Raw genomic sequence first — 274,254 nt, 5'->3', positions numbered from 1 at the left:
CAGGCACTTCACACGTCCATAACGGCAGTTTCCAGCAATGCTTAAATAATGGCATTGCAATAATAAGTGAGCAAAGTTGCTCCAACTTTCGACTAACTGCGGGATGATATCTAGAAGAAAAATGCATGAAAAATGCAAATACAAGATGGCACAAAATTAATCATCCCATTTTGTTGATTCTGAGTGATGGAAATATGGATTTTGACCTTTAAGCGTTCCACTGCCTGTTTATTTACTGCAGTTGTCTAGTTTACAAGTGCCAAATATGATTGACGAACAACGGCATTTGCAAAAACTTAGAAATCTTCCGATGGAGTGATTAATTTTGCGCCACCTTGTATTTTCACAATACAACTATTGATATTATTTAAATTTTCTTTATATTGATATTATTTATTCCTCCTGTCACTTGAAATATAAAAAGTTAGTATATTCAAATGCAGATCTAACTACTAATGATAACAAAAATTTGCAACCAAAAAAAATTTAGGGAGCTTTAACGCCCTCTATGGGTGCAATCTATCCACCACCATGCCCATTTTTCATGTTACCCTAAGCTCAAAATAAACCGTAAGTTCACTGAAGATAGATAATGTCACGAAATGCCTAAAATATTTTTTTCACGTAGGAATATTTTTATGGACTTTTGAGAAAGTAGCTTCGAGTTTTGCAAAGATTTTTTTGTTTTTGCTTAAAAGAACAAGTTTCCCATGTTGTGATGCCGCACGTGATAAGCTATGAGCCTGAGTGTGTCCCACACTGGATAACTGCAACAATCTAACCATGCCTACTTAGAAGATGCTCCAAATATGCTATACCAAATTCAAAGAATTAAGCTCAGGAAAATGTTTTAATATTTCCACTTTGAACTTTGGCGCAGCTCCTCTCAGTACGATGCTTATGGTACCAGAAGCCTTAAACGCATTTTTTGCTGCTAGATTTTTGAACAATTCTAGACCTATTGCCTGGATATTTTGAAGTTATAATTGTATTAAATTCAGCATCACACGAGAAAATGTATTCCCCATATTACATAGTTTCTTTGTGCAACATTTTCTAAACATTTTTTATTTGAAAATTTTGTACCTTTTCTTCAAAAATATAATACAAAGTTCACACTTCAGCGAAAATGTTAACTTGCAACTGTATTTGATCCCGCCGCGTACACTTCACAAGAAAAACAAAGACGAAGAAAAGTTGTCGTCGCATTTTTGTTTTATATTAGGTGCGCAACTAAGTCAATAGATGCCGCCAGCAGTATGGGCTAGTCGATTCTAACATAACTTAAACGTCATAAACCAAGCGTAGAGAAATGGTAAACAAACTGCTTCGAAACATTAGTGATTTTGTTTTGGTATCATATACTTTTGGTTTCGTGAAAATGTCTGATTTTGTGCCGAATAATCGTAATTTGCGGGAAGTGTTGATTTTCCTCTTTCATTCGAAAAAAAACGGCGGCTGAAGCGCATCGAGAGCTATAAGAAGTTTATGGAGATGCTGCTTTAAGTGAAACAACGTGCCGAGATTGGTTCCGTCGCTTCAAGGGCGGTGATTTTAATGTTGACGACCGTCCGCGTGAAGGAAGGTCAATAACCTTCGCAGACGCTAAATTGGAGGCATTGCTCAATGAGGATCCGTGTCAAATGCAAGAAGAGCTTGCTTCAGTATTAGGAGTTACCCGGCTATCCATTTTCAAGCGATTGCATGCTTTGGGAATGATTCAGAAACAGGGGACTTAGATTCCTTATGAGTTAAATCCAAGGGATGTTGAACGTCGTTTTTTCGCCTGTGACCAACTGATCCAGCGGTAAAATACGGAAGGGTTCTCCTCATCGAATCGTGATGGGTGATGAAAAATAGATTCATTACAGCAATTCAAGGAAAAGAAAGTCATGGGGACTGCCCGGTCACACTTCTACGTCGTCGCCTTGGCCGAATATTCACACTGCGAAGGTTATGCTATGTATTTGGTGGAACCAAGTTTGTGTTATTTACGTTGCCAAACCCGTTAGAACCCACCTGGAAACACTAAAACGGGAAATCCTACCCCACCCGCCATATTCTCCAGATATTGCGACGTCTGATTATCACCTGTTCCGATCGATAGCACATGGTCTAGCTGACCAGCAGTTCCATTCATATAAAGACATAAAAAATGGCTTGATCCGTGGAGAGCCTCAAAAGATGAACAGTTTTACCACGACGGTATCTACCAGAAAAATGGGGAAAAATAGTAGCCAGCGCCTTTCAATGATTCACTTGTAACCAGTTGTATTTTCATCAGAAACAGCGAGAACTTAGCTGCGCACCTAATATTAGTTTGAAAAAATTGTTTCTACAGCCTGAGAAATACACAATAAGGAGCCGTTTTAAAAATTTTCATTTATTTCATTCTCCCGACTCAGAAAATTGCTAAAATAGTCTTCCCTTTTCAGCCGCTCAGTGGCATCATATTTTTAGTCGACTTGGTACTTTCACGGGGCTATCAACCGGCAATAGCCAAACGGCTTTCAAATCTCTTGGTGGGGCTGCCACTAATTCCATCTCTTAAAGAGATGGCGGAATATGTACGCATCAATTTGATATGGGTGCCAGGACATACTGATCAAAGGCAGGAAAATTAGCAAGAGAGGGCACTAAAGCTTGCCTCCCTCTTAGTATGGAGTGCGCTACTCCCCAAATGCCACTTCTACCTACCCACCTACAGGTAGGTACCTTCAAATACAATAACTCATTGAAATTTCATTCCAGCCAGATGCATGGCATAGGACAACATTCTGCCCAGGGCACATAAGGTAAATGATTTTCACTGCCGGCTACTTGTCACCAAACTACTTGATATGATGAACATTAACACCTACAAATATAATAAGTACGCACACTATTACAAAGAAACCTTCATTGTATTTACACGATATTTTTTGGCGTCAAACAGAGCACTAATTAATATTTCACCCCTTATTTGACACACTTCCACTCGTTCACGTTTCATCAACCACATAACCATTCATTTGTGGTTTTTGGTCCTTAATTGGCCAGAAGGTACGCACAATTATTAAAGCTTAAGCTGACAGAAGAACATAAATTACAGCTATCTACAGAATATTTTATTTATCATTACACTCGGGTTAGTGCAAGAAGTCGACAATACACGGCACGTATGCGTAATTACCTCTCTTAATAATAAAATAAGCGAATGTATCCTCATGGGCGTCAGCAAAAAGTCAATTACGATGAATGAGTAGAATAATATTTACCCTTTAATTTATTTTTTGTGCATTATCGACCAAGTAAGTCGGAGTGAAGGAAGCCCTTTGGCCGTACAGTAAATTATTTTCTTGCACTTAACCTTAATACCAGCACCACATTAGGGGTGTAACTTCTATTAATACTAGCACTGAGTGAAATTTCCGAAACTTTCAAGGCCTTGTACTGTTAATACATAAATATAGACACATGACGAGGTAAACACTGCGCACATGACAACTATCAATCAAACTTGCTTGTCCTCTGTGTTGTGCTGTCAACGGGTACACGTTTCCAATTCCCATGCGCATTTCACTTATACTTATACAGTTAACAAAAGCCCTAGGTATGTTGCTTAACGTTGCTGTATTAGCATTTGATTTGTTAAAGAGCAGAAATACATTGTATCTAGTGTTGAAAGTGCCATGCACTTTTGCTGCTTCACTTTCAAACTATCTTTCCGTTGTCATTTGTGTTTAGTATAATCCCCACCTCATTTCACTACCTCTTTGCTAGCAATTTCAACTGTGTGCGAGCGCTTTAATATTTCCTGATTTATAACACTAATCAAAGCAACCCCAGAGCAATTCTCCATCGACCATTCCACTTGATTGATTTTATCTTCCATTCTTCTTATCTAGGTATATGCCTCCCCTATCGCTCTATCATCCTCGTAAGTATCACTTCATTCGCTTGTGGCAGTTAGTGATAAGTTTGAGGTTTTTTAAGCTCAATATGAGTGCATTGCTGTTTGTGAAAGGTTTTTATGGCCACAGCCAGTGTGACACAGAACAAAGGTGACTTTGAGAACGCATCAGAAGAAAAGCATTGCTTTGAAGATTTGAAAATTTAAAGGATATATTTAAATTCAAATAATCTAAGTTAACATGCACCAGTCGCACTTGCTGCGACACTCCCTCGATTGTCCGTCATATTCTAATTTCATCAGACAGTGCAATATGGGATACTACCAAGGTTGGACATAGTGCACTAAATAATTACACTTATTGCATTAGCGGATCGTTAAAGCGCTGAAAAACTGTGAATTTAATGATAATGAAACGCATGGCGCAGAACCTTGGACGACGACAATATCCGATGAGGTGTTACTTGGAGTGATCGAGCGAAAGATGCTGTGGAAGATTTTTGGACCTTTGCACATTGGTGATGGCGCATATCGCAGGTGATTGAATAATTGAGCTTTACGACGAATGGATACAAATGTTCCGGTTCTGCAAGTATTCAATGCGTTACCAGCTGGTGGTTTCAGGGGAAAAGAAGGCTTCATCTGCGTTCGAAAGGTCAGGTGGAAGAGGACTTGGCTTCACTTGATGTGTCCAACTGATGTCGGTTAGCATGAGAAATAAACGACTGGTGCGCTTTGAGAACAACATATCACAAAGTTTGTGGTTTTTTGGTGGAAAAAATAGTCCGAATGAGTAGACGATTCAAAAGTTGGTGAAAAAATTTTAAGAAATTGTTTCTGTGGAGGATAGAAAAAGGGCTGGCAGACCAAAAACTATAAAAACTGGACGTTCAGTGGGGAGTATTGCTGCTGTAGCGCAAAGTGTTGCTGAATAACCTTGAACATCGATATCTGGGCTCGACGTTTTCAACAATTTGACATTCATGAATCGACTATTTGGCGGATTTTACCTGTACACGTGTTCATGGTGCACATTTTTCACATATGGAGAAAATTGGTGGTGGTGGTGGTCGCCGTAGCCGAATGGATTAGTGCGAGACTACCATTCGGAATTCACAGTGAGAGCGTAGGTTCGAATCTCGTTGAAACACCAAAATTAAGAAAAACATTTTGCTAATAGCGGTCGCCCCTCGGCAGGCAATGGCAAACCTCCGAGTGTATTTCTGCCATAAAAAAGCTCCTCATAAAAATAACTGGCATTCGGAGTCGGCTTGAAACTGTAGGTCCCTCCATTTGTGGAACAACATCAAGACGCAGACCCTAAATGCGAGGAGGAGCTCGGCCAAATACCCAAAAAGGGCGTACGCACCTATTATATACTATATATATATATAAGTAATTGTTTAGAGTCGCATTTTAATAACAAATAGTGAAACCTGAAGGAATGTAAATTTTTACAACAACATTAGGGCACGTCTTTTGAAAGTTATACAAAAATATAATACGAAAACAGGCCTGTTACATTTGATTACTCTTTCCAACCAAAGTCTGGCTCTAGCGAGATTTTAATGTACTTTGACTATAACGTCGGCTGCTTAAATTAAAGGGTTTCATACCTTGGGAGCCCGAAAAAATGGACGATTGTCATAATTTTTTTAAAATATGTTTTAGAACTTTTAATCAAATGCGGCATATATCATACTGAAGGGTAACTCTCGAAGAATACATTTTGGTGTTCTTGTTTAAAAAAATGTTATTATTTATTGTTGATATCGCACCTCCCCCGAAACGCCGTTTTTTAGAGGAGGCTTGCGGTGATCATGGTAGCATGGTAGCGCATGAGCAGCTCAAACTGAAATCAAAAAAATTAAATGATTATTTTAGAAATTTTTTTTTAGTGAATCTGAACGGTTTATTTACCCAAAAAAAAATTTCTCGATATGAAAACCGCTTTGCACCACTTGCACACGATTATTGAGGAGTTGAAAATTAAAAAAAACATTTATTCCTGCGAACTATGCAAATATTTATAAAAAGTGTAAAAGTTGTAACCTCGAATAATTAAAAAAAAGTTTAGGCAAATCGGTCAAATAGTTTTTGATAAATAATGATCACCGCGGCGGTAATTTTCAAAAAACACGACTTCGAGATAATCGCGTCTAAAGTTTTGCGTGCACTTCATTTATGGATAAGGTCGCGCTTCCACGGTCTGTAACTTTCGTTCTAGTGCTCCGATCTTTATGATTTTTTGAATTTATGTTTTTAAGATGATGTACTTTTAGAATATGCCAAAAAAAAATTTTCGATTTTTTGGTCCAATACAAGGTATTATATATAACCCCTTAATAAATAACTAACCTGCCTACCAAAATCCGCATCAACGAGACACTTATTGTGTATGTATCGTCTACTTCAGGACAATTTTTTACTCCCCAAATGTTGAAATTCCAAATGTTAGTGGGCCACCTTGTATTAGATGGAAATCATTATTTTTGGCAAATCTTGTTTTTCGTCTTGCAAAATAAAATATTGTGCAAATATTATATTGGGTAGTCTTTCTAATCAAACTTCAACTTATTTTTTTTATATTTATAATGAACTTTATTAAACCAAATATGTACCATTTTAGTCGACCACCTTTTGCCATTTTTCTTCTAGAGACATTATTCCATCAGTGTAAAACTTTTGTGGTTTCTCGGCGAAAAACTGCGACAAGTAATTTTCACAGGCTTCTCTTGAAGCCAACTTTACTCCAATAAGGGAGTTCTGCATTGACCGAAACAAATGGTAGTCCGATGGTGCAACGTCAGGGCTATATGGTGGATGCATCAAAACTTCCCAGCCAAGCTCTCCCAGTTTTTGCCGAGTCATCAAAGATGTGTGTGGCCTAGCGTTGTACTGATGGAAGACGGCGCCCTTTCTGCTGATCAGTTCTGACCGTTTTTTTTTCGATTTCTTGCTTCAATCTCATCGGTTGTTGACAGTAAAGTGTAGAATCAATCGTTCGAGCAGGCTGGATCAGCTCATAGTAGATGATTCCTTTCCAATACCACCAAACACACAGCATAACCTTTCGAGGCGTCAATCCTGGCTTTGCGACCATTTGTTGAGCTTCACCACCCTTGCACCATGATCTTTTTCCCACATTATTGTCGTATTTGATCCGCTTTTCGTCTCCTGTTACCATTCGCTTCAGAAATGGTTCGATTTCATTTCGTTTCAGCAAAGAATCGCAGATGTTAATTCGGTCCATTAAATTTTTCACAGACAATTCATGTGGTACCCAAACATCGAGCTTCTTTTTGTAACCAGCCTTTTTTAAATGGTTCAAAACCGTTTAATGATGAATGTTTAGTGCCTTGGCGATGTCATGGCAGCTTATGGGTCGGTCCTGGTCAATCTTTTCCATAATTTCATCGACTTTTTCAACGATAGGTCGACCGGAGCGAGGTGCATCTTTCACATCGAAATTTCCAGAACGGAAGCGAGCGAACCATTGTTGTGCTACACGAACTGATACAGCATCGTCTTCGCAAACTTCACAAATTTCATTGCTGGCTTGCATGGCATTCTTCCATTTTCATACAAAAATTTCAAAATATAGCGAATTTCTTCATTATTTTCACTCATTTTTGAACAGCTATAACTTTTTTTCAACTTCTCCGAATTTAATTTTTTTTTGGTTAAATGAAGCTTAAAATGTCGCCTTTCTAACACCATATGATATGAACCAATGTGATTGGTAGCACTGGAGATAGATGACTTCAACGACATCTATTGACAAAATACGAAAAGACTTATTCGACTACCCAATATTTTGATTAGGCATTCGTCAATTAATAAATCTTTTTTTTTTAATTTTGTAGTCAAAAGGGTATTACTTTATTATTTTACTCTCTTATTCGAAGTAAATTTCTTCTACGATGTGGGCAGAAATAAGAAATCTAAAGGAAAAGAAAATTATGAAAGGTCACAAATAATACTTACCCGACACATTTTAAACGAAACCCTACCATATAATGTTACAATAAATAATTGAAAAAACAGCAACATGTAGCTCGTTGTGTGGTAGGCAAGAAAGCACTCAAAACGTTAAATAACCCATATAATATATAATAGAAACTCTAACAAAATAGATGGTTCACACAAACAACTATGCAAATGCAATAATAAGAAATTCCGTAGGAGAGAAATAAAAATGTGTGCCTCGTCTAGATGTAAATACATGAAACACATGAAATTTGCACACAAGATGGTGCTGCATAATTCACCAGCAAGAATATATAAGCGAAACACTGATGCAGTGACAAAAAACACTGTTGTGACATGCAAAATGTTGCAATTCAAACAAAAAATTCTAAATTTTATTTCCATACTAAACAAAGGAAATGTTGAATGTATGACAATAAAAATACCCTTTGTGAGTGCGCCCGAACACTCACACAAAAGAAGTGGAAACACAAAGTAACTGGGGAAATATAGAACGTAAAACCGATGCCTTTTACAAATGATAAGCATCTCGTGGCGGCATCAAGTGACAGAGAATTCCACACTTCAAGGTGTTGGTTGTGTGCAAATATTTGCCAAGGATGTGTATTGGAGAAGCAGACGTGTCAAATGCGCCAGAATACAAACATAAATAAATTGAGCCCTTGAAATTGCGTTCACAGTTCAGTGCTCCCACTCGAAATGATTGGAGAAGTGTGAATTTTGTGCGGCGCTGCGTTATGTCGCACTTTGTGTGCTCCATAATATTGAAAATATTAAAAAATTTAACATTCAAAATTTAGTGCCTACCGTTATGCATTGGAATGAAGCGCATAAAAATACGCAGTAAAAAGTATCTTATGCGGATATCTTGCTCATACGCTACGCAGATATTCTCCTTTTTTGAATGTGGGGGCGTATAAGCAACAAACTTCGCTTGGAAGTTAGCTCGAGATAATTGAATCACAAAGAATTCATTTCAAATATGAGCTCAATCATATTCGATGCTTATTTTATTATGAGATATCAAATGATGGAAATTTTTTTCAAACAAATATTATTTTATTTTTTATTTTTTATATTTCATAGCCATATTTCAATATTAAACATAAATTATTTGTGCTCAGCACCAGAGCATTGATCGCACTTGCATCGCGACAGAAATAGCAATATTTTGAACCAATCCTCATGTGAATTGGACAGAGTGAAGCCGGGGTGCTGGTCTCTGGGGTGCTCTTGCTGCCAAATGTATTGCCGCATCTAATGACGGAGCTCAAGTAATGCTTTGGGCAATACCCATGGCAGCATACCAGCAAAAGCTGCCTGTAGCGCCCAGTGTTATACTTTTTAACTTGTAGTGGGTCATCCGAAGGCATGCCGTGTGGTTCTAAGTACGGTACTCACACGCTACTGCATTGATTGTTTAAATTACCCTTGTTTTCTGACATCAACTAGGCCAAAATAAGCAACATATTCAGAAAGCAGTGCCTTCTCTTATCAGCATTTACGCTTTATTGTTCCATTAGTTTCATTTTGATTTTGCTTTATCCGATTTGTTTTCGTGTGTTTATGAGTAGCCATAAATCATATTCTACCCTTGAATATCATAGATGCCGGATGTTCAAAAGAGTTCAATGGCAGTTGCTTCACACACCCACACACTCACACACATGCATGTAATCATAATACAGACAAGTATTATTTATATTTTCACAACACAGCAAAAAACCCAATTGATTAAGGGCATAGTCGCATTCATAAACAAATGTACGAGTACGTAAGTGTGTATAGGACAAACTGAGAGTGAGTTTATTTATTACCTTCAATGTATTTGCACTTTTTGCTGCATGAGCATGCAATAAAAAAGCGTTATTGCTCCTTTGAAAATCGATTATGGCCGCGTGGTGAAGTGTATGATATTAAAAGCGTAAGTGTGAAACAGTAGGAAACCGTTATTGCATGCGGTTCATAATGATCGGACATAAAACCAAATGAAAAGTTCTTTGTGTAAAGTGGCCACTTGCGGGGCTTGCTGGTATGTGTGCGGGGCTCCACTCTGACTCAGAAGAGTAAGCCGCCAATAAAAGAACCACGGACCAACTTAATGATTAACACAAAGGAAAAATTTTGTAATAAATATGGAATGATATTGAAAATATTTTAGCAGCATCTGATTTTACTAACACTTGGACGGAATGGGCTTACACTTGAAAAGTGAGTTTTACCCCAGATTAAATTTTTTAAATAAGCGGTACATTTTCTATGCATATTTGGATCTGTGAATTGAAACTATGCCTTTGATATCAATCCCACGTCATAAGCAGAAACAAACAGTTGAGTTAGACAATTTTCAAACCTAAGTTTGTATTACATTTTCAAAATATTCTAAAAAAAATCAATAAAAATTAATATGTAAAACAAGCAAACATTTTTTTATGTAAACAAATACAATTCACACCACAATGGCACAAATAATGACATTTAGTGGCAGGAAAATAAGAAAAAAATATTTCTTTGATTTCGATTCGTCGCTTAGGTAGGTAGGTGAAATGGTTGAAGTACCACTCTGACACTCCTCCAGGTACTTTACCCCGAGGGTCGGGGAAAACAATACCTCCGCGGTAAGGCATGCCTGATGTAAGAGGCGACTGAACTCTGGCAGGTGAGGAAGAGGACCGGGCTCGAAAGGCCTCACATACCCCGAGGATCTCCAGCGGCATGGCTGTGAAGCTCCTCAGAATCGAAATCACGAAGATGCTGATTACGGCATGCTGAAAAATATTTCAGATTAGACAGTCTACGGGCTGGTGAAAGTAGTATTCTACCTCCTCAGTGCAGAAGGATGACTCCTCACCGAAATGGCTGATAGACTAATGCTGCAATCGCCTCTGTCCCGTTAAAACTCTGGCAAGCCTTCAAGTACGTTCCTCACACGTCATCATTAAGTTGGTGGTACCGGCTAAGTTGAGAAATCTTGACTAGTTCCAGTCCTGGCTCTGAACTCTATTGCCCATGGAATGTAGAGTCAATCCTCGCTTGTCCCCTCTGTTCATGGACACTCTTAGGGAAACTGCACTTTCGTCCGAGGAAAACGGCCTGAAATGGAGACTCTAAAGAATTGAATATGAAAAATGAAATTCGAAAACAAACATCTGAGAAAAAAATAGAAGAAGGAAGCAGAGAGGGTCAAAATGGCAAGGAGCCTACTCCTAGATTCCTTTCAAACCCACAGCCTTCTGAAATCAAATACTTTGACCAAAATATGCTTACACTGCCCATGAGATGATTAGGGCTTCTACTAAATCTCTTTGGTCACTCGATGATGTTCCAATACGATATCCTGTATTTTTTTCTACGATTTCTGGTGTTGTTGCCGGACTCTGTTTTTAGACGTCCTTGACGGGTATCGTCTTCAAGGCTCTTACGACCACGTTGAAACTCAGCAACCCATCTTTGTACAGTTAGATTAGGCGAGGTTAGATTTGTGGGGGTTGGACAAGTCCCAGCACTGAGTCGAAGACCATTGTACTAAACCCGGACAGATTTCAGTAGAAAGAATAGAGATGTGAAAGATAAAAAATGGGTAGTAAGGCTGAGAAATTAGTTTGAGGGCACTTTTCTACAAATCTCTTGGATTCATTGATGAATCTTAAGCAAGGAATGAATCTTAAGGAAAACATGAGACATCTTCTCGGGGTCCTAACAGGGCATTTTCTGATTGGCAGGCATGCCAGTCGACTGGGGGCGCCCTAAACGACTATTGCAGAAGCTGCAACGACATTGACGAAGAAGAGCCTATAGAACACATTCTATGCAGGTGCATGGCTCTGGATAGAAGAAGGTTCAATATTCTAGGAAAAAGCTCCCTGAATAACTTGGCAGAAGTAGCCAATATAATAATAACAAGTCTTGTTAGATATATCAAAGCCACCGGTTGGTTCAATGAGGACGATGTAGAGTGGGGAGAAGGAACAACCCCGGTGGTATCACAATGGGTCTACAGCAGGCCTAGGTGTGTCAAAGGACAACCACTATACCTACCTACCTAAGCAAGAGGAAGATTATGAACTTTATCCATACTCAGTACATCAGAACCCAATATTCTAAGTCTGATTCTAGAAAACACCTGACAGCTACCGAGAAAATGCTCTGCAGTGTCGTCATTCTTAAGACAGGATAGGCATATCGGGTTGTCGATGACCCACATGACAGCCATATGCTGACAACAGACGTTTTGCCTTGTGATTACACCCACCAGTACTCTTAGGTCCTTTCTGCTGAGTTTTAAGGGAAAGTTCGCTATTTTCGTGTTTGGTTCTTTCACAAAGCACTTGGCTACTCTGCACGAGTTCAACCCAGACCAACGACCTCTATGGGTAGACTTCATGAAGTCGTCAATCCATAGTTGAATCGATGCAGAGTTGACTCCTAGAAAGGATTCAGAGCCTAGTGGCATACTTGCAGAGCCTTCATTACCCTGTTTATCAGTTAACTCGTTCCCTGTAATACCAGAGCATCCAGACACCCAAATAAGACTAACTTTGTTGTGTTTTGCAACACTGTTCAGTTTTGTCTTACATTCACCGACTAATTTCGAGGAGCAGCGTAGGTTAGCAAGAGATTTCAGTGCAGCTTGACTGTCACTACAAATTCCAATACTGCTGCCACGCCACTTTTTCTCAATTAGCCATACATTCAAGATGACATAGACTTCCGTAAGAAATACCATGGTCATCTGTCCTGTGGCATTGTACTGTACTAAGTAAAGGCGAAAAGTTTTTATACACTTTCATCATTCGTTCATAAATTTCCGTTTTCGTTAATAGCCGAAGGCCATAGTAGCCAGTGCTTTAGCTCTTTAAGTGGAATAATTATTTATAATTGTTACTCTTTTAATAAATAAAATAAATAAAAATAAAATTTTCCGTTGCTTTAAACTCTTCTAGAAATAAAAATTCAATCACTGCACGATGCTTGATTTTTTCCATTGTAAAAAATACGTCGATACTTGTAAACAAAGAATGAGGAGTCAATCAATTGAAATCAATCTTCACATACGTTCGCATGAAGAGTGTACCAACATAACAAAAACAAAAAATATGTAGACTAGTAGCAACACTCTCCCTTATCAAACCGCAAAACTTATTGAACAACCTAGTACAGCATACAAATTTCATTCACGTATGTCATTTATAAGATTGTCGCATGATTTCCTTTTGGCCATCACTGCCAAAATTCGAAAAGGAAATGTGAGCGGAAATTTAAAACTATAAAACCAGTGAGGCAAAGACGTTAACTTTCAAAGATGGCCTGAGTACACATTCGTGTTTGAAATGAGAAAAAAAGTTTTAAGACTTTCGTGTGTGGCTGCTACGCACATCCATGCATACGCACCACATAAGCATTGCCGTAGTTGTAATGATTTAAAATATTATTGTCAGCATTGACGGCGTGCTAAAAGTTTTAGAAATTTGTATGACGTGAATTTGTGTCTTTGGAATAAGCAGCAAAGTTTGTGCAGGTGGATAAAAGTTTGTAATTGAGTTAACTCGTGAGAGTTTCAAAAGCAAGAGTTTTCAAGGAAGTGACTTAAAGCGGCATATTGCAGACTTACAAAATTTACAGAAAGAAGAGTTCTTATTTAAGTGCGCAAGCAGAAGTTTCGTTTAATTGATGTTTTCCTACACATACGAGTATATATAAGTTTCCTTGTTTGCGTTTGTAGTTTAACGGCTTTAGGCCATTCGCCCAATTGCGGTGAAATTTTGTGAGCAAGGCTGAAAAGACGTATTTATACATCTTTTATACTTTTTGCAGATGGCGTCATACGTCAATCATTTTTGACATTTGTGAACTGGACAGCTGCGCTACTCAGACAGGAAGGTAATGGAGTGCGTAAAGGCAAAACAAAGACTTTAAGACTTCACTCAAAATCATTTTTCTTATTTAGAGAAAAAGTGATGCACAAACGAAATTGGATGATTAATTTTGCACCAGCTTGTATAAGCGCTCTATTAACCACTTTTTCTGTTACCAATAATATGAAAATTTCCTAACTCATATTCACTTGCAACAGAGTTAAGGCAATAAATTCTATAAATAACAACAAATACATTTCATTACAAATCATTAAAAGTTCGTGTAAAAAAAGCAGCTAAAACTCTCGCATATTAAATTATAAAAGTTTCTTCATTAAACTACTAATACACACACACATATTTATATAGTATAATTTAGTTGCAACATTAAATTGGGAAACCTAATATGTAATCCGAACTGAGCATCAACGAAATTTGCATAAATTCTGCACTATTTTCGTGCAATAAAATTTAAAACTTTTTTCAGGCAGAAAAGCAAAAGTAAAAAAAAATCGCCTCCTGTTATAATTAAGCTGACGTACAGTCTCGAAATATTTCAATTTCACAACAACAAAAACACCAACAACATCATTGTTTGTTTACTCTACATATTTGGGTCTGTAATTTGCTGGTGAAATATTTCGCAAATTGTTGGTCTGCACAAAGTTTTCCACTTTTCATCGCTGGCGAATGGTAATTAAATGCGTAAAATGCTGCCATTTACACTTTCAGAAATTTATTTTGGCTTTTTGTTATTATGTGCTGCTATTTTTCTCTTTCGCTTTCATTCGTAGGTTTCGTTTTCAATGAAATTTGCTTAGAAATAAATATCACAGAGAGGAAGGAAAAAATTAAAATGAAAACAAAATTAAATTCAATGAAGTAAAAAGTAAAATAACCAATGTACATAAATACAAATTAAAAATTTTGTACACCAAAAAACGTGTAATATACACACACATATACATACATAATATTCATAGAGGTATGCACCCATTATTTTTACGAAATTAACGCAATTATTGATTTGATTGGTGATTTGTTGAAAGTATTGCAAAAAACGACAAACAAATCATGTCTCACTTTTCATCACTTTTTTATTTATTTACAATAACAACACTGTAATATTATGAGGCTGCAGAGGTCATCGACCCTCACACAATAAAGTCACATGAATATTCAATAAGCAAAAAAATTGTGTTTGCTTTTAATTATCATTAAACATCAAATACTTGTAGCTGAGTATATTTGCTCAACTAATTAGCCTGGACTGAAATTCGTAATTATCGTATAGTTCATATATTATATTTATACATTACCATTTTACTATAAAGAAAAAGGAAGAGCATTAGCACACCCACAAAATATATGAGAAATAAAAGCGTTCAAATTTTTTCATTAGTGGCGCCAATTTTTCCCGAAAAAAAATAAGATCTCCCAAAACAGGGCGGCATTCTGAGGTATAAAAATTAAAATCAACACCCGAAAACCGCGAAGTATTGTCACGAAAGTGGATAAGTGCAACCTCCAGCACATTGCATGAGTTCCCGTCTTGCAACCTATATATCTACAAATTCAAAAGGAAGCGATTAAGGCGGTGTACAGGCTCAAGTTAAACGGAGTCTGGGGAAATGAAGCAAGCACTTACTGCGCACTGTCAGATATACCACCAGTTGTCGGAGCGGTGCACACTGTTATAGACGCCAGTGGGCAATCGGGTGTCTTTCGTTAGCAGGAAGTATGATATTTTGATCCCAGATAGAGATCAATCGTTAAGTCCAAAGAACCAATTAACGGGATATCAGCACACTTTCTACACCGACGGATACAAAACCAGTGATGGTAGCGGATCTGGATGTTACTTAGAGGAAGTCACTAAGTACTCCTATGCCACAGGACTGATGGACACGGTATTCTTTACAGAAGTCTATGCCATCATGAACGTTGCATACTGGTTAATTGAGGAAAAGTGGCGGGGTAGCAGTACTGGAATTTGTAGTGACAGACAAGCGGTACTGAAAGCCCTTGCTAACCTACGCTAGTCTTCGAAATTACTCGGTGAATGTAAGACAAAACTGAACAGTGTTGCAAAACACAACAAAGTTAGTCTTATTTAGGTGCCTGGATGCTCTGGTATTGCAGGGAATGTATAACCTGACAAATTGGCTAATGAGGCTCTGTAAGTATACCACCAGGCCCTGAACCCTTTTTAGGTGTCAATTCCGCATCGATTCAACTATGGATTCACGACTTCATGAGGTCTACCTATTGAGGACGTTAGTCTGGGTTGAACTCGTGCAGAGTAGCCAAGTGATTTGTGAAAGAACCAAACACGAAAATAGCGAACTTTCCCTTAAAACTCAGCAGAAAGGACCTAAGAGTACTGGTGGGTGTAATCACAAGGCACAACGTCTGTGGTCAGCATATGGCTCCCGAAGGGATCATAGACAACCCGATATGTATATCCTGTCTTGAGGATGACGACACTGCAGAGTATTTTCTCTGTAGCTGTCAGGCGTTTTCCAGAATCAGACTTAGGATATTGGGTTGCGATAAACTGAGTATGGATAAAGTTCATACTCCTCCTCTTCCCAATCTCTTAAGATTCATCAATGAATCCAAGAGATTTGTGGAAGAGTGACCTGAAACTAATTTTCTGTCATACCATCCAAATTTTATCTTTCCAATATCTCCATTCTCTACTGAAATATATCCGGGGGCAGTACAATGGTCTCCTGACTGAGTGCTGGGACTTGTCCAACCACCCACAAATCTATTCTAATCTGATCTAATCTTATGAATGCCCATCAAGCTTCATTCAGATACTTCTCTTCAGGCAAGGTATTTTAGCAAACGTCGGACCTTTTATGATCAACACGTGACTTACAAGGTTTTTTCTAAATGCGAGAAACTATTGAAAATTTTAGACATTATCAGTAGGAGTTCAGTAGTATGCTATATACCCTATGATCAGAAAGTACCGGGAATGTTTAAATAAAACAAAACAGAGTTAAATTTCATGCAAATTTATTTGATCTCTTTCAAAATACGACCCGTCTGAAGCAACAGACGTGTGCCGTCGTTTAACTCATTCCTCGATGCACCTCTGATAGGCCTACGAAGGGATGGCTTTCAGCTCCTTCGTCGCATTCTCTTTGATCTTCACTGTCGACTGAAATCTCCTTCCACGAAGTGGTAACTTCAGCTTGGGAAACAAAAAGAAGTCGCACGGGGCCATATCAGGTGAATACGGTGCTTGCACGATGGTAATTACTTGGTGTTTGATCACATAATCCAGCACAATTTGGACTCAGTGCGATGGCGCGTTATCATCATGCAAAATCCAAGAATTGTTTGCGCCCATTTCCGGCCGTTTGCGACGTACAGCATCTCTCAAATGCTTCAAAACGGATACATAATATTCGATAAAAGCTACCCATGGTGCACTACGGCTTGGCAATCGAAGAAAACAGTCAACATCACCTTCCCGGTACTTTTTGATCATAGGGTATACTTATATGGTATTAGGTAGTCCACTATAAAGTGCAAATGGCCTGTCATAGAAAAAAATATCATAATGTCAGGTTATTTTTATATTGATTGGGAAATTTACTAATATTTTAAATATTTAATATTTTAAATACAATGGAAAATGTTTGAATTTTTTAAACAAATTAAATTTAAAATTTTTTTTAAATACTATAAGTTTCCATCTCACTCAAACTTATTTTCGTCTTCACAATTTTTATTCATTTCCATATTATATTTATTGCATCGCTGAGCCTTTTTATATCGATCACTAAAATAATCAGCTTTCTTACAGTCGAAGTTTTTCATTTGGCAAAAAAAATCCGGTTCCCCATTTCGACTCAATTTACAAAATGAAACTTTACACATTCCGACTCGTGTTCATGGTGATGTCTCAACACCTAGAGAAATCAAAATATTCTCAATCCTTTTCATTGCAGCCTCGGTAGTCTAGCGTAAGTTCACTAGCCTGCCTTCCCAGAGGTTGTGGGCTCGAATCCCACGTACAGCACGGTCCTCGCACTTTTCCAAATTTGTCTATTTTTCGTATTTCTAAAAAAAAAAAAAAACATCTCATTCCTCAAACACAAAAACTTTTCCCTTCCATCCTTACACCCTTACAAAGAAAAACATGCAGTTACACATTGCATTATTGGCACCCGCAAGAGAAACCGTGCAATCGCAGTAATAGCCCAGACATACCAAATTTAGCAAAGACCTAAACCATCTGTGCGATCCTTCTGGCCAGAAAAATTTGAAACACAGATGGGGCTCCAAGCAACAAGGCGTTGCTCCTAAACAACGGCAGGGCGGCGTTCCCACTATTTAGGACTGGTAGGGGCAGTCATCACCTACCCTGTCAGAAATCACATAGATTAACGAAAGCAACGCAATACAGGAGTCTTGTCGAGCCCCTATGCTCCCGAGAGGAGTGAATAAGGAGAAACAAAACAAAAAATCAGTAATAATCAGTTTCAGATAATCAGTTTCAGTAATGCTTTCGATAGGGTTTGGCTTTAGTCGCAGATTATTTATACAAATTCGAAAACAATGAAAATATTGTCACACCTCTCCATGAAAAATATAAGTCCCACAACACCAACGTAAAACATCAAAACAAAAATGTATGTCCGAATATTATTTGAGAGACATGGAATCATCCTATCACTCTTACTAGTTCGCCTACCCATAAATACTGGTATTGACAGAAAATTAAGAAATTAGATAGAGCAGCATACGGTTCTAACTTCCGACGACGTTATATTTAGCATCACCGCCGATGGATTATGAGTACGACGGCTCTGCACCTTGAACGCCAGTTTCTACTCAAACGTCAACTACGAGTACATCCATTGTACAAAAATACAAGTAAAAACCCTCGTCTTCTTTTTATTTTTTTGACAGGCAGCCTTGGGGTGAGTTTGACTGGCAGTAAAGTGTGTGGTGGTGTGAGTGATTGAACGTTTTGGCGGGGTTGCTATGTGAAATTAGAATTTTTATGGTAACTTTTAAAGGAATAGAATATCGACTGAAATAAAAAAACAATATCTCTGACTTGGAAAATTTGCAATAACAAATATTCTTAATAAATTTCTTAGCTATAATAATGCTTTTTTATTGAGAAATATTTGAATTTGTACGCCATTTTTTTAGACTTTTCGATACCATTTTCTATGAAATTTAATCATTTTGTATGCAACCATAATACATGAAAGAGCGTTTTGGATTCAAGTGGCCCCGAATTTTTACAAACGGAAACGACAAAAGGCACATCGAAGGGGAAAGCAGATATTGCCTCGAACAAAATGTCAACGAAAGAAATCGAGCTTCAAGTTTCAACAAGTTGAAACCTCTCTTCAGCCGCATAAAATTATTTGTGATATTGGGAAATATAATTTGGTCCCGTCAGTTCTCAATAGAGATGCTTTAAAAAAAGTTGCGGATATTTTAAGAGCCATGCCAGCTCAAGGCTGATATAATAACCGCAAAACCCAACTACTGCCATGCTTACTGATTCTGCGAATAGTCAACTTTATAAGCTGTTTACTGATTTAGAGCTGGGAAATAAAAATCGCTCTCAATTACTTCGAGAAGTGCTTCCGAAGACGATCTACGTATCAGGTGGTAGGCCCTACTACCTGCCAATACACAACGTTTTCTGAAAATATTCAAAGCTCCCACATTTGCTGCGCATGCGGTAGCTGCAGCTACAAACTTAAAATACAAATGTGCACTTAAAGGGTTACATGCGTCCAGAATTTTCAAAAAATTGATTTTTTTTAAGATTATTATTTTTTATAGTTTTAGGCGTATTTCTGTGCAAGCCGATTGTAAAAATTCCCCACAGATACAAAGTTATAGCAGAAAATGTAACTGCCCGACGACAGTTTGTGATACGCACAGCGAAATGCTCTTGAAAGTTTAAACTCGTTTTTCTCGAAACTACTTTTTTCGGCACGGTCTGCATGATAACTCATACAGTTTCTAATATTTTTGATGCGATTTTCTTTTTTGAATATTTGAAAGTGTTTTCCCTACATATAGTCTGTCTAGCCGGATTTTTGAATTCTTATTAAAAAATTTTACAAACATAATTAAAGTGTGACATTTATGACGTAAAACGCATACTTTTTTTAAAACGCCGTAAATTGCAAAATTTTTCGAAATTCAAAAATCCGGCTGGACTATAAGTACAACTTTATTTTACAAGATTTTTTTTTACTTTTTACAGATCCATCAACATTTCAAAGAGAAATGATGCAGATCGTGAAGCAATTTTTTTTTTATTGTAAAGGGTGGTTAAGTTTCAAGGGCCGGTGTTGATTTTGAATAAAAGAAATTTTTTTTAGGAAATTATTACCATTTCTTTTTATTATGATATTATTTGTATGGTTCAATTACGTATGTGCCTCGGCGGCACACCTCCATCCGATGGTCCAAATTTTCGATGACGCTGAGGCATAATTGAGGTTCTGTGCCGTTAATGTGCCGAATTATCTCATCCTTTAGCTCTTGAATTGTTGCCGGCTTATCGACGTACACTTTTTCTTTCAAATAACCCCAAAGAAAGAAGTCCAACGGTGTCGCTGACGTTTAGGTGTGGTCCACATTCAACATCGGCCCTTGAAATTTAACCATCCTTTACTTTGGGTCACGTGATTTGTATATACTAATTTTTGTAAAGAAAAACTAAAATAATTTTGTTTACAAAGTTTAAATACTAATAAACAATATGTAAATTTTATTATATTTATTTCTATTCTTATTCCTTTTAAAAACAGTTTTTCTTTTAGCGCATTTTTGGCGCTGCTGGACATATGTAACCCCTTAATATAATATTCTTTATGAAGAGCCGCTTATTTCTATCATTTAAATGATTGAACGAGAATGGTTTACTCACAAGGAACTTTCAGGCTTACATATTTATACACATACATAGCCGTTTTTTTTTCAAATCGAGCTGCGTAGCTAAATCGGATTTTAGTTTTGAACTTCTGACAACTGAAAAGTGGTCGTTTGTCGATAACCTAAACGGCAAGCCGTTCATAGTTGGCGTAGACCACTTTTGAATTTTGTTCGCCTTTATTTGCTTATATTTTTTGCCCATGAAAGGGTTACCTTTTTACGAGCCTTTTGGGACTTAAATTTTCCCGAAAGGGAAAGCTTATTTCATCAGATAGTGAATTTATAGAGCAATGAATTCGTGAAAGTGAATTACTCGCATTCCCAAAATTTAAATTGATTGCAAACATTGCAAACGACAAATAATTTAATTAGAGAGCAAATAAGTAAATGTTTAACCACAAGGCAACAAGTCAACTGTAAATCAAAAGCACGCGTATACAGTTACATTGTGTACATATCTACATATGTTTATGCCAAAAGCATTGCGTACTTGTTGGACGGGTTTATTAAATTGTATTGCATTGTTTAATTGCAAAAACAAATACAAAGCACTAAGGTAGTGCTAAATTCGATGCGGACTCAACATTTTAATAAAATTTAATTTACGGGCGAGTGTAATAAATATTAAATATGAAAATGCTTGGTTTGTCATTGCCTAGGATTTGTTTGATTTCAAAAGTTAAAAGACGGTCCAAATTACATTTTATAAAAAAAATGTGACTGGCATAAAAAATTCTGTTCTATTCCAAGATAGGTGATTTTGGCAGTTTCTTTCAAATATATTAATTTTAGTTCGAGCTATCGTGCATGCGGACGGACTGACATATCCAAATCGACTCCCATCATCATTCTGAGTATTCTGGCAGTGTTGGACAAAAAAATTGACTCTGCTTCATCATTTTAGTATTAAGTAGAAGTTTGAAGCGCAGGTGGATTATAAATTGAAGAAGGGTAGCGAAAAATAGAAACAAAATGAAAGGTTGGCGTTTGCGTTTTGAGTTTTGAAGTTAAAACTAAGTTTCGTAATTGCTTGTTTTTTGTTATTTTACTACATTACGATGTGCGCGTCAAACTTTTGCCAAAAAAATATCCATTTATGCCTGCCAAAGAAATTCAGAAGGAATTACAGCTCTCAATTTGCGGTAGGAGTATTCGCCGACGTTTAAGAGAACAAGACTTATGTGGACGGTCAACTCAAAAACTTCCGGTATCAACACAAAAATATAGTAGTGAGCGAATGAAGTGGCATTATAAACAGCAATAATAGGGGAAATGTGTTATGGTCTGACGAGTTGAAGGCAAATTTCGTTAAGAGTGTTGAAAAAAGTTGGGTACAGAGACAAAAGGAGGCAGAACTTATCCTCAAATACACTTTGAAAACGTTTAAGCATACCGTTGATGTGCAGTCCAATGGTATCGGGGTGTTCTTTGTAGTACGACATTGGATCGCTTGTAGCACATTGGTTGACAAACAATGGCATGAACATTATGATCTGACCATGGCAGTCGCCTAACTTAAGTCCAACTGAAGATCTTTGACGAATTGTTAAGGATCAAATTTAAAAAAGAACATAAATTGGCCTCAGAGATCTCCTACCCGTTCATCGGCGTCCCCTTCACAGTTGTTAAAGGGAAACTGCACAAATTATTTCTCAGGAAAGCGCAGAAAAGATGGAGCTCCATTTCTTCATGTGCTATTTCGAAATCGCAGTGCGCCAACCTAAATCCAATCAATCTCCTACATTATATCAACAGCTCTGCTTGGCTGTAGATATCTGTCTGTTAGAGGTCTCATAATGGTATCAAAACGGCGCTTTAGTGCTACCTCAGGAGTACCAGGTGCATTTCAACCATTTTACCTACCTACCTACCTAAGCAATATTCGAGCCTTGCGTTTTGTTATAGTAAAATTCAATGGATTATTAACAGGCTGCCGCCGTAGCCGAATGGGTTGGTGCGTGACTACCATTCGGAGTTCACAGAGAAAATGTTGGTTCGAGTCTCGGTGAAAACAAAACCAATAAAAACATTTTTCTAATAGCGGTCGCCCTTCGGCAGGCAATGGCAAACCTCCGAGTGTATTTCTGCCATAAAAAAGCTCCGGTAGGTCCCTCCATTTGTGGAACAACTTCAAGACGCAAGCCACAAATAAAAGGAGGAGCTCGGCCAAACACCCAAACAGGGTGTACGTGCCAATTATATATTAACTGCATACCTGCAAATTTTCCGAGAATTCTGATCAAAAGTCGGAAATTTTGATGAGAATTTGTAGTTTTTCTTTTTTTAATTTGCAAAAAGTTTAAAACATGGATGGTATGGTACGATATGGTGTTGTGGTGGCGATGATATGGTTTTCGTATGACAGTAAACCTCTCCGCTCTACTGACAAAAACAAATGCGCGTTATTTGTATTGTTGTAGTACCACATGCAGTGAGAGCGCAGTTTGCGATAAACCCGGTTGAGCTTTCAATGACTTAGTGCTTATTATCTTTGCACATTTTTCTCACCGTTGAAACAAAAGCTGTAACAAAGCTGCTGAAGTACTTTGCCATTTATGTGGATTGCAATCTGATCTGTCTCCCTTGCCTGAGTCGCTGCTGAGACGTGTTTGCGGTCAACTGTTATAAGGTCGAATTACATAGCTGAGTGTGCATGTTTGTACGCCAGTGCTTATTTAATTTTATTGGCCGTAAGTTTTTATTTATAATAAATGATGATTATTTTCATATTTTCTTTGCTGATTTATCTTCGCTGAGCAGCAGCAAATAAATAAGTACTTGAATGCACTATCAGAAAGCTTTAATGAAATGTGCGATTTTTGCTAATAAAGTAAGGTATTGCGCTTAAAGCGACCACTTCCCTGTCTCTTTAAGTATCCACGGTGTCCCATAACAAAGTTGGTTGACCCTTATTAGGAAGATTAATTAATTTCATTTTATATTCAGAAAAGCCGTTGCTTTGAATGTCACACAAATTAACCCTACAATTAATTAATAACTTTGATACGGTGCGTAAGGGTAATAAAAATTCCGATTAAGAGGATACGAAAAATATTCCCCTAGGGAGAATTTTAATTTTCCGATTCACTGCGCTGTTGCCCAGGCAGAGGTAGCCGCTAGCAAAGAAGCATTTGATTACCTGACGGCTATTGTGATATGGTTACAGTTATACTAGGTGGCTTATCTTCTTAAGGGGTTAGGGGTAGTCAGAGGCACGAAAAAACGATGATTTTTATTTGGGATAAGCTGACAATTCCTTTTCTAAACGAATTGATTGAATCCATTCTTTCCAGGCTGCAAGCAGGAATATTTATCAATGTTCTTACAAAATATTAATGTGAGTATAACATCTCGAAGAAGCATTTAATTTCACAAACAAATAACTTGTTAATGCTGCGCAAATACTTTTGACGACAGGAGGCATAAACTCAAGCGCTTGATTTGTTGTGAAATATACCTTTGGAACCTTTGATTTTGCACATTCTAAGAACAACAAACATGAAACATGAACAACTATAAAACAAATATATTTATATACATCAGGTCAGTCCATAAGTTCGTGCGTATTTTACCCATAATTTCACTTTTGTCCGATTTTTGCAGACAAAAAATTATTCGCGAAATATAACGGAACTATTTATATTTTCTTTGATATATTGTGCACTCAACAATTGATTTTAATCGCGGATAGAAGCACGTGTTGTTGAAAAATAAAATGGAATCTTCGAGCGGGTATAAGAGGCATATTTTGTATTTTTTTTATAAAAGTGGTAAAAATGCAACAACTGCTGCTGCAGAAGTAAACACTGGGATACCGTGAGTGTAAGGACTGCGCAAAAGTAGTTTTCAAAATTCCGAAGTGGTAACTGCGACGTGGAGGATGCCCCGAGCGCTGGTCGTCCAGTCGTCTTTAACTCTGACGCCTTGCTCGAACTCGTGGAAGCTAAGCCAAATTTGGCAATCGATATGATAGCTCAGAGGTTACATTCATCGCATGGAACAGTTCACAGGCACCTAGTTCAGTTGGGAAAGGTTTTAAGGCTGGGAAAACGGGTTCCGCATAGACTTTCCGTCGCCAACCTTCAGCAGAGAGTGAATTTGTGTTCTCAGCTGCTGCAACGGCTTGAAAATGAAAGTTTTTTGAACCGTATCGTTGCTGGTGATGAAAAATGGGTCCTTTACAATAACCCTGTTCGCAAACGCCAATGATTAGATAAAGATAAAACACCAGAACCGATCCCTAGAGATGGCCGTCACCCCAAGAAGATTCTCCTGTCTATTTGGTGGGATATGGCCGGTATTGTTTATCATGAACTTCTGGAACCAAGCCAAACGACAACTGCTGATTATTATTCCCATCAGCTATCAAACCTGAATGAGTCACTTAACAAAAATCGACCGTCTTTAGTGAATAGACGCAAAGTTTTGTTTCACCAGGACAACGCAAGACCTCATACCGCAAGGCAAGCGTTTGGCAAGCTCAACCAGCTCTGATGGGAGCTATTGCCGCATCCACCATACTCTCCGGATATTGCACCTTGTGATTATCACCTTTTCCGTGGACTTCAATCCCATATGAGTAACAAGAACTACTCCTCAAAAGAAGCTATAAAAAGGAATATCGAAGCGTATTTTGGCTCCAATGACAAACAATTTTTTGAGCAGCGAATTAAAAAGTTGCCTCAACGTTGAGAAGACGTTGTAAATAATGAAGGAAAATATATTATTGATTAATAAATACTTTAAACATCTTTTTTTAATTAATTTTAAAACCACCAATTTAGAAAACGCGCGAACTTATAGACTGACCTGATATATACCTATATATATGTATATAATTGGCGCTTACACCCTTTTTGAGTGTTTGGCCGAACTCCTTCTCTTATTTGTCTTGATGTTGTTCTAACACTGTTGGCAAAAAGTAAGGTGAATTTATTTGTCAAACTTCGCGGGATTAAAATTTCGCTCTAGTTATTTTTTTCAAGAGTTGGCAGCACTGTTAATAACATCTGGGCCAACTTTCATGTGAATGCCATTATCAGTAATATATTTACGCTTGTGTTTACCAAACGACCAAGAGTGCATTTTTCGATTTTTACAATGTCTGATTTGATTGAGCAGAGAAGTGCTATCAAATTTTGTTTGCGGAATGAAATTTCGGCTGCGGAAACGTTTAGCATGCAGAAGGCATTTGCTGATTCGACCATGTCGATAAATGTTTATAAGTGGTACAAAGACTTCAAAGAGGGTCGAGAACGTGTTGATGACTTGGAGCGCTCCGGACGACCATCGACGTCGACAGATGACCAACACGTCAATAAAGTGAAGGAGTTAGTGCTCAAAAATCGTCGGTTGACTGTTAAAGACCTTACTGATATGATCGGAATATCAGAAGGATCTGTGAAAACAATTTTGAAAGACCATTTGGACCTACGAAAAGTCAAATCTCGTTTGGTACCGAAAACTCTCAATTTCTTGGAAAAAAGTCGTCGCGTTGATGTGTGTGAAACAATGCTTTCAGACTATCAGGACAAGCTCAAATGCATCATTACGGGAGATGAGACTTGGATTTATGCTTACCACCCTGAAACAACCGACCAAACAAGCGAATATCGTGCTAAAGGCGAGGCCAGACCGAAAAGAGCACGTCAAAGTCGTTCAAAAAGAAAGGTCATGATGACAGTTTTTTTCGATTTTCGTGGTGTGGTGCACTACGAATTCCTTCCACCTGGCCAAACTGTTAATAAGGAATATTATTTGAGCGTTATGCTTCGTTTACGTAAAGCAATTCGTCTAAAAAGACCAGAATTATGGGCCAACAACTCTTCGTTTTTGCATCACGATAATGCACCGTCTCACACTGCACTCGTTCTTCGTGACCATTTCGCCAAAAATTCCACGCATATCGTTCCGCAACCACCGTAATCGCCTGATTTAGCTCCGTGTAACTTCTCGCTATTCCCAAAACTCAAGAGGCCTCTCCGGGGAACGCGTTTCGAGTCGATTGAGCAGATAAAAGCTGAATCGAAGAAGGTGCTGATGGCTATACTGGAAATGGACTATTTGGCATGTTTCGGGGATTGGAAAAATCGTTGGCATAAGTGTATTTCATCGAGAGGGGATTATTTTGAAGGGGATGAAATTGATTTACAAGAATAAATAAAGATTTTTCATTTTACAACCAAATTCACCTTACTTTTTGCCCACAGTAGTATGTACAAATGGAGCCGACTCCGAACATTTCTGAGTATGAGTGTAAATGTGAACGTACTACGTCTCTCAATTGATTACCCTGTCTCAAATCTACCTATAATCATAGTATGAACCTTCATTGAAGGGTCTTATTTTCGGCTTGTTGGTTGCCCTCTTTGGCCCTCTTTGACTCTACGTACAATGTATTCGACCTGGTATGTAGATGTTACAGACTTTGCTCTACTTAATGAACTCTTCAACACAATAAACAAGCTTGAGCTCGCCAATAGTTCGTCTACGTTATCAGTGACTCAACTCTCTGTGCTGACTAATTTTTTTTTTATTAAGCTTTATAGATTTCCACACGCACGAGTATGAGGCGGCCTGCTACTCGAACTACTTATGCAGCGCTATTACAATTTTCATTGAAAAATCTCTTTTATTGTAAAACTCGAACACTTAACTATGCAATTAAATTCAAAGATGGGTTATACGAACAAGAACTTTCTTATTAAATACAAAACTTTGATTTGCGCCGTCAAAATGTAGCTTCGAGCAAAGGCAGCCGGCCCCTCGGAAGCCTAAAAGGAATTGATGCAACAATCTTGGCAAAAGTTTTCCCATGCAAATTACAGTTTTTGCTTCGGTTTCTATATTTATCTACACACACATACACATATAATACAAGCATATTTAATAATGAACGCACACACAGGCGCTTATAAATGCATTGCTTTCCGCTGTGCGCAATCAATACGATTGATTTACTTTTTCTTCCTTTTCATAAAACGTTTCATCCATCGCTCGAATTGTTGTGGGCCAAAGCAATAACTACTCACGTATTTATGTATATATGTATGTATGTATATGTGTGTGCATATGTATTGGCTTGCGTTTATGTTCACTTATGCGTTTTATTTTATTGATACCACATTAAGTCGTGCAGTCATTGTGCAATAGCAGATTGCCGGCAGGCAGGCAAACAGCAACAACTACAACTTGCTACTACTTACGGCGTAACATTGACTTTATTATGTTTATTTATAAACAAGAACACGCATTAACCGCTAAGTCGGTTCAGAGTCATTCAATAATACCGGTTGGTTGGTTGGTTGGTTGGTCGCTCGGTCGGTCGGTTAGTTGGTTGACCGGCTGGTAGCCAGACCTGCCTAGTAGGCTGGTCAGTCGGCCAGCCAACTTGGCTCTTTGACGTCTGGCGGTACAACGCAGTTCTCATGTGATGGAGGCAACCACTTTGCAGGCATAAGAACATATTTACATGCATACATACATATGGGCTTGTGCTTGTATGTGTGTTCTTACACATCTTCTTACGCATGCGTGCTTGCTTTTGGACTTGGCCTAAAACCACATAACCTGTTGCAATGCCTCGCCTTTGCTTTGCTTTGCTTTGCATCTCTGTTGGGTTTGTTGTTTATTGTTTTTCCAGTTTTTTCTTATGTCATTATTTATTGTGCGTATGTTGCATGCAACCAGCTGATGTCTGTTGCACGAACATGGACTTTGATTAAAAACGATTAATATAACAGCCACACGTGGGGCAATTCCAGATGAGGGAGGCTAACAGGAACAACTTCTCAGCAACAGAAAACTTCTCAACAAAATCTGAAACTTTTAAAAATAATAGAGTTGGGGCGATATCACATTTTCTCTCATAAAACAAAGTGGATTTTTTACAAATCTTAAGCCTCTTCCTAAAAAAGAGTTAGGAAAGCGAACCTAGCTTTTTGTGCCTTTAAGAGAGCTTTAGGTAAGACCTGGGGAATTAAACCTAAGATTGCTCATTGGCTTTATACTGCTGTCGTCAGAGCCATTCTTCATTCTTCTATATGGAAATGTTGTCTGGTGGTGTGCTATGCACATCAAGCCTATTCCAATTTATTGAATAAGGTGCAGAGATCAGCGGAATTAGCAATATGGGCCGTCATGAAAAACACGCCATCCATGGCCTTGGATATCATATTACATTTGCTACCCCTAGAACTTTTCTGCAAATACTCAGCGGCCTGTTCCGCTTTAAGGCTCAGAGCGAGCTCAACCATCTTAGACTCCTATACGTATATTCCCAGTGATTTTGATTATCAGACTCCCATTCTCTGCTTCGAAAGGAATTTCTTAATGAAAATCCCTTCTAGTTTGGAATGGCTTGAAGAAGATCCATCACCCTACACACCCGTTAAGATCTGCACGAACGGATTTAAAATGGGCACCGGTGTAGGATCAGGGTTATATTGCGAAAAGCTTTCTATCAGTGAATACTTAAAATACCTGATCACTGTAGTGTTTTTCAAGCGGAAATAAACGATATTCATGAAGCCTTAAAATGGTTAGAGATAAACAGAATATCATCAACAGATACCTGCATTCTATCATACAGCCAATCTACCTTACGGGCCCTGGATGCATTCCAAATAACATCAAGGAGTGTCTTACACTGTCACCAATCTCTTAATGAGATGACCAAACAATATCGTATTATCTTATGCTGAGTTCTGAGCCACAGAGATAAACTGTAGGGCTGACCAACTTGTAAGAGAAGGTACCTGTATGCCAAACATAAGTAATTTTATGGGCGTACCTCTCGCAACTTGTAAGCTTCTCATTAAGGGCGCACTAATCAGTTCTGCAAATCAAAGATGGATTAGCGTTAATACCTGTGAAATTGCCAGGCAAACATGGCCAAGGCTAAACTTACGTCTCTCCAAGAGTATTATAAAACTGAGTAGACTTCAAATCAGGATCTTAGTAGGGGCCCTCACAGGACATAGTCTCATAGGAAATCATGCAAAGAGATTAGGCGTTTACATGCATGATTTCTGTCATAATAGGTTCAGGAATGAGGAGGAGTTGGAAACAATTCAACAACTTTTTTGCGCATGCACTTTCGGTATCAACAAACTTTTACACTTTGTCAAATGCTCCGGATGGTTCAATATGGAAGGGGAAATGTAGCCTAGCCCCCGCGACTCACAACGGACCCATTTCGTGGTCTAAGTGGCATCGCTGTCTCTATGTGCGATACGGCTGCGAAATCTAACCTAACCTAAGCCTACTTGAACAGCTGCATAAGTTGCACACATTTAATTTTTGCAGGCGAAATGAGCAAATAAATTATTTAACTTTAGCAGTTTTTATTTATAACCGAATGGGCTTGTAAGTGATCACTATTTGTTAAGGTCTGCACTCGAAATCCACTCTGTGCAAGAAATGTCAAATAATAGAAAAAGTTATTTCTAAAAGCGGTCGCCCCTCGACAGCCAATGGATAACCTGGAAGTGTGCCATGAAAACGCTCCCCCTCTTAGGAGGTGGATTAAAATTGTATTTCCCCCCATTGAAGAAACAACATCAAGACGCACACCACAAAGATGAGATGCAGCTTGGCCAAATATCCAAGAAATGATCTACGCGCCAATTATGTATATATCATATTATATAAAGCTTATTTCCAAAGAAGCGTCTAGAAGTTGCTTTAAAAAAAATTTAAATTTAGATTCTTTCAAATTCCTCTATTTTTATTTATTCAAAACACGGCTCGTAACAATTATTTAGTCTGGCCATAAATTCTGTGACAAACCTTCAACGCATACGGCGACGACAAATCCGCAGAAAAAAAGTTCCGTTATTTTTGTTTTTGGTCGTAGACATTAACTACTCATAAACTATACTCAGAACCTCCCCTTCAATCCCCTCTGCAGAAGCTGTCAAGCGGAAGGGGTGAAGGAAAGTCTTTTCCACTACTTATGTCAATGTCCAGGGCTAACTCCGCTCCTTTGGTAAGCCGTTCTTACAGCAAATTAAGGAAATCTCAGACATCAAGATAAAGGATTTGCTGTTATACGTGGACCTCACGAAATGAATCTGACTTGGAAACACAAAAAAAAAACAAACTAGACATCATCTCACGGGACAGTGGTAGTAAAACGGTGCTGGTCACTAATTAGGATTATTTGAGTGGAAATATTGAGCCACTCCAACAACAACAACAACATACTCAGTTTCGTAGCAAGTTTCTTCGTTTCTGAGAAAAGGGGTTAAGATCGGCAATAGCCATGGAAACCGTTAGTGCTGCTATAACTGAATGGTCTAATCCTTTGAAGGCCATTTCGAATAAACATTTTTTTTTTTTTTTTATTTACCTGAATAAATAAAGCTAATTTCATTAAAAAAGGTCTTATAATTTCATATCTGTAAAGTGCTTGACTTGTAACAGGACTTATGGCTGGACTAAGTACACATGAAAAAGAGCATTCCGTCTGTATCTGAAGATTGTTCAGCAACACTTTGCGCTACAACAGCAATAATCTCAACAGAATGTACAAGATTTACAGTTTTAGGTCCAACAGTCCGTTTTCTATCCACCGCAGAACCAGTTTCTGCAAATTTTTTCGCCAACCTTTGAATTCTCCACTCATTCGAACGATTATTTTCACCAAAAAAATCACAAATTTTGGGTTACGTTGATCTTAAAGATCCGCCATTCTCCCCCGACAGTCGGTTCGACGTTACCGGAAGGACCCGTATTTACTACATATCCATCCAAGGAGTGTCACTCCAGCAGCACTGCTCGTACATGTACGGGGAATGTTTTTGCTACTACAACAACAATCCAGACCTCCAACAAAATCAAATGAACTTAGTAAATGAGACCTTTTAATCATTTGAAGTGCCGCAGCTTCTTGGATTCCGATATGCAAAATTTGTTTACGCCCTGCTCAAAAGCTCTATTTATACTAGTACGCATGCATGTTATTCCTATACATACTAGTACGTATGTATATATAATACAGTGTGAAAAACTTTTCCTGCGTTAATTTATTTCCTTTTTGAATTGGAAATATCGTTCACCGAATCCTTCACAAAACTATTCACCGATTAATGGGAAAAAACATTTAAGTAGAAAATAAAAATAATTTATTCATATAAAGAATGCACAATGGCTGCACACAAATACCAACAAAGCAAAACATTGTTGCCGCTTCAATGAGCAATGACACTCCAGTCAGCAAACACTCGGAAGTCAGACCAAAAAGTAATTTGCGCATTGAAGGTTTCAACTGACTGACTGAGTACGTTAAATCTAAGATCAAAGTTAAACTAAGAAATCACAGAAAAGTTCGTTTTGTTGCCAATTGCATTCACCTCATCCACATCATTCGCTTTTGTCAAATGCATTCACATTTTCAATTTGCGCGCTGGAGTCGCAGCTATAAAGTACCACCACAGGCCACAGTAGTCGGTGCACACTGACAGCGCACGGTTATTGCAACGGCGGTGATGGGGGAACAGTTACTTTGGCTGCTGTTGTTGCGCCCACTTTATTGCTGCATCTCTACCCACTGCAGATGCCATCATTTATTTGCCGCTTGACTGCGCGTACGCCTGATTGAGCGATGAAGCGCAAATGTGTTAGCCCGAGGGTGGGCGGACGTTCGGTTGGGCTACGTATACGAGTATACATACGTTTCTATGTATGTGTGAGCACTTTAGTATGGAGATTACCTTCAGCCTGAAACGCCAACCGCCAAACGTCAACATCTAACTTCGCCGCGACAAAGCGATCGCTGTGCAAATACACAAACCTCGGTTTTTGCAATTTTCCTCATTCGTGTGCAATTTTCTTATTACACAAAAATTTACTACGAAAATCATAAAAATAGCTGGTAAGTGAAGTAAGACAAACCAGTTCAAAGTAACTGTGTATCGAGAAAAAATACGAAGAGTTGCTCGGCTTGCCGGGGCACTGGGTTATGTTTACCTCCGTGCGAACGTGAATAAATTACGGATGAAAATGCATTAGGGTGAGACAAATTGTTTAAGGGACATTAAGTTGATGACTTTAAAGAGTGCTGCAATTTGAAAATCTTGTTTTTTAAAACTGGACTTTATGATCTCATACTGTGAAAGTACTATTTTACATGGGATAAATTTGTATAATATATGGCTGTACATTCAGGTGCAAGACAAAATCCTGCTTTTCCAAATGAATCATAAAATTTGATATATTATCTTGTAGTATATTAATATTGCTAAATATTTGGAAATGATATTGAACACGAAGCTAAAAGGAAAGAAACATGTCCAAATACAATAGAAACTAACAAAATTGACATAAGATCAAAAAAGCTTGAATGGTTGATTGGCAGAAACTCTAAACTGTTAATACAAAACAAATTACTTATTTACAATAGAGTTCTAAAGCCGGTATGGCCATACGGCGTACAATTTTGGGGATGCACCGCTGCTTCAAACATAAAAAACATACAACGTCAACGAAATAAGGTGCTCACAGGTATGGTCACGAGTCCTTGATATATAAGAAATACTGTCTATGCTACAAAGCATGAAAAAAGGCTAGAAGAGCGCATAGGCTCGGAAGCTTCAGCAGTTAGGAAAGCAATACACACAAGAATACTACGAAGAACCAAGCCTTGAAACTTAGATTCGATTAGGTTAGATTTGTGGGCGGTTGGACAAGTCCAAGCACTCAGTCAGGAGACCATTGTACTACACCCGGACAGATTTCAGTAGAAAGAATAGAGAGATAGGAAAGATAAAAAGTGGGTAGTAAGACTGATAAATTAGTTTGAGGTCACTCTTCCACAAATTTCATGGATTCATTGATGAATCTTAAGAGATCCGGAAGAGGAGGAGTATGAACTTTATCCATACTCAGTATATCGTAACTTAATATCCTAAATCTGATTCTGGAAAATGCAGGACAGCTACAGAGAAAATGCTCTGGAGTGTCGCCATTCTAATGACAGGGTAAGTATATCGGGCTGTGGAAGCAATATGCTGACCAAAGACGTTTTGTCTTGTGATTACACTCACCAGTACTCTCAGCTCCTTTCTGCTGAGTTTTAAGAGAAAGGTCGCTATTTTCCTGTTTGGTTCTTTCACAAAGCTACTCTGTCCAGACCAACGACCTCTGTGGGTAGACCTCATGAAGTCGTCAATCCATAATTGAATCGATGCAGAATTGACACCTAGAAAGGGTTTAGGGCTTAGTGGCACATTTGCCAGTTTATCAGCTAAATCGTTCCCTGTAATACCACAATATCCAGGGACCCAAATAAGGCTAACTTTGCAACACCACTAATTGTACTACCATATAACGTTAAACTATTTTTTGGTTTACGTTTTAATAAAATAAAAAGTAAAAAATTAAAAAAATATATTTCAGAGTTCAAAACTATTATACGTTCATTCAAGCTCCCTTTGTGACAAAGTTTTGAGCAAGATTAACATCTTGTAATTCATTCCTTTAAAATAAAAAGTAACTTTCTTGCGGTAAACCACTTTAAACAACAATATTTTACTGTTATTATTTTTATGTCGTTAGGTGTCATGATTCAATTATTAAAGGTTTGCTCATTAGTGGCATTCGATTTTTGACACTTTTTGAATAAAGTGGAAAAAATTAAATCTTTTTTGGTAAAAATGGTAGCAAAAAGTATTTTCTTACTTAAATGGAAACAAATTGCGAACGGTTTAAAAGTAAATTTTAATTAATATTTGACTGTAAATAATGGTACAAATAGAAGTTATTAGCGGAAATTGCCAAGTCTAATATTAAAAAAAAAATTATTTCACCTAATCCAATATTTTATTTTGTGAACTAATGTTTACATTTAAAACCGATCGCTAAGTTGCGAAGTTTCACCAATATGAAACTATTTTGTTAAAAATAAATAAATAGTAGGCACGTACAATTCTGTTAGGTGTTTGGCCGAGATCCTCCTCCTATTTGTAGCGCGCGTCTTAAGGTTGTTCCAAGAATGGAGGGACCTACAGTTTTAAGCCGATTCCGGCAGATGGTTTTTTATGAGGAGGTACTGTGCTTTTCCTCTTCTGGATACTTCATCCATCCATGGAAAGGGGGGCCTATTGGAAACAATTTCCATTCGTCTCAACTTTTTCATAATGTGGTATGCAATGTGATCGATCGCGTCGGGACTATCCAATTATTCTCCCTGCCGTAACTCTTTGGGAAATGCTAGCTCTTTGCAAAACATGAATTCCGTCTAAATCACCACATCATAAGAAACAAAGCTTAGTAAATTCTCTACTCATCGATCTCGGATTGCATCAATTACTCTATCATGGCCTGACCTAAGCGGTATGTATTTCATGTCATACTACCATAGTCCGGAACATACCAATGAAAACTCTTTTTGTTACTCGTAAGTAGACCATTTTGAAAATGAAATGTTTTTTCTACAAATTTTACTTTTCCTCCACTTTTACTTAAAATTTCTAGAGCTAGTAACCCAGTGTCTTGCTAAGGGAGCTGATTTGTCAAGAGAGAACGAGAAAGCTGCTTACTGAGCAAACATTTTATCATTGAATCATGGTTAGATGTCTTTTGAAATATCTTACACAGTTTCTCATATAAAAATATTTCGAAACTTGAAAAGGGTCACCCTAATGTAGTTATCAGTAACTAATTGCCGTGATTTATAAAAGCAGAAGCACATTTGGTATTAAAGGCGTCTCTACTAACCCATTAAAAGAAACTAAAGAAATAAGTTATTATTATTAAATGATTCTTTGTGTTTGCTTTCCTAAAAAACCCACAAAAAAGCTAGGAAGTAAAAGCCACTTTGATGCTGCTTAATTCGTTTATGATTAAAAGCGCTGACTACCAAAAGCTTCTCATCACTCAAAAACGAAAAAGGAAGTACAATATTTAAATACATTTTCCTCAGTTTAATTGTCATTTCCGTTTTTTTGTTGTTGTAATTTGTTTAGTCTTTCAATTTCAGCTTTTATTTATCATTTCTGCACTTCTACACTGTTTTATTATTGCCTATGAATCTTCAACACTTTTCATTCGCTAGTTTTTCCAGCCCACTCTCAGCTGTCGTTATTTTCTATTTTTGTTTTTTTGTTTTTGTTTTCCTTGTCATAATTTTTTTTCATTTTTATTTTGTTTTGCTTTGCTCTCTCCACAACTTTGTATATTTTCCATGCCGATTCTATTGGGTTAGTAAAGCGTTCCACAGCAGCTGGACTCGAATGCAGTTTAGACGATTTTTGTATGATTTTTCCGATTATGCAACTTGCATAGCAAAAAATCACATAAAGTGCGGCAGCGTCAACAAAACGCGTCTAACCAGTTTTCCAATGCGGTTTCGCACACTTCAACATTTTGTTTTGTTTGTTTCTCAATAGTATTTCCTATACTCTCCTATCCATTGTACTATAACGCATTGTTATTGCACTGTAATACTTTCACGTTAGAAACTAAATACAGAGCTGCAAAATGAAATGAATTGAAATTCAATTGATACGCAGCTATTGGTTACAGTTTGTATGAATACGACACAATTAATTTGCTTTTCTGTAATATTGACAATTAAAAATTACTCTGTGGTTTTGCATACTTCCTTAAAAGGAGACATTTTAACTAAAATGTATTAAATATCACAATCGCGGAAGTTCGCTGACTTTGAGAATTGAATTACTCTATATTCGATACTTTTTACAATGGGGAATATATCAGCAGTGTTGTGAATAAAATCTCTCGACTTAAATACTTTCCCAATAGATAGACTAGGCTAAAAACTTCACAAATTTAAGCAGTTAAGGATCACGGGAATTACGAAATGAATTCGAGTTATTATTTTCGTATTCGTAGCGGACGAGCCCTTTTAATTTATAATTAAATGAACTTTGGGTACCGTAGTGACCACTAATAAATGTTAGAAGAGCTGTCAAGTAGACAGAACCACTATTTTTAGTATCTTAGCTGAAGTGCAACTTACTTAGAAAAGTTCGCCGACAAATTTCGAAAAAGTATACATTCGGATGGCCAAAAACACAATTACGGTTTTTCTATACACTACCCCCTATGTTTGTTCATACGCGAAACAGTTTTACAGATAAGCTATCTGTCAACTAGATACTTATGCCCCAATGTATTGAAAATTCCTATAAAATTCCATTGAGAACAAAATGTGCTTCCACTAATTTTGTATAAAATCGGTCGATTTCATTTTATCACATTTTTTATTATCATTCACACTATTCTTTATAGTGACCTTGAAAGCCACCCAACATTAAACAAATTTGAAAAATTAAAAAAACTAAAACAAAATATTAACATCTTTTTTGAAGTAAAAATTTTTAGGCGTCGATGGACGAGCGAGAATGGAGAGTAAAATTTCAAGGCCATGCAACGTTTTGGGCATTTTCGTTCCGCGAGAGAGAAAAACGATATAACGTAGAGGAAAAGGAGAGAGAGAGTGCTATAACTTATATTTATATACCTTAGATATACTTTAGGCTATTTTTCCTGAGTTTTTCCTTGTGGTTGCTAATTTCTAGTGAAAAATAGCACTGCCTACTTTTTAGCGCTATTTTTGGGGCCAACTTTTTGGTGTTATATTTCCTTGGTGCCTACTGTTTGGGGCGTTTTTTGTCCCAATTTTTTTGGAGTTTTTTTTCGTGCCTACTTTTTGGCGCTTGTTTCCGTTTCCTGGCTAGTGCTTGTGCGTACTATAAAGTGCTATCTATTCCGGCGTAGGATTTATTGGTATTGCCTTGCAGTAATTTGATCCGTTGCTGCGGTCCTGGAATCACTGCATTTGTGCGGGTGATAAACGCTCGGAGTAGTGCGCGTTGTTGCCACGCTTTGTGTCCGGCGTTTACCTTCACCGATCGACCCTTCTCCGTTTTTTGTAAATTTTGCCTATTTGTATTCTCTGCAAATGTTGTGAATTTATGGATATTATGATATATATTCTTTCTCTCTCTCTCTCTGTCATTCTCTCTCGGGTCTCTCTCTCTTTCTTTGTCTGCCTTGAAAGTTTCACTTCTGTTATGTGCACTACGCTACACGCACTTTTTTCATTTTTAGCAACAGTATTTGGACGTTTGTGAAGAGAAATTAAAAGAGGAGCTTAAATGCTACCCATCTATAAGCATTTCATACCAAATTCACGGAAAAGTGCATATTTTCCTAACCAACTGCATTGCTGATCTTAAAAGTACTGGCTGCACGAGCAAATATTAAATAAAAAATTTAAATAAGGAGTAATCCATTTTCTTAGTCATAGAACAAATTGAGAGGGTAAAATCAAGAAAAAAATTTGTTTGAGCCATTCTAGTGTGCATTGAGTGTAACACTCTTAAACTTCTAAAAAATAGCTCAAAAACATTTTATACAAAAAATGCCCATGATTTGAAATATGCAAACTATTTTGAATACCTTTTTAGTAGAAGTGGCGTAAGATGTTTGGGTAGAGCGAACTTGAGATTATTCACTGACTTTGACATGGGTCATAATCATATGCTCTCGCTTTGCAATTATTTGCGATACGCTGATTTGTGAGTGTAGCAGACAGAACTCCTACTATTTTTAGAGGAAGATGAGATGTCATAACATATATTTGAGGAATTTCCGGCCTATGCAGGATCTGAATTAAAATTTGTTTAGAAATGTTTGAATGCTAGAAATGAGACTACCAAGAATTTTTTACAATTCATTAGGTTTTCTATGCACTGGGACCTAGGGCATAGTATAGGTTTATAAAAGATCTTACAGTTTTCCTAGCTTGTACAAATTTACCATATCTAAGTATTTAAACCTAACTTGCAGAATTAAGATTCACGTATTAACTATTTCAATAGTGAAAACAAATTTAATGGCATATTTAAGCGCATCAAATGCGTTTTAAGGTCATATTGAAGGATGCCCTGGTTTTAAGTGTTTCACACCCATTCGCCAGCAATGTCTTACGCAAACACATAAATAGTTTCACAGAACAATTTCCTAAAAGAAGGAAAGATTTGTAATGTAAGTTAAAAAGCACTTTGTAACACAGCTTTTGCTTTTTCACAGATGTTAGTAGGTGTTCTTGTAAGTTCTTCCTAGGTCTGACTGCACCTTTACGCTGTGAAATATTGTAAACAGTGTTTGCATATAAAATTACACATACATATGTACATATAAGTTACCTTCACAACAAAAAAGAAAAAAAATAACGAGGAAGAAATACCTGTTTTATTTACTACCACAAAACTGCGTTCAGGTCAACTTTTTCGCAATCTTTTAATATTTTCATAGTGCAAAATTTTTTTTATAAATAAAGGGTCTTCCAATAGTGACGCTTCGATGTCAGTAGTGAATAATTCCTAGACGGTACATTTTTTTCTCATGTCATGTTTGACGTTTGTGAAGTAGACAGATATATAATTTTACACCATAAAAAAGCGCGTTTAAATTATTGAAACTTAATATGAAAATGGTCGATCTCTGAGAACAACATATCTCAAAATTCGCGATTTCTTGGTGAAAATAATCATCCGAATGAGTCGACAATTCAAAGGGTGGTGGAAAAATATCAAGAAACTGGTTCTGTCGAGAATAAAAAAAGAACTGGCCGGCCAAAAATTTAAAAAACAGGACGTTCTGTTATGAGTATTGCTGCTGTACTGCAAAGTGTTGCTGAACACCCTTTAACATCGATATCTCGACTAGACGTTCTCAACAAATAGAAAATGGTTGGATCGACTGGATCATTTTTCACATATAGTTGATAAAAGCCGTATTTTGAATAAAAATAGTGGAACCTTAAGGAATATAAATGTTTACAATTTTTTTTCGAAACAGCATCAAGGCGCACTCTTTGAAATACCATTTCTTTACATAGAGTTTTCCAATAAGAGGTGCTATTTTGATATTCAAAGAAAAATGCTATTTTTTTAATATAAATGATCGGATGTTTATTTATTTATATAGAGAAAGGTATGCCGTTAATAGTGGAAAATATCATCAGGCAAATGACCACCACGACCACGCTTACAGAAAAATATGAAATTTTCCATAACCGAATTGCAAAGTGGCTGTCCCATGCTCTCGATAGCTTCACGAATTCCATCTTTGAGGTCTTCAATCGACCCTGGGCTGTTGGCGTATACCTTCCCTTTCACGTGGCCCCAAAAAAAAAAAGTCACAAGGTGTTAAATCACAAGACCTCGGTGACCAATTGTGATCACCTCTTCGAGAGATAACACAGTCCTGCAACTTTTCCCGTAAAATATCAGTGGTTTCTTTGCTGTGTGGCACGTAGCGCCGTCTTGTTGAAACTAAACGTTGTCCAGATCAATACCATCCAATTCCGGCCATAAAAAATCGTTAATCATCTCTCGATAGCGCAATCCATTCACCAATAAGACCTGTTATTGGAAAACCCTTTACATGAATAGATTTAGACTAATTGATATGTAAGCGCGTTTAATAATAACATTTCTGTAAAATGAAATTGTATAAATGGGTATGAATATTAATGTTATGTTTAAGCTAATTTATGCTTAGCTCTGTAAGTTAAGCTGACACTTGGTTTCGACGCAGATTGTTACTGTTATCTATAAGTATGTACACCAATGCATTTGTACAGATAATGCAATGCACACTCTCAGAGAGTTCATTTGCTGTACTCTCTAATAAAGAGCTAACACTGAGATTAATACTGGCTTCTGTAAATGGACATATTTTATAACATAAATACATTTCTGTTTATTCATAATCAATCTGTATGTTATTACATGGAACAATAAATTCCACACACCTTGCAATACTTAGTACACTCCGCACAGGCGTAAATAGACTACGTAGTAAATATAAATATGCATAAATAATGGGTAATTCTATAAATACGCCTGTTTTGCACGCAATATCGGATATTTCTAATATTTTGTTTGTCTCGGCATTTAATTTTTTTGAAATTTTTCAGTAAATCTTGTCAATAAAACTTGCATATAAAATTATGTATAGATTAAGAATCGAGTAAGGATCATATCAGTGCTTAAACAATGGGTTGCTTTGAGGCACCTTTCTGGTCTGGAATTTCGAAAAAAATCGACTTTTTTTCATGTTATGACAGTTTATACTTTCAAAAATATACTTGCACGTTTTTATGTTGAAATTCGTTGTAGTTTAGACGTTACAGTCCTTTAAAACGAGACCGGTTTGGAGTACGACGCCCAGGTATAAGCGCATTAACCGTGTTTTCTCGAAACTATTTTTTCCGAGTTGGCGTTGGTAATTTCTTAAAAAGTACTGAACCGATTGATTTGAATTTTTAATATGTTATTGAGTAGACTTGTGGTTCTCGCGGGTAGCAGAGTTATAATTTTATAACCAATTTTTCTATTTTTTTTAAGAGCGAGAACGTGAAAAAAATCCTTTTTTTTGTTTTTGAAATAAACAGATAAAATATTTAGAAAATTTTTTTTTTGTTTTGTAAATCTACTACTACCGTAGTGACATATCTCCTGTTGAATAATCGATCGATTTTTTTAGTTTCAGACGTACCTGAGCAGCCCAATCAGTTACGCCAGTGGCATGTGTACGTCAGGGGAAGCAATTTTTTTTATTATTGTCATAGAAAAAAAAAATTTTTTTTGTGTAAATAAAGAGTTGATCTAATGAATAAAAACGATTTTCAATTCATACCGATTGTTTTTCTTCAATTTTCAAAAGAGGAAGGTAACACCTTTTTTAGCTCTAGACTTTAGAGTCTAGAGGGTGGTTTTATGCAAAAATGGCTTTCACATTTTTTGATAATTTTTGCCTCCGCTGTTGGGTGGCGCTTTATTCAATTCCATTCAATTGGCATCACTATTAAGTTGCCTTGAAATATGCAGGAAAACCCGATTTTAAGCGCTCTACAAGCGTGGTTTTTGCAAAAGAATTGAAGTTATATAATTCGTTAACAAGTCAATTAGATTTAATAAAGCGCATTGAAGTTTTATTTTGTTTACTAAGGCCTAAAATTTGGACTGTGACTACCCACATTGGATCAATTCTAAGCGGTCGGGATTGTATATGTATATGTATAAAAATATAATTTTCCATAAATATTACTAAATTAATTCTTCATTTTGAATCTCATACATTATTTTTAATGACTATTGATCAAATTTCAAAATCAAAACTTATCAAGACTAATTCTGTGACTCTACAAAGAACTACATATTTTCTACTGCTACCGCTGTGAGCAATTAGTTTATTTAATAATTTATTATTATGTAAGCATTGTAAAATATAAAATAAATAAAATATTTTCTACCTTTTGGGAACCTTTTTTATTTGATCTTTTTGCCCCGTATTTACAATATTTATGTGAGAAAGTACGTTATAACATTCTAAAAACTTTTTATACACGTATCAGTTGCTGCAACTCATAGAGTATCGCACAAATTTTAATGACAATAGCAGATCATAGTTGAGGCTTCTATGCCAAGTTCTAAAGGATTCATTTTACTAATCGCATATAAAAATTGGAATTGATCACAGAAAATAAAGTTCACCAGCTTTTTCATTCAGACGGAGGCATATGGGAGCTATTGTGAACCACCAGTATTGTCAAGAAGAAATCACTTACTATGAATGATGTCATAGAAAAAGCCATACGATTTCAACGAAACCATGAATCTAGTTCTTCGTATTTTTTTTTTTAATTGTTTCAAGAAAAGAAATGTTTATAGAAGAACCCTATTTAAAATAAGTCAATCCGTGCTTGTTCAGTATAAGCTTTAGTTGGATGTAGATCGCTTTAGATATACATACATACATATACATGTGGATCGCTTTAGATATACATACATACAAATGCATACTCGTACATACGCATATAAGAGCAATAAAGTTATTTTCCAATATATAAATACATGCACCTGTACATACATACGAACATATAAGGTTCTGCGCAATAAGTTCTCACTTTAGCGATTTACACTAAATAAACTACGCTGATCGCCGTGTAATTTCAGTTGCATTAAGCTTTTCTTAGAATAGGGAAGTCTGTCTGGCTGCGGTTATGGCGTCATGCTGGAAAATACTTTTGCTATTAAGTTTGTTCGAAACGCAGCAGGCATGTTTCGCTAATCTTTTGATATCACTAAATAAATAATTTAAATTTAAATTTCTTAGTGCGTGTCATCACACCCATTCGCGGCGTTCAGTGAAGAGTCGGAGATGAGCACTGTTAAGCCGCTGCAAGTGAATATTAGTTCAAATGAGAGCGCGCCTAAGAAGACTGGGAGATTTCCCATTGAAAGGGAACACTGGGCTATTGTTTGTTCTGTCATTGCTTTGTGCTTCGCGCTCATAACGATATTTAAATATATGTGTTGTCCATATGTGCGTTGTTGCGGCTGTAAAGAAGTGGAATTGCAGCGCACGAGGGATTTGCAAAACCGAGAATTGAAGCCGCAGTATTCTTGGGAAGCAACTAATCACATATAGAAATGGATTACGATTTTAATAATTGTTTGAAAAGGAAACAGTGGAGAAATGTGCTGGGGAAAATAACAAAAATTAACTGAAATGTTTATTTCATGCAAGTTGTACAAAAAATTGAAAACAAACTATAACTTATAACTAAAATCTAAGTGAAATAGTACGCCAAGACTAAAGAAATTGTAAACGAAGTTTGAAAAAATATATTCGTAGACCGACTACTACTACTATAGTGGCTATATAATATTGTGGACGTAGTCTTTAGCACCTGGAGTTAGCTATGTATATACATAGGTGGGCACTTTGCAGTAACAGTAAGAATGCAGTAAATATAATATTTTACTGATATTGCAATTTAATTTTCATTACCAGTAAACTTTTACTGATTACTGAAAAAAATTTGCAGTAAAAATATTTTTTTACTGATTACTGAAAAAAATTGCAGTAAAAATATTTGTTTACTGATTACATAGGTGGGCACTTTGCAGTAACAGTAAGAATGCAGTAAATATAATATTTTACTGATATTGCAATTTAATTTTCATTACCAGTAAACTTTTACTGATTACTGAAAAAAATTTGCAGTAAAAATATTTTTTTACTGATTACTGAAAAAAATTTGCAGTAAAAATATTTTTTTACTGATTACTGAAAAAATTGCAGTAAAAATATTTTTTTACTGATTACTGAAAAAAATTTGCAGTAAAAATATTTTTTTACTGATTACTGAAAAAAATTGCAGTAAAAATATTTTTTTACTGATTACTGAAAAAAATTTGCAGTAAAAATATTTTTTTACTGATTACTGAAAAAATTCCAGTAAAAATATTTTTTTACTGATTACTGAAAAAAATTTGCAGTAAAAATATTTTTTTACTGATTACTGAAAAAATTGCAGTAAAAATATTTTTTTACTGATTACTGAAAAAATTGCAGTAAAATTACTGTTAATATAATTTTATTTGCTATTAGCTATTAGCCTTTCTTAACACAAACATTTCAAAATTTGCATCGCTGAGTTTTTGCCTTCTAGACTGATTTACAATTCCAGCGAATGAAAACAACCGTTATACAGGTGCAGATGACGGGTCATCTGAATCGGAGTCAGTGTAAGTTTCCTCATCACTGTCATGTTCATTTATAGATCCTAAATCATTGTAAATCATTAATTCAATATATTGACTGGGAATAAATACGTGTATCTGATATATATATTTTACATAAATGATTGAATTTCGTGATGAGAGTGTATTACATTTTGACTTCCCATAAACAGTAAATATTATACTGATAATGCAAATCAAATTATATTATCAGTAATTTTACTGCAATTTTTTCAGTAATCAGTAAAAAAATATTTTTACTGCAATTTTTTTCCAGTAATCAGTAAAAAAATATTTTTACTGAAATTTTTTTCAGTAATCAGTAAAAAAATATTTTTACTGCAATTTTTTTCCAGTAATCAGTAAAAAAATATTTTTACTGAAATTTTTTTCAGTAATCAGTAAAAGTGTACTGGTAATGCAAATTTTTTTCAGTAATCAGTAAAAGTGTACTGGTAATGCAAATTTTTTTCAGTAATCAGTAAAAAAATATTTTTACTGCAATTTTTTTTCAGTAATCAGTAAAAAAATATTTTTACTGCAATTTTTTTCAGTAATCAGTAAAAGTGTACTGGTAATGCAAATTTTTTTCAGTAATCAGTAAAATTTTACTGCTTACTGCTATTTGTAATGCAGTAAATTTATAATGCAGTGTGCCCACCTATGACTGATTACTGGAAAAAATTCCAATAAAAATATTTTTTTACTGATTGCTGAAAAAAATTGCAGTACAAATATTTTTTACTGATTACTGAAAAAAATTGCAGTAAAATACTGTTAATATAATTTGATTTGCTATTAGCTATTAGCCTTTCTTAACACAAGCATTTCAAAATTTGCATCGCTGAGTTTTTGCCTTCTGGACCGATTTACAATTCCAGCGAATGAAAACAACCGTTCTACAGGTGCAGATGACGGTAATGGGGTATTATATTAAAAAAAAAATCTTCGTCCAATTCTTTTGTTTGGATTGTACGACAGTTACAGTTATGGGGCTATTATTTTGTTATTTAGGAAAATAAGAGAAACCAAAAAAAAGAAAGAATTATTGAGTACATAAATGATTGAATTTCGTGATGAGAGTGTATTACATTTTGACTTCCCATAAACAGTAAATATTATACTGATAATGCAAATCAAATTATATTATCAGTAATTTTACTGCAATTTTTTTCAGTAATCAGTAAAAAAATATTTTTACTGTAATTTTTTTCAGTAATCAGTAAAAAAATATTTTTACTGCAATTTTTTTCAGTAATCAGTAAAAAAATATTTTTACTGCAATTTTTTTCAGTAATCAGTAAAAAAATATTTTTACTGCAATTTTTTTTTCAGTAATCAGTAAAAAAATATTTTTACTGCAATTTTTTTCAGTAATCAGTAAAAGTTTACTGGTAATGCAAATTAAACTTCATTATCAGTAAAATTTTACTGATTACTGCTATTTGTAATGCAGTAAATTTATAATGCAGTGTGCCCACCTATGTGTATATATACAATAATATATGAAGAAAGATGTCTGAAATACACGAAATACAACAAAAACGATCATCTTAGATTTTCCGAGTTAAATGTTGGTTTTATGTATGCATAAGTAAATACATATGTCATACATATACTCGTACATACTTTTAAGCAATTTGAAAAATATTAAAAACTTTCTTTTTCATATGGAATAAAACGCCCAGGACCGTCAGCAAAACAATTCGAAAACCAACGCAATTTTTGAATTACTTCGCACTTGTCCGAAATTTGTCTAAAGATTACGAAAAAAATTGAAATCCTGAAAAAAAATGCAATGCAATTTTTGAATGAATTCGAACTTGCACCCTGCGTACTCGAAATTTGTCTAAAAATTCTGTAGAAAGTTTGAAATTCTCGTTTAATTAAATTTTTTTTTTAATTAGTACAAAATTTGATAATTTTTTTTGTAGGAAAATGATTTTTATTTTCATCAAAAAATTATTGAAATTAAATGGGAAATAAACAAATTATCAAAACTGGTCACTAAGACCCTGTGCTATGGTTATTTAGCGCTCAAATATTTTTCTTTTAATTTTTTTTTTTTGCCTTATATTATAAAATGCGTGTGTGCATGTAAAATTTTTTGTGAGATTAAAATTGTTTTGTAGCGTCACATAAGAAGAAGAACTGAATCTTCGATTGTGTAGCAGTTATAAACAAAAATCATGGAAAACAAATAAGAGCTGCACAAAAAATACATATATATAATTCCTTTTGCTTTCAGGTGAACCACAGATTGCTAGAAAATCTTTGAAATTTACTTGAGCACTATTTAACACAATAATTCGTACTGAACAGTGGGATAAATGTTTTTTTATACGATTATATTTTTAAGTATCATACCTATATACCTATATAATTTAGTCTTTAAAGGAAAAGATTGTCCAGCATTTTAAAGCAACCTCTGTTATAAAGGAAATTCTGAAATTGAATATACATATTTTCAAATTCGTCTATAATTATAAACAATCAATTTAGGATAAGCAAATGGTTTCTTTTATTCATGAAATAATTGATTTAATAATAGCATTTAAGAGAAAACAAATTATTTGTTAAATGTATATGCGAACTTTCATGTTTATAGTAACACAAATACTTTTTTATAGTACTCTTCTTCTTTTTCTTCTTTCTTTTTTATAGTATTTTCTTTGTATTACACTTTCCTACTTTCTCTTGAATACTAATAAAGGAGAACACATTAAATTAAGAATCTGCGTTTTACTGCGTATTTTAAGGGGGTAGTATGGTTAATTCGGTGTAAAACAAGCATATTTTTCGAAATTTTTTTTGTCGACACAGTTGATTTATTCAAAATTTTAAAATTAATATACTTCATTATAAAGTCATATTTAAAGAATATTGTGTGAAATTTTCATTGATTTTTATGAAGAAATGAATTGGTGGCAGCGAATCTTCGCGGACGTCTCATAAAAAAGTTTTATTGCGGTGTCCCTCAGAACTCATTACTGGATCAACTAAAATCAAAAAACCAAATTGATTTCATCAGCTAATAAAGTTTCGCAGGTAACAACGTCGAGTTTTTTTTTTTTTTAATTTTGTCATATTTTAAAACAACAAAGTTTTCAAGTTTTTTTTATGAAAAATCGGTGTTTTGACTTCAAAGCGCTTTAAAAAATTTAAAAAAAAAAAAAAAAAAACAAAATTCGACGTTGTTACCTGCGAAACTTTATTAGCTGATGAAATCAATTTGGTTTTTTGATTTTAGTTGATCCAGTAATGAGTTCTGAGGGACACCGCAATAAAACTTTTTTATGAGACGTCCGCGAAGATTCGCTGCCACCAATTCATTTCTTCATAAAAATCAATGAAAATTTCACACAATATTCTTTAAATATGACTTTATAATGAAGTATATTAATTTTAAAATTTTGAATAAATCAACTGTGTCGACAAAAAAAATTTCGAAAAATATGCTTGTTTTACACCGAATTAACCATACTACCCCCTTAAACAAAAGTCAGTATGATTCACCTCTTTTTTGGCATCATCGATTTTTTACAGAGAAAATTAATATACTTTTTCAAGAAATTATATAATGAAAATAAATCATTTATAACATATCTATCCGACCTCTATCTCTATCTCTATCTCTATCTCTATCTCTATCTCTAACTCTATCTCTGTCTCTGTCTCTATCTCTATCTCTATCTCTATCTCCATCTCTATCTCTGTCTCTGTCTCTATCTCTATCTCTATCTCTATATATATCTCTATCTCTATTTCTATCTCTATCTCTAACTCTATCTATCTTTATCTCTATTCTATCTCTATCTCTAACTCTATCTCTATTTCTGTCTTTATCTTTCTTTATCTTATCTTTATTTTTCAGATTCATTTTTTTTCAAAGTAAATTTCAACAATTTGGAAGGGTTATTCTGGCGTTCAACGATTCGTAATGACCTGCCAACCTTACTGAACAGAAATTTGCATTTGCCATTCTCAGCTTAAAGAAAACTTTAAGTTTGTTCCTGCCCCAAAAGACAAAATGAAAAGAAAAGATTAGATAAAATTGTAAGGCACTTCATTGAAACCAGAAGAAAAAGTTTACATGATAACGGTAACGGATTTCGAGACCGAGTTTGATCGGAGAATGGCGAAGTTCTCAAGTGATGCCCTTTCGATGCCATTTGAAATTTTTCATTCCTGGAATTAGCACGAGACGGTCCACCCTTTGGTTGACGCTTCTACGCAAGCAGAGTAAATTCATTTTTATGTAAAAAGTGTAGTTTTATTTAAAAGAATTTTTATTTAGAACATATTTTGATTGACATGTGTTTCATTTGAAAAAATAATTGGCCCGTCTTAAAGAGCGAGTTGTAAAAAGTCATAAATGGAAATCCAAGTCAAATACTTTCAGATTAAAAAATTAGAAGACCTAACCAAAATAATTCATTGCGCTTGGGGCGATAAGGCGCAGGTAAATACCTAAAATTCGTATATTGATTTGCATAGGTATTCTGAGAATGGGAAACATATCTTTTTCATGCGATACTTATAGCTTCTACGATATGCCATAGGTTGTTAAAACTTTCGTGAAACGTGGCGAAAGTGGCAGAAATTATTAAAAACCAACAATTAAGTTGAAAATATTAAGTTTTGATTGCTCATTTATTTTATTTCTGTTTGGTTTTGGGTATCATAATTGTTTGTAAACCTACGAGCTTAAGGAGTTAGAATAAAACTTAAGAAAAATCATAGCAAAGCAAATTTGCGAACCATTACTAAATCTTCGCCTTCGAGCCCCTCCTCCTATTTGTGGCGTGCGTATTGCTGTTGTTCCACAAATGGGAGACCTACAGTTTCAAGCCGACTCCGAATGGCAGATATTTTTTAAGAGGAGCCTTTTTATTGCAGAAATACCCTCGGAGGCTTGTCATTGACTGCCGAGGGGCGACCGCTCTTAGAAAAAACTTTTTCTTAATTTTGGTGTTCCAGCGAGATTCGAGCCTACGTTCTCTCTGAATTTCGAATGGTAGTCACGCACCAACCCATTCGGCTATGCCGGCCGCCAATTTCAAATGGTTGAGTTAAAAATATAAATAACTAAGTACTATTCATAAAATTGTTCTACATTTTACATCGACATTTCCCAATTTTTTACTACCGTTTCAGAAAAGGAATGAAGTTATGCCCCTTTTCCCTTACTTCCAAATTGCATCAATGAATTCAGTAGCATTCGAAATCAGTTGTCGAACTTTACACCATCTTTTATTATTCAATCATGAATGCCAGATGAAGCTTTAATTTTTTTGTTTGACAAGCAAGCATTTTTAATAAAACTAAATAAAAAATATTTACTTAGATTACAAATCGATTTTATTTGCATTAAGCTCCCCCAATAAGTAGAAAGTCTGACGGCATAGATGGCGCTGGACTGCAAACTACGTCTGCTATTTAGTGCATTTTTAACCATACTCGTACAGGCAAGTTTAGGACTATTTTCAAACGCAAAATGTATTTGTTTGTGTATAGTTTCACTTCTTAGAGCGTGACAGCACTGCAACCGGAAGAGTTCAGTGACATTAATATGTTAATCCGTAAAGGATTGAGAGTGGAGAAACCCAAGGAGGATACCTCGTGGAGCAACACTCAACTCTTTGTCATAATTGCAGCTGCAATTTCATTGTGTCTTCTGATGATTCCACTATGCGTATATTTTTTTTGTCCGAATTTGCGAATATGTTGCTGTAAAATGATGGGCCTGCGGCGCACACAAGATTGAAGTCGCTATATAAGTATGTATGTATGTGTGAATATAAGTGAATATGCAATTACACAAGTATTAATATTTTTGCTTGAATTTGTAGAGTGCGAAAAGGTCTTAAAATAACATATTTGTGAGCAAATTTACTTATTTCAAGTTTCTATTTAGTTCGAAACACATTTTCCGCGATTGCCACCGCTTCCAAGAAGACCAGCAGCAACCAGCAGCGAAAAAATGCAGCAGCCCCCCAAGGGACTAGTTTCGTAATACACGATTTGTAACTACTCTATATCCGTTGTTATGCAAAATCGATGATGATTTGAGCGAGTTGGCTTTCCGTTAACGAGTTCGCAGCGTCGCCGGCTATGTAGTTTACGTTCTTACTGCCAAAGCAGAGGTAGATACGTACGGAAAACTGGCATTTCCACAAATGACGCTAGTGCCTTCTAATGCACTAAGTTATTGATTCGAGTCCGAATAAAGGAATTAAGTGGTTTTTCAAGTGCAAAACGTGAAAGTTTTTCTCTGGTTTTTAAATGCTATATATTATATATATTTTTTTAATAATTAATATATTAAATATTTGTTTAGTATTTTTTAAATATATTATTTATTGCATCAAACATTTTAATATTTTAATTTTGTAATGTATTAATACAATTTATATTTATTTATTTATATTTATATATTTAATATTGTAATTAAATGTAATTAAATTTAGGAAATTTATTGTCTATAAAATACAATAATAAATATCAGATTCCGACAATTGATCCAAGAAGCAAATCCACTATATTCGGAGTATCACTACGACATTTTTCTTCTAATGGTTGTTGCAATCAAAATGCCGGTCTGACCTAAATTTTGATTTCTTATGTTACAGAATCGCAAATTCGAATACATGAAAAAGTTGTATACGAGGCTCATTTAAAACAACGTGCAAAGTCAAAGGGCACTACTGACAGGTGTTGTGGTTATGTTTAGTTAGTAGCATCTCTTGGCAGAACACACACCAAGTTTTAGCTAAATCGTTCTATTTCTTTATGCTTGGCATTCGTTTGAATCGAGGAAGTCGAGTGAAGCTCCTTTTCCATCACGACAACGCACCAGTTCGCGCCTAACAGTTGAGTTCGCAAACTTAATGGAAATAGGGTTCCCATTCGTTTCACATGCCTTTTATTCTCCCAATTTGGCTTCCTTGGATCCCTCGGACTAATATTTATTCCTCAATTTGAATTAATGGCTGGCAGGGAAAAGATTGTATTCAAACGAGGAGATGATTGCAAAACGAATGGCTATTTTTCAGACTTGAAGTGACAACGAATGGTTATTTTCCTATTACTCGGAAGAGATCAACAAAGTAGAACAGCGTTGGATGAAGTGTTTAAAACTAAAAGGAGGCTATGGCGAAAAATAAAAGAATTAGGTAGTTTTTATTTTTTCACGAACTTTTCAAGCGACCCTCGTAATTGCCACCTTGTAGTGCTTTGCTGCGTAAAAGTAGACTTTTGAAGGATTGTGTGAGCATGACAACCAGTACTGCTTGCCATGAAGTTAGCTCTGTGCCGATTCTAGACTAGCTCGATTTACTGCCGGGTAGCTCTAAATATTACTGCGATACAGAGAACAGCATATGGGGTAGCTTGGGAATAACCAGTTTTAATCTCATATATTTACACTGAAGTCATTATGAATTAAATATGTAGTTGGGTGTAAGTAATTATTCTTCTAAACGATCTTACCCGTATAAAATTGCATGCAATTGCACGGCAACCTCAGTTTCAATTGGTATAGCCGAGAAACAGGAAGTTTTGTTAGAAGAAATGGCCCAGAATTGGAAAGTATTTTTGTTATTGAGCGCATTTCTGGCGTTGCAGGTAAATATTTAAATCGCATTATTATTATTATTGTTATTATTAGTTGCATAGTGCCGATTTAAATCAACTGAACCTTTATAAATAAATTTGCCACTGCGTTTGTTAGTGCTCGTGTAAGTTCTGAATGGCTCCATAGATTTTCACAAACAACATATTTTCTCAAGACGATGTGAATTCAAAAAATTCGCAGAATGAAAATGAAGAAAACGGAGATATTTTTGTAATTACAACTAGAAATACTAAGCTTTAATAAAATCATTCCATACAACTTTAAGATATCGTTAAATAAATAAACCAATCAGGCAGAAAACAACAACTATCGGGCAAGTAGAGTTATGTGCAGTGGTTTGTTTCCTCACAAAGTAAGGAAAAATAGGAAAATTTTTTTATGGAACAGATACCATCTATTTACCCAGGCTCTATCTAAGTTACGTGGCATTTTAAAGCAAGGTCAGTCTTAGAATAACAGTGATCATATTTTTAAACACCTCTGGTCAACATGATAGTAACGCGATGAATTATCAAGTATTAACGTTTTTTTTCGTAATTTTTTTTCACTTTTTTATAGTCAGTTTGAGAATTCAGTCAAAAATATTTACAGACATAACGAGATTTGAGTGAGAGCTACTTTCGACAAAAAGTTTGAAATTCATTTCCTCAAAACATCAAAAAATTTATAGGCTATTTTAATACTAAGGGGACGATATGTGCTGTAATTTAGGTTTTAACTACATATTTTTTGTAATTAATTTTTTTGTATTTTTTTACAAAAGTATGTTGCATTTTACAACCAAAACTTAAAACTCAAAGATCCAAACTTAATAGCTACAGAAATCACAAAAAATTAACAAATTTCAAAAAAAAACAAAGAAAATGCACCCAAAACTTCCACTTTGTATTACAGTTCTCTTATCTGTATCTCTGGACATGCAGTTTTAAAGCTCATTCAATTTTTATACAAGAAAGATGTGGGTTTCGAACGCGTGCCTTACCCAATGATAAGTACGTAGGCAGGTCGCGGTCTAATTGCGTTTGTGTAGAGACCGACTGCCACTTCTACCTATCCTGCCCAATGATAGACGCGCGCAAATCCAGCTGGCTACAGCAATCGTTCATGCATTGTTGGAAAATCGAAAAAATCTATTGCTTTTCCAGCACCAGTTTTAGCAAATGTTTGAATCTTTGCAACGAGAAAATGAACTTATGGATCAATTGCAAGGGTTTCAGCTTGCGTGTATCACAAGGAACTTGAGCATGGGTGCATGCAGTGGCACAAGAAATGTGCATGACTGCCTAAGAAGTTCAAGGTTCAACAATCGGCTGAGCTACTCTGAGCGACTCGGAAAGCTTATTATTGGTCGATTATAAAGAAAATGTTGGCAATATTAGGCGGCCGCCGAAGCCAAATGAGTTGGTGAGTGACTATCATTCAGAATTCAGAGAGAACGTATGTTCGAATCTCAGTGAAACAGCAAAATTAAGAAAACGTTTTTTCTAATGGCGGTCACCCTCGTTAGGCAATGGAAACCCTCCGAGTGGATGACTGTCATGGAATAGGTTCTCATAAAAATAAAGTGCCTGATTTTCGGAGTCGGCTTGAAACTGTAGGTCCCTCCATTTGTGGAACAACATTAAGACGCACACCACAAAAAGGGAGAGCAGCTCGGCCAAACACCCAAAAAGGATGTACGCGCCAATTTTATATATATATAATAGTGAAAAAGTTATCATTAAGGTTAAAAGGAGAAAAAGTATGCTCGCTTTTCCACCACCAAGCGCCCTACAGGTTAGGTTAGGTTAACCAGCTTGCTTGCCTAAGGCTAGAGACTTGGTGGTCTTAAGGTCAATTGCCATACCTGCATTTGATGTCCATCCCTCATCTATGTCCCTTAAAACACTTAGATCTTTTTAAGAAGGTAGATAATTAGTCCCTCCATTGAAACCCTTTGCCAATTTCCCAGGACTTCAAAGAAATAATCGCCAAGACATTTGACACGGCTTCTTTGAAGAGCAGAACATTCACAGAGGGGCTGTTGCACCGAATTTCTTCTTCAAAACTCCTGCAGAAGTCATTGTGAGGTACACCCATTCTACTGGCTAAGGTGCCAATAGAGCGATGCCCCATTATAACTCCTTCGAGGGTGCTGATGGTTGACTTTTAAGATTCAGTTTTGGCCAGAGCGCTTTGGAGACCCTGCAGTTAGTAATCAGAGACCACCTTCTATTGGTTTCCTCGATTACGCTCAAGTCAAGTGCAGTGTACAGCTCGTTTAGAGAAATCCTTATGTTGTCTACCACTCGCTGAAGGTCCAGTTCAGAGCTTTTCCTTTCACACTCATCCATTCTTTTATTTTCCTCCACTCCAGAGTGGCTGGGGACCCGACAAAGTGTGGTGATATGTTGTTGGATAAGCCCGAACGACCTCCTGCATTCTTTTACACACAGCGCCCTACACAAATGTGCCTTCAGAACCACCTTCTCTCCTCGTAGTTCATAGCTAGGATCTTCAGGTTATTATTAATATCAAAAATTTCGGTAAAAATAAAATAATACCAATGATAATGAAGTGATGTCGACCATTTTGGTTTATTTTTAAGAGCATCTCTGCCAATTATTTTTTCGTTCTTTTGGTTGCTTGATGGTAGATACATTTGATGAATGGGCGGAGAATTATCTCAGGCTTAAAAGTGCAGAATATCCAAAAGAGAAAATACTTTCGTATTTAAAGTACCGCCTCCCTCTCTTCATTGCGTGAATTTTCGAAATTCTAGAGTCGCTGAATATAAAAAAAAAGTATAAAACGAAGTACCCCTTTTACAAATGAAGCAAAATAAAGTAAACCCAAACGAAAAATACGACACGAATAAAATTTTGAAAAACATCCTATGTCACGTCCTCTCTTGCACTTAAATGCAAGTATCTGTAGAGCGACTTTTAAATCCTTATCCGTAACTAAACCCTTCCGGAACCCACCTTCAAACATAAGTCGGTAAATACCTGTTATTAAATTTTTTGCGTCACTCACCAAATGATTTTGTGGAATAACATTTTGGTTTATATTTGACTCAACACGTAAATTTCAATAATAGCGAAATTTTATACGGTACCAACTAAGAATTTTTTTCAATTTTTGTAACCTACATTCATATCTTATGAACAAATAATTAGATAATCAAACTAAATACTCACAAATTTCAGACCTCAACATTTGCACACCCCTTGGATGGCAGCAAAGAAACTGATGTCCTCACACAATCGGAATCCACCACACCATCAAAATCCAGCACACCATTAGAATCCACCACGTCAACAGCAGCCACGGCAGTTGAACCACCCCAATTAAACTCCAAAGAAAGTTTGATTCCTGATACACCTGGCGTACGACAATTCAAAAAGGATTTGATTTCCGAATTAGTACAAAGCATTTCGGGAAACGAAGTTGAAAATGGTTACTACACAGCTGAGCTGCCATCATCGGAAGTAGATTTGCCCTGTACAACGGACAGAGTTAGAATAGAAATTATTAGTAGTAGCTTTCCCTTGCCAGAGCGCTTTTTCCATGCGCCAAAAAGATGCTCTGAAGAGGAGGCATAAAACAAATTTATACAACAAATAGAAGAAACAAAATTGATTGAGTTATGGCACGCAAATGCCAAAAAAATAAAAATGGAATTCATAATTTCTAAATATTGAAGAAAATTGACGTTTAATTGCACGAAAAGTTAGGTTAAAGCTCTAAGTGTTCAATCCAGGGCGTTGTAGATTGAGTGGGCAACATGATGCATGACGCAAACTCAATCAGACTAATAGTAAATTCCTACAATATATTGTCGCACCAATTCACAGAGACCAAATTATTGCATTTAAAATATTTTTAAAATAATTGCTGATATGGGATTTAGAAAAATTCAGCTGCCTTCACACATCTCGCATACAACTCATGACTGGCGTCTTCTTCGTGAAAGTGGTATGATTGGCTAAAATCAACTAAGGAATCCTAGCAGGTTGAAGCTGGGCTCTTCTGTCAACTTTAGCCGCATGCGCCCACTGAATAGCAAATGTCTTTTATTGTGAATTTTAATGGGAAAAGTACACGTGTGAACTACTATTTAAAAAATCTACTCCGATGAAAAATATCTAAATTGTGTACGTCTGAACACGAAGTACAAAAAACCTCCTTCACAATTCACAATTGTCGACACAAACAAAAACATTACTGATTAAAAATTTGTCTTTAAATTTTTATATTTTTTATGTTTGTATAAATAATTACATCACCAACAAAAAGAAATCAAGGAAAACATAAGAAGAGAAAATACACAACCAATCAACAATCGTCAATTCTCAATAGTCTGGCATATTGTCATTAGTAAAGCAAAGCAAAAGTGCCAAATTCAATCAATGATGAAAAGTAAAACTTTCCATTGGAATCCAACAAAAGATTTTTCGACAAACAAGAAAATTAAATTTCATGCAACATCTGCAAATAATAATAGCAACGAATTGGTGAAATCATGAATTGGAAGTGAGTTTCATTTTGACGCCGCTTAAGAGGAAATAGGCGATTTGTGCGTTGGAATGCGTCTCCAATATAGACTCATATAAATAAAGTGTGTTTCAAAAGAAACGCCTGACTGTTTTTTTTTTTTCAATAAAACATGTACAAATGTAGAACTATTCAAGTTTCCCTGTGTTTATTCAAAACACGGCTCTTAAAATCACACCATTTAAAAGTCCCCCTTGAACTCGTCTACAGTCTGTCATACGAGAACTCAATTTCTCAAACACTCGCTCACACATTATCGCATTGAGTTCAGCAAACTTTATCTGAATCTTGTGCTTCAGCATTGGAGCACCGTAGTTGGCTTTAACATTTCAAAAAATTCTACAAAAAGTAGTCTAGTGGAGTAATCTCGGGAGCGTACTCACAAGCATATGCGGACGATGTTGCCTGTTTGGTAACAGGTCCTTCGCTTATGAACATCTGCAGGAAAGTGCAGAGAACTCTGGATATGATTGACACTTGGTGCTGTGCGAATGCGCTATCGGCAAATGGCACCAAGACTGGTATTGTCCTCTTCACTAGAAGGAGAAAGCTTGATGGACTCGTTCTGCCTAAGCTAAAAAGAGTTACAATCCAGCTATCCAAGGAAACTAAATATCTTGGAGTAATCCTCGATAGTAAGCTCTTTTGGAAATCACATGTTGAAACAAAGACATCCAAAGCACTGACAGCCTTCTGGCAGTGCAAGGATGTTTTTGGAAAAACGTGGGTCTTTCGCCAGCAAGGTCCTATGGATCTACACGGCTATGATAAGACCTATTATCACCTATGCATCATTGGTCTGGATGAGTAGACTCTCTTTCGTGGGAGTCAGGAGGACCTTATCGGACCTACAACGCACTGTGGCCATCTGTTGCATCGGAGCTTTTCCGACTACTTCAGGCCCAGAATTAGATGCTCTGATTAGTCTACCACCACTTGATGTTTTCATCCAAGGAGAGGCCTTGAAGGCCATCTGCAAACTGGTACGGCCCCTGTACGGCATTAGACAACAGAGGAAGCACGGATCCTCGCCATACCCCTTGACTCCATGCCATCCAGAGTCGTGCTTGACAAGAGATACAGTGTAGTGCTGTCAGAGGCTCTACTGCGGTCAAACTCAGAAAATGAACCCGGCAAACACTGTTTTAGCATTTTCACGGATGGCTCCAGGACCGTGCACGGCTCTGGCTCTGGGGTCTACGTTCTGCATTTAACATGCAAATATGTCCTGGAACCCAGATCAGAGAAATGCTACCTGCACATCCAAGAGATTTGATTTCCTCTTTACAGGAGTTTACTAATTTCGTTCTGCACCATGGCATCGTCAGAGCCTTAATCGCGACTTGACTATCGGAGCAAATGTTAATATCTCCCTCGCCCCGGCGTTCCCTAAGCATCTTGCACGCCTGCAGGATCGCTAAGACTTCTGCTTTAAAAACTCTACCAGTGTTCGGCAGTTTAAAGGAGATAGATAAATTGGTTGATTTAGAGAAAACCGCTGCTCCGACTCCTGATTCCATCTTAGCACCGTCAGTGAAGACAGAGGTGACAGTCTGCACCGAAGATTCTCCCCTAGATCCAATCCTGCCTATTTGGAAAGATTGTCATAGCGCGACCCTCAAACTCTAGTTTGCGGATAGAGAGATCTGTTCGAAGCTCGGAGAAATACGGTGTTAACTACCCTAAATTGCTACCGTGCCCCTTGAGAGATTACCTCCAGGAGTCTCAGTTTAATGCAACAGATAAGCAGATTTTGAAGTTGTACTTATTTCATTCATATCCATATTGGGAAGTTTTTCTGCTTAGAAACTCGTTTGGTGCTTGCCAATATTGAGGAGCCTGATGGTTTTGCTCAAAAGAAGGTGTGTGCGAATTTTTTTCGCCGAACTTCTCCAAATTTAGAATAACTAAATTAAATACAAAAATGAAAAAAAAAACATTTCCACAGTCCATTGAAATAAATGTAGAGCGATTATTCATTTACTTTCATCGGCTGAAACGTAAACATTTAAAATTTCTAAAGAAGAAAAAATAGGCTTACGCCTATTTCAAAATACTCGATTCATTTATTCCTTTTTTCAAACGTTTTTTTTCTATTTTTTTTTTATTTTTCAATTTTTGTTTTTGTAAATTAGTTGATCCTACGCATATTTCCATCCTCAATACACGGAAATGCTGTACACTACACACATCTATGGGAAAAACATTCCACTCGAAAATATATAATATATTCGTAATATGAAGCGAGCAATCAGCCTAAAACAAACAACAACAAAAAGCCATTGCTCATTTGTTAGCTGCACTAATTGAATGCATTTCCAAAGAAAGTGTTCATGCAAAATTTAATGCGCTTAACTACTCAAACATATTTACGCCTTGTGTGACAAATTTGCAAAAGTGGCACGCATGAACAATTCCATTTAATTTATCGATTTCATTGCAAAACTTTACTACTTTTTCACACAAAAATTTCATTTATGGTACAACACACTTTTTAGGTCGGTGAAGTGCGCAAGCAATGAGAGTTTTTGCCAACGATTTCAAAACTCTTAATTGTTTGATGCAATAATTCCTTGGAAATTGAAGTTTATTGCACGCACTTTTTTTGTTTGCTTTTTTTTTTGTGGTGCAATTCGATAATGTACCCGTACTTTTACTTTTTAAGGTATTAAGCGTCGAAAAAAATCAGCCGGTTACAAAAGGCGAAAATTGCCACAGTTTCTGTAATCACGGATTGCTATGGCCGCTTTCGGATTAGTGTCGTATTTTTCCTGCTATTAATAGTTAGCTGACTGTGTGACATTTTATGACCTGGGTGTGACACAATAAAAGTACTTTGATGGCGATAACTTATTTAGCAACGCCAATAAGTTCAGTCGAAGTTTCGAAAGACAATTTCTGCGCATACCGCAGATTTACGTATGCATGTATGTGTGTATGTATGTGTATGTGCACGAATGTGATTGGCATAGTTTTTAATTTGTTTGGATGAGTTGGTAGAAACCAATGACACCGACGTGACATTTCGATTTTCGTTGATTTTCACACCGAGAGTGTTGTGAGACGGAAACCCAGATAAAGAAGAGACGGTGAATTGGACAACCGGAAAGTATTAGGCAAACTGAAAAATGCATGAGTGTAAGAACAATAAGTACAACAACAGTATTAAAAATAAAAATATATTGGAAAAATAAATATTTTCATTAAAATAAGGTAAAGTGATAACTTCTGAGAACATCGATATCGATAATTATGGCTTGACAGCTGAGAATGGCAAACTGTGTTAACATTTCTGCTCAGTAAGGTTGGACAAGTCACCATGAATCGGTTAACGGTAGAGCAATGCTACAAAATTGTGGACATTTACTTTGAAAATCTGTTAAATAAATTTGAAAGCGAAGTTCTTATTTTTCTCGAAATGTGAAAGAAACTGTCGTAAAGGTGAATGGCGAGCGCATTCGAGCCATGTTAACTGAATTATTGTTTCCAAAAATTAGTCACGAAATTCTCGACGCTATTCGGTTCCAACAAAATGGCCCAAATTGCCATAAAGCGTGCTTAATATCGTTTTATTTATTATTCAAGCCACATACGGCCAGATTTATTAGAAAAACTCTTCATAGAGCGAAGTGTTGAAGAAGACTCCGAAATGTCTCAGTTTGTTGGCTTTTGTCCTTTGACTAAGTGAAAATTTTTACGCAAGGATCTTAGTTTACGTGGCCATGAAATATAGCTCGCGCAAGAATTGAAGCCAAATGAAAATTGTTTTCATCGCATTTTTACTGATTGTACTCGAAATATAAACTGATTGAATGGGTCATGCAACTCATAGCCATGACAGACATTTGCCGATTAGCATTTAAAAAAATAAATGCCATGAAATTATCTACCAAATTGTAGTAAAAAGAAATTCGTTCCAGGAATATTTCTGTTTTGTTTTAGCATTTTAAGTACTCAAGCTCTCAAAAGAACAATCGATACCCGATATATTGCATTGGTACATTTATGGATGTATATATGTATGACGAGTGCTCTATACGTCCATTAATAGGTGACGGTGAGTTTCAAAATATGTAATTTCCTTATATTTTTGTGCTTCGAGAGTAAAATTTTATGCTACAGCGGTACAAAATAAAGCTGAAAAGATAAAGCTCTAAATATTCTTCAGATATATGCATGTGGACTAAGTTCACGCTCAAACTGATAGAAATGGGCTTAAACAAATTTTTTTTTTTTTTTTTTTTTTTAATGGAAATACTTTATTTGCAATCTATCTTAGAATACAGATATTCAGCAACGGCGATCTTATTACCTAATGACAGCATAGTATTTACACTGGTGCAAAACTACATAGAAAACTATAGAATTTTTTCTTTTTACAATTCTTATGCATATTTTATGTTATTAGATTTAATTTTTTTTTACTCGAAAATTGTATAACTTACTTCATGTATAACTTATATTAGAATTTTAAAATTTATTGGAGCCTTTTAAAAATTTCATATTTAGCTCTTTTTTTTCGTTTTTTATTATTATTATTAAATTGACAAATTTAAAGGAATGGCAAGTCTAAGACATGATTGCGCTTTAATCGTCTAATTTCATTGGTTGTGTCCAACAAGCAAATAGCATTTGTGTTTACATGATTTGACAATCGTTCAATGTATCTCTTAGAATATACTGAGATTTCTCTCTTAACAAATGGAATACCTAGATCCTTGTGTATGGCTTCGTTTGTGTTAAACCAAGGTGCATTAACAATTGTTCGCAAGGTCTTTGACTGGTAGCGTTGCAAAATCTCCACATTGGACTTACTAGCAGTTCCCCAAAGCTGTATACCGTAGGTCCATATAGGCTTCAATATAGCTTTATACAATCTAACCTTGTTTTCCAGACTAAGTTGAGAGTTGCCACCAAGTAGCCAGTACATTCTCTTGGTTTTATTTTTAAGCTGTTGATGCTTAGCTTTAATATGCTTTTTCCATGTAAGGCGTCGATCAAGATGCATTCCCAAGTACTTGACTGTGTCGCTAGTAGGAATTTGATGACCATTTAAATACACTGGAGGACATTGTTCTCTTCTTAGTGTAAATGTAACATGAATAGACTTTTCATGATTAATATTAATTTTCCATTTATTGAGCCAAGTTTCCAATGTGTTTAAGTGATTTTGTAGCAGGGAGGAGGCCTCTGCAGGGGACTCACTAGATGCGATGAAAGCTGTATCATCAGCAAAAGTCGCCACTTCTACCTTTTCTGTTGTCGGCATGTCGTAAGTAAATATCGTATACAAGACTGGCCCTAAAACGCTACCCTGAGGCACACTTGCGTTGATACTAATAGGTCTATTTATAAGTTCGTGCGGTTTTACAACAGATGGCGTAACTTGATTATTATTCCATCGATCCACATTTCCAAACATTCATTGGAGAGCTACTGTCGTAAGGCACAAACGTCAGTATAAGTTTTTTATTTGAAGCGTAAACAACAATATTTTTACCACACTTGAAAATGTCGAATTTCGTGCCAAATAATGTGTTTTTGCGGGGAATTCTTCTTCATTATTTTAATATGAAGAAAAAAGCAGCCGAAAGTCATCGTATCTTGGTGGAAGTTTATGGTGAGCATGCTCTATCTGAGCGAACGTGCCAGAAGTGGTTTGCACGCTTTAAAAGTGGTGATTTTGGCTTGGAAGACGAAGAACGCGAGGGTGCGCCGCCAAAGTTCATGGATACCGAATTGGAGGAATTGCTCGATCAAGATCCGGCTGAAACGCAAGAAGAGGTTGCAAAAACTTTGGGAGTTGATCAATCAACCATTTCCAAACGTTTAAAAGCCATGGGAATGATCCGAAAGGTAGGCCATTGGGTGCCGTATGAATTGAAGCCAAGAGACGTTGAACGCCGTTTTATGGCATGCGAACAACTGCTTCAACGGCACAAAAGAAAGGGTTTTTTGCATCGAATTGTGACTGGCGATGAAAAGTGGGTCCATTACGACAATCCAAAACGTCGGGCAACGTATGGATACCCTGGCCATGCTTCAACATCGACGTCGGCGCAGAATATTCATGGCCTGAAGGTTATGCTGTGTATCTGGTGGGACCAGCTGGGTGTTGTGTATTATGAGCTACTGAAACCGAATGAAACGATTACGGGGGATGTCTACCGACGACAATTGATGCGTTTGAGCCGAGCACTGCGAGAAAAACGGGCGCAATACGCCGATAGACACGACAAAGTTATTTTGCAACATGACAATGCTCGGCCACATGTTGCACAAGTGGTCAAAACATACTTAGAAACGCTCAAATGGGATGTCCTACCCCACCCGCCGTATAGTCCAGACCTTGCGCCATCCGATTACTATCTCTTCCGATCGATGCAACATGGCCTGGCTGACCAGCACTTCCGTAATTACGATGAAGTCAAAAAATGGATCGATTCGTGGATTGCGGCAAAACCGACCGAATTTTTCACAAAGGGAATCCGTGAATTGCCAGAAAGATGGGAAAAAGTAGTAGTAAGCGATGGACAATATTTTGAATATTAAATTTGTAACCATTTTACGTCAATAAAGTTTCAAATTTCGAAAAAAACCGCACGAACTTATTCATAGTCCTATTATATATTTCAGATGACGCATCTTGGTGCTTTACATAAAAGTGCCTGTCGCTTAGATAGGATTTAAGCACTAAGTAAAAATGTGCTGGTAAAAGTTTTTTAATTTTAAAGAGCAGTCCCATATGCCAAACTCTGTCGAATGCTTGTTGTACGTCAAGAAAGGTTGCAGAACAGTATTCTTTTCTTTCAATCGCATCGGTAATAACATTCACAGTTCTGTGGCATTGTTCTGGTGTGCCATGCCCAACTATGGAGTAGGTAAAAATCAAAAAAATCCTAAGTGCTAAAATCAATATTTTATATATTGTAAGTCAAGCTGTTTCCGAGCCGATTGGCATGAATGAAGTAGCGTTGGGAAAGTTGTAAGTCAGGCAGTATTTTAGTTTAATTATTTTCATACATTTTTTCATAAGATCATTTTTTAACAGGCTTTACTTTCCAATTTTTTAAATTTCATTATGTTTCATTGGACTATAATCATTAAAAATATTAAAAAAATATGTTTTAAGTAAGATATTTGCAGAGATGGATTCTCAAAGGCTTCAGAAGTCATGACTATATAAAAATACACTAATAGGCAAAACAAAAAAAAAATTGATATACAAAAAAACTGCTGAAGAAAACTAATTATTTCTAAATGTGATATGGAAACGATTTATTTTCAAATATTTTAATATAAATTTCCACCCATCTGCGATTAAAAAAAAAATAATTGGCGCGTACACTTCCGTTAGGTGTATGGCCTCCTCCTATTTTGTGGTGTGCGTCATAATACTGTTCCCCTACAGTTGCAAGCCGCCTCCGACCGGCAAATATTTTTTATGAGGATCTTTTACATGTCATAAATACTATCGAAGGCTTTCCACTGCCTGTCAAAGAGCGACCACTGCTAGAAAAAACTTTTTCTATAATTTTGCTTTTTCATGCATGGAAATTCGAACCTACGCACTCCCGATTCACAAACAAAAAATATTTTATATAATCTCATCTACTGCTTATATATGTAAATACAAATTACGAAAAGTCTAAAAATACCCCAAAATTATATAACAAATGGATAAAGTAGATTTAACGAATTTCCTTTGCTGTCAACAAATCAAATTAGTTTTAAGCAATTAAGAGCTACCAAATGCAGTCATTTATTTTCAGCTTCTTCTACTCAAATTCATATTTCTTTCTGCCAGAACACGCACATTAAATTATAATCCAGTAACAGCCGCCAGCAAGCCATTCTGATGCTCGGCAAAAAGCAGGCAACAAACCAAACGAAAGAGTCACGTCATTTTGAACTTAACAAGTCTCAACTTGCGCGTGCTTGCCAGCAATTTATTTACATTTTAATTTGGACAACCAACAAAAACACCGTACCAGCCCGTGGCAAATCTCCGAACACCACCAAAATTAATTTTTTTTCTTCCATGTCATGGCTTTCATTCCCTCATCAACTCTAGAAATTTGCTAAGCTTTACATTTTCAAGCAAAGCAGCGCCACTTAATAGGTTCATTTCCTTTTCCGCTTCCTGTTTAGTGAACGACAAGGAAATGGCAAGGAAAGTAAAGCTATCAGATTTACCGAACGAGTGCGACATAGGCGTTTATAGTTACCAAGCCGTTAATTCCCTTGTGATTTGAAATTTTTAATGGAATTCTTGCAAATGTTGGCAAGGTTGTCTAGGCTATTTCAGGCTGAGTTTTGTAGTTGAAGCCAAGGTAGTAATGGGTTTATTTTTGTACCTAAATTTTATGCTTTTAATAAGGAAAGAAAGTCCTTTTAATTAACTTTAGTTAAATGAACAGCCTTTGTTCTGCTGATTTTGTTGTCCCAGCACAATTCGCGATTGTGGTTTAAAGCAATTTATGAAATGCAAGCAAAAGATAATACTCGTACTAATTAAAGGGCTGCCACTGAGTGTGAAAGGTTGAAAAGATTACATAGTAAACCTATGAAGGAGCACAAAAGCTGCATCAAAGCAGCTCCTCTCGAGTCATGTCACTGAAAATTACATAATACAAAATCAATCAAATTTACCCGAAAGTTCAGCCAGAAGCTCAAATTAACTCGCTTCATTCTTTTAGTAAGCCGATCGCATTCGTAAACTCGAGCTATCTAATAAGATCGTCTACGAAGGCCATCTTTTTGCATATATTAGTCATGGATTTAATATTGCAATGGAGAAAAGCTCTTGAGGCAGACTAACAAAGTCTATTTGCAGAACATATCAGCAAGAAAGGTAGCAATAGTGGTAGCATAGATATACCTATAAGGATCAGATCCTTCTAAAAAGGCACACTACTGAAAATTCTTATTTACCTGAATTTTAGCACAAAATTCGAGTTGCCGTTTTGCTTATTTATAGAGATTTGCAGTTTGAATAGGGAGAACGCAACAAATGAATTTTGAATATTTTTAGTAATGTCACTTTTAAGAAACGTATTTGATATACCTGTATACTGTCAGCGTCAAAAGAAAGTACACACATAATGATAAGTTTTGACTACTTATTTATTTTGTAATTTCAATAATTTTTTTATAACAATATAGTTCATACTACAACAAAAATCAATCAGTTGTATACAATTTATAAAAATTCTGCAAAATTTCATCAAAATTTCAAATTTCTTGATTATAATTTTTAGAAAAATATAGATCATAGAATTTTGTTATAATAGGTAAAGTGCAAGTTTCAAGGGGTTTTAAACCGCGTTGATTTTTGATAATTTTTTTTGCTGACGGTGTTGGTTTTTTTTGACCCATTTAAAAATATTGTGGAATAGGCGAAAATGCGAATATGAGAAAATGCACAGGAACGCGATCGAAAAAAATATCAAAAATCAGTGAGGTTTTCTACTTACTTTAAAAATTTAATTAGCTATAAAATTGTACACTTGAATTTTTTTTGAGATAATCTGTGTAAAAAATTTGAAATTTTGATGAAAATTTGCCGATTTCTTATAAATTTTATACAAAGCTTTATATGGATTTTGTTGTAGTATGAACTGTGTTTTTATAAAAGAATAAAAGAAATTAAAAGTAAGTAAAAAGATAAATAGTCAAACCTTGTTAATATAGGGTCTACATTTTCTTTTGACGTTGACTAGACGTATACATGACAAAATTTTAGGCCTCTGCTGGCGAGAGAAGATATCGTTCGATTAAGCTGAAATTTGGCACACACTTTATTAGTCTAACAGTGCAACTTTTCCGCACTATTAGAATTCGATTCTAAAAAAAAAATTTTTTTCGGCCCACTTTAGTGATACATAATTTTAAAGTAGTAAGAGACTTCGTTTATAATAATGCCAGCCTTGAAGTCCAACAGAAAATCCATCTTACGAATAAGTGCTACTTTGGTCTAAGTAGGCAACTGAGCAGTAATGTCCACACCCGATGAAATTCAGCTCACGAAACTCGCTTTTAAAGGGACTTATGAAGACATGCCCGTCGTATTGTATGGCGCAGAAACTTGGACGATGTCCACATGAAATGAAACAGCCCTTGAAGTGGTTGAAAGAAAGATTCTCCGGAAGACTTTTGTGCCTTTGCACGTTAGCGATAGCGAGTATCGCAGACGATGGTACCATTAGCTGTATAAGCTTTACGGTGTATAAAGATCCAGTGGCTTCGTTGGCTAAGTCATGTCGTCCGAATGAACAAAAACGCTTCAGCTCTGAAAGTATTCGCTGCGTTACCTGCTGTACGATGCTGGTGGTAACAGAAGGCGAAGAAGGTCTCCTTTGTATTGGAAAGAGCAGGTAGAGAATGAGAAATGAAATAGAGCTTGACTCTATTCGGTGTGTTCAACTAGCGCCGGTTAGCACGATAATGAAACGACCGGCGTGCTTTTTTTTAATACAGTCAATCAAGAAGAAGGCAAATTACGCCTCCTTGTCGTAGGCATCTTGACATTGCCGGGCAAAGACAGGAAACACGATTATGAATCCTTTAATTATCCATGCACTCAGAAGTGCATCATTGCATGTTGAGAGGCAACTACTATTGGAAAAGCTATTACGTAACGTTTCATGTCCACAGCGGGTATCGAAACTGGCTTCGAGTTGCGCACAAACTCAGTAGACTGTTATTGAGGCATGGGACTATTAAAAAATGCATTACTTGATACGTTCATTTTTTCCAGTTTCCGACTTGAATAACTTTTGAGTTCTACTTTTCCCCTCGCCTAAGTGAGTTGAGCTTTTTATTTTTCATGCGTCATGGGAAAAATATTCTATATAGCCTGCAGTTAAACTGAAACTTAAATGTTTACTGAAATAAAATGTTCACAAATATACACACATATTCATACATATAAGTCAAATACAGGGTTACCGGCAAAACCGTTTTAGATACTTTAGAATTTAGAAGATTATATTTTTCCTAAGAATACTGTACGTAATTGAATCGACTCCAAAGGTAGTCCAACATAATGAAACATAATTTTCAAATACTCACTGTTTAGTACCTGGCATAATTCAAACACAAAAAAAAAAAAACAAAAAATAGCAAAAAACTATATATCAGAAAAGGAATAATAATTTGTATCAGGAATAGAGGCGGTCATGTTGGGCATGAGTTATTTATATTAAAAAAAAAATTGTTTTAATTATTAAGTTTTTTATTTTAGTATTTTTTAGATTTTTTCCATATTATGAAATTTTACCATCCACTAATTGAGCCCTAAATCCGTCTACAGGTTACTGCTTTGATTTCAGACTAGGATAGCTTAAAAGTGAAACGACGTGCTGAGAAAATTTGCAGTTTAAAAAAATTGCTTACCGATGTGAAAAATCGTCAATCAATGGCTTCATCAAGCAGCCACTTTTAATTGCCAGAGCTGGGTTATGATGATTTTTATTAATTGACACTAAAATAGAATAGATATGGTTTAGAACAGAAAATATATGATTTTCATATTATTTATTTCTTTATTCTTTATTCAAGCGTTTTGGCATAAACAATATTTTTTGTTTTTCTATTTGTTTTTGAGTAAATATAAAATATAAATTGAAAATCAGGAAAAAAGAAGATTGTTTTTAAATTTCAAATCAACGCATATGAATAAACAATCGTCTTTTTTCCTGATCATCTATGAATTTTTCGTTTCAATTTATATGTTTTATTAAGCATTGGAGCTTTTTTAACCATTATCCATTTATATTTTTCAAAAAAAAAATCGAAAAAAAATTTTTTTTCCACGAACACATAATTTCATTCGGATTTCACATTAAATTCTCAAATTTCGTAAGAAATTATTCACTGTTCCAAAATCCACTCCAAAAAAATTCACAAACAATTTTTACATGTTGCACTTACGATTTTTCCTTATGGCATCCAAATCAGAAAGAAATATTGACACAATGTATATTAACTCACACTGTCAATTTGACAGTTCAGTTCCGCCCCAAGCGTTAAAAAAGTAAGCGACATTATGGCTGGTTCAAAAGAACGCTGTACCCGTTGCCAGTGCTCCGAATTACAACCAAACTTTACGAAACCCATTTTCAATACTTACTTAACAATGTGCGTAAGTTTGGTTTAATTCGGTGCAAAGACACGGCGGGTCCACGTTTTGGCATATATTTCGAGGTATGAAATTTGCCCCGTATTAAAGCACTTATCAACAGCTTTCATTTGATACCCATATTGTACATACACAACCAAAGGTTACCCGGGTCCACGTTTTGACCCATATCTCGAGACCCTAGTCACGGAGCGGCATGAAAAATACTCTGTACTAAAGCATTCACCAACAGCTTTCATTTGATACCAATATTGTACATACACGTCCGAAGGTTACCCGGGTCCACGTTTTGACCCATATCTCGAGCCCTATTTCCAAAATAAAATATAATCCATGTTACTCGTGGATGATGTAGCTTTCGAATGGTGAAAGAATTTTTAAAATCGGTCCAGTAGTTTTTGAGCCTATTCATTACAACCAAACAAACAAAGTTTTCCTCTTTATAATATTAGTGTAGACAAACCTTTTAATAAAAAACATAAAAATAATCTCACCTTTCCCCTAAAATTTAAAACAATCTTTAAAATCGATTACCTCGAAAAGAAAAAAGTAATAATAATTTTTTTTACGAATCCTTACACTCGTCTATCTCGAAGCATATCATCATATCATGTAACCAAAATAATCAGAAATGACCTAAATAATAATTCCTTGCACACTTAGAACCACACCCTGTATATTTCGCATAAATTCCTTAAATTTCCTTCTCCTGCGCCACTGTAAAAGATGTTTACTGAACGTTGATTTAACCGGAAGTGTCCGTTGTACGAGCATATTTCATGCAACAAGTAGAAATAAGAGAGCAGTAATCGATTTCACACTAAACAACGAAAAGTAAATTTACTATTTATTTACTGCAAACAATAACAAAACTCAAAAAGCTTTTTTTTCAGATTTACGTGAGTGGATTTTGAGAAAAGTGCGGAATTCGTGGGCCTCGTGGGCTACGTGGGCTCATTAACCATGATGGCTTTCTATAATTGGAGGTGATAAAAGGCAATTAGGCAAATGAAAATGAGTAAAATATGACTATAGAAAATTTCACGATATTTCTTAGATATTATAATTTTTTTGTTCACTGATTACTGGTGGCTGTTGAGGAAAACTTAAAATTGGCTCGCATTGCTCCCACGCGCATATGAACATTATTGGTGGATTTACTTGAACAGAAAATGGCTAGCACTAATTTTTAATGGAAATTGACTAACAAAAACACACACTTGCGAATGTACATATTTACATATATGCGTGTATTTATATGCACATATGGAAGTACGCAAATTTTCAGACACTCTGTCACCATTGTGCAAATATTTACGAGTGGCTGGCAGTCTGCGCGTCTGACACGCTGTTTTCGTCCCAACTTTAACTTTGTATGCCACATCCGGTTAATGTCTGCTGGTCGACGATTTCGTAATAAAAATTTAAACCCATAGTGTTGCCAAATCTTCTACACTTCGCTTTACGCTTTATTTCTACGCAGCGAAGCGTTCACATTTTAAGCGCAGATGCGTAGCTTTTTCTTTCGTCTGGTCTTTTTTTGGATTTTGATTTTAATGTTCATTTTTATTGCCTTTCAGTTTCCTTTTTTGTTTACGTATTTGTGAGCTGTGTGTAAATCTTTCATTGAAGTTGGGTTTATTTCAATTTTATTTGCCACTGTGGCGAGTGTTGGTTTTTCATGTTGACTTTTCAATTTCCCATTGATGCTTGTTTGTCAAAAACATTAGCGTTTTTAATTTATGTTTGTTATTTTTTTGTTTTTTAGAATTTAACCGCCCGTCAATTTGGCGTCATGGCGTGCAACAGCTTTTAGAGCCGACCTTGATTTGGTTGTTTTGTAATTTAAATTGTGTATGGCGGGTGTCAATGCGGGAAGCGCATCTACTCCAAGACTAAAGCCAAAACATGTTCTAAAATTTACTACATACATAAAGGATGGTTAAGTTGAAACAAAATATCGGCCAAATAGTCGCCGCGGCCTCGGCGGCACAGCTCCATCCCATGATCCAAATTTTCGATGACGCTGAGACATAATTGAGGTTCTATGCCGTTAATGTGCCGAATTATCTCATCCTGTAGCTCTTGAATTGTTGCAGGCTTATCGACGTACACCTTTTCTTTCAAATAACCCCAAAGAAAGAAGTCCAAAGGTGTTAAATCACATGATCTTGGCGGCCAATTGACATCGCCGCGACGTGAGATTATTCGGCCATCAAATTTTTCGCGCAAACGAGCCAGTGTTTCGTTAGCTGTGTGACAAGTGGCACCATCCTGTGGAAACAACATATCGTCCACATCCATATCTTCCAATTCGGGCCATAAAAAGTTCGTTATCATCTCACGATAGCGAACACTATTCACAGTAACTGCCTGACCAGCCTCATTTTGGAAAAAATACGGCCCAATGATGCCGCCGGCCCATAAACCGCACCAAACAGTCACTCTTTGTGGGTGCATTGGTTTTTCGGCAATCACTCTTGGGTTATCATTCGCCCAAATGCGGCAATTCTGCTTATTGACGAATCCACTGAGGTGAAAATGTGTCTCATCACTGAAGATGATTTTCTTCACGAAGTGCGCGATATGCATTTTGATTTGAACGCCCGTTTTCATAATAAGCCTGAATAACTTTAACGCGTTGCTCGATTATGCATCTTTCCGCGGTTCAAATTTATAAAAATATTAAGTTTTTATCTACACAGCAGCTTCAGCGGCTAGGAAAAGGTAGGGTCCATTAGGCGGTACAGTTTTCTAGGCACCCACTTCTTCGAGAGTAAAGCCAGTTTAAGCGCAGCCTGTCTGTGAGGTCTGATTAGATTCTCTAAGCAAAGTGGTATGATTTATAGGCAAAAGCTATAGAATTGGGTAAATCTTTTTTGACTAAACAGTTGGAATCTGCTACCGCCGAATGCAGTTCTTGCAAAGGAAACCCGTCTAACCTAAACTGATCCAACATCACTCAAAAGCTTTGCAACGACTTAACATTTTTTCACGCTGTTGGAGTGACAATGGGTCGTAGATGGTTTATGTGGGTGTTGCCACCTGTTTATATTTAAAAATAATAATTATACTTACATAACAAAAACAGGCATTACAATACCATATAAGTATGTAAATATTAAAAAAAAATTATAATTTTTCTGACAGCGTTGCCACTTGAATTTCCAAAAAGAACAATTTAGCACAAATTTCACTTCAATATTAAGAAAAAGGTACGAAATGAAAGATATTTGAGCAATCCTCAACAAAAACACATTTTCTGCGGGTGTTGCCACCTTTTTAGGTAAATTAAAGAATGGTTTAGAAAAATGTATTAAAATGTATTGTGTAGAAAATTATATATATAATATAAGACACCCGAAAAACAATAGCTTTTCTTAAATGTTGTTGTCACCTATTTTTTTAATTTAAAATAAGTACATTTGTTGTTGAAGCTGTGGAAGGCAAAAACAGTCAACCAAAAATATTGTTTTATTTAATATACAATATTACATTTTATAAGCAAGCGGAGCTTCGGGCACCAGATACAAGGTGGCGCATAATTAATCATCCAATCTGATTTTGGAATAACCTTTTTCCTAAATTAAAAAAAAAATATTTTGAGTGATGGAAATCTTTATTCTACCCTTTATGTGCTCCATTGCATGTCAGTACTACCATTTTATAGTTCTTTTTCTTACTGATTGACGCGATAACCAGTTCAACGATATTTGCCGAGCTTAAAAAAGCGCGCCAGTCTGTCTATTTTAAAAGTGTTAAATATGATTTACATACGACGTCATTTGCAAAAATTATATATCTTCCGATAGCTAGAACCTTGTAGAAACGTTAATAAAATTTAAAATATTACTCAGAGCCCCAAAAAATTAAACCAGGTAAGGTATTTAATTATCATAAAAAAAATTATCTACGAAAAATTCTATATTTAAAAAAAAAGTGAAGTATCAAATTTGCATTTGCATTGAATTTGGGACTATCTGAAGTCCGGTATCTCTTGAATTTTCTTGATAAATGGTTTCAGTAATTTGATTTTCACGAAATTTCCATTAGCAAACGGGGCAAGAATTTCGGACAATCAAATTCATTTTACGTATTATCTATGTATGTGTACTTGTGTAATAGTTTATGATAAAAAAATGTTCAGAACTGCTGTTTATAATTACCAACCGTATGCTTTTATTATCGCACTAAAGAGTTTCAATTTCATTTTCCTCCCCTGGCTAAAAATGTTTTTTTTTAATTGAAAAAAAAGTCTACCTACATATTTATTTACAGGTATTGTTGCAGTGGTCATGCTTTGGTGCACCTGCCACAATATTACTGGCAGGAAGCAGGTAAGTAAACATACACACAGGCATATAATAAATAACCTCAACAAGGGCGTGTATACCTACACATACACATACATATATATTCGTATACCTAGGCACACAAATACTATATACGAATAGGGAGCGAGGAATCAAGGCAGTTCGGGGTAGTGTTCAGTTACTGGGGTGACACATCGTTGTTGGCATTAATGTCCCGCGCTGGCCTCATACATATGGATTTATACTTATATAGTTCAAGTGTGCAATAGTGCATGTGTGTGTGTAAAAACTACTGCAGCCCAGCACTAAAAAAGTAGATCATTCTTCCAACGGGTTAGTTCTGCACTAAGCATTTCTTGACTACTTATCTGTGAATTAGTGGAGGGCGGGACAGTTAGTGGGGGATTATGATGTGAGTGTAATGTTGTACATGCGTACAATGACAAAAAATAAAGGCTGATGATTGGCTCCTTGCGTATCACGTGACCTCTTTAGAGCTGTAGCTAAAGACTCAATAAGATACTGCATCGAAAAGTGATGAAAGAAAAGTGTAGGTTTTCCAATTTCAGAATCAACATTTGTTGTATTATTTTTGAATTTAAATATTTATAATATATAAATTTATTATCTTTTATTATTAATTATTTAAGTATGGTACTTATTGTAATACAAAATAAAAAATTTGGATGATGACAAGCCAAAGAAGATGCTCCGGAACATTCTCACCTTTTTCTAACTAAGGTATTCGGATAGAAGACAAAGATACGGAATTTGACTTAAGTGCCCATAAAATAAACTCGTACAAGAATTGAAGCCATATGACAATCATTTACACCGCATTTTTACTGGTTGGGCTAATTTATATTTATTATTCAAGTTTATTGAAAAAAGTAATCAAAAATTGGACTGATAGAATGGACCATGTCACTCGTAGCGGCGGCGGACGTGACGGATGAGATATTCAAAAATTAATTTTCTACCAAATTATAATAAAAAAGTTCATTCCAACAATATTTCTGTTTTGTATTGTATTAAAATACAAAAAAAAAACCTTTTATATTAGTTTGAGAAAAAGAAAGGCATAATTTTTGTGTAAAATTTTTGCGCAAATGGTTAAGAACTGTTAACGGGAGAGACTTTTAGCTCCTGGGCAATACTACGACTACTAACATGACACTTTCTTTAACATCAAAAATGCCTGAACGCAATCGACGAGCCCAAAATTACAAGTTAAATATTTGCCAAATTGCTTTTAAATACGAGTTTTGTAAATATCTCGACTCCAGCGTCGCCTAGCAGATCTGGTGAATGGGCATACATTCATATGTACATTCATTTAAAAAGGGGGTAATAGAATAAATCTATACTAATATTATAAAGAGGAAAACTTTGTTTGTTTGTTTGTTTGTTTATAACGAATAGGCTCAAAAACTACTGGACCGATTTTAAAAATTCTTTCACCATTCGAAAACTACATTATCCAAGAGTAGCATGGATTACATTTTATTTTGGAAAAAAATAGGGTTCTGTAAGATATTTGGATTTTTCGGACACAAACTGAAAAAAATCTTATATATAAAATAAAGTCAACTTTTTGTGTGTGTTCGCTAACCGGCCGTGTCTGCACCGAATTAAACCAAACTTACATACATTGTTAAGAAGGTATTGAAGATGGTTTCCGTATAGTTTGGATACCTATTGGTGGATAGGGCTCGAGATATAGGTCAAAACGTGGACCCGGGTAACCTTCGGATGTGTATGTACAATATGGGTATCAAACGAAAGCTGTTGGTGAATGCTTTAGTTCAGAGTATTTCCATCCGCTCCGTGACTAGGGTCTCGAGATAGAGACCAAAACGTGGACCCTAGAATGTGTTTGTACAATATGGATATCAAATGAAAGCTGTTGATAAGTGCTTTAATGCGGGGTAATTTTCATACCTATTGATGACTAGGGTCTCGAAATATATGCCAAAACGTGGACCCGCCGTGTCTTCGAACCGAATTAAACCAAACTTACACACATTGTTAAGTAGGTATTGAAGATGATTTCCGTATAGTTTTAATACCTATTGGTAGATAGGGTCACGAGATATAGGTCAAAACGTGGACCCGGGTAACCTTCGGACGTGTATGTACAATATGGGTATCAAATGGAAGCTGTTGGTGAATGCTTTAGTTCAGAGTATTTTTCATGCCGCTCCGTGACTAGGGTCTCGAGATAGAGACCAAAACGTGGAGCCTAGAATGTGTTTGTACAATATGGATATCAAATTGAAGCTGTTGGTGAATGCCTTAGTACAGAGTATTTTTCATGCCGCTACGTGACTGGGGTCTCGAGATATAGGTCAAAACGTGGACCCGGGTAACCTTTGGTTGTGTAGGCACAATATGGGTATCAAATGAAAGCTGTTGGTGAATGCTTTAGTTCAGAGTATTTCCATCCGCTCCGTGACTAGGGTCTCGAGATAGAGACCAAAACGTGGACCCTAGAATGTGTTTGTACAATATGGATATCAAATGAAAGCTGTTGATAAGTGCTTTAATACGGGGTAATTTTCATACCTATTGATGACTAGGGTCTCGAAATATATGCCAAAACGTGGACCCGCCGTGTCTTTGCACCGAATTAAACCAAACTTATGCACATTGTTAAGTAAGTATTGAAAATGGGTTTCGTAAAGTTTGGTTGTAATTCGGAGCACTGGCAACGGGTACAGCGTTCTTTTGAACCAGCCATAATGTCGCTTACTTTTTTAACGCTTGGGGCGGAACTGAACTGTCAAATTGACAGTGTGAGTTAATATACATTGTGTCAATATTTCTTTCTGATTTGGATGCCATAAGGAAAAAACGTAAGTGCAACATGTAAAAATTGTTTGTGAATTTTTTTGGAGTGGATTTTGGAACAGTGAATAATTTCTTACGAAATTTGAGAATTTAATGTGAAATCCGAATGAAATTATGTGTTCGTGGAAAAAACCATTTTTTTCGTTTTTTTTGAAAAATATAAATGGATAATGGTTAAAAAAGCTCCAATGCTTAATAAAACATATAAATTGAAACGAAAAATTCATGGATGATCAGGAAAACAGACGATTGTTTATTCATATGCGTTGATTTGAAATTTAAAAACAATCTTCTTTTTTCCTGATTTTCAATTTATATTTTATATTTACTCAAAAACAAATAGAAAAACAAAAAATATTGTTTGTACCAAAACGCTTGAATAAAGAATAAAGAAATAAATAATATGAAAACCATATATTTTCTGTTCTAAACCATATCTATTATATTTTAGTGTGCCCAGCGAAGGGGGCCGGGTTTGCTAGTATAATTATATATTGATAATTTCCACTATATCTATTTTCTAATTAATTTTAATTATTTTTCTCATAAAAATATGTTTCATTTTGTAACTAAAATCACATAAATTACATTTTTAAACTTTTACAACAAAAAACATTTTAAACATCCACTCCATTCATATAATTTTCATTAAAATATGACAAATCTTATTAAAAAAAATACATAAAATTTTGGTTATGCAGTTTCATAGCCCATTTCGTTCTAAAATTATAATGTGCAATTTTGAAGTGTCTGGAAAAATAATTATGAAAAATTAGGAAGAATTTTCTGACACTTCAAACTTGCGTTAAAATTTAAAGGGCAAACTCAATTTTTTTATAAATCTTGTACACAGATTAATTCCAGAGTTAAACAGCTGCCCTATCAGTAGACAAACGTGGCCCGAATGGATGGCATGGGTCGCACTAAGAGTCTACTCAAATTAAGTAGGAAAGACTTAAGAAACGTAGGAGGTATTCTATCTGGGAAATGTCTAATAGAACGACATACCAAGAGATAAGGGCAACATCAAATGACTATTGCAGAAGTTGTCAGGATATGGAAGAGGAAGAGGCAGTCGAACACCTTCTATACAGGTGCATGGCTCCATGTAGAAGACGGTTTAGGTTGCTCGGTCTCGCTTTTTAGGTCAACATTGCGGATGTTGCGAAACTAGCTAATACAGCCAGCTTTCTTATGGCCACAGATTGGTTTAGAGAAGACCAAATAGAGTAAGGATAGGATAGTTTCGGTGGTATCAAAAGGAGCCTCTAACTAGCGTAGGTGTGTGTAACGACAGCACCTTCACCTAACCTAACCCATACAAAGTTTGAAACTTTAATTGACAAGGTATTTGTTATAGAATGAACTAAATTGACAAAAAAAATTTAATAAAAATAAAAAGCTACAATTTGTCAAAATGTGGTGCCTTTATAATTTTGCAACGGAGTATAGATTGCGCAGCCTATTAGAACTCATCTGTTGAGTCACTAAGCGAATGTTCTCTGCTTAATTTATTAATAAGAGCTGAAGTGGGTAACAATCAACACTTTTTTACGAGCTACTTTTTATTTGACTACGAAAAAGAAATAACGCGAACTAGTCACGATTTTAACTAGTGTATGATTCACGTAATGAACTACTGGATTCTCCTACTGGGTGAATATATAAACCTTTCCATACTCGTATGTGTGCGCCGTTGAATGCATCGGTGATTTATGCCACATAATTACAGTTGCTTCAAGTTGCTGTTATACAAATAAAAAATTAAAGTAAAAGCCATGCTGCTACTCAATATGTATACATGCACACATACATATGCATTTACTTAATACACGTACATAAAAACGTACCTTTCTGCATATTACACGCATGTTGCACATGACTGTTGCCATTGACACTGACATTTTTTTATATTTTCAGCTACAATGCACTCTTGGAAAAAAAGCAAAGAATAGAGAAAATCAAAACTGTGCATTGAAAAATGGCGTTTAAAAAAGTTATTGCACATAAAAGAGCAAACACCAGCAAGAAGCTGGAAACGAATTCGAAGTGATTAGAATAAACTTAAAACCAATTATTTTCTTTTGAATCGCGAAATTTCTAACCAAGTTTTGTTCCAGAAATGAATCACTATTCACTCAGCGTATTGCACCTTCCGTTTTCTGCTTAGATTTGTACTAAATATTATACCTGGGGCGTTCAATGTATTAGCTGGGTGATTTACTAGTGGGATCGGTGAGTAACCCCCTACAATAAATAGCTACATTACTTGACGGTGTAAATACAAAATTTCACAAAATTACGATCATTAGTTAGTAAGTAATCCTCAGTGAAAGAAGGTAGTAATCACTGATGCGACAATGTTCAAGAAAATCGAATACCAGGCTGTGATAAAATTCCTTACAAAACAAGTAAAGTGTCAAGAAACTATTCTTGAAGAAGCGTTGGCTGCTCATCGCGATTTTGCATCTTCATTCTCCACTGTCTTTACGGAGGACTGTTTGGAAACATTTTAAAGAGGTTTCCAAATCGATGCGATCTTAACAGATTTCTATAAGGCTTTTGATAAGGTATCTCACCCAATATTTATAGCTTAACTTGAGCGTTTCGGCTTTCACTCTCAATTTCTTAAGTGGTTAATTTCCTATCTCAATAATAGGCACTGTGTCGTTCGACTTGACTACTACTATTTATCCTCTTCATTAACGATATTTCTTCCTGCTTTTCATTGTGTAATTTTCTTCTATAGCGTCTGCTTTTTGAACCACCTATTTTTTTGAGAATGGTAACTCAAATGTGTTGAAAACCTATTTCCAAAGTGGTAAGTCTTCTTCTTATTTTCTGATGAAGCTCATTTTCCGATTTGGGGCTCAGAAAATCCACACGTTACTGTAGAGAAGCCAATGCATCCACAACGAGTCATTGTTTGGTGCGGTTTTTGGTCTGTCGGCATCATCGGGCCATTTTTATTTCGAAAATGGTCGAGGAGCCGTGGTTACAGTAAATGGCGAGCGTTACCGTGACATGATCAACGAGTTGTTTCCAAAAATTGAAGAGGATGACATGGAAGACATTTGGTTTCAACAGGACGGTGCAACTTGTCACACTGCCAAAGTTACACTCGAACTTTTGGCTACCGTTTTTGAAGCCCGATATCAATTGGCCGCCCCGGAGCTGTGGTTTAAGCCCGTTGGACTATTTTTTGTGGGGAGCCGTTAAACACAAATGCTATGCGAACCATCCAGAGACGATTGATGCTTTCAAGCACGAAATTGCCATTCATGAAATTGGAGCCCAAACAACCGAAAATGTGCTTAAAAATTGGGTTGGCGAATGATCTACTGTAAAGCCAATCGTGGCAGTTATTTGAACGATATTATTTTTTATTCATAAATGACAATATTCAATCTTCAAAATAAAAAAAGAAGTTTGAAAAAATATTGATTCGTTTTTTTTTTATAGCCGATTCAAAAAGCACATGGCCCACCCTATATATGTGGATGATATGAAAATCTATTATGAAATTAAATGTCCGGAAGATTCATACATTCTCCAGTGTGAGTTGAATAACTTATATAGTTGGTGTGTGAGTAATCGTTTGTTCATAAACATTAATAAATGTCACTTTACTTCGTATGCCAAAGTTTTTAATGTTGTTCCAACAGCTTACCACATCTTGAACTCGCCGCAAAAGCCAATCAGTGAATTAAAGGACCTGGCTGTTTATTTTGACTCCAAGCTCAACTTCACCATCCACATAAACTTTATTCTTTCTAAATCGTTAGCCTTTATTCGTCGAAATAGTTCTTCGTTTTCAGATACCTATACCCTCTAACTGTTGTACTCGTCCTTAGTTCGGTTCAGGTTTTCCTTTGGAGACCGTTTCATGCAGTCATAGGTATTAATCGATTAGAGTAAGTTCAGAGAGCTTTTGTGCGTTTTGCTTTGCCCTCGATGAAATTCGTTGATCCCATTCAGTCTTAGAGTCTAGGCGTGTTCTGTTGTCGCTGTGTTTTGTCTTCGATATTTGTGCGGGCTCAATAGATTGTTCTTATCTGCTCAATAAAACTAATTTCAATATTCCCTCACGCATTTTCCGTTGTACTGAACGGTTTTTTGTGGGTATTGCTAAAACTGTTTATGGAATGAATGCTCCTTTTAGAAGGACGCTAGCTCAATTTAATGCTTGTTCTTCTTCCTTAGTCTTTCATTTCGCTTACTCTAAGTTTACTTTTAAAAAGTTACTTATAAGAAGTTACTTGTCATAAGGTCTTAATTTGTAGCTACCTATGTAATAGTCTGTAAGCTTCTTGCTTGTTGATTAAATAAATAAAAATTAAGAATAAAAAAATAAGTAAATCAAAAGTGGTCAAGAGAATTTAAAAGCGGCAGGAGGAGTAATGAAAATGACCTCCACGCCGTAACTATGACCACAGAAGAAAATGTGAAAAATGTTGAGAAACTTACACTGCAGGACATCCGAATAAAGTTAAAATTATTAGCAGAGAAGACTAAGCTATCCGTTGGTACCATACACACTATTCTTCATGATCAGCTTAATCATCACCTTAACCAACATCTAACAAAACTGGAGGCAAGGTGAGTAGGGCGAATGTTCACGGTACCTATAAAAAAATGATGCGCTGTGGAAAAAATGCTACTGGTATTTTCGACCATATTGTTGCTGGAGATGAAATTCGGAATAATCACTATGACTCTGATGTAATCTATGTAGAAGAGCGCAGAGCCTCCAAAAAATGGTATGTCACTTCATTCGCCGGAAAGATCATGACCACTTTGCTTTGGAATTCAAAAAGAATTTTATTAGTTGAGTGCACGAAAAAAGTTAAGCTATGCCAAATATTCATTTATTGAGCCATAGCTCATTAAAATTTCGAATAAAATAGTTTCGAAATTGGCAGATTGTGCAGTAAGGCCCAAGACTGATCTCTTCATAAGGTTGAGAGTTTAAATTACCTCTCCTGATTAACTGATTTAAAGTCATTTCATTTCCCTTTATTTTATTTCATTTGACTGTACTTTTTTCCACACTTCTTGAAGCGTTGCTTTGAATAGTCTTTTTTTCTTTGTTTAAAGCCAAAAAATCTTTTCAACTTCTACGAATGTAAATAACTCTGAACTATTACATGGATGCACAATTTCCTCCCTCCTACCTGCGTACATGGAATGGTGATGATAAATTTGCCTGCTAACGCAGAGCCAACTTTTGTAATACATTTTAATGGAATTGATATTCTGTCAGCTGTCAAACTTTATGTCGCACTCAATTTAACTTTTGGGATTACTATGAAACCATGCAAAAAGGGTAAAAATGTAAAGCGTCAACTTTTCAGCAAGAAATTTGTACGACATCTCAGTTTTGGTTTCGTGTATAAAAAACATTTTTTTTCTAATTTTCACCTTACTGAAAAAGGCAGATGAATGCATTTTATATAAATCAATGGTAACTTCAGTGTATGTGAAAGATCCCTCGAGCTCCACTTGTGAAATAGTTTGGGAACTAAAACGTGCGAAACACTCTCTTCAAGGCCATAAAATGCACTTTTGAATCCGAATGTGTATAAAATATGTCGCAAGTAAATAAATTATTAAAAGTTTTAAGATGTGAGAAGTATGATAAATTAATATGCGGCGAAATTATTCGATAAAACCACACAGTAATAGGTTTGTAAAAAAAAATTGGATTCTTGTATGTTAGGATTTGTTCTCATGCTAACTCCGTTGTAAACTTATAGACACACTTCTATTTTTTTTTTATAAAATTATAATTCATACTGCTACAAGAAATATATAACACAAGGTTTATAACTTTGTATACAATTTTTCAAAATTTCATCAACATCATTAATTTTTTAATAAGAATTTTTTTAATTTTTATAATCATGAAGTTGTATAGCCGATTGAGTTTTACTATAACAAAGTGCGAATTTAAAGTGAATATAAAACACCTTACATTTTTTGTTGGCGATGCTGTACTTTGTATGGAAGGAAAGGCGGGACAGCTCAGCAAAAAAAAATGTCACATATCAATGGTATTTTGTAGGCTCTTGAAACTTGCCTTTCGTTATAGAAAAATTTAATAGACTAAACAATTTCAGTATGCAGGAATTTCTAAAAAATCCGGTTAAGGCTCTAAAAGCCTGACGAATCAACACCGTCAACAATGGAATCATTTGAAGTGAACATTAATAGAAAAAGGACCACTATTTTTTCCTTATAACAATTTAGTTCTAAAATATAATAGATTTTATAATTTAGATGGAGAAATAATACCGATTTTTTTTGTATCGAGGGTGGCGCACCCTAATGTATGTACGAGTATATAGGTCTAGATTCCCAATCAAAAGAGCGCCCACGCACGAGTGCTAAATATTCCATCATGCCAAAGCTCGACTTCAGGTTGTTGCAACCGTTTAAACATTTAACTATTTATTTAAAATCTAAGCCCATGAATGTGAAGCCTTAGCGCACCCCTCATATTCACCAAATCTGGCAATTCTCCGTTCTATTCTTAATAGATTAGGAGGAGTAATTGCACTCGTTTCCTCAGTTGTAACTCTAGAAATTTTACTTTTTTATCATCTAAAAAATTGCTAAGGAACTCAATTCTACCCTATTAATAAGATTCTATGCCTGCCATTTTCACTTATTTTGCCCAATGTGAAATGTGATTTCATTAACAGAATTCACAGCAACTGAATGCATCAACAGGTTGATTGATTCATTGAGTTCAAGTGAATCCTATAACTGGAACAACATTTCATATTACAGATTTCGATGGTCAATACCTCGCAAAATGCACTCATTAATGTAACTGAAATAAAAGTATATTTAAAAAAAAACAAAAAAACAATATACAATACATACAAAGTTCATATATAAATACTTAAATATGAAAGCAATTTTTATTTTCCTGCTAAACAAAAAAAATCGTATTAGGTGCGCAACTAAGTTCCCACTGTTTGTCAATAGATGCCGCCAGCAGTGTGAGCTAGTCGATTCTAACATAACCTAAACGTCACAAACCAAGCTTAGACATATGGCAAACAAACTGCTTCCACACATTAGTGATTTTGTTTTGGTATCATGAAAATGGTTTGGTTTCGTGAAAATGTCTGATTTAGTGCCGAATAATCGTCATTTGCGGGAAATATTGATTTTCTTCTTGCATTCGAAACATACGGCGGCTGAAGCGCATCGAGAGCTACAAAAAGTTTATGGAGATGCTGCTTTAAGTGAAACAACGTGCCGAGATTGGTTTCGTCGCTTCAAAGACGGTGATTTTAAAGCCAATCCATTTCCAAGCGATTGCATGCTTTGGGAACGATTCAGAAACAGGGGACTAGAGTTCCTTATGAGTTAAGTCCAAGGGATGTTGAACGTCGTTTTTTCGCCTGTGAACAACTGCTCCAGCGGCAAAAAAGGAAGGGTTTTCTTCATCGCATCGAGACGAGTGATGAAAAATAGATTCACTATAGCAATCCAAAGAAAAGAAAGTCATGGGACTGCCCGGTCTTGCTTCGACGTCGTCGCCTCGGCCGAATATTTACTCTGCGAAGGTTGTGCTATGTATTTGATGGGACCAAGTTGGTGTTATTTATTATGGATTGTTAAAACCAAGCGAAACTATCACTGGGGATCAGTATTGACTTCAATTGATGCGATTGAGCCGAGCACTGCGCGAGAAGCTGCCGCAATGCGCGGAGAGGCATGAAAAAGTGATTCTACAGTATGTGGACCCGTTAAAACCTACCTGGAAACACTGAAATGGGCAATCCTACCCCACCCACCATATTCTCCATATATTGCGCCGCCCGATTATCACCTGTTCCCATCGATGGCGCATGGTCTAGCTGACCAGCAGTTCCATTCATATGAAGACATCAAAAAATGACTGGATCCGTGGATAGCCTCAATAGATGAACAGTTTTACCGCGACGGTATACGAAATCTACCAAAAAGATGGGAAAAAGTAGTAGCCAGCGATGGGTAATACTTTCAATGATTTACTTGTAACCATTTTTTCAGAATAAAGTTGTATTTTCATAAAAAAAACAACGAGAACTTAGTTGCGCACCTAATATAATATAAAAATTTCCAAAATTTTCTAACAAAATTTGTGTCACAAATATTTTAAATAACGCCTCCGCGTTATGCATCCGCTTTTTGATTAGGAATCTACACCTATGTATACACATTAGGGTGCACCATTTTTCGTACAAAAAAAATTGGTGCTATTTTTCCAACGGAATTATAAATCTATTATGTTTTAGGACTTTCGGAAAAATAATAAGATTTACGTGAACTGAGCGAATTTGAAATAAAAAAATAAATAAAATTAATTTTTTAAAATTATTTTTCATAAAAATCACCTCAGATGAGAGAAATGTTGTAGCCTTAAAGATCTGTTTAAAAATGCCTAGAAATACCAACAAACAAATTTTCGAAAAAAAATTTGGATGTAGCAATTATGGAAAGATTTATAATATTTGCAAATATCGTCCTACGGCAATCATATTTGACACTTGTGAGCTAGACAGCTGCAGCATACAAACAGACAAGCAATGGAGCACGTAAGGGTCGAAAAAAGATTTCCGTCATTCAAAATAATTTTTTTTTTTTTTTAGTAAAAAGTTGAATGGTTAATTTTGCGCCACCCTTTATATAAGTTAGTTTTCCACGAAATAGAAATGATGAAAAAATATCTTCCCAATGATAGCTTAGAAGTCTAAATTAGTACAGATTGGACTGAGTTATTCAAGTTTTCCTGAAACCTATCTCTCAAAAAAGTAAGAAATAGCATTAAAAGTCTCTTTATTTTGATTCGATTGAAAAAAAAAATTCCTAGACGACTGAAAATTTTAAGCTTAAAATGTATATTTAAAAATGCCTAAAAATATTAAAAAAAAATTTGTATCTGCATAGGTTAATTTTCCACGAAATCAAAATGGTGAGGAAATATCTTTAATACAGAGTGGGCTGAGTTATTTAAGTTTTTCTAAATTGCATCTTCTAAAATAGTGAAAAGTATCATGAAAGATCTCATTATTTTGATTCCGTAGAAAAAATTAATTATTTTAGAAACAATTTCAATTTACAAAAGTCCCGAAAAGAACTCAGGCAAATGCCAACTTTTTCTAAAACATTTCGGCAGACGTCTTAAAATATAATAAATATTAGAATTTCGTTAGAAAAACCGCAACTTTTTTGGTGAGCCACCCTAATATACATACATATATATACCAAATTTAATATTTTATTGCCTTACCCTTTTGTTTGATATTTAAAATTCCAATCCACGAAACTTTAAATTATGTTCGCCAAATAAGTCAACCATTTAATGCAGCCCCCAACCCGAAATATGACGACATCCAACAATTCGATGCTAGTCGCACAAATACAAGTTTACAGCTGTAATGTTGTTATGCAATAGAAATCGTGCGACTACCATAATTTTGCCGACAATACTATTTATGGCGTGAAATATTAGCATAACAGTGACTATTTCGGCCTGGGCACTCGCCATGGCTTTGAGTTAGCAGCGGTCAGCGGCACATAATTCTTAATGCCTTGCTAGCTGCCTGACCGCAAAATCCGATTTTGTTGCTACGGGTAAATCGTGTTGCGCATGCGTGCTGCTAATTACTGCAAATCACGCGCTGGCCGCAATTGAATATTAGACTTCATTACAGCGGAACATTAAAATTGTTTTACAATAAATTTCAAACTTTTGTAGTCGTTCTTCTTGTAGTGTTGCAGGCATTAATCAAAGCAAGCAGAAATATTGTGATGTATTTTCGATTACTTTAGGAATGAGGCTATTAATTTTGGATCATTTTTTTTCTTGGTTATTGATGCGCTGACTTCAGCGCGGGAAACGATCGTAAATATTTAAATATATGTAGCGACTGATGTTTATTTTGTTGACCTCAAAGCAGCATGCAGCGACGTAGGGTAAAATAAGAAAGACTGAGAAAATTCAGAAAATTCTGTTGTTTTTGCGTGATTTCTGAATGTAAATACGAAATGGAAGATGAACAAATTCCTAAAAAAGTCAAAACGAAATGACAATTTTTTGGAGTTCCATCACAACTCATTTTATTAATCAATGAAAAAAGGTGAGCTTGTCAATTAGCTGATTTGGTAAGTAAAAATATAAAATTTTGTTATTTTGACCATTAACTGCTTATTAACACGTTGGCTGCCACGTATCACCGGTGATCACAAAAAAAATCTACCCCCAGGTGCCAAGCAAAAAAAGTCATGTTCCCGTTTGAATTTTAACGAGATATTTTTACCAGGAATAAAAGTCACGCTCCTGTCGCGTATGAGCACGTTTTTGTGCTGTGTTCACCGGTGACCACTTGCCGTTTTTTTAAAACTATTCTTATTTTTTTTGAAATGTGATCACCGGTGATCACATTTCGAAGAAGTAAATCAAAATGAATCAGTATCAAACTTGAGTTCATAGCGAGCAGTTGGTTGCAAATTACAGTGAAGTGAAGTTGTGAAGTTATGAATTTCGAGAAAATACGTGACGCGTTGAATTCAATGGAAAATTCCAGTGTTAGTGGTGAGGATTTTAGTCCAGATGAAGATGAGTACATCCCAGATTCAGGCAGTGATACAAGGAGTGATGACAGTATTGATGAAGCCCTCGATGTTAGTGCTACAAATGTTAATAATACTGCTGATGAAGAACAGACGGAAACTACGACCGCATGGACCTCGCCTGCTACCGAAGAGACTTTGAAGAATTTAGAAGAATTTACCAATCCACCCCAGGTTTTGCAATATGATACCGGTACGCCATTTCAATATTACAGAAAGTTTTTGACCGATGAGATATTGGATATTATTGTTGAAGAGACAAATAGGAATGCAAACTCTCAAGTAACTGGCATCGGTGCTCGCAGCAGCAGTAGGATGAATATGTGGAAAGATACTGACCGCCAGATCATGGAGTTTCTGGCCATAGTCATGTATATGGGAATGGTAAAATACCCTGCAATAACCGACTATTGGAAACCAAGCACATTGTTCAAAAACGCATTCGTCCCACAAGTTAGGGCTCGTAACCGGTTCCAGATCTTGCTTAAATTTATTCACTTCGCAGATAATGCCCAGTCCTCTGAAACAGTGTCAAAAACTCATAAAATGCAAATATCTGACTTTCGTCAAAACATTATCCTTTTCATGAGTGGAAAAGATAGCGCTTCAATAGCGCGCTCACCTCAGCAGGGAAAACACTTTTTAATAACGTCGACAGAAGCAACAAAGGATTGTAGGCGCAAGAGACATCGTTGCGGCATGTGCTATTCAGAATCAAAGACGACAAACAACTACATTAAAATTAAAAACAAAAAATATAGTTTTTTCTGTTTCCAGAATTGAATTGAATTTTCTCATTTTTATTGTAATTTCGTATTATTTCAAAACTTTGTATTGTATTTTACTATGAAATAAAATCTTTTTTCTTTTAAAATAAACTTTTAATTTTCCCAAAACTCCTTCCGTTAGGGTCCCAGCCCCTAAAATCTAGGGGTCTAAGCGTGTATCACTGGTGATACATTGGCACCTGGGGGTAGGTTTTTGAAATGATCACCAGTGATACATTGGCAGCCAACGTGTTAAACTCTCGTGACTATATACAACATAAGGTAGTAGTCCGGTGTAACGACCGAAATTTCGACGTTTTGACGTCATGAATCTTTTTTAAAAAGCAAGTAAAATGCGATCGTTTTCAGGTTTTTACATGTTTTTATTGGTGTTTTGAAGTATATAAAAACAATTTGTAAAGTTCATTTTATATTAATTTGCTTAAAATTTTTGACGTCAAAGTGGAGTCCTTGAAAAGAAGATGAGTTGGTTCGGGGAAACACACAGCCTTCCAAAGTCATCTGATAAAAAAAATTCAAAGAGATTATTATTCCGTAAACTTTATTTAAGGTCCCGAACCTAAAATATACATAAAAATCAAAAATAAAAACAAAATGGCGGACTTGTGAAAAAAGTTCTCAAAATCTGATTTTTTTCCTTCATAAATTGTTTAAGTTAAATAGTTTATTATTAAAAAATTAAATGTTTTAAAGGTCCAGGATCTAGATATGTGTGTCTAGAATAGCGGGTTAAATTTTTAGTCAAATCGGTTGAATTTAGTCAGTGATTCCCCGAAATTTCGAAAACATGGGTTTAGCTATAACTTTAAAAATAATTGAAATTTCTGTCTGAAGTTTTTATAGTATATTTTTAAGATGTTTTTCTTCCGAAAAATGTAAAAAAAAATTACATTTTTTGAACCCGTCACACCGGGCTACTACCATAACACATCGTTTGTGCAGTGAACTTGTGCTTAACCGTTAATACAAGGTGGCACAAAATTAATCACCTTATTGGAAGATTTACAATTTTTGCGCGTCGCACTTCAAGCATTCTTTATTTAGTAGAAAAGTTATTCAAAAACGATTAATTCTGTTTTCAAAGTAATCTTTCATTATATTTTGAACAAAAAATCTTAATTTCCATACATCAGATTTGAGTATTTTCATTATTGGGCGCAAATTATAAAAGGCAACCCTCTTACAATCAGGGGTTAGATAGTCGGTTTACAAACACAATTCATACATAACAGCCGGATGAGCTATTTATATGATTTTATAAAGGGTGGTTAAGTTTCAAGGGCGGTGTTGATTTTGAATAAAATACAATTTTTTTAGGAAATTATTGTCATTTTTCTTTATTATGATAATATTGGTATGGCTCAATTACGTATGTAACAAAATATCGCCCTCAATTACGTATGTAACAAAATATCGCCCAAATGGTCGCCGCGACCTCGGCGGCACACCTGCATCCGATGGGACATAATTGAGGTTCTATACCGTTAATGTGCCGAATTATCTCCTCCTTTAGCTCTTGAATTGTTGCTGGCTTATCGACGTACACCTTTCCTATCAAACAACCCCAAAAGAAAGAAGTACAACGGTGTCGTTGACGTTTAGGTGTGGTTCACATTCAACATCGGCCCTTGAAATTTAACCACCCTTTATTTTACAATCAATCGAAATATTCCCTCATTTGGTAATAGATCAAAAGTCATTTAAAAATATTGAACGAGTATTTTCTGTAACATTTTAAAAAACCAGCCATTAACTCACCATTTCCATGCACACACTCCCGTTCACACAAAGACTCCCGCCTACTTCACGCAATCCACATTTACATCCACTGCAGAAATCCTTGAGTGAATTTATAAACATTTCATGAAAATTTATTCAAGGCACGTGCATTTTCTCTGCTCAATAAAGAAAAATAGACGCATTAGAGTGAGTTGCTTCTTCTTGGCCGCACACTCAGGCCGAACAGGAAATATCGGAAGAAAAGAAAAGCCGATAGTTTGTTTGACAATCTCAACTGTTCGCCAATGTCAACTTGAACGCATTTTCGCGCGTCGACGACGTCAAGCAGACTCGGAGGATATCAGCGCTCGACGCAATTAAGCTATTGGCAGACTTAATGGGACAAGTTCTCGTCCGGTGGGTTAGTGCATTTATTCGTCGACTTTCTTATTTGTTGGATGTATGTATGTATGTATGTATGTAGGTAAGTATGCACAGTTGGCTTGCGATTAAGAGAATGTTGCTACATTTATTGGCCACAGCCTGTGTAGAGAATTTTCAATTTTATTCAGCTAAGTTTACTTTCATCAGCATTTCTGAAGTTGAATTCAAATTTCTTTTATATTCTTGTTTTCCGCTTTTATTTCCTTCGGTTTGAGTTATTATTCCCATTGCCACGTTAATGATTTCTTTTAGTCTGAATAATTCTTCTCATTACTCTTGATTGGAAGTTTAATTATACAAATTTTGTGCAAGGAAATAAAGTTGGTTATGCTGGTTTTCCTGTTTTATCAAGAGCAATGAAGCGATGTGAAGTAGAGCGTAGGATGTTTGAAATGCGAAAGATATTGGCTGCAAAATGACTAAGAAATTATAATTGTTCTGCAATGTAATTCTCAATGTCCACCCAATTCGGAGTTCATCAAATGGCAGCAACATCTCTTGAGGGTCTCACGATTCCTTCACTATTTTTTTACCTAATAAATTATGAATATCGGCGCCTAAGTCTTATATACAGACATTATATATTTCGAATTTATTTGCAATAATTAATCCCAGTCCATTTCCTAAGAAATTCCAGGAGAATTTGAGCGATTTTACTTAGGCTAAGGCAAAAATAATATTACTATTTTGGCCAAATGAGGAATCTGTACCAAAAATCGTTTAGTTTACATTAATCAGTGTCACACCGACATCGTCAAATTATGCTCTAAGAGGATAATCAGTTATTCCAACCTTATCAGGCTGTACCTTCTAATGTATCTTTATCCATTATATTATCAGTGTAATTTTCTGAATCTGCACTCCTATTTTGTCTTCGAAGATATTTGGTCATGGCGCAAAGCATTGACGCCATCTTAGTGTACTTGGCCTATGGAACAGGCGAACTGATGTGAGAGTAAAAATGCAGACCACAAAACTTCTTAGAGTTATAGTCCTTCCTTATTACTGAATTCTCTTACTGATTAAAGGAATTACTGGCATTTTTAAAAGGCGACTTCCGTTACCAATTCTAGTTAGGTTTTAGTACTGTTGCTCTTTAATACATTTAAAAAAAATTTATAAAACTCATTGTGGTTATAATGAGTTTTTTGCACTCGACTGCATGTTTTATTAGTTCAACGCGCCTGCCGAGTTTCTGGTCCACAATTGGGCTGCAAAGGAATCTTAGTAGTTGTAATCTAATGCAGCTACACATTTTTGAATTTAAAAAAATTTCACATACCTGCCAAAGATGCTTGCTTTACATCGATATTTCTCAAAAAGGAATGAAATAGAAAAGAAATGTAGTTTAATGCGTGAAAGTGGGTAGAAGCGCTTTAAAGTATCGAATTGCTCAATATTCTAAAGGACAGCACTTTGCCCGCCTTTGACATTTACATTTCACTTCTCGCTTCATTTTTTACCTATTATTTTGACAGCATGCATAGCTACAATTTCTTGATATAAGCTTTCAAAGTAAAGCAAGGCGAGCATAGCCAATAAAGTAAGTCTTCATTGGGCCAGCACCTGAACACGCATCAGTCACTGGCAAAAATTGTCATCTGACTCAACATCAAAACAATTAAATTTAAGCAATGAAAACCGAAAAAGTAAGAGAAGCCTTTTTATTTAGAGAAAAAAATCGAAATACATAAATAAATACATAATAAAAAAAATATTAAATTTGCTTTATATTTTTCAAACACAATAAAGGAATATTATGGTCGAACTGACATATGGGCTAAAAAGCAGAATGGATTCCGATTATCAGCAAAAAATGCATAGATATTCTTGACAAACAGATATGCCGATTAGATAGAATAAATTACACTGTGGTATATTTTCAGAGTCAGCATATTTCTAGGAGCGGAATGTTTCCAATGATTGAAAGCATACACAAATTTTGCAAAAGTTTAAGGCGTAGTAAGAATTTTCAAAAAATTGGATTTTGTTTTTTTTTTTCATTTTCTTAAAGTATAATATCTTAAAAATACTGTTTGAAAATTTGAAGTGAATCCAAAGGGCGCTTCGGATAGTTCGAGGGCAGGTAGCTAACTTTAAATGCCCTTTTCTCAAAACTATGTTTTTTGAACTGGTGATCATTGTAGCTTTAAAATCGACTGGTAGATTTCAATGAAACTTAACTGCTTTTGAAAAACATAAAAGGTTAGGTCAGCCTGGTTGGACGTATAGACGCATAGACCTTTTGGTCCCTAGCGATACCAGATGGAGAAAACATAAAAAACTCGATGGATTTTTTTTCAAAAATTTCGATTTTTTTTTTAACAATTAATTGTCGGTTTTTTTCCCTAAAATCTGAAAAATAGTTCCTGGAAAAAAAAAACGCTTCGATCAGGCACAAAATTATTTATTAATAAAACTATATTCTCTTGTCCGATTGATTTTAGATTAATCTCCAAGGACTTATGTTGATCAAGGGACTTCTGGAGAAACGGACTCCACACAAACAGCGAATAACTTTTAAAGTTATTAATTTTTGTTTTTGAAATTTTGCTAAAGTCAAGTCGAAACATGATGTATTAATGCTATGTTTTTATTTTTGTAAAATAGAACAATTGACTAGTAAAAAAAAATTATTGAAAATCATCATTCTTTCGTGACGCTGACCACACCTAACATCTTAAGAAAACTATTTATTTTTTTCTATAGACGGTCTTCTATGGTCTTCGAACTCTGATTTAGTCTAAAAGGACTTCTGGAAACACTTACCAAAAAAAATTATGTTAAACACTTTAACCCTCTTCTACTACCTCTAACTCACCCTGCTCAAAAAAATAGGCAATAATTCTGCGCAACATTTTATCCCTCCAACGACCTCCTAAACTAGTTTTTCACACTGTTGTACAAAAGTTTCTAAGTGCATAAGTTAATAGAATGAAATGCTCTACAAAAATATTGGTCGCAAAATGTTACTAAATACTTAGATATGCTTTTTAACCTTTTCCTCGTTCAGCTAAATAATTAAGAAATTGCTTAAGTACTAAAAAATGTTACCTAAGAATGCAAAAGGCTTTGAAGGCCCTTCTTCATCTTATGGTCTTAACCAGTACACTCACTCCAGATTGTAATCAGGATGTTCGCTAGAAAAGTATACTTCCCGGAGAGATTTCCGCGAACTCCGAGAGACCGTTGGTTGCAGTATTTTATGGAATACATACGAGTATAGGCCCCTTGCGTCTGTTACCAAATGGAGCTCCGAGCAGAAAGCTTCGAATTTTTAATGATTCCGGTCACACTTCTTTAGACACACCTTTTTGGACTTCCTTCGAAAACTAAAATGCCCGAAAGTCATACAAAAGGCAGAGGCATGACATAATGAAAGTACGAATATTGCGTATAAAAACAAATCAGCTGCTCTATTTATGTTGCCCACATAGCTGTGGTGTCAGACTTCTGGATTAAGGTAGGTAGGTAGGTAGATAAGATGGCAAGAGTACCCCAGGTACACTTCAAGTAGCACTTACGTACCATCGGATGGGGGTGTGCCGCCGAGGTCGCGGCGGTCATTTGGTCAATATTTGGTTCCGTACATAATTGAACCATACCAGTATTATCATAATAAAGAGAAATGACAATGATTTTCTAAAAAAATTGTATTTATTCAAAATCAACAGCGGGCCTTGAAAGTTAACCACCCTTTATAACATGCAAACGCCACTTAAATATTTTCAAAGCACATTTTGTTTACTTGTACCTTCAAATAATTTTAATATACTTATTTTCTTTTTTTCTTTTTAATTGAATTCTTTTTTTTACCTTTTTTTCTTTGTAATTTGCCATTTAAGAATTATCTAAAAGCACACAACTGAGCAATTTCACAGTTGCCAGCTAAGCACCTAAAATGCAAAAGCACAAACAATTTTATGTGTGTTTATTTAAGAAATTAGTACAACACAAAAGTAAATGCTAATGGGGACCCCTCTAACAAAAGTTTGTTTTGAGAAATTTGCGCCGCATGACTCCTCACCAACTATACACATACACACGCATGTATTTATGTGTGTACTATATATCTTTGGGTGCAAGAAGAAATTTATTTGCATAGAATAAAAAGCGACTAGTAGAAGAAGAATAAGAGAAATGTTGTGAAATGTTGCTTGAGCCGCCCACTTTCAGGAGCGTCCTGCTGTCTTTACGGTTCATCGTGTCAGCGCCCGCTGGCAAGTTCTTATCGAGAAAGATAATTATAGTGTACGTATGAATGAATGTAATATACGATCTCACGCCTCGAACGCATCAAAATGCAAACTCACGGAAACAAACAGATGTAGATTTGAATGTGTGAGTAAAAAACTAAATTTGAATAAGAAGCCAAATGAAGAAAGCCAGTAAGCGCTTGTGTTAAATATGGAGTAGCAAGAGCAAACGCATACAAACATACATACATTTGCGTTTTCCTACAAAATTTGTCCATTGTTGGTGTGATTTTCTTACTTTTATCTGCTATTTCTAACTCAACTGATAAAATTAGCATACCAGCTGCAATGCCTTAGTGTGGTAAGTTAGTCAGCTTTTTGCCCCACTGCTTGAACTCTCAGTTTGCCTTTGCCACTTTCCTTTCTCATGCTCCAGTTTTAGCTTAGGCGTTTATTCTTTTTTTTACACTTCTCTGAGTGCGAAAGGTATTCGTTTTTTATGGCAACGTCACTTTTATGTTGGTACCTTTTCTTGTTGCTTTCCAGCAGTGAACAGTGTTGCTTCATCCACATTTGGTTCTACTGTTTCATCTGCCTCATTTCGCTTTAGCCACATTTAGTTATTGCCGCATTTGGCGTCAAGTTTTACGCGCCATTTGTTGAATGTTTTTTGTATGTGTGTGTTTTTTTTTTTTGTTTTTTTGTGGGAATCCATCCCATTAGCAGTGGGAGCAGTCTTTTCTTTGAAGGCAACATGTGCCTCTGAGCTTAATGCACTTTTTTTCTAGTTGCTTAAGTGCCCTTTCTGCCACTTTTAATACTAAAAGTGCATGCGAACATATTTTTTATTTATGAAGGAAAATGTATCACGGTTTTGATTTATCAAATTTTCGGAGAAATTGTAAATGAGAAATGTTCTGGAGTGGATTGTTTAGTAAGTTTACTGAAAACAATTCTCGGATTTACATAAGTACGTACCTATTTTTATTTACGTATTGAATTCGGCACCCGCTGTAGCCGAATGGGTTGGTGCGTGACTAACATTCAGAATTCAGAGAGAACGTAGGTTCGAATCTCAGTGAAAGATCAAAATGAAGAAAACGTTGTTTCTAATATCGGTCGCCCCTCAGCAGGCAATGGCAAACCCCCGAGTGTATATCTGCCATGAAAAAGCTCTTCATAAAAAAAATAGTTCGGAGTCGGCTTGAAACTGTAGGTCCCTCCATTTGTGGAACAACATCAAGACGCACACCGCAAATAGGAGGAGAAGCTCGGCCAAACACCCAAAAAGGGTTTACGCGCCAAATATATATAAAGGGTGGCGCAAAATTAATCGGGTGGCGCAAAATTAACCATTCAACTTTTTACTAAAAAAAAATTATTTTGAATGACGGAAATCTTTATTTTGACCCTTACGTGCTCCATTGCTTGTCTGTTTGTATGCTGCAGCTGTCTAGCTCACAAGTGTCAAATATGATTGCCGTAGGACGATATTTGCAAATATTATAAATCTTTCCATAATTGATTAATTTTGCGCCACCTGTTATATATTGAAGGCAAGGTGCGAGGTTACGCTTACCGCACATTAGATTATTTTTAGTACCAACGGAGCACATCTTTATCGAGAAGCATTCGGAAATAAAGCATAGTATTTGGCAAGCATTTGGAGAAAAGGCCCACCATGACTACTTTTAGAGTAGATGCAGGGTAGTCAGAACTCTTTAGACACCTGAGTTGCGAATGTCAGGTACTCTGAACGATGAGACGAAAAATATGGCACAACAACTTTTTTGAGGATCTCTGAAATGCAGCTCAATTACGATCATAAAAAATGTTCAGATCCGTCAACTCTACCCGCTGGTTCGAACATACACAACACTTTTATCAAAAAAATTTAGAAAAAAAACTAAATAAAAAAATTTTAAAAATTTTAAAAATTGTAAAAATTAGTCAACATGTTGATGTGCTATCGTTTTTTCGCTCGCTGAATCTGATATCTGCCTAACAGCTGCGTGATAACTGGGAATTTTTAAGTTCAGTTCAGTTCAGTAATCTGGGATTGTAAAGCTTACCAAGGCGATTTGGCGATGAGTAATAACAGGCCTGAAATTGACACTCCATTATTTAGAACTCTATTTTGCTTATCGAGTTTTTTTATTTTTCAATGGTTTTCTTTTTTCCTTTTCTATCAACTTTAAACCGAAATTTTAATTGGACTAACTGGCTCCGTTTTGCCAAAAATGTGCCTCTATTTGTTCACTGTTGCTCGAAATGAGCCTCCATTACATACAAAGTTAAAAGCATGCTTTCCCACGTGGCGCCCGTTGTTAATGCCCATAATTGACATTTACTGTACGTTTTTAAGAGCAAATGAATGTAAGCGCAGATGTTCACTTGAATATGCAAAACATATAAATGCAGAGAAAATGTTGAGCTCTTAGGCATTACGTTCGTATTTGCAGTTTATTGCACATGCTCTATATGTATGTGTGCGTGTATGTATATGGGCATGAATTTTTCATTCATGCGAAAGTCTAATTAATCATAATTTAGCACCTTTGTGTTTATTTACATAATTGCACGCACAGACGCATAAAAAGATACAAAATACACACAAACACTCCCAATGAGTAGCACAAATAGTTTGAGTGCATACACACATACATATGAATTCCAAGTACATATACAGGGCTTTGCAATAGAAACCTTGCAAGAAAAGAGATGTCTGGTGCAGAATTGGTGAGATTTCACCACTTGAGACTAAGATTAAGATTTCGCTCATTATGAGTGAAGCTACAACTGTTTTCAAATGCTGACACTTTCAAAGTCGAAAAGTAAACTCAATCGTGTGATGACTATGGCTTCTGATGTGGCGCTCTTATGTTGCTGATTCAATTCAAACTAGGAGATTAATTTATAATATTTTCGAAATCAATAAATCTTTGCTGTTGTACCACATCTTCATTTTAAAAAAATCTTACTTTTGCTCTAGATAAAAGGCCCTCAAGTGCATTGAACATAATTTCCTTCAGATTACTTCACGCCTCGCTTTCAAATTTATTAGATATTTACACTTCGACCTCATGACCTTTTGTGCCCCACGTCACGCTTTATAATGTGCCATTCCGTCAACCAAATTTCCCGGTACTTTTTCGAGAGTTTCTGCGCTTGTCTGATCAATTGCAACTACAATTTAATTTTTCAACTTTTAAATCGTATTTAGATGACTAAAAGCGTCTCACCAAAAGAGATCGAATCGCAAGTTCTAAGCGGAAACACTATTTTGACTTTTCGATTTTCAATTTTCAAATTTTTTTATATGCATATCTGTTTATATGTCATATATATACATTTTTTTTTCAAGCGAAAGGCAATCCATTTTGTAAATGTCCAATAATAAACTAAATTTCTAACGTAAATTTAAGGCGTATCTGTACAAGGTTATGTCAGTGGATCATCTGATTAATTCGCCTTGGGAACTCATGTGAAAAATGTGTGCTTTGTTTACATGCTTTGTAAGATTTAATCCAAATTACAAAATTTTCCCCAGGTCTAAGAGAATTCACCTGACCTAGAATCCCTCTACTGTGGTAAAATTATTCAATGTTAATTGTTAATTATCGCATGCAATCACGGATGGTTTGCACGACAAATCCAAGGCAAAAAATATTTCACATTCCGGAAGAAAACCAAATAAAGTTAATATTAGGTGTGAAGATGAGTGCTGCCTTAGCAGTTAACATAAATTAATACCGATTTATGCCCTCGCGTCTAAAAAAGTTGGTCTGAAATAAGCAAGCGATTGGATGGCGAACTTTTCTCTCTTGAATAACGATGCTCCTGGATTTACACTAAAAAAGTTTGAAGTTGCAAAAAAATGGCAGTGATTTTTGATAATTGACAATGTTGTGTAATTTCTTCAATATAAAAAAAAATTGAATTGGCTATAAAACTAAATAATGAGAATTTTTCCACATTTTTCTCATTAAAAAGATTGAAATTCTGATGAAACTCTATTAATTTTTTTTTTCATTATTATATGAGGTTTGAAAGTTGGACTCACATGACTTTTGTTATATGAGCTGTATATATAATTGCCACTTACACCCTTTTAGGGTGTTTGGCCGATCTCCTCCTCCTATTTGTGGCGTGCGTCTTGATGTTGTTCCACAAATTGAGAGACCTACAGTTTAAAGCCAACTCTGAACGGCAGATATTTTTTTTGGAGGAGCTTTTTCGTGGCAGAAATGCCGAGGGGCGACCGCTATAAAAAAATACCTTTTTATAATATTTTGGTGTTTCATGCACGGAGAATTGAGCCTCAGCATCCTCAATTGGTAGTCACTCACCAACCTACTCCGTTACGGTGGGTTAAAAGCTATACTTTTATAAAAAGTAAATGAAAATCAAAAAAATAGCAAAAACAAGTATTCAAAACTGGTCAAATAATTGATTTTAGTTTAATTTGGCAAGCGCATTTTTATTCTAATTATTTTAAAATAAATTAAAAACGAGCCGAAAAAACGGCTTACAACAAAAATGTTTAAAATTGAAATTGAATTGAATGCAGTAATCCAAGTTACGTCATGAATTAATAAAGTCGTTAGAAAAAAATAGTTTCACGGTGGAAATAGCTTTGTTTAATTTGCAATAAGACATATTAGAATAAAAAGTGCGTGTAGCGTAGTACACATAACAGAAGTGAAACTTTTAAGGCAGACAAGGAAAGAGGGAGAGACCCGAAGAAATTCACAACATTTGCAGAGAGTACAAATAGATAAAATTTACAAAAAACGGAGAAGGGTCGACCGGTGTAGGTAAACGCCGAACACAAACCGTGGCAACGACGCGCACTACTCCGAGCGTTTATCACCCGCTCAAACGCAGCAGGCACAAATTACCGCAAGGCAATACCAATAAATCCAACTCCGGAATGTATGGCTCTTTATAGTACGCACAAGCACTAGCCAGGAAATGGAAATAAGCGCCAAAAGTAGGCACCAAACACAAAAAAAAGCAAAAAAAATTCGGGCCAAAAACCACCCCAAAAAGTAGGCACCAAAAATAAATTTCCTACAAGTGTACACCAACAAGAAGCGCCAAAAAGTAGGCAGTGTTATTTCTCACTAGAAATTAGTAACCACAAGGAAAAGTGTGTCTAAGATATATTAAGGTATAGCTCTCTCTTTCCTTTTCCTCTATGTTACATCTTTTTTCTCTCGCGGAGCGAAAATGCCCAAAACGTTGCATGGCCTTGAAATTTTACGCACCATTCTCGCTCGTCCATCAATGCCCAAGAAGTTTTACTTCAAAAAAATTATGAAAAAGTTTTATACTTTGGTTTTTTTTTACGGGACCATACACCGTGAAACTAGTTGTAAGATATAGAAAACTGTTGAAAAGCGAAAAAATTATTATCTCCCGAGAGAGATGAGCACATTGACTCCATGGAAATATATATTTTTTTTTTTCAGCCAAAAAGCACTTACGTTAAATTTTCTGTTATCGTTTTTTGAAATTGAATCACTCGCACTTCAATTCTGATTTTTCATACCCTTGCACAAAAGTGAGGTTACTTCAAAATTTTACAAAATAATAGGCATTTTTTTGCTTTTTATTATTGCCAAATGTATATTTTATGTATTAAAATAGAATGAATTATTTCATATTAGTTAATTAGGAAGAAAAATTTAATCAAAACTGCAATACCATATATGGGCTCATATGCGTAAAGGGTTAGTAACATTATTATTTGGGTAAATTCTGTTAAGATAGGTTATATCACTTGGTTATATGGCTCCAAAACTCAATTAATTGTTTCCAAGATTTAATTTTATTTTAAATCAAAAATGTTTTTTTTTTTTTTTTTTTTTTTTTTTTTTTTTTTTTGTGTTGGACGCTCACAGCCGGTTTTCGTATTTGGTTGAGCTCCTTCTTAAATTTTTTTCTTAACAACTATGTTAGTTAAAGCGTATGCCAAATAATAAAAAATAATCAATAAATTTTAATCAAGCTCGCACAGTTAAGAGTAGCTGCTTGATCAAGTTTTGAATTTAAAATGTTTTACTTCACATCTTTCTCTCGCTTAAAAAACATGAAACGAAACTACCCTGTATTATTTATAACTTTGTATTATTTTAAAAATTAGTATATTTTTTATTCCTCAAAAAATTATTATTAATGCTTTTATCACACTATAAACTCGAGTTTACTTCTTTTCCGAAATTTGAACTTCTAGTTCTATCGACTCACCCTTTACATGCACAAATATGTACATATATCTTTTGACACTACTGTGTGCACCTAACCTTTGTTGAATACCTACCACAAATTCTCATAAACATCTCAGTGGCCCTTACCCTCCACCACACCTTACCTGCTTACCACAGTCAGACACCTGACGCCAACTGCTGGCCAAAACCATCCGTATGAAAGCACCTGCAACAGCAGGCTGTTGTCCTTTGCTACGGTAAGTTAATACTCTCTATTGTTATTGTTACACCCTAAAACCACGTGTACTTCCGCTTCCGTTGCTAACAACAGACGCCGGCTATAAAGTAGTAATTTAGTTACTCATTTTACTGTAGTTTAGCTCACAGAGCTCTCGCTTTACATGCATACAAGCACATACATACATACATGCACACACATATACACACATACATCTATTATTCATTCGCTTTTGTCACGCTTCGGTTTATAGTTGCTGTCATCGTTTGCTGTTGCACCAACCTTTTTTGGATATGGGGCTCTTGGCGCGAAAGTTGTCAAAGAATGGTCTCGTAAGTGGTTAGAGTTATTAAATTATGAAAAACATTCAGGCATTCTTACTTATAAAAAGTATTTTTTTATAAGAGATCATTGTCTCAATTGTATTATTACCTGGCATATTTCACGATTTTTTTTGTTATAAACGCCCCTTTTATTGTTATTACTTTCGTTTTTGTTTTATTTTTTTTTTTGTTTTTGCGTTTGGCAGGCTAATTGGGTTTACGGCTTGCCATTTTGTTGATGCGTAGTCAGGCAAACGCACACACAGATCGCATTTGTAGTTATTGCCAACGCACAATCCTACTTTATTGGCGCACTTGTGCGTTTAATTGCGTGACAATAATGTACCTGTGTAGTAAAAGTGTACGTACTCACTTGTGGCAGCCACATGCCACACGCTTGCAAAATGGTTGTTATGTAAAAAGTTCACAAGTGAGTGCACAATTTTAAGTTAGGTAAGTTTTTGATACATTCCCTGCAGGAAATTAATAGCGAATTCGATGAATCAAGTGATGCTAAATATTTTTCAATGAATTGCTTAGTTTGTATTGTATAACTTCAATAATATTGGGTGACAAAAAAAAACATTCAATGTACTTTTTCAAACCTGCATACTGATAATTTTATCAGCCGCCACGTCAGATAAAATATTTGGGTTTTATAATTGACGACCAGCTCAATTTTACGCCACATGTGGAGTATAAAGTGTGATCTGATTAGAAGTTCTTTTTCCAATATGGGTTTTTTTGACAGATCACTCATGACTACTGTCAAACTCAATACATAATATTTTCAGTATTCATTAACATTTCATCACGGAGAGACTTACGGCTCAAATCGAACAATTGTATTACGAAAACCAACGTCCTGTGAAAAGTGTTCAACGCGCGCTCAGGCCAACTTAGCGATGTTCAGCGATGAGGCCCATTTTTGGCTTAATGGCTACGTGAATAAGCACAGTAGCCGAATTTGGGCCGAAAAGAAGCCCATTCTAGAACACCCATTACATTCATTGAAAACAACTGTTTGGTGCAGCCATGCGCTGGAGTAATCATCGGTCCATAGCTCTCCAAAGAAGGGGCAGGCACCCATGTAACAGGGAATGGCGAATGCTATCGAACCGTGATGAACAACTTTTTGATGACGAAAACTGAAGCCCGTGATCTCCACAACATTTTGTTCCAACAAGACACTACAAGGCTCTACTTACCATTCATCCCGTGAAGCAATGGATTTACTGAGTAATCGTTTCAGTGAGCAATTTACCTCTCGCCCCGGAGCAATGCATTGGCCACAAAGATCGTGTGATATCACACTTCTGGACTCTTAATTGTGGCGGTAGGTAAAGTCTAAATGCTTTGTGGATAAACCAGCTTACACTGAGATATTGGAACTCAACATTACTAAAGTTATTCAGGGGATACCGACCGAAGTCATCCAACGAGTCATTCAAATATGGTGTTTACGGATGGCCGAATTACGGCGCAGTTGCGGCCAACATTTAAAATAGATTATCTTTAAAAAAAAAAATTTCACTCAAAAATAGTAAAGATTGCCCAATCAATTTGAATTTCGTTGTTTTATTTCGATTTAAAATCCGATACCTTAAAAATTGATCACACTTTATGAACGCAGCCTTGCTAATACTAATTAGCTGCTTCGAGACAAATGTAGGTTTTGAAAGCTCTTTCCAGTGCTTAGGCTTGGCAAATCGAAGAGACCTGCCGATTGACTCATTTTTATTCGTATTAATTTCTTCATGTACCATAACCTGTCAACTGTCACAGGCAAGTTTTTCGCCGACAAATTCAAGGAGGCTTTGACAAATTTATAAAATTATCAACCACAGTTGATTATCTACCAATAAATTGAATCTATTATATGACTTCCCATCTATCACGTACGAGGTATTCCCACTATTTAAATGTATGTTAAGCATTTCATATTGATTTGATATTAAATTACTTGTTATCAACATCGACATGTAGCCTCACCTATCAACACAAATTTCCATGCGAATCATCCATTCACGCAAACACTGAACGTAATCGGCTTCTGTTATTTTTCTCCCATTTTTTTTTCAAGAAGGCTCAAACATTGTTCCTGTCAATATACACTTCATCTGATCAAATAAATAGAGGGAAAGCGACATTTGGTACCCATTTTGTACTCCTAACTATATAAATTTACATTCACATGAATTCCTGTTTACGGCGCTCTCGAGATCATCGAGGTCGGGGCAAATCTTGTATATATTTCGATAACAAGTGCATCATTTTAACCAACCAAAAAAAATAAAACACTAAAATCGATAGTTTATTTTTGGATTTATGACCACGAAATGGGGCCCGAATTGCATTTTTCTTTATTTATTCGCACCTTTTTTGAATTTAATAATATGGTCTAATAACTTTTCAGGAACCCAGTGAAGGTGTGCATTTCCGTGAGAGTCATTGCTTTGAATTTTGATTTGCTAATTTGAGCTTTTTTCGCTCTCAATGCTGTTGGGGTCTTCCTGTGAATGGATTCACACTTCGTCCACCTAAGTACTGTTTGACAAATAAAACCACACAATTCTTCACATATTTCTTTGAAATAAGCTTAGCTCATTTTCAGTACTTTTAAATTTAAAAAATTTTCTGAGCTTCTTTTTGTTCAAACGTGAGAAAATTATCACGTCAAGGGAAATGTTCTGTTCACTTCGCTTGCAGCATCAAAAACAAACAAATCATGAAAGAAACACTAATGAAAAGAATCAAAGCAGGAAAATTTAAAGCTAAGCAGCGAAGCGAAGCAGCTGCTTGCGTGTGTGCAGAAATAGTGGCATTGCTGATTGAGGTGATGAAAACCACCTTATTTCTGTTTTTAGGTATTGTAGTAATAAAAAAAATGGTTACAATATTTTAAGCAAGCCTACTTTTTACAGCTGATTTTTACAATTCTCGCTGAATTTCGATTGGAACACAATTTTTAAATTCGAAAAACTGTAATTTTTTACGAAAGTAAGTATTTTTTAAGTAATAAATGCAGTTAAAACAGCGGTGAAAAAATCTTCTTGGCAACATGCGAACAGAGCGGTGAACAGAGTACCGCTTTGTTATGAAATTATTGTGAATTTTCCCTTATGTTTCATGGCAAAAATGTGTATATGATTTTTTGCAGCTATTTCAAGTGAAATGGGAACAGAGTACTTTGCTTTAGCTATAATTTTGATGTGCTAACACTTTTTTCTCCCAAATCGAAAACACAACTCTGATGCGCCTGAAGGCTACGGCTATATTGATTTGTTTGCAGAGGTGAGAGGTGCTGCTTTCGAAAGAGAAACTCGCTAAACAGCTGTGGTTTGGCGTAGCGCCAGTCTCGCTAATTAATACTCGCATCACTTATGTCCTCCTTTGAAATCAGCTGAGCCATAAACAGATAATCTATAAGCGGTCTTGAAGTTATTCGTTTATTTATCTCTCTCTATAATTTACAAAGTGGCGCGGAATTAATGATTCATTTGATTTTTGAATAATTTTTTTATGAAAATGAAAGAAAAATTACTTTTAGTGATGAAAATCTTTATTTTGACTTTGACACGCTCCATTGCTTGCCTCTTTGTGTGCTGCTGCTGTCTAGTTCACAAGTGTCGAATATGATTGCAAAAATGATAAATCTTCTAATAGGGTGATTAATTTTGCGCCACCTTGCGTAAAATACTATACTATCTATACTCTTAAAGTATTGATCAAACAATTTAAAGCTTAACCTCATTGTCAAGCTCACATTTCACACTAAAAAAAATATTTTGCTGTTTTTGTTTGTTACATTCAGTTGCGAGTTACAGGGTGTTAACAATGGAAGTCCAAAAGGAGAAAATTCGAATTCGGTACATTCTACAATTTTTCTTTGATAAAGGCGAATTGCGACTGGTGTTTATAGCGCCTAATTGCATGCAGTTTTAGTTCGCCGATTCCGTTCAGGCATTTTTGATGTTAAAGTTGCACCTCGCAATGTCGATAAAATCACAGAAAAAGCACTAGTTTACAAATTTTCAATTTCAAAAATGGTTCTCTACCAAAAAACGTTTTTTAGACTAATTTGAGGTCGCTGAAACCAAAAATGACTTTTTTTTCAAAGAACGGTTTCCGAGATATTCCCAAAAAACCTGTTTTTTGGGCAATAGTACAGTTATTACCTGCAATCTCGAAAGCAGTGCGCGCCATTTGTTTGAAGTGTATAAATTTCGAAAGGCACACACATAACCTACGTGGCAATATATAATTCGTGTCAATGGAAGTCGCAGTTTTCGCAAAACAGCTGTTGAAAGTAAAAAAAGGCATTTTTGACGTCTTTTACTAAATTATCAAAGTTTTTTAACTTTTTTCTGGAACAAAAAAATTTTTTATACCGACATAAGATAGGTTTTCTGAAAGACAATTTTGTCACCTACATTTTAAGCCTAAGTTTGTCTGAATCGACGAAAAATTGTAGAAGTTATGATCCATAAAGTCAACAGGTGTGATTTTGCAGCTTTTGACATGGCTATGTTTGAGGTCGAAAATACGCTTTTACTCTCAAACTTCTTCTTTTATGTTGCACGGAATCTTCACGAAGTTGCATGCAGCAGTAGTCGCTCGAAATGTTAGTACTCGTAGCATCGCCCAGCAGCTAAAGATCGACCACAAAGAGCTTTAAACCATTTACGCAAAGCTGGATTCAAAAAGAAGCTCAATGTTTGGGTGCAACATTAATAAACAACGAAAAACGTGATGACTCTAATTTCCATGAGCGAAGCCTTAGCCCTACGGAATGAAATCGAGCATTTTCTTAAAGAGATGGTGACTAGGGATGAGAAATGGGTCACATACGACAATATTATACGAAAACTATGGTGGTCAAACAGTGATGAAGCAGCTGAAACGTTGGTCAAGGCAGGCCTAACAGGCAGGGAGGTTCCACGGCGTATTTGGTGGGACTTGAAACAAATCATTTATTATGAGTTGCTTCTGTGTGGCCAGATACTAAATTCAGATCTCTATTGTCAACAGTTGGATCGTTTGAAGCTAGCGATTAACCTGAAACGGCCAGAATTGACCAACAGAAGAGGTGTTGTGCTCCATCAGGACAACACTCAAGCCACATTCGTCTGTAATGACTCGGGATAATGACTTGGATAATTTTAATGCGTCCACTATATAGTTCGGACCAGGCACCGAGAGATTACCGCATTTTTCTTGCATCGTAAAACTTCCTAAGTGATAAGATATTTGTATCAAGAGAATATTGTGAAAATCGATTACTAGAGTTTTTCGCCAGTTAAGACTAAGCCTTTTACAAGGGAGGCATTATGAAGCTACCTTTAAAGTGTCAGCAAATTATACAACAAAACGGTACATATTTGACAAAAATTGGGCAATCCGAAACATTTTCAATAAAGTTTTGAATTTTACGCATAAGTAATGAATTTCGGTTTCCACAAATCGATATTTTCACTTCTTGCAGAACGTATATTAGTTTAGAATTACCATCAGTCCCAGGACAGAGATTTACTCATTACAAATTTTACTCTTACATACATAAGAGTGAATTCACCCTTATCTGTGACCGACAACGGCACCGTAGATGATAACAATCGGTTCAACGTTATCAGAATGACACAGATTTATATCCAATCAAGAACAGTCAAGGCAGCAGCATTCAACAAAAATGTATGAGTAGTTTTTTATGATTTTACAACAACAACAACAATTTTGTAAATGTTAAAGGAGTTTTTTATGTTGTTACAACAACTAAAACTCACAACAAATAATTTAAGTGTTGCGATAACTCCCAAATAACTTCTAAAATACGTATTCCCCAGCCTTTAAAGGTGGACCATTTCAGGCACCCACTCGCAAATTTGTTCCTCACTCCTTTGCCAAGGGCATTTTTATATTTTATTTTCTATTTTTTTTCATTTTATTTTATCTTAAAATTTTTAGCCTGAACGGCTAATTATTTTTATGACTGCTTTTTTATGTGTTCTTTAATTTGCGTATAAAAACATTTTGATTTTTTTTTTTTTTTACTTTTTAAACTCACTTTTGCTCATAAGGCCAATACTTACCCAATTATCATATTTCGGCTTTGTTTATAGCAAAAATAATAATTTTTTATACTCCCAACGACAACCATCGGGGAGTTTCCAAAACGATCTCCCATTAAGTATTTTTTTGTATATTTATTTGCATGTTTGTAGCCTTGTGCTATGCCTTTTTTCGCGTCATGTTCACTTTTAATGTCAGCAACTCTAATTCCGGTGATTTTCATCTGCGCTGATGTTGTTACGCCTATTAATTTTATTGCTTGCATGCCTGCTGTTTTACAATGTTTTATAGCCATTATTGTTGCTTGAATTACCGTACATCCGTTCGGTCGATTCAATCGCATAAAATATTTTTCGCCATTGAGCGGTAAGGTACTTAAATTTGCACATACACTTGCACTTACAAACACAAGTACTCACTCACCTATGCTAAAATATATAAATACAAATTATTTTCACTTAAAAAAAGTATTCCACCAAAAATAGCTAAAACTTTAGCGCAATCAAAAGAAAAAACGAAACTGAGAATTATTAAAAAATCATTAAAACGTGTCCAAAGTCAGGTTAATACTCGCACAAGCATTTTTATATTGTATATTTATATGTAATATTCCTTATGTATTTGTAATAAAGTTGAAAATCCAGCTGCGGCATCATCACCATCGCAATATGTTCATGCCACTCAAACGAAACGATAGTGGGGAAGGTCAGTTTTGCCTACTTCTGTTTGTTGAGCTTGTCAAGGTCGATTCTAAAATTAAACTATTCCAATTGTCATTTCAAATGCTCATACATACAGATAACTATCGCTGCTGTAACCATCACAGGCCATAAAATTGTAAGCTAGAGATGTAGGTAATCTGGTACTAAGTAGGGACGGGAATCTTTTCATGTGGATACAAAAATAAGTCTGGTTTTTATGGCAAACGTTTGTGTTTATTTTTATCTCATCTTCGTTGGCATTAGTGCATGAAATTTTATGAAAAGAAAATGAATGGCATCACAGCAAATTTTAAATGAAACTGTCTGAAATTATTGTACCCATAGATTGCATGATTTTTTTAGAGGCAAAAATAAATGCCTCATAAAGCAAGTAAGGCAAGCTGAATTTGGTCTGGATCGAGCTTACATTTTGTAAAGTTTAATTTGAGCTGCCTGCTAATTTTTGAAATCAAAGAAACTCATAGGCAATGGATTGTAACATCAGGCGGACGGCCGGCAATGTAGTCAAAACAAATCAAAAGTGGACGTGGTTCTTATACGACCTCTATAATAATGCATGAGAGACTTCTCGGTGACAATATCAAAATATTAGCAGGTGTACGACAAGGATGTGTTCTCTCGCCACTTCTCTTTAACATCGTTTTGGACGTTGTGATGAAAAACGCCTCATCATCTGGAGGCGGTATTACCTGGGAACTGCAAGGGCGTCTAGCGGATCTTGACTATGCAGATGAATCTGTCTTCTGTCCCACTACTAGCTTGACATGGCAGCGAGGATTCTAGCAGTGCGCGAAGCAGCTGAGAATGTCGGGCTGAAGATCAATATCCAGAAAACCAAAGTCATGCGTATAAACACAGGAAATACGTAAAATTTCTTGATTGATGGTATCGATCTCGAAGGTTTACAATCTTTCAGCTATTTAGGTAGGGTTATATCGGTCTCTGGAAGTTCGAGCGATGATATCAAAAGCCGAATAAAGAAAGCTGTGGCGACATTTGGCTCTCTGCAAGCAATTTGGAACGCATCACACATTTCACGGCGCACAAAACTGCGAATTTTTAACTCCAACGCAAAGTCTACTTTACTTTATGGTTGTGAAAGGCATTACAACAAAACAAATAGATGCCTTAGGGAAATTCTCAGAACATTCTGGCCAAATATTATCTTGCCAATACTATCAGAGATCCAAAAGAGAAAATGAAACTGTATTTCCCATGTTCTACGCAGAGGAAATGGTGACTTCACAAGGGTCGCCATTGACTGGAATCTCTAAGGAAGCCGCAGACATGGAAGTCTAGCGAATACCTGGAGACAACTGCCGCAGTCAGGTTCCCGCGCCAGCCGCCTTAGCTGGAATGAAGTTAAGAGATTGGCGGAAAACAGACCCGAATGGAAGAAATTCGTTGTGGACCTATTCTCCACACTGGAACTATAGGAATTAATGATGATGGTGATAATAATTAACTCGGATCTAAATGAAATGGGGTACAATACGTGTATCAAGTTTAGCCGTTAACGACATACACATATTTACCAAGAATTGGTCGTGGCAGCACCCATTTTTTCAAAATTTTACTTTTGTCCTATTTCGTTTTTTGCTTTCATCACTTGCACCAAATTAATTAAATTTGCGCCATTTATATTAAAAATATCACTTTTTCTCCTTCGTTTCGTCATATAGCAGATGAATGTGGTTGCTGACTGATACGGCCCATTTTCAATGCCTACCCACACTGAAAAAAGGTTATATGTATACAAGGCTTCATTGAAATATATCAATTTTTGCTTGAAGTATCGGGCGCACGGACGAAAAGATGGATGAACAACAGTCACTGGCTATATACAGCAGTGGTAAGGTATGTCATGACATACGATGTCTTAGTCTGGTGGCGGTGGTTAAGCGGCACTTAGGTTAAGAGAATCTTGCAACTTAGCATCTAACAGAAGAGGTCACGCAAGAATACTAAACGAATACCCACCCCTTCCTACATCGAACGACAGACTTTTGTAGCTCAGTGGAGTTCCATTTAAACACATCGTTTACCACAACTTTCCCAACGAGAGAAGATTGGGACAATGGGGTAATGGACAATAAAAGCGGAACCAGCATCTGTACTGATGGTTCCAAGCTAAATGATCAGGTAGGCGGAGGCCTTCATTCTGAAGGAATGAATGCCAACATCTCATTTGGGTTACCGGATCACTGCAGCATATTTCAAGCTGAAATATTGTCTATAGAGATGGCCTGCTAGACGTAAATAAAAGTGTCCTCACAACAAGATACTTAAATATATATTCAGATGGTCAATCGGCCCTGAAAGCTTTAAAATCGCCTAATATTAACTCGAAGACAGTAAAAGAATGTATCGACGTTTTGACAGAACTATCACTGTACTTTATAACAAACCTGCTCTGGGTGCTGGGTCATAGAGACATACCTGTAGAAGGCAACTGCAAAGGAGATGAACTGGCGAGATTGGATACCACATTACCGATCCAACCAGACAAAGCGAACATACCTGTACCTATGCCTTTAATAACTTGCAAGATGTTTATAGATAAGCACACTATCAGTGCTGCCAACAGGCTAAGGTCTCAGTCCCTGACCTGTGCAACTAGTAGAATGACGTGGCCGGAATGGAACAAGAGCCGCACAAGCCGACTGTTGAAACTAAGCAGGAAAAACATGCGAAATTTTCTCGGAGTCCTAACAGGGCATTGTCTGATTGGTAGGCATGCCAGTAGACTGGGAACGCCCTATAACGACTATTGCAGAAGCTGTAACGACATTAAAGAAGAAGATACTATAGAACACTTTCTATGCGGGTGCATGGCTCTGGATAGAAGAAGGTTCAATATTTTAGGAAAAAGCTCCGTGAATAACTTGGCAGAAGTAGCCAATATAAAAATAACAAGTCTTGTTAGATATATCAAAGCCACAGGTTGGTTCAATGAGGACGATGTAGAGTGAGGAGAGGGGACAGCCCCGGTGGTATCACAAAGGGTCTACAGCAGGCCTAGGTGTGTCAAACGACAACCACTATACCTACCTACCTACAGTCGCTTACACCTTATTTGATGCTTACTGTTCTAAATAGCGGGTCAACTTTCACCTACCGTAAGATGGGAATAGGGTCAGTCATAGATATTACCCTGGCAAATGATTCCCTTGCTCAAAAGATCAAATGGAGGGTGAGTGAGGGCTACACGCACAGTGACCATCAAGCTATCATAATGGACATCAATGAAAGGAGGCTTAAAATTGCACCCAAGCCGACAGGTCCAAAGTGGAAGGACGCGATGCTTGATAGCGAAGCCCTAACATATATGATTGAGCAACTACAAACCCCTGCTGGTTCTGCTGAGAATAGGACGAAACTCCTAGTAGAAGGACTAAGAGAAGCTTGCGACGCCTCCATGCCCAGGCGAGTAATGCACCAACACATATACCCATGCTACTGGTGGAACGAAAATATCAAATCACTAAGATCTCAATGCCTCCGCGCTAGACGCAAGATGCAGCGCAGTAGAGGGAGACCTGACTTTGTTGAAAATGTTCAAAACCTTAGATCAGCCAGGCAGGCGCTAAAAAAAGCCATTAAAACTAGCAAGCAAGAAAGTTTCAAGAAGCTTTGTGAGGAAGCTGATATCAACCCCTGGGGCACCGCGTACCGGGTGGTATTATCCAAAGCGAAAAGCGTACACACACCCCAAATTACTTGCCCAATTAGGATGCGCAAAATTGTTACTACTCTTTTTCCTCAAAGATCCGAAAACATTTTGCCATCCTGCATACAACACGAAGCAAGCGACATCCCTCGTGTCACCGAGCAAGAACTCCAGGCGGCGTGTAATAAAATAAAGCCTAAGAAAGCTCCAGGCCCAGATGGCATACCAAATAGAGCCCTGAAATTAGCAATTTCCAAACGTCCGGACATATTTCAAGCAGTCTTCCAAACCTGCCTTAACGAAGGCACTTTCCCAAAGAGGTGGAAGAAGCAAACACTTGTGCTTTTACCCAAGGGCAACAAAAAGCCTGGCGAGCCCGAGTCTTACCGACCAATATGTCTACTAGACACAATGGGGAAAATTCTGGAGAGAATTATTTGCGACAGGCTGTCGTCTTTCGCTGAAGACAAAGGTATTCTATCCACTTACCAGTTTGGCTTCAGAAAATCCCGCTCAACAGTGGATGCTATCAAATGCGTGGTAGATTTAGCAACAGAAGCCATTGAAGGCAAGAGATGGCGCGGCGGGAAAAAAGAATATTGCGCTGTGGTAACTCTGGACGTTAGAAATGCTTTTAACACAGCTAGTTGGCAGCGTATACTAGAAACCCTCGCAAAAATAGGGTCGCCTAGTTACATAATCAAAATAATTGAGAGCTATTTCAGGGACCGTAAACTGAGGTATAGAAGTGACAAAGGCGTTGAGGAGTATATCGTATCAGCAGGGGTTCCTCAAGGATCAGTTCTGGGCCCACTGCTATGGAACCTAATGTACGACGGGGTTCTAAGACTGAATATGCCCCCCAGAACTAAAGTCATTGGATTCGCGGATGACATCGCGGTGGTAATGGTAGCAAAACATATCCACGAAATTGAGAGGATCGCAAGCGAATCAGTAAGCAGGATCAAGACTTGGCTAAGGTCTATGAAGCTGGAATTAGCTGAGCATAAGACCGATGTAGTTCTAATAAGCAGCAGGAAGATAGTAGAAACTATAAGTGTAAATGTTGGGTCTGTAACCATTACTTCAAAACCTGCTATAAAATACCTAGGAGTGATGGTCGACAGCCGTTTAAACTTCAAAACACACCTGGAGTACGCTGTAAAGAAGGCATCGAGTGTGCAGGTCTGCCTGTCGCGAATCATGCCAAACAATGGCGGACCTAGCCACAGCAAAAGAATGCTATATAGCAGGGTAGTCAGCTCGGTTCTTCTGTATGCCGCACCGATCTGGGCTGATGCACTGAACTTAAATAGCTTCACAAAAAAACTGACAGCCGTCTTTCGGCTAAGCGCTTTGCGAACTATCTGCGGCTTCCGTACAATTTCGGATGATGCTTCCTTCGTTATAGCAGGGCTAGTCCCCGTGGACATCTTGGCGAAAGAAATGCAGAGAGTGTACATAAGGCTATCTGAACACGACAGTAGAGCAAGTCGTAAAACTATTGCAGAGGAAGAAAGACGTCGTTCGATCGCCCACTGGCAAGACCGGTGGAACAGATCACCGAAAGGTAGATGGACGCATGGGTTAATACCCATCCTTACGACGTGGTTAGAAAGGAAGCATGGGGAAACAAACTTCCACCTAACCCAATTTCTTTCAGGGCACGGAGTATTTCGAAAATACCTCCATAGATTCGGCCATGACAGTTCCCCAAACTGCCCAATCTGCACGGATAGGGAAGAAGACGCTGATCACGTCTTGTTCCAATGCCCACGCTATGCTCCCGAAACTTGTGGTATTTTAAACGGAGAAAATATTATAGATTTTATGCTAAAATCGAGCGATAACTGGAAGCGAATCTGCGCGCATGCAAAATATATCCACAATGATCTAAGACGCGCGGAGGTTCGTAGACGAAGTAACTAGCAGCCTATGAGCTAACCAGCCCCGTGAGGTAATTCCTTCCTGGACAGTTCCGCGGGGAGAGTGGTAGAGTGGAGAGGTGTTTAGTACGTAGGTGTAGCTGTGAGGCTACAAGTCGTGCATACTGCTATGCCGGTATAGCAGTACTCATGAGAGTTTCCTCTTCATGGGCGTCATCCCGAAAAAAAAAAAAAAAAAAACCTTATTTGATGCGGATACGATTTTTTGTAAAGTGTTCTATATTTCAAAATATTTTGCGAAAATTGAGCAAAAGAATAAGCAGAAATCTCATTTATTTTACTTTATTTCATTTCTCAACATAAAACACAAAAAGGTGGTCACTCATTTCAATGCCCAAAATAGCTCTATACCTAGATCAGATATCTGGTTTAATCGCAGCTAAGAACCAGGCAAGTACCCTCATAGCAGCTACAAAACAATTTCTTCAAAATCGGTCCAGCCATGTAGGGGGAGAAGAATTACATACACACGCACACCGGAATATTTACAAATATTTTCACTCAATTTATATTTTACCCTACATTTTGACAAGAATTACATGTTTTCAAGACTGCTGCAAAGTGGAGCAGAATTAATCATCCAATAGGAAGATTTATAATTTTTGGAAAGCCGTCATATTGGCTTTTAAAACAGCTGCAGCATACAAAGAGGCATGAAACAGAGCATGTAAAGGTGAAAATAAAGATTAACCTCACTATAAATATTTTTTTTTTAATTATTAAAAAGTTATTCAAAAACCAATAGGATGATTAATTTAGAGCCACCTTGTAGTAAAAATTATGTCATGTTTGTATGAACCTGTATTAGTGTAAAGCGCTCCAACAGTAATTGCTGAAATTTTTAACAATTTTTTCAAAATTAACAAATGATATATTTAATGGATTTGAGAGTTCAGTAAAAATGTAGTTACTTGGAGCTATAATTTTTTTTTTTTGTTTTTTTTTTTCCTTTTGTTTGTTTTACAATCCATCCTAATAGCCCAGCGACGTATGTGAACCCTTTCAATCTCTTTCCCGCACAAAAATCTGTTTTTGTGCGATTTCTCTTTGTCATCAACAATTAAAATATTTCCTTTGTGTCGCCCACAGCATTATTGCTTTTTACTCCGCCATATTTATGAAAACAATTTTTTCGCTTATTGAATATCGAGGAGCTAAAAGAAAAGGCAGCAGGGAAGCCGCGCCAATATTTACGTGCTACTCCAGTAGCCACAACAAAATATGCAAAAGATTTCTGCAATGGAATTCCAGCCGCAAAACAGTCAACGGTGGGCAAAAATGTATGTATCAGTAGGTATGGTTGAGAAAGACGAAGAAGAAAAGCCGTAAACGCGATATTGAAGCAAAAGTATGATCTACTGCACGCCTACGCACATTGCAACTGGTAAATGGCGACTACAGAAGCCACTGCAATTGGCTTTTGTACGCCTTCAATATTCACGAAAATTCTGCTGACGAATTATTTGCTTTTGAGTGACATACCTTTCGCGATTGCACGCGTCCAATGGTTTTCCATGGGAATATTTTTCATTTAAACAACTCAGTTACTGTTGGAGTAGCGAAGCATTGTAGAAGCAGTGTTCAAACGCACATAAATATGCACCATTTTTTTTTTGTCAACACTTACACACTTACACACGTTTAAGAGCAGCGCAAACTGTTCATGTTCCCCTTGATGTCTGAGAAGTAAATAAATACAAAAATGATGTTTCAACTCAACCAGGCCAAGCGCAGGAAATGAAGCTGAAGCCCCCAAAGCTATGCAAATATTTCTGCGAAAATCTGCTTTCAACAGGTGCCTAGAAGAGCTACGAAGGTTGTGTTTCCAGTACGTAAGTAAATACTCGCGCTTCATAATACAAATTTATACTTGTGTACATGCACCACGGCTCACAATAATAGCAGAGTGATACGTTGAAAATATGTTGACTTTTTTGACACAGAATGCGTCATTCAGAGCTAACTGCACCCGCGTCCGAAGGTCAATGGCTGCGCTCTGTTATTTTTAGTTATCGCTGTTTTTTCATCATATAGCTACTAAGTTTAGAAGATTTTAGGATCTAGGTTTAGTGCAACCATAGCTTCCACTGTGTGTTTTGGTACTACTCCGGTTGAGCCTATTACAGTTAATATTATTTTAACTTCGTTTAGACTGTGTATTGATTGCAAAAATCGAGCTAGTGGCTTTGTTGCTTCCTTCGTGTTAATTGTGTCCACAATCAAATCATTGTGCTTTTTTATTAAGCTTTTCCGGAATTATCATGTGTGGCCTATTTGATATTGTTGTGCTTGGTATAGTGAGAATTAGAATGGATCTATCCCATTTTGTATTCAGTATTTTCAAAAGTTTACCCAGAGTTTTAATAGTTCTTATAGTTCTAATATTGTTCCACGGTGTCTCTTATTTTCAGGTGTTTAGTATTTCGATGTGGAGATTTTTTTCAGCTTGGTCGTGTCTCTCCTTATAGTGGTTTGAGTAGCTATTAAAAAGAGTTTGTAGGGTGCAATCCAAAATCTCCGGCATTTATCGTTAATTACAGTTGGTTCGCTTATTATATATTTACTTGCTCGTGCGTAGTACTCCATCTTGTAGAGCTGTTATCAGACCTTCAGCTTCCGCGAAAATATTTGTGCATTGAAGCCAGCTGTATGTCTTGTGGTTCTTTTTGTGTTTTTTTTTTTTTGCGTGGATTGACTTGGAATTCCATCTACCAATTAGGTTTTCTATTGTTATTACTTCTATGTCACTGTCGTCTTTCAGATTTATTGCTGTGAAGTTTTAATAAAAATTTCAAACTTTTTATTTTTAGAATTGTTTCACACCGATTTTTGATAATTTTTTTGCTGATGGTCTTGTATATTAAAAAATCGTTATATATCATTATACTTTACATGTATATATATATTCCCATAGCTCCTAGATGAAACAAAGGGCCTCAATAAACAGGTTATAATTGCGTTTAGTTAGAGCTAGATGTTTAATTTGACTGCTGCTACTTGTCGCTTCCATGTGTTGGCTAGTCTCTCGCACCTACGGCTTCCTTGGGGATTCTAGTCTAGCGCTGTCCTTGTGATGTCATCCCGTGGTTTGCGCAATGTGTGTCCGATCCATTTCCACTTCCGACGCATTTTTTAAATTATGCTCCCAAAGTTGCAAAATTATCTACATCTTTAAGCGGCGTGTCGACATTTGAAGAGCAGGCATTTCGGTAGTGTTAATCTGCATTACTTTGGTCTTTGCTATGCTAATTGTGTGCTACCGCATGGCATACCGCTATACTTTACATATACATAGTACTTAGGAAATAGAGTGAAGCATTTTTTTTTTCTTCAAAAATCAACGGTAATTGTGCGCCACTTAAAACTAGCTTTTTCTGAGGAAATAAATTTTCAAAATTCAATGGACTATTGCAAACGAAGAAATAATCAAAATAAAATGAAAAAAAAATTAAATAACCTAAATAAGGAAAAAAGTAAAATAAATAAAAACTATAAATTAAACTAAAATACATTAAACTAAAAATTAAATTAAATTAAATAAATGAATAAAAAACAAAATAAGTTGAAAGAAACTAAACTCAAAAAACCATATGAAAAAAATATTATTCAAAAAAAGTAGATACAATTAAACGAAAAAAGGAAAATAAATACACAATGCCGGCAATTGCATACCCGAAATTTTTCAGAAATTTTGATTCAAAAGTTTAAAATTTTAATGAAAATTTGCTTATTTTTTTAAGATTTTATGAAAAGTTTGAAATTTTAAATTATAGGTATGCCTCTCTTTATAATATAAACTTTGTTCTTTATATAAAAAGGGAAAAATAAATTAACAATCAAAACTTTACAATATGTCACGCTGTCATTCCTGTGGGCACGGGTATACCCAAATGATGTACGAATATAAGTAAAGGGTTTTTCATAAGCAATCAAGTAAGCAAATATCATATTTACATCTGTTTCCATTAAAACCCATTAAAAAAACTTACCCGCAGTTCCAATTCACCAGGTGTTGTCCCCAAAATTGATTATCATCACTGAAATAAAAAGGAAAAAAGAATTATATATTCACATTCACTTATTAAATTTATTAGTATTAATATATAGGTATTTAAAAATTATTAATATTATTTATTGAAAGAAATTTTAAATTTTAATTTTTACGCACCGAGAGAAGTTAACCCTAGACGGACATTCTTCGTCGTTTCGACGACGCTCGATTGCATTTAACTGCTTATCATAATTTCTGTTCATTGTTTTTCTTTAATTTTTCGTACAGCTTTAGTCGTTGCTGAGCTTTAGTTGTGAGCGTACGTTCATCTGTGCTAGTTGCTTGTAAGTACCGTTTTAAAAAATTTGCGTCGTCGAAACGACGAAGAATGTCTTTGGTGTGAGTTTTGCAACAAAATAATATATATTATCACTTTTAGGATTTTTTTTTGTTTTAAAAACTTTTATATAATTCAATTCGACATGACAAAACAAGCCTTTTTAAATGACAAGGGAATTGAAAAGTTTCTTGCTGAAGACGATGACTTAATAGTTTCGGATGAAGATGATTATGCCATTGGCGAGCTTGAGACAGACTTGGGAGAGCTAATGGACGAAGCAAATTCTTCTGAAGAGGTTTCTGCAGACGAAGACGATGTCCCGTTGAATGTGTTGCTTGAAGAGTCTGATATAATTACTTTCTCAAAAAACATTTTACGTGGAAAAAACCGTCATAAGTGGTCGACGCAAAAAGCTACGTCTCATAGATATGGACAAAATATTGTACATCAAGTACGTGGTCCTACTCGAGTTGTAACCATGGATAATTGGTTCACTTCAGTCTCCTTGGCTAAATCTCTTTTAAAAGAACCATATAAATTAACATTGGTTGGAACATTGCGAGATATACCTCCAGAGATGAAAGTCAGCAAAGGTCGAAAATGTGGCACTTCAATGTTCGCCTATGACAACGAACGGACGCTCTTGTCATATAAACCCAAACCGAATAAAATATTTTACTTGTTGTCCTCATGCAATGAAATTTGGAACTGTAAATAGCATGACAAAGACGCCACATATGATCAAGTTCTACAATTCAACAAAAGGTGGTGTAGACACCTTCGACCAAATGTGCAACGTAATGAGTTGCGCTCGAAACACCAACCGCTGGCCAATGGCATTATTTTTTGGCATACTCAATATGGCTTATATAAATAGTTATGTTATATACACTCATAATATGTTCCAATTGGGACAGAAACCACTTAGTCGCAGAAAATTTATGAAAGGTTTACATTCTGCTCTCATTCAAAAACACTTATATAAAATACCTAATGTGGTAACTTTTAAAACGGCAGCTCGACAAAATATACAAAGCGGACTAGTTCAACATCATGAGAAGGCAAAAAACAGTGGAGAGGTATCAGCAAGCAAAAAAGGAAAGATTTGCACGATTTGTCCATCATCCAAACGTCGAATGGCCAAATCTTCATACGCCAAATGTCAAAAAAGCTTGTGTGGGGAGCATAAAATTGATCTCTGTGCCTCATGTGCAAAATAAAGTTAAAGACCTATAAAACAGAGTTTTATTTTTAGTTTTAAGCATAAAATGTACCTTTTTAAAGTATTAATGAATTTTAATTTGATTAATATTACTTTTTTGTTGAAGTTTGTCAGAGGCTATGAGCAAAAAAAAAATTTTTTATTGAATACGAATATTTTTAATTTTAAGTTTTATATTATACTAAAATAAATAAACAAGCATTAAAACTATTAAATAAATATTCAGAGTAAAATACTGCATTTATATTTTATTCTTTTTGGGTGTAGGTGCAATCTGAAGAAAGCTTAAAAAGAGTGGTCGTCGTTTCGACGAAGAATGTCTTTAGTGTACTAAAAATATGAATGTCCTTCTAGGGTTAAGAGAGGGGGAAAAAAATCTTGAAATATTTTTTTGTCTCAATATCTAGTTGAAATGAAAACTTGAAGAATTAAAAACACCTTTCGTAAAATTGCAAATAATTGGCGCGTACACTTCGGTTATGTATTTGGCCGAACACCTCCTCCTATTTGTGGCATGCGTCTTGATGTTCTTTCACAAATGGTGTTGTTCCACAGTTTTAAGCCGACTACAAATGGCAAATGGTTTTTTATGAGGATTTTTTTCATGGCAGAAATACACGCGGAGGTTTGTCATTGCCTGCCGAGAGGCGACCGCTATTAGAAAACACTTTTTAATTTTGGTGTTTCATGCACGGAGACTCGAACCTACCTACTCCCGAATGGTAGTCACGCCCCAACCCAATCGGCTATGGCGGCCACTCAAATTAAAAAGGTTATGCACCAAGGAGAGTTCCGAGACGAATCTCGGGACCTCGGGGTTTCTTCAAAAATATCCCGAAATCACGAGTTCAACATTTTCCGCTAATATTGGGGCATCCCTAGTTTGTCTAAAATGAGCAAATAAATGTATGTTTGTAAATCGATTTCAGTCCAAATTTTTGGTTGCGACAATAAAGACTGAAGAATTACGGAGGATTAATAACGATACTCCCTTATCTGAGCGCCAAGCAGTTAATCAAATAAATTTTGAAGCAGCGGGCCACTTCCTGTGCGTCTGCCCCGCCTTCGCTCGAATCAGGGTTGAGGTCTTTGGCACTGGTGTGTTAAGAAGCGTCGACCTTAGCTCCTTGGCACCACAACATCTACTCAGATTTCTTCGGAGGTCGGCTAGATCTAAAGAAAAAAAAAAAAAAAAAAAAGAAAAAAAAGTCATCTTCTGAACACCCTCTCCTAATAGTCCGGGAGCCAGGGGTCATTTTGACCTCATCATTTCATGCCGACTGATTTTAATACTGAAGGCAGACGCCATCCAATGGATGACGAAACCAACCGTCAGCTGGTCCAGTAGCGGTGGGTACGTGCGTGGGATGCTGCGAAACGTGTCGAAAAAAAAATTTTACCAACTCATTTAATACCGGCTAAAATTTTTTTTCTGTATTGTTGACATTTAGTAGAATAAAAGAAAAACAGTCAGCTGCGCGGTGGAGAGAGGGAAAACACGTTCACTTTCGTTATTCATGAAAGCTAAATCTCAAGTATAGTCAAAAATTTAGCGGTATAAAAACACAGTACCAAAATCGACCCCTGGCTCCCGGACTCTAATATCCTATTTCGGCCGCTTCATATCTATTTTTAAAATTTATGCATTTTAGACAAACACTTTCGCTCGTGCTAAGTTTTCTAATGCGTACTACGTCGGTTTTCCTCGCCACACACGAAGCGATTTACACAAGTAGGAAGAAAATGAGCAAAGCACTGGATATTGGAAAACAATATTTCTTATTAGTTGTCTACGTGTAATGGCATCAAATGTTAATAAGTTCGTAATGTTTCATTGAAAAAAAAAACATACACATAAAAAAATTGGTCTTCTCATCCCGGATGGTGGACTTATTTCGTAGATGGTATATTTATCTTTTTCATTTTTCCCGTATGTTGGCAGCCCTATGACGAAAATGCAACTGTAAAACTAATCTCATTTAAGCAGCGCCTTATTATTTTTGTATGCAAAAAATTCGTGTGGCAACACCACTCAACAACATTTGCTAACTGAATCTATTTTAACGGTTTTCATACATATCTCATTAAAATTTTGAAACACGCGCCCCAATTACTTAGCCCTAATTATCGTGGCTTACCTTGACGCTTGTTTCTCTGTAAAATAGGCTTTACTAAAAAAAAATAAAAAAACTTCGACTACTCGTACCAAAAGAAAAAATATGTAAACATATTAAATGTGAAATCAAAGCAAAGTTCAAGTTTGCATAAAGTGTGCACGTAAGTATAATATAAGGCTCTGCACCACAATGCTAGCCTCAAATGCCTGCATACTTACTTACATATGTATGTTCGCGTGTAACGTCAAAAATTTTCTCAGGCAAATATAATATTATTGAAAATGTAACAGCGCAACAGCACAACAAAGTCGAATGTCTTTGGGGCAAGATTTCGGATATTTTCTTTGAATTTCTATGTCCGCTTTGCCCTCCTGCTTCACTTCACTGACGCACACACAAACGAGTACTTGCTTGCTTGTATCATACACACACACACGTACGTACGGATGTGTGGCTTGAGCCATGTAAGACTGATACAATTTCGCTTTGGTTCATTTGCTCGAATCGTCCGAATTCGGTGCAGCTTTTGTTTTGCTACTTTTCGCTTGAATTTGTTTTTTGTTTTTTTCCTGTTTTTGTATTTTGTATTTTATTTTTGCAATAATAAAGTCTTTTATGGTATTTCTCATTCAGCTTGCTCCTCTTTTCACAGCTACATAGATGCCCTTAGTCACAGTATGGCTGTTGCTGTTGTTGCTCATCTGCCCCCAAAAATTTACAATCGCGTCTAATTAATCGATTCGCTTTATTTTACTCAATAGACTGGAAGCAATTGTCCCATGGTACTTTATTGCTTTGTTGCAGGGAATCGAACGGGCAGCTTTTTTTTCTTTTATTTATCTGTGCTTTTGTTGGCAAAGTTAACTTTTCAATGCAACACAATTGCCAGCTTCAATGAGATACTTGAGACGTGCTTTGTTGCCTGAAATAGCCGAAAGAACTTAAAAATTAAAGAATTGGAGTGAAACAAATGCTTAGCGCGGCTGAATGGCATAACAGAATGGCTCCAACTGCTGGTGTTCGACAAAGAAATGAAGAAGAAAAGAACAACAACTACTTGCATGCATATATTTAGATAAGTAAAAGTATTTTACAACAAGGCAATTGCTTGCTGAGAGGAAAAATTTTAGTTTATTTGGAAATTGGAAAGCTCTAGCTGCTGCAGCCATATCACTTTACGGGGGCAAAAGAGCATCACAGGTATTTAGCAAATTGTAAGTGCTTGGAGTAAAAGTGTCATTAAACACTCTCTTAACATTACCACAACTACAAATCAAGCAATTTGGTGTAATGAGCAATTTTGTGTAACTATTCGGATACTAAAAGTGATCGCCCCACGGCAGGCAATGGCAAACCTTCGAACGTATTTCTGCCATGAAAAAGTTCCTCATAAAATACGATTTGCCGTTCGGAGTCAGCTTAAAGTTATAGGACCCTTCCTCTGTTAAAAAAGACGCACGCCACAATAGGAGGAGTAGCTCGGCCAAAAACCTAACAGAAGTGTACGCGCCAATTATTTATTTTATGTTCAGTCAGTTTGTGTAGTCCAAAATATAGCATTAATAGGTTTTATTTCGTTTCGTTTCGTTTATTATAAGTCTAAAACATAATTATTGTTTTTACAGACCACTTAGATCTAATATGAGCTTAAATTACTACTATATTACTATAATCATTAAAAAAATTAGAAAAAAGAGTTTACAAAATTCATTCTTTGAAACCGAAAAGTCAAGCGGAATAGAACTCGAGATCTCATTGAATTATCTTAAAGCGCGGTCAATAGAAGCATTACGCACATAATTCGTGTTAAGAAATTTAAGATGAAATGGATAGGTATTGCGTAACGATCTAGTAGAAATATGAAAGTAAATGCAACGTAAAAGGGATGAACAGCTCATTTCTCTTTTAATTGCACTAAAAACAAAAGGCAGTGAGAGTATAGACCTTTTACTCTCTAGGGACTTTAAGTAAATTGAAATCAAACGGGAATTATAGGAAGGGATAGGATTTGAGAATTTTAACGACCTGAGAGCGTATTTAAGGAACACCTTCTGTATACGTTCAAATTGCATATTCTAATCTATAGCGAACAAAGGAAGTAAAAGTAATTTCAGAGTGTAAGGGGCCGAGAGCCCCGACCTATTACGCCATATAAAACCTAAGATTGAGTAAGAAGTGGATGCAACAAAGTTAATGTGACTATTGAATGAAAAATGTGAGTAAAAGATCACACGTAGATCTTTGAATTCATGAACAGATTGAAGTAAAGTTTTATCAATGCTGTAAGATGACTGGAAAACATTTTGAGTTTTAGCGAAGGTGGCATGAAAATATTTCTTAATATATAGAGAGAAGCCAGAGTTACTGCACCAGCGACCGAGAGCATTAATTTCCGTTTGCAACTTAGGAACATCCTCATTTTTTCTAATGGCCGAAAATATTTTCAAATCATCAGCATACAAAAGAAAGTTGACAAATGAAAAGCAGGTACAAATATCATTATTAAATAGAACGAAGAGAAGAGGCCCTAAAATACTGCCTTGTGGCACCCCTGAAGATGCAATGAAAGGTTCCGAACATTCACCCTCACTCGTTACGACCCATCGTCTATCGGATAAATAAGATTTCAACCATTGAAAGAAAACAGAATGAAAACCAAGCGGGGCTAATTTACGTAATAAAATTGTATGAGAAAGTCTATCAAATGCTTTATAAAAGGCGGCCTAAAGACAATCGACTTGAAAACCTTCAGCAAAAGTCGAAAAGCAGTATTCACCAAAAGCAGCCAGGTTGGAAACTGTAGACTTACCCGAGATAAATCTATGCTGATTGGGCGAGATTAAGCTCTTAGTTGCAAAGTACATTTTTTCTTTTACAATTCCTTCGAAAAGTTTAGAAATAATAGAAAGCTTCGAGATCGGCCCATGCACACATCATTCTTTTTGCCACTCATGAAAATAATGGTAATAGTTGTGATTTTAAAATCGTTAATAAAAACTCCCGAAGATAGAGATTTATTAAAAACTAATTTGAGAGGAATGAAAATAGCCGCGCAGTTTTTAAGAAAAGTTTCGGAAAGTCCACCCTTATCAGTCTGCGAAGAAGGTTTTAAATCCAAAATCCCATTCTCAATGTCCTGAAAAACAAGGTTTAAATAGCCAAAATTAAAAGATGAAAATGGATTATCATTACAAGGAAAAACGAGTACGTATCATCACTAGTGAAATTAGATTTGAAAAAATCGGCAAACAAATTGGCTACGTCCAGAGGAGTCCACGCTGATTTGTCAGGAAAATCGTTATTTTACGAAAATAAAAACATAGCATTAATACATCATGTTTAGACTTGACTTTAGCAAAATTTCAAAAAAAAAAAATTAATAATTGTAAAACTTATCGTTGTTTGTGTGGAGACCGTTTCTCCAAAAGTCCGACATTTAGTTGTTAAAAAAAAACGAATTTTTTTAAAAAAATCCTTCGATCAGGCACGAGCTTTTATGTTTTCCAAAAGCAGTATAAATTTTATTGAAATCTACCAAGCGGTTTTTTGAGAAAAACGCATTTAAAGTTTTGCTATCGAGTATTGCATGTAGAGCCCGAGCGCCCTTTGTTAATAGCTGAATAACTCGAAGAGTATTAGTTGGATTCACTTCAAATTGTCACACAATATTTTTTAGATATTATACTTTAAGAAAATGCAAAACCAAATCCGCTTTAATTGAAAATTCTGACCACCCCTAAGTATCTCGGGCGAATTGCCTACTAATACTGTATAAGTACAATATAATACCATGTTTGGCAAAGCAGCATTAATAATCCTCCGCTTACTACCACCTAATTTTCTATAAATCAATAAACAATTGCATGTCCCGGAAAACCATGCAATTAACTTCCCGATACCATTATTTTTCCTTTTGCCTTTTTTCAGATAAGACAGGGAGGACTAAAACTTAACTCAAGAAATGAAGGGGCGCCCAGTTATCATCACTACTTATATACGCAGATCACACTGATTTAGAAATCTCTAATTTAATATTCTTAAGTGCGCCAGTTCATTCCCTCATAAGGTTCGCTGTGAATTGGAAGCATCAGATGGTGGCGCAGAATCTGTTGCAAAATACAAAACACACGAGGAATATTCTGACACTGTCCGGTTTGCAGAATTTATTCAACAAGTGAAAGCGATCATTGACAAGGACCCTTCAAAGTCAATAAGAGCCCTTGCGAGGGAGTTTAATATTTCTGAAGGTATGTTTTTTTTTTTTTTTGGTTTGAAGTAGGTTTAAATTAATTTCCAAAAATATTTCAAAAGCACAGTCACACCAAGCTCGCACTAATACTAAAACAATCCACCCACCTTGGCTAAATTTAACCCTGGGACTACAAAAGTACAAAATTTGGTTGGAGCCGTATTTATGTTCGAAGCCACAATAGGTACCCAGGTCCAGATTCCTCTCCCACAGTCATATGAAGGCCATACGCCATCGATAGTCCCAATCAAACTATATTCACAGGTGATTCTAAGGTAAAGGGGGGCATCGGAAAAGATACAACAGTGTTATATTAACCCACTACCGTGTTGACTTCTGTACGAAATTTTAGTAAGCGTTTCACTCAAAAGTCTGTGCCTGTCGTCGATTCGTCATAAACCGTCCGCCTTCACTGCTGCTGCTGAAACTGTTGCTGCATCACCTTGCGTTCCCAATCAATATGGTGAAATCTTCCTAACCACTCTTCAATAAGTGGTATGAGGTGGTAGGCCCAACGCCCGCTTTGTGACTGAACCCGCAGCTGCTGCCACCGACCTATTTACAGCAAGCGCGCAGCTGCTTTTTTACTGTTATGGGTCATGCTTCTTGTACGTTAAAGAGCCGATTCATTTCATCTGCCAAGAGGTCCAGAGAGATCTTCCCATCTATTACACAGACTACGTCATCAGACACAGTTCTGTACGCGCACGCTACAGCGCGCCTTGCCTGTGTGGCCGGGTGATTTCTCCTAGATTGAAGTTTTTGGCTCCCGCCCAAATGGGTGCTGCATAAAGAATTATGGGGTCAGCAACCAATGAGAGTAGTCGCCTGTGATTTCCTTGGGGCCTTCTTATCTCACGACCGGACATTATTGACAGAAGCCGCTTTGGAACTTATATTTATTAAAAGCTGTCTGAAACAAAATGTTGGGTCGATCCATACCCAAAGGTATTTGATCGCCTGTTTCGAGATTATTTGGTGTCTAGCTATAATCTGAATGTCCTTTCCATCGAGTTGTCCGTGAAGCACTCTGGCATAAATCCCACGTTATTCGTAGAAGGTAGTTTATGTCGGAACAAATACGAGAACAGCAAGTTATTCGATCAAAACGCCTTCTAAATGAAATTAAACGCCCTGTTAAGCATGAGCACATCGAGCTCACGGAGCATTACTCCTCGGACCTTAATAACCCTGGATTACTACATATATGGGGTATAGTTAAGCCTGAAACCAATAACCATTTCCATAACACCATTTCTTCTCTGACAGCTGCAATTAATACCGTTATGGTCAATATGAATAAGAATAATTTCACTCGATTTACTGTTTTGTTGGAAAAATGAACAAAACTCATTTACGAGTTCAAAATCTCGAATTAGTCTAAGAAACCTTTTGTTAACAAAGTACCACTTTTTAAGAAGATATTTGTCTACCAGTTTTATCTGAATGACATGTTAGAGAGAATACACAAACTTATTACCGATCTTGTTGACTAACAGTAAATGTACTCCAATTAAAAACAGGAAGTGGCTAGCAATTTAATTGAAGTTTATTCTTTTTCTCCCTGCTTGGGTAGCAATAAATTTGGAGCAAAACAAGTTTAGTGTTGAAAAGAAATGTAATTACAACAAATAGTGGCGCAAAGTACAATGCCGGCGGCAAGTAGTCTTTAAGATTTTTGTTTTTATTTGTTTCCTTTTTTTGCTCATTTTCTAGAGGAAATTAAATAGTAACGGTCAGGCCTTCTAATGATGATGATTCCATAAGATATAAACAGCATCACCCAGTTGGCGGCCACATGCAACAATATTTACAAGGCTATAACAAAATTTTCAATTACGACGAACGGCAACTTCTCAACTGAACACTTCTAACAAGAGGCGTAAGAAAAACAGTAAAGTTAGTTGTTTTAGGAAAGAAACACAAAAAACTGTAAACAAATGTTGAACAAGCGAAAAATGTGCGCGTCGCTAAGAAGGACAAGAGTAACAACGAAAAGTCGACCGCCACTGAGGGCAGTAGGTGCAGATAGCAAACAATTAACAAACACAAGAAGCAGCACAACACCAACAATAACAGGACCCCGAAGCAGACTAAATTAACAGGAGCAGCTGCAAGAAGCAGCTTTATTGCCCGTTTCAAATCGAAGACCTCCAGCGTGAAGCTGACATCCTCATTATTTTAACAAGATCGATAATGGGTACATTCAAGACGCACAACAACAACACAGACGACAACAACAAACACAACATAACCAGCAACAACGACACTAAGAATGAACTGAATTGAAAAGCATTGAAACGCAGCTGTGGCTTTGGCAGTAACACAAAAGCAACAAAAAAGCAAAGCATATCAACAACTACGCTGCTTTACAGTTGGTTTGGCAACGAAAACATCACCAAATTGTTTAATCAAGTGTTAAATCTTCTGTATTGGTTGTTGTACGTTTTCTGCTTCTTCGTTTGTTGCCGCTGTTGCTGCTGCCACAGCTGCATTATAACTGTAAAGAAATCTGTTTCCCGATCCAAATCTGTCGATCCGTAATAGCCGCTTATTGTTGTTGTCGACAACTTGGTTGAAATAATTAACGTGCTGTATTACGAACTTTTAGGGCAGCTGGCAACAAAAACAAAAAACAAAAAAAAACGAATCATTGAAAAGGCCAAAATTCGTAAATAACAGACAAACATCAGGGGCGTTGAAAAAACAGAAAACACCCAAACAAAAAGTAGACGCAACAAAAGCAACAACATGAAAACAAACGGAATTACAAGGAAAAATACCTGAAAAAACAGCTGTTCACATTTCAGTGCTGACCTTTTCGCGCGCCTCGCCCCGCGCGTACTCCGCCCCGCCACGCTTGGTTGCTTACACTCGCCAGGCTTGCGTTGGGCACTCAGCTTCACGCTACAATTTCCGCTGCACGAGTACGAGTTGTTGTTTTTCGGCACTGTGTTTTTTTTTATTCCACGGCTGCACATGCTCAGCAACCGTACATACACACATAAACACGTACATATCTTAAGCGTTGTGCGCTGTAAACTTGGCCTAAAACAAGACACAATTAATCGCACTTCAATCGCTTACTCGTTCGTTCTCCAATCGCGTGTTTCCCCATCAACAGCAAAAGGGCAACCAGCACAAGAAAAAGAAAATAAAAACAAAAGCAAAAACAAAAATCACGAAGAAAAAGTATCAATGGAAAGAAAGAAAGAGCTCTGGCATCTCACTTCCCGTACTCGCGTTAATTAAGTAAACATCACGTTTTTGCCACTAAACTTCCAAAAGCGACAACTTTGGCCTGATTTGTTGTTGCCACATTGCGCTTTACCAATTCGTTGATACTGCCAAATACATATAGACATTCGTGTTTACTCTGTATTTTTCGTGTGATTTACGTGTCGTTGCTGATTCCGTTTACAGCATTTTTTCAACAGTCATCGCACTGTGTGACCTCAGCAGAAAAAAATTTTAAATGTTGTTGCTATAAATAACAATGAATTAATGATTTCCCAGTCACACCATTTGCTTGGAAAACCTTTCGTTAGCCCAATTTATTGATAAATCGCAGTCACGAGTTCTTCATTTTCGACCGGTACGTAATTTTTCGGTACTTAAGCGCACTTAGATATTCTGAATCGCAGTTTTTGTGGTTTTATTTGGCCAAGTATAAATAAGAATTACAATAAATCGCTTATTATGTTTAAGTAAAGTAGTGCGAAGCTATTTTGGATGGTATTTAGGCAGGCATAAAAAGAAGAATCAAGGCCCTTCGCAGCACACGACTTGAAATATAGCCACCCAAGGCATTAAACATACGGGAAACTGACAAATACACTCGGCAGGCTGCTACTTAAGCTGCTCGCTGGGGAGCAGCTAGGACTTTCGTATTCTGTTATTTTGAGTCCAATCCATGGTACTCAGGCGCTCAAAATTGAGTGAGTCAAAAAAAAGTATCCATCTCGCCTTTAAACCTCTCAGTTTTTCTGATCCGTAATTTTCATATGCTCGCTGTAAATTTATAAGCCTACAAACTCTTGAAAATAGAAGATCAATACCTTTCGTGTATATTTTTTTTACCTTGTCTCTGGTTCGTTTGATTATCCAGACCGTCCTTACAAAAAAGTTATGTTAGGTTAGGTTAGCCTGGTTGGCATTAAGCCACACAGCGATACCAGATAGAGACCGACCTCTATGAATACAGAAAGTAGACATCATGTAAGTCCACCTAATTCCACTCGCTTTTTCATGTGGTCGTCCATTTCGTTGTGTACTGTGTTTACCGGCTTTAGTATATCGTTCTCTTGTTCAAATGGTAGTCTAACAGCACTTATTGCTATCTCATCTACTATTTCGTTTCCCATTATGCCTTTGTGATCAGGTACCCAATAGATATGCAACCTACTGTTTGCGGCTAGCCTTTCTATGGCCTCACTGCTCCGTCGAACATTTTTGGACTTAATACAATATGAGCTTATTGCTTTTATTGCTGCTTGACTATCCACGTATATATTAATTGTTGAGTTCTTTCTTGTTCTAGTGTGGGCTAGCTCCGTGGCTTTCCCCACAGCAAAAACTTCCACTTGGAAAATACTGATCTGGTCTGGCAGCTTGATAGGCTGCCTAATCCCTAGGTTTAAGCAGTAAGTGCCCGCCCCCTCTCCATCTAAAGTTTTAGAGCCGTCTGTGTAGATGTGAAAAGTCCTATGGCCAGGCTTCATGCCTGGTCCAGCATTCTTTTACATGCATACAGCGCATTACTGGCCTTTTTCACCTCAACATTCTGCTTCCACAGCAATTTACTGTCCAGTATTACTCCGAGGTACCTCGCAAGATCTTTGAGAAGTAGTTCGTTGTTGCCTAGTTCGAAAGGAAGTTAGATTCAAAATATCAGAAACATCATCAAAGCTACCGTCGCACTACTGGTATGTGTGGCATACTCCCACTAACACCATAAAAATTCTCCTTCTCAGCTGAATTCCACCGCGGTAACATTTCATCGAGGTGAAACCGCGTTTATATCTATAGACACTACAGCTACCTGCGTCCAGGCTCCGCTCACGTATATAGGCTGTACGCGGTCCATAGTCTCTATTGCTTCCATTGAGTTCATAAGTGGTTCTGCAGGTTCTTATTCTTTTCTGTGCACTATAGGCAATTAGTTTTGTTTGCTCCAGTTTCTCGAGCATGAGTTGAATTTTATACTTCTTCAAATGGATTAGATTTTTCTTCTTCTAGAAATAATTTTAAATTGCCTCTTACGCGTTATTTTCCATTATTCATTTTTAGTCAAATATCTCCGCAAAATATTATATCCCACTTTGTGCAATTGCAATATCATAAACTGAATAATTATAAATAGAAATTTGGCCATCAGTAATGGATTGATAGGCAAATTGGCATATCTTGAAATAAGTAAGTAGATTAATGTGCAAGAAAATGATACGAGTTCAAGCCAATAATCCTTGAGATCTTTGGGGTTGTCTTGATATCCTGTGGTGCCCTCTCGGGATTTTTCTGGCCACGGGTAGATCGGAGGCGCTGGAGGGAGCTTCTGAGGCGGACAAAGTTGCCACTCTCGAATTTAGTGGGTGTTCAAACTGGGCATTGTCCGTGAAGTATCTCTGCGGTGAGACTTGGAATTGCTTCAAGTCCTTTTTGCAGAAATGGGGTAGAATCAAATCAGCACTACTTCCTTCTTCTCAACTCTGTTTTTCCTCTCTATAGTAAGTTCGGACAAATGATTTTTTTTCATTTCACGGAGACTCGAACTTATGCACTCCCGAATTTTAATCACGTACCAACCCATTCGGCTACGTTGGCGGCTCATTTCATTCACATCAAATAATTTTCCACCTGATGGTGTTGCTTATTTTCTTTAATGTCGTGCATTTGTTACACGAAGAAAAGCGCAACAGCATCAAGAAAAAAGTTATAAAAATCATCGGGCCATTTTAGATACTTCAAACTTTCACTTTAGTTTGCCAAATATGATACTATAAAAGTGCATGTTAAAAATATTTCTAGAAACTCTAATTAAAAATCATGAGATTGTGATAGAATTTTAGATGGAATTTTTTCTAATTTTTGCACAAAGCTTGAAATTTAGATTTATGTATTGTAGTTTTTGTTAGACACTCAGCTATACTTTTTATAAAAAAATAATAAGAATTAAAAATGGTTAAACTGGTTTTTTCCCAGGCTGTATGCATATAACGATCCTTTCTCATCTTTTGCATCTCGCTCTTCTTTCTATACTTGTACAAAGTAGGTACTTATGTTATTTTTTGCCACTATGAAGCTAACGCTACTCGCGGGTCTATATACAAAAGTTCTCATTTACACACACAAACATTAGCAATTTGTGAGGAGTAAAATTTTCCCAAAAAGTATAAGCGACTGCTGGATTTGGGATTGCCTATGCCACCACATCATATAACTATAATTACTAATAAGCAAATGTGTCTCAACTTTTCTGAGTTCTGCTGAATTCCAACAACTATAAAAACAAGTAATTATTTGTTGAAAATGTCAACTCTAGAATAAATACCCACGGTTACCATAACCCGATAAATGATCTGAGGGTACCTGATGGTCTCGTTCTTCATTGTCATCAGCTAATTAACATACGATTTGATACACAGCGTTGAATGTAGCATTCAAAAGCAAACAAGTGCAAGAAAATAATTAAAAAAAAGCTCATTAAATAACTCGAAGTAAATGTAAGCGACCACGAGAGAGCAATGCCCCCCTGGGTTCTTTAACAAAAAACAACACAAGCAGAAAAGTCATTAACCATGGCAATATGTAAAGTTACCGGTAAAAAGAACATCAAGAAAACAAAGAATATGACGAAACAGTAGCTACGATCTTACCTGACGTAAATGCCATTAGTTTAAATGATACAAATATTTGTAATGCCATTAAAAACCAGTTGCAATTGTTCGTGTAGTAATAGCTGCAGCAACCACAGCCAATTTGCTGGCATTTCAAGGCAGTTGGGATGTAAAAACCGTGAGAAGCAAGTGAAATTATTTTGGGTATCGCATAAATAGTGAAAAGCATAATTATGAGTAAATATGTAAATACAGTACGGGTCAGAAGAATATTTGTAGTAGCGCCTATTTTCGGCAAACCGAAAATTCGACATTTTTATAGGGGTTACCTCTTAAGTTTGTAGATATGTCAAAACCAATGCAAATATTTATACAAGGTGAGGTACAAAATAAGCAAAACTGAGTTAAAATAGATAACTTCGAGTTTATTTGTACAAAATAGTCCCCTCTGGCCTCGACATACTGTTTTGCGCAATCTAAAAGCTTTTCGAAAGAGTGTTTCAGGTCGTTGACCGGAATGTCCTTCAGGATGTCGGTACAAGTCTTTTGGATGGCTTCTACGGACGCAAAAAGTTTTCCTTTCATGGCCAAATGCCATTTTCCGAATAGGTAAAAGTCACAAAGAGCCATATCAGGTAAATACGGTGAGTGATTGCTGGTTAAAATGCGATTTCTAGTCAAAAAATCAGTCACAAGAGTGGATTGATGAGATGATGCATTAGCATGTAATAAGCGTTAGCTTCCTCCTTCGCGGTATTCAAGGCGAATTCGACGAATGCGATGCATCAAACGCAGAAAATTGCACTGACGGTTTGGCCCGTTGGCACGAACTTCTTTCGGACAATTCCCTTGGAATCGTTAAAACAAATAAGCATCGACTTGATTTTTGACTTCTCCAAATGCGATTTTTTGGGTGGTCGCTCGTCTGGGGCCTTCCATTCGGCACTTTGATGCTTAGTTTCGGGGTCATGTTGGAAACACCATGTTTCACCACCAGTTGCAATATTGTAAAGGAAGTTCTCGTGTTTTCCCGCCTCTTTAATGAGGTCTTCCGAATGTTGTATTCTGAGCATTTTTTGGTCCTCAGTTAACTTGTGGAGAATGAAACGTGCACAGACCTTTCGTAAGCCCAAATGATCAGTTAAAATGCGATGTTTTGGAGATATTCAACTACGATTCCATGAATTTCAACGATGATTTCGGTTCATTTTTGATAAATTTACGAGCAATTTCGATGGAGTTTTCGGTGATTTGGAGCGGCCCGTTTATTCATTGTCATTTATGGCCTCACAACCATCTCTGAAATGTGTAAAGCATTCATGAACTCTGGCACGAAATAGACAAGCATCGCAATAAACTTTTTTCACCAATTCAAATGTTTCGGTAAACGTTTTACCGATTTTAAAACAAAATTTGATATTAGCTCTTTAGGAATGTAACTTCCAACGCACTGACTCATTAAAAAGATGACGCCATCAAAAACATTTTTATGACGCTTTATTCCACTCAGAACTCAGAACATTTTGTCTACGATTGATATGTGTCAAAAAGGCGATGCTTTATGAACTTGATATGGCATTAGCTGAAATTGAGATACTTGAGCATACATAAGTTGTCAGCATTACAATTAATATTACTTGAGAATTAAGTCGCCATGAAAGTTTTGATAGCGCTGAATATCACGCAGGGTTTGTGGCACTAGATCAACAACAATGTTTTGTACATTTCATTGTCACGGCAAGGTATTGGCGAAGTAGAAAACGAAAAATTAATTCGCCTTGTTTTATTCTGTGCTGACAGCTACATGGATACAGCCAACGAAAAAAAACCCATCAGCTGATTTACCAACACCACCTTTAATAGATTCACCTTGGTGGAACGCTTGTATTGCATTTTTTATGAAATTTTTTTAAAGTAATTTTGAACTTAAATTAAAAGTTGTTTTCAAATACTAAAACTTTGACGTTTATTTTATACAAACAATAGGGAAAATCGAGAAAGAGGCTTTCACTCTCTATGTTATAAGATAGTGACAGGGTTGACGTGTGCCCCAAAATGATTTCCGTTTTGTATGAGTTTATGCTGAAACTTCGACAAAAAAATTAGAAAGAAACAAACATAAAAATATTTATTTTATTGTTATAAGATAGTGGCAGGGTTGCCACATATTTATCACGATGGGCGAAAAAAATGTTTTTTTCTTTCTTGACCTACTAAGTGTGTTTTATAGTGAATTAAAAGAGACGCCTATTGTTCTTTTAATTTTTTATTTATTATTTGAATGCTTTGAAATTTTTATTTGCTATAAAATGTTTACAGATCGATAGTATTTAAGCTCTCTTTTAATGTCTCTTCATAAATGTCAAAATCATGCGACTAAGATAAGAAAACACGAGATACATAGATACAGATCAGAGAAAACACGCTCAAATTCCTATGACTGGAGTTCCTGACCACGAGCTGATATTCTTATCCTACAACATTCAATTCAATAGATCAATCAAGGGGATGAGTTATTTTTTTAGAGATTTAAAGCGTTTTCGAAGCGTGAATCTCAAACATGGAGGCTGATGAGTTTATTGGAAGTTGTGTTCGTTATTCACAACAGTTGACGAACAATTGCAAAATTTTAATGCTCTGGGGAGGTATTGTATTTAATTAGGTAACGTAGAAAAGCATTTAAGAAATAGAAAAATTATAGAATACTCAATCGCGGGAAATATATTGTGGGGCAAGCAACAAAGTGAACACAGGCCCTGGAGATGCCAAAAGAGCACAGCTACCCTACTCCATGACGGTGTGCCTTCGAAAGTCCTATGGAAAACAAATTCACGAAAAAGTGCATAGGTATCTCTTTTTTGTCATAGAACAAATTTATAAAAAATTAAAACGCTTTTTTTTGGTCATCCCAATTACGCACTCATTTGTTTTCTTATTTTTTATTTTCTTGTCTCTGCTTGTCGGTGCTTTGAGAAAAGTTGCACGCCATTAAAGTAACTTTCAGTTTAATTGTCGAAACATTCACTGCAAAAATCGTAAAGTGCTCGCTTTTCATTGCGACTCTTGTTCAAGCAATGGCGCGTGTTATGCAATAATGAACTACAACACGGCGAACTAGAAGAAGTGGTGCAGGAGTAGAGTTGATGCGGTTGCATAATTTGACAGTTGGAAAGTTTAATACCCTTAATGAAAGGATTAGGATATTAAACGTTGGCAACTAAGTAAAACAACTCAGCAGACTATTTAGTTGATAATTGCGCAGAACTGGGTTAGATGGAAAAGCCTTGAAGCGGCCCTTTACTCGAAAGATGAGTGAAACACGGATATAAAAAATACGCTTACATTTTACTTCTTTGATTCAACTTCCGCTAGAAATCTTCTGAAGTCAAAACCTACATTAATTCATCTTCAAATGTGTTAAATAATAAAATGGAATACGTGGCTTACTGATCAATCTTTCGATCAGATACGTACGGAGTATGCTTTCCCCGACGCTGTGGACTTTAGGCATTCACACTCTGCTGGATGGTTTATGTGGATCTATTTCTACACCTTTAGGTTATTCTGAAGTAGTGTAAGTAAAATATAAAGGGGGATACCACCTTTTCTTGAGCTAATGAACAATTAAATACATACATAAAAATAACTGTCATTTTGTTTTATGTTGGTTTCAATTTGAAAGCAAAAGCTGCCGGAAGATGTCTTGCTTTGCAAAAGTCAAAACCAGTTTTGCTGAAAATGCTCCCTTGGCAAGGTTTATACGAGAATTTTATTATATATTTGACCCCGAAGTATTTTCAATTATTTCTCTGTGGAAAAACCAGCTTTTTTAAATCATCTTCACACTACTTTGTAATGCAAATATGGCTAATAGCATTAATAAACCTATTCCTCTACTAGTCTGTAAGAAATATTGCAAAAGGATTGAAATAAATAAATCGCCTATAATACTAACGCACATAAATTGTTTATGAAGTATTTACTCATATGACCAAACTGGCTGAGAGACACTTAGATATATGCATGATAATCTACCACTAACCTCTGCATGGATCTGTCGAATAGTTTGATTTTCACTTCATTTGGCCGCGCGGCCTTTAAAATATAGTTAAAAAAGGTAAATACTGCTAAGCAAGGAACCGAGGTCTATGACATCCACTATTGCAAACTTTAATGAAGTTGCCTTACAGATGGTGGAATACCTCGTCTGACCAATGCACTCTTATTTAAAAAAAATTGTATTTGAGCAGTTCCATGACAAACGAGTTTTTTTCCGGTCGTAAATTTTTTTAAATAGTATTTTTGTTGGCTTAGAAGTAAGCTAGAATAATTACAAAAAAAGGTCTATGTTGAAAATGTTGATATAGTTTTTTAAAGTGAATCACCTTAAGCCTTCGGTTGCTTTTAATATATTTAAATTTTGATTTGTTTCTTATGTTTTTAAGAGCGTTTGCTTTGGTTAATGGTTTCAAAAATGGTTTTTTTAATTTCTTAGGTAAAACTATAATTGTTTTTTTAATTTAATTTTTAATGAAAATTCGGCGAAAAACCATTTGATTTGTTTCTCATTTTTTTCATTAAGAGGAGAGCCTTCGGTTCCTTTTATAACTTTTAAATTTTAATTTTTATTTGTTTCTTATTTTTTTTATTATTAACCGACACTTTGGTTATATTTAATGTTTTTAAAATTGTTCTTTTCTTATTTTTAAATTTTTGGATTAAAATATACCTAGTTTTCATTTTTTTTTTTGTTTTGTTCCTTACAAAAATATTAAATTTTTTCAAAATTAGCGGGGAAAATTTTATCAGTTTTGATTTTAGTTTATGTCGCATTTTTTCTTTTTTTCATAAGACTTCGGTTGCTTTTAATATTTGTAAATTTTGATTTTGATTTTTTTCTCATTATTTTCACCGAGACTTCGGTTCTTTTCAATGTTTTTAAAATTGTTCTTTTTTTATTTTTAATTTTTTAGATTTAAATACACTTAGTTTTTGAATATTTGTTCTTTACAAAAATAAACTTCGGTTCTTTTTAAAGTTTTTAAAATTGTTTTTATTTTTTTTTTTAATTTCTCAGATTAATAAAGTGGTGGTTAAATTTCAAGGGCCGATGTTGAGTGTGAACCACACCTAAACGTCAAGCTTTTTTCTGCATTTCATTTAACATTTTTCAATCACAGACTAACTCAATTTGAAGCATGGAAAGATGCATAATCGAGCAACGCGTTAAAGTTATTCAGGAAATGGCAACAGTGAATGACTAATTTTCGAAGAAAATTATCTTCAGTGATGATGCACATTTTCACCTCAGTGGATTCGTCAATAAGCAGAATTGCCGCATTTGGGCGAATGATAATCCAAGAGTGATTTCCGAAAAACCAATGCAGCCACAAAAAGTGACTGTTTGGTGAGGTTTGGGCCGGCGGCATCATTGGGCCGTATTTTTTCCAAAATGAGGCCGGTCAGGCAGTTACTGTGAATAGTGTTCGCTATCGTGAGATGATAACGCGGCGGCCATTTGGGCGATATTTTGTTCCATACGTCATTGAGCCATACAAATATTATCATAATAAAGATAAATGATAATAATTTCCCAAAAAAAATGTATTTTCTTCAAAATCAGCACCGGCCCTTAAAACTTAACCACACTTTATATACTTTTTGTATACTTTTTTTGGTTTTTTACAAAATATTTAACTTTCGTTCTTTCGTTCAAAATTAGCGGGAAAATTTTTTTTCGTCATATTTGAAAACAGCTGAGACTATACTCAGTAATTCCTTCAAGACTCATGACGGGATTCCTAGAACTTTTCGGGTTATATGCAAAAACGTACAATGAACCAGTGAAACGTCGCTACTTATGTGTATTAGATTATATCAGATTGCCCTTCGAATTCATGGTATATCGTGCTCTCTACTCATCACAGTACCACATCCGGACCTAGTTCCCTTATCAAAGAGCTGAGTTGGACTGGGGGTATATGTCTTTCTTCTGGCTGCAATTGGCAGAGATGTCTCAAGCTTCTCTGAACTTTAGCGCTGCACTCAAGGGGAAGGTGCGTTGGAGTCTCTTGGGATTGATCGCAGAAACGACGAGAATCGGTGGTCCATATCCCGGTCATATGCAGATGACTGCCTGTGAGCATGCCTGCCAATGGCCTGTGAGGATTCCCGTGAGTACTCTTAGTTTATCCTCAGAGGGTGTTTTGACTTTTCTAAACCTCTCTTGGTTGTACCCCACTCCACTTCGACCTCAAGGCCTTTTGTGCCCTCTAACACTGCTAACCAATTTATTCAATTTTTCGGCAATATTTTTATACTGTTGCTGCAACAAAAAGAAATACGAAACAAAGACAAACAATTTACTTTTAATCCATGGCATTGAAGGCATATAATAAACCGCAAATAATACCACAAAATCGCATTGCCACTAAGACTCTTTCTTTTGCTTTGACCACTATTTTCATTATTATTATTTTTGTGTTGCTGCATTTAAATTTTTGTGGTTCCTGTAATTGTCACTGCCATTTACGTTGCTTAGCACGAAAATGTTGAAGCAGAGCTCGGCATCATCACAGACGTCAGCGTTACAAAGTGACGACCGAAAGCGAACCCAGAAGTAAATGCAAATAATAATTGCCACCGCGATGGGGATTTGATGAAGTGGGCGAGTGAAAGCACAAATCAACGCACAAATATAATAATGTTTATAAGTGTGTACTTCCATACATACATACACTGACACGCGCAAGTTACGCACGTAAATGCATTTCATTTGAATTTTCATTGCCAACAGAGCTGCGGCTGCGTTGCGGGAGTGCGAGATTTAAAAACAAAGCGCGATTTGATGATGATGCGGCACTTTTGTTTACATTTGTATGATATTACGCGTAAATACGAAAATGAAATTGTGTGCGCATACTCACACATACATGCGCGTATTCCTGTGCACACAAATTCACTTTATGTGAATTTGCGTTTTGTGGTTATTACAGTTATTTGTAACTATCACTGCCGCATTTGAGGCTTTTGCGGTGCTAATGGTGGTAGTAATTGTTGTTGTTTTCATTCAAGCCACTTTTTTTTTTTTGACGAAACCATTTAAAACAATTACTGTGCCAGTGTCATAAACAAACGATGATTGATATATCCACACATATGTATGTATCTGTGTGTGTGAGTATACATGCGCACCATTTCGTGTGTTTAGTGCAGGAAATACAGCGGAGCATTAAATGGAAGGTGAAAGGATTTGCGGAAAGCACATTAAGTCAAAAAGAAATGTTGTAGTTTTAAGAAAGACAAACACGTGCACTTTTTAGAGAGACATAACGGGTTTTTAAAACAGCTCCCATTATCTTTGGAAAAGTGTTAGCGCTCATTTCATTATTCTGTTACACAACGTTTTTTGGTAATAATTTGAAGGAAAATTCGATCAATCATCATAAACAGTACACAGTTTAGCAATATTTACAAATCGTTCATTTCTGCATTCATTTATTGCAGAGGTCGTGCATTGGTTCGTCAGACCTGTAAAGCAGATCGTGAATTTTTGCAATAATGAGCCCCGTTACCTGTGTTGTTGGAGCACCCAATGCAGGCGAGATCGCGTGCAGTTAGAAGGAGTTGAAAGTAGGCTGTTTCTAAGACGGTGAAGCAGTACGAGGAGAGTATGTGCCGATTTATGGTAGTAGTCTGGTCAAACACTCCTTTTTTATTGATATTTTTTAGGATTTTTTGCTTGTAAGAAAATAAAATGCGATCGTTTTGATTTTATAGTATGTTATTACTGACATCAAATAGTATACAAAAACAATTTTTGTTTTTTGACATATTTTTTTTGTAGTAGTGTGGCACCAAAGTAAGCGTCTTAAAACAATGATAGGTAGGTAGCTTGTCTACAGGATTTTGGCTCTTCAGGACATTTGAAACGAAAAAGTTAAATTGATTATTGTTCTGTAGGCTTGTCATTCTGGTAGGTGCTACTTTCGTTTCTTTTCAGCCCTAACTTTCCATACTACTGTCTGATTTCCACCCGAAAAACATACTTTTTTTCAAAAGCCCGCCATTTTGTTATTTAAAAAAAAAAAAATCCCATAAAAAATTAGTATTTGAACAGACTACTACCTTATACAGGTAAATATTTTGATCGTGGGAGAAGGGCGGATGGGGAAGAGAGAGGTGATTTTGTCTCCCGTACTGGCGACACGCTTTGTGCTTCGTTTTTCTAATCTTACAGTTGGCTGCAACTACAGTTTTTGACTGTTGCTTCATTCGTTTTCTTCTTTTATGGGAGAAAGTTCTGAGTTCCGTGTTCAGAACCCTGCTGGGAAATATAGGACGATTTTTACTAGTAAAGTGGGTATGATTAAAAAACTTATTGGACATGTTTATGTTGAATTCTATTACTTTCCATTCCTAGATACTGAAGTTAATTTTAAGTTAAGTTTTTATCAATGGAGTATTTTTAATCTAATTTTTTTTTTATTCTAATATAGTAAAAATAAAGTATATTAAATAAAAAAAGATTTATTATATAACCAATCCAGCCTTTATCATTGAAATATTAAACAAACTGTTGACTGAACGTTCTCCGCTTTACATTTTCGCGGTTTGTAGAATACAAGGCGTGTGCAAAAAGTATCGCGAATTTTGAATTTTTGCAGGTTACGTATATTTGAATTTCGATTGTTTTGTGGCGATATGTGCGTACTCATGTCTCTCACTCATGCCGACGAGTTCAGCCATTTTTAATGTTCAGTTAATTGTTGACAGCTGCTTTGCTTGCGCGTTTTTCGGCTCGTCTTCGATTTTTACCTATTCAAAAAGATGGATCAAAGAACCTATATAAAATTTTTTGTGAAAAACGAAATTAAATGCGTGAATGCATTCCGAATGATGACTGTGTCATACGGAGAAGCTACTTTGGACCAAAGCAACGTTTATCGGTGGTGCAAAATGTTCTCCGAAGGCCGAGAAAATGTGAACGACGAAAAGCGAGCCCCACGCCCAAGCACTTCAACAACAGACAAAAAAATTGTTGAAGTTAAGAAAATGGTATTGACCAATCGTCGAATCAGCGTTTGAGAAGTTGCTGAGGACCTAGACATATCGATTGGGTCGTGCCATTCGATTTTTTTTAATGATTTGGGCATGAGACGGGTCGCCGCAAAATTCGTACCAAAACTGATCAATTTCGACCAAAAGCAGCATCGGATGAATATTGCTAATGAGATGTTGGACTCTGTCCGCGTCGACCCAAATTTTCTCCAAAGGGTCATAACTGGTGACGAATCGTGGATTTATGGTTATGACGTGGAAACCAAAGCTCAGTCATCTCAATGGAAGCTGCCGCACGAACCAATACCGAAAAAAGCGCGCCAAGTTCCGTCGAATGTAAAAGATTTGCTTACCGTATTCTTCGATTGCAGGCGCGTTGTGCATCATGAGTTCTTGCCACAGGGTGAAACGGTCAATAAGGAATATTACCTGCAAGTTATGCGCAATTTGCGTAAAGCAATCCGCCAGAAACGCCCGGATTTGTGGAAGAACACAAATTGGCTTTTGCAATACGATAACGCCCCTGCTCACACATCGTTGCTTGTTCGCGACTTTTTGGCCAAAAACAATACACTAATGATGCCACAGCCACAGTATTTCCCAGATCTGGCCCCCTGTGACTTTTTCTCGTTCCCGAAACTGGAGAGGCCCATGAAAGGATGACGCTACACTACGATTGACAAGATAAAGACGGCATCGAAGGAAGAGCTGAACAAGATAAAAAAAATATGATCTTTTGAAGTGCAGAAAACGTTGGCACAAGGGCATAATATCTCATGAGGATTACTTTGAAGGGGACGAAAGAGATATTAATGAATAAATAAATAATTTTCGAAAAAACACAAAATGCGCGATACTTTTTGAGCACACCTCGTATATGCATATTAGTGATGTTTCAAAAATTATATGTAAAGCCTATAGAGCGATACCCTCTTGCTCCAAATCATATGTACATATGTGTATAAACGAACAGATATTTTAATATGTTGCCATTTTTGCTCATACACGAATATGTGCGTACGTGCCTGGCTTCTTCTTTTGAAATTTTGTCAATAAAACTTCATATCGCTACTCCTTCACGATGGGCTTATTCTACGCATTTCCTAACCCACAGCGAAGAGAGAGACTGATATATGCCCTCAATTTAATTACCGTTGTGTATCCTCATTAACAGGAAAAGTACGTGTCTTTGCGGTAAATGAGTATAGAATGTTTTTGAAGCTACGAAATTCATGCTGAAATTATCATCAAACAAAACCATCAACATAAAGCTTTTGGTTTCATGCGAATTTTCGTCACATATCATTTGTGAGGCGCGATTCATGCATCGAAATTTCACTAAATCAGATTAAGGACTTTGCAGAAATGTAAAGCTGATTTGACGGTATGTAGTAGCCCCTTAAGGTTTTTGAATATTTACTACTGTGTGCAAAAAGTAAGGTGAATTTGGTTGTAAAATGAAAAATCTTTATTTATTCTTGTAAATCAATTTCATCGCCTTCAAAATAATCCTCTTTCTATGAAATACACTTATGCCAACGATTTTTCCAATCCCCGAAACATGCCAAATAGTCCATTTCCGGTATAGCCATCAGCACCTTCTTCGATTCAGCTTTTATCTCCTCAATCGACTCGAAACGCGTTCCCCGGAGTGGTCTCTTGAGTTTTGGGAATAGCCAGAAGTCACTCGGAGCCAAATCAGGCGAATACGGTGGTTGCGCAACGATATGCGTGGAGTTTTTGGCGAAATGGTCATGAAGAACGAGTGCAGTGTGAGACGGTGCATTATCGTGATGCAAAAACCAAGAGTTCTTGGCCCATAATTCTGGTCTTTTTAGACGAATTGCTTCACGTAAATGACGCATAACGCTCAAATAATATAATATTCCTTATTAACAGTTTGGCCAGGTGGAAGGAGTTCATAGTGCACCACACCACGAAAATCGAAAAAAACTGTCATCATGACCTTTATTTTTGAACGACTTTGACGTACTCTTTTCGGTCTGGCCTCGCCTTTAGCACGATATTCGCTTGATTGGTCGGTTGTTTCAGGGTTGTAAGCATAAATCCAAGTCTCATCTCCCGTAATGATGCATTTTAGCTTGTCGTGATAGTCTGAAAGCATTGTTTCACACACATCAACGCGACGACTTTTTTCCAAGAAATTGAGAGTTTTCGGTACCAAACGAGATTTGACTTTTCGTAGGCCCAAATGTTCTTTCAAAATGGTTTTCACAGATCCTTCTGATATTCCGATCATATCAGTAAAGTCTTTAACAGCCAGCCGACGATTTTTGAGCACTTCACTTTATTGACGTGTTGGTCATCTGTTGACGTCGATGGTCGTCCGAAGCGCTCCAAGTCATCAACACGTTGTCGACCCTCTTTGAAGTCTTTGTACCACTTAGTAACATTTTTCTGCGACATGGTCGAACTACCAAATGCCTTCTGCAACATGCTAAACGTTTCCGCAGCCGAAATTCATTCATTTCAATTTCAAAATTTGATGGCACTTCTCTGCTCGATCAAATCAGACATTGTAAAAATCGAAAAATGCACTCTTGGTCGTTTGGTAAACACAAGCGTAAATATATTACTGATAATGACATTCACATGAAAGTTGGCCCAGATGTTATTAACAGTGCTTCCAACTCATGAAAAAAATAACTAGAGCGAAATTTTAATCCCGCGAAGTTTGACAAATAAATTCACCTTACTTTTTGCCCATAGTAGTACACAAAATTAATCACCCTATCGGAAGATTTATAATTTTTGCTAATGGCGTCGTACGTCAATTATATTTGACACTTGTGAAGTAGACAGTTGTAATATACAAACAGGCAAACAATGGAGCGCCTACAGGTCAAAATGAAAATATCCTTAAAATCACTTAAATTCATTTTTTTTAATTGTTTGAAAACAAAATTGGATGCTTAATTTTGCGCCACCTTGTGTAATAACTTTTCGATTTCTAAATTTCCATTAATATCTCTCTCCTGCTTGATCCTGAAAATTTACAGCTTTTATATTGGCCTGCTATACTAGAAGCTCTTTGATGTAGGCACAAATTCATACTTTACCACCGCATTGAGCAGGTAAATTTCAATCACTTATTTTAAGCAACTTAAACTTAGAACCAGCATACGAGTACACATATACATACATACATATAATCCTTTAGCTCAAACACTCAAATCCACAAGAGCTCTTCTGTGCATTATTTATGCAAATTTAAAGCGCTCAACTGGTGTATCGAAGCACATAAGTTTTTATTTTTGTATATGCACACACACACACACTCACATGTATGAAATATTCATATGTAAGCAAATGCTAATTCGCAAATGTCTATCCGACTGTCTGTCAAGTTCGAAAAGTCACACTAACGTAGTCATAATCCATTACCAGGTAGTCACTACAACTTTCCAAGTACTTGTGAAAACGGTCGAGAGCTGCCGCAGTTGTTAAACAGGCGAGAGGGGATAGTTTGTGAAAATTGCAGAGTAAAGGTGGTTGGGTAAAGCATTTGCGACGACTTTTAGTAAATTCGTTTCAATTCACTCGCATTCAAATACATGCGTACAAACATTCATTCATCTATACATACATACACACACATGTATGTGTACAAGTATTTGCATTTGCATTGAACCGATGCGCATAAATTGATGGTTCAGTTCATGCTGAGTAAAGAGCCTGTGGCTTGGAGTCGATATGCGCATACGAGTGTACGCTTCCGACCGGCACACAAAAGTTACATCAAATATGCGAAAGTTGCAGGCTCGCATCCGGTGGAGGCATTGTACATAAATGCCTCATATACTAATATTTACAGAGGTATGTACTTACAAATGTGTGTATGTATGTATGTATGTATGTTTTTATGTATGTATTCCCGTATATGTACGAATGCATTCTTTAACCCGAAATGCCTGAAGTGATGTTAAAGGCTATAATTATTTAGTTCAAATGGAATCTGAGAAATAAAGCAAATGGAAGTGAAACGAAATGAAATGAAATGGAACGAAATTAAGTAAAGTGAAGGGAAATGAATTGGTAATGACATTAAATGAGTTGAAATAAAAAGAAATGAAGTAGGAAATGAAATGTAAAGAAGTTAAATTAAGTTAAGTCAAGTATGGTAAAAAAAGAGATGGTTTGAAATTAATTGAAGTGTTTTACTACTCCAAATAATCGTAATTCAAGTGAAATACAATTAAGTGAAACGAAATAAACTGGAATAAAGTGTTATGAAATTACAAGGAAATAGTCAGCGCAATCAAAGCCCAATCACTGGATATAGCAAGGCTCTTGAAACCACAAAGCACCGAGTAAACGCGCAATTTCTAAGGATTTGAATTATGGTTTAGATATATTGTAAAGGGTTTTCCAATAGCAGGTGTTAGATGTTAAACAGGAGAGATGATTAACAATTTTTAATGGCCGGAATTGGATTGTATTGATCTGGACAACGTTTATTTTCAACAAGACGGCGCTACGTGGCACACAAGCAACGAAGCCATTGATCTTTTACGGAAAAGGTTTCCGGATTGTGTTATCTTTCGAAGAGGTGATCACAATTGGCCACCGAGTTCCTCTCTTTCCATTTGTGGTGTATGTCTTGATGTTTTCCACATATGGAAGGACAAACAGTTTTAGGCCGCCTCCGATCGGCAGATGGCTTTTTATGAGATGATTTTTCATGGCAGAAATGCAACGGAAATTTTGCATTATCTACCGAGGAGCGATCGTTTTTAGAAAAAACCGCTACTCACAGTATGTATTTCGTGCGCGGAATTTCGAACCTGTCTGCTTGCAAATAGTAGGCACGCACCAACCTATTCGGCTCCGGCGATCGATAAAAAGTTAGTGAATAAAGAGTATTCTTTGGAATTCTTTTTAGTACTTGAAGGAAAAAATCAGTGGAAAACAATCCTCAGAAAAAATTCAACGGAAAGTATTTAAGGACGTAAGCAATTTTCTTGAATAGCGAGGCAATATCAAAAAAAATATTTTGCGTATAGACTTCTATTAGGTGTTTGGCCGAGCTCCTTGCCTATAATTTGTGGCGTGCGTCTTGATTTTGTTCCACAAATGAAGGGGTCTAGAGTTTTAAGCCGACTACGAACTTCAGACATTTTTTTATGAGTAATTTTTCATGGCTTGCAGGTTTGCCATTGCCCGCCAAAGGGCGACCGCTATTAAAAAAATATTATTCTATAATTTGTTAGAAAACAGACTTTCAAAAACTTCATATCCAAATTTTGAACATTGAATAAATTTCAAAATTATAATTTCTTTTTTAAATTTTTTTCCGTTTATTTCTTATTACATTCAAAATGGATACAAATATTTCTGCTTTAGTTCAAAAAATATTTCAAATGTGACAAAAAATATATTTTATCCCAAAACATTAAAAAACAACTGTTTGAGAATAGAATATAAGATATTTCACTACACCAAATGAAATTAAAAAATAAACAAAAAAATAAAATATAAAATTTCGAACAAAAAAATTCAATTATTTTAAAAAATTAATATCTTAAAATTTATAAAAAAAATATTTTAGGTAAATTTTATATTTGTAAAATTTACTTTTTAAAAATATTGTTTCGAATTTTTTTTTTTTTAATTTTTGAAAAAAAAGTATTTATTGAAAATTAAATTTTTGGAAAACAAGTTTTTAAAAAGTACATTTTTTCCTAAACCTTAAATTTTTGGAAAATAAATAAAAAATAAATTAAATAAAAAAATATACCCATAGGTATATAAAAGTGCCAAAAAAATTAAGATATCAGACTAAAAAAACTCAATACCCAAATATTCAACACTGAACTCAAATATTATTAACTGTTTTAAATTTTTTCAAAAATTAAATTTTCCAAAAAAAAATTTTTTTTTTATTCAAAACAATTTTTTAGAAAGTAAGTTTTATCCTAAACACCAGAAAATAATTATAAAATGCTGAAAAAACTAAGACATCAGACTTTAATAAGCTCCATACCCAAATTTCCAGAATTGAATAAATCTCAAAATTATCAACTTGTTTTTTTTTTTAATTCTTTAAAATTTGTACAAAAATTTTATTTTCGAAGAAAATGCTCAAACAAATTTTTTAAAAAGCAAATTTTATTCTAAAAAACAAAAATAAAAATGCAAAAATGCTAAATTTTTTGCCAAAAACCAAAAAAAATATAAAAGTTGCTAAAACTTCAGATATCAGACTTTAAAAACTCCAAAACCCAAATTTTCAACAATTTTTTTCAGTTTATTTCTTATTGCACACAAACCTGCAAATGAAAAAATTCTCAGACACATTTACGTCAATGTCTAAAATACTTGGATCTCTCTAGTACAAATAGCTGAAATGAGGATTACGTCAAGCGAATTGCTGAAGGGCTAAAATGGCGATTGGACGATGGATTTTATGAGAGTGCCAACCGAAGTATCAGATGCCATATTTTTTGATTTTTTACGTGCGACTAATTGGAATCGAGACCACAGCCTTCAAACCTTCAGTCAGTCCGCCAGTTATTTAGTAAAAAAAGTGAATGCAGCAAAATGAATGGGTTGACGCTTACTCATTTTCAATATAACTCATTCATTTATGTACATTTTTAACAAAACAAACAAATACTTATATGTATGTGCATAAGTATGTGTGTGTGACACATATTTGCACATGCAAATGCTCAATTAGAGATGCACTGCCAATGTGGCCAATGCTAGCGAGCCATCCGATTGTATAAAATACGAGCATTTCCAATTACATACTTACAAGTGGGTATATTTGTGTATGCACACGTATTTGTTAAGTTTGTTTATGTGTGCGAATTCACTATGTATTTGTGCCGGTGAATGCAAACTGCAACAAATGTCACTTATGGCAACGTGCAACTTTACATTTGTTACACGACATCGCCTGGAGTTTATTTAAAATAAAGTTTAACCTTTTTGCATACCTTGAGGTCGGATTTCAAAAAAACACCATTTATTTATTCAATTTAAGAATGTGCATTTTAAAAATTTACAACAATGAATGGACCCCAAGCGCAATTTGTTGCCGCAGCAGACACTGTGAATGTCTCACACAAGTACGCATACATACATACATTCATGTTGCACATTTTTTTGCCTCGGTTGTTCATTTAGATGGCACATTTCATGTGGTTCTCCCTATTATTTCGAATTTTCATTTATTTTGATTTATTTTTTAGTTTAATTTTCATAACCCCCAGCCGATTGCTATGCAGTTTGTCGTTTGCCTTTTTTGCCGTCACTCATTGCCAGTCGGCTTAATCATTTGCCATGGTCATTGTGTATTTGCACAATGCACAGCAATGCAAACTACGACTCGCTTATATAAATGTGTTTTTTATAATTTTTTCATTTATTTAAATACATACACTTATTAAATGCATACGTATGTGTGTATGTGTTCGAGCTTCATTGTCCCTCATTCATGTGGCTATCCTTTACCGCATCTCTGAATGGAAATTCTGGTTAAACACGCATTCTGGTTGCCATACCCAGTGTGTAATAAAATATTGCTTGTGCAAATGAGCTAACAGAAAAATGATTTTGTTTTGTGGAAACATAGACAGCAGCTCACTTACAGATGTTGAAATGGGCTCAATGAAAGCTATTCATATTCGCATTAGCATTTGTAAATTTACTTTATATTGTTTTTTTTTTTTTCAAACAAATAAAATCACATTGTACACAATGTCTTTATTTCTTTTAGGGTATTCGATTTAAATAAAAAATAAGAATTTTCAGCAAATAAAGTAAAAATAAATAAAAGCAAATATTACATAAAATTCCTTAGCTTCATTTTATTTTATTTTATTTTATTTAGTTTTACGTAATTTTTATTTTATTTTACTTCATTCTGCCATTTCTTTTTTTCGTAATTTTTTTTTTTTAGTAAATTTTTTTTTACTTTTTAGCTTTTTTTTTACTTTTTTATTAACATTTTTTTCAGCAAATAAAATATTATTACATACAATTTTTCAAGTTCCATTTTATTTGCATAATTTTATCTCATTTTATTTTATTTTACTTCACCCCACCAGTAATTTATTTCAGTAATTTTTTTAATTAATTTCATTTTTTTTTTTAATTTGTGTTTTTGTATTGTTTTATTTAATTTGTCTTAATTTTAGTTTTTTTTTGTATTTTACTTCATTAAACAATTTTTTTAATTAACTATAGTTTTAAATTCATTAGTTAGTTAACTTTGTATGTTTTTGTTTTTAATTTTGTCTATCAAATAAAATCATATGACATACGATTTTTGAAATTCCATTTCATTTAAATAATTTTACCTAATTTCTTTTTTATTTCATTTGATTTTTTTAAATTACTTTTCTATTTAATTTTTTTTTTTGCTGGACATTTTGGTGCTTTATCTAATTTAGTTAAATAATTTTACTTAATTTTTAGTTTATTTTATTTAAATTCATTACACCATTTTTTTAATTCATTAAATTTTTTTTACTTTTTCTTTTATTTTATTTACTCTTCTCTATTTACTCTTATTTTACTTATTTAAATTAAATTAAATTTTTAAGGTTTTTCATATTATTTTATATTTGGAATATATCTTTAAATTTCAATTTTTTTTTGTTATATTTAATTTATTTTGCTTTTCTTAATTATCTGTTTTATATATTTTTTAATATTTTTTTTTGTCAGCAAACATAAAACACAAAAATTGTATGGTTAGATTTTACTGAACTATTTTATTTAACCAAATTTTTTTCTTATGATATCTGTTATATACTTTTTCAAATCTTATAGCAAATAAAGTTTTCAGTCATGAATTATTTTTTGAATATTTCTTTAAATTTCAATATTATTTTTTTGTTTTTTTTTAATTTCTTGATCAGCCTTTTTATTATTATAATTTTTGTTTTTGTTTTGTCAGCAAATATAAAGTACAAAATTCTTATGTTTAGATTTTATTGACATAATTTTATTTAATTTTTAATTTATTTAACATTTTTCTATATTATTTCATTTCATATATTTTATCTGTTTTACCCTTTTCAAACCATATATATAGTAAATAAAATTTTGAATTATTTCTTTAAATTTAAATTTTTTTATTATTTTTTGTTATATTTATTAGGTGCGCAACTAAGTTCTCACTGTTTGTCAATAGATGCCGCCAGCAGTGTGAGCTAGTCGATTCTAACATAACCTAAACGTCATAAACCAAGCTTAGACATATGGTAAACAAACTGCTTCGACACATTAGTGATTTTGTTTTGGTTTCATATACTTTTGGTTTTTTGAAAATGTCTTATTTTGTGCCGAATAATGGGAATTTGCGGGAAGTTTTGATTTTCCTCTTTCATTCGAAAAAAACGGGGGCTGAAGCGCATCGAGAGCTGCAAAAAGTTTATGGAGATGTTGCTTCAAGTGAAACAAGTGCCGAGATTGGTTTTGTCGCTTTAAAGACGTGATTTTAATGTTGACGACCGTCCGCGTGAAGGAAGGCCAGAAACCTTCGAAGATGCTGAAGTGGAAGCATTGCTCAATGAGGATCCGTGTCAAGCATAAGAAGAGCTTGGTTCAGTATTAGGAGTTACCCGCCAATCCATTTCCAAGCGATTGCATGCTTTGGAAAGGATTCAGAAACAGGAGACTTGGTTTCCTTATGAGTTAAAACCAAGGGATGTTGAATGTCGTTTTTTCGCCTGTAAACAACTGCTCCAGCGGCAAAAAAGGAAGGATTTTCTTCATCGCATCGTGACGGGTGATGAAAAATGGATTGATTACAGCAATCCAAGGAAAATAAAGTCGTGGTGACTGCCCGGTTTCTACGTCGTCGCCTTGGCCGAATATTCGCGCTGCGTAGGTTATGATATGTATTTGGTAGGACCAAGTTGGTGTTATTTATTATGAACTGTTCAAACCAAGCGAAACCATCACTGGAGATCGGTATCGACTTCAGTTGATGCGATTGAGTCGAGCACTGCGCGAGAAGCGGTCGCAATACGCGGAGAGGCATGAAAAAGCGATTCTACAGTATGACAACGCTCGGCCTCACGTTGCCAAACCCGTTAAAACCTACCTGGAAACACAGAAATGGGAAATCCTACCCCACCCGCCATATTCTCCAGATATTGCGCCGGCCCATTATCACCCATCGATGGCGCATGGTCTAGCTGACCAGCAGTTCCGTTCATGAGAAGACTTAAAAAATGGCTTGATCCGCGGATAGTCTCAAAAGATGAGCAGTTTTACCGCGAGGGTATACGAGATCTACCAGAAAGATGGGGAAATGTAGTAGCCAGCGATGGGCAATACTTTCAATATTCGCTTGTAACCATTTTTTCAGAGTAAAGTTGTATTTCCATAAAAAAAACAGCCAGAACTTAGTTGCGCACCTAATATTTTTTTTTTTTTTACTTTTCTTGCTTAACTTTTAATTTCTTGTAATATTTTTTAAATTATTTTAATACCGTTTATTTTATTTTAATTTATTTAATTTAATTTAATTGTGTTTTATTTTATTTATTTTTCATTTGATTAAAATTTTTTTTTTTGTTTCAATATATTTTTTATTATTTTTTTTTATTTTAACTTTTTCTTTTTTATTATTTACTCAATTTCATTTGTTATTTGTTATTTCACTTTACCAAATAAACAAAACAAGTCAAACCGCTCGGTTTATTTAAGTTCTGGCTTAGGGCTTAACCTAATGCAAATAATATTTACGTTGGGGCATTATTCATGGGAAAAAAGTAAATCAACAATATTTTATTTACTTTATTTTATTTCCCTATTAAATTTTTTTTGGCTCCATATTTTTTTGTTTCTTTTATATTTCGTTTGATGTTTTTTTTGGTTGTTTTATATTGCGTTTAATTTTCTTTTATTTTATTTTATTTATTCAATTGAGATTTTCTCACTGTTGATATCGATAGCCAAGCAATTAACTGCTTATTGTTATTGTGTCGCTTGTTTTTTGTTTCTGGTTTACTGGCATCTTTGCGGTATGATGGTGAAGCCTTAGCAGTTTCGGTAACTGGAGCTGTCACATCCATGACAAAAGTCAATGCTGTAGTGCACTACCAGCGACGTCTTTCACGCATGCGATTAAAGACCTTAAGTGCGAGATTGAATGTTTCTCTTGGAGCTGTTAACCTTTTATGGAACGCCTTGTCGCATTATTATTTCATAACTGTAACAATTCTTCATTTCTTATAACTTTTTGTTACCTTTTAAGAAAATACTGAAATAAGAGAGTTGAATACAAATGGCAGCTAGATAATTAAAAACAAACTGATACAAATTGCAGTAATTGCCCAAGATGACAGTTTTGAGGTACACCTGAGGTAACTTTGATGGCATCAGATTTTGTTTTGTATGGAGTGTGAGGCGCCCTAGCATACATATATTTATTTGTATATCAAATAACGAATTACACATTTTTATTACTTTTTCATTATTAAACTCATTGCATTTTATGTAAATAAATTCTTTGTTTGCTTACGGATTGTACGGATTTCCGCAGCAATAAATTTTAGGCTATTCTGGCTATTCATAATAGGAAAACATATGCCTTTACCGGTCTTTGCTGCACAGTAGCCAAATACAGAACAAAAGCAAACATGCAATTGAATGAGATTATGAACAGAAATATGCAAATTATTTCCCAGGCATGCCTCGATATGCGTGCCACTTCAACCGCCCGTAGCTCTTTTTAATGTTGTTATATAGAAATTTGTTTGCTACTGCATAATGTGGGGTAAAATTATTATTATATAGCGGTCACTATATTCGTTACATTGTCAAAATATAAGAGTTGTACGATAAGTGGCATTGGTTATGTGGACGTCGTATTCCAAAAAACCAAAATATCTAGGCGCGCCTCCGAAAAAAGTAACCCGAAGAGGACTTCAGACGCTGTTTCGAACAAGGAAAGATGTGACATCTGCATCAAATCACTTGAGCTGTTTTCGTCATCAGGCACTATGCCGATAATAATCAAAATGTGATTTATAAATGCAGTTTTTACAAATATCCAGACGTCAGCACCACCAGTGGACCATTTTTTTCTGGTATTACATAAATTGCCTTCGAGATCTAAGAAATGCTATTATGAATATGAATTCTTTGAAAATCGGCTAAGATATTTTTACCAATCAAGCAAGTACGAAAACTATTTCATTTAATAATAATTTTAATAACGTACACTTGGATTTTTTTATAAACTCACATAAACTAACATCATCCCCAATGGGAGCACCCCACTGATACAAGAAAATTCAATGAATTTTATGTAGTTAATATATTTTCCCCAAATTACAAATACAAACTTATTTATTGTATAGAAAACAAAATTTGTAACTAAATGTAACGAATCCGTGTCCTGTCATACGTACATTAGGATGCATCGCTGCATACAAAAAAATCAGTACTGTTTGTCTATCGGAATTGTAAAATTTATTTTATTTTAATAGCATAGACAGACGGTAGCGTTAATTGGGATTAACGACTTTATTTAGAATTATATTAGAAATTAAGTGCAATAGATACGGGTCAACTAGACTTGATTTTTCCATAACTTAAGTGGATAGGAAAACTTTCGATGGCAATTGATATCTTTAATGAATGGAAATTAATCAAACTTTTAAAGAGAAGAACAAGAAAGGCTGGATGCAATGCTAGTTCCCACTAACACGTTTGAAATTACATTAATTGTTTTGATATCGGAGCAATTTGAGTAATGGAAATTTAAGATTTTTTTTTAAATAAATAATAGTTTTTTAATACCCATATTTGTTGCTTGTGATCCACCTTTTACTGACAAAACTATCCAATAAACAAACCAGCGGTTCACTTATCCATTTCCAATCCGATAAATATGATTTACTGCCCCCTGTTAATGCTATAAGACTTCTGCCTAAATATTTCGAAAAAATATTAAGATTTACGTAAGCTCGAACGGTTTGAAAGTACCTCAAAAATCGTATTATTCCGATTTTGCTGCTTGAACTTTTAAGCTTTTCTATATAGGTGAGGGAAGAGTGGAAACGGGACGAAGAAAGACAGGGTGAGCCCCTGTCATGTATACACAGATGGCTCAAAGCTCGAGGGTAGAGTGGACGGAGGTGTATATTCCGAACATGTGGGGATCTCCTTCAGTTTTCGGCTTCGCGACAGCTATAGTGTCTCTCAGGCTGAACTGATGGCAATAATGAATGCCGTGACATTGGTACAGTGTGATGCGATACCTGGAGATGATATCTACATTTTCACTGATAGCCAGGCGCCGATAAAATCCCTCACAGAGCAGTCGACAATCTCCAAGGTAGCCATGAAGTGCCGCGCATCTCTTAACGAGATGGCTGAGTCATTTCACCTAATGAGAACATGGGTTCCTGGCCATTGTGACATTGAAGGAAACTGCAGAGCCGATGAAATAGCGAAAAATGGAACTAACTTGACTGATGAGTACATAGACAATGATATTGGTATACCCTTGCAAACATGTAAACTACTTATCTTTGAAGATATCTGCTGTAAGAGCAGCGAATGAAATATGGCGTAATGAAGCCACTTGCAAAATCGCTCGACAGCTGTGGCCGACTCTCACTGCTGAACGCACGGAGCTTCTACTAAGAAGAAATAAGCTGCCTTATTCAGTCTGATTTCAGTTATAACGGGGCCTGGTCGAAGAGACGCCCAGAGAATGGGTGTGGAAACGCATTATTTCTGCAGAACGACGAGGAAGAGGAAGGGACGATCTCGCACCTTCTGAGTCACTGTCCTGTGATATCCAGACGTAGACTCTCCATTTTTTGTAGACAATCCTTTAATGAATTGAAAGATCTCAATTCTGTTGTAATTAAGGATATTATAAAATCTTTCAAAAGTACGGGCTGGCTTTAGGAGAGATAAGAACAAGTTCCCCATGCGGCATTATAATGGGCTATGAGCCTGAGTGTGTCCCACAGTGGACAACCGTTTCAACCTAAACTAACCTAATCTACATAGACATTTGAAGCTTAATCTCTCCTAATATCTGAGGTAATTTTTGGAAATCCATTTTAAAGGATTAAGTTTATTTATAAAACGGGCGGTTTGTGGAGATATTTAGAAATTGGTCGTGCTTTGGTAAATTTTAATACTATTACGAAGCATTCTTAAGGAAATCTTAAAATTTATATATTTTGTATTTCAAATGGAAAAACAGCAACTTTGTTTGGAGAGGCTCCCTAATGTTAGTGGCAACTACATCAACTTAAATGTGTGTAAATTGTTTCCCAATCACGTCTATAAATTCAAGAGTTATCGCCATGAACTAACGCTAAAATATGTATGTATGCAAATTGATAAATCGACTGTCAGTGACATTAATGATCCAACTAAAAATATATGTATGTGTGCACATATGTATGTATGTATGTATGTATGTATGTGCAATCGAAATAGTCGTGTAAAATTCGTGTAAAATCGTTGATTCCTACAAGTATTTTCGAAGAGTGGGTGCAAAAGAGCAAAAGTTGGCTGAGACCAAACCAGCAAAAAAGTGGAAAACAAGAGAATTATTATGTTATAAATGCATCTACATTTGTACAATCAAGTAATTATGAGGAAAGAGGGTTGAGCGCATGATAGTGAACAACAGTTTGTACGAGTATGTATGTATGTATGTAAGTAAAAACCAATATCACAATGCGCTATGTGAATGCATATATGCGTTTATTTGTATATATTAGGGATGTCCCGAAATTTTCGGGATTTCGGAATTTATAATTTCTGATGAAGCAGGTGAAATGGAGGTCGAAGAACTCCCTTCCACATCAGAACAACGCTAAAATGCTCTTACTCTAAATGTGAAAATACTGGATCCCAATACGTACATATGTATATATATTTGCCTCAATTGTGATAACTTACATTACTTACTTCATTTTTTCTTGTAACATAAATGAATTTGTATTAAGGCCCACTACTTTGCGTTTAAATTTGGTAGGATCAAAAATATATGAGCTTTTTTCAAATACAAAATACATTTTTTCACTTTTTAAATGTATTTATTTTGTTTTTCGACACATCTTAACTTAGTTTATCAGATATTTATACACTATAGAATTAATAAATATTTTAATTAATAAATTTAACTATTAACTTTCGTTATTTTCATTCAGAATCCAACTAGCGCTTTCGCACCGTTTTTCTGCCACATCCTCATTACAAATTTGATTAACGTTTATTAACCGCATGACCATATCCACTCTGTGTGGTTTATGAACTTTATTAACTAAGCCAGACAGTTGTTCAAGACTCTCGAACTCGAACAGTGGTTTGCCCAGGGATGACATTCACCCTTCCATACGGCAGGGCATTCACAGAGGAAATGGAAAATCGTTTGTTTTTCTCCGGTTGTTTACAACTGTGGCAGTGTATATTGCGAGGGATGGGCATCCTTTTGACCCATTTGTTCTCCGATAGACCAGAAGCCAGTTAGTCTGCAGGCATCCCTTCGTTTCATATCTATCAGTATTGACGCTTGTTTGTGGTTTTAGGTGGGTCACAACGTTTTGCTAATTTTGCATGTCGTCTGGTCTCTTTATCTACTTATACAATCAGTGATTCGTAGGCATTTTAAGGAAATTTTATTCTTGATTGCATCCAGTGGTGTGAATACCGACTCTGCAAGAATGTAATTCATGGGAGACCTCCCTTTTGCCAGTTCGCACGCTTTTTCATTTCCTTCAATATCCCCTTGATCCGGGACGCAGATTAAGGTAACTTTATTTAACTTCACTTTGGTTTACACTCAGAGTGGTGAGGCTATTTCTGCTTTGTTCCACCAGTTTAGAGGATGTTCCAGCTTGGCTAAGAATAGCGATATTGCACTTACAAGAGAGGTCTGCGATTAGTAGTCTACAAGCTTCCTCTATTGTCAATACTTCTGCCTGGAACACGCTGCAAGTATTGCGAAGGCGCACAGATTTTTAAATTTTAAGTCTATGAGAATTTATACCAGCTCCAACACCACAATCCATTTTAGAGCCATCTGTGTAGACTGTAAAGTAGTGTCAAAGTTGTTTAGTAAAAATCCCACCCGAGATGGAAAGAGAGTGGCAAAATGCCTATTAAATTCGTGAGATCATAAAATTTGAAAAAGTTGGCATCCCTAATACGTAAACACAAACATCTATATGGGAGTATTTGTTCGAATAAATTTTCGTATATTTTTCCCTAAGCATCTAAGTTCACACACATACATACATACATATGTGTGCATATCCATTATGTTAGGTTGAACCGGCAGGTATGTTTCATGTAATGTAACCACGCTTGCAGCTATCCGGTGACCAAAACACCGTCAACACCGCCAACAATGCCAACTAACCAAAAACCAAAAATGTTCCGCTACGTTGCACTCGCTCGGCTAACCCATAAGAGGGAGTTCGCAATTGACATTAGCTTTTGACTAGCGGCCTCTTGGCGCTGCATTATCTATGTTTGTGTGTGTGCATGTACATTTGTATACATTACGACAAATAACGAAATTCAAGTACAATGTTGCCAGCATTGCAATGGTACTAATAGTAATAACAACAAAAACATTACTGCCATATTCTGTGGAAACTTATCAGCACAGCAAAAAACAAAAACCCAACGCAAAAAAAGTACATACAAAAGCTGTGTACAACATTAACTTTAACCAGCACACGAAGAAGAAAATAGAAAAAAGTAACCGACTAGCAGAAAAAAAATTGTTTAGTTGTGTGTGCGAATGCGCTTTGCAACGCACAACTCCAAAACGACAAAAAATAATGAAATGCATGGCCAAGCGCATGAGGGCGGTGTCAATTCGTGGGCGCGATCAGCGATTGAGTTCGTGCTTAGCTGCAAAAGTAGTCTCAGTTCAATCAGTTTATTTCCAGTTAAGATTATCGATATTACAAATGGATTGCGACACTTCAAAGGTCGAAAATTTATTTGAAGAAGTTTTTTGTAGTCTAAAGTAGCAGCGGCCGCCGTAGCCGAATGGGTTGGTGCGTGATTACCATTCGGAATTCACCGAGAGGTCGTTAGTTCGAATCTCGGTGAAGGCAAAATTAATAAAAACATTTTTCTAATAGCGGTCGCCCCTCGGCAGGCAATGGCAAACCTCCGAGTGTATTTCTGCCATGAAAAAGCTCCTCATAAAAATATCTGCCGTTCGGAGTCGGCTTGAAACTGTAGGTCCCTCCATTTGTGGAACAACATCAAGACGCACACCACAAATAGGAGGAGGAGCTCGGCCAAACACCTAACAGAAGTGTACGCGCCAATTATTTATTATTTTTTAAAGTAGCAGCTGTTCAAATAGTGCTTAAAATAGTGCTTTTTGAATAACAAAACGAGTCAATCATTCATTCGCTTGAAAATAAACGCTGAATCCAATTTTCGAAATACTTTTCACAAGAGTTAAAAACTTAGAATATTTCGAAAAGAACTTCATAACAGATTCCCGAAAAAGCATAATAAAGGGTGGTTAAGTTTCAAGGGCCGGTGTTGATTTTGAATAAAATAAATTTTTTTTAGGAAATTATTGTCATTTCTCTTTATTGTGATAATATTGGTATGGCTTACAAAATATCGGCCAAATAGCCGCCGCAGCCTCGGCGGCACACCTCCATCCGATGGTCCAAATTTTCGATGACCCTGAAGCATAATTGAGGCTCTATGCCGTTAATGTGCCGAATTATCTCATCCTTTAGCTCTTGAATTGTTGTTGGCTTATCGACGTACACTTTTTCTTTCAAATAACCCCAAAGAAAGAAGTCCAACGGTGTCGCTGCCGTTTAGGTGTGGTCCACATTCAACATCGGCCCTTGAAATTTAACCACCCTTTATATAAGGTCAGTCCATAAGTTCGTGCGTTTTTGACGTAATAACGTCTTATAATTCGATTTAGCCGGCTGCACGCACGAAAAAATGTGTCGTTACCTTGCTCATTTGTCGTTACCTTGCTCATTGCCGTTACCTTGCTCATTGCCGTTACCTTGAATGAACTGCAAGCGAAAGCGCGGAACGAACGACAAAGCAAACAAAGCAAACGCACGGCAACGTTCGACATCTTGCTCTCTCCTATTTAAGTGAGCGTATATATGTATGTATATGCGCATATGTACATATATAAATTCACGTATTTGTATTTGCATATGCCTTCTTATTGATTATTATTAATTTGATTTACTTGAAGAATTTAAAATAAAACCAAGTTTGTTAATAATACCTGTTGTTTTAATGTTATTATTATTAATTTTTTTATTATATATGAAGGAAAAAATGTATGGTAATATTTACCACATACCTTATAAGATATGTTGTATACTAATATATGTATATAAACATGCATATACATATACAATTTCGCGCAATTTTCAAAAAGAACAAATCTATATGTAAAGATGCATACAAATCATATGGACATATCAAATATACGAATCTATTTTGTACGCAAGCAAATGTAAGCTAATGAGCTCGAACTGCAAACGAGAGCGCGGAACGAACGACAAAGAGCACAATCAGCCCCCGCGTTCGGCAACGTTCGACATCTGGCTCTGTCCTACTTGAGTGAGCATATATATATATATATATATATGCGCATTTTTATATAAATTCACATACTTGTATTTGCATATGCCTTCTTCCTGTGTGCATGGTAATGAACCAATTCTCTGTTGAAAGGGAGTGTTTCGAGTGTAAAGTGTCTTGAAAAAGGCAAATCGATGATGGTGCCTCTTAGTGTTGTTGCCTTATTAACGTCTGATGCACAATCGAAATTGAAGATATCTTTCATGAATTTGATAAATGTTTCGTCATTTTTCACGTTTGTGTAAATGTAACTTGACCTATTCCATTGCAATTCCATTTACCTCCTCCTCTATATCCATACAAAATATCTATCAAACTAATAAAATTAAAATTTTGTTTTGAATTTTTCACCCATTCCATCAATATTTTCTTATGACGTTGTCACGTTAAACTATCGTCAGTAAACCGACCTTACAGACAACCTCTTTTTAAAGGTGTTTTTAAAATTAATAAAAAAGATGTTTAAAGTACTTATTAATCAATAATATATTTTCCTTCATTATTTACAATGTCTTCCAAACGTTTAGGCAAATTTTTAATTCCCTGCTCTAAAATTGTTTGCCCTTGGAGCTCAAATACGCTTCGATATCCCTTTTTATAGTTTCTTTTGAGGAGTAGTTCTTGTTACTCATATGGGATTGAAGTCCACGGAAAAGGTGATAATCACAAGGTGCAATATCCGGAGAGTATGGTGGATGCGGGGACATCTCACTTGGCCGGCGAGTAGTTGATGCTGCTTTCGTTTGGTACCCTTCAATGTGCCGCACACCGTACAAGAAATGCGAGTAAAAAGAGTTTTCAATAAAAACAAATCAGTAACTTTGTAGATATATACAAATATACCAAGAAATAAACTAGCTTACAAAACTGCCAAAATTCTGCTGGTTAGCAATAAATCCGAATACAGCCAGACCTTAGCGTGGTTGGATGAAAATGACATGGAAACTAATGGAGTAAAGGCAAAGAAGCAAATTTGGTTGAACGAAAAAAGTGTACAGCACTTTTGCTGTTATTGTTATTGTTGTAGCGGTAAGCGCTACACACCTCCTGTATTTACATACCTACAACCAGCGACAAATGATAGCACATAAACCAAACAAATAAATGTGTACCAGTTTGGCAATTTACTTCTTTAGTTTTGTATGCTCGCTTTTCTATCCATTTTTTTTATTTATTCAAAATAGAGTTATTTGTCTAACAAATTTCATATAAATCTGAGTTTCAAGACCAATACGGAAATCGAAAAAATGTCTCAAACTTCTCAACACAATCAAATGTTTTTTAATTCGAATTTTTAGAAAAAATTAAAAATACAAATTATATGAAGAAAAATCAAGGAGGTATTTCAGCAACTTCAAACTTGAACTCTCCTATACTCAAATTTAATGAGCTATAAAACTGCATACCAAAAAAATTTGCCGATTACATGATGCTGCCTCCAAAATTGGCGATCCGGGACGAAGGGAGAGTAGAAGAGTCAGTCTTTATCAGAACCCCTACTTGGATCCTCTTTGTCTCCGACAAATTGCTACCGTAACTCCGGGGCAATGGATATATACAGGAGAGAAAGAGAAGGGATTGATTTACCACTCGATGCAGCAGACGACGGTCGCTGTAAATGCAAAGGCCAAAAACAACAAAAAAAACAAAGAATGCATACCAAAAATGTTTCTATAAATTCTAATTAAAAACGGAGGAATTGGGATGAATTAAACCATGGGAATGTGGAATGTTTCGATATTTTTGTTAGACAATAAGCTATACTTTTATACAAAAATAACGAGTGTGTACAAAGAAAAAGAAAAACAATCAAACCTGCTGAAAATGTTGATACGCGGGGGTATCATTTTGTCAGAAGTTATGTTAAAGGGTTTTCTAATTCACATGGATCGATGCCAGGCTGTGGCGACCATGTTATTTTGTGGGTGTCCTGGGTGGGTGGTTTATATATCAGTCACTAATGCAAAATTCCCATGAAAAGTTAGACGATTGAGCTGCAGGTAAATAAAATTGTTGAAACTTATTTTTTTACTCGCCTAACCTAACCACGAGAGTCGATTCTTCGTTATCTTAGCTCACCGGATATATATCCGGCCAGGGACCAGCACTCCAGCAGCATCCTCCAAATATTTGTGGGGTAGGTTTATGCTGTTACAACAACATCACTATACAATTTTTAATGATCGAGATGAGTGTATAAAACTTTTGTCTCAGGAAGGTGACATGAATTGGACACCAAGATCATGTGACTTGGCCCCGCAGTACCTCTCCTACTGAGGTTTTGTGAAATCGCACGTAAGAGGGTCGTTTGAAAATTTAGAGGGTTATACTAATTTAGAGAGATGCCACTACTGGCATGCATCGAGGTTATATTTACTTTGTAGGATCTCTTGGAAGAACACACACCAAGTTTGAAACAGATCGGTACATTTCTTTGTGTTTGGCATTCGTTTGAATCGAAGAAGTCGAATGATTTTCCTTTTCCGCTCCAACTCTTCAGCAGTTGTGGTCGTAAAATCAAAGGTTCTAATTTCATTAGTGCCTCACGCATAGCTTCTTGTGGCCCATTGCGACTAGCTCTTATTGGCAAACCCTAAATATAACAGCGACAGACTCACGCTTTTGCACCGAAAAGCGGAACGCAAATCGGAAGGAGGAAATTGTCGTGGGGATCTAAGCGGTGACCAAGTAGCGCCGCTGCCAATAAATAAACTAACAAAAACCGAAAATTTTCGATGAGGTCAGAAGTACATTTATACATACTTCACATGCATGCATATGTATGTAGTATTAGGACGTTTGTGATTACAAGTGTATGGTATACCTGAGAGCCGAACACAGTTCAATGAGCGCAATGTACTTGTAGCTAACGGAGCGCATGTATGTATGTACGCGACCCCTCCTCAGTCGCCTTTACCCGAAACTTTCTGCCACTCACCTCGGCTCAGCGCCCCATATTGAACCACGGCACCGGTGCGGGTGCGCGCTCGCTACGCCAAACAATATTCACGTCACATTAATAATTGGCAGTAAAACAATGCCGCATGCAACAATACACACACACACACATAGAGCAACGACAGCGCGACACAAGCGACCAACGTTCGTTGCCGCGCTGTGATATGGCCTGTGCAGCGGTGAGTTGGCGAAGCGGTCGTGTGCAACGAACGACATGGCCCGTGAGGCAGAGGCGGTGTAACCGAAAAATATTTACTTCCCGTTTGCCACAAAAAATCACTAATGGCGCATGCATGCCGACTAGAGCGTGTGTGTGTGTGTTCGTATGTTAAGTACACATTTGTGTATTCTCATGCCTCATATGTGTGTGTGTACGTGTGTACATGCCGCAACATGTACAACATGTGCGCTAGCAAGTAACTGGAGTGTGTGGCATGTGAATTTGAAAAAGTTAAGTAACAACTGGCGAGAAAATAAGACAAAAAATGCAAATACACGAAATTGTAGTTCACAGCTAATATAGAGAGAAAAACAACAATAATAATTTTTTAAAGTAATATGCAGGTTAACATTGTGGAAGTAGTGAGCGCAAAATTTGGTATATTTTTTGTTTTCTTTTTTTTGTTTTTCGGTTGTAGCTCCAACTCGAATTTGGGTAACGAAATTTGTTCATATTTAAAAATATTATTGTGCAATTGTGGGCGGGCTGATGATGTGAGAGATGGAAGGTTTTGAAATTGCGAATAGCGAACCTTTCACGTTATGCGCTATTTGAAGTGAAGTGAATGGCTTTAATGGGCCCTTTCGGTTAGTCCAAATGCTTTTTTTAGATTTTGTTTATATAATTTATAGTAAACGAAATATTTTGCGGCATTTATCAATTAATTGAAATAAATGAATTCAACTTGTTTCTTTAAACGATTAATCTGCTAACGACTCCAGCAGAATATACGAGCGAAGTACAGTATGTGTCAGAAAAAAGGAACCGCGATTTTTCATGCAGTCTAAAAGATATATATTTAAAATTATGTTTTGCATGAAAGTATGTACAAAACTACGAGTCGCAATTACTCAATAAGCTGTGTGGTCTTCATCGTTGTCGAGTATAGCCTGGCATTTTCTTCATGAACCAGCTTTTCTGCGTAGCTGGTCGACAAACAGTACCAGATTTTGCGAACTTGACGCTTGCTTTAAATCATGGACTGGCCTTCCGGCAAGATGCATGCGCATAGTTTCCCACACTATTTCAATGGGGTTAGCGCCTGGGGGCTGGGATGGCCAGTCCATTACTGTGACGCCATTTTCTTGGTTTGTTGTTTCTCTAAGTGTTTTTCTGAGAGCAGTGGTCTTGATGATGTGGGACGATAGGATATGTTCACCTCCTTCAGTCGTCGTTCGATTGTGTTAATACTCACATCTATTCCCTTTTTAGCAAGAACTGATCTTGCTTGGCGTAGTCACAAAGAAGGGTTCCGCTTAAAAAGTTGGATGATCACTTTATCCTGCTTTTTTGTCGTCACTCGCTTCAAGCCGCGCTCGGAAAAGTCATCAAAATTCTTGTACACCTCATACCGCTGATTACACATTACAACAAACTTTTTTGATTTTTTAATTACTTTTGCAGCCGCGGCGTAAGATAATTTCACCCCTTTCGAATGCGCGCATAAAAATACAGCCTCGAAACGCTTCGCGTACTTCTCACTCATTTTTGTTTGGTTACGTTTACGAGAATGTTTCGAACGGCTCTAACCTGAGTTAGCACTGGCGTCGTAACCCTTGAGTAGGTCTATTACGCAGCAAAAAGCAGAACGAAATATATCTTGAAGTTACAAGAAAAAAACCGGTTCTTTTGTTCTGCCACATAGATATTATTTTACTTTTAGATTTTAGTCAAAAACGTTGCAATAACTGGAATTATTTCTACAAGGAGTTTTAAATACTTCGAAAATATATTACAAAAATTAAAATATGGATATCAAATGATTAGTATTCTTGATAGTTTTAGCGCAAAAATATTTTTGAGTAGAGTTGCCAACTAACTAATCTTCCTTTGGAAATTTGTATTTGAGGATAAAAGTGTAGATAACAATCAAAATGTATTAAGAAAACTTCATCTTGAGTTTTGAAAAATTCTGAATATATTCGACTAAGGTTGCCACCTTTTCAAACTATTTAAAAAATAAATTAAAACCTTGGGTTGCCATTATATGAACTTTATACAACTTAGATCCATAATTTTTTTTTGAGTAGGGTTGCCAACTAGTTTTCCTCTGAAAATTTGTACTCGAAGATAAAAGTGTAGATAACAATCAAAATGTATTACGAAAACTCCATCTTGACTTTTGAAAAAATCTGAAAATATTCGACTAAGGTTGCCACTTTTTTCAAACTATTTACAAAATAAATTAAAATCATTGCTCGCCATTATATGTGCTTTATGCAACTTAAATCCACAAATATTTTTTTTTATAGTAGGGTTGCCAACTAATTTTCATCTTCAAATTTGTTTTTAAAGATAAAGGTGTAGGTAGCAAACGAAATATATTAAAAAAAAACCTTTTCTTGAGTTTTACCAAATTTTGAGAGTATTCGCACAAGGTTGCCACTTTTTTCCAACTGCTTAAAAAATAAATTAAAGCCACAACATGGGTTTAAAAATAAATTTCCTTTAATTAACTTGAATTTCTATTGTAAATATTTTTGATTAGGGTTGCCAACTAATTTTCCTTTTGAAACTTTTTCTTTTAAGATAAAAGTTTTATTTCAACTTTTTTAAATATTCAACTAAATGCAAGTCTAATTTGATAATTAATTGGTAACCCTAACCAACAATTTTATGGGTTAAAGTTGTATGAAGTTAACTTGATACTCATATTGTGGTTTTCATTTATTTTTTAAATAGTTAGAAAAAAGTGGCAACCTTATGCGAGGGTAGTTATTAACAAAATATTAAATAGATTTATATCCCTGAGGATATTCACTTAAGATTGCCATCTTTTTAAAATTACTAAAAAAATTAATAAAAAACAAAATATCGGCATCAAACGAGCAGTGCTTTATACAACTTGAATCCGTAAATACTTTTGTTTAGAGTTGCCAACCAATTTTGCAAATACATTTTGTATTTAATTGATCAATTGAGGAGTTAAAATACAACATCGATACTATCACCATGATCGTAAATCAACACAAGAGGCTAAAGATTGCTGTGAACTTGGTTCTTCGGCTCCGAAACGAATTCGTGACCAGAAATCGGCCAAGTAGGTATGACCATTTTTGGGAAGCGAAAGGAATTCCATTTGTGGATTAAATTCTGAATATTATTGTAACCTCCTAGACCAGCTGAAGCAAAAAAAATATTATTTCTCATCAGGACCATACACCGTCTCACAATAGCATTTTGACAACGGCTAAAATTCATGAATTAAAGTTCGAATTTTTAGAGCGGTTAGATACGGTGGATATCCACTAGACTTGGCCCCGATTTCCATTTGTTTCCAGACTTAAAAATTGCATGCGTGCAAAGTTTTTCTCAAGAAATGGCGAGGTCATAACAGCTGTGCAGGCATATTTTGCAGCCCTTCCAGATTCTCACCTCAGGGACGGAATTCATAAATTTGAATCGCATTGGCACAAGTGTGTTGATGTTCAGGGAGCCTATACTGAATAATAAAGTGTAATTCAAACCATAAAATTGTGCTTTTCTTAACGAACCGCAAAAGTTATTGAACAACCTAGTGTGTGACAGCCTGAGGCAACTTTTAAAAGTGGCCAAAAGCAAGCATTCGCTGAAATTCTGCAGCATGATGAACATGTTAAAATTACAACAAACACCACTCTACTGGCATCAACTTATTTTGTTACGTCGTGAAGAAGTCTAAGTTTGTATGTTGGCGTTTGCTTTCATGCAGAGTCTGCCACAACTGCTTTAAAAGACTTTGGAAGAATTTTGCTTTGAAATTTTAATGAGCTTATAAATAGAAACAAGAGCGCAGTGGCGGCACACATTCTGCTTCTGTCGGCAAGAACACTTAATTGGCTTATGAATTTTTGTTCAGTTTACAAGCAGATCCCTATATGCGGCTAAAAGGATAATAAAAAATATAATGAGCGGCTGATCAAGCGATTTGCCGAAGAGAAAAGATGTTATGCTTAACGCTTGAAGAAAATGTATTATAAAAATGCACAAGCCCACTTACACACGTACAAACGCTGATACAATTTAGCGCCACAGCAGATGCCTCTTCAGCAACTGACACACAGACATGCATATGTATCCGTCCTTAAGTGCCTATTATGAGAATATAAAGCAGATATTATGTATGCATTTGCATGAAATAACAAGCACAAGTACTTGCAGCATTGTTGCAGCAGCTGACTGCTTGCAACATTACGCATAATTGATAGAGCAATCTTTTGTGCGAGTACACTTTATAATATTTCCATGTTGCAGCCGTGTATACTCGTATTGTAATTCAATTATCCTGCCGTGTGAAACATCTGCGCAGCGCAGTTGCTGGTGCTGCCACTGCTGTTGCTGTTGCTGTTGCTGTTGCTGTAGTTACAACTACTTCATCATGCATGGATCGAGCAATTTCATATAATCTGCGCAGAAAAAATGATTATCCATAAATATGAGCAAGAAAAAACTGATTTCTCATCGCTTAGCAGTAATTCAGAGGCTGGGAAAGATGTGCACAATAGTGGCAACGGCAGCGAATTATAGCCAGCATACGGGTACATGCACGCATACATATAAATATATAGAAATATGTATATATAAATGCACAAATATGTACATCTATATTTACAGCTTACTCAAAGTGTTTCGCGTATGCAGAAGCGTCAGCCAGCAGTCGCGTATGCAAACTGCACCGCTTGGCAACATCAAAAGACAGCAACTTCTCTCTCCTTCACGCCGCCATTTTCCTTGCTCTGCATTTGCTGGTCGCACGCTCATTAACATTCTTCTTCTTGGCCGCTTTTCATATGCATGACAGATAGCGTCGAACAAAGTGTCGCAATGCGTCAGAGCGCCGCTTTGTGTGTCAACCACCCACCCACATATGGAGAGATTCGAATGCAGTTGTGCCTGCTGTTCGCATGCGATAAAGACAATGAATGCCTTGTCATAGGCATAGACATTTGTGTGGATATTTGTATTTAGCATTTTAGTGAAAAGAAAGCAGCTCACATTGTAGCATAGCCAACTGGGAAATCAATTCCACTATGCATACCTACATACACATGTGTTCACAATAATTGCAGCGCGACATATTGCAATGCTTTGACTATTTATTCATCTCTTATTTTACTTTTTTTTATAAAAATATAGTTAAGACTACAACAAAAACTCAAAAATGTAGCTCAAAGTTTCAAATTTTTTACAAAATTTAAAAAAATTCAAACAATTTTCATGGAAATTTAAAATTTTTTTGGTCCAAATTTTTAGAAAAATTCTGGATATACAGTCTGAATTTTTAGTAAATTTTATTGTATTGTATTAATCAATTGTATAAGTGTTGTTGTATTTGTTGGCTTGAATCTGTAGGTCTCTCCATTTGCGTAACAACATCAAGACGCACACCACAAAAAGGGGGAGCAGCTCGGTCAAACACCCTAACAGATAATATAAGTGCAGTGTCATCTCCTGTATCGAGCACCTCTATAACCCAATACCTTCCCTCCAATCTTAAGGGGTCCCGGTAGTCTAGAATTTTCAAAAAATCGATATTGTTTTTTTTTTTTTGGTACTTCGAAAGTACAGTTTTTTCAAAATATACTGCCAAATTTTTGGAAGGACGTTGCCAGTATTTTCGATTATACAGCCGTTTTAGCAGGTAGAGTCAGATTCGTCACGCGGCGGCATCAATGTTCGCATTATCCGCTCTCAAAACTTTAAACTCAATTATCTCAAAACGACTCTTTTCGGTCTGGTCGAATCGTCTGAAATTTTAATATGTTATTCAACATCAATGGCTATCGACCATACTAGAATAAAATTATTATTTCAATTATTTCGTATTTTTTTTTATTAAAAAACTAAAAGCAAAAAAAGATTTTTAGAGAGTCAAACTCAAAAACGCGCCATTTTGTCAATTTTTGTTTTATTCTATAGTCATACTGATTAATATTTTTTTTTTTTGGTTTTTGTAATTCAGATAAATAGAACAGCCAAGATGGACAACACTATACACTAATTTTTCGGTAGGGTCAACTTCAGCGCCATTTTTAAAATTATTAAAATTAAAAAAAAAATGTATTTCTGTAAAAGAAGTTAAATAAAAAACCTAAAAAATTTAAATATATATCATTTCATTTTTTTATTGTAAGACAAATTTCTTAAAATACCTTAAATTTTCGAGCTCTAGACCACCGGGATCCCTTAAACACCGAAAAAAAATTACGCTCTCTTGAGCGGGCATCTATCTTGGGCAGACAAAAGTTAACTGCAGTAAGTGTCCGCTCAAGAAAGGTGACACTGTATATGCATTAGGCCGGGTCGATTTGTGGGGAGGCAAAAAAATCGCCCATTGCTCTGTGAAAATCATATTCTAGGGATCAAAATAAGAAACTTTGCCGAAGGAACCATACCTCTAAAACGAATTCTGATGTCCCCCAATTGGGGTCGAACTTTTTAGTTTCTTTTCTCACGTAAAGGCCAAAAATGGTGATATTTTGAAATGATTGTATGGGGAACCCCCCAGGGGAGTTCCAGGGGGTGTGCCACTGGCATGGGTGGATCGGCCGTCCAAAGTTAGTGGGGGTCGGTCATGCATTTGGACTCGATTGGAGCACTCTAAATGGGTCAAAGGGGGATTTTTCGTTCGACCCAAATTGGGGGACATCAGAATTCGTTTTAGAGGTATAGTTCCTTCGGCAAAGTTTCTTATTTTGATCCCTAGAATAAGATTTTCACAGAGCAATGAGCGATTTTTAAATCGACCCGCCCTAATGTATACATATGTATATGTTCTTATATACACGAAAATGTAGTGACTAAGGCCATAGTAAATCAGCAGTATAAAAATCAAAGAACATAAATCATTCGACTTTACTTTAATCGCTTTTTCCCGCTAGTGGATTTTGTTTTAAGATTTTTTTTCTGTATTTTTTTTTATAATAATACAATTAATAATTTTAATAGCAATTGAAAATAATTGATAAATTTGACAATTCCAGAGCGATAGTAAATATTCATTTCAGCATATTTTCACTTACAGACACGCCTCTTTTGCAAGTTCATGCAACTTTTGTCAAAATAAACCTTTCAAGAGAAATTAGCTTCAAAATGCAAAAAACCTTATGCAAATCGGAATATTATGCGCATAGTTACAAGCCCTTTTTTATTTCAAGAAGTATAAAAAGGTATTTCTGCGTTGTGATGTCAAGATTAACTTATTTCTAATTTTGTAAAATAATTTTCTATAACAATAATATTTTTTCATGATTTCGCCTTTCCTTGTGAATAAGTACAAAAAGTTAAATTAAAGCAGTAAACATTTTCCAGAAATCCCAACTTTTTCTGTTTAATTTGATATAATTTTCATATGAACGGTGCCTGTCCGATTACTCAAGAAGCCACTGTACTTATACGTACATAAGGTGTATGGTAAATAGCTACTGCGACTATGCGGCAATGCAATGAAAGCGCAATATTTATATGCGAAGAGTAAAGCGTGAAAGAGTACACGAGGAGGCTTTACTGTCAGCTGATTGTGTTGTCACTCATACAGCGGTTTGACGATGACATCAAATGGTGTGAAACTAAGCTTTTTCTCGAAAACACTAAAGACGTGCGCTGCATGCTTGGTAGTGTAACGAAAATGGCAAAGCTCTGTGAGACGGCACTGCAACTGGCTTGCAATATTTTACAAGTAGGTGTAGGAGAATTGTCTCAGCCAGCTATTTTGATATAAAAGTTATGCAAGTGTGTGTTACTGTTGAACACTACAGAGCCATGACAAATGCCTTCTAACTGCTGGATTTGTACGAGTGGGACTTGGTGAACATGTGGGTGCAACCGCAACAGAGCAAGGCCAACAATGGATGTGGTAGATTGTGAAGGTCGCGTAATCTCGCGATTTTACCAGACTTCTTTCTTCGGGGATATTTGAAGTCGCGGGCTTATGCCAATAGACCTCAGAGGATCCCAGCTCTTAAGAATAATATTCGACAGAAATGCGATTAGTTATCACCAGAAAGCGACGCTGGCGGAAGCCACTTAACAGAATTGCAAAGGTCCAAAAAAAGCTTTCAGTCACTTAAAATCCTTTTTTTATTTGATAAAAATGTTATTGCAAAACAAAATTGGGCGATTAATTTTGCCTAAATTCACTTAGGTTGGACTAGCTTTTCGGCCTCTGAGACACCTCAATTTCATCTATGAAACTACTAATGTAGTAACTACTACAGGGTGCGCCATCTTGGTATGAAAACATTGAATAACTTTGAAAAAAAAAAAAACTGATTTATATAAGTGAAGTATTTTTATTTGATTTATTAGAACTAATTTTTGAATGCAATATCAATCAAGTGGAAACCTTTATTAGCAATCACAAGCTGCCATATTTTTCCTGCATTTGTCATCTCCTTGTCAAGCATTTCGGGTTTTATAGCGTCGATTTCGGCACGAATGTTTGCCTTAAGCTGGTCAATAGTCTGGGGCTTGTTGGCGTAAACCTTACTTTTCAGAAGAATTCAGTTGATCTATCGCCTCCTCTTGACACTAGACGTCCAGGGAATTTTTGTTACAGAAACTCAAGTGTTGCATTCGCAGTGTGGCATGGCGCACCGCCTTTTTGAAACTAGTAACCGTCTAAACCTTTTTCACGCATTTGCGGGCAGACATAATGAGGCAACATCCATCGATATCGGTTTCCATCGGCCGTTTATTTTTCTCGGTAAAATTATGGTTTCGGTCATGCAATAGCGTTTCATGGATCTCAGGTGGATTCTCAGTTCCCCAAATGCGCCAATTTTGTTTATTCACGCTGCCAGAGAGGTTAAAATGTGCCTCGTCAGTCATTAAAATTTGCTTCCAAAAATTGGGTTCAGTGTCAACCATCCTGGCGACTGTTTGGCCGTATTCCAAGTGACGTGAACGGTCTGACGGCAATAATCTCTGTGTGAACTGCACTTTATACGGAAATAAATTTAAATCATCAGGGTTTCACTGACCCCAAAATTGCTGAGCGCGACGACGATTCGACACTGTTGGCTCCTGGGCGACGCTCTCCCTCACTGCTTCAACAAGTTCATCGGAACGTTTGATGAACGGCACGTTGACGATCTCCTACTGCCCCGTGTTCAAAAAAATTCGACACCAAACGACGAATAGTATTTATTATCAGACGGTGCCTGTTTGCTGCGATACTTTTTGCGATATGCGCGTTTGAGTTACGACAATACAATAGAACGACTATTTTCGATATTTAGCGTCACTATTTCAGCGCATTGTTCGGTGTAAAGCGATCCATGGTTAATATTGTACTGAATTGAGGTATCGAAAACATGAATGTTGATGTCGAGCGGTTGGTAAATGACAAAGGTATTCAGCGTTAACATACCGACATAAAAGATGGCGCACCCTGTATAACAATAACTACTGTAAAACTATTACAATAAATGTTCATGACCGTTGCACAAAGTTTTAGGGAGATCGAGACCTTCAGGCTTCAATACAAAATCCAACGCCAATTCATGTGCCTTCATGAGTCATAAATCTAAATTCACGCCTGGCTATATTAAGATGGTCCGATAAAAACTACGACTTTCAAGATGATGATAAAGAACTTTTTTTATCAACAATAAATTTTTCAAACAAGCTAAAACACATTTAAAAAAAATTATAATATAATATTATTAAAAACTTTTCAGGTAAGAATTAAAAAATTTAACGCGATAAATATTTTTGGTTTTAAAAAATCTTCTTTTCATTTTGAGTGACTTTAAAACTCTCTATAGTAAAATAGAGTTTAAATTATTACTATTATATATTCTTTTTTATAATTCTTTGGTTATTTGTAAAGAGAAATTAAGAGATCAGTAACCATTTTCTACAAAATTCTCGGGAAAGCACAGTTTTCATATGGAATTCTATGGTAATTTTCAAAGCGTTGGCAGCACCCGAAAATTTTAAATAAATATGAAATAAGTGTCTCATTATTTTGGTCATATAACATATCATATTTAGGGAATTAGAAAAAGGTAAAAAATAACATTTTAATCACTTTGAGGTTTTAATTTTTTTATTATTTTCATTAATTTTGTATAAAAATATAGTTTATTCTACAATAAATAGTATTTAACCCGAAGTTTCGAACATTGTACAAATTTCAAAATAATTCGAAAAATATCCGTAAAACTTTCACACTTTTTATTAGCATTAAAAACATAATAAAATTGGGTACACAGTTTATGGGCCATTAAATTTTAATTTAAATAAAGTTCAGTTTAGAAGTGTCTCAAAGTTCTAGTTAATTTTTTGTAATTTGTTCCCTGACGATGTTGCACCTTTTCTACATAAAAAAAAAATCGAATTTTTGTAAATCTTTTACAAAGTATCAAAAATCAAAGCCTTTATATTATATTTGTTTTTGAATATGCTATATATATTTGTATAAGTAGATATATAAAACCAATGAAAATGAGAAAAAATATGCAAAATAAAAGTCATCAAAAAAATTTTGATTTTTTCCCCTATTTTACAAATACAGATAGTCCCGAGCCTCATAGTTTGGGCTTATTCCATAATTAAACGATCTCTCTAAATACTTTGCACATTATATTTCCACCATGAAAAAGCTCCTCATAAAAACCATTTGGCTTAAAACTGTAAGTTCCTCCATTTGTAACACAACATCAAGACGCACGTCACAAATAGGAGGAGGAGCCCGGCCAAACACTTAACAGAAGTGTACGCGCCAATTATTTTTTGTTTTTTTTATTATATTCATTAGGCGAATCAAACAACTACATACTCACTTGCAATAAAGTTTAGAATATAAGTTTTTTAATATTTTTTTATATTCGCTTTTTATCCCCTCAAATTATTTTTTTTGTGGCAATAATTGATTAACAACAGAGAAGTGCCAACACAAAGGTCAAATCGAAAGGCAAACAAGAAGAGAGTGCAATAGTAATGAGAATGAAAATTAAAAAAAAAGCGAAACGCAATTAAAAGTAACGCAACAACTGTCAAACAAAAGTAAACTTCATCTGTCCACAAAAGCGACGAGAGGCGTTTTGTCACCAACGCAAAGGCCTAACAAAGCAAAGCCAGCTTAAAAAATAATGCCAGCAGCAGCAGCAGCAACGAAAATGACAGCAACAGTGTCGAGGATTCAGTAACAGAAATGTAAACAAAGCAAAAAACGAAAACAATTAAATGCATGCACACATACATACATACGCGTGTGTATGTCTCTGCATAAAATAGGAGGAAAGTAATGAAGAAGTGTAAAGCAAAAAATATAAATAAATGACTACAGCCGAAGGCAGCAAAATGTTGGCGATGCAACAATGTTGCAGCACTCTACAGTTATTGCAGTAGTTGGCGTTGTTGTTGTTATTGTTCCACGCTACGCACTGACGACAATTGCAATCATTCAACACGAGCAATTGTTGGTCCATTTGCATTGCATTATTTGTCATTGAGCTCTTTTCCTATTAATTTTCCTACATTTTTATTTGCACATTTTTTATTGCATTTAGAATTTGTTGCCGGAGCAAATGTTAGCGCTACAAAGTTACAAATTGCTTGAGCGACGCACAAATCTGGCCAAATACACAGCTGCCTCAAGTGTGTTTGTGGCGGCGACTGTCACAGAAAGTGTCAGACTAGCAGACGACGACAAACCGATGCAAGTGACAGTCAGACAGTATGACGGCAAAGTGAAATATCGTAGAACAAGTCCGAATTGGCAAGAAAAGAAAACGACTTGGAAGACGAGGAACATGTCGAGTTGTGTTGCGAAACAATGTCACACAGCAACATTTGTCTTACGAACGTCCGTCCTGTCAGTCTCAGCGATACAGCAGACATATTTCATGCGAGAGTAATGGTCAGATCCTTGCATACGTAATAGACATTTAAAAAACTAATTAAAGACATGTGGAGATATGCTAAATAAACAGAAATGAAGCTAAAAATGCAATAATGAGTTTGTACCCTGGACGAGCTGCATAAAACCACTTTTAAATGCATCGGAAGCGACTAATTTCGTTTGATAACGAAATTGAAAAGTATTAAAAGAATTACTGTTGTTTAAGGCTCAAGTTTATTAGACCAGTTTACAAGTAATTAGCAGACCATCCAATTACTATGTAAAATCAGGCACTGAGATTGTGAATCCATGCCAAAAACTTTTGTATCTGCTATTTTTTTGTTTTATTTATGTATTACACTTTTTTTCTAAATATGTTAGATTTAAGAAATGAGTAAACAATTTTTTGAAAATCATTTTCTTACATATTTTTCGCAACAGAAGTCGAACAATTTAATATTTTTGCAAAAAAAAACAATCTTCTTTTTTAATTTTAAATATTTTCATATCACTTTAGTGAAAAATGTAGTAAGAACCGCAGATACAGGGTTTGATTGAAAAGTAAGCCTTCCCGCGTCTGCCAAGCGATCAACCGAATCGGCTGGTGGGGGAAACTGATCGTTGGACCTTCCCCTTCCACTAGAAACCGGACCCAGTTCGCTGGCAAAAGCGGTGCAGTCAGCATCGCTCCGCGCGTGAAAGCTTCGACGACGCAAACAGACGAAGATGTGAACCGCCTTCCTCTGCACCTCCGCATTGGCCAAGATGGGGGTTCCGGTGCTTCCCCACCCTCCCTACAGCTTAGACCTGCCCCCTCTGGACTTCTTCTAGTTCCCGCACCTGAAAAGAAAGCTGAAGCGGAGACATCCGCCGCATACTGAAAAATGATCTCAAAGTCAAGCCTTACAAGATCCAAAAGGCGCATGGTCACACACCAAAGCAGCAAGAAGCCATACTTGAGAGGGCAAAGGAGTTGCTTCGCTGGCAGAAAGCGGTCAATCTCGAACTTTGCATGTTCTGACGAGAAAATTTTTCAAATTGAGCAATTCGTAAACTCCCAAAACGATAAAGTTTATTTGACCGACCGTTCATGCGAGAATTTGAGCCATCAATTGGTCACCAAGAGGCAGCACCCGCCGCAGGTAATGGTTTGAGCCGCTGTAAACCCAGATGGGCACTCTCCAATCGCAGTCATCGAGCCTGGCATCAAGGTAAATGCGAAATATTATCGGGAAGGTATTCTGGGGATTGCTTTGAAGCCATGGCCAGACAAACATTTTAGTGGTAGACCATGGTTGTTTCAACGGGACTCGGCACCGTCTCACAAGGCTCGAGTGAACCAAGAATGGCTAAAACACAACGTAACGAACTTCATAACGTCCACACAATGGCTCTCAAATTCTCCAGACTCGAATTCGATGAATTATTCTCTGCCATTTTGGAGAGCAGGTTACGAACTAAAAGATTCCTCAGCCTCGAGGCGCTGCAAAAAGCCATTGCCTGCGAGTGGATCAAAATTCCTGCAAGTCACATTCGGGCAGCTTGCGATTTGTTTCTGCACCGTTTCAAGGCCATAGTCAAGGCAAACGGTGGTCATATCGAGCAAAAGTAAATTGATTCTTAATTTTGTATTATTTTCACATTTTTTACTTAAAATTACATTTTTTACTTATTTTCACATTTTTTACTTTGAAAGTAATATTCCAAACTAAATTTATGGCTTTTAATTGGTTACTCTTTGAGTGCCGGACCCTTTAGTAACAGGCTGTTTTTTTTCTCAATTTCTACGAACACCTTTCGACTTTTTTCTGTGGCGAAAAATTAATCAGCAAATTTCGTTTTTCAGTAACTTTTTCACTAAATAAAAAATTTATTTTCAGTGATGGAAATCTTTATTTTCACCTTTACGCGATTCATTGCTTATCTGTTTGTAGGCTGCAGCTATCCAGTTCACAAGTCTCAAATACGACGCCATTTGCGAAAATGCAAAAATTATAAATCTTCCGATAGTATGATTAATTTTGCGCCACCTTGTGTACGTTTTATGATGACGACCTTAAAAATATATATGTGTATTTATACACTTATACCCGTACATATGAAACTCCCTGAACAATTTTTCGGTGTGCGCTAATTGGCATCAATTGCACCATTATTAGTACTGGAGTATTCAAGTGTCAGCTCCAGGCAAGATTGATATTTCTCTTCATTCTAATTGGCAAATCCAATCTCGAGAATTTTATTTTCCCACGTATTTATACTCTTTCAAAAGCCTTTGTCACTCACTTCTAATCCAATTTGTATTAAATAAGTATTTGGTTTCGCTAAACTTTTCCAACACTGCCACTCAGCCCTTCCTACTGCATGCCAATTTAACTTTGATTCCGCTTTTAATTATTTCTGCGCCAAAAGTCAGACGAAAACCAACGAAAGGTGGAAAAGTAAAAAAAGAAAGCGCGTGAAAACTTTCTTCGTCTATAATTTCTTACAACTTTTTAGATTTGTAATGAGAATGGCAAATACGAACACACGCCCAAATATAAGCGCGTAAATGTGGATTAGCTAAGTTGTAACTTTTGGGTAAATGTTTTGGTGGAATTGTTTCATTATTATTTCGGTAAGACTGACTGACATGTTGGCTAATTGATTTGTTTGAATTTAGGGGGAAGGTCCAAAAAGATTGTTTTCGAAGGGTAAGTATATGGGAAAATAACTTTATTGGAGTTAATGAGTTTCACTTTGCCAGCTTAATTACTATTTGGGCCTACTTTTTGTGCTTGTAAGCAAAGTTATAAAAATAATTAAAAACAAAATAAAAATTATTTACTTCCACCAAAAATGGTATATACCTGCGGCCACCAGTTATACGAGTAATCGCATTTTAACCACGCACTACCTTCCTATGTATATCCGTTTATCAATTTAATAAAATTTATTTTCCAATCAACAGTTTATTCGTTATTGGCGATTTTTCATCGATTAGACCACCGTATCGCCAATACCATCGAAGTGCGACCATAAATTGGCCGGCCAACATGAATTTGCACTACTAAATTCCTTTCGATTATCAGCAAGTGTAATCTGGGCGCGCATCCAAGCGATGAAAAGCAAAAATACAAACATTTAAATGCACAGCCACACATTCATTTCCCAATGGCGGCCCGAACAAAGTGGAGGGGAAAAGTTGGCGCATGCCATCCGAGCATGTAAAGACCACTCACTAGCAGAGCAGTGGATACAAGTATAAAAATGCAATAGTGCTTACATAAAAGCGTGTGCGCACATAATACTAAATAGGTGGCGCGTACACGTACACTTGTGTGCACAATAATAACAGTTTTTTACCGGGCATGGATGGGGAAAACGCGGTAGAAGATGTCCACCACGTATTCTTCGAATGTGGGCGATTTAATGGCTCCAAATGGAAGCTTCGCAGCATATTTGGTGGAAATTATGACTCTAAGTCATTCGTAAAATCCATGGTGCAAAGCAGAGAAAAATTGGCGGCAGCATGTGACGTTATTGCAGGACGATGAAGAAATTAAAGACCCTCGAAAGACTACGGCGTAGTAGTCCGGGAGCCACGGGTCATTTTGACCTTATCATTTCATGCCGACTGATTTTAATATTGAAGGCAGACGCCATCCAATGGATGACGAAACCAACCGTCAGCTGATCCAGTAGCGGTGGGTACGTGCGTGGGATGCTTCGAAACGTGTCGAAAAAAAATGTTTAAGAACTCATTTAATACCGGCTGAAATTTTATATGTGTATTGTTGACAGTTAGCAAAATAAAAAAAATAGTCAGCTGCGCCGTAGAGGGGGAAAATACGTACGGGCGAACTTGTAAAATAAATTAAAAAGTAAAACTACTTTATGCCAATTGAAATTTCTTTACATAATTTTGGACACATATGAAAATATAATAATGATGGTCAGCTGCGTTTATAGCAGTGGGAAGACCGTCAGCCGAAGCAAGAATGTATCATTGCGTTCAGCTGACGTATTTTTCCCCTCTACGGCGCAGCTGACTATTTTTTTTATTCTACTAAATGTCAACAATGCATGAAAAAAGTTTCAGCCGGTATAAAATGAGTTGGTAGAAATTTTTTTTCGACACGTTTTGTACCACCCACCGCGGGTGCACCAGCTGACGTTCACCTTCATTATTCATGAAAGCTAAGTCACAAGTATAGTCAAGAATTTAGAGGTATAAAAACGCAGTCCAAAATCGACCCCTGGCTCTCGGACTATGGGGCGGCGACTAATTCGCCCTTCCCCTCCACGATGTATTGCTTGACGGCAGTCTCATGGGGTAAGAAGTTCGACGAAACAAACTTTTCCTGGTTTCAAAGGGCCACTTGAGTGTAGCGCGCTACCATAACACCCATGAAAAATGCGTTGCGCGGCTTAATGCAAAGTTTTTGCCATTTATTTATTTTTTATAATATTTTTTTTATTTTTTCAGAAAATATAGTTTAAGCTACCACAAACTAAAACACTTAAGCTTTCACATTTTGTACAAAATTAAAAAAAAAAACAAAAACATGTCATCAACATTTTGAACTTTTTAATCGGAAATTCTAGCGAAATGCAAATTTGAAGTGGTTCAATAATCGTATTCATTCGGGACAATTTTTATTTACCCATGGTTTCGTGCATTTCTGCATATAAAAAAATTTGGAGCTTTCATTATACGGAAGAAAATTCATAAAACAGTCAACAATAAAAAAAATATCAAAAATCAATTTGAATTTTGAGCCACTTTAAACTGGCCCAATATTATACCAAAATTTAATGGGCTACGAAACTGCATATCCAGAATTTGACCTCTATATAGTAGACTGGCAGGAGATAAACGACTATTGGGTGAATATTGATGCTATTGAGGGTGTCAATCGCTCGATATATCAGCGACTGTGAACAGTTTTCAACCGCTTATTGCTCTACAAAAACAATGGTGCCAATAGACCAACAACGTTTGATTGTCATGGCAAACAAAGTATGAATTCGCCTTGTTTCATTCTCTGCTGACAGCTACATGGACGCGGCGAAAGAACAAAAACAAATCAGCTGATTCACCGATACCACCTTTAATGTATTTGCTTTGGTTGAAAATGCATGCGTAATTAGAAGTAGTAAAATTATGCAAAAATTAAGCTATTTAAAATTGTAACAAATTTATGAAATTAAATTAAATTAAATGGTTTTGTGCATTACACAACTAAAGAGGCAAACAATAAAAAACAACTTGCGCGCCGGACCCAGCTGTTGTAGGTTCATCAAGATTTAATGAAATAATCAAAAACATGGTGGGAAAATTATAGCCGCAAAGCTAAACAGCTTGGAACCGCCAGTGAGATAATGGAAAAAGTGGTTAAAGGTGAAATATTCTAATTGAGGTTTTAAAAATTAAACAGCACGGCGTTTTGGACGTAGGTTTGGACAGAACTCAAAAGCAAGAGCAAGAAGAAATTTTCTGAAAATCAAGGAAACGAAGTGGAGACCCAAACGTTTTGCATGCTCTAGCAACAGCCGTAGTGAGCTGCTTAAAGTATGATATTTGTGTCAATGCACTAGGAAATTAAATTGGAATGAAATTTAATTAATTGGGAAGAAGCACCGCTAAGCAGGAAGCTAGGCACAGTGATTTAATTGAAGTGCCTGCGGAAGAGCGTGAAATGATCGCTAATCAGAAACCTGAATTACCTGAAACACAGCGCATTTGAAAAACATTACAAACTACAAATAAGAAAATCTCAAAAAATGTGAATGTTCGTGTAAACTTTCAGATCTTCCCTTTCCTCACTAAACCACAGCTTAATACTATACATTTATTCTGATTTTTTAAAAAATATTTATTGCAAAGTAACAAAAATCAAATCGAATGCCGTAAAAATGTTATCAAAGTGACGGCTATTTACAATATATGTAGATGTCCATTCCCAATAGAGTAAATGTTTATCGATCAAGTAATAGCCTAGGCGTTAATCGCGATTACCGGCGAAGTTAATTTTGATGAAAATTATTATATATTTAAAAAAAAATCTTAAATTGCAATTTCTCAAACTGATCGGAAATATTAAAAAATAATGTAATTTCGAACGTGTTAAGGCAAACTAGCATTGCATAGAGTCTCTTTTGCTCATATTTTTAGAAATTTGGTTATTTTTCATTCGCAGTAGATATCAACTGGTATTTTTCGGGGCAATGTTGCCTTCGAAAATTCCCCTAATCCGCTTAAATTACAATATAAGCATTAAGTCTAGTTGTCAATCTGCATTAGTTGCACTTAATTCTTCAGATAATTCCGAATTAATACTTTAATCCCGATTAGCGCCACCGTCTGCCTAGGCTATTACACAATACAAAAATAGAATACAATCGTCTCAGCGACAAGAGTCTATTCTACAGATAGTCGATATTCGCAATGGCGGTATTTTTCCATGAATTATGCATAAAAAGTTTGAAATTTTAATGAAAATATTTTGAATTTTTTAAAATCTTCACTGGTTTGCTATAAAATCAGTTACATTTTTACAAAAAAAAATTAAGTAAAAAATAAATAAAACTTTGCAACATGTTGCGCTGCCATTATTGCGCACACAGGTGTACGTATGGCACATACATACATACCTACTTATACATATACATGCGAGCATTTCAAAGGATACCGAGCGGATTATCCAGCCAACGGAACCACCCGCCAAACAGAGCACTTTATACTTCAGTGAAATATGAACGCAATAAAAATGGTTCAAAAATCGAGTTACACGAAAATCTGCTATGTAAAAAGCCGGTCAAGTAACCCGTGCAAAGATAAATAACGGGCAGAAAAACAGCTGATGTCAAACAGCAGCGGTAGCGCAGCCATGAATATGCTTGGAAATATATGTGCACGTCTACATATATGTTTACATGTACACATACACAAACATATTTACGTATGCTTTTAGTGGTCAGCACGCCGGTTAGCTCAAATTTTGGATTGACCGCCAGTGAACGTGATCTGAGCAGAAATTGCAACAGCCACAAAGCAAACAAGCAGCAAACTACGACTATTGCTCGTCGTTGCTTATTAGATAGTGTTTTTTTGGCGTCATTGGGTTTTGTTGTTGCTGTTGTTACACTATTGCAATGTGAGCTTTTGTTTGCTGCTTTTATGTTGTATGCCAACAACGCGTCGATCATACGCACAAGCTCTCTCATTTGGCTGCCACCGCCACCGCCTGCTGAATGCTGCCGCTGAACTGTTTGTTTTGCGCGCTCTTGGCCGGCAGCCCGTGCGCCCGATAGCTGTTGGCTGTTGGCGCTGATGGCAGCTGGCTGTTGGCTGTTGGCTGTTAGCTGGTGATGCAATTTCGTTAGTTGCCCATATGTGGTTGGATGGCTAAAACAACAATGTGCAACAACAGCAACAACCAACCAAAGTGATGGCTTTTACGTGTGCGCTGCTGCTGCTGCTGTTGCTGCAATTTTTTGTAATGCAATGCGTGACTTTGCGCACACACATTTGGCGCAATGCATGCACACACTTATACACACACATACCCATGCATGTACATGTGAATCTACTATCATTTCTTATTATAATTATCTATGTGTTTTAGTCGATTTTATGCATGTCATGTGACCTATTTTATTTAACTACCTCGTTTGATTAAAATTTCGTACTTTGCAGCTTTTTTAAGTAGTTTGAAAAACTTTCGATTGAAAATTATTTGAAAATTTCACAAGGCAATTGTGCAAATGTTTGTTAATAAGTATTTATGTACAGTGAAACTCCTCTTGGGCGAATACTCACCGTCAGATAACTTTTGTCCGTCCAAGAGAGATGTCCAGAGGGCAGCTTCTTCCGATACATAAAATTTGAGATAGAAAAAAATGTCCGCTCAAGGTAGTTGTCCAACTAATAGAGGTGTCCGTTAGGAGAGTTTACACTGTATTTATGTATATAAACTATTAAGCGGGCATGCAGGCAGAGAGTCCCAAGTTGAAATACGTCGTGAAATATCCTGAGAAAGTAATAAACTCTTCGGATTTTATCGCAATTCTTCCGCTCATTGCTTATCCTCTACACAAATACCCTCAAATAACAGTATTTTCCTGACAATCGAGCTTGATTTCGATCTGGCGAAACTATCGAGCGTACCGGCAAATAATGAAAATAACTTACAAGGGCGAGGGTTGAGTGGGCCCAAAACCTAGTTTAAAAACGTATTAGGGGTATACACCAAGTTGAGCACATTGGCCAGCACTCGGGCAAAAGAGCTGATTAGCGTAAAACAACTATAAAGTACACTTAAAGTAAAAATACGAGGGTTGTTTGAAAAGTTCGTTGGGCATTCGTTTGGATTGATGAAGTCCAGTAATTCTCCTTTCGCATCACGTCAACGCACCAGCTCACGCCACAGCAGTTACCGTCGCAAAATGAATGGAAATAGGGTCCCAATTCTTTTCACATCCCCTTTTATTCACCAAACTTGGCTCCGTCGGATCCCTCGGACTACTATTTGTTCGCTAATTGAAAGAAATGGCTGGCGGGAAAAAGATCTTATTCAAACGAGTAGATGATTACAGAAACGAATTGCTATTTTACAGACTTGGACATATCCTATTACTCAGAAGGGACCAACAAAGTAGGACAGCATTGGGTGAAGTATATAAACCTAAACGGAGACTATGCCGAAACATAAAAGAAGGTTTACCTGATGCAATTAAGTAGTTTTTATTACCACTTATAGCTCTTCTGCCCTGTAGAAAGGTTGTGTAGATTTCAGTGGTGAGTCTGGCCCAATTATAATACAACCCTGCTTTATACTTTTGTTTTGTTTTCCCTACAAACACCTTTGATTTCAATAAACACCTATTTTTGCTTTTCCCAGCATAATACCTCTCTTCTCTACATACACCTCTAACATTTAAGGAGTTGTTGTGGTTGTTGTTGTTGTAGCAGTAACTTTACCCTGTCAATGTGGTGTAAATCACCGGTCGTCTTCGTCTAGCTCATCTAACGGTAGGCTCAGGAAGCTTGCTGTTTAGACAGGTTGGGTCGAGGGAGAGGGGTGTTAGATGAGTGGGTTTGATGGGGTATGTGAAAAGGTGGTTAGTGTCGCGCGGAGTGCCTTCATATGCCGGACATATTTTTAGTATGTCGGGGCCAATTCTGGATAGGTAGAAGTTTAACCTGCTACAGTATCCACAGCATTCATCTGCCATGGGTGGTGGTTAGAGTCCGATGACGGCATTTGTAGCTCGGGAGCTTAGGAAGGGGGTAAGAGTCTGCCGATGAATATCGTTAATTATCTGTCTGTACACTGTCCGATCCAGTAATTGTCGATCTGTTTTGTCCTGGATCTCATCCGCGTAATTAAGGAGGTGTCTGCTGATGTGCCTGGGAGACGGCTCAGGCTCAAGCAGGTGTCTTTTGGGTGGGACCTGCGGTAACACCCTAACGGGAACTGCTTGCTGAGCAGTTTATTATGCTCCTTTACATGAAGCATACGTGGCTCGTCGTGTATATTTTGTAGTGGGGACATCAAGAGACATCCCATCGCAGTCCTAATGGCAGTGTCTTGACAAGTCTGTAGCTTCGTCCACTGCGAATCACTGGTTCCAGGCGACCAAACAGACGCAGCATAGTTTAAAACCGGCCGGCCTGTTGCGCAATGCAAGCGATTTGAGGACCTTGTTGCGAAGGACCTTGAAGACTCGTGGGGTAAAGATGTAAGATCCTCGCAGTGAAGAAGCGAGAAATGAACTCGCAGCTTTGTATTTCCGCTCTGTGCATACTGCTCTAACTTGAGGCCCACCTATCCAAGCCCAGGCCACCGATGGCCAAAAGAGTCCACATATATCGAGTGCTTTTTAGCTGCATGAGAACTATCGATATCGATGAGAATGGTTTGACAGCTGAGAATGGCATACTGTGTTGACAGTTTTGTTCAGGAAGGTTTGGCGAGACATCGTGAATCGTTTAACACCAGAACAATGCTTCCAAATTGAAATTTACTAAAAAAACGCATTCAATAGATAGAGCGAAGTCTTGAAAAGAACGGCGAAATACAATTCGTAGTCCTTCTCAACTCATTGGCTTTTATCTTTCCATAACAAGGAAAATTGTACTTCTCGTGCAATAATTGAAGCCAAATAACTGTTGTTTGCATCGAATTTTTTGCTGATCGAGCTTACTTAGTTTATACTAATTAAAATTTATTGGAAAAAGTAGTAAAAAATTGGACTTATCGAATTGGAATAGTAAAAAATGGACTTATCCACTCTTAGCCGCGGTCGAAATGTCATATTCCAAAAATAAAAACCACGAAATTATCTTCCAGACGACAAAAAAAACCAATTCATTATTTTTTCTGTTTTGTATTATCATTTTAAGTTCATCATTTCAAGCTCTTAAAAAACACGCGATACGAATAATCAATTTTAACGGATGCCCTGTCTAGCCAGCTCATTAGCGTTTCAAATTTCTGTCATATCGCTGTAATTTGGCACATCAACCGTTGAGGGTAATATCGTTACATATTTGAAATTTCCCGCTTGCCTATTGAAGGTGGTTTACGTTAATATCTTCTGATTTCAGATGTTAAGTTACCTTTCCTTTCCAAATTCACCCAACATTTTTCGTTCCACTTTCTTCGCCTCAACTTACACCCAATGGATTTTCAGAATTAGAGGTTTCCATTGTTCATAATAAAATTCCTGAATTTGGTTCTTTTACAAATGCCTACCACTTCGCTAATGACTAAATCCGTTATGATTCAAAATTCGCACACAGCCTTGGCATTAGTAGATTTGCTTACAGGAACGAAGATATTCGCGCGCTTAGTTGAGAAAAAAAAAACAATGCATGCAACACACAGCTAAGTACTCGTACAACAAAGTTACCAAAGGCAAATATTTTTCGAAGGAAATTACGCCGCCACGCCAGACCCCTTCTTTGGCAAGCGCAAAAATCGCAAAGAATTTGTTACAAAGACACTTGAAGCAATGAGTGGCTGGATTACAATAGAAATTCTCTGCTCATCATCGCGCGCACCGCTCGCCAGTCTGCCGATGAAATGGATGAAATGTGGCACAGTTAAGTAATTAGTTTGTAAGCCTTGTAATTGAAAAGTGTCCGCTTGAATGAGCACAAGTAAGTAGCTTCTTGCGCAGAGTGAAGAATGAAGAAAGTATGAATAAGTAATTAGATTTTTTTCAGTGAGAACTGCGAAATTACAAGGGAAAGCTAAAGTAAGCAACAAAAGAACAAAAACACAAATGATGCTGTGAAATTCGAAATTTGAAAGGAGTGGCGGAAAAGCTTGCTAAAATTATTTAGCTATTTTTTCATTGCGATTTGTTGGGCAAAATGTGTTTAGCGAGGGAGAGCGCGCTGATCGGTTACGGAGAGGGGAATGCGAGACTTCGTTATATAATTTTTTTGATTAAAATTTAACTCAAACAACTTTGCATGCTTTTTAAAATATGTAATATAAATATGCGGTTGTCTGAAAAGTTCAGTAATTCAATTTAATACCTCCATAGATGTCGCTAGGAGTATTTTTAAACCTTCCCAAATGTCTTGTTTTTTTCGTCTGTCATCTGTCAACAATATTCAGTTCATTGTTTGTTACGTTTCATACAACAATGCATTTTTGTCGCTCTTAAAAATGTCGAATTTCGTGCCTTCAAACTACGATTTGCAGACATCGAAAAACCACTTGTGAAATGCTGCTCTTCCGGTTCAAAGGGAAGTCTTTTTTGCATCGAATCGTTACGGGTGATGAAAAATGGGTGTATTTCTCTAATCCCAAGCGTAAACGATCGTATGGTCCACCCGGCCACAAGCCAAAAACAACGGCCAAACCAAATCGCTTCGGCCGCAAGGTAATGCTGTGTGTTTTCTGGGATCAGCATGGTATGATTTGGTACGAGCTATTAAAACCAGGTGAAACAGTTGACGCTGCACGCTACCAACGACAATTGGCCGATTCGAACAGCGCTATACACCGGAAAAACCCAGAACATGCCGTTCGGCGTCACAAAGTAATTTTTTCTGATGACAATGCACCGCCACATCGAACAAGAGCGACCCGGGAATTGGTGAAGACGTATGTACGATTGTGAGCCGCTGGTGCATGCGGCTTACTCGCCAGACGTAGCGCCTTCCGATTATCATTTGTTTGCATCGATGGGCCACGCACTTTCCGAGCAGCGCTTCAATTCTCTCGAAGAAGCCAAAAAAATGGCTCGATGATTGGTTTGCGGCCAAAGGCGCACGCGCGGCATCCACAAATTGACTGAGAGGTGGGAAAAATGCGATGGCTATTATTTTGAAGATTAATTTTTTAACCATTTTTTGTTAATAAACGTTTGAAATTGAAAAAAGTCTCATTTCATAGGTATATACCGGTAAAGTAAAGGGTGTTTTTTAAAAGTGAGTAAAGTAAAGTAATACAACAAAACCGAAATATTGTGGGAGCTTTTTGTTTTATAATCCGGTAAGTAGTTTCATGGCATTTCGTTTTTTGTTATCACATTCGGCATTTGCCAGCCGCGGCTACGAGTTACTTAGTCCATTCGATCAGTCCAATTTTTGACCATCAATTTTTTATTTTTACATGAATATTTAATATTTTTTTTTAATGAATTTTTCTATATGATATTTAGCATCTATTGAATTAGTAGCCCACTCCGTCAAGCGAGTACCTTATGCGAGGTGTGTTCAAAAACTTACGTAACTTTTTATTTTTGTCGAAAAATATTTAGTCATTCCTACTTTGTTATTTATTCAAACAGGGACCTCAAATCATAAAGAACGAATTGCCTGCTTAGAAATATTTTTTGAACGCACTCTATTCTATTTATCGAAAGTTGATCTTAAGGTATCCAAATGATAACAGCGAAGGTCTACGAGTAAGTGAGAACCAACAAGAGCCATAAACCGCAGTTTATAGGTATACGGTTCAGAAAATTCGGATGTATTGCGATGAATGAAGCCTAGAATCGAGTACGATTTCGAAAGAGATGCTTTCCATTTCAATTCAACCGGGCTATAAAAAATTGTCAACTACTTTTTTGCAATTCTTTCTACATTAAATCGCTCGTGCAAGTAATGACGATCATTTTGAACTAAAAATTATTAAAATCGGTTCATTTTTGACTAAGTTATGAGCATTTAAAAAAAAATTTCTTATTGAAAAAAATCGATTTTGAGCCGAAAAACAAAATTGCCGATAAATCTTGGAAAAAATTTGTTTCGGGCGAACAAAAAAATACGTGTCTCATTATTTTGACCAGAGAGCAACATATTTGAGTTACAACGAAATCGAAAAACATGACCCGAATAGCCCGGTTGAATTGAAATGGAAAGCATCAGAAGTCAAAACCAAATTGCACAATTTTGTTTGTAACAAAGAGAATTGAATGAGGTTTTTCTTTAAAATAGTACGCTCAATGAGGAAGAAAATAAAATAAATAAAACTTTTTTGATAGCTTCTATAAATTTGCTGTTACAACGATTTTTGCCCGACCAATATTTTTCGTTCCATTCTTTACTAGTTCCTTTAAACTTTTAAATTTTTAATTTTATTTCTTTTAAATTTTTTATTTTATTTGTATTTATTCTTAAGATTTCACCACCAAATATAGATACATCTACTGCACGTGTACCAATACAACAAAACCAAAAAAATCGAAAATCAAATTTACTAACATCGCCCGAAGATTTAGAAAAGTCCCCTTACTTTTTGGCCACACCTGGTATAATGAATGTTTTATAATTTTGCAGCCAAACTCTCTCATTTTCTTTCGACTCATCAAACATTAATGCGTCTGGTGTTGTAATGAAACACTTTGCCCTCCCTATCAATCAATTATGTCGCTTCAATTGATTAATTATTCACAGCAGATATCAAACTCAATTATGTTACTAGGTTTACCAGCTCATTAAGTATTGTATTATTCTGCTCCACGCCCTCCAAATGCACACCACTGCCTTCCTTGGCGTCAACACCGGCTTTGCTGTCATTTGACAAGTTCCAGCTCCATTATATCTTCGATTATTTGCACAGTCACATTGTCGCAGGTCATCCATTTTTCAACACCAGTTAACATTTGCTTTAAAATTACTCGAACTCGTAGCATTTCAGTGGCGTTTCCCAGATGGAAATTTAATTCAATAACACAGGCCGACAAAATTTAACCAACATTCAGACCCAGAAACCAGACTATATATTTCCGAAGGTTTATGATGCGCTGAATCCAAATCTGGCCTCAGAATTGCTCTATTAGTTTGAGTTTTCGAGATATCCTAACCTAAAAGTGCAAAAAACCCCATGTTTGCCCATATTTGAGGTTATGTAGCCTTGCAGATGTTTTCTTTCACCAAAATTAAAGGATGGCATCTTTAAATACAATCCTTCTTTTTTCAAATGGCGTTTTGTTTGCTCAAATATCATTTTTTTTTCGCAGAGATATCGCATTTTGAAATTTTCATGTTTCGAAATTTTCCTACACCTGAAAATCGATTAAGATAACATAGACATGATATAGTCGCTTACTAATTTTCTTGGGTTTGAGGGCCTGAAATATATGGATTAATAGTATGTAAATTTGGAGTTTGTGGGAAAGCCTGCTTGCGGTTATGTGGGTTAGCCTGCTCGCGGTATGATAGGGGTGGTTTCTAGGGGTTAGGGCTGTGTGTGACTCGGTACCCAAAGGTTAGATAGTGTAGGGATGTGGTGAGTCAGCACACTTATGGTGTGAGACAAAATTTTAAGAAAAATAAGACTCAATTCAAGAAAATTAGTAATCGAATATATCATGTCTATGTTATCTTAATCAATTTTCAGGTGTAGGAAAATTTCGAAACATGAAAATTTCAAAATGCGATATCTCTGCGAAAAAAAATGATATTTGAGCAAACAAAACGCCATTTGAAAAAAGAAGGATTGTATTTAAAGATGCCATCCTTTAATTTTGGTGAAAGAAAACATCTGCAAGGCTACATAACCTCAAATATGGGCAAAAATGGGGTTTTTTGCACTTTTAGGTTAGGATATCTCGAAAACTCAAACTAATAAATTAATTTTAGTTATCAATCCGAATTTTGCATGGACAGAGAAGCAGATATTAGTTTAAATTATTTCGGATACTTTTCCTTGTAGACTAGTGTAATTTGTTTACTTTTATATCACTTTTACTTTAGATTCGTCGATTTTCTTTTATGCACTTAATTAACATTTAGATTTGAAACCAACTTGAAGTTCACTTGAGAGTAAATGTTTTCCTCATATCACCTGAGCAAATTTCCAATCGTGCCTCGAATTGGAAACGTCAGCATTTTCAACAAAAACGTTACTTTTTTGGGATTTTCTAATGGAACAAAAGCTAGTTTACAAATTAATCTCAAATATTATTATTTTAAAGTTAGCCTCAACATAAAAATTCGGAACATCATGAATGCATCGATCTTTTTTCTTTAATTTTACTCTTAAAATTTATTAGTAACAGTGGAAAACATGAATATTTAAGGGGACAAATACCTGTAAAATTTCGAAAAAAAAAATTTGTTTTAAGAATTTTTAGAACGTAAATTTAAGTATTTCTTATATTATAGATCGCCAACCGTGACGACTCTTTTTTTTGCGTTCGAGCGCTGGGAGAGGTATAGCTACGTTGCCGACTTCAGACGCGTTTTTCTCATAACTATAATATATTTTTCGAATTGGCGTACACGATAACACGACCTATCATCCTGAAATTTTGCACACATCTTTTTTATGAAAGAATTTGAATTTACAAGTGTTCGAAAAATTTTCGAAAAAATAAATTTTTGGAAGCAAAAGTAGTAGGAAATTTTTTTTTAAGCATTTATTCCGCGAACTTTTTTTCCATTTTTTGTCTAATTCATATAGAAATTATTACATTAATAAACAAAAAAAGTTTTGGTTTTTTGTATTGAGGTCACTGACTCCGATACTACAAGGCCCGCCGATTGAGAAGTCCCGCCGCGACCTTCCTGTAAGAATTGAGTGTACATCCGCCATTTTAAATGATTAAATTAAAAAAAAAATTGTTTATATTTTTTTAATGTATAAATAAACTGATTGCCAACTTTGAAAAAAATATACTGACTTCTTCATTTTAAATAATTTTAATGAAAATCAGGGAAAATATGGCCGTTTACAAGTATCTGTCCCCTTAAGTCAAAATTCAGTTAGTAATAAACTACCTCAAGCCTCATAGTTTAAGACCTATCAAATGCAATAACATCAGTCTAAATTAAAAAGTGGTTGCAATGCCTTGAAAAACAAATAAATAAAGAAAAAAAATATGAAAAAACTAAAAAAAAATTAAATAAAATTAAAAAATACAAGTAAAGTTTAGAGTTACAAATTTATAAAAGCTTGAAAATGAAATTGAAATTTGCAGAAGGCCAGCCAAGTAGCACCGAGAGATTTGGTAGAACACTCAGGCTAAAAAGCCAATAGTATTTGATGCTCTGGAAAGTAAAAGGGTTGATAGTCAAGGAGTAAAGGAGAGAAGGAGAGAAGTGACAGAGAGAAAGAGATAGGATAGAATATAGACAAAGACACAGATAACTAATCTACTGAGAATTTTTCAGGTTCTTTGGCAAGTCTGAAAATAGCCTCCAGTTTGAGAGAAGGAATTTTATACATTCTCATGACGTCGGAACCTTGCTCTAGCAAAGGCAGAACACTCACAGAGAAACTACTCGTTGCTTCTCCAAGCGAACGGAGCTAACGGTCGTCATATACTCACCACATAGATTATGTGCTGTAATAATACCGACCATCAACCGAACGTCTTTTCTACCAAGTTTTAGAAGAAAGTTCGACAGTTTTCTGCTTGAGCTTGTCACAAAATACTGGACCATCGCTCATTATGTAAATTGGCAAATCTTGGCATCTGCGGCACCCTGAGAACCACACCACATTATGCTTAACCTATTACCAATAGAGCATTTCGGCAAGCAAACAGTCTACTCAGAATAAACCAGAGAGGACACTTTTCAATTTTAGAAATATCCCCTGCAATCCTGGTACAACGGATTTCTGTAAGACCAAGGATATCAACTTGGATAAATCCTTCGTCACAGCATTTCCTTCCAAAAAAGAATTGGATTTTTGTTATGGAAAAAGATATAAACATCTATACAGATGGCTCAAAACTAGATAACAGAGTAGGTGGAGGGGTTTACTCCGATAAACTCGGAGTTAGCTAAACATTTCACCTACCTGATCATTGCAGTGTATTTTGGGCGAAAGTCACTGCCATAAAAGTGGGACTTACTGTAATAAAAACGTAATAACGTGTAATAAAAAAAATGTTATCCACAAATGAAGTCTTCATATACTCAGACAGTCAAGCAGTAATAAAAGCGCTAGAATCTAAAACACACTCGTCAAAAACAGTCACAGAGTGTTTTAAACTTCTAAAGAACGTATCAAAATACTACAAAATACGCCTTATTTAGGTGCTAGGCCACAGGAATATAGCAAGGAACTGTAAGGCAGATGAACATGCTCGAATTGCTACAACACTCGACCTCCAAGCGGATAAGACGCTGACACCAATGCCTTTGCCACTTGGAAGCTACTGATAGATAGGGAAACCATCAATACGGTAAACACAAAACCTCTCAACATGCGAACTAAGCAGACAGACATGGCCGAAACAGCGGTCGATCACAAAGCTTGTTAAGATTTTAACAGCGAAAATATAAGAAAAATGATAGGGGTATTAACCGGTCATTGTCTGATAGGCAGCCACGCTAGAAGGTTAGGACTGCCGTACTTCGATTTCTGTAGAAGCTGTCTAAATACAGTAGAAGAGGAAACAGTCAGGCACCTTTTATTTGAGTGTGAAAGATTAGCGAATGGAGGCTCCACACGCTTCACATGGCATTTTTAATTGCTGTAGCGGACATAGCGCATCTAAAACTAATGAAGCTTTGCTCGTTTATTTAACCTACCGAAAGGTTTGAAAAGGAACCTATAGGGTAAGGATAAGTTGCAGTGGTATCACAATGGACCTATGAAAGGTATAAGTGTGGCATTGCAACAGCCACCCCACCTACCTGCCTATCTACATAATCGCTGATCCACTTCATTAAGCCTGCAGAACTGATTCACATTATTGGCTCTGGTCCCTGTGCGGTGACCGCCGCAGTTGGCCAATTCATCAGCAATTTTATTTCTTTGAACACCAAAGTGTTCAGGAATCCATATAAGTACAGGCTTATTCTGTCTTGCAACAGAATGAAGCTTCTTCTTACATTCTTGAACAGTTTTTTATGTTTGCTTTGCGTTTTCCAGGGCCTTCAGTGCAGCTCTAAAAGCCTAAGAAAATAATTTTTGGTGCTTGTTGGACGGCAGCCTTTTTCAATGATTCAGTGTTCAGTATCCTATAAATAATACCAAATACTCGTACTCGCTACGGAGAACGGCACATATGCTTCCTCTACTACTAACACATTTTTTACATTTTGTTGACAACCCAAAAATGTGTAGATGATTTTCCGCGTCTTTGGCGTAATTTCATTTAGTATTCGTTGAGTACTTGAGAAGTGTAGACGATTTCAGTGTGATTAAAGAAAAACCTAATTGAGAAGAAAATGGAAGAACTATCTGAGCAAAAATTCGAAACGTTAACTTATATAAAATTAGTATTTCGGTATAAATTTACGACCTTGATGAAAGTAAAAAAATGATCTTTTATGTATTTCATTATTAGCTTGACTGCTGTAGAGAGGGCACCGTATTTGGCCGCGTTACTGGGAGATAAGTCAAGCCCTGAGAGTTCCACGTCACATAGTGAGGATTAAGAGTGTTTTCCGTTATTATCAATAATAATGATTTGTATGTAATTCCAAATACCCTTTCTCAAATTTTTCACTTTCAATATTGATTTTATTACAGTTACAGCACGAACAATACACTGGAATCAAGTGGGTACCCGGGTACCCTGGTTATTGAACAAGCGCGTTAATTAGTTTGACCCTCAGAAATCAAATGCTATTTTCATTTAAAAACAAAGTTGAAAGCGTAGATCGTTGTAAAATTGACCAAATAACGAGGATCCGGGCGGAAAAAAATTTTTATCAAGCAGTTTTTGATTTGCACTATCTCAAAGATGGAAAAGGGTACCCGGTTATTGACACAAGCGTTAAGAGTTAATTTTTTTAGCATTCCTCCACAAAAATAAATCAATAGCAATATTTTTGAGTTGAAGACAGAATCAAATCACCAAATGCCAACCCAAATGCTTTGCTTTGATTGGGGCAAAATAAAGTGAAATTCATGAAGGCAATGGAATTTAAGGTAGCAACATTACCAAACTTGAAAATATCGAAGTAAAATACTGGCGTCTTATCCCAGATTTACTGTGGTTTCTTAGCGTTTTGGATAGCTAAAAAGATGTTAAAATAATTTGCATAATAGTTTTCATATTTCCATATTTCTTCTTTTTTTAATGATGTTAAGTAGGAAACTCATAGTGAAAAATCGCAAATTATAAACTTCACCAAGCAGCCGTTTTAACTGTCAGGACTTGATTCGAATTTTTTTTTAAATTTTTTTTATATTTTTTTCTTCTTTTATTAACTGATATACCCTCTAACTAAAAACAGAAAAAAATCGAGGTCTTAAAATAATACTAAAAAAAAAAGTATGTGCACAAGCAAGCCAAATATTTTTTGAAAATAAACTCTCAAATCGAATATCTCGGAAACGGTTAGTTTATAAACATCATCTCATATAACCAAATCAATCAGAATGAACTCTGAAATAATGTCGCTAAATATCTAGCACGACTTTCCCGCTAGCTCTGTAAGTGAGTCATATTTTTATGATTTTTCTGCAGTAATCATCGCTCCAGATGACTGCAATCGTTCGGTCAGTAGTGAATGAATGCGAGGCTTATTTACAATATTAATAACTTATTTATTATGCGCACTCACCTAATTGAATTAAACAGCTACAACAACAATTTATTCACTGCCGTAGGAATTCGCACGTTCTAAAAGTTATTTAGAACAAGAAGCAGAGATCGACCGCTTGCCTGTTGCAGATGTTGAGATGTTACAGTGAAAAATTGCAGGCTGGCAGTCAGTCAGCCAATCAAAAGTTTTGAAATTGCTTACGTAAGTGTAATTTATACACAGCATAAAACTGGGCTCAGCTTAGGAAATTTTCACGCTTCCGATATGCAGCAGATTCACAGAAAATTCACAGCTTAATTAAAATTGCGCTAAAAATCAGTAAACTGCGCACAATTCAAGTACACAAACGATTGTGAGTAAAATTAAAAGCGAAAAGTATTTTATTCAATTATCGATTAGTATAATATTTTCCCAAATTTTTTTTTTTTTAACAAATAATTAAATTTTTTTTTTGTTTTGTTTTTCTTTTTTTTGTTTTTTTACAGCGCTACTTTTTGTATGCCCATTTACAGAAATACGTTTTTTTTATATATTTCTACAACTTCTTTCACTTTGATTAAATCAACACTCCACTTTATTGTTCGTGCAAGTACACTTTGAAGCAACACAGCGGAGAGCGCGCGGTAAGAAAACCAAATTGCAACTTCTGTAAGTGCAAACAATAGTTCCTCTAATTTTTCTTGTTGTTTTGCAACAACTACCTCGTAGTTTGCATCCGCCACTTCACTTACCGCACAGCAACAAACACAGACGCGCTGCTGCAAATGATTTCTGATTTCTGTTTACTTGGACTTCTTGTATTCTTTGTTGACTGTATAGTTGTTTTTATGCCGCTTTGTTTTTTCTTCTTTTCCTGCAATTTACAGTAAGTTAGACGCGCACTATAAATACTGCTGAAAACCCACCAACACAAACACAATCAGCGATGCTGGTACAACGGTCACAAATGCGACTTTAGCACTATAGTTGTTGCTGCTGCGACTGTTGCCGTTGGCCAACTCTTGAAAGCCAAGAACAAAAATGAACGGTGAGAAAAAAATATAAATAAAACCCAGATGCCCAGGCGCTGCGGCACGAGAAACTCTTAAATCTCGTTGTGCTTGTTGTCGCTGCTAAGCCAAATGTAGATACTTAGATGCGCATTAATTCACAGATACACACATACATGTATGTATGTATGAAAGTATATCTTCATACTTCTTTCGTACACCACTAACGAAACTCTAAAACAACAGCAGCAGCAAATTCAGGCAAGGGATGCTGAAGCGCCGCTCTAATAGCGCACTCAATTCACTACAATTCATTTAACTTCACCTCACTTCACCCCACACGGGTGCATCAACGCTTACCGCACTTCATTCTAATTTGCTATTAGATCACTGTTATGTTTGATTTTTTTTTCTTTTTTTTTTTTAATTTATTTACCTCTATATTTTTTGCAACTTTATTAAGTCCCAATTGGCGTATTAAACAAAAACGTGGTGCCAGTGATTATTCTACTTAATTATTTGTTATTTTGATAAATTTGTTTTTGTTTTGTAATTTGAAATTGACCATCTGCTGTTAATCGTTCGCTTAGTTGGCCCGGACGCATCACCCACGACCAACAGACCAAGAGCTCGTATTGAAAACTAAACTGGCTAAGTGTTCAGCAGCAAGCGCTGGTAATTGGCCAAAATGTGTGTTGCCAACAAGCAAGCGAGCGTGCGTTGCTATGAACCAATACTGTTGGGCAGTTCAACTGTTGCTTGCGAACTTGTTCGTTGCATGTTCGCTTTGGGGTTGTAATGTTGTGTTTTGTTGCGACTGGAAGATACGCTAGCACAGTGAAGCAAATGTGATTGACTAGTTGATAATAATATTACAAGAATTGGTATTGTGATATATAATATTAAAAATAATAAAAATACGATTAATGGTATTAATTGTAATAATAGTAAATATAATAATAGCAATATTAGTTGAGGTGCAAGGTTTCTTTATTAATTAAAGAAATAAGAACAATAACAATAAAAATCTCTGCGAATATAGAAGCATATACTTTTATAGCAATTCACTAAAGATCACTAAATCTTACCAATTTTTGGCCACCTCAGGCATTCCTCAAAGTAGTATTCTAGGTCTGATCTTATTTTTTCTCTTTATTAAATTTCAAATTTCTACTCAGTGCAGATTTTTGAAGTGAAACTTCTTAGGCGTCGATGGACGAGCGAGAATGTAGAGTAAAATTTTAAGGTCATGCAACGTTGTGGGTTATTTTCGTTCCGCGAGAGAGAAAAGAGATATAACGTAGAGGAAAAAGAGAGAGAGAGAGCGCCATACCTTTTATATATCGTAGATACACTTTAGGCTATTTTTCCTGAGTTTTTCCTTGTGGTTGCTAATTTCTAGTGAGAAATAACACTTCCCACTTTTTGGCGCTTGTTTGTTGGTGCATACTTGTAGGAAATATATTTTTGGTGCCTATTTTTTGGATTTATATTTCCTTGGTGCCTACCGTTTGGGGCGTTTTTGGCCGCAAGTTTTTTCGCGTTTTTTTTTGCGCCTACTTTTTGGCGCTTATTTCCGTTTCCTGACTAGTGCTTGTGCCTACTATAAAGTGCTATCCCTTCCGACGTCGGATTTATTGGTATTGCCTTTAATTGTCGGTAATTTGTGCCATTGCTGCGGTCCTGGAATCGCTGCGTTTGTGCGGGTGATAAACGCTCGAAGTAGTGCGCGTTGTTGCGACGGTTTGTGTTCGGCGTTTACCTACACCGAGCGACCCTTCTCCGTTTTTTGTAAATTTTGTCTATTTGTATTCTTTGGAAATTTTGTAATTTATTTAGATATATATTCTTTCTCTCTCTCTCTCTCTCTCTCTCTCTCTCTCTCTCTCTCTCTCTCATTCTCTCTCGGGTGTCTCACTCTTTCTTTGTCTGCCTTGAAAGTTTCACTTCTGTTATGCGTTTTTTTTTTTTGTTAAGAATCTTAGACATTGTTTTGAAGCAATTTTCTCCTTTAACTTGTTTTAAAAAAGCATTTTACCAGATCATCGCTACTCGCTGTCAATAAGGTTTGCTACCATTCTGCCCTTTAATCGTCTTCGAGACGAATTTAGCCGAAGTAAGCTGTATCGCGCATCGTTGGCATAATTTTTTAGTCGCAGTGGGTGGAATATGGCAAATTATTTCGTTACTTCAGTCACAGTTGCTATGCCAAGATCACGATGAAAGTCCTTGTATAGTATGGCGTAGACGTCAGATAGAGGCGATGTACTACTTAACACCATAAGTCGAGTGTAAATTAAAGCATCTGAACGAAGCTTAGTTTCATGCAGTCCGATATAGATAGGTAGCAATTGAAATTTAACAAAATCGGGCACTAGTAACATAGCAATAATATTGAAAAATTACGAGAAGAGAAATATTAAGCACTACAACTTTATGCCGCCCTGGAATGGAAGATAATTTTTACTAGTATTCGAAAGCTTTTCGGGCTTGAAAAATTTAGAGGTTACTCATTGTCTCTGGATGGATAGTTCGCATAGCAATAAAAAAATTTAAAAAAAAATATTTAATAATGTTCCAAATATGAAAGTACTAACAATTTTTTGAATGGGTCTCGCGAACTGGCTGAAAAGGGAAAAACATATATTAGGGAATACAGTCCGACTATGTTTCAGTTCCCATATAATTTTATAGGCTTTAGTGCAGTTCTTGAGGTATATCTCAAGAAATTGATTACGATCTTGAAAAAATGAAACAGGGATTCTCTATACCTTGCAGTGAAACTAGAAATGCAAAAACGCTATACTAAAATCTGCTAGAGTACGACAGCACCCCAGTTACAGAATACTAGTAACCTTTAAAGAAATAACAGTAAAGTGCTGTCACAATGTCCACACTGTGGTGCAAGGAATTATATGTAAAAGTGTATGGGTGCGACAATTTTTGTATGTATTGCAGCTTTTCAATTCGCATAATCCATGGAGTTTACAAGGTTTTTACAAAACAAGGAAAAACGCTCTAATATGATGTTTTAGTTAAAGAAACTATGGAGGCTGAAGCACACAAAGGCAGTTTTACAAAAAAACTAACACCAAAGGTATAATATTAAAGATGATAGGAAAATTATAATCAAATGACTCAATATAAAAATTCTTTATGAAGCTATCCCTAAAAAATTATACCAAAAATATAAAAACGAAATATGCATTCCTGCTCTCCTTATTTTTATAATTTTTTTTTTAAAAATTACTGTGCTTTTTGGGGTGCCTATAAAAAATAGTTAACATTTCTGTTTTGTAATAAAGCACAGGTTATCATTTTTGAACACTTGTGAAAGAAAACATTTTATACCGATTTCTCGGAAAAGTGATATTTTCTCATGGGAATTCAATTGCAATTTTCAAAAAACAAAAAAAAAAAAAAATTAAATAGGTGCCTCATTATTTTTGGTCACAGAAAATGCTTAGGGAGTAGAATCAAGACATTTTTTGGGCTATCCTAGAATAAAAAGACGACTTGAACAAAAATTTTCCTCCTCGATATTCAACTAAAAAAGGCTTAAATCAAACTTATAGTTACTGTAGCAGTAGGCGGATAATCGAAATATGATTGAATATTTGTGATATGATATTAAAAGCTAAAAAATCAAAGATTTTAAAGGAGATTTGCGTAGATTTATATATTAATTGTATCGGATATTTATTCTATATCTAGCTTTAAAACAGCTGCTTTGAAACTTAACATACATTTTCAATTATGTCGTCAATAATTTCAGCACTTACCATTTCCTAATTTTTTCATATACATAAATTTGTAAAATGTAACAGACAAAATTACACAGCATTTTCCAGTCCCCAGATTTGCCACAAATGCGAGTAGTCGAACAGAAAACAGTTGCCGCCTTCAAACAACAATCGCTACCAAACCAAAATAAACAACACCAGCAACAGCGACAGTATCAACCCGCACCTCTCTGCACCACCACACACTCAAACACACACACACAAACCAAAGGATGGCGGTGGAAAAGAACTTCAAACATTTTTGCTACTATTTACCAGAAGCTTACTGGGAATCTGCAGTGAATGAATGCAACAGGCAGAATGGAATTGCCTAATGGCCCACATTCGAGTGGAGGAGCGCTGGCGCACTCGAAGTGATGCTGTTGCAGCAACAACAACACCAACTATTGTCAACATCAAATATGTAGAAGCGAGAGTATGGAAATATTGCAGGCTTTGGAAGGGGAAGCATGCTTAGGTTGGGCAGAATATATTGTTCGAAGTCAACATGTTCGAAAGCACAATCAGCAGCATACATGTTGCGTGTGGTACAGTGATGGCCAAAGTGAGATGTTAAATCAATGGTGGAACAAAAATGTATTTATTTTTATTTTTTATTTTTAAAAGCTTACATAATAATAAAATTATAAGTAAACACAAGCAAACGCAGCGCTAGCAGCAGAGGCTTTCGGCTGGGGAGCAAAAATTATTAAGCACATAAGCAATGAGGCAATAGGCAATAAAGCATTTGCTTTTACTGTTGACAACCTCCAACGGCTACCGGCAGCTAATTTTGCTGGGCATGCGTAGGCGCTGAAGACCAAGCAAACATTCAAAATGAAATGTTAACGGCAATTGTAACAACCATAAAATTGAATTCTGACGACAGCAAGTAGAATCTGCCATCGGACATAGTGCGTGAAATGCAGTTTACAAGCGTGAAGAGCAGCGCATCAACAGAAGCTATGACTGACTATACGCGGGCAATGGTGGGATGGTGAGCATCAAATGTGACTAGCCTTAAGTAGCTAGGCAAATACTTACGCGCATGCAGTTTAGTTTAACAGAAGCACGCAAGTGTAGAATATACTTATCTCTTTTAACTCTAGCGAAACTAGAAACTACTAGGCAACGGCCTCCAGTCATTTAAGTTGACTGACAGTGCATAACAGCTGCAAATTGTGTGAATTAGTCGCACTTCTAGGCTTTTTGAGTAGCAATCTGGAAGCGCTGACGAGAGATAAATCAGGCGATGACAAGTAAAATACAACCATGAAAATTTAAGGAAAATGTCTTAAATGGGACGAGTAAACATAAGTTGAAGAAGATGTCTGAGTTGTGTATCAAACCGAGCGCCGGTAAATGCTGTCTGGAAAAACTTCATATCTATGTGAAAATATGCATTTTATGTAGTAATGTTGCGTATACAGTTTTTCATTTCCTCATCAATTTTATTTTCTATAGAGCTTTAAAGTTTCAAAGGACTAAATTTCAGAAAATAATTTTTAATATTTATGCTCACTCTTCGCTATTAATATGGATATCCAACGGAGGTAGATAAATGGTTTTCCAATAAGAGGTGTTATTTTGATATTCAAAGAAAAATGCTATTTTTTATTATAAATGATCGGATGTTTATTTCGTTATAAAGAGGAAGGTATGCCGTTAATAGTGGAAAATAACATCAGACAAATGACCACCACGACCACACTTACAGGACAATATCCTTTTCATGAAAATTTCCATAACCGAGTTGCAAAGGGGCTGCCCTATGTCCTCGATAGCCTCGAGATTTCCATCTTTGAGGTCTTGAATCGACCCTGGGCTGTTGGCGTAGACTTTCTCTTTCAAGTGGCCCCAAAGAAAAAAGTCACAAGGTGTTAAATCACAAGATCTCAGTGGCCAATTGTGATCACCTCTTCGAGAGGTAACACGGTCCGGAAACTTTTCCCTTAAAAGATCAATGGTTTCGTTGCTTGAATGGTATCTCTCGGTAGCGGTAGCCATTCGCGCTATTGGGAAACCCTTTATATTTATAAAATCATTCAATAAAATTTCCTTTAGCTGCAATAACCTCCTCAAACCGGGTCGGGTGACGATTGCATGTCCGACTCAAGTTATCCTTATTCTTATCAACCATAACGGTATTAATTTCAACCTTCATAGAAGAATAGGAAAGTTAGAGGAAAGCTTAATGGATCCCCGTTCAACTACGCCACATACATAGTAATCTAGTGGATTAAGGTCTGCGGATTTAGGCGGCCATAAGTTCGATGATGTGGTCATAGAATATTTCAGCCATATAATCTTGTATTGCTATCGCTTTGTATGAGAGGCAGAGCCTTGCTGAAGGATGTATGGGCTGTCATCCAGGGTTTGACTACTGTCTTTACAACCTCGTTATATGCAGGCGAATTGCCTCAAAATCCTTGTGTAAGGAAGTGTGGTGGCATGGCACGCCTTTGTTGCTCACAACACCTAAAACCATAACAGTGCCTGGAAATTTCGTATGCATTCTGTAGGATTAGAACATAGCCATCTGTTATTCTGTCATTTCCATGGTTGGTCTTTTGGTCTTCGTTAAAAATAACCATAACATCACAGGTGCTTTAGGGTGTTTAGAAGCCGTTTGGATCGGATAACTTACTCTTCTCGTGTTTAAGCTGGGTAAGGTTGGTATGGCTGCCCAGGGAGTGAGCACACTTGGACGAAGAAAGATTCATCCTTTGTGATACCATTGTGAAGGAGGTGAGGTGAAAGGGAAAGACCGATGGGATGCATGGGGAGGGCGGGGAGAGGTGGTGATGGGATGGTTAGGAGCGTGCGAATTACGAACGATGACTATGTTTGCGTCAACCGCTTTGTGCTGCTGGTGAAATTCATCAGATTTTTAATGTCAGCGCCAGCTATATCAGCAGGCGTGGCAAAGAAGTAAGAGCCAAGATGCCTGGATCTTAGCCCCGCCAGAGCAGGGCAGCAAAGGAGAAGGTGCTGAGATGATTCCACCTCATCCTCCATACATCCAGCACAGAAAGGACTCGAGGTGGTTCCAAGTCTCACAGCATGAATTCCTCGCGCATTGTGTCCTGTGAGAGAACCCACTAGATTGGAGAGCTGATATTTTGTCAGCCTCAGAAGCTCACCCGAGCGCCTTCGGTCCACACGTGGCCAGAAGGATTTCGCGACTTTGCACGTTTGTGCATTTGTCCAGCGCTCGCTGAGTTTGCGCGATGCCCATCTTTCCAGGAGCAGACCGCAGGTAGTCAGGGGCATTCCAATTTTCTCCCTCCGCGGGGAAATCACCTCACATGTCCCTTGTCTGGCCAGCTCATCCGCCTCACAGTTTCCCGCAATGTCGCTGTGACCGGGAACCCAGATGAGGCTGATGTCAAAGAATTCGGACGCAGTCGAAAGTGAGGTCAAGCATTCCTTGACCAATTCCGAATGCACCGTTATAGACCCGAGGGCCCTTATTGCCGCTTGGCTATCGGAGTAAATATTTACCTTCTTGACTGTTAGTACACATTTGAGCAGCCAATCAGCTGCCTCCTTGATTGCGGCTACCTCTGCCTGGAACACACTGCAGTGGTCCGGTAACCTGAATTTTAGTCTGATGGGGAGCCCTTCGCAAAAGACTCCTCCGCCAACCTTTCCTTCCAACTTCGATCCATCCGTGAACAAGTTCACCAGGCCCTGCCCCCAAGTGTAGCCCCCCGTCCACTCTTCCCTTGACGGGATGTGTCGTGCTTACTCCAACATAAATTGTCTTCTGCACCCAAAGTAGGATTTATACCGGAGATCTTCATGGACAACTCGACGGATAAAACCTTCAGAGATAGTAAATTCACTCGCAAGGGCCGTCATTGATTATAAAGGCTACTAATTAATGATTGCTTGCACTTGTGGAATAAATTCTGCAGATCAAGCAGTGTCAGAACATTCCTACTGCTAATATTTTCAACACTTCCGGGCATCAATTCCATCATTTAAGACATTTTTTTCTGGAGATTAAATATATGGGTAGAAATGCATAGTAATATGTAATAGTAAAGGCACAGCGCTGTTCATAGTGCATACTAAATTGGAAACTACGAAGCTATTCCCAGCTTATTTAAAATAAGAATGCAAAGAGTTAAAATAATGGAACTTCAATTTGAAGAACGATATGTGAAAAATAAAAAAAATTAATATGTCGAAAATCGAATTTTATACCATGGATGAGTTTGAGTAGGCTGGCAGATCGGAATTGAAAGCTCAAAAACTCAAGCATAGATGCCGATTGTCCTAGAGCTCTAAGGCAGGATGTATGGTTGGGAAAATGGGTATTAAGAGAGGATATTATACAACTAAGTTCTCTTCAAACTTCCCCGGCTTCTTTATGAATTCAATAAGTTATTGAAGAGAGATGCCAAGTGTACCTGATGTATCCTCAATATTTATTTGTATCAAAAATGTGTCTCTATAATCAGCGAATGCTAGTCAAAAACACAGAAAATGCTCTCTATTTTCATTATTCTGCAGTTAAGAGATGCGTTCTGTGTGGTTGATGTTATACTTATGGAAGCCAGCGAACGTAAGTTCTTCCTTCTGACATTCACAAGTAAATTGTGCCCTGTTTGACCTTCCTCATGAAACAGTTGTTTTCCGATATTTAGATTGCACCAACGGTCTACGTGTATTTTGTGCACGAGGTTTCCTACGCACGAACTGTTCTTGAGAAACCTGAACCGATAATTCTCCGTAGCAATACTGGGTGAGCTGTATTCAGTTCGCTTATTCATCAGCCTGTTCTTTACCCTGAAATCTTTAGTGTCTTGGTACCTATATAAGTTCCAACTTATGCAATTTCCACTTACCGTTTAAACAGTAATAGTAGCCTCCAAATATTTAGTTTTCGTATTTTTTTTTTTGTGAGCTCAAGGTCGGAATAATTTGTTGTTTTTGAAGTGAAACTTCTTAGGCGTCGATGCATGAGCGAGAATGTAGAGTAAATTTTCACGGCCATGCAACGTTCTGGGCATTTTCGTTCCACGAAAGTGAAAAAAGATATAACGTAGAGGAAAAGGAGAGAGAGCTATACCTTATATATATCTTACATACACTTTAGGCTATTTTTCCTTGTCGTTGCTAATTTCTAGTGAGAAATAACACTGTATACTTTTTGGTGCTTGTTTGTTGGTGCAAACTTGTAGGAAATATATTTTTAGTACCTACTGTTTGGGGCGTTTTTCGGTCTCACTTTTTTTCATTTTTTTTTTTGCGCTTATTTCCGTTTCCTGGTTAGTGCTTGTGCGTACTATAAAGTGCTATCCATTACGGCGTCGGTTTTATTGGTATTGCCTAGCTTTAATTTGTGCCGTTGCTGCGGTCCTGGAATCGCTGCGTTTACGCGGGTGATAAATGCTCGAAGTAGTGCGCGTTGTTGCCACGGTTTGTGTCCGGCGTTTACCCACACCGGTCGACCCTTCTCCGTTTTTTGTAAATTTTGTCTATTTGTATTCTCTGCAAATGTTGTGAATTTATTTAGATATATATTATTTCTATCTCTCTCTCATTCTTAGATTAGAGCTCTGCAACTTTTGGCTGTGCCGGGCCGATTAAAGAGATACGATCGCCTTTAGACCGTCTTAGATATCTGTCCGGTTGCGTACTACTGCGCAACTTAGTGCTCGAGAGGTTAGTTGAATAAAAAAAAATACCTAACTAAGCAAAGACTACCCACAGAATCGAAGGTACTGTACTATAATATGAATTATCTTTCTTCCGTGAAAGCCACCGGCGTGTTTTGAAGACATCATAAATAATGCAAGTAAGTGAAGATTGCAAATTTGCATATGAATGCATTACAGTACGTACCCGTATGCTGCCACAACATAACACCATCACTGCTTGCGTGGCTGCCTAGCTGCCGAGCTGCCTACACAGCGCACACAAATTTATTTACACATGCAAGCAAATAATGTCTTGATTGAAAATCCTCGCTGGCTTCGCTTAGACGCAGCCTGTAGGCTGATGTGCAAAAACAAATATCCGCAGTACTCAGGGCACCAAACTGTAAATACTACCTCTCAACAGCAGTGGGCGTACGGTAGGCGCCTGCGCCAACTTTGTAGTAGGTAACGTCTAGGCGATGCGCAAGCGCCCCATTCGAATGGGTAATAAATTTAACTTTGACCAACTTTGCAGTTCTTGGCGGAAGTAAAATGAGCGCAAAAGGTGATGCTGGAGTGTATTGATGGTTAAGTGTGTAACTGTAAAATAGTTTTAGGAACGGTGAGTCGTCGCTTTGTCCCTTTTTTGTTCTATTTAATAGTTGGTGGGTTTTATTGGTATTGATTGAGCAATATTATATTTTTGCAACGGTATTTTGCGGCACTTATAATCGAATTTCTAATGAAGTTGGCGTATTGTAGCGAATTTCTAACAATCTACAAAATTTACAAAAATTCAACAAATTTTCTGAAATAAATCAGTGACAAAACCAACTAGAGCTTCATGGGCTGAGAATAAGCAGGAAAAATACAGAGGTCATAAGCTGGGAGTTTTCCACCAATTCAACACCAACAAGCAGGTCACCGCTCCTGATGACAACCCACTAAACAAGGTCTCTAGGTTTAAGTGCTTGAGCTCCGTTGTAACAAATATCAGAGAAGTAGATGAAGACGAGCTGTGTTGGGTAAACTCAGGTTGGTTCGAATGGAAAACACTAATCGGTGCAGAGAGATGCCGCTTCATCTAAAAGCCAAAATCTATAAAACGGCGTCCCACTTTGTTATATGGAGTCGAATGCTGAGCTGTAAAAAAATCCAATGAAAACGAACTTCTTGAAGCAGTAATGAAAATGCTGAAATGGAAAGCAAACTGATACATGCGTGGAAGCCTTAAAATCGCGCCGATTGAGCAAGAAATAAAAGAGAACCGTCTTCGCTGGTATGGCCATATCCAGAAGAAGTCTGGAGCCGATATAGAAAAAAATCTTCTAAACATCACGACGACGCCGTGGAAACCAGGGTGACCCGAACAAAGATGGGCGAAGCAGATCGAAAGCGAGGCGAACCAAGATTGAAAAATTTGGTGATTACGAACTAGGAGAGTTGACCCCAAGTAAAACAAAACAAAATTTCAATCTTTTCGGAAATTTTAGAAAAATTTTAAGCTTGCCATTCAGTAGCCCATTGAATTTTATTGTATTATAATATTGAGGCTGTTTAAAGTGGCTCAAAATTCGCGATAGTTTTTTTTTTTTTTTTGATTATAATGGTTTTGCTTGTAGAGTGTCCGTTATTTCCCAAGTTTGTGTTTGTTTTGTTTTTTTTTTTGCTGCCGCCTTATGAAGTTGATAGTCTCACGCCTTGGACTCAGTTTTTGTGCTAATTTCTGTTTTAGGTAGTCGAGATATTTGGTTGCACATCACTCGAATTCTTTGTGAAACTTATTTTAAATAAATAAAAATAAATAATTGGCGCTTACATCCTTTTTGGCGGTTTGGACGAGCTCCTCCTCTTATTTGTGTGTTTTGGTGTTATTCCATAAATAAAAAAACTGTTTTACCACCCAGTTTTAGCTACTCAGTTTTCACATGACTATTTCCCAGGCTGTTTCTGTTGCATTGACATTAGACGAGCATCCAACACTTGAAATTGATTTCATTGTTTGTACTCTATACACATTCTGGGGTCATTTACCTCCTTCTAAAATCTAGGGTTCAATACTTCGTCCAAGCATTTTCGTGGCATAAAGTAATAAAGTTTTTCTCTGTAAATGCTTTGTGTTCTCGTACTTCTCAGTATTGTTGTTGATTGTACACTAAAACTGAGCAACGTAGTTGTTGTGAATGAACACGACAGGCAACCGCAAAAGAGAATTCGCGAAGTTGAAGCCACTAATTTCCCCCTTTATGAACCCAGCCTAATGAAAAGAGAGTTAGTAGCATTTAAAATAGTGAATTATACTAGTTTTATGTGATAAAATCATACTCGCTAGCGGCGAATCTCCCTGGATAACTTTGTTGTTACTTTTACATGCAAATTTTTTGTCGAGCCAGCAGAGCCCAAATATATCGAGCAGAAAAGTCAGGAATCGTAATAGCATAAAACACAACTTTAAATAACTAACAATCTATTACAATTTTTATGTGAATAAACAAGTGTAGCTAACTTAAGTTTTTGATTGGAAAACGGAACATCACGATGAGTTATGTAATACTTTTTTATTATTGAGTATTTTTTAGCATATCTCTATTTTAATTTTGTTATCAACTCCAGCTGAAATTAAGCGGTGCATTTTAGGCAGGATGTGACATCCTCTCACCGAATTTTTGGTCAGTGCACTACAATGGCTTACAACAGCAGCAGCAGTCGCTCAGTGGCACAACCTTTGTCCCACAGTTTTATATTCAACAATTAACCGGTAAATTTACTCCTTGTAATTAAGAAAAAATGAAAAGAAAACCCACCTCTTCCTTAGATATTGGTGATAAAACAAAGTTCCAGAAGTGGCTTTGAAAATTTAGCGGAAATTAGGAAATACTCGATGTATACGGCTTGAAGCTACACAAAGATGTATATAAAACTGTAATACCTAAAAATTAAAAAAAAAAAACTTCTTATAACTGCATTACGGCATGCAATATCAAAAACACACATATCGACATACCTACTCGAATATTTATGTATATTACATTCATTATTCAACTTGTCGCTCATAAAATGTTGCACAGCCACTAAAGTAATTCATCTTGAGCATCCTTAATTTTCTAATTAACTTCAAGTAAATGACACACATGCGTGAATTTATGCAAAGTCAAGACCTGTAGGCACATTTAGTTAAGAAGGAGCCTAGAGGTGCGAAATAGTACCTACAGAAAGCCAATTTAAGCACACACGCAAGCGTCACCTCAAAATGGATGTAGACGAAGAAACAAAACGGCAAAAGCAAAAAAAAAAAAGAAACAAAAACAAAAAACAATTGATGCGCTTAATTCTCTAAAGCCCAGAAAAGCAACTTAGTCTTAAATACGCTGTTACAGATTCCAGCACAACACAGGCAGACAAGCAGACAGGCAGGCATGCAGTCAATCAGTCTAGCAGAGCCAAAATCGACCAGACAGTGTATCAGCATGCCAGCCAGCTAGGTCGAGAACTCAACTGAACTAGTATTCGTAGAGCCAAGCAGTCTGCGAATGTCTTCACGCAATGGCACACAATCATTTGTCTATGTCAGCTTAGCCCGGAGTATTTAAGGATATGACTGTTATACACGATTATACATATATGTAAGTACATAGACCCGATTTACACGAGGAGACATCTGGAAGGGAAACATTTTGTTCGGTGGCGAAGGACGGTCGGGGAAGAGAGAAGGGATTTTGTCTCCCGTACTCGGCGACACGCTTTGCTCTTCTTATTCGTATTTCCAATCTTTCCAATTTTTGACAGTTGCTTCATTCGTTTTTTTCTTTTGTGGGAGAAGGTTCTGAGTTATGTGTTGGTTTTCAAGCAAACGGAAGATAACAAAGATGACAAACATCCGAACACTACTTGGGAAATGCACGATTATTTTTGCTAGTAAAGTAGGTATAATTTAAAATATATTAAGGGGCATGTTTATGTTGAATTCTAATTTTCCTCGCATTTCTAGTTACTCAAGTTAATTTTAAGTTAATTATTTACATATGAAGTATTTTTAATTTAATTTTTTTTATTCAAGTATAAGAATTTATAAATATATTTCAATAAAAAAACAACAAATTATTTATTATTTAACCAGTTTGCATTTTTCATTCATATATTTAAGAAACTGTTGTCGAACGCTCTCTGCTTTACATGTAAGCGCGTGCTAGAATACATCCGAACCAGACGATGCTAAAGTGTTAAATGTCAAAATGTCGCGGAAACATTTTTGCCCGTGTGAACGCGAATGAAACTTCAAAAGAGAATTTCCAGTGTCTCCCTTCCAGATGTCTCCTCGTGTAAATCGGGTCATATGGGAAAACACGCAGACTGAAATTTACAGTGATGTGTAAAATGTGATATGAAGAAGACAATACACAAGCATGCTTGAGCGTGTTTACTTAGAAGTGTGCAATTATTGCACGAGTGTGTGGCATTGAAGGCCAGCCGATGCTTGTGTACTGAGAAACGAAATGTACACAACAACAACTACGAAATGTATTTTCGAAGCTATAGAAAATCCATTGCTTTACCAATACCTTCTTTAGTTCCTAATTATATGCAAGTTTACCAGGAAAGTCGGCTTAGCTACTTTATTTAGCTCATTTTTGATTAATTTATATTTTTATTATTTTTATTTTTTTATATAACCTAACTTAAATTAACAATTTATAAAAATTATTCTTTAAATTGCACCAAGCCCTGACAGCTAAAAATGTCTGCTTTGGAAAGTTTTGAATTTACGATTTTTAACTAAGGTTTCCTACTCATACTAAAGGGGGTTTTAAGAGCTTGAGAACTTAAAACGATAATACAAAGCAGAAATATTATTGGAAAGAAATTTTTCTCCCACGGCTGCTTTCAAGAGCATTGGGCTGAGCCTAAGCAGAGGCTAGTTCACTGCGAAGAGCCAAGACATCTGTGAATCTGCTCTCAACAGCAGTCACTCTTTTCTCACTGAGCGTTATTGTCAGCTTTAAATTTGCCGTTTCAGCAGCCAGCTTGCGAATCTTCTGCTTACTCTCTCTCCTCTAATGTAACCATTAATGCAGTCAATTGTTGAATGACTGAGTCGCTCAGCTCTTACATTTTTGTTTCCCTTCTGCACCTTATAAAACATACGTAACAAAAAAGCGCTGATATGGTCAGGTGAATCAACACGTAGATATGTCAGCAACAGGAACAACTGGGAGAAGACACACACACCGGTGGATCAGCAACACTAGCCAAATTTCGAAAAAAAGAAACACTAACACTTAAGAGCAGAAGCATTTTCGGGCAGTTAACACCGTATTTCTCCGAACTTCGAACAGATCTCTTTATCCACGAACTAGAGTTTGAGGGTCGTGCTAGGGCAATCTTTCCTAATAGGCAGGATTGGATCGACGGGAAAATCTGCATCGAAGCTTGCACCTCTGTCTTCACTGACGTCTCCAAGATGGAATCGGGAGTCGGAGCAGGGGTTTTCTCTAAATCAGCCAATTTATCTATCTCCTTTAAACTGTCGAATACTGCTAGTGTTTTTCAAGCAGAAGTATTTGTGATCCTGCAGGCATGCAAAATGCTTAGGCAACGCAGGAGCGAGGGAGATATTAACATTTTCTCCGATAGTTAAGCCGCCATCAAGGCTCTCATAACGCCATGGTGCAGATCCAAACTAGCCAACTCCTGAGCAAATCAAATCTCTTGGGTGTGCAGGTAACATTTCTCTGATCTGGGTTCCACGACATAGGAACATCGAGTTAAATGAAATTGCTGACGAGTTTGCCAGGAAGTGGACTGAATTTACCTGAGAGACGTCCTACCCGGTCATCGGCTTCCCCCTGACAGTTGTTAAAGAGGAACTGCACAAATTATTTCTCAGGAAAGCTCAGAAAAGATGGAGCTCCATTTCTTCATGTGCTATCATATTTCGAAAAGCTTTTGAGCCCAATACGATATACCAAGGGCTCAGAAAGTTCTTTGGACTCCTCGCTATTCAATTTTCAAACTCGTAGCTATGTTTACCGGTCACTGAACGATCGGCACACACGCGGAAAAGCTAGGGTTACCATTTAACGTTCATTGCAGACGCTTTGGGGACCTTTCAGAGAAGGGCACTTTTGAGCATTTTCTCTGTAAATGTCCGGGCTTGGCGGTTAGACGATTAAGATCACTTAGTGCTCCTTTTTTCGACAGCCGGGGGCAGTGCGCCAACCTAAATCCAATCAATCTTCACCATTCTATCAACAGCTCTGAGTGGCTGTAGATATCTGCCTGTTGGAGGTCTCATTATTGTATCAAAACGGCGCTTCAGTGCTATTTGAGGAGTGCCAGACTGACACTTGAACCATTTGACATACCTACCTAAGAGCAAAAACAAGAACACGTCTTACTCAGCTGATTGCATTATTAGAAACGAGGTTAAACTTTAAATTGTTCGACCGATACTTTACGAGATATCGATCAATACAGCCATCTACCAAGAAAATAATGGCTTTATTAACACCCTTTTTTAGTACCGAGATCCTCCTACTATTTTGACGTGCGTCTTCATGTTGTTACACAAACGGAGGGACCTACAGTTTTAAGCCGACTCCGAACTGCAGATATTTTATTTTTATTTTTATGAGGAGCTTTTTCATGGCAGAAATACATTCGAAGGTTTGCAATTGCCTGCCGAGGGGCGACCGCTATTAGAAAATATTTTTTCCATCACTTTGGGATTTCATGCACGAATGGTAGTCACGCACCAATCCATTCGGCTACGGCCAATCCATTAATTGATTAAATATTTCGAGATAAACAGGCAATTTAATGCCTTATAAAAAAGAGGCGTTAAGTGAGAAAAAAAAGATTGTTCCTATAATGTGAGAAGTTCCGCCTTTTTTGGATTATACCTGTACAAGAGAGTGTTCATATACATATATTCAACTAATTCAATCATTAACCTATTTAAGTCAGTTATCGGAAAGACAATTTGAAAATTTCGCTCCAAATCCAAGCTACTTATCAAGTAATGAGCTATGTAGTAGCTTTCATGTCCACATACATACACATACATATATTTGTATGCAACCATAAGTTGTTCATTGCACGTTGCACGTTTCTAATTGCTCTGCCCCATTGTCACTACATTCGCACTCTTGCCTTATAATTTATACCTGCAATCAAAGCTTCTGCCACGAAGACCACGGTAGTGGGCAGCGGCTGCTGAACAACACCCCAACAACGCCCACTCCACAAATGAACAGAGATTGCACGTATGTATGTGTGAATGTATGAATGCACAGTCCCAGCGTTGCACATGCGGTAGCAATATGACGTGCAAAGTACACACGCTTGCAACACATCTCAAATTAGGGAATCGGGGGCCGTAGCAGATGCTATTGAAGGTATCCGATGGTAAACAAATGCTTTTATAGCAACTGCGACTAATTAAGATGCGTATCGTTTTAATAAGAAGCGCCTATTAATAGAAGGTGGGCGGTGGTTTGGGTAGTGAGTGGCGGGGCTTTTGACACGAAAATGGTTTGAGGCTGGCGCAAGCATTTATTAGAGGCCAATGTTGCGATAAAGTGGGCGTTGTTATCGCGGAAAAGCGGATGTTGCTGGAAATTTTGATAAATGCGTGCGTATAATTCAAGTGTTAACTGATTTCAGACTTGACGCTTACTACCGCTTGTGGAAATAAATTTGGGGAATCCGATGGAAGTGATATGTAAGAGGTTGAGCTATTAAATTGGAATTTAAAGAAAATGCGGAATGTTGATTTGGAAAATTCTTATTTTTTATTATTAATCGTAGACGCAAATAGACCAGTACTACATTTGTTTAAATAGTGATTTAAGAAAAAACATAGTTTATTTCAATCATAGCCGAATTAGTACCCACCACAAGCTGGTAATACATTCTGTCAAAAAAATATCCGGAATTGTTCATTTAAAACCGGTCATCACATATATGTCTACATATTTTTTTTGCTGGAATGTGGGTACAACTATCACCTATAGTCACAGAGCATGAGCGTGATCTGTCAATTAGCTTGTTTTTGGCATTTAATTATATCAGTCAACCGCAGGTCTACTCTGCGATTTTCACTATGGACAAAAATATCGAACAAAGAATTTGTCTTGAATTTTGTATTTTGAACGGGATTTCGTGTGCCGAATCGTTGAAAATGTTGCACAAAGCCTATGGCTAGTATGCTTTATTTTTATATTTGCAGAGAGCCGAGAAGTCGTGGAAGATTTGCCCGAACTGGTCGCCCATCAACGTCTTCAACAGATGAAAATGTCGACAAAGTCAAGGAAATGATGCTGGAAAACCATTATTTAAGTTTGAAGGGGGTAGCACGTGACCTTAGCGTGTCTCACGTTTCAATTCGCAACATTTTACACCTTCAATTGGGCATGAGACGCGTGGCTGCTTGATTCGTTCCAAGAGAGTTGAATTTCTTTCCAAAAATTCATCGGAAGAAGGTGGCTGAAGACATGCTTGAGCAAGTGAATTCGGATCCCATGTGATGAGACGTGGGTGTATAAATTTGGCATGCAAACCAGTCAACAGGCGGCTGAATGGCGCTATCCGCATGAGCCGAAACCCAAAAAATTATCAAAAATCAACGCGAATTTCGAGTCACTACAAACTAGCACTTTTTTATATGAAATTTAGTGGGCTATGAAATTACATACATACTAGAAATTTTTAAGAATTCAGATCAAAAATTTTGAAATAAATTATTTTTTTTGTTTTTGTTAATTTTCTATAAAGTTTGAAACATTAAGGATACGCTTTTTTTTGTACAATAGTATAACATATATTTTTATAAAAACATGAATAAAAAGCAAATATGTTAAATACTTGAAACCTTGCATGCATCTCCGGAAATTTAGTGGCGTAAAATCCCATAATCTTGGTGGTCTATTAATTTCGCCACGCTTCGTGATAACCATATTTTCCAGCTCCCTCCATTGGCTTAAAAAATGCGATTTTATTAAAACTAAGCTTCATTAAAGAAAGAAAAAAATTTCTTTTTGGTTTTTCCTTGTTCACTCCACTGGGACAAGACTCATTCTTGCGTTGGTTTCGTTAACCTACTTTGATTTCTGACAGGGTAGGAAAGCCTGCCACTACCAGTCCAAAATAGTGGGAATGCCCACCTGTCGTGGCTAAGGAACATCGCATGTTTAGAGCGCCATCTGTGTTTCACATTTTTCTACCAGAAGGATCGCACAGCTGGTTGAGGACTTCGCTAAATTTGGTGTGTCTGAGCTATTATCGCAATTACCCGCTTCCTCTTGCTGGCGCCAGTGATGTATTGTGTAACTGTGTGCTTTTCTTTGTTTTTGCTTGTTTTAGCAGCCACAATGCAAATAATGCGCAGACTATTGTGCGGAAGGAAGGATGGAAAGAATAAGGTTTTGGGGTTGAGGAATAAGATGTTTTTTTTTAGAAACTAGGAAAGTCGGTAAATTTGGAAAAGTGCGAGGACCATGCTTTACGTGGGAAGAAATGTATACGATTTATATAAATTGTGCTACGAATCCAGCGATTCAAAACTACACTTTGCTCTTGAAATGTACGCATTTGTATTTTAGATAAAAGGTGTGGGTATATTTGAAATCGGAAAGGTCAACTCAGTTTTAAATATTTAAAAAATCGCATGCAACAAAAAACATGTATTTCCACCTGTGTAGTTCTGAATTATATACTCATACACATTAATATATGAACAATGTATTTAAAATAAATACATTAATACTTACTCTACTTGCATACATCCCATCTCATCTGTATGGCATAAATCTCTCTCCGTTTTTATCAACTTCTCATCTCATTTCAATTCATTTATATCTACTCATAAAAATACATTTGCATTTAATGAACGTCAGGTCAGGTCAACACAAATATGTTCTTAATGCTTTCATCGATTGCCTACCTACATACATATAAAGGGTGATTAGATTGCAGGTACTTTTTTTAATAAGACCAGGCATAACTACTGTCAAACTAAATTAAAAATAAATAATTTTTTAAGTATTTATTGACATTTCATCAGAAAGATTTACGACTCAGCAATGTCTGCAAATCATAAAATTGTATTACGAAAATCGACGCTTTGTGACAAATGTTCATCGCGCACTCAGGCCAATTTATGGTCTTCAGCGATCAGGCCCATTTTTAGCTTAGTGTCTATGTCAATAAGTCAAATTTGCGTATTTGGCCTGAAGAGCAACCCGAAGCCATTCAAGAAGAGCCTTTACACCCATTGAAAACTGTTTGGTGCGGCTATGGACTGGAGGAATCTTCTTCTTCTTAATTGGCCGAGTTTAACAAAGCGCGCCAGTCATTTCTTTCTCGTGCTAACCGGGACCAATTGGACACAAGATTTGGCGTATTGGACAGAGCACACTTAAATTCCAATCGGCAGGCATGCTTTCATCCGACCATATTTTGCATAGAAGCTGATGCATGCACCTTACCAGCTCCCCGCCGCCATGATTTAATAGCTCAGCCGGCAGTCCGTCGGCGCCCGCGTCTTTGTTGTTCATTAGCTGCGTCACCGCTATTCTCACCTCGTCATGGTCGGGTAGCGGAACAACAATTACGTCACCAACGATTCGGGATCTTCACACTCTCTCTTACATGCGCAGCTGTCACCTTTTAACAGGTTCGAGAAGTGTTCCCTCCATAATTTAAGATTGCTCTGTACGTCAGTCACCAGATCGCCGTCTTTGTTCTTACAGGACAACGCCCCGGTCTTGAAACCCTCTGTAAGCCGCCGAACTTTCGGGCGTTGTTCCTATTGGCCAGCATCTCAAGGTCCTCGCACTCACGTATTTCGGCCTCTCGTTTTTTTCTTTCGGATAACACGTCTCTCTTCCTTTTTTAGCTCTCTGTAGCGATCCCACATGGCTCGCCTTGCGCCCGATCGCAGCGTAGCTCTATAGGCAGCATCTTTTCTTTCTGCGGCGGCATGACATTCCTCATCGTACCAGCTGTTTTTTCGAGCTCACCGAAATACGATTTCTTCCTTGACGGTGGTGCGTAGAGAAGTTGTGAGCTGCTTGAACCATATGAAGAAGAATCGTCCTGGAAGCTCCCAAGTGAATGGGGACAGTAACTTTCCCCATATGCACTGGTGGAATCATCGGTCCTTACTTCTTCAAAGAAGAGGCCGGTGCTATCGAACCCTTACAAACGACTTTTTGATGCCGGTTTACCGGTTGAAGCACGTGATCTCCACAACATTGGGCTCCTACAAGACTATTTGCCACACAACCCGTGAAACAATCCATTAACTGCGTCGTCATTTTGGCGAGAAATTTATCTCTCATCTTAACCCAGCGTATTGACCACCAAGATCGTGTAATGTCACACCTTTGGACTTTTATTTGGGTATTTAAAATCCAAATTCTTTGTAGATAAACCAGCTACGATTGGGGCAATGGAAACCAACATTACTAAAGTTACCGACCGAAGTCTTCAAGCGAGTCATTCAAAATTGGTGTTTACGGATGGCCGAATTCCGGGGCAGTTACGGCCAACATTTGAAAGAGATCTTTAAAAAATTAATTTCATGAATGGTTCCACAAAAAAATAATAAAGATTGCCCAATCAATTTTAATTTTGATTATTTTATTTCAAAATAAAATCCGATACCTCTAAATTGATCACCCTTTAATATGTACATGTCAAATAACGCACTTGCGCCAACAAGACCGCAGATATAAAAGTGTGAGCATGTCATGAAAGGTATAAGAAAATATTGTGTATGTATGTGTGTTTGCATATAATTGCACAAGCCAGAAGATAAATGTCGATTTAATTAAAATTCAATACCAACAGGTCAAAAACATATTTATTTAAAATAACGAAAAAAGATTTCACTTGCCAGCGTTGGTGAAAATTATAAAATTGTAATTATTGGTTAATTGATAAATAATACAAACCGTATTTGGCTCAAACTATAGTATTGCAGGCTAGAGAAGTGCAGGAAGGCTGTCAGCAAGGCAATATGGTTTCCGGCGTGGAAAATCAACCCTTGGCGCAATAGGGAAAGGTTTCGAATACCTGCATACCTGCTAAGGATTCTCTAGAGCTACCCGATTGAGCGTGAGCTGCTTTACGACATACTAGATGGTCAGGAAGCAAGGATATGTTCTCGACCCCGATCTCTGGAATCTGAACTACGACGAAATCTTGCGCATAGAAATATAATACCAAAAGATACATATCTAGTATGATACGTGGACGATATTGAGGCGGTCATACCAGCCCCAGATACTGAGGAAGCTAGGAAGCAGCTGAAGGACGCAAGTATGGCTTGAGGACCATGGCCTGAAACTCGCCAAACATAAGACCGAAGTCACCTTGATGACACGAGTTTACATACCACTCGAGGTTAGCATGTAAATAAGCGAGACGCCCCTAGAGACCCAAAATGTAGTGAAATACATAGACATTCAAATTGACTTCAGGCTAATGTTCCGCTCATGCGGCTACCAAAGCAGACAACACAAAGCAAAGGAATGTTAATCAAAATATTATGAAATATAAGAAGGATCCGCTAACTGCAAACAGCACTCAGAGTTGCCTGAGCCTATCGCACTGCCTGTAGCGGCGCAGTCTTTGTGATCAGCGGGGAAACACCCATCGACCTCATGGCCCGGAAACGAATGGATGTGTGGGACTCCAAAAACAAACACGTAATCACTAGCGTCGCGGAACGGAGATGTTGCGGTGGCAAAGCCGATGGGACACTTAACCGAGTGGCAGATGGACGACGAAACTCATTCCAAATAGATCCAACAAAACTTCAGAGAAGTTAGTTACTTCAGTTCAGTTCTCTCTGGCCACGCATACTTCCGGAGATACCTATACCGTATCGTATGGGCAAGTTAAGCGATCGCAATTGCATTTACTGCGAAGCGCCGAGCGATGACGTTCAGCATACGTTTTTTGTGGCAGATGGCTCGCTGAAAGAGATGCTCTGAGGAAGCTGATTGGCGACATCGCGCCGTCATAATCAGAAAAATGATCGAACGCGGTAAAGAGATGCATCGAGGACGTTTTTGTTTTTTTTTCTCCTTGTTCACTCTTCTCGGGAGCATAGGGCCTCAACAAGACTCTTCCATCGTACACGGTTTCGAGCTATTGTTTTTGCACCGTCCCATAAGATGTCGGCATCGACCTTCTCCAAGTGTTTTTTAGTCGACCGCGACCTCTGCTCCCTTGCGGGTTCCAATCAAGTGCCATCCTCATCGAGGACGTACTACGGAAAAAAAGATAGACCTGCCCACAGTGTAACAAAGTGAAGTCTCACAGACAGAGACACAAATACGGTGGGCCCAGACGTGAGTGAATAGAATTGGTCCTTTATGGATGCCGCTCTGGATCCTCCCGAAGTAAGGCAGAAAGTGGTCACGTGAAGGGTGTCTTCTCTGAGGTAGCGGAGGAATTGTTTTAGTGGTCATGCTACTCAAGCAGCAAATGACGGGAGATGGGAGGTTTAGTAATTATGGATAAAAACCAAACGATAACAGAATTACGGACCAAAACGATAACTGCTTCATACTAGAGTAGAATGGGGTAAGATAGGTATGGGGGCACAATAGGTAGGTGGGGTTTTCGTCGCACTGTTTTTGCAGAGGTCACTCGTCTTATGTGAATTGAGTACGTGGTGGGGAACAACGTTCGTGACTGTCATGTCGGCCGTCACCATTGATTAGTTATCCTAGTTCTGGCGTCGTTTAGTTTTTTGTGAGCTTTTTTCCGACATAGCATTTTTTTTATTCTACGGTGCAGTGCATTTAATGTATGTAAATATTTGTCAGGTGAGTTTTATTTTACGTAGAAAATAATGCTGAACACGAATAATGTGTTAGTTTTTTGATATTATTGTTTTAAAAAAAAATATCGACACTAACATAAAACATGTGCTTGGGGGCACTATAGGTCAGCCGTCTGGGGGCATTATAGGTCACTACTTTTAATTGAATAAAATAAATTTTAATTGTTTTTGCAGCAAAATGGTACGTAATTATGTGCGAAAAACGCCGAAACGAAATGAAGAGGATGTAAAAAACGCAATCGCGGCAGTCCGAGATGGCGCTAGTGTTCGATCAGCCTCTAAACAATTTAAAATTCCGTTCGAAATATTACGTGCTCGCGTGATGAATTAAAGAAAAATTCCTAACTTTTATAACATGTGCAGTGTTCATACTCTATAAATAAAAGTTAAAACGTTAATTTCCAAGCCATGTACATTGTTCTTTTCCTCTCACACATAGTGACCTATCGTGCCCCCCGATTTTGAAAATATCGAAAAAAAGTACCTTTGTCTTATTGAATGCAGCTTCCAAAAAATATTTAGCCAAACATAAGTCAGTATAACCAAAATGTTAGCAGATAAATAACCTTTCAAAATCTTGCTTATTTTTCAAAATCAATGCAAAAACACCGTAGCAAGAGCTCTCCAAAAAAAAAAGACCTATCTCACCCCATTCTACTCTACTGATGAAATCATCAAGAGCGAGATATATAAATCTGCTATATCCGCAGGTGTAGCAAAACTGTGAGAGTCAAGTTAACTAAATCACAGCCCAGCGAGAGTAGGATAGCTGAGTAGAATGTGCTGAGATTTTTGCTCCTTGTTCTAGAAACAGCAGCTGCAGAAAGAACTCGAAGCAATAGACTTAGACGAGCAGGAGACTTAGCGCCAATAACTAGTGGACAATGTACGGAAAGGACACTTACAAAATTCGAGAGTAGACATAGAAGCTCCCTTGAATGTCTTCAGTAGAACCGAGGCCAAAAGGATTTTGTTGTTTTTGTTGTAGCAGCAGAAATATTTCCATACATGTACGGGGAATGTTGCTGTAGTGAAAGCCTTTGGCCGAATAGAAATTCGGGTCATTCCGATAATGTACAACAACCGACTCTCGTGGAAACATTGACAGAAGGATCGCACGGCTTTGCTCGTTTAAGTACTTACTCAGCGCAAGGAAAGTTCACGCAAAGTTCACTTCGCACGGAGTTGCCATAGTAGGATTTCCGCACGCTGCCCCTACACCGCACACAGAGTTTGTTAGAGATTACCAGGTGTATGCCGGATGTTAATATCTGGAAAGATGGCGCAAGACAAGCTAATCTTGCCATTAGTTACTCAAAGTTAGAATAAATAAGAATGACATATGGAGAGAGGCCACTGCTTTCCAATTAATCAGGCCGTTAGACAGTAGCTGTGTTGCACAATATTGTCTAACAATGCAGAATGGCAGCAGTTCACTTCGTATCAAATTGGCTAAATTTAGTGTGTCTAGGTTGTAAAAATTTTATAGGTGAAACTTTTATCAACATAAATTAACTCACTAGAAATAAAACATTCAATTCAAATACTTTTGCTCTTAAAAATTAATGCAGCCAAGCGGACATTTACAAAACCCCCAACAACATACTCAAAAGGTGTGTAACTTAAGCATTCATTACGGGTATACCAAGTTTTCAAAAATTTCAAACTTTCCACGTCATTCGAGGAAGCATAGCATGAACTGCATACAACGCCCAAGTTACCCACATTCCTCCCCCACTAAGAGTGTCTGCCCAAGCACTTTTAAAGTGTATTTGAGAAAGTCAAATTTTTTTTTTCTTTTTTCTTTCAATTGCCCGCCAGGCAGATGGAACGTAGAAGGCATTTTTCGCCATTTTAACTATTTGCTCATACTACATTCGTAAGCACACACATTCATATGTAAATAACACATATTTTTCTACTTGAAACGTGATTTTTCACATTTTGCTCCAGTTAACGGTAGCCCTCTGGCAAAACATTCATCAGCGATGCAGGCCCACCTGCATAAAAATAATGGTGCACACATACACATGCATAAGTATTTAGTTTCCACATATGTTGCACACACTACCACAAGAAGAGATAGTCACTACATCCATGCAGGAATGTCATCATATGCCCAAGTGTATGCGTGTCACGTCCGTGCTGCAATTTTCATTTTTTTTATTTCTCGCACCACACCTTGACCATAGCCTTTAGGAAGCCTTGCCGTATGGCACAAGGACGACAAGTAGATAAACATACTTGTACTTGTATATTAGTGGGTCTGGCAAATTCCAATCTAGTTTTCAATGTTTTATTTTGGCAGCTGTGATAGCTGGATGGCTGCTCTCTTGACATATGTTAAGTGGGAAGTCTACAATTTTCGAAAATGGTTTCGATTTTGTTTGATAAGCATGTAAAAAACCACTGCACAGTAGCCAAGAAAAGGACAAGGTATAGATTAGGTTAGGAAGTGATCTATAAAAGTGTCTGGCTGGTTTGTAAAAAGAGCTCACTTAGACCTCAAGATCCCTTGTGTTGCCAGCGCTATGTATTTGGAGTCGAAGATATTATTTAATGTAATTCGTTATGCACATCATCGCGAGTTCTAACAAGCCCCTCAGCCTTTTGTCAGCAAAATCCTTCAAGGATGAAAACTATGCTGATCCTAGGCACATTTGTAGGTGTTCCAAAGTGCCCCTAGCACGCGCGTTACACGCGCCGCCCTGGACTAATTCCATTTTAGCTGCGTGATGTAGGGTGAGACACTGTCCAGTTAGTACCCCAACCAATATTTTGCAGTCTTTCCTAGACAGTGACAAAATAGAATTGGCATTTTTCATACTCCAAGTCTTTAGCGTAATTTTGGCAGTTTTGTACGAGGTTGAGTATTTCCATATCGACCGTGTTTCTAGAGTTATCATTTAGTTTCTCGTTCTCGTATAGCGGTGATTCATCTTCCGCAGTCAGTAATCGCATCAACGCCTCCAACAAAGCATATTACGCCCACCTTAACTTGTTCAGGGCCCGAGTTTTTTCTAAAGCTACAAAGTTAATCATGTACAATACCCTTATTCGAGCAATCCTATCGTATGGTTGGGAGGTATGGACTCTTGAGGTTGATGACTGCACGCAGATTGCTGGCATGGCAAGAGACATTTTAAGAAAGATCTTTGGCCCAATAAGAAAGGACGACGGTACCTACAGAATTCGATTGAACTCTAAACTGAACGATCTAACTCAAAACGAGACAGCTGTACGTTTTGTTAAAACGCAGGGCATAAGATGGTTAGGTTATGTAATCCTGTGAAGAAAGCCTTGACAGGAACGCTGATGGGCGTGAAGGCCAAAGGCAGAAACCGTTGGATGGACGCAGTGGAACACGATCTTAAGAAGTTAGGAATACGTAACTACGAAACAACAGCTCAAGATAGACCGTTTTGGAGGAGCATTTTGAAGGAAGTTTTGTCGCACTCGCATTGTAACGCTATGAAAGAAGAAAGATTTCCACTTGAAATATGCTACAGTAATTAGGGAGTCTGAAAGACTTTAGGAGAATAAATTAAGGACAAAAGATATCCGATCAAACTCCTTCCGCCATTTCGCACCCATCTGTAAAGAAAGGCAAGATATCGCTAAATGTAACAATTTTTTCTCAAAATATATTGAAAATTTACTAATTTAGTCTTAAGTTCTTATAAATTATTTGAAAAATCGCGTAACAAAAAACATTCACCACTAATTTAGTGTTTAAGGGTCTAAAATAAAATTTTACTAACTGGTGTATCAATAATCCTTTATAGCTGAACAGAAATAAGTGTTTCCAAATTAACTTTTCAAAGCGTATCAATGACACACCATATATCTAACACGCTCCTCTCACGGGTAAGTAAAATTAAAGATTTGAATGTAATATTTTATTCCAAGCTGACTTTTGCTAGTCATATAAATTTTATTATTACCAAATATTACGCCTTGCTTCCTTTTGTTAGGCGTCATAGCTCCGATTTGTCCGACCTTTATACGCTGAAGCTTTCGTATACTGCGTGTGTGCGTTCCAAACTTGAGTTTACATCCTTCATTTGGTCTCCGTATTATATCATACGTGCCGTGCCGCTGTTAGAATTGAACAAGTCCAGAAAGTATTCTTACATTTCTCGTGGCGTAATTCACGCGTCTTGGATCCTCTCATTACCTATGAAGCGCGATGGTTATTGATTCGCTTAGAATCATTGCAGAATACGGGACTAATCTTATCAAGGATCTTTCAGTTTCAATTTAATCCGTGCTGCTGTTGACTGTGCCGTGCTTTTTGAGAGGATTTTCTTTAACAGTCCGGCCAGAGCTCTTCGTAGTTCAGAGTTTTTCTATATTGCTCTCTCAAAATCTCCTTATGCTCGAAATGCTTCTATTACTAGAGCCGTAATTGAGTTCAATAAAATCTCTAAATTTTTTGAGATCTATTTTTTATGTTCAAATAATCGCCTATAGAATATTTATTAAAAATAGTTTATTTGTACTTCTTTTTTTTAATCTTAAAATATGTCTTTCTAGTCTATAAGAATTTATTATATTCATTGATTTAATAAATAAAAAAATTAATGGCGCATATTTTTGTGGAACAATTTAACCCAATATTTAGTTCGCAGTCGAGAAAAAACATTTGGAGAAGGTCGATTGCGCGCTAGCAGATGCCGACATCTCATGAGACGGTGCAAAAACAGCAGCAGAGACCCGTCTACGATGAAAGAGTCTTGTTGAGGCCCTATGCTCCCGAGAGGAGTGAACAAGGAAACAAAAAAATTTCATATCCGTGCGGGTCATTTTGAACTTCATTTTTAAAAATCATAAAAAATATTAAGCTTGGAGTGCCGATGGCGGTTGTTTTCATAAAAATATTTCCGAAAAATTTCAGTAGGGAACTTCTCAGACGAAAACAATGTACGGTAATGGATAAAAGCACACCATTCATTTGTTTCTAGCACTCTTAGGCTTCAGACAGAGTGGAAACGAAGCCGAAGGCGAATACAAAGACGAAGCCGAAGACGAATTGGTTGAGTTGCGGGTCAGCTGATGAGTGTCGTCATTGAGGAAGACGAACAAGATGTAATAACTGTTAAAATGTCTTCAGTGAGCTATATTTTCGAATTGAAATTTATTTAAAGGTAGAGCAAAAAGAAAAGAATTAATTCACGAAATAAATGAATCTAGAAAATTTCACCACTCGTATGATGAGTTACGGGTACGGGTAGTAAGAATTTTCAAAACATTTTTTTTTCATATTCTTAAAGTATATTATCTTAAAAATTTTGTGTGAAAATTTTAAGTGAATCAGACAAATATTTTTCGAGTTATTCAACAATTAACAAAGGGCGCTCAGGCGCTCCGGAGCATTCGTTTTTTTTGAACTGGTGATCACTGTAACATAAAAACCACTTGGTAGATTTCAATAAAATTTATACTGTTTTTCTATTTTTTTTAAACAATTAATTGTTGGTTTTTTCTCGAAAATCTGAAAAATATTTCCTGAGTTCATTTTGCAAAAAAAGCTTCGATCAAGCACAAGATTATCGATTAATAAAACTAATTTCTCCTGCCCGATTGATTTTAGATGAATCTCCAAGGACTTGTGGTCATCACCGCAAGGGGCATCTGTAGAAACGGGCTCCACCCAAACAGCCATAACTTTTACAATAATATTTTTTTTTTTTTTTGAAATTTTGCTAAAGTCAAGTTGAAACAGGATGTATTAATGCTATGTTTTTATTTTTGTAAAATAAAACAACTGATTAGCAAAAAAAATTACTGAAAATCATCATTTTTTCGGGCCTCCGACTACCCCTGATTACATTTTGCACAAAGCTGAGCCATTTATTGAAAAACAATGGAAAAATATCAATAAAACTCCGATCATGGGCGCTGAAAGGTTGGTACCACTTTAAAGAAGATATCCAAATGGGAAATGTTTACTTATTGCCCACTGAAACCACATAAAAGCACAATCCAAACTTTAAGAAAAGTAACATTTCCCCTATTCGACACCTGGGGGTCCATTTGAAAATAAGACACAAGCCCATTCGCCGTAGTTTTTAATCCAAGATAATTTAGATATACTTATAAAACCTCACTGAACAGTCTATCCGGCCGTTCAATAGAAAATATCGCCACTATTCGGAAAAGCCTTGATTAAAAACGAAATACAGCTGGAAATGAGGGACGGATTTTGATGTCAAAATATCTTTTTAGGGTTTTTTTTACCAATTTTTAAGGGGTCTTATGTACTTATAGATTGACGCGAAGTGGTTTCAATAAGGCTTGCATAATGAAATACAGCCAGCGATCAAATTCTTGCAAACGAAATTTCTGTGAAGAAGAATTTCACGATCGCCATAAATTTTTGGTCCCACGTATAAAAGCGCGAGCGAGAGCACTTGGATAATGTTTAATTGGAATTTAAAAAAAAGCAACTCGCTCTTGAAAGACCCTGTATATTAGACACACGACTATATTTACCTATTTATAGAGTTAATTGCGAAAATAGAAATGTCTGCACTTGTCCATTTAGATAAATACTGGTGTACGTGTGTAGGTGTTGAAGAACCTGGAGTTCAGATTTTATGCTGAGTTGTGCAGGGTCCACAGACGTATAATTGCAGCAAGTGTCAACCTTATAAATATATGTAAGCGCACACATACACATTTACTGCTTTTATTTATATCGAATCTCGTTCCCTTGGAAGCAGGAAGAGAAGTCACAAGTACGTGATTATAGAGGCACTCACGCTCGCATTCCAACAGCAGCGCTTGACTTAGATGAGAATTGTGCTACAAATCAGGGTTAGAGGGGCAAGTTAAGTGTGGGGAATGCATATGTGCGTAGTCACTGCTGATAAATGAGAGTAATTAGACACAATGAGTGCAGTTTAACTGTAGTCAAGGCGTTACTTGAAGTTTAATACCAGTTTGCGTTTCTATACTTTTAAATTATCGGGAACTTGAATTATATTTTTAGCTTTCGACATTATTTGTATTAACTTAAAAGTGCTCACATATAATAAAATAGAAATATTACGCAAATTACATTTTCAACTTCGACATGTGAGGCAAATGAAGCGCTAACTGAAATTGTAGCTTGGAAAATTAGTTTTTATTTATTTGATGAGTTTACCGCATTACTCTTTGCTGGATTTTATTTTAACACTTCTGAAAATATTCAGAAAAAAACTCTCATTTCGGACGTAAATCTCTTTGAGCTGTCCGCTGACTGGAATATTCATGACCGTTTTCTCAGCTGATCTCTAGTATTTCAACTCACTTCACAAATCATGTCGATAAGCACAATTTTAAAATAGGAATGGTGCAGTTTTTCTGCTCGATTAGTAAAATTAACTTAAATGTTAAGTTGAAAGGAATTAAACCACGGCTCTTAACCACCGTGAAATTAGGCTAAATTCGGTAAATACCTCCGCACGCATATATACAGGGTCCGGCACTCGAAGTGTAACCAAATTCAGACCGCTCGCGCAGCTGATGTACGGGCATGATATTCAAAAGACTGCAACGTAACGTGAAATGGTTCAAACCGTGAAGATGCGACTTGAGCGACATCCCAGACGAAGTACCAATCAAATGGCGAAAGAACTGAAAATATCTGACCGTAGCATCCACCGCATACTGAAAAATGATCCCGAATTCAAGCCTTACAAGATCCAAAAGGCGCATGGTCACACACCAAAGCAGCAACAGGTCAGACTTGAGAGACCGAAGGATTTGCTTCGCTTGGCCGAAAGCGGTAAATTTCCGAACATTGTGAGAGAAAATTTTTTGAAACTGAGTAATTCGTAAGCCCCCAAAACGATAGAGTTTATTTGACCGACGATTCATGCGAAAATATGAGTCATCTATAGGTCACCAGGAGGTAGCACCCGACACAGGTAATGGTTTGGGCCGCTGTAATCATAAAAGGGCGCTCTCCAATCGTTTTCATCGAGCCTGGTGTCAAGGTAAATGCGAAATATTATCGGGAAAGTATTCTGGAGGTTGCTTTGAAGCCGTGGGCAGGCAAACATTTCAGTGGCAGACCATGGACGTTTAACAATACTCGGCACCGTCTCACAAAGTTCGAGTGAACCAAGAACGGCTAAAAAACAACGTTCCGTACTTCATAACGTCCACACAGTGGCTCTCAAATTAACCAGACGCGAATCCGATGGATTATTCTCTTTGGGCCATTTTGGAGAGCAAGGTCCGAACTAAAAGATTCCCCTGTCTCGAGGTGCTGCAAAAAGCAATTGTCACGAGTGGGTTAAAATACCTGCACATCACACTCGGACAGCTTGCCGTTCGTTTCTGGACCACCTCGAAGCCATAGTCAAGGCAAAAGGTGGTCAAATCGAGCAAAAGTAAGCTGATCCTTAATTTGGTATTATTTTCACACATTTTTTACTTTGAATTGAATAAAATTAATTTTCCAAACTAAATTTATGGTCTTTTTAATAGGTTACGTTACACTTCGAGTTCCGGAGTTACACTTATTTTTTTTGATGTTTGTCGAGCTTGGTTTTTCATGAGGAGCTTTTTAATGGCAGACATACACTCGGCGGTTTATGTCTATCGAGGCAACCAACATTAGAAAACCCTTTTCTATCAATTGGTGCTTCATGTCCGGGGTTTCAAACCTGTGCACTTCCGTGCGCAAACCTATCCGCCTACGGCGGTTGCCACATATTTTATTACAATTTAATTTGAGGTGATTGTTAGTGTTTGGAATCAAACAAACTCTTAGAAAATCAGAGTAATAGTTTGTAACATCAGACGCACGGACGGAAATTTGGTATTGATATACAAATGGAGTGCGAGATCTTCATCCAATCTAAAATTAATTATATATGTAGGCTTCAAAAAAAATTTGTAGCAATAAGTGTACCAAGTTTTTCCGAGTTTTATTAAGGGGGCAGATACCTGCAAAAGGCCATATTTTTCCAGATTTTCATTAAAATTATTTAAAATGAAAAAGTCAATATATTTTTTTCAAAATTGGCGTACAGTTTATTAAATTAAAATAATAAACACTTTTTTTATTTGTATCATTTAAAATGGCGGATGTACATTAAATTCTTCCATGAAGTCGCCGCGGGGCTTCTCAATCGAAGGGCATTGTAGCATCGGCATCAGTGACCTGAATACAAAAAAAAATAGTTTAAAAAACTAAAAAACACATTTTGCTTCACTTTCATAACCTTCTGTACATAGGTAGTTGCCAATAGAATGATTGTAATATTTACTATATCAAGCATCCCACGCTTTTAACTCTAACTTGAATTATTCTATTTGTATCTTAATTTTTGTTGTAATTCTGTTCTGAGTTAGTTGACTATGACTGATGGTTGAAGTGCTATTACTTCATTATAGGTCTCTTTGTCATTAAAATTTATTTTATCCTTTTTAGTTCGATTGGCAATAAAAGCGTGTTTTTAGTTTTTTTAAACTATTATTTATTTTCTACTTTTTAGTTCGATTAGCAAAAAAGCGTGTTTTTTAGTTTTTTTTTAAACTATTTTTTATTATGAATGAAAATTATTGGCCCCTATTATGAGTTGCATTCGATCTTCGATATTCGTTGGTTGTCGAAGATCGAAAATCGAATGTCAATTTGGTATTACGAGCGGTGCAACGCTGTCGAAATTTTCGAATTTCCGAATTTATAGTCGAATGCAATTTTGCTTTCGATTGTGTAGCGTATTGTGGGAAAACTTGTTAAAATGTAAGTTGTTTGCGATTATTTATTGTTTTATAGTAACCAAATAATAAATATATACTAATTTTGTTAATATTATGCAGGTCGAAAGTCGTGAGTATCAAACAGCAATTAGAAAGGCTAGTTGCATTAATGGAAGAGAATCCACAATTCGCAAAAGGGATTTCCACCAAAGTTCAAGCAGCAAAAAAATGGGAGGAATTTACAACGGAGCTGAATTGCTTAGGACCACCAGTTAGAACGGCAGCAAAATGGATTAAGGTTAATAATGGTTTTTTTGTGATGTTTATAGAAATACATTTTTATTTTCCCTTGGCAGGTATGGGCTGAAATACGTAGAGGAACTAAAATACATATTTTTTTTGAATGACGAATAATTGAATAAAGAAAATTTATAACAAAAATAAAACAGAAACTGTGGCGTAAAGGTTTCTATTTAATACTTTTTAGATTTTTCTATAATATTCTATATTAAGAATTTCATTTCTTATGTTTTCTGCTTCTCCGTTATTTGACTCCACTTCAATATCTTCAGCTTCATCGTTGAGGGTCTCATCGGATAACTCTTCATCCGGAAGTTGAACATTATAAAACAAGCAAATGTTGTGCAAAGCTGCACACAAATTAATAATTTGTGTTGCTTTTTTTGGAGAATAGTGAAGAGCTCTTGGCACGGGTGCACTGCTGCAACTGGTTTTCTGTACTGGACAGTAGGTTCATACACGTCTCTTTAGATAATCTGTTCTTTAAACAACTGTAAGGAAATTTCTGTAATATTAAGTACGTCAACACATTTTGAAAATACTAAACTTACTCAGTGGAAGCCATTTCAAGGGGGTTGGATGCGCCCCTCAGCTGTTTTCTACATCTAGCTAGTCCCACTAATCTTTCATCGACCGATGAATCGTCGAACCACAACTCCGTTGTACTCATTTTTACAAAAAATACTTTTTTTAACTTTAAAAATTATTGTTAGCAAAGAATTTCAACACAATCAGTTTTTCTTTTACTTTGATTTGCTGTATCAGCTGAGAAAAATTATCTATTGTAAATGCGTCGAGCGATCGAAATTCACAATAGTCCTATTCTTCAACGAATGAGCGCCATAATACCAAATGAAAATTCGTTCGATCAGCACTTTCGACTATAGTCGAAGATCGAATGTTGCTCGTAATAAGGGCCATTGTTATCATTGCAGTCAGTGAATTAATGATTCGATATATTCGTGTTATATTTAATTCCTTTCTTATCGACTGTGAGTCTAAAACTATGCAGTTATCGGCCGTGATAAAGAAGTAATCGGGATGAAGAACTTATTTCGTGGAGGGAGACTGAGAAACGGCTACCCCACTCCATTGGCCAGTTTTTTTTCGATTTTCGTGGTGTGGTGCACTACGAATTCCTTCCACCTGGCCAAACTGTTAATAAGGAATATTATTTGAGCGTTATGCTTCGTCTACGTGAAGCAATTCGTCTAAAAAGACCAGAATTATGGGCCAACAACTCTTAGGTTTTGCATCACGATAATGCACCGTCTCACACTGCACTCGTTCTTCGTGACCATTTCGCCAAAAATTCCACGCATATCGTTCCGCAACCACCGTTTTCGCCTGATTTGGCTCCGTGTGACTTCTGGCTATTCCCAAAACTCAAGAGACCACTCCGGGGAACGCGTTTCGAGTCGATTGAGGAGATAAAAGCTGAATCGAAGAAGGTGCTGATGGCTATACCGGAAATGGACTATTTGGCATGTTTCGGGGATTGGAAAAATCGTTGGCATAAGTGTATTTCATCGAGAGGGGATTATTATGAAGGGGATGAAATTGATTTACAAGAATAAATAAAGATTTTTCATTTTACAACCAAATTCACCTTACTTTTTGCCCACAGGTAAAAAAAGAAAATATTAATCCTGGCGAACCTAATAAGGATAATGAAAAATTTTATCAAATTGTTGCATTGCCATCGGTCCTTGATAGGTGTGCAAAATTTCAAGTCGATCAGATTTTTAGAAGCCAGTGAAAATTAAGCTCAAAGATTCCGCTACATACATACATACATACATACAACCCGACCTAATAAAAGTGTGTTAAAAACCAGACATTTTTTTGTTTATTAATGTCATAGCTTCTATATGAATTAAACAAAAATGGAAAAAAAAAAATTCGTGGAATAAAATGCTTAAAAAAATGAATTTTGGGTCGAATTTTCCTACTATTTTTGCTTCGAAAAAATAATTTTTTTGTAAAATTTTCGAAAACTTATATTCATATAGAAAGTAATATCACAAAAAAGATCTAAGCAAAATTTCAGCGAGATCGGTCAATAACCTTTCGGGTTATCGTGTACGCCAATTTGAAAAATATGGGTTTGGGAAAAACGCGTCTGAAGCCGGCAACGTAACTATACCTCTCCCAGCGCTCGAAAGCAAAGAGAAGAGTCTTCACCGTTGACGATCTATAATAGAAGAAATACTTAAATTTACGTTCTAAAATTTTTTTGACATATTCTTAAAGGATTGTATTACCATTTTATGAAAAACAAAAAAAAATTTTTTCGAAATTTTACAGGTAGCTGTCCCCTTAAATCGTAATCGAGATATACGCATTTACTCAAAAAGGGTGTGGCATTTCGTCGTTTTTATTATTTTTTTTGGTTTTTAGGATTCATCATCTTTACCATTTTTTTATAATTTCGCTTAATATCTTTTCTAAACTGAATAAGAAATGAATGGGCCTGTAAGTAAACGAGGATAAGGCGAAGAATTGCACCTAATCAAATAAACAGTCAGTGGTCTCACATCTCAGCGTCCACTTGATGGGGACTTCGTTTATTTAGGAACCATTATTAGCACAGATAATAAATTGAGGCCACAGGCGCTGACTTAAACTAACTTGAAATTTTAAAACTTAACTCTTTTCTGGACGAACAAAAACCGCAGTCGATAAGTGGCTCATCAAGCAGCATTCAATAAGATACTTCTTAGAGGCGTTCCCATGACAGTCAGTTCTACCTTACCGGAACGACCCGGATTTATATCCGGCCAAGGACAGTCGCTTCAGCAGCATTCCCCATATACCTATGTATGGAGAATGTTTATGCTGATACAACAACAACAACACTTCTTAGCGCATTCGATCAAAACTTTCGATCGGAACTTTCGCATGTAAACAAAGACGACGGAGCGATGTGCTGCATGAGCTCCATAGCGGCATAAGCATTGCGATGCGAATAAAAATCCCGCTTTTCGGTAGGTTCAACCAAGTCGAACGATTTGTTTCGGTGCTTACAAGTGCCAGCAGAGGAAAATCTCACTGGGCTGAAGAGGCAAAGTGAAAAAATGCTCTGTTTCCCATTGTACGTCGAATAGGCACCAGTTAGTGCTGGTGTGAAGAATCCTATAAAGGAGCGCTTAACTGAACTCAGCCAAAATTGGGAGAAACACGATTCAAGAAGAGAAAACCATCTCCGAAGAAATTTGAATAGATCTTGTGGTATCAAGGAGCCAAGATGGTCGCTTCTTAACACATCAGTGCCAAAGACCTCTAACCTGATTCGAACAAAGGCGGGGCAGAGGAAGTGGTTCGCCGTCTCATCCTCCTCTTCACAAGCTGGGCAGAGTACACTGTCTGAGATGCCCAACCTTTCCATGTGCTTCGCCCACAGAAAGTGGCCCGTCATCAGTCCAACCAGCCGTCTGCACTCCCTTCTGCTTAATGGCAACATCAGTTTAGTCCATCTGCCGCCTCTCTCAACCTGCCAATCTCACTTGTGGGTTAATCACTTGCGTTTGCTAACTCTAATCTTTTCTCCACTGACTGAGCTTACCAGGGCTTCCGGTAATGGCCTCATCGTCGAAACTGTGTTAGAATTCTCGAACTGTGAAGTACATTTTTGATAGTAAGCACAACTTTTGTAATGTTTTGCTGATCCAAATCAATATGTGGAGCTTTCCGCTTTGAGTTTATAATTTCTTACAATTCCGAAACAACAAACAGAAATCGGAAAGGATTAACCATGTGTTCGCTGTCGGACTTGTCTATTGTAACAAATATCTCTTATTAACTTGAGCAACAATTCACCTATTTCAAACTGTTGACTTTGGTAACTTGTGCTATTTCAGCTAATTTAAATCAATATTTCATTGAAGTAATTATTATAAAAGCATTATGTCAAGGTTACCGCTGCTCATAGAAGAAATCACTTAAATTATTACTAAATTCTGGTAAATGTGAGGAGAAATAAGCAGGCTACATAGAAAGCCACGTAACTGTTATTAATAATTCACCCCCAGCTATTGTAACTGTCACTGACATGAACCGTTTCCTTTTCCTAAATTTACTGTACATAGTTTTCTTGCTCGTTTCATTTTATATTTCCATCTCCGTTCGATTTTAAGCCTTCGAGCAACGCAACACGAGCACTCACACAAGGACATTTCTGTACGCTTTATAATTCCATGGATTGCTATTTGATAGTCCACTGACTTCCAAATACAAAATATGTTGCTAACCACAACAAACAATTTTATTTCATTTGACTTTTTCCATTGTAATCGCATTAAGGGATAAACGAATAAAGTACACCCTTAGCCTTAGAAATAAATGTTGGACATTTTTTCGAAGGGACACAACTCAAAATGTAAAATATCTATTTCGTTTGTCTGCAAACGTAGAGAAAGAATATAGCATGAGAAGTGACGTAACTATTTTGGCACAAATTTACTACAAAAACTGAGTTTATCTTTTGTGAAAATACAAAATAAGAGGAGGAAAGATGTAAAAACTCAGTTTCATAATTCTGGGTGACATTTTCAGAAATATTTACTCAAACAAAACTGAGTTTATCTTTTGTGAAAACACAAAATAAGAGAAAAAATAGAAAACTTAATTCTGGGTGACATTTTCAGAAATATTTACGCAGGGACACTGAAATACCCAAGGGTGGATACATATTTTTTTTGTTTTTATTTTTGGCTTCATTCCTAGCATATTCAGATTCTAGTTCAAAATCTCAGAAAAAAGTCCTGCATAGCAATAAAGTGAGTTCGAGCCGGCCGAATTCCAAAAGAAGCTGTCTTTAATTAATACGAAGCTCAGATGAAGAAAAATATGATCTGGCCGCCGTGGAAATGCGTAGATTCGGATCTCCGTGCATGAACATCAAATAATAGAAAAAGGTTTTTCTAATAGCGGTGGCCCCTCGGCAGGCAATGGCAAGCCTCCGAGTGTATTTCTGCCATGGAAAAGCTCATCATAAAAACCATTTGGCTTCCTCATATATCTCCGTTCGAAGCCGGCTCATAACTGTAGGTCCCTTCATTTATGGAACAACATCAAGACGCGCACCACAAATAGGTAGAGGAGCCCCGGCAAACACCTAACAGAACATTAAGATTTACTAAAATATTATGAATTCAAAGTTATGAAGGACTTTATCTACTTATTATAACTTCTGCCTGTAAATCAAATGGAGAATAATTCTTGCCAAGAGGTGTTGGTTTGGGCTCAGTAGGCAACTAAGAAATAAAGCTCTCTCTCTCTCAAAGGTCCAAACTGACACACTACAAAACGCTCAACATTCCCGTATTGCTCTATGTAGCAGAAGTATAGGCGATGTCAACAGCAGATGAAGAAGTTTTGGAAGCCTTTCTAGAAAAAAACTCTGCGTAAGCTCTTTAGTACCACCGCGTTGGTGAGGAATGTTGTGCTCGGTGGAGCAGCGAGCTGTATGAGCTATAAGGACATAGTAATGTGTGTAAAGAGTCAGCGGATATGCTAGCTTGGCATGTCACCCGTACGAAAGCAGTTGTTCCATCAAGACGAATCTGCGACACGGTACCCCAAAAAGGAAGACGAGGAAGTGGAACACAACATCTCTTTGGAAGGACCAACTGCAGCAGGACCTGTCAGCTCTCGAGATTCCTATCTGGTACCAGCGGGCGCAGCGCAGAAACAGCTGGCGCGGTATTTTGGATTCGGCCAAAACCGGCATACGGTTGTGGCGTAAAATATTATGACTACTATTTTGATAATACGAACTTGTACTTTTGGTACGAAAAATTAATTTTTGGTATTTATTTTTTATTTAAGCGACCGCAAGTTGGCACTGCAAAACAATCTACATATACATACACACATGAATGTAGTCATGAAGTGACGTCACAGTAGCTTTGTCGCTTCACTCTCACATACATATGGATCTTTTTAATATCGTAATAGGCAAAGTGTCTGTACATATGCAATTTTTTTATATGTAACTCAACTAAGCCAAAAACAGTGAAGTTGCAATATTTTAAGTGTTTCTTCTTTTTAATTTTTCATAATCATTAACTACTTTTTTGTAATAAACAACGTATTTATAATTTTTTTGGCTTTAGATCCAAATTTCTTAAAAAAATTACCAAAAACAATTAAATGTTACAAAATTTCCAAAACCATTTTTTTTTTTAATTCTTTCCTGATGATTTATTTTTCGTTACAATTCACAACGTATTTAAAATTATATTGGCTTTCTGATCTTCTTAACTTTTTTCTTTCTTTAAAATCTCTCCCCATTCTCGTGTTAATTAAAGTTCGCAAAAAAGTCATTTCTTACAATTTGACCCACCCTAATGTACACGTAATACTACTGGTATTAAAAGAGCTTTAATCGAACTAATGTAATAAAAAATACAAATGCCTTGATGTTGTTGTTGGAAAAATATGAAACTTAATGGCAATACGCTTATTGATTCCAAAAACTGTGGTAGTACTGGAAGAAACGAATTTATAAATAATTTATTAGAAATAAAGCAGTATTTCCACTGCTTAAAAGGCCAAATGCTATTTCCTTTATCTGCTGCTGGTATCTGCGCTTTCAAATATTTATTATTAGTTGTTGCATTAGTACACCCGGCTAATTATTTTCGCCTTGTCTGAACGGAATATAGGCACCAAAGGAGGTGTTGTTTAGTGAACGAGGACAATTCAAAGTAGCTGCTGCCAATCAAAGCTTTCATATTTCAATTACGATGTAAAAGTAGAAGTTTCAGACCTCTTCCGCCACCGTCGCTTTAACTTTTCTAACGAAACGAAATATATTTAGTGCCTTATTTACGATTTTTCTGACAACTTGGGTTGTTTTGTTTATTTAGATTAAGGTTTTAAATTAACTACTCTTGTTTTAGCTCTTCCAATTTTGGGTCAAACAAAGAAAATAAGGAAGGGTCTTCCTTACATTTGCCTCTTCCTGGTTGCTACGCGCAATACGTATCGATACCTCAGATTTCAAATTTAACCTTATAGCAGATCCCATTTATTTATTTGTTAAAATAAAATATACTTATAAATAAATATATTCCATATTATGTAAAGTACTAGCAACAACGCCTTCGTCTTGAGAAAAGTAAACCAGTCGCCCGATAATGAAATGTTACTCATACGCCATGGAACCATTGTACGTACAATCAATGACATTGTGTTTTGGATAATTAGCCAAAAATATGTAAGAAATAGTGCCTTTTAAAAGAACGTGGTATTGTTTCTTAAAAAACAATTCCAGATTTTGAATTGATTTTATGAAAATTCTTTCAAAGAATAGCAAGTAACAAAATTCTGGGAAAAATTTTAAAAATTTTCTAAAGAGCCTAAACTCCTGTGAGTCTTAATTCTATAATATATTTAAAAAATAGTATACAATTAATATTCTGGGTAGTAAAATTCTATGCACTAATTTCTACTAGGCCATAATTCTGTATTTAAAAAAAATCTATGTTAAGTTTTCAATGAAAAAAATACGAAAAAGGGCGCACTTCTCTCATTATACGTGGGCTCTCACAATTTGTAATACAGACTTTAGAAGTAGAGAATTTTAAAAAACATCATTTTGAAACAACAATAACGATTTTTTTTATTCTGTTTTGTGCCAATTCTTTAACTTTATTCCAGCTAACGCATGACAAGGGTTTTTGACTCCAGCGTTCGTCTCCCGGTGTTTGCTGTTTTCCTCCCCTGCGACTTTCTTGGGGGTTCCAGTCAATCGCGGCCTTTATTGTATCGCCTCTTTCCCTCCGCAGTACATGGCCGATCCAGCCCAATTTTCTCTTTCGGACTTCTAGTTGCACTGGCTTCTGCTGTGTTCTAGCCCATAAGACAGCATTGGATATGGTTTTGGCCAGAATATTATAAGAATCTTTCGTAAGCATCTGTTTGTAAAGACTTGTGGTAAGCTTGTGTCGGCTGTCGTCGCATTCCACGTTTCGCACCCGTGAAGTAAAGACGACTTTACATTATGGTATAATTAAATATTGTACGAATATGTGATGTCTTTCAAATTGGCTGCAGAGAGCCGAATGCCGCCGCTGCCTTCTTTATTCGGATTTCGATATCCTCGCTCGAGCTACAGTCATCAATATAACGCCGCTCACATAGCAGAAATATTCAATACCAGAATTAAGAATTTTTGCGTATTTTGTGTGCTTATAAGCACGACTTTCACATATACCACACCACTGGCTTCATAAAAATGTTTTTGATGCGCCACCTTTTTAATAAGTCAGTGCGTTGGAAGTTACATCCCTAGTGAAAGCTTGGTGACTTTCGGTTCAGTGGAAGCGCCTAAAGTGTCAGTATGTTTGTGTCGTCTGTACAACAATGGGTTTCGAACAATGAGCCAATATCAAATTTTGTTTTAAAATCGGTAAAACTTTTACCGAAACATTTGAATTGATGAAAAAAGTGTATGGCGATGATTATCTATCTCGTGCCAGAGTTCATGAGTGCGTTACACATTTCAGAGATGGTTGTGAGGCCATAAATGACAATGAACATACGGCCGCCAAAAATCAGTAATCCCCGAAAACTCTATCGAAATTGTTCGTAAATTTATCAAAAATGAACCAAAATCATCGTTGAAATTCATGGAATCGGAGTTAAATATTTCCAAAACATCGATTTATCGCATTTTAACTAATCATTTGGTCTTACGAAAGGTCTGTGCACGTTTCATTCTCCACAAGTTAACTGAGCGCCAAAAATTGCTCAGAATGCAACATTCGAAAGACCTCATTAAAGAGGCGAGAAAAGACGAGAACTTCCTTTACAACATTGCAACTGGTGGTGAAATGTGGTGTTTCCAACATGAACCTGAAGCTAAGCGTCAAAGTTCCGAATGGAAGGCCCCCGACGAGCAATCACCCAGAAAATCGCATTTGGAGAAGTTAAAATGAAATCGATGCTCATTTGTTTTACGATTCCAAGGGAGTTGTCCACAAAGAGTTCGAGCCAATGGGCCAAACCGTCAATGGAATTTTCTATCTTGGCATTTTGAAGCGTTTGTTGCATCGCATCCGTCGAATTCGCCCTGAATACCGCGAAGGAGGAAGCTGGCGCTTATTGCATGATAATGCACCATCTCAACGATCCACCCTTCCGACTGATTTTTTGACTAGAAATAGCATTTTAATCACTCACCGTATTCGCCTGCTATGGCTCTCTATGGCTTCAACCTATTCGGAAATTTTCATTTGACCATGAAAGGAAAACGTTTTGCGACCATACAGGCCATCAAAAAGGCTTGTACCGACATCCTGAAGGACATTTCGGTCAATGACCTGAAACACTCTTTCGAAAAGCTTTTAGTTCGCGCAAACTACAGTGTCGAGGCCAGAGGGGACTATTTTGAGTAAATAAACTCAAAGTTCTCAGAACAAAGCTCCTGTCGTTTCTATTTTAACTCAGTCTTGCTTTTTTGGACTTCACCATATATACTGCTGTCTACCTTTTTGGGCTTGAAAACTGAAATTTTTTTTATTTTCGAACAGTAAAAATTTTTATTTTTTTAATTTAATTTTTTTATTAAGGAGTTTAATAATTTTTTATACGAACACATAAATAGTTAAAAATAAATAGTTTAACCTTTATCAATTTTTTTCTTCTCTAGCTAAATTAAACACTGAAAGTTTTTCTTTTATCTTCTTTACTATTCCCCCTATAAATCTTCATATTATCATACGAAATCTTAATTCTGAAAATGTGCCACAAAGTGTAAATTGTATGCAAATAGGCCATAATACACAAAAATTCAATCTAGCCTGAAATAAATAACTTTTTGCATTTTCGACTTTCCAATTTATTGTTCACAAACCACTTCACCCGTCCATTTGTGTCGCTTTCACAAGCGACGGTGTCAACCACTTGAATTATTCAAAGGCATTGCTTGTCCAGCTGCAAGATGCTCACCACGTACGGATGCCCGGCACAGCTTAAAGCTGCCCCACTGGCTGCATGAATAAAAACGTAATTGCAAGTAAATGCTTCGATCTTCCTCAAATGGAACGACTTATGTCACCGCTACTTTATCACTTACTTTCCTCCCTGCCAACCATCACTTTTCTCTCCTGCATGCATACCAACATACAAACTGCAGTCGCTCCATATTCTCCGAGCCATTGTTTATTTTTCCTGCTTTATTTTGAAATCACTTTTTTTCTGAGATCCACACAAACCGAATAAGCAGTTTATTTGTTTTTTATTATTTGTTGTTTTACCCAACAACTTAGTTAATTTTTATGTCCATGTATTCAAGCTTAAACGTTTACTGTTCTCGACTTTGCTCGTTTTATGTTTTATTTTACTTCTGCACTTGAGTGGAAATTGTTTATTGCTTTGCGGCAACAATCATTGCCGGGCAACAGTTGCATTTTAACTGGGAGTGCCAGCGAGTTTCTTGCGATAAAAGTTTTAAATTGAAAATAAAGTTATTGAGAAAGTTTAGAAAAAAACGAAAATATAAGCACTTGAAGAGCGAAAATTTGTAAAAATAAAAGCAGGTGACTGAGTGTCCTTGCACTTGTTGGATAAATAAATAATAATGGCTCACGGATAACTTTTTCAATATCAATTAGAATAAGAATAGAGAGTTCTTATATGGGCATTTCGATACCAAAGTTCAGTTGGGAGAATCGCGCAAAGTTGCGTATACGCAGTGCTGTATTAAATTTCGCACTTGGAGAAAAGAAGAAGAAACTAAGCCGTTAATTACGACATCGTGTTTAAGAACATTAACCGAAATTTGCTAGAACTATTACGTAAAGTCTTCTTCTACCTCTGCGTACTGCCTTCGTGGGGGATTAATAAAAATTAAATAAAACCTTTTACATTTCAATCCTCAATGGATTAGAATAAAATTTCTCAGCATTTTCGCCGAATGTTTTTAACATCGTTAGGCACTGAGAACCATAAAAAAACAAATTTTTATTTGCCAAATTAATGAATATAACAGCATGCTATAAAAGTACAAAGAAGTATGTCAATAGTCAATCACTTACACACTTTCTTGAAATCAACAGAAATGCTCAGAGAACTTCAAAACCTCTAATCATCAGCGTACCTCACTCTGCCTGCCACTACTTCTTCTTAATTGGCGCGATATCCGCTTACGCGATTGTGGCCGAATATAACAAAGCGCGCCAGTCGTTTCTTTCTCGTGCTAACCGGCCCCAATTGGACACACCAAGTGAAGACAAGCCCTTCTTCACCTGATCTATCTTTCTAACGCAAAGGAGGCCTTCCTGTTCCTTTGCTACCACCATGGTCGCTGGTAGACTTTCCATGTCTAAAGCCACTCTGATAAGGTCCAATCAGTTGGTGTGCGGTGGGCTTCAGCCTTTCACACAATACGCTCGCTAGAACCTTATAGGCGATATTTAGATGACTAATCCCGCAGTAATTGGCACAAATTGCAGGATCGCCCTTCTTATGGATTGGGCAGTGCACACTTAAATTCCAATCGGCAGGCATGCTTTCATCCGACCATATTTTGCTTAGGAGCTGATGCATGCACCTTACCAGCTCCTCGCCGCCATGTTTGAATAGCTCAGCCGGCAGTCCATCGGCGCCCGCGGCTTTGTTGTTCTTTAGCCGCGTTATCGCTATTCTCACCTCGTCATGGTCGGGTAGCGGAACGACAATTCCGTCGTTGACGATTAGGGTATCGGGATCTTCACATTCTCTCTTACATGCGCAGCTGTCACCGTTTAACAGGTTCGAGAAGTGTTCCCTCCATAATTTAAGATTGCTCTGTACGTCAGTCACCAGTTCGCCGTCTTTGTTCTTACAGGAAAACGCCACGATCTTAAAAACCTTCTGTAAGCCGCCGAACTTTGTTGGCCAGCATCTCAAGCTCCTCGCACTCACGTATTTCGGCCTGTCCTTTCTTCTTTCGGATAATACATCTCTCTTCCTTTTTTTTATCACGAGGGACTCACGATTTCTTCTGAAGCGTTGATGTTACTAGTAAGGTATGTTTTTTTAGAATATCATTCCCGAAACAGTTTCCCAACATTTCTATGGTTTTCACACCATTGAATCCATTTTCAATGCAAAATTTATTGTAATAAAAACTCGTTGTTGCAAATTCAAACTTTTAAACCTCGAAAACACGTGCAGGCCTAGATTTACTTAAAATGGCGTAACTTTTACAAATGTCAAGTAATAGCAATACAATTTTGGTAGGAATGTTAATGAGAGATGTCGCAACCTCACAAAAAAACAAACCAAAAACAGAACTCAAATCCACTGACTTAGAGTGTCACCTGGCGCTTGTTCAGGGAACTTTTTGATTAAGTTGGTATTTATGAAAGAGTTCAAATTACAGGTAGAGAATTTACATACTTTGCACGTGCATATGAAATATTTTATTTTATTTTATTCTATCGTATTTGCACATGAAATAAAATCCTGTGGTGGATAATTGTAAAAAAATAGCTGAAGAATTCGAGTTAAAAGCGCACTAAAGTATGCAAAGAATTAAATTTTGATATTTTACATGGCAATTTTGCGTTATTAAATTAACGGGAAATTACTTGCTGCACACTCGAGTATTTAATAATAAATTAAAATTTTTTACTCTAAACTGAGTAGGTATTTATTCAATTTCCAGGTTTTAAATAATTACGTTTTTTTTTAATACTTTTAGCAACGCTCATTCTCTTTATGCGCGAAATATTTGTACAGAAAGCAGTTTTTTATTCTAATATTAATAAAATGTAAAAGTCCACAACTATTTGCTTTTTAAACAAAATACTAAATTACATAATTGGAATGCATTACACGTCATTTAAGCAGAAATTAATTTTTTTCGATTGTCTCTATGTGTATATGCGATGTTATGCGATTCGATAGTACCTTTAGTTTATTACAAAAATTTGATTCAATAAATTATTGAGTGTCTTTGCTTCCGCAACTGGCTTTGTTGGTCATATTAATCCTTTGAACTCGGCATCTCAGCGCAGTTATTATGGAGTTTTATTGCGACTAGTCGAAAAGCAGTCGCTATTGAGAAAGGTAAGGCAGATAACATAGCGCGATGGTAAAAGTTATACCTCCAAAATTTCTAATGCACGTGAAACTATAGATTTTGCACAGTAATCCTGCACACACAGATTTTCATTGCCTTATCAATTTCATGTTTAAAGGATTATAAGGTTTCATTGAACGCGCAACATTTTCTATACCAAAGAAAAACTAAAACGGTAAGCAAAACAAAACAGGTGATATTTGTTTTAATATACCTCCATTTAATATTGCCTCCATATTTCTGATGATGCATGAATGTACAAGTACATTATAAAACAATGCTCTGTAGTTTAAAAAAAATCGGTTTGTTTACTCCCCTGTAAAATTTCAGTGCCAGAACACACGGTTGGTGGCTTACACAAAGTATTGCGCGCCAAGCGAGTGTATTATTGAGTTAAAACATATTTTAATAAAAATGAAAATAATTTGAATGGTAATGGTGACGGTAAGGATAATAGCAAAATTAAATAATGATAAAATAAAATGATGAGATTAAAAATGGTAAAGGTATTGGTAGCTGTATTGGTAGTGAAATGGTAATAAAATTGTTAGAAATGGTATTGGAAATGGTAATGGAAATATTGATGGTAGTGGCAATGATAATGGTAACAAAAATTATAGTGTAAATGGGGATGACAATGGTAAAGTTAAAGGTATTGAGAATGGTAGTAAAACTCTGACAATAGTAATATATATAATATATATATATATATATATGTGTATAATTGGCCCGATCACCTTTTATGGGTGTTTGGCCGAGCTCCTCAGGCAAATGATCACCACGACCACGCTCACAGGACAATATCCTTTTCATGAAATTTTCCATAACCGAATTGCAAAGTGGCTGCCCTATGTCCTTGATACCCTCACGAATTCCATCATTGAGGTCTTCAATCGACCCTGGGCTGTTGGCGTAGACGTCTCTTTCACGTGGCCCCAAAGAAAAAAGTCACATTGTGTTAAATGATAAGATCCCGGTGGCCAATTGTAATCACCTCTTGCTTGTGTGGCACGTAGTGCCGTCTTGTTGAAAATAAATTCCGGCCATAAAAATCGGTAATCATCTCTCGACAGCACAATCCATTCACCTGTAACACCTGTTATTGGAAAACCTATATAGTAGTAGCAATTTTAGTGGTAATGGAACGAGTTCTGGTAATGGGAAGGGATAGGTAGTGGTAACTGTAATAGTAGTGATAATACTTATGCAATGAGAAGTGTAATGGTAATGGTAGTGGTAATGGTAATGAAAAGAGTCATGGCTGAGTTGATGGCGATATCAGCTGTATTAATAATGTCAAACGTATTTGTATTGGTAATGTAATAGTAATCGTAATTGTAATTGCACTGGTATTGGTCATAGTAGGAGTAAATTAAATGGTAATGGTAATGGTAATTTGAATGCATGAATAGTAATACTACTTTTAATGGTACCGGTATTGATATGGGTAATCGTAAATTAAATGCAATGGTAATAGTAATTGTAATGAAAGTTATAATTACAACAGCGCAGGCTACGAAATTGGCAAAAGTAATGATAATGGTGCAGAAAATGGTAAGGGTACTGGTACTGGTATTGGTAATAAAAAAATTAATAAATAATTGGCACGTACACTTCTGTTAGGTGCCTGGTATTGGTAAAGGTAAGAGTAAATTCAGTGATAACAGTAATGGTAATTTTGATAAAAGTTGTAACGACTACAGCGATGAGAATGAATGGTAATGGTAATGGTAATGGTAATGGTAATGGTAGTGGTAATGGTTATGGTAATGGTAATGGTAATTGTTATTGTATTTGTAATAATAGCAGTAAATCCAATAGGAATGATAATTTTAATGAAAATTGTAATGGGAACAGCGATGGATATGAATGTTAATAGTAGTAGTCATGGTAGTGGTAATGGTAATAGTAAATTCAATGGTTATGTCAATGTTTATTTTTCTATTTTCATTTTAATTTCAATTGATTTTTTAATGGTACTAGTAATGGTATTGGTAATGGCAAGACTAAATTCAATGAAAATGGTAATGGTAATTTTAATAAAAGTTGTTGTCAGTACATGAAGATGGCTATGAATGGCAATAGTAGTGGTAATGGTAATGGTAAAAGTAATTTTAGAGTTTATGCTAATGTTAATTTTAATTGGTAGTAGTTATAGCCAAGATATTGAATCAGACGTGCTAAATTTCTAAGGATATTCATGCCCGATGGTATACCGAAGAGCAAATTGCCCAGCTTCTCTTGATGCAAATAACACAAATCGTGTACTTTCATTTCCACTGCAAGTAGTGACATAATCCACATATCAGCAATCCACATACCATTAAAAGCGTTAACAACTGCATTATTTAACACACAGTGATTTCAAAAAGAGTAACTTGCGTAAACGAAAATCACACATTTTTTATTGTGTATGCAACTGTACCACTTTACAGTACTCGAAGCGATTACATATGTGCTTATATGTATTTATGCACTGCGATAGCAATAAAAATAAGATTTACGCAAATGTGCTTGACACACACACACACACATTTAAATGCATCTATGTATTTAGCGGTTGCATACAGCTCACTGAGTTTTTTTTCACTCTCACTGAGTGTGCGTGGGGGCTCACTTGGAGCATTTTGTGCAAAAGTCGCGAAGGGAATTACCTCTGTGCGTTGTATAATTCTCTCGTAAATTAATACGCAAAGTTAAAATACATTTTTTTCACAGTTGCAGACATATTTACATAAGGGCATGTGTTTACTCATTTTGCTTATCACTACTAATCCGAGATTTACACAATGCCAAATTTCTTGCTTTTTCAAAGTTTATCTCTAAAGCTTAATTTAATATTAAGGCTAAAATTTAATATTAATCCTTGGAATGACATTTTTATACAATATATATTATAATTATTATTTTTTTTTTTGAAGTGGTAAAGAAACATAAAATCTTTTTGCATTGTGATATTTAATATTATATTTGTAAAAAAAACAAAATTTTTAAAAGATCTGTAATTAACATTTGGTTTTTTATATTTTTTCAAAACTAGCCTTTAATATTGGCGTATTATGCCCATTTTAAGTACCATCCCATATAATGGCAAGATATGGAAAAACTAAATAGATCCATCTCGTGTAAATAAAGGGTTTTCCAACAGAGGTGTTATTTTGATATTCAAAGAAAAATGATATTTTTTAATATAAATGATCGGATGTTTATTTCATTATAAAGAGAAAGGTATGCCGTTAATGGTGGAAAATAACATGAGGCAAATGACCCCCACGATCACTCTTACAGGACAATATCCTTTTCATAAAATTTTCCATAACCGAATTGCAAAGTGGCTGCCCTATGTCCTCGATAGAATCACGAATTCCGTCTTTGAGGTCTTGAACCGCCCCTGAGCTGTTGGCGTAGACCTTCTCTTTCAGGTGGCTTCAAAGAAAAAAGTCACAAGGTGTTAAATCACAAGATCTGGCCAATTGCGATCACCTCTTCGAGAGATAACACGGTCCGGAAACTTTTCCCGTAGAAGATCAATAATTTCGTTGCTTGTGTGCATGTAGAGCCGTCTTGTTGAAAATAAACATTGTCCAGATCAATACCATCCAATTCCGGCCATAAACAATCTTGAATCGTCTGTCGAGAGCGCAATCCATTCACCGTAATTGGCTTTTCAACAAAAAGTCTTGGATTTTCAGAGCCCCCTAATTTTGCTTGTTGACGAAGAAGCATGGAAATAGGCCTCATCACTCAAGATGATTTTTTGATGGAATTCCGCATCATTTTCATGCATTTCAACGACCCAATCAGCAAAGACACGACGTTGTTGATGATCGGCCGTCTTGAGTTCTTGTGTTAACTGGACTTTTTAAGCCTTAAGACCCAAATCTTTAGGCAAAGTACGGTATAATGTCGTGTTGGAATGCCTAATTCCAAAGAACGACGAGGAATGGACAAACCTTGGTTTTCTTCAACACTTTCGGCTACAACAGTAATATTTTCGGCTGTTCTTGAGCGACGTGCACGGGATGTATTCTTCACATCACTAACTTGACCCAACAGCTCGAGTTTTTTCACCAATCTCTGTATTGCGGTCCGACAAGGTGCTTGACGATGACCCAAAATGTTCGAATTTTACGAACCGTCTCTGCCAAATTTTCACCATTTTTATAGTGAATTTTAATACCTTCAATGCGTTGTTTAAGCGCGAAACACTCCAGTTTTATTAGTGACGTAGTTTCTACTTGTCAAATATTAAAAAATGACAGCTTTAGAAGTGACATCTACCGAAATAGCGGGGTATTTAAGATAACACCTGTTATTGGAAACCCCTTTATATGCGCATATGTCCATATCAATCGTAATTTTCTAAATACGCAAGTAGTTCCAAGAACATTCATTTTTAAATATCTCCTTTCATTTATTTTTGTTATTGTAAGTGTTTGCGCTTAAGTACTAACTTCCCCTGAGTGATATATCAGCAATCAAACGTCTGTAGCGCACGTGGTTAAACTTAAATCAATCCAGAAACGCGAACGTGACTAGGAAACTTACGTCGGCGGAATCCTACGTGATTCTCATTTATTTTCTTTTAGTAAGCATAAAAAGATTACATAAACAAAACAAAAAAATAAAATAAATAAAAGAACGTTAATACTTGAAAAGGTAAGGAGAAAGCAAACAGCACACGCACACACACACGTAAGTAGTCAAAATGAGAAATTTTATTGTGTTTGTGCGAAGGAACAACCAAAAACATTAGTAAAAACAAAACACAGAGGCAAACACAAATAAATTTTCGCCCACATTAGTTGTGCAAATAAAGCAGAAACAAACAAACAAATCACCCACAGCAACACATAAAAGGCGATAGCAAATTTTCGGTATAAGGAGAGCACAGCAAACAAAGATAACAGAGTTTAAATCAGCAGAAAAATTATAGAATGGACCAACAAACTCGAATTGCAAAGGTGTGTAGCTCAGTTGAGAATGTGTTAAGAAAGGAAATGCAGTACGTGAAACACATTTAAAAATATGTATGTTTGAGTGTGCACTATAAACAAATCTCCGACTTCCAATCTCATTTACAATTATAGTTGGTTTGCGAAAACTGGCCCCTTTCAATACCTTTCGAGTGAGCTTTACCTCCTACCACACGCAGACTAATACTCGAAAAATTTCTTGTGAAATATTTGGCTTTTGTGGTTGTGTGGAGTTATAAATCATTTCAATTTTAAGCACGTTTTAAGTGCATCTACTGTTCCGGACATTACAGCATTCCGTTTCGTTCGGTTTTTTTTTTTGTTGTTTTGTTTTTTTGTAAGGCAGTTGCGCAAGCAAATTCACTCAATAATTTATTAAATTTCATTTTTAAAGAAAAATTAAGGCGCTGGCGAATCGCGTAAAACCACGCATACAGAGCAAATCGAAAAAAATTCATAACGCAATTCATGCAGTTTGGCGCCAACTACTCCGGATGAAAGTACTTGTGTGTTATCGTAATGAAAGAGCACCTTCTTTTCGCCGTGTCTCCTTCAATTTTTTGTGAAAGCGGTCCAATAACTCACTGTAGTTTTGCCCAGTGATCGTTCTTCCCTTTTCTAAAAAATCCATGGGGGTGACGCCTTTCGCATCCTAAAAAATTGTCGCCATGACCTCTCCAGCCGATGGGGCTGTCTCCGCCTTCTATGGTGCAGATTCACCGGGAGAAAAACATTGTTTTGATTGTTGCTTAGTTTCTGGTGTGTAATGATGAATCCAGGTTCCGCAACGGTGACAACTCGTCGCAAAAATTCCTTGCTTAAATTGCTCCAAGCACTGCTTCGAAATTAACAGCCACATTCGCTTTTTGTCCACCTTGAGCAATCGCGGCATCCATCGGGCCGACCATTTTTGCATCGCCAACTTATCGTGTAAAATATAATTGGCCGTTCCGGTCGACACACCTATGGCCTCTGCTACTTCGCGTACTGTCGTTCGTCGATCAGCGAGAATCATGTCGTGAACTTTTTGAATGATTTCCTCGGTAGCCACGTCTGCCGGGCGTCCTAGTCGCTCCTCAACAAAAACGGTCATAGATGGCGAAGCATTCCCATAGACAGCATCCAACTTTGCTGCTGTTCCATCTCTCTTTTTCTATCTTAGCGAAAATCACGCAACACGTCTTACTCGAATAGCTGCCAAATGAAAGCTAATCTACCAATCAGTCTGAAATTTGTTTTGTCGTCGTTTGATAGATGGCAGCACACGATGCTAAAACCGCTAGAACCGCCCTCGTATATATTACTTTTTCATTTGTCCGATGCAAGCTTTTTACTTGATGTGCATTTACGATATAAGCATCAACAAAACAAAGTGCGTGTAGCGTAGTACACATAATAGAAGTGAAACTTTCAAGGCAGACAAAGAAAGAGGGAGAAACCCGGGAGCGAATGAGAGAGAGAGAAAGAGAAAGTATATAAATAAATTCACAACATTTGCTGAGAATACAAATAGACAAAATTTACAAAAAACGGAGAAGGGTCGCTCGGTGTAGGTAAACGCCGAACACAAACCGTCGCAACAACGCGCACTACTTTGAGCGTTTATCACCCGCACAAACGCAGCGATTCCAGGACCGCAACAACGGCACAAATTACCGCAAGGCAACACCAATAAATCCGACGTCGGAGTGGATAGCACTTTATAGTAGGCACAAGCACTAGCCAGAAAACGGAAATAAGCGCCAAAAATAGGCAACAAAAAAAAAACCGCCAAAAAAATTGCGACTAAAAAACGCTCCAAACAGTAGGCACCAAGGAAATATAACGCCAAAACGTATGCAACAAAAATATATTTCCTGCAAGTTTGCACCAACAAACAAGCGCCAAAAAGTAGGCAGTGTTATTGCGCTCTAGGAACTAGCAACCACAAGGAAAAACTCAGGAAAAATAGCCTAAAGTGTATATAAGATATATATAAGGTATAGCTCTCTCTCTTCTTTTCCTCTACGTTATATCTTTTTTCTCTCTCGCGGAACGAAAATGCCCAAAACGTTGAATGGCCTTGAAATTTTAATCTCCATTCTCGCTCGACCTAAGAAGTTTCACTTCAAAAATGTCAACTCGCAACTAAAAATTCCATAATTTTAATTTGAACCTCGATTTCTTTAAAAGTGGTGTAAGTGTATTTTATTTTATTTAGAGATATTAAGGGTTTTGTATTTGAATAATTTGAAAAAATATGGATACATTAGTGTAGCATTTCTTAACGTATAATTGATTTAAACTTGTAATATAATCAATGTTTTATGTGATTAACGAGAATGCTACCTTTAATGACTTCAAAAGGACTTACACCATTTTCAAGGTATGCAAAAAGTAAAAATCTTACATTGACAAGATATTACGAAATCTCAATTCAAACAAACCAACCAAATACTCTTTAAATATATAATTCAATCAAAAAATAAAATTTCAGCATTTTATGATTTTTATTGTATAATTTTTTAAGAAGCCAGTAAAAATTTATTAACCAATTTCAGTAGATTTTCCTCTTCTTTAATATTTCGTTAATTACCTCTTTCCCATATTTCCATGAAAATGCTTTCTCGGTCATTGCCAATGCATAAAATAAGAGTTACAATGAGAAAGGAATGAAAACTGTAATATTTACTCTTACTGATTACCTCTCCGTTCCTCCCTCAGAACGCCTCCACAACGACAATGAGTGCTACATCAGTGACGGCTTAATTTTAATATAGATGCATATGTGCATGTGTGTGTGCATATGTAGATTTGTATTATATATCTCACCTCTGTATATCTCTTTGTATTAAATATCCCACCTCCACCCACGGAAGATGTGGGTATCTGAATTTCAGCGAAATGCAAATTAATTGAGGATAATTGCTGCTCGGGCATCCGCGCGTGTATTTACGTAAATAAATTTTTGTTTTTTTTGTTTTGTTTTCGTTTCGGTAAAAATATGAATTTTTATATGTGCAAGTAATTTCTCCAGGCTGATGTTGTAAGCAATGGCTCATAATCATAAACAGAAGCAGAATACACAAATTTTAAATCCAGCATAAAAACTTTAACTGACACACCACGAATCCTCATTTATTTTTCCAACTGATTGGGCCTTGACAGTCCTGGAAATTCGACTATTGGCATGTTTGCTATACGAAAAGAAAATATACATAAAAGGAGAATCGACACACATCATCTCTTCATCGATTTCAAATCCGCTTTCGTCAGCATGAAAAGGAGTTGCCTATATGACGCGATGTTTGAATTTTAGCCGCCAAACCAATACGGCTGTGTAAAATTAGATTGAGCTATAGCAGGAGCTCCGTCAGAATTGGGAAAGACCTCTGACCTCTAAGCCAAACGAGATTTCAGAACTAGCAAGAGTCTTCGTTTATTTAAGGAGCAACATCAACAGCTATAATTATGTCATCTTTTAAATTTAACGTCGAATCTCTCTTGCGGAATCCGTACTCAATTTTACTAAGATATACAAGGTTATCTTCTCGTCCAAGGAGGAGTGGAACACTAGACCAATATGGTTACATGATGACTCGCAAAAAAGGTTTACAGATGGGGCCAAAATACTCCAGAGGGTAGAAGCAAGAATACTGGAGCCCAGAAGAGTAGGTATGGGTATGGAGCTCTTCGTCATTATGGAAACAGTGGAAATCATATCCAAAAGAAGGTTCGAGAAAGTAAAAATTACAATACTTTTGAACAGCCAATCAGTTTTCAAAGCCTGGAATAGCTTCTCATTCAAGTCAAAAGTCGTAATAGAGTGTAACAATGCACACAACAAACTGGCAACTCTTAATCAGGTTTCCCTGAATTGGATACCAGAATATGAGGGGCACGAAGGAAACGAAAGAACAAACTTTTGTGCCAAAAAAAGGATGGAAGAGCCATTTATTCACCCAACTCCATTTTAAGCTTTAATAAAAACAACCTAAAGAAGGAAACCAAAAAAATGGCCCAAAATAAAAACCAAGGAATACTGTAACGGCACAAATGGCCTTAATCACTCCAAAAAGTTCCTGAATCTTAATACGAACAAAGCAAAATCTGCTCTAAAACTTGACAAAAAGGGCCTCAGGTTACTCTGTGGAGCACTTACAGGCCACTTTGCCTGCAGTAAACATTTCAATACAATGGGACTATCTAGCACCTTAGCCTAACGCGGACAGCAGTTACGATTACCTTTACCATTACCATCTCTATTGCCAACAAGCGCTGCTTTAGGCTATGTACAGGGTTGCCCATATTCGACGGACCCATCTGGCAACCCTGTATCTTTTGACAGAGACGTCAGATTGCTTTATGACATACCGCATTGGAAGCGTCAGTTCAAGCAGATTTTTATCATGCAACAGTACACGCCACGCGAGCGCTCCCGAATTGTTGAAATTTACATTCAACAAAAGAACTCAATTGTGAAAACTCGACCTGCGTGTAAAAAATTAATAACTGTGAAAAGTGCCCCTTCTAAGAACACCATTAAACATTTGTACGAAAGGTTTTCGACTGGTGATGCTCTTTCTAATCCAAATTGCTCTTGAACGGGCCAGTTTTGAGACGTCGCCAAGGCCATCCCAAAATCGCCGTTCTCAGCAGTTGGGCATTGCTCGGACCACTTTACAACGAATTATCCGCATAGATTTGCATTTATTCCCGTATAAGATTCAATTGACGCAAAGATTGTTGCCTGCCTGAAGATGTCGAGCAATTTTGGAACAAAATCATCATGTCCGATGAGGCTCATTTCTTATTGAATGGGACGGTAAAAAGCAAAATTGCCGTATTTACGCCACTGAAAATCCTCACGAAATTCAAGAGGTACCTCTTTACGACGAAAAAGTCACTGTTTGGTGCGGCGTTAGTGCGAAAACGATTATTGGGCCGTTTTTCTTCGAAAATGAAGATGGTCAAGCTATTACCGTCAATCAGGAGCGTTATCGCGATATGATAACCACTTTTGTGATGCCAATTATTCGTCGAAAGCGTATGAGGCAGTTTTGGTTTCAACAAGACAGCGCTCCACCACACACAGCTCGCACCACAATCGATTTTTTGAAGAAATTGTTTCCTCGTCGTTTGATGTCGAAAAATGGCGATTTTGACTGGCCACCGCGTTCGCCCGATTTAACGCCACCTGACTCCTTCTTGTGGGGATATTTAAAATCAAAGGTTTATATTAATAAGCCAAAGACCGTAGAAGAGCTCAAGAACAACATCCGTGAGGAAATAGCCGCCATTCCAGCCGAAATGTTAGCTAAAAGTATGGAAAATGCTGCAAAATGGCCCCAATACGCCGTACAGGCTCAAGGCGGCCATTTGAGAGATATCATATTCAAAAAGTGATGTCAACAAATCTACTTGAGCCAAATAAAATGATTATTATCGTCAACATCAAACAAATTGTGTTTTTCTTTGATTTAAAAAAAACACATGGGTCCGTCGAATATAGGCAACCCAGTAGAAGATTTTAGGATCTTTTCCCCGTACGCGGTAATGAATATCGTACATAATAGAAGAATGGGCTGCGTGAATTTTACGGCTACATAGGTCTTAATGAATACAAACGCACCAGCTCTGAAAATATATTCGATTCGGTACACACTGATGGAAGCAGAAGAAAAGGAAGTTTTCCTTTGCGTTAAAAGAATCAAGTAACGAAGGACTTAGATATACTTTGTGTGTCCAAATGACGCCAGGTGCCACGAGAAAGAAACGACTGACACATTTTGTTAAACGCGGCCAAAATCACTTAAGCGGTTAACGCGAAAATCGAGAAAAATGTGGAAAAATGTGGTTATTACAACATTATTGTAGACTGACTAATATGTTCTCAAGATATATTGCCCCCACTTCGTGGTATCGTGGTATAACTCCTAAACACGAGACGAGGTTTTTTAGCTCTATGTGGAATTGCAGTGCAAGTGGGTGTTGAACCAAAAGTACAGCAGAGGTTTAGATAGGCCTCGTACCCTACCAAGTTGGCTGTAAGTCGATTCCATACTACCAATTGGTACCGCCAACCTCGGCGGGTACCCACGTAACTCATTCTGGACGCTGTCCCCTTTTCGAAGCTATGGAAGATGATCTTTAATCCTGCTTCCGAGAGAAATTTTATTATGTCTAACTCTATTATTGGCAGCCGCCGTAGCCGAATGGGTTGGTGCGTGATTACCATTCGGAATTCACAGAGAGAACGTAGGTTCGAATCTCGGTAAAACACCAAAACCTCCGAGGGTATTTCTGCCATGAAAAAGCTCCTCATAAAAAAATATCTGCCGTTCGGAATGGGCTTAAAACTGTAGGTCCCTCCATTTGTGGAACAACATCAAGACGCATACCACAAATAGGAGGAGGAGCTCGGACAAACACCCAAAATCTGTGTCTTAGAATTTCTTTCTTTATTAAGTTAAAAAAAATATCTTTCCCTAGGTTTTGTTTGGATAAGCTCATGCATTAAAATAGCAAATACACCATTAGCAAATCATAAAAAGCAATCCTTTTGTCGTTCGATCTCCGATTAAAAAAAATCCAAATTCCGAGAACAATTTTGTTTGCTTACTTTTGCAAAGTGAAGGCAAACAAGCAGCGAAATAGAAAATCGAATTATATTTGTATGTTACATTGATGTCCAACTAAGCAAAAATTAAATAAATGTGTTGCTGAATTGGCCGCCGTGCTGACCTTTTCCTTTATCTATTTCAGATAGCGTAGTTACTTTGCATATTTTTAGGCGTTATAGCATTGTTTGTATAGGCTTAGAATGCTTCGCACGAGCAACAATCGAAAGTAAATGAATGTTAAATGATGCTTAAATATTTTATTTCCACATTTAAATTAACTCAGTATTTGTATGCCTCACTTTCGGAAAGATGTGCAAAAAATGTCGGGTTGCAGGCTACTTTGATGAAATAAATTAAGTGTATGTGTAAGCTGGTCTAGGAAAATTAGGTGTTTGGTTAAATTGGCTGACAAAGAACATCAGCAACTTAAATAATTGGCTTGTTGCTATGGATAATAAATCACAGCATTTGAGTTTTAATGTTTGCCTTGGATGCAAGTGGTTCATTTGAAAGCAGCAGAATTAAATGACTTGTAATTCCTATATTTATATGCCAATTTACAATATAAAAGTAGTTAAATTTGTAATGGTGCCCGCACTTAATATACGAAAACGGTTTTAAATTGAAGTTGTGCTAAATAATAAATGGGAGGACAGGAAATTGAAATAAATCAAATTAATCGATGCAATATACCATATACAGGGTGTCCGGTGGCAAAATAAAGAATTAAAAGCTAAATTAAAAAATTGTTATTATTTTTAATATTGGTAATGGTAATGGTTGTACGAGTTCGGCTAAAGCCTTTATGCACTGCGATCAGATTGATCTATTGTGCGCCACTAATTACTTAATTATAATTATATAGCAATCGAGCACCGAGCAATCGAACCAGCTCCTTAGGAGGGAGCAATTGTAGGTCTTCCTCCTCTAGTAGAAACGAGCTCTGAATTCTGTGTTTGCTGTGGCCTAATACCTCACAGTTGGTGATTAAGTGTTCCATGACAACGCGTATTACGAAAGGGATACGCCTATTCAGCATCATTTAATTTTTTTACGGAACTCTAAGTTTGAATTTCGCCGGTCACACTTCCATTAGACAGACTGTTTATGGGGACCTAAAAGTCAACTTTAGAGATTTAAAAATTTGTGATCAATAATAATAATAAATTTCTGAGTTTTATTGTTTTGTTCAAAAATATTTAATATTATATCCAGTTACATTTTTTTATAAAAAAATAATTAATTTTATATTTTTCATCAAAAATATTGATCATTTGAAGAGTTTCGAAAAATAACGCATATTTTAAAATTATTTTTCCTCTCAAAAATATAGTAAAAATTAATTTTTTTTTGTATTCATTTTTGCATCATTTTTTTAATTTCATATATTTCAAGGCGAATTACAAAAAGGTGGTGGCACTACTCCACCAACAACAATGTTCTGTACATTTGATTGTCAAAGCAAAGTATTGAGTAAGTAGAAAACAAATAATGAATTCGCCTTGCTTCATTCTGAGCTGGCAACCACATGGAAACGGCGAAAGAAAAAAACAACTCAGCTGATTTACCAACACCATCTTTAATAGATTCGCCTTGATATTTTTCACCAAAAATATTCGCTATATTTTAATTTATATTTCTTTTTATCGATAATGAAACATATTTCATAAAATTTTTTGATTATTTTCTGTTTTTTTTATTTCTTTTTTTGAAATTAAAACTTATTCTTGAGCATTATTTTTTCACTCAGAAGTAAAAATTATTTTTTAAACTTAATTTTTTATTTTGTACATCAAAAAACTAAAAACCCCACACCTTACCTGAGCTCACCTTAACTCACTTGAACTCACATGAATTCACTTAATTCACGGCAGCTCATATATTTCAAGCTATAGATTTATCTTTAACTTTCCTCAAGGCTCTTTTATTGTCATAAATTGATATTTTAGAGAATTTAATTTTTTACTGAGCTGAAGAAACTTGTATATTGGCACTAATACTGTGATCCTACACTTGCATTAAAAATATACCGACACCTAGGAATCCATAAATATCAACCCTAAATCTTTCTGCACTTGCATCAAATAGTTTATTTCCAGCTGATATAAAAAATGATTTGAGGCTACATTCAAACACGCATTTTAGGTCAACTGGGCGCTGTTATAAAAAACTAGTTTTAACATCTGATGTTTCGCATCATCAGAGCGCATCGGACCCGGTACCCACCGAACGCTAATAACGCACAATGCCACTCGTCTCGAGCAGTCCCAGCTCTATGTAATTCATGGGAAGTAATTAAGTAAGTTTCCAAGCAGATTATGTGGAAACTCAATCAGTAGCACGTGAAAATATTTTCATAATATAAACAAGTCGATTAATTGATTGCATTGATTCACTAAATTACAATGAAACATTAAAGTAAATTAATTAAAAGTGCATTTAAGTCGTAGTCAACTTACTATAAAAAGAACTGTGTTGACTGCTTACCGATCAGTTACTTGCGATATTTTCATAAAGAACGCAACCAATCAACTTAGATAAAAATGATGAAACTCACTGGGATACTTATAATTTTTGGCTGCATATTAATTCAGGTGAGTTTGAAAATCTTTATTCTTAACAGAAATATTTATTCTTAACAACTGAATTTTGCTTTACAGCTGATCGAATCGCTGCCAACAGATTCCAGCACATCGCAGGACCCAAGTGGCTCATCAAATGACAATAATAAAAATTCCGATTTCACCAATAATAATCTAGACTTAACAGCACGTCATAATATTTTATTGGAGTTTGAAAAACATTTTGCGCAATTGTCACGTGAAGCTGTTAAAGAAATCCTGGCAGACTTGCAAGCACTGCCTGAGCATAGCGATGCCATTGAGAATAATATCACCGCACTGAGCAATGCTTTGGAGCAAATCGAAGATGTTAACATAATCTATGAACCATTGGATAATAGCGACGTGCGCAGAGTTTCCAACGTAATTGGCGATTTAATTAATTCTAACGTTGCTATAGCGAATGGTGCAGCAACACATGAAAAGCTAGCATTTGAAATGCACAGATTGACCGACTGGTTTGGTGAGGTGTTCGATGATTTTATAGCTACGCTAACGCCAGAAGAGCAGCAAAGTGAAACAGAGTTGATAAATCTGCATCAACAATACAAAGAGAGCGACGATGGGCACAAATGGGAGCTATTACCTGGTGTGTGGAATTCTTTGGTTATATAATTAGTTTTGTCATATAATTTTCTTATGAGTCAATTTAAAGGTGATTCAATTTAGTTTGCTTGTGAAAAATTTTATAGTCTCCACAAAATTATAATAAATTGTTTGTAAAATTGAGGCTCGAATTTGAAATTAGAACTTGCAAATTTTTTGGCTTTTGATAGCAAAAGTTTCTTTTTAATTTTTGTTTCATATAAGAGCGCATTTCCCAATATCTGGAGGTTGAAAAGAAAATTGGCACATGACAAATATAAAATTATATATGAAGGGTTTTCCAATAAAAGGTGTTATTTTGATATTCAAAGAAAAATGTTATTTTTTAATATAAAGGATCGGATATTTATTTCATTATAAAGAGGAAGGAAAATAACATCAGGCAAATGCCCACCACGACCACGCTTACAGAACAATATCCTTTTCATGAAATTTTCCATAACCGAATTGCAAAGTGGCTGCCCCATGTCCTCGGTAGCCTCACGAATTCCATCTTTGAGGTCTTGAATTGACCCTGGGCTGTTGGCGCAGACCTTCTCTTTCACGTGGGACCAAAGAAAAAAGTCACAAGGTGTAATCGGTGGCCAATTGTGATCACCTCTTCGAAAGATAACACGGTCCGGAAACTTTTCCCCTAAAAGATAAATGGTTTCATTGCTTGTGTGGCACGTAGCGCCGTCTTGCGGAAAATAAACGTTGTCCAGATCAATATCATCCAATTCCGGCCATAAAAAATCGTTAATCTACTCTCGATAGCCTTTTATATATTTAAATAACACCTGTGATTGGAAAACCCTTATATTATATATAGAATTGGCGCGTACACCCTTTTTGGGTGTTTGGCCGAGCTCTTCCTCCTATTTGTGGTGTGCAGACCTTCTATTCCTGGTGCAACTTACAGTTTCAAGCCGACTCCGAACGGCAGATATTTTCATGAGGAGCTTTTTCGTGGCAGAAATTCACTCAGAAGTTTGCCATTGCCTGCCGAGGTGCGACCGCTATTAGAAAAAAAGGTTTCTTCACTTTAGTCTTTCACCGAGGTTCGAACCTATGTTCTCTCTGAATTCCAAATGGTAGTTACGCACAACTCATTCGGCTATGGCGGAAAATTGCAAAAAAATCATTACATACATTCAACGCCGAAAATGTGGCAGGCGTGTCTATCGGCACATATTACAAGTTTAAGATCCGTAAGTTACAGATCCGTAAGCCCATACTTAACTTAGCTTTACTTGGCATAACTTAGATGTACTTAACATAACTTGGCTTTACTTAACGTAACTAGTAACGTAGATTTACTTAATATAACTTAATTTTACTTGGCATCACTTAAATATACTTAACGTAACTTAGCTTTTCTTAATATAACTTAACTTTTCTTAATGTAACTCAGCTTTGCTTGACTTACCTTAACTTTTCTTAAAGTAACTTAGTTTTACTTAACATAACTTATTTTTACTTGGCATAAATTAAATATAATTAACATAACTTAGCTTTACTTAAAGTAATTCAGCTTTACTTGACATAACTTAGCTTTACTTAACATAACTTAGCTTTACTTGGCATAACTTAGATTTACTTAACATAACTTAGTTACATTTAACATAACTTAGCTTTACTTGGCATAACTTAGATTTACTTAGCATAACTTAAATTTACTTAACATAACTTAGTTAGATCTAGCATAACTTAGCTTACTTAATATGACATAGATTTACTTTACATAACTCAGATTTCCTTGACATAGCTTAACTTAACAGAACTTAGCTTCATTTAATTTAAATTAGTAACCGTTACTTAACACGTCAACTGTCTCGATTCCACTTACCTTGAGCCCTTTATTCAACCAACTTTTTAACCCAGACTGGATTTAAATTCAATTTTTATGGGTGGATATAAGCAGATAAATTCTTTCAGTCAAAGTTCTATAGCTCCCTCAGTTTTCCTCTCATTTGCTTCAAATTTTTGCACAAAATCACGAAAGCGTTGACTTTTTTAAATATGTAAAAAGCACAAAAATCGGTTCTTAAGTGCCACGCGATTTCACTAAATCTTTTCTTTTCATTTTGCCTTTTAGGATATGGACAAACTTAACGCCGAATTCTTTTGGCCACGATTTGTGACACATCAAGAATAGTATTGCCCCTTCACTTTTTCAGCAAAATTTTTTATTGGTATATTTTTGAGTAGTTTTTCTTTAGAATTTGCTCTGAAATAAAAAGTAGTTTTACCAAAAAGACACACGTATTGATTAAGTAGCACAGGGTGAAAATTAGACAACTTACATCACCTTTAATTATTGCCTCGTGATCATCAAAATTACCTTACCCCCTCACTCCTTCTGAATTCTTTCCACCGCGCACTGAAGACTAGATGACTTTTGCATTTTTTTACATCTACAAAAGCATGTTTTAAATAGAAAATTCACTCTCGGTGGATTATTATTGCCTATTGAAGCTCAGTTAGTAATATCAAATGATTTTTTGTTATCGTTTAGTGTTTCATGCCAGCAGTAACGCACAAAGCCACTCTACTACACCGCCGCTGCACGCACAGGGTAATTCAATAAATTATTTCATAAGTCAGCTGGGAATTGGACGCATGTGGCAGACGAATTGAATAATAGGCGGATGACATGGTTCACGCAAAAGCTGACAATTGTTCAACTGAAATAATAATAACATTTTTTATATTTATTGTGACAACCGGCAATAAAATTGCGTTCAGTTAAGTGAATATTTTTTGATGTGTCATTTTTTTATTTTAGTGTACATTGAAGACCTTGTATAATATTTATTCCCAAAACGCAAGCTTCTAACTTTTTGCTATAAACTCTTGCAGTTGCCCAATTATTTACTTTTACTGCTCACTGTAAATAAAAACTTTCTGCGTGTAAGGAATCAATAACTAATACGAATGTGTTGCTATTTCTGCGATGTAAACTTGTAGGTAAATTTAATTAAAACTTAAATTTTGTTTGTACTTTATGTCTTGCAAAGTGGCCAGAACGAGCTGGCATGCCTTAAAGCCATAACAAAACAGTCGAACCGGTGGTAACATAGAAAGCAAAAAGAGTAAATAAAATTCTAGTGAAAATACGCGGAAAATGTAAGTTTTTATACGTGGGAACAACAGAAATGTGTTTAAAATATATATATATAAAAGAAATTCAAACAAAGTGGATGTGAATGTTCACCACTTGCAAGGCCAAGAGCAACTGACGATGTGCTATTGTTGTACTATTTTGCATAGGCTGCGTGCAAGCAACGAAACAATAAAGGCGTGCATGTGTGAAGGTGTGGGTATGCTTGGCTTTGTTAACGCCATCCGATATCCTTGACCCGTAGGCTTCACGACCATAAATTGATTAAAAAAACACTATTAATCTCGATGTTATTTCAGCAATAATTAAACAATTAGGGATGGGTGTGTATGGTGGGTACTGGTCGGTACTGCTGTGAAAAGAGGAATTTTACTTTCTCTTTCTGCATGTTTCTTGTCTGCTGCATACTTAACGGCGTATGAACTACGTTTTTGTGAAAGCCTTGCGTGGCGAAATCAGTTACTTTTCAAGCCAAAAAGCAATCATTACCAATCATAAGGAATAAAAACTATCACCTCTCATTGAAGCAGAAATCGCAAAACACTTCTTCACAGACTGATACAGATGGATTGTTCGTAATTTTTTCTAAAACCTGCCCAGCTATTGTTATTCCTCTCAACGACCTTTTAATAAGTCCCTATTGTTGTTGTTGAAGTGGTTTCTACAAAAATAATCCTAATTAGGGACTAGCACCGTTTTACTACCCGTGTCCTCGTGTGATGATGTCTTTTTTTTTTGTTTCTAATATAAGTCAGATCCATTTAGTGAGTTCCAAGTATAGCAGCAAATTCTTTATCTCGATGTCTGAGATCTCATGAAATTGCTGTAAGAAAGCGAAGAAAGAAAGAGCGAAGTCGTGCCCTAGCTAGCCCAGGACATTCACAGGTTGAGTCTGGCTGCATGGAGACTGCCACCGCCTCTGCTATGTCTAATGTCGAACCTTTTCTTGCTAACTCATCCACTAGCTCATTACCCCGTATGTTCCTATGTCCAGAAACCCATATCAGAGTAATGTCAAGCCAATGACTAAGCAATTCTAGTTCCTCTCTACACTGTAAGACTAGTTTGGATGAAGTGGAGTTGGAGTCCAAGGCCTTCATAGCTGCTTGATTGTCTGAAAAGATAGCTACTCTTGCACCAAATTTCTTTGTAGAGTTTTAGTGATTTACATGCTTCTCGTTCTGTCTGGAACACGCTGGCATAGTCAGGAAGTCGAATTGACTGAGATAGGTTGAGCGGCTCTGAATGGAAGCCAGCTCCCACACCACAGTTCACCTTAGAACCGCCAGTGTAGATTGAAATATCGTATCTTACAATTACCTTCCCTTTGCCCCATTCGGCTCTCGGTGGAAAACCTACCGTAAAGTCTTTCTTGAATTTAAAGTCGAGGACTGTGTAGTCTGATCTGTTTTTAAGCAGCGAACGCTCATGAAGGAGACCTGTGACCATACGACCATGTTGTCCAGCTTCCTATGTCTCTGAGTCTCACCGCGCTCCCTATCTGGAGTTTTTATCAAGGATAGGAAAATTATAATTATTACCACTATTCAATATTAATCAATTATATTTGATCCGTTATTTGTTACAACTTGTTGCCATCTTTCAGGTAACCTGTGAATTTCTGTTTTGTAGAAGTTCCCGTCCTTGGAATTAAAATACTCAGCAAATGCCTTAGAAACATTTTCAAAAGACTTCAGATGGTGCAATGTCAAGTGAATACTATGGGTGTCTAAGGACTTCTCATCCTAACGCATTTAATTTTTGTTGTGCCACCATTGCAGTATGCGGTCGAGCATTATCGTGGATAGGCATATCGGGCTGTCGACGACCCCCATGGCAGCGATATGCTGACCACAGACGTTGTACCCTGTGATTACACCCACCAGTACTCTCAGGTCCTTTCTTCTGAGTTTTAGGAGAAAGGTCGCTATTTTCCTGTTTGGTTCTTTCACAAAGCACTTGGCTACTCTGCACGAGTTCACCTCAGACCAGCGACCTCTGTGGGTAGTCGTCAATCCATAGTTGAATCGATGCGGAATTCCTTTTCCGGACGTTAACACTGGCCACTTTTCTTTGATAGCTGCATTCAGGTTATCCAGCTGATTGCAGTAGAGATCCGCGTTGATGGGTTTTGATGATGCCAGTACTTTTTTTCGTGTTCAAATTTTCATTAATATGCTGGTGATTTGAAAATATTTTCTCCGATTAGAAAAACTGAGGATGTTCCTAAGTAGTAATCATAAATTAATGCGCTCGTTCGTTGGTGCAGGAACTCTGTAACTCTATCTAAATACCAAGAACTGTTTTTAAGTTACTTTCCCCGCAACTCGATATGTTTTCCAGTCATCTTAAAGCAATTCTCATACTTTACAGCTATCTGTTCATGAATTCGAAGATCTACTTGTGATCTTGGACTCACATTTTTCATGTAATAGTCACATTAACTTTGTTGTGTCCTCTTCTTACTCAATCTTAGGTTTTATATGGCGTAATAGTTCGAGGCTCTCGCCCCTAACACTCTCAAATTACTTTTTACTTCCTTTCTTCGCTCTTGATTAGAGTATGCAACTTTATCTGCAGGCTTTACCACCGATATGCAATTGAGAGAATTGAATGTGTACCGAAAATGCTCCTTAAAATATGCTCTTAGGTCGTTAAAACTCTCAAATCCTACCCCTCCAATAATTTCCGTTTGATTTTAAGTAACTTAAAGTCTCTAGAGAGTAGAAGGCTTATGCTCTCACTGTCTTTTGTTTTTGGTATAATTAAAGGGGAAATTGATCGTTCATTCCTATTACTTATTCACTCCTGTATTCACTCCTGCATCTCTATGCAGCACTTACCCATTTCATCTTAAATTGCTTAACACGAATTATGCCCGTAATGCTCTTATTGCCAGCGCTCTAAGAGAATTTAATGAGATCTCGAGTTCTATTCCGTTTGACTTTTCGGTGTCAAAGAATGAATTTTATAAATTTCTCAACTCTTTTTTTTTAATTTATTCACTTAACTACCTGTAGTAATTTAAGCTCATATTAGCGCTAAGTGGTCTGTAAAAACAATAATAATGTTTTAGACTTCAAATAAATGAAATGAAACGAAATATAACCTCTGTCACGTGCTATAAATAGTATTTCTGCTTTCTTGTATGTGCCAATTTCACAGTCTCTTCCCTTCACAAGCGTTTAACCTGAATGGCTTTTCGAGTATGAAAATTTCCTCATTCTCTTCCTTTCCGCCCTACTAGGAAGCATTCAAGTCTGCAGCAACACAGTACAAGATTTTTCTTACTTTTTTATTGCTAAATACGTCTACATATCCTTACACCACCAGGCACAAAAGCTGCTAAAGCCCTTTAATGCATACTGACAAGTCTCCTAAGTTTGATAAGTGTAAATTTACCACTTAGCAGCTCAACCCACAATACTTCTAAGGATTTAATAAAAGGCAATATGAAGTAGCCAAGAAACTAAAGAAAATAAATATCCGCTGTAGGCGTTCACAGCTAACTGAAGTGTAAATAAGCAATGTAAGGCACGTCGTGCTTAATCCTATAGCGTAATCCACAATTTCCAAGCGGACTCAATGATTTTTTACTTCAGGCTAACTTCAAAGTAGCTAAAGTAACTAAAGTGCGCTAACAGCTTCCAAAAGGCCAGTGTAAGAATAAACTCAAAACTTCAAAATAACTTTGCCAAATATTCGAGAGTATTAGCAGGTGTTTGTGAGCACTTTTAACTTTTGTTAGACGAAAAGAGCAAAAGGGAATAGATCGTAATTGATGGGCAGTAAAATTGATGGTTTGAGAAAGTTGTTGAAAATTTGCGCAACTCTGTGAAGTCAATTCAATTGATTGCCCAGCATTGCACAAGCGGACTACCCCGCAAGTAGTGTCAGGAAGTGTGACTTAGTTTTAATAATGTCTTTCATCTACTCTCATTCCATTTGAGTGATAAATTTATACTTATATACACAGCCTTGACCAAAATATTAGGCACCCCATTAATTGCGGAATTTTTCGTTTTAAAAAGTGAAGTAAGGATCTTCTATTAATAAATCAGTACAAATGAGAGGAATTGTAATAAGGCCATTAATATTTAGTAGGTCCACCCTTTACTTTGATAACAACAGCAGTCCGCTGGAGCATGAAGCGTATAAGCTTTGCACATTCGGCCGTGAATTCAAGCATTTTTCAGCGCAATTTCGGATGTTATGATGTGTTCCTTTTCCTGACGTTTTAAATTTGCCCACATTTGCTCTATGGGATTTAGATCTGGAGACTCATATGCCTCTCAACGAATGCATCTCAGACGCTGATTTGTGAAAAGGAGCAATGTCTTGCTGGAATTGAACTCCATCCAAAATTTCTGCCCTACATGTCGCCAAAAATGTGCGTTATCAAAGACAGTTTCTAATGCATTTATGAATTTTTGACTATCCGTGCGACTCTCGCAAATGAACACCTCGTCGCCCCCATCAGTAGCCATACAGCCCCTGATCAAAATGCTGCCTCCTTCACGCTTAACAGTGGGTATCACGCAACCTGGATGGTATCCCTCGCCAACCCGTCGCCTAACGAACGACACACCAGGGATTCCAAATAGCTGTAGGAAAGGAGAAAACTCGTTTTATAAGAGTTGTGTTATTTTCTCGAAATTGGACTAGAGTAAAAAGCTATGATTGTTGATATTTTAAACTAGGCTTACGTTGAAGTTCAATTCTCAGACCACAAAATATTCGACAAATCTTCCTCCGTAAATTGTTGGTATTGGAAAGCTCATTCCATTAGTTTTTTCCGATTTTTTTTTTTCTGAAAGAAACGGATTCTTCCGGGCTTTGCATTCTTTTAAACCTGATTCCAGAAGCCTTCTTCTAGCTGTTCGAGTATTAACGGAAGAGCAGAAGAGGAGTTTTTACAATCCTTGAGAAACTCGCTTATAAGTTATCGGTCTTCCCGTTCACTATGGAGGCATTTTCTTCCACTTTTTGATTTATTATGCTAGAATTTTGTCTCTGCGTTGGGTTGAAAGTCTTCTCTTATGAAAATAGTCTTCTCTTTTTCTTGATTGGCGCAATAACCGTTTAAGCGATTTTGGCTGAGTTTAACAAAGCGCATTCGTTGTTTCTTTCCCGTGCTAACAGGCGCTAGTTGGACACACCATGTGAAGTCAAGTCCTTCTCCACCTGATCTTTCCAACGCAGAGGAGGCCTTCCTCTTCATCTGCTACTACCAGCTGCTACCCTATCGAATACTTTCAAAGCCGGAGCGTTTGTATCCATTCGGACGACATGGCTTCACCAACGAAGCCACTGGATCTTTATTCACTGTGTTATGTCTAAGTCGTTGTTCCATCGCCAATGATGCTTCCCGTCACCAACATGCATATACCCAAAAATATTCCAGAACCCTTCTATCAAACTCCAAGGGATACCTCGTCGGATATTGTCATCGTCTGAGCTCGTAGTCTTACTCTTGATAAAGTCGGACAATCACTTAGATAGTGAGCAGAAGTTTCCTTCCCCCCCACTTCACAACAACTTCCTGCGTGCTCCCCCACCTTTTAGTGTCCTGTGAGCACCGCAATTAGTGTTGAGATGTTGGTTCGAATGTACCCCAGCAGTAGTTTGATCTTTTATATGTTACAGTCACGCCATACCTCCCTGATCAGGGCACAGGTTAGTGGTCCCTTCCATTGTCTATTTATGTACAAAACTGTAAGAGTGAGACTCTAGTGCCGCGTTAAACAGGCTGAACGGAATTTCCACGGGCTCCGCTTAGATCGAGCTTAACAAGGCAACCTAGCCTAGCAAGCTCATCCGCTTTCTCGTTATCCTCGATGCTCCTTGGCCTGGATTCTATAAGTGGAATGATATTGAGCCATTTACTGAGCTAGATTATTTTATCTAAACATTTAATGATACATTTCAAAGTTATTTTGCTGAGTTTACCACCCTTATAGCATCCTGACTATCCGCAAAGATAGCCATCTTGACATGATTGTCGTAGATGGCTTTGCGGGCTTCATTGATAGCTCTCTGCCTGAAATACCCTAGCTTTGTCTGGAAAGCAGATTGATTTAGATAGGTACGGATTCAGAGTAGCAACCTATTCCGACGCCGCAGTCCATCTCGGATCGGTCCGTGCAGATTTCCGCATAAAAATCTTTAAGAATTCGCCACATTCTCCTATCTTCTCTAGGTGGAAATACCAGAAAGAAATCTTTAATAAAGTAAAGGGACTTTTTTCCAGAAATTCTATCCAAAGATTATTGTAATGCAGAATTTAGGGCCGCTCCCATTGGAGAACAACCGAAAAATGTCGTAGTCGAATCGCGGTTAGCCAACCCAAACGATCGACAAGCTCGGCGTTCCCAAGACAACCGGTTCTAAGTTACCAGAACAACGGGGATTTATATCCCGCTAGACGCATACTCCAAATATGCATGCGGAATGTTTATGCTGCTACAAAAACAATATCGTCGCTAACCGCGGAGATTTCTCTGCATGTTTGATTAGCTAATCCCTTCGGATCAAGCACTCAATTCGGACCACTTTTAGTAATAGCGGGCCTGAAGATCAGAAACGGTCATGGCGAATAGGAAGGTTATTGTGTTCCATTAAGACAATGAGAGGGGGTATACATTTTTAATTACGCGCCAAAACCTTCGAGATTTGTATGGGAGATTATATGGAATCCGCCACTAAACGATTGTCAACTTTTCAAGCAATTCCAAAATTTTCTTGATTGTACAAAATTAGCCTCAATAGAAGCTTGTGAAAATGAGTCGATCAACTAATTTACTTTACTATACTTCCTCTTCGACCACCGTAACCGAATGTTTTGGTGTGTGACTACCATTCGGAATTCAGAGAGAACGTAGAAGAGAAAGTTTTTTCTAACAGCGGTCGCCCCTAGGCAGGCAATGGCAAACCTCCGAGTGTTTTTCTGTCATGCAAAAGCTCCTCTTTAAAAATATCTGCCATTCGGAGTCGGCTTAAAACTGTAGGTCCCTCCATTTGTGGAAAACCTTAAAACGCAAGCCCCAAATAGAAGGAGGAGCTCGGCCAAACACCCAAAGAAGGGTGTACGCTCCATTATAAAGTGTTTTCCAATAACAGCTGTTATTTTGAACAGCCCGCTATTTCGGTAGATGTCACTTTTTAAGCTGTGGTTTTTTTATATTTGGCAAGTAGAAACTACGCCATTAATAAAAATGGAACGATTCGCGCTTAAACAACGCATTGAAGTTATTAAAATTCACTATAAAAATGGTGAAAATTTGGCAGAGACGGTTCGTAAAACTCGAACATTTTTGGGTCATCGTGAAGCACCTTGTCGGACCGCAATACTGAAATTGGTGAAAAAATTCGAGCTGTTGGAAAAAATTAGTGATGTGAAGAATGAAACCCGTGCACGTCGCTCAAGAACAACCGAAAATATTGCTTTTATACCCGAAAGTGTTGAAGAAAACCCGTTTGTCCATTCCTCGTCGTTCTTTGGAATTAGGCACTTCACAAATGTCATTACACTGTATTTTGCATAAAGATTTGGGTCTTAAGGCTTATAAAATCCAGTTAACACAAGAACTCAAGCCGGCCGAAATGCATGAAAATGATCCGGAATTCCATCGAAAAATTATCTTGAGTGATGAAGCCCATTTCCACCTCGGTGGCTTCGTCAACAAGCAAAATTGTCGGATCTGGGGCTCAGAAAATCCAAGAGTTATTGTTGAAAAGCCTCTCTATCCTCAACGTGTGACTGTTCGGTGCCGTTTATGGTCCGGCGGAGTCATTGGACCTTACTTTTTCGAAAAAGAAGCTAGAGCAACAGTTACGGTGAATGGATTGCGCTTTCGAGGTTTGATTAACGACCTTTTATGGCCGGAATTGGATGCTATTGACCTGGACAACGTTTATTTCCAACAAGACGGCGCTACGAGCCACACAAGCAACGAAACCATTGATCTTTTACGGGAATAACACCTCTTATTGGTAAACCCTTTATATATTTATATAATATTTTCTCACAATTCAATAATTCTGAATAAAGTAAAGTGAGTTGTTAAAAGGAAACCCCTAAATTGAATAACTGCTTGGAGCGAAATAAATTATTAATAAATATTGAAATGTCACGTTGGTGTTCTTTGTTTCAATGGCGCAGTTGGCCACATTGACTCTTCTTGTGCACGCAAAAGGCTACATTAAGTATTAAAGCATAACGCTTCCTCTTCACCACCACTTCGCTACCACCCACTCTCCCAAAACTAGACTGTCTAAGTGCAACATCCCACTTACATCCCATCACTAACAGGCACTCAACAATTATTCACGCATGCAACGAACCAAAACGAAAAGGGAATTGTCAGAGAACTACAAAATGCACTTGAAATACATTGCAAGCATTGCTGCAGTTATTTTTCGTTGGTCCAAAAATACTCATAGCAAATATGTGAGTAATTTTGAAGACGCTATGTATGAGAGAGCATTTTATGCATTTTTCAGTTTCCTTTCACATTTCCTCGCTACCGTTACTTTGATATATATGTATGTATGTATGTCCTTTGATTCATTGACTTAATGTTGCGCCAAGCTGCTGAACTTAAACCGCCCAACCAACCACTTTGTGGGGCTAACAAATGTGATGTGTGATTTTTGCACATTCTTTTTCAAAAGCACATTCGCATTTTTCAAGGGTTCGCTACAATTTCATGTGGAAGCTTTGCCATTTGAGTTGAGTGATTTTTGGGTGGCTTTTGGTTGTAAGCTGTTCAAGTTATAGTGAGATGCTGGTTAAGTATTTATTTATTTCAGCAATTGAAGGAAATCAACGAATCAAGGAAAATGTTTCTCTTTACAAATTTTCCGCCGTTTTCTGGTGGGCTTTTTGATGCTGTCCAACAAACGGTGTGAACTGCAATTTTATACAGTCTTCGAAAGATAAATAGTTATAATGAGAAACTTTTTATTTTACAAAATGTTTTCTAATGGACTATGAATAAGTTCGTGCGGTTTACAACAGATGGCGTAACTTGATTATTATTCCATCGATCCACATTTCCAAACATTCATTGGAGAGCTACTGTCGTAAGGCACAAATGTCAGTATAAGTTTTTTATTTGAAGCGTAAACAACAATATTTTTACCACAATTGAAAATGTCGAATTTCGTGCCAAATAATGTGTTTTTGCGGGGAATTCTTCTTCATTATTTTAATATGAAGAAAAAAGCAGCCGAAAGTCATCGTATCTTGGTGGAAGTTTATGGTGAGCATGCTCTATCTGAGCGAACGTGCCAGAAGTGGTTTGCACGCTTTAAAAGTGGTGATTTTGGCTTGGAAGACGAAGAACGCGAGGGTGCGCCGCCAAAGTTCATGGATACCGAATTGGAGGAATTGCTCGATCAAGATCCGGCTCAAACGCAAGAAGAGGTTGCAAAAACTTTGGGAGTTGATCAATCAACCATTTCCAAACGTTTAAAAGCCATGGGAATGATCCGAAAGGTAGGCCATTGGGTGCCGTATGAATTGAAGCCAAGAGACGTTGAACGCCGTTTTATGGCATGCGAACAACTGCTTCAACGGCACAAAAGAAAGGGTTTTTTGCATCGAATTGTGACTGGCGATGAAAAGTGGGTCCATTACGACAATCCAAAACGTCGGGCAACGTATGGATACCCTGGCCATGCTTCAACATCGACGTCGGCGCAGAATATTCATGGCCTGAAGGTTATGCTGTGTATCTGATGGGACCAGCTGGGTGTTGTGTATTATGAGCTACTGAAACCGAATGAAACGATTACGGGGGATGTCTACCGACGACAATTGATGCGTTTGAGCCGAGCACTGCGAGAAAAACGGCCGCAATACGCCGATAGACACGACAAAGTTATTTTGCAACATGACAATGCTCGGCCACATGTTGCACAAGTGGTCAAAACATACTTAGAAACGCTCAAATGGGATGTCCTACCCCACCCGCCGTATAGTCCAGACCTTGCGCCATCCGATTACTATCTCTTCCGATCGATGCAACATGGCCTGGCTGACCAGCACTTCCGTAATTACGATGAAGTCAAAAAATGGATCGATTCGTGGATTGCGGCAAAACCGACCGAATTTTTCACAAAGGGAATCCGTGAATTGCCAGAAAGATGGGGAAAAGTAGTAGTAAGCGATGGACAATATTTTGAATATTAAATTTGTAACCATTTTACGTCAATAAAGTTTCAAATTTCGAAAAAAAACCGCACGAACTTATTCATAGTCCTTCATATTTTCAGTCATTTGGTTCCCAGCGAAGACATCGAGCTCGGTAAGTCTCGCAAAACATCATGCGATTACGGTGCTCGACTTCAGCTATGTTGCACGAAATACAGCACTAAAAGTCAAAGGGTGGAAATAATTAGAAGCTACATTAAACTAATAAACTAATCGTGGTTTTATGTTTTTATACTAAAAAAATTATTTAACTTTAATTTTATCCGACGGTATGTTATTTTTAATATAAAGGGTTTTCCAATAAGAAGTGTTATTCCCGTAAAAGATCAATGGTTTCGTTGCTTGTGTGGCACGTAGCGCCGTCTTGTGGAAAATAAACGTTGTCCAGATCAATACCATCCAATTCCGGCCATAAACAATCGTTAATCATCTCTCGATAGCGCAATCCATTCACCGTAACTGTTGCTCCAGCTTCTTTTTCGAAAAGGTAAGGTCTAATGATTCCGCCGGAGCATAAACCGCACCAAACAGTCACACGTTGAGGATAGAGAGGCTTTTCAGCAATAACTCTTGGATTTTCTGAACCCCAGATCCGATAATTTTGCTTGTTGACGAAGGCACCGAGGTGGAAATGGGCCTCATCACTCAAGATGATTTTTCGATGGAATTCCGAATCATTTTCATGCATTTCAACGACCCAATCAGCAAAGACACGACGTTGTTGATGCTCGGCCGGCTTCAGTTCTTGTGTTAACTGGTCTTTATAAGCCTTAAGACCCAAATCATTATACAAAATACGGTGGAATGGACAAACCTGGCTTTTCTTCAACACTTTCGGCTACAACAGCAATAATTTCGGCAGTTCTGGAGCGAGGTCCACGGGTTTTATTCTTCACATCACTAACTTATCCCAACAGCTCGAATTTTTTCACCAATTTCTGTATTGCGGTCTGACAAGGAGCTTCTCTACCAAATTTTCACCATTTTATATTGAATTTTAATAACTTCAATGCGTTGTTTAAGCTCGAATCGTTTCATTTTTATTAGTGGCGTAGTTTCTACTTGTCAAATATCAAAAAAATTACAGCTTCAAAAGTGACATCTACCGAAATAGCGGGCTATTCAAAATAACACCTGTTATTGGAAAACCCTTTACAAAATGGCGTATCTTTTCTAATATCTAATTCAGTGTTGTTCAATTATGATCTTGTGTATCCTCATTTCCCATTGAACTTAGCGAAGTTATATAGGAAAATTGATTAATGAAAACAAAAGGAAAAAGTGGTGTACCCCTACTGAAGCTCTTAAAAACTAATATCGCAATATTAACTACTCAACTTGGTAGTGAACTATTAGGTTATATTATATTACTGGCAGGTATAGAATGACGCATAGCATTTTCTATAAGGTAGGAGGTGAGATAGGAGATAAAGATAAAGATGAATTGCAGTCGCTTCAGCACTTTTTGCGTGAGCGCCTGCATGAAGAATATGCCAGAGATTTATTTCTGGCGAAACATTCGTTCTAGGAACTAGACAGCCGGCACGAGACAGTTTTACGAGAGAAGGCGTTTGGGTTAACCAAAATATCGATATGGTCTAAAGATATGCATGTAGGAGTAGAAGGTAGGACATTATTTAGGAGCATCTCGCCTAATCTAGCCCAATCTAACCCAACATTTATCACTCATCATTAATAATTCATCTGAAGAGTCTTAAAAAAGCCAAGAATTTGATTAGGTAGGTAACTGAAATGGTTGAAATACCAGTCTGGCACTCCCCAAGTACCACTAAAGCGCCGTTTTGATACCATTATGAGGCCTCCAACAGGCAGATATCTACAGCCAGTCAGAGCTGTTGATAGAATAGAGAAGATTGACTGGATTTAGGTTGGTGCACTGTCCCAGCTGTCGAAGAAAGGAGCACCCAGTGACCTTAATCGTCTAACTGCTAAACCCGGACATTTACAGAGAAAATGCTCAAAAGTCCCCTTCTCAGAAAGGTCACCACAGCTTCTGCAATGGACGTAACCCTAGCTTTTCCGCGTGTGTGCCGATCGCCCAGTGACCGGTAAACACAGCTACGAGTTCGGAAATTGAATGGCGTGGAGTCCAAAGGACTTTCTGAGTCCTTCGTATATCGTATTGGGGCCACAGGGTTTTCGAAATAGCACATGAGGAAAAGGAATCAACGAAATCATTTGTACAGTTCCCTTTAACAATTATCAGGGGGTTGCCTATGACTGGGTAGGAGGTCTCTGAGACCAATTCCGTTAACCCCTTCCGGGCAAGCTCATCAACAATTTCATTTCCCTCTATGTTCCTATGTCCTGGAACCCAGAGTAAAGGGATGTTACCTGCACACCCAAGATATTTGATCTTCTCCTTCCAGGAGTTTACTAGTTTCGTTCTGCACCATGGCGTCGTCAGAGCCTTGATCGCGGCTTGACTATAGGAGAATATGTTAATATCTCCCTCACTCCCGCGCTTCCTAAGCATTTTGCATACCTGCAGGATCGCAAAGACTTCTCCTTGAAAAACACTAACAGTATTCGGCAGTTTAAAGGAGATAAATAAATTGGCTGATTTAGAGAAAACCCCTGCTCTGACTCCCGATTCCATCTTGGAACCGTCAGTGAAGACAGAGTTGCAAGCTTCGGTGCAGATTTTCCCCTCGATCCAATTTAGAAAGATTGCCCTAGCACGACCCTCAAACTCTAGTTTGCGGATAGAGAGATCTGCTCGAAGTTCGAATAAATGAGAGATTGACTCCAGAGGCTAACCCCCCTTAACCTGATTGCACTTTGAGTCGATGGGAAGTAAGTGTCGATGGGAAGTAAGTGCAAAAGGACATCCAGGGCAGCACTGGGGCAAGTTTTACATGGTCCGGTGATGCCAACGCATTCAGTCCTTTGCACTCTCACCAGGTTAGTGATATTATAGCTCTTCCGAAGAGCTTCCTACCAAACCAGGCATCCATACGTTAAAATTCACAAAACCAATGCGTAGTATATTACATCCACAGCACGACCTGTGGCTTGAGTCCCCATTTTTTACCGAACATAGATTTGCGGGAGTAGAAGGCTATACTGGCCTTCTTTAACCGATTTTCAATGTGTAGCTTCCAATGGAGTTTAAAGTCAAGTATCACTCCAAGATACCTAACTTCCGATGAGAGCGGGAGAACGTGTTTGTTTAACTTGGGAAGTCGAAAGAATGGAAATTTATATTTTCTGGTCAATAGCACCAGCTCCGTTTTGTCAGAGTTGACTCGGAGGCCGCAAGTGGCAGCCCAGCGACTGAGTACAGCCAGTGACGTTTCCAAAATCTCAGCCATGACTGAAGGAAACGGTCCCGATACCATTAGGACCAAGTCATCGGCATATGCGACTACCTTAACCCCACCCTTATTTAACATTTTCAGAACTTCGTCAATAGCAACCAGCCAAAGTAGGGCCGAAAAGACATCACCCAGCGGGGTCCTCCTGTACACTAATTAAGTGACTTTAGCCCCTCTTGCCACCGCATTAACTCCCTGCAGCCAACCAGGGACGAGAGCCAGAGACAGATAGGTATTTCCACCATTCCGCTTTGTTATACTAAAATGTATTTTTTTTTTATATAATAAATCTTATAAATCTTGTACAAGGGTTGGAACTTTAATTCATATGATATTTGTTGTAGAATGAACTCTGTGTTTACACAAAAAAATTACGAAAATTACTATGAAAGAAAAGTATTACAATCTCTCTAAATTCGTTGGTACTATCATTTTTAATTAATCAAATAAAAAATAAAGCTCCTAAAATGCTTCCCTTGCATGGACTGCTATCAATTCTGCTGCTCCTGAAATTCGCATACGAATTGATCTGCTTAAGGAAAATATAATGTAATTCCAGAAAAACTAGTTACTAAATCTGAGTATGAAACTTTATAAAATTCCTTTGAGAAATCTTTCTAAATTTACTTTATTTCATCGGATTTCATTGGGAATGCTTCTCGCAAAGGCCTCAGAAAACAATGTAGTTTAGTCAAAGGCGCATCTTGCGGAGAGGAGTTCATGTTGATTAGGCAAAATTCATCTTTTCTTTGTTCAAAACAATTCGAAGCAGTTAATAATTTGAAAGATTTTCTTCAATTTACAACATTGCGTTTTAAATATTTATTATAGAAGTATTCGCCTCATCGCAGCACCACAAGTAGTCCCTCCTAAGCATCAGCATTTGAACATTTCATTGCCCACCACTTTGAGGCGCTGTAAATTATGAAACATCAAAAAGCATTGCATTTTTCATATTTTTCCACACCAGGTAAAATGAATAATTACCAATAATGCTTTTGATGCATTATTATGGCTGGTAATATTCATGGGATTTTGTGGTGTGCACCTCGAAAGCAACAACTCAAAAACGGACAAAGGAGTTCAACCAGCCTAATCCATCCATCAGTCAGTCAGATGGCTGGGGTAGAGAACAAGAACGACAGATAAGCAGACAGGTAGATAGACAGGCAAGCAGTCAGTCACTCAACCAGTCCAATCGTACGATGAGTAAATTCATCCTAGCGCTGAAAGCCGCATGCGCCTAGTCATTAGGGAAAAGTGAGGCCTCCTCACACGAAATTTGCGCTTAGCTTTTGAATGAATTACCAGATGTATGTATGCATGTATGTATGTATCTTTAGAATTTTTTCTAGATATAATTC

General features: G+C 36.6%; 3 protein-coding genes and 1 long non-coding RNA gene across 4 annotated transcripts; 3 read left to right on the top strand and 1 right to left on the bottom strand.

Moving 5' to 3' along the window:
- The first annotated feature begins 42,638 nt into the window (after positions 1-42,638).
- Positions 42,639-43,603, top strand: LOC128863285 (uncharacterized). Its single transcript, XM_054102387.1, has 2 exons — positions 42,639-42,766; positions 42,826-43,603. The coding sequence occupies exons 1-2, from the start codon at positions 42,713-42,715 to the stop codon at positions 43,138-43,140; spliced, it is 369 nt and encodes a 122-aa protein (XP_053958362.1). The 5' UTR covers positions 42,639-42,712; the 3' UTR covers positions 43,141-43,603.
- An 8,154-nt stretch (positions 43,604-51,757) lies between these two features.
- On the top strand, positions 51,758-55,551 carry LOC128864469 (uncharacterized). Its single transcript, XM_054104142.1, has 2 exons — positions 51,758-51,863; positions 55,062-55,551. The coding sequence occupies exons 1-2, from the start codon at positions 51,810-51,812 to the stop codon at positions 55,455-55,457; spliced, it is 450 nt and encodes a 149-aa protein (XP_053960117.1). The 5' UTR covers positions 51,758-51,809; the 3' UTR covers positions 55,458-55,551.
- Positions 55,552-94,135: 38,584 nt separating this feature from the next.
- Positions 94,136-195,780, bottom strand: LOC128862777 (uncharacterized). Its single transcript, XR_008454547.1, has 3 exons — positions 194,093-195,780; positions 112,855-116,710; positions 94,136-110,128 (listed from the first exon to the last, which is right to left on the bottom strand). It is a non-coding gene; the product is annotated as an uncharacterized LOC128862777 (long non-coding RNA).
- A 59,714-nt stretch (positions 195,781-255,494) lies between these two features.
- LOC128863777 (uncharacterized) lies at positions 255,495-256,356 on the top strand. Its single transcript, XM_054103114.1, has 2 exons — positions 255,495-255,600; positions 255,667-256,356. Exons 1-2 carry the CDS (start codon positions 255,550-255,552, stop codon positions 256,240-256,242), a joined length of 627 nt encoding a protein of 208 aa, XP_053959089.1. The 5' UTR covers positions 255,495-255,549; the 3' UTR covers positions 256,243-256,356.
- Positions 256,357-274,254: the final 17,898 nt, after the last annotated feature.

Source organism: Anastrepha ludens, chromosome 5 (assembly GCF_028408465.1).
Source record: "Anastrepha ludens isolate Willacy chromosome 5, idAnaLude1.1, whole genome shotgun sequence".
Lineage (NCBI taxonomy): Eukaryota > Metazoa > Arthropoda > Insecta > Diptera > Tephritidae > Anastrepha > Anastrepha ludens.
This window is presented reverse-complemented; position numbering and strand designations above follow the sequence as displayed.

Coding starts and splice junctions, on each gene's coding strand:
- LOC128863285 (XM_054102387.1), top strand. CDS start 42,713: ATGGCGTCATGCTGGAAAATACTTTTGCTATTAAGTTTGTTCGAAACG. Junction 42,767..42,825: donor GTTTGTTCGAAACGCAGCAG/GCATGTTTCGCT, acceptor TAAATTTCTTAG/TGCGTGTCATCACACCCATT.
- LOC128864469 (XM_054104142.1), top strand. CDS start 51,810: ATGGCCCAGAATTGGAAAGTATTTTTGTTATTGAGCGCATTTCTGGCG. Junction 51,864..55,061: donor GCGCATTTCTGGCGTTGCAG/GTAAATATTTAA, acceptor CACAAATTTCAG/ACCTCAACATTTGCACACCC.
- LOC128863777 (XM_054103114.1), top strand. CDS start 255,550: ATGATGAAACTCACTGGGATACTTATAATTTTTGGCTGCATATTAATT. Junction 255,601..255,666: donor TTGGCTGCATATTAATTCAG/GTGAGTTTGAAA, acceptor TTTGCTTTACAG/CTGATCGAATCGCTGCCAAC.